Source organism: Amia ocellicauda, chromosome 6 (assembly GCF_036373705.1).
Source record: "Amia ocellicauda isolate fAmiCal2 chromosome 6, fAmiCal2.hap1, whole genome shotgun sequence".
NCBI classification, from domain to species: Eukaryota; Metazoa; Chordata; class Actinopteri; order Amiiformes; family Amiidae; genus Amia; species Amia ocellicauda.
In genome coordinates this window covers 9,964,099-10,168,409 of record NC_089855.1, presented here as the reverse complement: position 1 = coordinate 10,168,409, position 204,311 = coordinate 9,964,099, and the positions used below count along the sequence as shown (strand labels likewise).

At 43.0% G+C, this 204,311-nt stretch overlaps 8 protein-coding genes across 17 annotated transcripts; 4 read left to right on the top strand and 4 right to left on the bottom strand.

Moving 5' to 3' along the window:
- Positions 1-4,445: 4,445 nt before the first annotated feature.
- herc2 (HECT and RLD domain containing E3 ubiquitin protein ligase 2) lies at positions 4,446-66,675 on the bottom strand. 5 transcript variants are annotated; one of them, XM_066706085.1, is made up of 94 exons: positions 66,543-66,675; positions 65,648-65,760; positions 61,088-61,181; positions 59,996-60,127; positions 55,796-56,018; positions 55,118-55,218; positions 53,316-53,457; positions 52,929-53,039; positions 52,533-52,704; positions 52,097-52,270; positions 51,707-51,724; positions 50,745-50,933; positions 50,486-50,637; positions 49,872-50,029; positions 49,341-49,454; positions 48,783-49,034; positions 48,441-48,634; positions 47,603-47,803; positions 47,098-47,326; positions 46,799-46,923; positions 46,238-46,416; positions 45,875-46,059; positions 45,385-45,540; positions 44,934-45,119; positions 44,404-44,574; positions 44,098-44,201; positions 43,787-43,937; positions 43,433-43,647; positions 43,044-43,176; positions 42,668-42,795; positions 42,321-42,516; positions 41,896-42,032; positions 41,311-41,487; positions 40,994-41,130; positions 40,488-40,639; positions 39,982-40,173; positions 39,669-39,856; positions 38,336-38,528; positions 36,997-37,179; positions 36,692-36,876; positions 36,254-36,401; positions 35,941-36,137; positions 35,429-35,659; positions 35,015-35,153; positions 34,732-34,875; positions 33,970-34,112; positions 33,418-33,685; positions 31,467-31,609; positions 31,175-31,273; positions 30,820-30,988; positions 30,605-30,730; positions 30,077-30,185; positions 29,688-29,827; positions 28,914-29,104; positions 28,475-28,580; positions 28,281-28,372; positions 27,936-28,111; positions 26,396-26,507; positions 26,032-26,113; positions 25,752-25,895; positions 25,275-25,365; positions 24,922-25,099; positions 24,631-24,712; positions 24,362-24,533; positions 23,927-24,071; positions 23,305-23,530; positions 23,004-23,175; positions 22,641-22,827; positions 22,379-22,522; positions 21,964-22,155; positions 20,343-20,496; positions 19,960-20,067; positions 19,697-19,828; positions 18,309-18,467; positions 17,958-18,076; positions 17,506-17,631; positions 17,220-17,375; positions 15,753-15,868; positions 15,471-15,669; positions 14,865-15,079; positions 13,696-13,873; positions 13,323-13,484; positions 12,733-12,824; positions 12,115-12,254; positions 11,306-11,493; positions 10,952-11,149; positions 10,345-10,428; positions 9,395-9,536; positions 8,983-9,177; positions 8,726-8,838; positions 6,989-7,179; positions 6,013-6,118; positions 5,599-5,811; positions 4,446-5,417 (listed from the first exon to the last, which is right to left on the bottom strand). In XM_066706085.1, exons 2-94 carry the CDS (start codon positions 65,717-65,719, stop codon positions 5,145-5,147), a joined length of 14,508 nt encoding a protein of 4,835 aa, XP_066562182.1. In that variant the 5' UTR covers positions 65,720-65,760; positions 66,543-66,675; the 3' UTR covers positions 4,446-5,144. The 5 variants fall into 5 exon arrangements, with proteins under 5 accessions (XP_066562182.1, XP_066562183.1, XP_066562184.1 ...); XM_066706086.1 differs by having other exon boundaries at positions 41,311-41,484; XM_066706087.1 differs by having other exon boundaries at positions 44,404-44,559.
- Positions 66,676-69,581: 2,906 nt separating this feature from the next.
- Positions 69,582-73,545, top strand: nipa1 (NIPA magnesium transporter 1). Its single transcript, XM_066706083.1, has 5 exons — positions 69,582-69,902; positions 70,183-70,230; positions 70,817-70,907; positions 71,801-71,961; positions 72,105-73,545. Exons 1-5 carry the CDS (start codon positions 69,776-69,778, stop codon positions 72,611-72,613), a joined length of 936 nt encoding a protein of 311 aa, XP_066562180.1. The 5' UTR covers positions 69,582-69,775; the 3' UTR covers positions 72,614-73,545.
- A 2,008-nt stretch (positions 73,546-75,553) lies between these two features.
- On the top strand, positions 75,554-81,162 carry nipa2 (NIPA magnesium transporter 2). Of its 2 annotated transcripts, none has more exons than XM_066706081.1 (6): positions 75,554-75,687; positions 77,707-77,937; positions 78,567-78,623; positions 78,823-78,913; positions 79,623-79,783; positions 80,043-81,162. In XM_066706081.1, exons 2-6 carry the CDS (start codon positions 77,799-77,801, stop codon positions 80,681-80,683), a joined length of 1,089 nt encoding a protein of 362 aa, XP_066562178.1. In that variant the 5' UTR covers positions 75,554-75,687; positions 77,707-77,798; the 3' UTR covers positions 80,684-81,162. The 2 variants fall into 2 exon arrangements, with proteins under 2 accessions (XP_066562178.1, XP_066562179.1); XM_066706082.1 differs by having other exon boundaries at positions 75,572-75,687; positions 77,737-77,937.
- Positions 81,163-82,538: 1,376 nt separating this feature from the next.
- Positions 82,539-129,093, bottom strand: cyfip1 (cytoplasmic FMR1 interacting protein 1). Of its 2 annotated transcripts, none has more exons than XM_066706080.1 (31): positions 128,824-129,093; positions 121,921-122,041; positions 121,277-121,366; positions 120,171-120,248; positions 119,974-120,075; positions 118,627-118,808; positions 117,487-117,583; positions 116,839-116,967; positions 116,496-116,600; positions 115,858-115,949; positions 115,303-115,420; positions 114,453-114,575; positions 112,628-112,753; positions 112,075-112,241; positions 110,673-110,820; positions 109,854-109,992; positions 107,847-108,003; positions 105,862-105,958; positions 105,017-105,093; positions 104,685-104,793; positions 103,781-103,900; positions 102,611-102,810; positions 102,093-102,180; positions 92,548-92,691; positions 91,526-91,616; positions 88,604-88,734; positions 84,860-84,932; positions 84,415-84,509; positions 83,973-84,211; positions 83,535-83,682; positions 82,539-83,301 (listed from the first exon to the last, which is right to left on the bottom strand). In XM_066706080.1, exons 2-31 carry the CDS (start codon positions 122,035-122,037, stop codon positions 83,137-83,139), a joined length of 3,747 nt encoding a protein of 1,248 aa, XP_066562177.1. In that variant the 5' UTR covers positions 122,038-122,041; positions 128,824-129,093; the 3' UTR covers positions 82,539-83,136. The 2 variants fall into 2 exon arrangements, with proteins under 2 accessions (XP_066562177.1, XP_066562176.1); XM_066706079.1 differs by lacking the exon at positions 109,854-109,992 and adding an exon at positions 109,228-109,381.
- On the top strand, positions 96,100-99,851 carry fndc9 (fibronectin type III domain containing 9). 2 transcript variants are annotated; one of them, XR_010816972.1, is made up of 2 exons: positions 96,100-96,629; positions 97,627-97,691. XR_010816972.1 is itself a non-coding variant. In XM_066706078.1 (2 exons), exon 2 carries the CDS (start codon positions 98,918-98,920, stop codon positions 99,566-99,568), a length of 651 nt encoding a protein of 216 aa, XP_066562175.1. In that variant the 5' UTR covers positions 96,100-96,629; positions 98,784-98,917; the 3' UTR covers positions 99,569-99,851. The 2 variants fall into 2 exon arrangements, 1 of the variants encoding a protein (XP_066562175.1); XM_066706078.1 differs by lacking the exon at positions 97,627-97,691 and adding an exon at positions 98,784-99,851.
- Positions 129,094-129,825: 732 nt separating the features above from the next.
- On the bottom strand, positions 129,826-140,805 carry tubgcp5 (tubulin gamma complex component 5). The gene is made up of 23 exons (XM_066706077.1): positions 140,193-140,805; positions 139,819-139,872; positions 139,608-139,716; positions 139,323-139,419; positions 138,849-138,928; positions 138,467-138,602; positions 138,227-138,344; positions 137,562-137,651; positions 137,086-137,179; positions 136,597-136,843; positions 136,268-136,470; positions 136,005-136,120; positions 135,608-135,879; positions 133,984-134,182; positions 133,546-133,734; positions 133,207-133,389; positions 132,623-132,707; positions 132,421-132,541; positions 132,131-132,282; positions 131,919-132,044; positions 131,606-131,694; positions 130,848-130,948; positions 129,826-130,406 (listed from the first exon to the last, which is right to left on the bottom strand). The coding sequence occupies exons 1-23, from the start codon at positions 140,324-140,326 to the stop codon at positions 130,360-130,362; spliced, it is 3,042 nt and encodes a 1,013-aa protein (XP_066562174.1). The 5' UTR covers positions 140,327-140,805; the 3' UTR covers positions 129,826-130,359.
- A 2,206-nt stretch (positions 140,806-143,011) lies between these two features.
- Positions 143,012-149,642, top strand: chst7 (carbohydrate (N-acetylglucosamine 6-O) sulfotransferase 7). 2 transcript variants are annotated; one of them, XM_066706075.1, is made up of 2 exons: positions 143,012-144,545; positions 149,051-149,642. In XM_066706075.1, the coding sequence occupies exon 1, from the start codon at positions 143,268-143,270 to the stop codon at positions 144,519-144,521; it is 1,254 nt and encodes a 417-aa protein (XP_066562172.1). In that variant the 5' UTR covers positions 143,012-143,267; the 3' UTR covers positions 144,522-144,545; positions 149,051-149,642. The 2 variants fall into 2 exon arrangements, with proteins under 2 accessions (XP_066562172.1, XP_066562173.1); XM_066706076.1 differs by lacking the exon at positions 149,051-149,642 and adding an exon at positions 145,268-147,703.
- A 4,109-nt stretch (positions 149,643-153,751) lies between these two features.
- Positions 153,752-197,761, bottom strand: slc9a7 (solute carrier family 9 member 7). 2 transcript variants are annotated; one of them, XM_066706073.1, is made up of 17 exons: positions 197,372-197,761; positions 187,780-187,982; positions 186,776-186,853; positions 179,884-179,960; positions 178,943-179,055; positions 178,463-178,568; positions 177,526-177,666; positions 177,133-177,239; positions 176,695-176,783; positions 175,595-175,708; positions 175,212-175,323; positions 174,850-175,003; positions 170,851-170,910; positions 168,353-168,416; positions 166,451-166,533; positions 161,121-161,226; positions 153,752-157,739 (listed from the first exon to the last, which is right to left on the bottom strand). In XM_066706073.1, exons 1-17 carry the CDS (start codon positions 197,655-197,657, stop codon positions 157,479-157,481), a joined length of 2,154 nt encoding a protein of 717 aa, XP_066562170.1. In that variant the 5' UTR covers positions 197,658-197,761; the 3' UTR covers positions 153,752-157,478. The 2 variants fall into 2 exon arrangements, with proteins under 2 accessions (XP_066562170.1, XP_066562171.1); XM_066706074.1 differs by lacking the exon at positions 170,851-170,910 and having other exon boundaries at positions 197,372-197,759.
- Positions 197,762-204,311: the final 6,550 nt, after the last annotated feature.

The following is a 204,311-nucleotide window of genomic DNA, read 5'->3' as shown; positions in this document are numbered from 1 at the left end:
ACAGTGAACCGAAGGCCGAAGGAAGACACCATTCTGTTCCGTCGAGTGGCACCTTCTAGCAGTTGATCACATTGTTGACAACCAGGCTTAATCCAACTAGGTTTTAATAGGATTCAGATGAGGGGAGGCTTGCATGGATCAGCCCTTACACAGGCCCGGGCCTTCAGAGGAATGTGCAAATCGGTCGAATTCAGTCCCTTACTTTCTACTGAATAAATGAAAGTTAGAATATTAGGACAAGAGACATGTCCCATATCTCCCACAATAAATACATATAATGTAAATCATGACAAGAACTTAATTCTTATACTCCACCTGAGTGCTGAAATAGTGAATAGCACGTTCCATTAGCGTAGTACATTTTCTGGTTTACACGGAATGTATGCATATTATGGAATACTGGTACAGTTCTCTTTCATGCCTTTTTAATATTTTTCCTCCAAGATTTCATCCATGTAGATTGCATGACATAGGGCTTGGGCCCAGATTTGGATGTTGGAGTATTTTAGGTATTTATTAGCAGGCGCCCTCACCCAGGGTAAGAAGTGTGTTAATATTGAAAATAGTTCACCATTATTATTTCCTGGTCAGAGTGCTGCTAATTTCTTCTGTTTGAGAGATCTGTGCATCAGTTAACAGCAGGCTCTGAAGGCCATCAGACGGTTTAAGTACCCGTCATGAATCAGAACTGCCAGCAGTCACAAGCCCTACCCAGAGCGGGATTAGAAAAGACTGTTACTGGGATCGTTGTACTCAAAAGAACAAGGGCTGTGCTTCAGAGCGGCTCATGACTGCTGGAATCTGAACACAGGGAGATTTAATTGCTTTTAGGATGCACACAGTGATTAGCCCGATTCTACTGCAGGGCAGATACGCCTGCCCATGGGGCACAAGGAGCAGCTAACTCCCCAGACTGTACAGTACATTTTAGTGCTATTCAAAGCAATAAAGCATGGATTCCTGTTGTAGGGTTTCACAATAGACTTCTTTTGGGCCCTGTGGAGGACTGTCACAGGATAACAGTGCAATATTACCAACAAGGAAGTCATCTGGCCCACGTCAGACACTAAAGCGCTTACTGACGGTGCCCATGCCTGGGAACACCATTGGGACCATGTGCTTCAAACTGTGCTGTGGGACCGATGAGGCTTTAGGACTCGGCACCAAAGGGGATCCTGCTCAGCAAGTTGCAGAAACCCATTGCCTTGTGTCTGGGAGCCGTTTCAGGTATCAGCGACCCGACTAGAACTCGGCTTGTTGATCCGATAACCTCATTAAGCACTTGGCCTGGTATGAACACAATAAACAGATCTCCTAAGGCATGGGTTTTCAAACCTGTCCTGGAGTACCCCCTGCCCTTCTGGTTTTTGTTCCAACCAAGGTCTAAATTGTTTAATTGAACCGTTGATTGACCTAACAAAGCAATATACCATTCAATTAAGTAATTAAGACCTAGGTTGTAACAAAAACCAGCAGGGCAGGGGGTACTCCAGGACCGGTTTGAAAACCCCTCAGAGACATGCTTCTGTAGTCCTGTAATCCAAAACATTTCAAATGGATTCTCTTTGGGGTGGGGGGGGCATTGGGTTGATTCTCTCAATACTTACAGGTTATGTTCATTTAATTAGACTTGGATCAAACAGGAGTGGGTTTAAATCACAAGGTAGGGACAAAGTACATACGAATACCTAAGACATCTCATACAATTCATGTGTAGCCGATAACTCTGTAGTTGGCCCCTCCCAAAACAATAACTTCCCATTGGTGCGCACAGAGTTCTATAATTCTAAAACTAAATAAACTACGTTCCCCCCGGGAGGTCGGTGTCGATTTAGAAGGATTTGTGAGGTAGCTGTTGATTAGATTCTCGCGTCACAACAGAGTGATATAAATACCGACCACATTACTCCAACAGGTTTATTCTTGTACCGGCCTTGGACATTCCTGGACGGGGCCTAGACCCTGCCCCACAGCCCGAAGCTGTAAATACACGAGCGCAGCACCTGACCGCTCCACTGTAATGTACACGGTGATGTTTCTCAATATGACAGACTAAGTCGATGAAGTATGCTTATGATGTTAAGCCAAATTAACTGTAATCCTTTGAACTGGTTATGTATTTTGAAATGAAGGGGTGGGGGGGAGGAATATGCGCAAACGAGTGAACTTTGGTACAATCGTCTAATTAGCGCCTGGTACAGAGAGAAATGTGAACCGAACTGAACCATGGGAAAGACAGGAATGCTCGCCATGCGTCCTCTCAGACTCGGATACATTAAAAACAAGAAATAAGCGGGAAATAATCCGTGTCAATGAGTACCACCAACCAGGCTCTCTTGAAAGCTGTGCCTGCAATTACCGAGAGATTATAAATCTCACACAGGACTGTTAACACCGGGAAAGAATGCCAGCCACGTCAGAAAGACGGTAAAACCCGGTTTTGGTTTACTTTCTGGTACAGACGTTTACCGATGTGAAGAAATGTAACACGTCTCTCCCAATACACTGTGCATATGGCAAGGACTGAGGGATCACTTGAAATATGTAATATTGGAAAAAAAAAAAAAAAACTTCTATATAAAAAAATATATATAAAGATGAAGGGTTGCACAATAATATATCTAAAATACAAATTAAGTAAACCTACAACTCTACTCAGCAAAAAAAGAAACGTCCCTTTTTCAGGACACTGTATTTTAAAGAATTTTGTAAAAATCCAAATAACTTTACAGATCTTTATTGTAAAGGGTTTAAACAATGTTTTCCATGCTTGTTAAATGAACCATAAACAATTAATGAACATGCACCTGTGGAACGGTCGTTAAGACACTAACAGCTTACAGACGGTAGGTAATTAAGGTCACAGTTATAAAAACTTAGGACACTAAAGAGACCTTTCTACTGACTCTGAAAAACACCAAAAGAAAGATGCCCAGGGTCCCTGCTCATCTGCGTGAACGTGCCTTAGGCATGCTGCAAGGAGGCATGAGGACTGCAGATGTGGCCAGGGCAATAAACTGCAATTTCCGTACTGTGAGACGCCTAAGACAGCACTACAGAGAGACAGGAAGGACAGCTGGTCGTCCTCGCAGTGGCAGACCATCTGTAACACCTGCACAGGATCGGTACATCCAAATATCACACACCAGGACCGCACAATCCTTCCATCAGTACTCCGACTGTCCGCAATAGGCTGAGAGAGGCTGGACTGAGGGCTTGTAGGCCTGTTGTAAGGCAGGTCCTTACCAGACATCACCGGCAACAACGTCGCCTATGGGCACAAACTTTCTGTGCGTGATTTCCTGCAAGACAGGAACGTCCGTGTTCTGCCATAGCCAGCGAAGAGCCCGGATCTCAATCCCATTGAGCACCTGTTGGATTGGAGGGTGAGGGCTAGGGCCATTTCCCCCAGAAATGTCTTGGAACTTGCAAGTGCCTTGGTGGAAGAGTGGGGCAACATCTCACAGCAAGAACTGGCAAATCTGGTGCAGTCCATGAGGAGGAGATGCACTGCAGTAGTTAATGCAGCTGGTGGCCACACCTGATACTGACACATTTACATTTGCTTTTGACCCCCCCTTTGTTCAGGGACACATTATTCAATTACTGTTAGGCACATGTCTGAAACTTGTTCAGTTTGTCTTAGTTGTTGAATCTTTTTATGTTCATACAAATATTTACACGTTAAGTTTGCTGAAAATAAAAGCAGTTGAAAGTGAGAGGACGTTTCTTTTTTTGCAGAGTATACAAAAACAGGAAGTGAGAAGTCATTTTAAATTGCCTGAGGAGCTAGAATTCTACCTGAATAAAATAAGTGCATCTTAAAACATACTGCGACTAGTTATAGGATTCAGGTGATATCTTCATCCAACGAGACAACGATCTAAAGGCAGACGCACACCCTCAGTCCCACCTGCCTTTCCATACCCGAAACACACTCACATGAGAGCTCCCACCACTCACATGTAATCAGTTTCTCACTCTGCTGCCAAGGTTCGACCCCCCGAAGGCAGCTGGCTGATGGCGTTACTACACAGCGCTTTGAAAATTAATTAGATGTCACGCTCGCTAAAAGATCCAGGTAAGCACTTAGTATTCCGAATCAGCTGTGTCCTAGAAACGTTATTAAAAAGTTTCCTGCCGCGTCGGCACACTTCTCAGAGCGAGGAGCTCGAGTATCTGGGATGTCTGTAAAGGAATTTCATCAATACCATGTGTCAGACTGCCAGTAAAGCAGAACAATCCCCATCTCTAAATAACACACACAAATGTGCTCAGATGTCCAAGGTACCTGGATCTCCCTTGGAAAAGAATTTATAGAAACCTTGTCGGAAAACCCCACCTTAAAACACCCTGTATGACCCCTGAATGTCCTACAGCCACCACCACGATATCCCAATGGACTGGACTATTACCATTATAATAATAATAAGCATTTAAAAGAATTTTAGTAATTTTGGTTGAAATTTATTCACAGAAAATGAGACGTTCTTTGTGGATACATGGCACAATCATATTATATACATTCCAGGATGGTAACAGTGGGCACATACACTTGTGAAGGTAATTGAAGACACAAATGTACATTCTAAAATGATACATCAGCGGGTTTGAGTTTTACATGAATAGTGAGGAATACTGATCCTGTCATCGTCAAAAAAAGTTCTTATAAAGAAACACTGCTATTACAGTCGAAAGAAATATTTATAATACTAATAATTTGTTGCACATTATCTCCAATATACAACAAACTAATGTAAAATCACAAAACCAATTGGATATGTCTACCACAGTGCCAGGCTCAATGCCCTGTTTTAGATGCCTCACTGCTTTTTTTCTTTTTTAATAATATATAAACATTTACATGACATTAGTAAACACAAAGCTAAACTGTGCAGCTTGTTCTTTTGTTTCAGTTTTATCTTTTAGAAAAAAAAAAAGAAAAAATATCCAAGAGAACCTACTTTATCCAGGTTACAGTGCCTTCAAAGCTAATTGCACATAATGATTTACAGGACTCTTATACAGCTAAGATTTTAGGTTGAATAAGTGTAGTTAAAACATTGTTCAGTTTTGCATGGCAGCTTCTTATGCTCCGGTTTTCACACGTTTCCTTACGTTGGTGGAGGCGGGACGCAACCTCCTCAGTGCCCGGTTAAATAGTCCTGTGTGGAATCGGAGGCGAAGGAATCGGCGTCCTCGTTGTCCGAGTCCTCGCTGCTGTCGTCCGCCGCCGGCTCCCCGGTCAGTGCAATGCGCGCGTAGTCGTCCGTGTCGATAGACTTGCAGAAGTGAATGGCGTACTTCAGCTTCTCCTCCAGAACCTGCTTGCAGGAGTATCGGGGCAGCTTCAGCAGAAAGAAACAGGTGTACGACTCTGGGAGGAAGTGGTCCGGGGGATTGTATTTATCCAGGACCTGAAACCGAAGGCAGTGTATTTTGTCATGATGCACAGAAGGGAGTATAGTTCTGGCTACAAAAGGCACAGTCACATACTGAAAGTCTGCAAATTAATCAAGATATTTATGCATTTATTTATTTAGCAGCTCTAAAGACAGCTCAAGCTAAAAATCAGCTTGACATTACGCACGGACCGACCTGAACGACGAAATCCCGGCCTCGGAAGTCCGCGATGGTCCTGGGCAGTCGGGTCCGGCCCCACACGAACCGGAGGAACAGAGACCTCTCCGTGTTGGAAAAGGACTCCATCACCTCCCAGAACCACTGGACCAGGGAGGAGGTGGGCTCTACGCCTTTGTACGTGGCCACTGACTTCAGCAGGTGCAGAGGGATGTCTGGGCTTCCGCACACCTATGGCACAGGGAACAGATGTTAGCGTAGGCCACACGGGGAACACAGAATTCAATAAAAAATAAAAAAATAAAAAATAAAAAAAAAGACTGCCGACAAGCATGCACGGCAACCTATAGAGAAATCGCAGAACTCAAACTATACAAATCAAGATGTCAGTTATATTTTCGGCACTGTCTCCAGTGGCTTGGGCTGGCTTACCATGGTCTCCAGCTCGTATCCAGTGAAGAGAGACAGGAGAGGCACGGGTACGACACGAGCCATTCCCTCCCTGACCGCCGACATCTGCTCGTCAAACTCGTGGAGTCTGCCGGGAACATGGAGACATGGCACATCACAACAGAGACTCCCACGCCACAAACCGCACGACTAGATCCTCATTAGACTTGGTAAACGTACTACACACAACACACTACACACAAGAGTGGCATTTACAAAACTTTACAAGCCTCAACTGCATAGGTATTACGCCTCAATAGAGTTATTCGTTCTAAAATGGAATGTTGAGTACATTTTTATTATATTAATTATCAAATTCTTATTTGATTTACATTTAATAAACCATCTGTAGTCTAGACAAACATTTCTCAACCTCAATATCTGATGCCCACTGTGTGGGTGAGAGATTTAACCAGAAAACATAAATAAATCTGTAACAAACAAAAGAGACTTAAGGAAACTGGCTTAAACAAAGTTGCCCTATGTGTAAATCAAAACCAGTAGTATATATGCGTGTCAATCACGATTTCCAATGGGCGAAAAATAAGTCTGTATAAAAATGTGACTACTACTGGTTCATCAATATGGGTGGAGGGAATTCATTATTTGATGTAATTGTTTAATTAGCTAGATACATTTACACAACTATCCAGGCCCAAGGATATTTTATAAGCAATTGTACCTTGAATCAAATGCACTTTTAGACCATCAACTGTAAAATACCTCACCTTATTTTATTTTTTTTAATGTCAAATTGAATAATTAAACAAATGAAGTAATTGAGGACTCTTGTAATGAAAACCAGCGTACACACGGCCCTGCAGGGATTGAGTTCGAGACACCCAGACAAATGTAAATATATCACAACCAAAAAGTATATTATAAACTTCAAAAGGCATCAAAACTCCGCTGAAGCTGACGGCAGTGATTTCATCACCACCCGTGCTGCTCTACTCACCTGTAATTTATTGCTAATCGCACATACTCCGCGCGGTTCTCCAGGGTTATGTGTGAGTATTTGGAGCTCAGCTGGATGTCTTGGCCACTCGCATTTGGCACAGTGAATGGAAGGGTCATGGCTTCAAATTCCTCCGCCGTCGCCTCGTTATCACGGATGTACATCAGGCCAGGGATGAAGTCTTTATCGACCTGTCGTGGGAACAGCACGTGTTAATATCACAGCCGTGAAGAGAGCCAACAAACCGCAGAGTTTAGGACCAAGCAAGGCCAGTGGTGTTGTGTCCCAGGTCCAGACCAAATTAAACTGATGCCTCCAACCTTCTCAAAAAATACAATGTTGCAGATGTTTAATTATGCTACAACTGCATTAAACTATTCTTCTGGCAGGTCTGGATAATTGTATCATGACTATGATATCATGCAACACATTTGAAGGGGGGAGGGCATACATTTACTTATACTTCTTAGAAAGCAATATACATGTCATCAAACCCCCCTTCTGGTGTCCAGAGGATCAAGGCGGCTGCAGGGTTAAAAGACCTGAATGGCTACAATTCAAAAACCCACCAGTACAAGTAGCTCTTAGTTAACCTTTCAAATGTCTCGAGGCAAAACTGTTCAACAACAGTGGCCTCTGTAATTTGCAGAGGCATTAAACGGGACTGTATACGATCAAATACCATCTCTGAGCACGATCAGAAGCTCATGATTAAAACATAAGCTTGGGGGTTGGGGGGGGGGGGTCACACGGGGAACCAAAATGTATTTTTTTTGTACAGGTTTGCTATTTGACTTTGAAACACTCAATCCTGAAACTAAATTTTGTACATCAACATTAAATGCCCTGTTGTTCTCGTGGGAGCTGCATCCATGCCACAACAGTTGACAATGTAGAGAGAACTGGAGTCTACTGTATGATATGAATATATAAAACTGTACATTTTCTCCATGGCTTACATAACAAAGATTAAGAGGTTAATCTATTACACAATGATCTGGAAGTGCAAAGCTGAAAATCCAATTTCTTTAGTCATTTAAAAATCTTAATGAAAAGCTTTCAAAGCAGTAATACACAGCGATGCATTATTTTTATGTTGTAATTTAATACTAAATTAAGTGTTTAATCCAATACTTTTTTTTGGTCGTCGTTTTATTATGTGCTTTTATCTTATTTCACACCCGATTTAGGTTATTATTTCTTCTGAGATTTACTGCACACATGAATTGTTCCCATAAAAATAGCTCCTGAGTGAGACGCCGTGCCACAGGGAAGTGTATCGGTGCGAAACACTCCGGTGCCCACGCTCAACTGCGCAGCGCTAACAGCCATCAGCTCTGAGACATTTTCTCCAACAGTGAGTATAGCTGGGATAAAAAAATAATCCCGGGAGCCACCACCACAGAGAGTCCTGTACATCACAGAGAACTCAAATGTTATCAGCACCACAGGATAGGACGATAACACATCTGTGACCCATTTTAAGTGAAGAGTGTTTCACCAATACATTTTTTAACATAGAGCTACTTTACGGAACCAGGAAAGGCAGTGGAGATTTTCCACTCTCAGGCTGTGGTCCACACCACAGAAGTGGGCCACTGTCTGACAGGAGTGCCGTGGACTTGCAGAGCTGCGAGCCCAGGTTTCTAAGGTACCGACTCACACCTGGACCGACAGATCAGGCGCTTCCTGAATTCAGTGCAGGCCATGAATTAAACCACTGAAACCTCCGCTTACCTCACTGAGGTCAGCAATTGTCAGGTTCATCCCGGCGAGCTGCTTCCACACGGGCTCAGCCAGGTTGAGGCTCAATGGGCTGCCTGTGCGGATCGCGATGCCGAGCAGAACGCCTGAGAGAACACAACAGCACACTTAAATGAGTGAGCGAGAACAAACCCAATGCGGATGAGGTCAAACATGGGGTTTTATCTACAGAAAAGCGTTCATGGATGTATTTACACCACGTGGAAAAGCATGTTAAGGGTGTCACTTGCCTAAAAAGCGGAACATGGTCATGTGCAACGGCGACTTGGCGGCGGGGTTCAGGAGGAAGCAGTCCCGGTTGGCCCCCGACTCGTCCCGGCCGTTGGGGGTGACAATGAGCAGCGGAGTCAGGCCGTTCTGCAGCTCCTCGCACATCTCCGCGATAGACTCGCTGTAGCCTCCCCCGCAGTCATCGACAGACTCCCCTGGGGACACCCACACAAAAACACTGCGTTACAGAGCAGGCCGGCCTGGGAGACTGCGAGCCATGAAGCCAGCAATGAATAAATCAATACCTTCATGAAGACCACAGCCAATGGGAAGTTAAACATGCCTGACCTTCCCATACATTTCTCCAGTGGATATTCTTTCAAACGGGCTTCCGTCACTTCCACAGACCTAGTGAGCTGAACACCAACATACCTACAAACTTGACCTTCCAGACGCGGTGTGGGAGGAGCAGGCTGTCTGGGCTGAAGGAGCTCATCTTGGCACACATCTGGCCGAAGACAGACTTGGTGCCATCGGGTCCTGCCAGACCTCCTTTACTCCTGGAGCGTTTCACCTGAAGGAGCAGCCATAATATCAGTGTTTAAGTCAAATATATAGGGTGAGGTCTTTAAACACTGTGGTTGAAAGAGGAATGTATGGTTCTCTTTGGGGAAATATTAAAATGCATTTGGACATTGCCTACAATGCTAGGGCTGGAGGAGACCTTTTCAAAACCACTTCTGTACTCTGAAATTTTGTAAACGGAGGCTTCCGGGACACCGTTCCATTATGTTGGGTAACGTGAAGTCAAGGTGCAGTGACCTGAACTCTTTTAAGTAACATCCGAGGCAGCTGAACTGAAACATTAATTTCATCCGACATTATTGGGGAGATGAAGACAAAGCTCACACACATGGATAACAATCTTCTTCATTATGAAAGATCACATGTAGAGCACAGCCAGGGACCTGAAGCAAAATATCAACAGCCCGAGAGCGGTGTCAGCCAGGCGGAAAGGAAATACCAAGAGTCATCGCAGACTCACGAGCTGACGCTCCTAGCAAATTGCTCAGCTCCACAGACAACCCGGTCACTGTGATGGCTCACCTCAGAAACCGGCTGAAGGTTGTATAAGTTTTAGAGGAGTCTACCAAAAACAAACCCAGTGCCGTAGCTACAGTCTACAATTTAGCTTAAGGAAAAAAAACAGGACAGATTTGAAAGCTTATTGTAGTTCTGAAAAACTGTTAAAACAAAATCAACACTATTGTCATCAGAACACAAGGAGACTTCTGTGGTTTTAGTATAACTCCATAAATTCAACCGGGTCATATTTTGCTCTAATCTACTCACGGATTCAGAGCAGTCTGAAGGGTCAGTACCTGTATCCTGTTGAGCTCCACCACGGGTCCGTGCTGCCGATCCCGGACCATGGTGGCTTGAACCACCTTGCGGAAAGCAGCTTCCTGTGAGAGGAGGGTCACACATTATGGTCTGCAGCATGACAGCTGACTTTTAAAAACCCTATTGAGTCTCAGTCACCAGAGCAACCCATCATAAATGCATCTACGCTCTTCAAATTCACTCCAAAATGGACTGGAATGTTTTTGGTTTTGTTTTATATATGGCAATGCGCAAGACGACTCAAACTTTTTCTGTAACAAACAAAGCCTAAATTTACTCTCTGACTTTAAGTGTGTCACTCAGAAGTGTATTCATAAACAAAGGAATTCATCCTGAGAGCATAAAATCTTTTCTAAAATGCTCAGCTCTGGTTGCAGGGTGATGCGTCCTCAATGGGCACGAGCTCATCGGTGCTACTGTGCATCAGGTGACCAGACTTCAGTCTAAATGGACTTCCTGTTCATTTGCCAACCAGCTCATTCTATACAGCATTTCTAAGACCATACAAAGAAACGGGCAAAATGGTGGCTATACACCCTGAGACACATGCACCACCGTCTGTGTTGGTGGCCTGCAGGCTCTCACCTTGCCCTGAGAGATCAATATGCCCCTGAGCGTGTCGAAGCCCACGGAGGGGCCCTGTCCCGTCTCTCCCAGCCGGCCCTCCAGGTCGAACATGGGGATACAGGGGCAGAAGAGCTCAGAGATGTGGTGCAGAAGCAGCAGCCGGTTCCTCAGCGCAATGATGGGAATCTCCTGCAGGTGATTGTACTCCATGGGAACCTGAGAGACAGAAGATAAAATAGCTCTAACTGAAAATGTGAAGCAGGGAGAATTTCAACAAATATTCCCATTTGTTCCTTTTCCATAAATCTCTAGACGTGACGCAAAGTAACGCTGAGGAAAAGCCTACAGGTTTCTCCCGGTGCGAGGGCCTACCTGAGCGGGCAGCTTGCCAGCGCTGGCAGGCTTGCTGGTAGACCAGGCCAGGGTGTGCGCCGAGCCACAGGCCACGCGGTTGATCTTCTTCCCCTGCAGCGCGGCCACGAGCCGGGGCCTCTGGATGGCGTTGGTGGTGCCATCTCCCAACTGGCCCTCGTCGTTGTCTCCCCACGTGTACACCTCTCCTGCCCCACGAGAGAATCAGTCATTACCCCGGTGTCACACAGGAACAGAACGGAGCCGAAGTGGGGGGGGGGGGTTAAAATACCGCGTTGAGATGTTAATGTATTCATATGTACCGTGTGCACGAGTAACCGTGTCTGATAAACACGTGGACACCGGCAACGGAGGTGAGGCTCAAAAGTTAACATTTACATCAAAAGACATGGGTAAGTTAATTGATTTTGCATTTCTTTACAGTGATCTTTTAAAAACTTTCATTCCAAACACAAGTAAAGAACAAAAACCTTGTTGATTGTTCAGTATCTTGATTTAATACAAACTTAACTGAACGCCAAACCAGAGAAAAAGCCCCCAAGAGTTCTGAATGAACAGTGACACTCAACACTCATCAAGACGGTGCACAACAACACAAGAGGACTCCTCATTAACCAATAGATGAAAAGACGCTTTCACATCATCACCGCCGTCAGCTGATCTCCGCCTCAAAGGCCACGGCCTAAATTCCCATCTCGCACGACTCTGGGCTACGAGTTTACTGTACATCAGAGGTCACATGGTACAGTGGAGATGTGCATGTCCCAGGCCGTGTGTACGAGTCTCGGTGTGCGTGTTTGCTGCCCTACCATCCTCAGTGCAGCAGACGCAGTGCAGTGAGCCGGTGGCGATGGCGATCACTTTCTTCCCCTGCAGTCCCTGGACCTGCCGCGGTCGCCTCACGTGATCGTCCGAGCCGTGGCCCAGCCGGTGGTAGTCTCCTTTGCCCCTGAGAGAGAGTGAGAGAGATTGAGAGAGGGTAAAGAAGTGTGCTGGGACTGTTTGTAGTTTAGTTTAGGATTAAGATTTGCTTGAAGAGCCAGGCAAGGAGGCTCTCATACCCCCTGCTGGTTAGGTTTTCATTGTACCATTGTTGGGAAGGGAATTATACAGAGAAAACCAGGCATTATCTGTGTGGGTTATCCCATTTATAAACTGCAAATAAGGAGTTCCTTTCTAAACCTGTCCAGAATTGGGTACTTTTGACATTAATCCCGGATATATAATGGGTTACAATCCGATGACATCAGCATCATGAGTGAAGGTGAAACAGGTGAGAGTGAAGGTCAAAAGTACTCAAGACTATTTGTAAGAGAGCTCGGTGTTTCGAAGGATGATTCTCATACTGTTCTGTAGAAAACCTCCACCAATAACAGGGTCCAAGGAATTGCCATTATTTTGTATTACTTTTAAAATATGATACATACCATGTGTACACAGCTCCAGACTTGGTTAGTGCCACAGAAAACTGAGATCCACATTCAACCTTAATAACTCCAAGACCAGTGAGGGAGTCAATCTGCAGTTAAAAGAGAAGTGATCTGAGCACAGACAGTTGACGGAGGGGATAATCTCACAAGAGCGAGGCAGACACGGCTCCAGTCCAGTTCACATGAATGAGTCCTGCATTAACTGCCTTCTCTGTCGCTAAACACATTAGGCTGTCCAATAGACACATTACGTTGCTCTTGAACAAGTGGTTGTGCTCAGCCAAGAGAGCAGTCAGACACTTACTACCAAAAGTGGACAAACGCTCCTCGATTGGAAAACACCCTCTCCACTGACCATCAAATATCAGGCCCTCAAAACTAGTTTAATCTTTTGTTTCCGACGTGGGGCAACACGTATGAATAAACATTTTCACATCCCTCAGCACGCCTGACAGAATAACTGACTAACATGATCACAAAGCACTTTCCAAGATGGTTGTGAGACAGATTAAAATTTCTATATACATTTCAGTTTCTGTTCAAAGTCGCATCTAACAAAGAAACCAATACATTAACGGCCACAATACCTTCATGGGAACCTTGCAGCCATCGCTGCCTCCCCTGCCGAGCTTGCCGTAGTCCCCATCCCCCCAGGACCACACCGTGTCGTCGTCGGTTAGGCACAGGGTCTGGGCGTCTCCGCTGCCACAGGCCACATTGATCACACGGTGTCCCTGCAGAGCGTCCACCTGACAACAACACAATGGGGTCAACGGCACGTCCCCACACAACCCTCACACCGTGACAGGGACTAACGAGGTTTAGCGAACAAAATCAATTATTTACAATATGGTTTGCTTAAAACCACTATTAAAAATAAAAGGTATGCCAGCCATGTTGCAAAAAATTCTTTCTACTCAAACACCAACCATCAAACCCCAGCAAGGGGTCTGTACTCACCAGTTTGGGTTTAAGCTGGTCCTCGCTGTCCCCATGGCCCAGGCGGCCATAGCGGCCCTTGCCCCAGGTGTAGAGCTCCCCGCTGGCGGTGATGCAGGCGCTGTGGGCCCCCCCGGCAGCGATGTCCACCACCTCGATGCCCCTCAAAGACTCGATCACACGCGGGCGATCACAGGGGCTGAGGGGAGGGAGAAGAACAGAGGGTTAAGTACTCTCTAGTCTAGTCTGCAAAATCATCAACATTTCTTAGAAAGCACTGCAGTCGGTACATCCTGCCAGTTAGAGATCTTTCTGTAAATTAGAATGTATTAAAACAGTGAAGTTATGGGCTTACTAAGACTTCACGCACATTATGTATCTGCATTTCTTAATCACTTCTTTCCTAAAATACATCAAATCAGTTAAAATCTGCTCAATAGAATAAAACCTCTTGAAGAGAATGGCTTTCACATGAACCCTTGCGTGTGTAGAGCACTGCATGCAAGTGATAGTTAAACCATGTATGTTGTCTTGGATAAAGACCTGTGCTAAATAACTAAAATCATGAAGAGCAAGCTCTGTTGTCCTCTGGTGGTCAAGACAGGCAATGCACAATGCACCCAGAGAACCATCATCATCTCCTTATTAAAAACTACTGAAGAACAATCAGTCTTCAAATCAAATTGGAACATTTGTTGCAATGCCTTTATTACACGTGTTGTGGAGAACAACAGTGAATCAAGAAGAGTCCAGAGTTGCTCTGTCTTCATTTGAAAAAGTCAGAGGCTTTTATACACAAAATCAAAGATCTGGTTATAATCAGAAAGGCATTACTATATTATCTTAAAAAGTTAGCTAAGCAGAATATATCATTATAGGACAGAGTTCATAGATCAACACATGGATTAGGAAGCAGGCACTTCAATCATACTGTTTGACATTCTCATCGTAAATAACAAACAGAAATCAAACTACCTTCTGGCCTGACCTTCTAGCTTGACTTTATCTTTCTTAAGTATACAAGAGAGAAAAACAGGTATGAGAAAAGAATTTCTAACTCTCCTTCCACACTACCTTGCCTTAAATATTATATATCCAGCACTGTACCCTGCTAATATTATGGAAATCGGAGATGATTAAAGGAGCTTGAAGTGTTTTTGCAGAAAACAGTTTGTGCGCCGCATCCTAACCTCCGGTTCCCATGGCCCAGCTTCCCGTCCTCGGCCTCACCCCAGGAGTACACTTCTCCCTCGGAGGACAGCGCCAGGCAGTGCTTGCCCCCCGAGTTCACGGCCACCTTCCTGATGAAGACGTGCTGGATGGACTCCAGCAGGGTGGGGGTGGATACCGACTCTGTGCCTCCAATCCCCAGACGGCCCCCCGCACCGTAGCCCGTAGCGTAGAGCTGCGCGGGGCAGGAGAGCACAGGCACTTCAGTCTTCACCACTGAGCTTAACACTTTACACCAGTTACCCCAATTCCCCATCTTCTCATCACTGCGTGAGCCCCCACTGTACAATTATTTATACTGAGGTCTATCGGGTTTGCACACCAAGAAAGGAGAGGAGCTGTAAACTGTGTATATGAGGTAAAAATAAATACCTTAATAGTTAAACTGAATAAATTCGACTGATCGAAGGCCTTGCTGGAAAGAATCCTCTGAACTGTGCATTTGAAGGATTTCCAAATCTATTAACTGGACGCTTTAAAACCCTGAGACTAAAGCCAGCAACTCAAGGACATTGACACTTTTACAGCATGCATTTTTTTTATCTTCATCCTCGCTGGTTCCTCACCTTCCCATCAGCCGTCACTGCGAAGAGGGTCTGTTCTCCTCCGATGAGCTGCACGGGTCTCAGGGTGGCCAGGGCTTCACACGGGGTGGGAACTTTGACCTTTGCCCCTTCAATACCCCCAAGCTGACCTCGGTGGTTATGTCCCCAGCCATAGATCGTCCCACTGCCCCCCGCTGACAGGGTCCAGTCGTCTGGCCGTCTGTGTGTCAAAGTGAAAAGCGTCTCACATACAGACGTGACAGAATGCTCGTGTGTGCGTGTGCTTGTGCGCTGGGCTCCTACCGGTTCATCCACTGCACAAGCTGCTCGTCCTGCTCCCTCTTGTACACATCATGGCTCTCGTGAAGGCCATTCATGTTCTCACTGTCGGCCATGAGCTCGCGGATCTTCTTGGCCACCTGAACAGACGAAACTTATCAGCATTCAACAGAAGACTTATGAAATGCTATCTACCCCCCGCCCAATTTGGCTGCAATTGTTCAAGAATTAAGGCTTTTTGGGCTTCAGCATTTATTTTTGATCACGTGATGTCCCTTTAAATGCATTTTGATTCATGTTGTTAATTAATCCGTCGAAAAAGCTGATAAAGGACTAAATAGTTATTTTGCCTTCATGTCCAAAATCAAATCTTATTAATCACTCCCCCTCACCACTCCTTAGATTTTAATTGGAATTTAGTTCTCATTCTTCAATTGATTAGGTTTCAATGTGTCATTTTCTTCTAATTCAATGTTGTTTTCGACAGCAAATCAAATAGAATTTTCTTGTAATTGGTATGCAAATACATCTTTATGAGATATTATGAAGATTGAATGGTCAGGTTTGCAAATTAAATGCCAAAAACTGAAAGCCATGTTTAGAATGAACAATTGCAGCTAATACTGTATCCCCTTCACAGATGTCTCTGGCATAAAAATAAAAATAAAACTGGACAAAAGCTGTTATAAACCACCCGATACATATGGCAATAAATCGCAAAAGTGTATAAGAACAGGAAGGAACTACTGATATTAAAACTATTACGTTACACTGTATTGCAAACTATACTTCTAAATTCACCGTCAAACCCTTAAAATAAAATTAGGCGATGACAAGAAAATAAATACTGTTTATTTGGTTTAGTATTTTACATTTCAAATACTCATGATTAAAATCAGTTCTAAAATAATTTCTAAAAAACTTTTAAAATCCTTTAAAACTTTAAACCAAACAAGTGAGTGTAAAAGTGCATTAATCAAAAACAATGTGTGTAAGTTGGCAAACTGCCAACTGACAAGAAAATAAATACTGTTTTATTGGGTTTAGTATTTTACATTTCAAAATAATAAAAACATTTAAAAAAAAATTGTAATACTCATGATTAAAAAATTTGTTAAAATCAATCTTCTAAAATCACTTAAAATTTTTAAAATCATAAAGTGATTAACTTAAACAAAACACATGAACTCAAATAAACATGTGCTTAAATCAGTAAAACAAACTTGTGATAAAAGGCAAACAAAAAAAGGTCAAATACATTGAAAGTAACTGAAAATGCATCAGATAAATCAAAAACTAAATAAAACCATAAAATAAACAAAACCAAAACAATCTGATGCATTTAAAATTAAAAACCAAACGGCCAATGTATTTGACAAAATAAGAAAACAACCAAAAAAAAAACAAGTGCATTTAAAATCAACTAATTCTGTCTGACAAGAAAAGAAAAGGAAAACATCATTGCTGAGAATAACTAGATTAAACTCTGACCTCATCGAGAAACTGCCGTGGCAGTGGGGTCCTCTTGTCCAGCGCCACAGCCACCCGGGAGGCCGTGCAGTACCTCCTGAACCAGGCCCACTTGTGCGTCTCGGCACAGCAGGGCAGGGTGTCCAGCTCCAGGTCACAGGCCAGGGCCACCAGCACCTGCACCCAACACAGCCAGAGAACGGTCAGGACAGCGGCATAGACCTACCATAAGCCCACCTCTCCTTCACACTACAACATACGATATCGACTTCCCAGCTACCTCTAGGGTGGGTAATTATGCCAGTACCTTGAAGAATGGACTGTGGAGCAGTTGCTTGCCTCCTCGAACGATTGGATCTTCGTATTCATACTGTCGCTGTAGCGCCTCCGGAAGCCCCTTCACCAAAGCCGCCAAGGCACTGCCGGTAAAACCCTGCAACAACAAGAGAAGGCACCATAAGCTTTCCCAGTCTGGCCAAGAGAACTCATTATGATCAAACTAAGCAAATCAATATCAAAAGCATTGTTTCCATTATGAAAGTACTAAGATGCTGATGCTACACAGAAAAACTCTAGACACAGTACTATAAAGAATCGGAACAAAGTCCCACATTCAGACGATGCAAAATGGAGGACCCCTATTGTGACCCAATCACAGTCCAGTTTTAAACAGCTGTTGGACGCATCAGTTGGGAATCCCCACGGGGGTACAGAGTCGGTGGAAACTGAGGAGAGGGGTACACAGGCCTGAGGACACACCATAGAGCGGGGCTCGCCCTCCGCATCTCCCAGGAGCCGATTGATATTGATGGACTGGCCAAACTCCGTCGTCAGTAGCTTGCGCAGCCTCTGCAGGGCCCACATGCGGTGTCCGGCAGCTGGACAATTACAGGAGGAGACATCAGAAAACAAGGGAAATAACTCTGCACTGCACACCACATGACAGGAAGTCCAGCTCCAGCTTACACAACAGGTTGCAAAACTTAAATTAAAAACAACTGAATGTATTCATACGCTGGATTATACGTATTTGAATCACTGCATTAAAAACAAGGTGCATTTTGAATATAAGGGAATTTGTGAAGCCCACTGGGAGCTCCATGTACTCACCTAGGGCGCTAAGCTGGGCACAGGCAGCCAGCGAGGCGGCCAGCCGGGGAACAATGCCACGGTTGGAGGCAAAGTTGAGGCGGAAGTCCAGCAGACAGGTGACGAGGTCCATGGAAGGACAGGACAGGATGCAGCGGTCAGACAGCAGGTCCTTGGGCCCTGAAGGAAAACAGAGTTCTCTGACTGGCCGGCTGGGATGTTTCACTCACTCACAACCACTTCCTTAACATATTACGTTACTGATATAAAAAATAATAATAATGATTATTATTATTATTATTAGCAATACAACATTTTGAAAAGACAACCCAGTCTTCAAGAAAAAGTTTCCTCAAGTTAACAGTAGTTCTGTTATTCCATTAGTAGTACATTCATGTGAATGTGAAATAAACACCATCACCCAGTTTCACTCGGTCGTGTGTCACATGTACACCGATCAGCCATAACATTATGACCACCTGCCTAATATTGTGTAGGTCCCCCTTTTGCCGCCAAAACAGCCCTGACCCGTCGAGGCATGGACTCCACTAGACCTCTGAAGGTGTGCTGTGGTATCTGGCACCAAGACGTTAGCAGCAGATCCTTTAAGTCCTGTAAGTTGCGAGGTGGGACCTCCATGGATCGGACTTGTTTGTCCAGCACATCCCACAGATGCTCGATTAGATTGAGATCTGGGGAATTTGGAGGCCAAGCCAACACCTTGAACTCATCATTCATCAGACCAGGCCACCTTCTTCCATTGCTCCGTGGTCCAGTTCTGATGCTCACGTGCCCATTGTAGGCGCTTTCGGCAGTGGACAGGGGTCAGCATGGGCACCCTGACTGGTCTGCAGCTACGCGGCCCCATACGCAAAAAACTGCGATGCACTGTGTGTTCTGACACCTTTCTATCACAACCAGCATTCACTTCTTCAGCAATTTGAGCTACAGTAGCTCGTCTGTTGGATCGGACCACACAGGCCAGCCTTCGCTCTCCACGTGCATCAATGAGCCTTGGCCGCCCATGACCCTGTCGCCGGTTCACCGCTTTTCCTTCCTTGGACCACTTTTGATAGGTACTGACCACTGCAGACCGGGAACACCCCACAACAGCTGCAGTTTTGGAGATGCTCTGACCCAGTCGTCTAGCCATCACAATTTGGCCCGTGTCAAAGTCACTCAGATCCTTACGCTTGCCCATTTTTCCTGCTTCTAACACATCAACTTTGAGGACAAAATGTTCACTTGCTGCCTAATATGTCCCACCCACTGACAGGTGCCATGATAACGAGATTATCAGTGTTATTCACTTCACCTGTCAGTGGACATAATGTTATGGCTGATCGCTGTATGTAACGTGTGGTTTCTACGGGTCAGCTGCATTTCCAGAGGGTGCAGTGAGGCAGTACCTGCAGCTGGCATGATGGGGTAGACAGTGAAGCGCCAGCCCCAGCCATTGACCGAGCCGTCGCTGGTGAACTTCCACTTCAGTTCGTCTCCCGGGATGCGCAGCTCACTCGACCAATCGGACCACTCCCGCCCTGCAGAATATATACTTTATACTCAGTAAATCTGATCACAAGGTGGACCTCCAGGACCAATCCAACTGATCCACTCTAATACTTAACACCCTAATCATGTCACGTGATCTGTACAAGAATGCAGAGGTCACCTGATCTGACGGACACGATCCGGTTGGCGCCGTCCATGATGGTGAGAGGATCGTGGCGCCTCTCTGTGGAGCACTGCCGATCGAACTCCACTCTCAGCCCCTCGGCACCTGACAAGAGCGCAGGGGGAGGGCAACGATCAGCAAATGGGTCCTGAACAACCATTCCCATTTCTATGAACTGTAATTTAATGCCATAGTGCTTCTACATTTTTTACTAATCAGTGTCTGAATGGAAATTCTTCTCTGCTCTGCCAGTCAATAATCCCTTAGTGAACAGAAGAGGGATTGTCATGCATTAAAACTGGAGAATTAATAGAGACCAACATCTCTGAACAGGTTCACCCTCTTCCTCGCAGTCACTGGAATGGGAGGCTATGCGTTACCTGGTATCTTCACAGTGCCGCTGGTGGACGTGTCGTCGGTGTAGGGGTGGCTGCTCTCCACCACCACGGGCTGGGAGGACAGGCGGCCGCTCTGGGAGTCTGTGGCAACGTCCTCCAGCTCGGTCACGCACAGCTCCAGCAGCATATCAGCCACCTGCAGACGGGCAGACAGGCGGCCAAGTCACCAGCCAATCCCAATATGAGGGATTAAGCCACAAAAGAAACAGGATTTTCAGTTTAAGACGACACTTTAGTTTGGTTTGCCAATATCAAGTCTTAACTGCCTTTCATTACAGTAGACAGCCTGGTGTGAATCTGCCAATGGTGTAAAATAGTTTGACACTTAATTTCAATATACACTCACCTAAAGGATTATTAGGAACACCATACTAATACTGTGTTTGACCCCCTTTTGCCTTCAGAAATGCCTTAATTCTACGTGGCATTGATTCAACAAGGTGCTGAAAGCATTCTTTAGAAATGTTGGCCCATATTGATAGGATAGCATCTTGCAGTTGATGGAGATTTGTGGGATGCACATCCAGGGCACGAAGCTCCCGTTCCACCACATCCCAAAGATGCTCTATTGGGTTGAGATCTGGTGACTGTGGGGGCCAGTTTAGTACAGTGAACTCATTGTCATGTTCAAGAAACCAATCTGAAATGATTCGACCTTTGTGACATGGTGCATTATCCTGCTGGAAGTAGCCATCAGAGGATGGGTACATGGTGGTCATAAAGGGATGGACATGGTCAGAAACAATGCTCAGGTAGGCCGTGGCATTTAAACGATGCCCAATTGGCACTAAGGGGCCTAAAGTGTGCCAAGAAAACATCCCCCACACCATTACACCACCACCACCAGCCTGCACAGTGGTAACAAGGCATGATGGATCCATGTTCTCATTCTGTTTACGCCAAATTCTGACTCTACCATCTGAATGTCTCAACAGAAATCGAGACTCATCAGACCAGGCAACATTTTTCCAGTCTTCAACTGTCCAATTTTGGTGAGCTTGTGCAAATTGTAGCCTCTTTTTCCTATTTGTAGTGGAGATGAGTGGTACCCGGTGGGGTCTTCTGCTGTTGTAGCCCATCCGCCTCAAGGTTGTACGTGTTGTGGCTTCACAAATGCTTTGCTGCATACCTCGGTTGTAACGAGCATCAACAAGGCATTTTCGCCCACAGGACTGCCGCATACTGGATGTTTTTCCCTTTTCACACCATTCTTTGTAAACCCTAGAAATGGTTGTGCGTGAAAATCCCAGTAACTGAGCAGATTGTGAAATACTCAGACCGGCCCGTCTGGCACCAACAACCATGCCACGCTCAAAATTGCTTAAATCACCTTTCTTTCCCATTCAGACATTCAGTTTGGAGTTCAGGAGATTGTCTTGACCAGGACCACACCCCTAAATGCATTGAAGCAACTGCCATGTGATTGGTTGGTTAGATAATTGCATTAATGAGAAATTGAACAGGTGTTCCTAATAATCCTTTAGGTGAGTGTATTTACTCCCCATATTTAGTCATTTGTTAAATTCTCTGTCATATATTCCTATCCTAACACTTCAACATATTCTTGCCGAGAAGTACCATTTCAAAAACCAAACAAACTGACCTGTGGGTAGGCTGTGCCCATCCCAGACAGCACCGCGGAGAGCACTTGCTTCCCCTTCTCCCCAGAGCGAGCGGACACCGCCAGCTTCAGGAGGTCCACCATGACCCGGGTGTCGTCTGGGACGAGCAGGCTGGTGAATTCGTCCAGGTACTGGGGCTCAGGACCCACGGTTTTGTTCTGGCTCTCACCATCCTGTTCAGGGAAAAAAGCGGGGTTTTCAGAAGTGTTGGGGCACCTTTAGACAATGCTGCACAAGAATATGAAGCCTTCACAAACATAAGCCAACTAAATGTCTCAAATGCTCAATGTTTAACGCATGGCCCGACTTCAGTTTCCAATTGAAGTGACAACAGCCATCGGTTGTTAAATTAGGCATACTGTAGGAGCTGTGATTATAAAGAGAAGATGAGCCGACCTCTTTGGTTTTGGTCATGGTCTCGGCGATGATGCTGGCAGCCCCGGGGTCATCGGTGACGGGGATGAAGGGTCGAGAGGAGGTGGCGGCGGCAGATGAGGGAGTGACCGCAGAAGGGGTGACGGCATCTTCTGTGGAGGCCACCTAAATCACAACACAAAAGTAGCCAACAGTAAACACGCTGCCAGAATTAACTTGGCGTCGCCGAAGGAGTGTGGCGGGTCACGTCCGACCGTCGGTGTGAAGACGCTGCTCTCCTCACCTCTCCTCTGCGGTCTTGCCAGGGGTTGGGACTGAGCTGCTCCTCTGCTTCGGCCAGTATAGGAGGACCTTCCGCCTCCGAGGGACTGGAGGCAGCCGAGGAGTCTTGGGGGGGCACCGGGGAGCTGGACGGGCATTCCATCGGCATAATCATACTGGCAGGCATGAGAGCCCCCACCACCGCATCCCTAGCAAAAAGCACAGTTACCCGTATAAAAACTGTACTGTTAGGTCAGTGAACTTGTCATCTGCAACCAGCTTTTTGGTCGATACCATCTGCTGTTCTGGGAACATGCACAACACACACAGATGTGCAGGAAACCAAATCAGACCAAGGAAAATCCCATCACTCTTCCTTGCCTACCTGGCATACATGATCTGCAGAGCGCTGAGAACATGGGACAGAGCCTGCTGCTTAGCCAGGTTCCCATCCAGAGACAGAAGGATCTTGGCCAGAGATGGCCGGTTGGGCTTGGCGTTACTCTGGCCGCTGATCTTGTTGCTGACTGTGGATGAGTCGCTGTCTGACTGAACACCTGGAAAAAAAAAAATCGACACTTAATAGATCTGACAATGAAAGTTGTGGTGGGGTGGGTCAGATAGAAGTATGTATATAAAATTGATAAGTTATAGCACTGGCAGCGTTTTTTGTCTCCTCTACTCACCGAGGTAGGAGGCTCCCAGCGGGTCCCTGGCGGTCTGGAAGAGGACGGGCTCGTGCACTGATGGCGTGGTGACGTCCACTGTGGTCCAGGCCACGCTGTGAGAGGAGCCGCAGGCCACGCGGGTGATCTTCTGGCCCTCCAGGCCCTGCACCAGTGTGGGCTTCCTGTTCACAGTGGTGGTGCCATTCCCCTGCTGCCCATGATCATTGTCCCCCCAGGCATACACCTGTCAACACAACCCTGCTTTAACATCCACACACAGAGCCACGGCAGCCCCACAGTACTGACCATGCCGTGGTTAAGAACGGCACTTCTGTATGGTCACACTGACTGAGGAACAGCCCACAATCACAGGGAAATCCCATAAATGTAGCATACCTTAGGGAGACTAGTGCCGAGTGGCATATAGCAATAACCCACTGTGCCCCTTGTTGCAAGAGAGGCCTAAATCGTAAAATTTGTTTTCAAAGATTAACATGTACAGTACGTAAATGTGTGTGAGATTGAAGATCATCTCGTTGGATTTTTTTCAGTTGTATGTTGGTGACTCTAGGACTCTGTATGAACCAAGAATTTAATCCAAGAAAACAATAAATGAGGAAATAAATAAAGCTGGACGTACTTGTCCAGAGTCCGTCACAGCCAGACAGTGCAGTGCACCCACGGCCACGTGCACAATCTTCTTGCCCCTCAGACCCTCCACCATCTGCGGTTTGCGAACATGGACGTCTGTGCCGTGCCCCAGTCTGAAATAGTCTCCCTTGCCCCTTCATCAAAGGGAAACAACGTGATCAGACGGTGAACGACAGGTGTTTGTGCTCACGACCTTCTCGGATCGAATAGCCACTGGAACACCAGTAAAGAAAAGAAAATGGATCAATGGCTCAATTGCGAGCATCCAGTACTTTAAATACGGATGTTAAAACCTTAGGTTGCTATACAGAAACCAAAGTATATTTTAGCTCCTTCAAATGTAATGTTACCCTTTACACACAGATTCCTTTTTATATTGGAATGACAAACTAATAACTATTTCTTCATTGTCCAAGAAGCCTACCAGGTCCACACGACTCCAGACTTGGTCAGGGCCAGGGAGAACTGCGCTCCACACTCGATCTGACACACGCCCTGGCCGTTGAGCCGCTCGATATTCTGAGGGATGTTGCAGCCTTCACTGCCCCCCCGGCCCAGCTTCCCGAAGTCCCCGTCTCCCCAGGAGAAGACCAGGCCTGCGGAGCCACAGAGGACAGAGAGAAGAGTCTTACACGACTGCCGACACAAAAAAAAACAGGCTAGTCCATTTCAACTAATAAAAATCTTGTTTACCTTCATCCGTCAATGCCAGTGTCTGAGCATCTCTGCTTCCACAGGCTACCTGAATTACTCGATGACCAATAAGGACTTTCACCTGAGGGACGGAGAGGAAGAACGTTACAAAATAAATAAATTGAGTAAATCAGTATCCAGGAATCACAAGTTTGCTCTCATTCAATATCACTTGGTACTTCAAATTGAAAAGAGTCGAGTCAGAATGGCAGCAGGTGCAGTGACTGAACACCGCGAGGCCCGGCATGGTTACCGGTGCTGCTCGCACTGTGCACTTGCAAAATAACCCACCATCTTGGGCCGGAGCTGCGTGGTGTTGTCCCCGTGGCCCAGTCTGCCATATTCTCCCAGGCCCCAGGTGTACAGCTCCCCACTAGAGGTGATGGCGGCGCTGTGGGAGCTCCCGCAGGCAATGTCCCGGATGCGCTTGGTCTTCAGGGCCTCGATGAGCCGTGGTTTGTCACAGTTCCTGCACCACAGAAAAAAATAGATTGCCTTAGATGTACAGAAGGTCTACACATGATATACATAGAATGTGTTAATGTAGATATAAATATAAGTTAGAACACCCTCTGCTCAGCCATATTCCAGTTTAAACACTGATCAATCTAGCACAAAAACAGCTACATTAGAGAATTGCTCACATCCTACTGAAGTGTCCAAGTTTCCCATCATCCCCTTCTCCCCAAGAAAAGACTTTCCCGTCCACTGTCAAAGCCATTGCATGACGCCCACCTGCAAGTAAGGAAAGACATTTAGACCAATGCAATCTGTCTGGAAGCAAAAGTCACTTTCAAATTCTTAGGGAGAGCTGAAATGCATTACAAATTACTAAGAGACCACAACTCTACTCTAAGTGGGAACAGACACTGAAAGCATCCACACTTCCCTGTCTGAATCTCGACTATATATGCAAGGCTCCCACCTCATAGAAGAACAGAAATCACAAATCAAAGCAAATCTCATCAGCAGCCTCAGCATCATAACGCAAAAGAAATTCAGATCTAATGTGATCTGGGCAACTTCAGACAATCACCAAATCGGAAAAACAGAAAACACACCACACCTTTAAATGACCAAAGAAAAGGAGAACAGATGCCCGTGCTCAGATTCAGACTCACCCGAGTGCACCGCCACCTTCTTCACCACGTAGTTGCTGAGAGCGGTGATCTGCCGAGGGATGGGTATGGTGCCACTGGAGAGGCCCAAGCCCAGCCGCCCGTTGGTGGCTTCCCCACAAGCGTAGACCTTCCCCTCTGCGGTCACTGGAAACACAGTGCACAGCAGGCCTTTGTGAGCCTTCATAACGGCACGCTTTTACCCAAAGCCATGCACCAGCAGAAACTCACAAACTCCACCCACCACTTAAATCAAGGGCCACAGTCTGTGAAGAAAACTGACCTGCAAACAGGCTTTTGGAGCCTCCGGCCACCTGCACAACGTTGAGCGCGGAGAGTGTTTCAGAAAACGAAGGCACCTTGATCTACACGAAGACAAAGAGACACGTGAACTGGGCACTCAGGTTCACATTGCTGAACTTTGTCCAAATGAAGATTATTTCGTTTAAGTCTCTGCAGCGAACCAGGGAAATGAACTCCTCCGTTTTTCAGTTGGGTAACTGAATGAGAAGTACACAAATCGCTGTACACAAAAAAACATGTGGAAAATGACATAAAAGGTACAGAGAGAGACAAGTCACTAAAATGCAATTGTGTTCAAGGCAATTCAAATTCAGTTGTTAGTATAAAAAGCAGGGGCCGACTACCTTGGATCCCTTGAGTCCCCCGAGCTGGTCTTTATCATTCAGCCCCCAGACAAAGACTTTAGTCCTGATCGTGGCAGCCGACTCCAGCCCAGCAGATTTATTTCGAACAAGGCTACAAAAAAAAGGTTTTTGGTTATATATAAAAATGCCTTTCTACATTCACTTTACCTCAGTACACTTTTTATTTAGTATTCAAGTCATGGAAAAAAAAGCAAACCGTGACGAACAACAAAGCACTGAAATCCTGCATGGATTACACATTGTGACTTTCCCCAGTTCTGCACATGACATAAGAAGAATGATACACAGTTCCACCTACATGTCTGCCAGCTAATGCTTTTCCTGTTTCAAGCAGCTCTTGGATCTCTCCCAGGCAGTTTCAATTAGCTCCGGACAACAAGAAAAAGAGCCCAATTTGAGATTACACTGGTCCGTGTATAAAAAAAAAAAAAAAAAATACAATGTTGCTCTGGACTTCGAAACTATTTCCTCAGACTGGAAAATGTATTGACGCTAAAGAGGTTTTAAAATTTGAATAACCTTGTCAGCAACTGATGAAAGCCATTACTGGTTTAAGATGTGCTATGCATTACACTTAATGAGTCCCGTTTCACCCTATAATTGTCTCACCATTTTGTGTCATAATGGACACGGCTCTTGAAGATACTGCCCCCACCATGAGATTTTATTTCTTCCTTTTTAACAGTGGATGTGCAGTGGTCCACAACTATCATTTACATTATTTCCCCTGGTTGTTTTCAGAGGTTATAAGGTCTTTGTTCTAAATGTTTTTTGTATAATATTCTCTGTCCTGCAGTGTAACATACACAGTAGTCCAAGTATACTAGATGGTTTTAAAGCATCAATCGTCATAACGGTGTGCTGCTTTCCTTCTTACAAAAACTGGGTGATAGCTTATCATGTAGTGTGAAATGTTACCCTGTCATGTGACTAATTCACTTGGTCAATAGGTCAAAACGTACCCAAATAATAGTTTACAGTTCTAATCAATTAGAAGAAAATATGCTGCTGCAATAAAACATAAAACATGGCAAGAACACATTGAAATATTGGCGTATTTTGTTTGTATGCAAGAATGCATAAAAAAGGTATCTTAATTTGGAATATATTAACAGTTATAACAGGATGCAGTAAAGACTAGAATCAAACAAATTAATCTGGAAGCAGATATTAAATAAATCCATTAAGTCCTCAAAATGAATTACCCATTACTAACACTGATGGGCAATAAGCCTGAAGAATTAAGGAGCTTTTTGCAGTTTTTTTGTTTTTACTACTCAAACCAACGCTGGTCTCCTTGAATCAAAGCTCACGTACTTTGCCTTGTCGATCATCCACATTACCAACGCAACAAGACAGAAGCAGCAGTTTGTCTCTGCACATAGGAATGGACAACCCCCTTCCCTCCTCATCTACAGAGCTGCCATGTTCCTCTGCTTCGGCACCCCCAACAAAGGCACAAGAGTTTCGTTATCCCCCCCCCCCCGGTTTCATAAATATGCCACTACCATGCCACTACCTTCCAGTGCTGGTCTTGTCATCATCCTCCTCCTCGTTGTCAGAAGCCAGGAATGGCACGGTGGCCAGGTCTTCATCCTCCGCTCGGATCCGGCCCACGATCCCCAGCCCGTGGATCTTACAGTCGATCCCAGAGCTGCGGCACTGCTTGATGGCTATCTCGACGTACCTGTGATACTACAAGAACAGCAAGAACAGGGCTGTCACAGAGCTCACCTGCCTCTCCATAGAGAGGTTTCTAGAACAGGTCTAAAGCTCAACAACCACCAACAACCAGTCTGAACATAAAAAACTATGTGTAAAGTGCAGCACAAAACCAGTTCAATAACCACCCCCAACACCCTACCTCAGAGCAGTCATTGAGCAGTGGGACTGTGGTGTCGGTGGGATTAATGTTGATTGTCTTCAGCTCTATTAGGTTGTTCAGTGAATTTCCACCTGAAAAACAGAACCATGATGAGTAACAGACAAGATTTAAATCTCATGAGTCAAGTGCCCATCCAATGGATCGGACAGCAGAGATTTCAAATCCATGCCGACCTGACACCACCACGAGGGACGGCATGTAGCTGCTGTCTGCAGGGTCCACTATCATCTTCAGTCTGTGGACAAGAACGTCCGGGAAAACCTCCAGGCGGATCCAGTGCTGAAAGAGGGGTGCAAGAGTTTAAAATGTACATGGAGCCAATGACAAGTCACATATAGCCATTATGAGTTAACTTAGGACACTTCAGAGGATGAAGTGTGAAGCTATTTTGCTTAAAATAAGCGAATACTTGCCAAAAATACACAGTACAATGATGACTAAGTGGATTCTTACCCACGTTTTGTTGTTTTAAACAGACCTTTGCTAGGCAATAACTTTCAACTTTCCCATCACTTTGAAGAAGCTTCACCTGTGAGCTCCCACCCCAGACAGCCTGCTTGTACATTTCCGAAGCTGGTAAGTATACAGTTTGTGCCACAAGGCTGCACGTACTTTGCCCTGGGAGCCGGAGGACTGCCAGCAAAGCTCGCTGCCGTCGATGAGGCGCGAGGCCTGGTTCACCGACGACGACACGTTCAGGTTCTTCACGGCTCTGGACCACTCGTCGATCAGCATGCCCCGCTGGTTGCTGTGGTGCCGTTTCAGTTGCTTCCCCGAGCGGCCGCAGAAGGCCGGGGACTGACCTGGAACACGGGAGACAGCATCCAATCGACATCCAGTTCCATTCGGTCAAGTGTAAGCTGATACTTTTAGACAATCTAATCCCACCTTCTTTACCAACAATAAATCTGACACATGACTTGTCTCATTGTATCAGTCAGGGTAGAATTGTAAACGCTAGTTTATTTTCAAAAATATCCCTCCGATCTCTCCTAATATGCTGCAGCAGGGATCAGCCTTTTAATCTAAAGACGTCCTGTCAGATAATGCAGCTTAAGTAACTGCCACATCTTACAAACAAGAGATCTTGGGGCAGAGAGGATTAGTGCAGTACTGCTGAAATACTTAAAATCATCCTTATTTTGAAAATAATAGTAAATACAACCTCTAAATACAGTTCTCTCATATCAAAAATAGACTTGACTGGAAACAAAACATGCTTAGAATGTATTCATTCTTTTTGGAACAAACACAAACGGGTAAAGAAAAATTGCTTAGGTTAAACACTTAGAAAATACTGCCTACAACTTACAAGGTAAAGGATCAAGTTATTTACAGTTACAGCTTTCATTTCAGTTTCTATGCCTTCATGATGTAAAAACTAACCTGGTTCATTTATCCTTCCAAAGGAATGCCTAGTGTTGTGTTTCCGAGTTTTGAAACAGTTTTCACAGAAGTCAAAATCGTCACAGTTTCTGCACTTGAATCGTGGGCCGTTGATGGGGAACATCTGGCAGCCATCACATCTGTCAAGACAGGCAATTTGACAGCTGATTGAGAACCATTGACAACACAAACTTAAACGCCCACAGAAAACAACTTTAATATAGTGCAGACGGGGGAGGTACTATTTTTTCACAATTAAATCATTAAAGCAATTATCTGATTTATTCAAAACATCGGCGGAAGTTTGAAAATCTTCTGCAGGCAGTTTGCAACCCACTTAACACATTGCATCATGAAATAAAGTTTAAACTAAATTTCACCAGCCATACCTCACTCCAGGGTGAACACTAGGGACCAGCTCCATCTCTGACAGCAGGCCGGTCCAATGAGACTGCTGGGGGAAGTCCACAATCACGTCTTTCCCATTGGCGCTGAAAGCTGCAGGACACAGGAGAGCTTTAGTGCGATCACTTCTTACTTGAAACCCTGAGGTCTGTCAATTCTTACAGATGTCATTTAAAACAGACAAAGGGTTAATCGGTTGACATAAGGACTTTGTAAATGCCAGAATCTAATATGGAATGGAAAAATCGCTGACAGGGATGTATTGTGATAGGGTGTAACAGCCAGTAAGGTTGTAAGGGCATGTTAATGGTGATAAAACAGATTTTAAAATATTTTTTATACTGTAATTTCTGAGATAAATGTACAGTACAGTGCCAGCTTGCAAATGGCCATCCCAGAGTAAATACAAACCATGTGGCGTTTGAACAGCTATTGAAATAAACCATTTGTATGAAAAAGGCTCCAACTCTTGGTTGTCAGAAAACCCCCTGCCAACAAAACCAAAAACGTACCTTTAACAACTCCTACGCTGCGATGGGTGACGGATCCCCATTTGTACTTCGGCGTTGTGACCGAAGGCTTCACTCGAACTTTATCGCCAATCTTAATGTGCGAAGGAGAGCTCTGTGGCGGGAAACCTGGACAAAAAGAAGTCAGCAGACCTGTCACATTGACCCTCCTCTCTCCGGTGAGGACAGGCTGGGGTGAACGGCGAATCCAAGCTTACCTAGCAGCTCTGTGTGGATGTATCTGACCCAGTACGTGCCACCTTTCTGCTGCCAGTCACACTGTACGTTCAGGTCATGCAGTCCATCTCGGTCCAGCTTAATGACCTTCCCAACATCGCCTTCATAAACCTCCTCATAAGTTCTGCAGCATCGAACCATCATGCCCACCTACATAAAACAAGTTCAGTATCTCAGCACCATCATAGCGTCAAAACGTTCTTCAGCAAAAAAAGAACCCTTGAGTAGCTGCAACTTAAAATAAGGTTGCAACATATCTCATAGGTCATATTTGACTTCCTAATTATGCATGTCCTTTGGATGTAGTCCAGAGAATATTTAAGAGACGAGTCTTGCCTGAATGTTCTCCCGTACGTATACGGCATAATCGTCGTTGCTTTGAAAATCCGATCTCTTCTTGAAGGTCTGGCTCTCCGTCACCACAGCACCAGGGAGCTGCCATAATAACAAGAAAACCATCCCAAGTGTTATAAGTGGTCACAGAATACAAATCATGAAATCACAAGGGACTTTACGACAGCCAACGCCACGAAGGAGTGCCTCTGCATGGTGACTTGAAAGTGGACAACTTTCAGGAGTCTTAACAAGAAATCACTTGAAATAAATATAATTAAAAATAAAAACAGACCACAGGGTAGGTGGACTCTGTTTCCTCTAGGTCTTCCAAGCCTTCGTCGTCAGAGTACTCGTCCGACACGGTGTCCGCGTCTGAGAGCTCGGTGATCTGCACATCAGGGTGGTCCAGCAGCCAGCCGACCAGAGACTCCACCCCTGCAAGGCACACACAGCACAGACTGAGTTCTGTTAACCCCTGCCCAGACTCCTGTTTTTCACACGACAATACAGTATATATATTACTAGAACACAAATACACAAGACACAGAGGTCATACAAAAAGACGGCACAAGCCTCTAACCCTTCCAACTTTCACTTGGATTCGGCACACCGGCAGTAGATTTATTAGCTACACCTAGGGCTGTGCGATATGACGATATATATCGTATGACGATCGAAAAATGTCTATCGTTTCATATATCAATTGACCCCCTTTCGCCTTCAGAACTGCCTACATGGCATTGATTCAACAAGGTGCTGAAAGCATTCTTTAGAAATGTTGGCCCATATTGATAGGATAGCATCTTGCAGTTGATGGAGATTTGTGGGATGCACATCCAGGGCACGAAGCTCCCGTTCCACCACATCCCAAAGATGCACTATTGGGTTGAGATCTGGTGACTGTGGGGGCCAGTTTAGTACAGTGAACTCATTGTCATGTTCAAGAAACCAATTTGAAATGATTGGACCTTTGTGACATGGTGCATTATCCTGCTGGAAGTAGCCATCAGAGGATGGGTACATGGTGGTCATAAAGGGATGGACATGGTCAGAAACAATGCTCAGGTAGGCCGTGGCATTTAAACGATGCCCAATTGGCACTAAGGGGCCTAAAGTGTGCCAAGAAAACATCCCCCACACCATTACACCACCACCACCAGCCTGCACAGTGGTAACAAGGCATGATGGATCCATGTTCTCATTCTGTTTACGCCAAATTCTGACTCTACCATCTGAATGTCTCAACAGAAATCGAGACTCATCAGACCAGGCAACATTTTTCCAGTCTTCAACTGTCCAATTTTGGTGAGCTTGTGCAAATTGTAGCATCTTTTTCCTATTTGTAGTGGAGATGAGTGGTACCCGGTGGGGTCTTCTGCTGTTGTAGCCCATCCGCCTCAAGGTTGTACGTGATGTGGCTTCACAAATGCTTTGCTGCATACCTCGGTTGTAACGAGTGGTTATTTCAGTCAAAGTTGCTCTTCTATCAGCTTGAATCAGTCGGCCCATTCTCCTCTGACCTCTAGCATCAACAAGGCATTTTCGCCCACAGGACTGCCGCATACTGGATGTTTTTCCCTTTTCACACCATTCTTTGTAAACCCTAGAAATGGTTGTGCGTGAAAATCCCAGTAACTGAGCAGATTGTGAAATACTCAGACCGGCCCGTCTGGCACCAACAACCATGCCACGCTCAAAATTGCTTAAATCACCTTTCTTTCCCATTCAGACATTCAGTTTGGAGTTCAGGAGATTGTCTTGACCAGGACCACACCCCTAAATGCATTGAAGCAACTGCCATGTGATTGGTTGGTTAGATAATTGCATTAATGAGAAATTGAACAGGTGTTCCTAATAATCCTTGAGGTGAGTGTGTATATATATATATATATATGTATATATGTATATATATATATATATATATATATATATATATATATTATATATATATATATATATATATATATATATATGTAGGAAACACTTGCCCTGTAATGTGTTGCATTCTGCATATATTTACCATAACAGCCTGCATGTAGTATTTGTTAGTTTTGCTTATTGAAGGATTAACAAAATACTTGTAGTTTGAATGTGTTTGGTCTTATTTTGTGGCTTGATTGGATAAAAACCAAGAAATAGAGATATATATCGTATATCGCCCAAACTTCTAAAAATATAGATATTATTTTTAAGTCATATCACCCAGCCCTAGCTACACCCCTTCCACCACGCAGTCCTTTTACCCGGCAGTCCGGATGCGTTTCCTGTAGTCCCCGACAGCGACTTCAGTGCAAACTCAATATTCTTCCTCTGAAAGCCCATCTCCATCAGCTGCACCACGATGGGCAGTGGCGGGATTGGGGAGGACTTTTGCTTCTTTGGTCTTGGGGGCTGCACGTGCTGCACGGTGACCGGGGTGGTGGCCTCGCTGGAGCTACTGTCGTCGAACAGGGGAGACGAGGGGTGTGTGGACTCGACCGCCAGGTACTGACAGACGGCCAGGGCTGCAGCCTGCACAGAGCCACACAGGACACCGGTCAAACACGGCGGAGCAGGAGGCGTGCAACAAGAATGCAAAGAAAACAGACCTACTGTCTCCGTTTTTCAGCTTCATGTGTAACTAAAGACACTTAGATTTCACAACTCATGACGTTTATTGTATGGCTAACAGTTCAGTTGTATTGCATTTCAGGTATATGGGATTAATTATGCCTCCCAAAAGAACACAGGGCATATTTTCCCCTGGTATTTGGAATACCATAGCTGCCGTTTAGTACGATCACAGTGCAACTTACCTCCAGCTCCTGCCGGTTGAAGATCGCCTTGACTGGGGAGGGCTGTGTGGCTGCAGACAGGAGCTGCTGCAGGAGGATGAGGGGAGGGAGGGGGCCCTCCGGGGACAGGTCCCCTACATCTGGGGAGGACACCACTCCGTCCTCTGCACACCGGAAGAGGGCAAGAGTCACACACTGCCACAGCACACACCTAACCTACACACTCCTGACAAAGCCTGCTGTTACTAGGCAAAGGAAGGTGTCTGTACTGCGCAAGACGAGCTGAAAAGCAATAGATTTAAAACCGCCAACAATCTCCGAATGCCAGGTTATAACCCAGGTTATATCCGGTTTGTGCTCTCTGACCTGGAAGTTGCCAGGTTAGATCCAGGCTATGCCACTGCCTATCTCTGGAATGGGGCTCCCTATGGGGCAGAGCTGCTGGGGTTTGGTGGAGGGAAATCCCCTGCTCACCGCACGCCAGCAATCTCCGGGACGTGTCAGACAGCCGTGGGCGTCTGCATTAGCAGTTACTGCCGTGTCAGTATGCTGCCCATTACAGAAGCCAAGCAGTTTGCAAATGGATTGACACAACCCACACAGAAGACGTGGGCTGAGTAATGGGCTTTTCCAAATGGGTAGAAGATTTCAAACATTTAAATATCAACAAAAACTGGCAGTTCTAAATTTAGGAGACAGAATAACAAAATACAACATTCAGCAGAAATCCCTTTCATTTCTATCTACGCTGCCAACAGCAGGAAGAATCTATTATTCGCTTACCACTAGGATTTGGTCCCACGTCGAGCACGGCGGGCTGAGAAAGAATCTGTCTCAGTTTGTCCTGATGTGACAGTAAAGCCCGAGCTGCTTTCAGGACGTACAAGCGCAGCTGCTGGCATCTCAGCAAATGCAGGTCCACTTGGTCTGACGGGGAACAAGGAGGGAATCATTTATTTATTAAATCGCCATTACAGATGACAATTTCAATTTCAAAGCGTCCATATGGAGTAAATCAATACATCTTTCAAGAGAATTTCTTAAACTAAGCATATCGCCGCAGTACCAGTGAGGCCTCGGCTCGGGGATTTCTTCAGTCTCTGCTTCTCCAGTTTGCTTCCCGCCAGGTTGACCAGCTGAGCCCACACCGCCAGCATGGGCTCGGAGAAGGGCAGGTTATTCACACTGAACGCCACCACCGGCAGCTGAGAAAACAACAGTGGTTCACTTGCATCTGCAGTACAAAATATTGACCTCCACCGGGCTACACAAAAAAGGGTTTAAATTAACGTGGTCAATTTGTTCGAGATCAGACTTGAAAGTTAACCTTCATGCAAAAGCATTAGAGATTAGTACAAATTCACCCTCTCGTTACTTCTCGTTATTTTCATCCAACTGCACATGCTCATGCTTTCATGTCCTTGCCCCGTGGTGGACAGAGTTTATTAATCATGTAGAGGCACTCTGATTGTTAAGGTACCGGTCTGAGCTGGCTCAGGGGGCACACGCGGCACGTGCGCATCTCGTGGAACTGCACAGTGATCCTGCCCTTGGGCGTGATGCGGGTGACCGTGCCCTCGCCGTACTCCTCGTGGATGACCTGGCCGCCCAGGCGCAGCCTGCTGTCGATCCCCCCGATCACCGCCAACACGGCCATCAGACTGCCCACGATGGGGCGCTCGGAGTCGGGGAAATACTCTTCCAGGAAGGTCTGCAGGAGAAACCGTGGGAGGAAGAAAAGGGGCTCTTCAGACACACAACCACACTGCAGCGTATAAATAGATGGTTCATAGAATAATGCTGATACAATAAGCAAATATTTACATTCACATCAATTACTTGTCACGGTACCAGAAACCAGATGGCGGACATTAAACTATGAAGTACCAGCTGGGTGAGATGGGCCGAACAGCCTCCCTCTCGCCTGTAGATTCACAGATCTCTGTATTCTGTCATTTAAATTTTAGTGCGAGTCAGTTGCCAAAAGCATACCGCCTCCGGATGTCTGCCAGCCATGACGTCGCCGATGGAGTTGAGCTGGCAGTTGATGTACTCGTTGATGAGGCCATTCCACTGGCTGAGAGAGTGCAGGGTCCGCAGCACGGCCACGATCTCCTCCGCCAGGGTGCTGCTGTGGGTAGCGGTGAGGGACGCCTGGGGGCGGGACTTGCGTCGTCTCAGGGAGCCCTCTGCGCAGTTACAACAAAACAAGCGTCAGCCCCTTGTGAACCTTGTGGTCCTTCCAAAATGAACATATGCAGAGTTACTCTCTCTCCTACTTCGACAGCCATGAAATGGACGGTACCTCTTAACAGGGGGAGGTCAGACGAGCAGGTGCTCAGCAAGCTTCCCAAGAACCCAAACAGCTTCTCCACCAGGAATTTCATATCCTGGGATCTCTCCATTTTGTCCCAGGACGGAAGAACCGCCTGCAGTAAGCGCAAAGCTAAGATCTAGGAAAAAAAAAAAAAAAGTCAGGACAAATATCAGATTTAATCGAAAGGAGATGTCCAGACAACTTGAAATAGCAAATGTAGAAAAAAAGAAAGCAGACCTAGATCATTAAATTAAAATGAAATTGGCCACTTAACTACAGCGCAATATGAAGTGAGAGTTAAATGATCAAATCAATTTCTAATGACATCATGAATAACAATCTCTCTTCCCAGTTGAATGGCTTAACGGGCATGATTGATGTGGCGTTTAAGTTCTCGCTAGGCATCTCCCTGCCGCTTGCGTTCACCTGTCGCTGTAGGGTGACGGCAGTGAAGGACTGGTGGCCTTCCACAATCTTGATGAGCAGGCCGATCCACGGGGAGGTGCTGAGGGTGCTGCACATCTGGGGCATCAGGGCGATGCTGCGGATGAAGCCCAAGGTGCACCAGCTCCGGTGCTGCTCCCTGGACACCTGCTTGTTGGCCGAGCAACCTGGTGACAATCAGCCTTGTAAGTCTCGAGTGACGCATACTGTGAAGATCTGTAATGACCTCTAAAGGGATCCCATTAGACTGGGGGGGGAAAGGTATGAGACCGTGATGGAGAAATTACTTGTCTTATCTGTGGCTCCGCTTTCCACCAGCATTCGAAGCAGGCCGCACAGTGTCTTGATGGCCTCGGTCTGCATCACCTCGGCGTGGACACCTGCCGACAACGCCAGGGTCTTGAGCAGGTTCACAGTGCTGGTCAGCATCATAGCTGTGGGGTGGACACTCTTCTCCACGGGCTCGCCTTCTGAGAACCACAGAGAAGCACAGACATGGCAGAACCAAACTGACAAAGCAGAGCTGGACTAGGGGTCTTGGGGCCTAATTTTGTTTTTGATGTTTAACTCTTTACAACTCGGCCCCATTGTTTTCAACCCACCAGCTAGTTGAGATATCTATTAATAACGCTGATATTACTATAGCCAGAAACATATTTTTTGTATCATGTTGCTGTGTGGAGATATTGACTTGCAAAGTAGGGGAAACATTTACTCGGGTTCTAGAATTGCTAACACATATAAACACAAATTATCATAACGCCATAAAACCCAGTTTGTTTAAAAAGTTGTATTTTGACTAGTACTTTAATGGAAATTGTAAGAAAAATAAGTGTACATTGGCATTGTTTTCATAAAATCCTAAAATAGTCATAATTCATAATTATGCTTTTATTTATCTAGGAAAAATAAGTTGGTAGTGTTGCAATACAGTGCGTCTAATCATGAACCTAATTCTGTAGTTTGTATGCTTTCATTTGAGTGGTCCCACATGCTTGTGGCTTGTATTTTGTGGTACAAATTCTCTAAAGTTTTCCGCATAGGCTAGTTCTTCTTTCAAATGTACATTATTCCTTCTTTCCTTATGGTATTTTTACCCAACAACTTCTCCAAATTGCAATGAATGGTATTTCAACTAAACATTTTCAAAAAATGATTTCCCAAAATAAAAATAAAAATAAAAAACACATTGCTTTTTGTGAAAAGAACATATTACAGTACTACCAAGTTATCCAATCATCATCAGCTATGCATAATATTACTGTACAGGTTGTCTAGTTTCATTTGATAGGTGTCATATACCTGTATTCCTTATAATGTCCATATTAAACACTTGCACATATAAGAAGTCCAACCAGGCGAAAATGGGTGTGAGTGTTAAGAGTTAAACATGTCAAATAAAATCAAGAAATCAATTAAAATAAAGTCTTCAGTGAAGTGTAAGATGCGTGCCATCCTTCTTTTCATTGGAGCTGAACTCGGCTTGATCCGCTATAAAGGGCGTACTGTTGGCAGCACAAATTAAATATGTTGCACATGGTTCATCAGGCATATGACAAGGCTTACTCTACCCATATCACCTTCTATATCAATGTCCCAGCAGACATATGACAAGGATTACTCTACCCGTATCATCTTCTGTATCCGAGTCCTCTGTTGCAGGCTGGGTGGCAGGTGGCGGCTCAGCCAATTTTAGGTCGTACTTGCCCTCCTTGCCCATTCGGTAGGAGTTGGTGCTACCCGTGTCCCACTGCACCCTGATCCAGCCGTCCTCCCCCAGCTCGCCAATCACACGCCCCAACCCCGGGGAAGGCCCATCCTGTGTTAGGAAGACAAGTCCAGCTCATTTAAAGGCTGACCACAGCAGCAACATACACCGATCAGCCATAACATTATGACCACCTGCCTAATATTGTGTAGGTCCCCCTTTTGCCACCAAAACAGCCCTGACCCGTCGAGGCATGGACTCCACTAGACCTCTGAAGGTGTGCTGTGGTATCTGGCACCAAGCTGTTAGCAGCAGATCCTTTAAGTCCTGTAAGTTGTGAGGTGGGACCTCCATGGATCAGACTTGTTTGTCCAGCACATCCCACAGATGCTCGATTAGATTGAGATCTGGGGAATTTGGAGGCCAAGTCAACACCTTGAACTCGTCATTCATCAGACCAGGCCACCTTCTTCCATTGCTCCGTGGTCCAGTTCTGATGCTCACGTGCCCATTGTAGGCGCTTTCGGCAGTGGACAGGGGTCAGCATGGGCACCCTGACTGGTCTGCGGCTGCGCAGCCCCATACGCAACAAACTGCGATGCACTGTGTGTTCTGACACCTTTCTATCAGAACCAGCATTAACTTTTTCAGCAATTTGAGCTACAGTAGCTCGTCTGTTGGATCGGACCACACGGTCCAGCCTTCGCTCCCCACGTGCATCAATGAGCCTTGGCCGCCCATGACCCTGTCGCCGGTTCACCGCTTTTCCTTCCTTGGACCACTTTTGATAGGTACTGACCACTGCAGACCGGGAACACCCCACAAGAGCTGCAGTTTTGGAGATGCTGTGACACAGTCGTCTAGCCATCACAATGTGGCCCTTGTCAAAGTCGCTCAGATCCTTACGCTGCCCATTTTTCCTGCTTCTAACACACCAACTTTGAGGACAAAATGTTCACTTGCTGCCTAATATATCCCACCCACTGACAGGTGCCATGATAACAAGATTATCAGTGTTATTCACTTCACCTGTCAGTGGTCATAATGTTATGGCTGATCGGTGTACATCTCTTTGATACACTGTTCTCAGTGACTGGATTATACACAAATTGCAGAATTACAATGCCTTTCTGTTGATTTAATGGGGAAAATAAGATCCCGAAAATGTCAGGTACCTGTACTGGTATCCTTTCATACCTACTTTAGCTACATTGCAAGACACACTACAATGGACAGACGAGTACCGCTCACCTGATCTCCCCATTTCCAGTCCACTCCTCTCATCACTCTTGTCCCGATCTTCATCATGGCAGCCAGCTCAGGGCCCGAGGCGGGCAGGGGGGCCGGGGCAGCCTCCTTCCTGGATTCCTCCAGTACTGTGGCCGAGGTCCCATGGACGCAGGAGCTCAGGTCCTCTTCATTGCTGTCACAGCTGGGACCTGCCCACACAGCACACGGCCAATTAAATAAAAGGGACCTGCTTCCAGGCAACACCCACCAGCCAAGAGAACAAACGATTTAGAAATTAAACTTTAAAAGGGTCTATTAGGTGACCAGCGCATACCTATTAATCGAAGGATGGTCTGCGTCAGCGCCAGCATGCCCGAGTTCAGTAGCAGGCTGAGGCTGTTGGCTCCGTGCTTCAGCGACAGCATGTTCAGCATGACCAGAAGAAAGCGAGCTTGTGGAATGGTGCCAAGGCTTGGTCCCGCTGGGTTTTCATTGGTGATGGTCTGCAAAGGAACAGGCTGCACACCTAAAAAAAAAAAAAAAAAAAACACAAAGACCCCATCAGCTGGCTGCATACCACTCTCAAAGTCTAGACACATGGGGATAGAGCCAAGCAATTATTGATTAGTTCGTTTTATGTTCTTTTAAAAGCATGCACACAAACTCACGCAGCCACTTTTTTTCATAATGCATTGGTTATTGTAAGGGAGACGGATGATGACATCATGAATTCAGAAAGTAGCTAAGACCATTTGTTGAATAAAACTGTTCAAGGTGCATCCAAGACATCGATGAACACAACAGGATTCCTCAGGGCATAAGTTTGATAGTGGTTCTTACCCAACTCTTTGAACCTGGCACTGGCATCCAGCAGAATGTTGCGCACATTCTGAATTGCCCATGCGTACAGCTTCCCAAAAGTAACTTCCAGTAGCATACGATTAAAAGGCGGAATAAGATCCACATCCTTCAAGCAGTCAGACAGAGGTTCCCTGTGAGATTACAATTGGGGGTGAATTAGAACAGATTTGTCTGTAGGTTTGGTTTACTAGTAGAATAATCATCATGAAGTCGGAGGGAAGAGTCTCTTAAAAAACAAAAACTAAGGCCATTAAATGGAATGGAGAGCTACTAAAACAGACGGTTGCGTTTTAGAAAGTTCTAGATTCTATTTAACTGGATTTAGGATATCCTTTACACTGCTCCCAACGCATACAGTGGAAACCTGGATCGACATTTTGAGGCCTTAGTCAGTCAGTACTATAATTAACATTCAGAACATACATTTTACAGAATTAGCCCATGATAATCTTCAACACAATGGGAATAATTGACTTGGTATATACCCAATATTGGTCCCTTCAGGAATGAGCCTCTGCCAGCCACACAACATGGCGTACTGAACCGACGGGAGCAGGAAACTCTTTGACGCCAGTTTTAGCATGGTGTCGATCCCTTCCAGCCTCACCTCAGCTCGCTCCAGCTGTTGGCAAAAACAAAGGGGGAAAAAAAGGGGAAAGGAATCTGCCATTACAAAATCCCTGTAGTAAAAGACAGTCCTCTTAATAAATTATCATGACAACTGTCCCTAACGTTACATTTGACACATTGTCCCACCCCTGCTTTAGCTACAAAACAAGTTAGTAGACCCACTGCCCCTCACCTGTTTCAGAAGACACTTCCTCATTTTCTCCACATCTAAGGGCTCTTCCTTCAGTGCAAACTCCACAATGGTGGCCATGAGGGCCGACTGAGGAAAGACCCCCTGAACGTTGTGCTTCAGCCACTTGTACCGGTGGACACCGGCCACCGTGTTCAACAGCGGCTGCCACTTGTCCTGCTAGATACACAAAGAAAATACCTTCTTCATTCATGATCACAGGACTGGTAAACAGCCATTTGCAAACCACGTGAAATGTACAATTAATTCGTAACTATCAATTAATCGTGATTAATTGTGCCATTACTCGGTAAAAAAAAAAGCCAGATTTATTATACAATAGCATAAGGTTTGTTCAGGTTGTTCTTAGACGGAAATTGGTACTGGCTGAGAGACTAGCACGGGCCGTATCGGGAAGCAGCCCAGTGCACCGTTCCTGCTTGGCTCAATCTCAGAAGGATCATTGGCACCTGACCTGCTGGAGCAGAGGCAGTTTGATTTCCTATTAAAATAGACACAGATGCCAACAGGGTGCCGGGAGGACTCTCTACAATCTCACAGCTCCAGTACACAGACAGAGGAGTTCACCTTAGGTGATTTCACCGGCAATGGCTTCTTCTCGGCAGGGGCCGGACAAATGGGCACCACACAGGGGTCTTCTAAATTGGTCTCTTCGTTTTCTATTTTAGACTCTTCCACGTCAGCAGATTCAGACTTCTTAGGGACTGGAAAAGAGAGGGGGGGCAGAAATAGCTTAACTATATAGTGTCAGATAATTTAATAAACCTCAAAGCACTTAAAGCCTTCGCAAGTGCCACAGTCTGTGTCAGGTGTCTCATTCACATAACCTCCACAAGGCATCTTTAACAAACTGCTTATGAGACAAACCTCCAGCTCAAAAACAAGTACTACTCTTCTACAAAATATATAAGTTTATTATAAGTTTTTTAGGATTGATCCACCTTGAATACAACTGCATACTTTATTTGTGCCCAGGTTCTCAAAGGTCCCACCTCTCTTTTTCCTGCGGTCACGGATGAGTTTCTGGACGATTCTCTTCCAGCGAGGCAGAGAGCTCAGCAGCTTCAGCTTGGACATGATGGATAGGTCGTTGCTGACAGCAGGACGCAGCTCATTGAACAGGAAGCGAAGGCGTTCGATCACCGGGGCACACACCTCTTTGTAGGAGCGTCCCTGTTCCTGATGGGTCTGGAACGGGGAACGAAACGGGTGTTATGGCACCAGTAACACCAAGGTCAGAAACCAGGAGGGCCACCAGGTATCAGTGATGGGCATAATGATCATAATACTTGTACTTAACACAATAATTTCCCTAAAATAATAATACATCCATCCATACCTTAATCAAAGAGCACTTTGCCTGGTACACCATGCGACACACATCAGTCACAGATTTGGGAAGAGACCTCTGTTTTCCTTGATCCACACCCAAGGCACTTTGATTCACAAGTGAAAGAGCAACATGACCTGGAGAAAACCCGAGCACACTAATGAATTGTCATACTTGACGACAACAAATCAGACACACACAAAATTAAAGTATATAGAATGATAATTTGAATATCAATGGTTTTAACTGCACACAGAAAAATACACAATAACAATACAGGACAGTGAATTCCCATGACATTGACATGGTCTTAAAGCCCTCCACACCAATGTCACTGGTATCTATCTCTGGCTTTCCTCTGCAGAGGGCAGCAAGGCCAGGTTACCGAGGTCCTGGTGCTTGAGGAGGCAGCAGAGCAGCAGACGGCCCACTTCCTCCACAGGGTGCTCTGGAGGGAAGATGATGGGAGTGATGAGGTGGTGTTGTTTGCAGCAGCGCTCGATTTGGCATAGAAAATCCTACGAATTAAAAAAAAATATATACATATATGGATCAACATTAAAGCCCAGCGAGACTAGTCAGTGCTGCCCACAAGCTGTCCAAGCAACAGGGGAAGACCAGAGTAGACTTCCTGCTGCCCACAGGATAGCAAGACCAACACCACATGCAGTAAGGAATGGCCAGTCCCTGTGCTACAACTGTCCAATGTATGCCACCAAAACAGTTCCAATTAGAGTTCTGAACTGATCTACACCCTCAAAAGGTGGGATGTACCTTCACAGTGTGGTCCTGGATGTTGTTGTCAGCGATAGCCTGCAAGAAGGGCTGCGAGTGGTCGCTGAGCGTGAGCCGGCGGGAGTACAGCTTGCACTTGTCAGGTGTGGTGGTCCCTGGTGAGCTGCAGTGGTCCTCGTCCTTCTCCTCATTGTAATTGTAGTGGATCTGGCTGGTCTGCAGCCCTCCGGAGAAAATGGAAGACTGAAGCCATTCTGGGAAGGCAGACAGACACAGATGTGTGAGTTTATAGATGCCAGCATCCATATCTGTAAAATAACTGATATTTGGACAACCGTGTCGTCGGGCAGTCTGAAAGCGGCTTCTGTGTTTTGTAGGCCTGGCTGCACTTACTGGCACATTCAATCTCCATGGGGGAGAGCGGGGTGCTCATCGCCAGGTAGGAGGCATGCAGCCCCAGCAGCAGGCCCAGGTTGCGCTCGGTGTCTATGAGGGGCGAAGACAGGCTGCCCAGGTCAGGAGTGGTCACAGTCTCCTGATTAGGCTGAGGACAGGACAAAAAAAACACACTGATTAAAGCGATGTGATCAGATTTCATACTGATATTCCAAAAATCGAAAGGGTTGAAGGGTCTCTTAAGAGAACAATAGTGCTGTGAAAAGAGAAGTGTATATGAAAGGATATCCAGCTAGTTTTACACATACCTCCATGTACTGGCCAACACAAAAGGCCTGCATGGACTCCCTGGTATCTTCAAATTGCAGGGCTGCTTCTAAAGCAACAACAGGATCCTCTCCTGCAAACTGGGCTGAAAATATAAATTGCATGAATATTAAGCAAGGTTCTCCCAAGAGTGTTAAGCCACAGCAGTAAAAAAAAAGAAACAGCACAACAAAAAACAAAATCCAGTTGGAAAATCTTAGCTTTTTAAAAATGTTTTCATCTGTACCAGATCAATACAAGTGTTGCGAACTGCCAATGTTACAATCACACAATTCTCAGGTTCCTACCCAGAATGCTGTTTCCCGTCAAGGACTGAGCCTGGAAGTCTTTGATGTCGTACACTTTGCCATCAATCACAGTCCAGAATCCTCCGTCTTTGTTGTGGTTCTCAAGGTCGGCTTTGCGAATGAGGGACACTTCCTCGTTATTTCTGGAGCTCTGTCCTGTAAAGAACGAACCTGCCGCAGCACAACGCCATGAGTGACGTCCAAGACCTTTGACCCTGTCCTCTGTGTGCATGTATATAGATCCGAGTAAATGTAAACCCTTTATTTTTTTTGTGGTGCACATCAGAGAGGAGGACTAATACAGATGACTCTTGCTCATCTTACCAGATCCTCTCTGTCCAATAAGCAATGACTGCAGCTGTTAAATCAAGGGAGTGGGGGTCTACAACCTACTTCTCTAACGAAAATAGGATGATCAACCAACTATCCTAAAAATCTATATTGGAAACGTTATTAATGTCAGTCTTCTGCCACATTACTAAAACACAAAAATGAACACCACCTCCAGAAAGAGATAAAACCAGGTGTACCCATAATGCCAGGCCAGGCCAGGTCTTCGTTATCGTCTCTCTCTCGCCCTGGCGCTAGGTGATTGAAGCGGTCCAGATGCTCCAACAGTCCAGCCAGCAGCGGGATCGAGCCGGTCTCTTGCATCAATCCCGCATCCATGGTCAGGAGCAGCACGATGGACACCACTAACTCAGGAAACAGCACACCTGGAACACAAAAACATCGACATGAAAATCACACCTCCATCAGGTCACAGCAAGGACAGAACAACAGTCCCAATACAATACATCTATAGGGTTAATCAGTCAACTTCAATATAAGAATTCTGGAGTCATACATGATGTACCATCTATGATAATCTAACCATTTATGAAAGAACCAGTATTTACAACAAAAAGACAGTGGGCGGCAGGGAGAGCAATACTGAAGACCAATAAACCCAACAGAAAACGAGAAGAGAAGAAGCGATACCTGTCAGATCGCCTTCAATGATATGAGAGACCTCTGCAAAATGTCTGTGGCCAGTGAACGCAATGCTGGTGGCCACAGGCAGGATGTCTCCGATATGAGTACACAACAGTGCAATGTATTTCTTCAACAAGGAGCCCACACCTAAAAGCTCAGGGCCTGGGGTGGGAGGGAAATAAAAAAAGACTCCATCAGTGTTCATTTGACATAGGCGGCATTTCTGAGACTGGACTAGTAACGCAATGTGTTCCCATGAGGGAAAATCTGCACAGGAGCTTCCTGACATATCTCCTTACTGATAGAAGAGTTTCCTTTTAGTTATTGATCAACTGGAAACATTTCTCAAACTGCCAAGACAATCTGTAAACTGTGTTCAATGTGCTATACTTACTCCATCCTGGTTATAATAATGTAATATTTATTACCCCGATAGGGAAGACGCACAGAGGTGAAGAGGATTAAACCCTACTGCCCGGTAAACCTCGGTACTCACTGTATCCACTGACGAGCTCCGGCCCGTTCACGCCCAGGTACAGCTTGCTGACCAGCAGCCTCTGAAAGCGCAGCAGCAGGTCCAGGGATGCGGATCTCTCCTTGCTGAAGTGGTCTGCATCCAGACAGTTGGATATGCGTCGAGCTACGTCCTTCAACCTGGCTATCGTCTGGGAGGCTATATTTCTACAAACAAAGCAGACCACTGTCAAGCTTACATCTTAAATTCACAGATGGAATATATATACACAACCACCCATTATGCAGAAGGTTTGCAAAAAATAAAATGGATGTACAAATATGTTGTTTCACTCACAGTCAAATAAAACGGAAACTGTCATTAGTAGTCAATCAAATCACTCACCTCAGCAGCTGCTGAACCAGTTGCACCAGTGGCAGGCTCTGTTTGCCAGCGGACTCGTAGATGCCAGTGTTGATGAGGTCTTTATCCAGGGGCGTTCTGCTCCGCTGCAGCGTGGACGCGTTGGCTTCCTGTTCATCGATTTCCTTCTCTTTCTGGGCTTCCTTCTTCGCTTCAATATCCTAAAAAAGAGCCAAGGAGTCGATCGAACATAATTTTTTCCTGAACTCATTGGATCTTTGTAATTTCCTCTGATAAAATTACTTCATTATTATGCCAGGCTGTGTGGAAACAAATCACATTAAGCCATCAACATGTTTGCAGAAATGGCTTTCATCAACTATCTAGATTCAAAAATCACTTATGCTTATTCTGTTCTCCAGAGACCAAAAGTAATTATATGAACCCAAAGAACAGTCATCACATTTTATATTTTGTACCTTTCACACATTTTTGGATTGGATTCAATTTCAGACTATTTTTGTTCATTCCTTCCCTAAATAAAATATTAGCCAGTGGCAACAAGAATTAAAACAGTCCAGTCAGTAGAAGAATGACTCTGACCTGTATCTCCGCAGTGATGGCAGCATTCAGCGCCGACTCAAGACCTCCATCCGCCATCAGGCTGCTGACCAGAAGGTCAATCATGAACCTGCGGCCCGGACTGACACCCATCTCATTGCCCGACACTGCCACAAACACAAAGACAAGTCTCCTTGTTGCTCAGATGAGCTACAAATAGAGCAGCAGCTAGGGCCAAAAAGGAAGCAGAAATATTTCCCTAGCCGTAATGTGATTAACCAAGTGGTTGCTCTAGTGGCCATCCACAAATCAAGTGTTTAAACCCAAGGGCAGGATCTTACCTGCATTGGGCAAAAGTGCCGACAGAGCTCTCGCCCGCTCCTCCGCTGTGGGCAGCAGCACCGACCACCCACTCTGCAGCACGGCCTGGGCGGCAGACTGCACTGTGTTGAGGACCCCCGCATTGCTTGCCAGAGTCACCACTGTCTGCTTGAGGCTGTTGAGTAGCACACTGCCCAAGCCCAGACCCAGAACCTCCGGGTCCACCTGATTACTGATGGCTGCGTGAAGCTGCAGCAATAATAATAAAAAAGGCACAGAAAATAAACTCAATTTAATAGGTCTGAAAATATTTTCATTAAGAAAGTCTTACACTAAGTAGAAACACTCCAAAAGACCAGTGAAAACTAAGAGAACACTATTTAGGAATTCTGAAAGTCACACTACTGTCATTTTGAACAAAATCAATCTGTAATGTGAAATCATGTTTTAAAGTGGAATAGGCTTTGAAACACCCAACTCCAGGTCACGTATTATAGTTTAATACATATATAAATAAAAGGATACCTGTAGCCTCAGGAGGTTGAGCGTGGCCACCACCATGCACTCCTTCTCCTGCGGTGGGGGCCAGTCAGAGCTGCCGTCCATCCCCTCGCTGACTTGGCGCAGCAGGAGGTCCAGCTGTTCAAAGGTCATGGGGCAAACGTCCACCACAAAGGGCACCCGCAGGCCAATCGACCACTCAGAGCATGAGGACCAGGCGAAACTCTGCAACGACATTCACACTGTGACCGTGCGTCCGTCCACCCGCACAAACCAGAGGCACACAAGAGATGGTCTGCACCCGAGGAAATGGGAGGTCAGAAACTATAGGCAATGACACCATTGAAGCGCTGCTACGTGAAACATGGGCCTCCGCTCCACTTTAATATTTGATATGCCAGGAAAGAGATATTTCACTGGTCTGACTATCAAGCACTGTTTGTACCAGACTAAACATGCGCTTATATCAAGATTTTGACCTTCCCTACTCAAGCTGCTGAATAATAATAAAAACACTGATAAAACCAAATGACATTTTCCACTGAAGCATACATACTGCTGAAAAAACATGCATGCCTAGATCTTCACAGGATAGCTTCATAATGCAAAAAAATATTCAGAAATTGCATAGTTCACATATTGAAAATATCTGATAGTAATAGCAAGAGTAGAAAGGTCAGAGACCAGAGACTGACAATACAAATACAATACTATGGCTTTCTTCGCTTGGGAAGATGCTTCACATATCAGAGCACTTTTTCTGTTTTGCACATTTACATCAGTCTATTGAGTGTTTCAATATAGAGAATCCTTTGATCTCATATGGCGTGATGACAAATGACAGATGTTTTCTCGTACATACCTGACCGGGACCACAGGAAATCCCCACAATGTGTTTGGCATTGAGACCTGGCAGAGCTTTGGGCTGTTTCTTGTTTGAGAACAAGGTGTCAAAATGCTGGAATTTGTCATTGCTCCCCCAGCTGTGAACTTCTCCTTCGTCAGTGAGGGCCAGACAGTGGGTGGAGCCAACTGCAATGTCGACCACCTTTTTACCTTTAAAAGGTAGACAAAACATACCCACTTAAACATTGTAAAAACAGACCACGACTGCTCGAATTTAGAACCACGTCTTGCTTTTCTAGGAAACGTAAGGATATGTCAGGAACTTTGCAGACATCAGCCACACACGGCAAGTACACACCTTGTAAACTGTCCAGCAGCTTTGGGTATCTGACGTGCTCATCGGTCCCGTGGCCCAGGCGCTGGTTGTCCCCTTTGCCCCACGTGTACACCTGGCCGTGTTTGGTCAGAGCCACGGAGAACTGGCTCCCGCAGCACACCTTCACAATGTCCAGATCCTGCAGCTTCTCCACCAGCTTTGGGGTCTTACAGCCATCGCTGCCTCCTCTACCCAGCTTCCCATAGTCCCCATCACCCCAGGACCACACCTGGCCTAAGAGCAGAGAAGGACAACAAGCGCCATATGAACGTCAGCCTTCTCGTCCGTCTATTTAAATGCACTTAAAAAATCACACCTATTCAGTAACAACGAGAATGATGAAAAATATACTAGACCTAACATCTACTTCTTGACACAACCAAACATTCGGACTACATGAAGTCCAGTCAACATTACCACACTTAAGAAAAGGTATATCAATTAAACAGTTTCAAAACTTCACAGGAATTCTTCCAAATGGCTGAAATGCAGCCAGTACTGGTACGGTTTTCGTTTCTCAGGACCCAATCCCTCTCTCACCGTTCTCGGTCACAGCCAGCGTCTGAGCATCTCCGCTGCCACATGCCACGTCGATGACCTTCAGGCCTTTGAGCCCGGTGACCAGCATGGGTGTGGTCTGATCCTCACTGGAACCTGGCAAGGAAAAAACTAAATATAATCTCTTTGGTACGACTGCAGTTCTTTAATAACTGCACGGTAAGACCTACAGGTCTCTCTCATTCCTTTGCTATTTCTCTTGGTACCCTGTGACCGTCGCTCACACAGACAACACCAAAACAGCACGGCTGGATAATTAAATAGTGCATCTGACAAGGGACCCAGGTGGGCGGGGAGAGCAGGTAGGTCTGAAAACCCCCTCTGATCATCGAAGATGTGCAACTCGGCACGTCTGTAAGCTTATGTTGTCACGGTGGTGAACACTAACATTCAATTCTCTTCTCTATGGATTAGATCCCAAGATTGCTGATATAAAAGCCTGTGAACATCTCTATGGGCGACACACATGCGCTCTCAGAATCTAACCAACAGCACGCTCAGTTGATGACGTACCATGCCCGAGTCGGCCGTAGTTCCCTCTGCCCCAGGTGTACAGCTCCCCGTCGGCAGTGATGGCGGCGCTGTAGGTGCTCCCACAGGCGATGTGCACGACATGCTTCCCAGTCTGCTTCCCCGTCAAGGCAGCGATGAGTGTTGGCTCCTCCAGGTACCTGTAGAAAATGTATCAATATTGATTTTATCTTCTTTCATTTGACACATTGTTTTAGAGAGCTGGAAAGACTACATATCTTAGCATTGTAGGTTAAGCAAGAAGGCCACACAAATGAAAGCAGCAAACAAAATAACACAGCTAAACTACAAAACAGTTAGGTTCAATATTAGAAGGAGATAATGCAAAACCACTTTAAATAAATGAACAAGGTTGCACTAATCATATACTATAGAAACAGGAACAAATACATCAGGAATACCAAGATGCATACAACGGCATGGGGAATAAAGTTAAACCGAATTATACAAAATGTACAATAAATAAAAATCTACACATGCTAGGAAAATATACATGTCACAGTTTTCTATACGCTCAAATGTTTGTAATGTTATTAATAAGACCTGCGTTTATACCAGAATACAAGGCACTTCCGAATTGATTAGTGAATACATACGTTGTGTCTCCATGGCCTAGCCGCCCGCCGTCCCCACAGCCCCACGAGAACACCTCCCCATTGGCTGACAGGGCCAGGTAGTGCTGGCCGTCGGGATGGGCCGCAATCCGCACCATCTTTCTGGAGGCTAAGCCCTGGACCAGCAGTGGAGCCTTCAAAAGAAACACAGACTGTGCTGTTAGGAGTAACTATGCTTTAATGCACAGTGAGGCTTAGACACCAGGTGAAATAAGAACAAAAGGGAAAAAAAAAGTCCTACCAAGGTGGCGCTCTTATAGTTCTGAGTGTAAATGCCTCCATTCCTGGACAGGATCAGAAAGCCCTTCTCCGAGCAGACGATCTGGGTGACTCCGAGGTTGGCGAGAGTCTTGCACTGCACAGGGCCGCTCACGTTCGCATGTGGTTTCCAGCCCAGCATTCCCCAGCCTATGACCTCCTGCAAGGTGCCCTGAAACACCAACCGCAACACAACCACATTATTCCCGTAACACAATGATGCAGCACTTGATCCATGACTACATGATTTCAGCTGCCACTTTTCAAATTATATATTTGTTATATGTTGAATTATATATAAATCTCTTGAAACCTTCAGTGACTGCTTTAATAAATAAATGAGAACCACAGGACTCTCCTTCTATCTCCTCAATTGGTTCCCTCAGAGCTACACAAGTAATACAATACAGTATAATAAACAATTACATGTTTATATAGAAAGAGTTGTGCAAGTTAAATACTATTTGAAATTGCCATAATCCATTTTCATGAAGCACAGGAATACTCCGAAGCACTTGAAATTACCAAAGTAGTTTGGGATAATGGCAGGGGCAAATGAAAAGAGATGCAGAGAAGTTGCTCAATTCTTATGGTCAAATTCAGAATTGTAGTTCTTGAGAAGGTGGCAAAAAATAAGAAGCACATGAAAGTAGAAAAGTTTTGCTATACTACCCCTCTCATTTTCACAGCAGGGTAATCTGCGGTGATGGTCAGCTTTTCTCGCATAAGAAGAACGAAATGGAAGACTAGCATTCAAAACTGTCCTATATGACCATCTTTAAGGGTCCTATGTTCACACTTTGAATTATTCCTAAATTAACGTATAACATTCAGCTGTAGCATGAGAACTGGGCAAATCAAAAGTGAAAAGCTTTTGGTGTAATTTGGGCTAAGATGGTTTAAAATAAGACATCATGCAAAATAAGTTAATTATCTTTATAATACCTGTAAACTTCCAAGGTCCTACAGAGGGAAACAAAAGCAGAGTGAGCTGAAACCAGCACAGCTCCATTGCCACTATTTTCAATTATCCTCCATTTTAAATCTCCAATTTCTATGAAAACCAAGTCGCCCATCGTCACACATACCAAGTGAGGTGCAGTATTGATTTTTAATTTTGAAAGGGAAATGGGTCAATGCGATACAAATACAGAATGACTGTGTTATTATTTACCAAGTCCCACAATACCTAAAGTGCATTCAGTGATATAAAAGGTTTTACAGCCACACAAGGTGGAAAACTGACAAAATCAATGTGTACAAGCAAGCAGTCCGCACTAATAAAAAAATAAATAAAGTGGTTTCTGAAGTGCAGTTTGAATGGGGGCACTGTACCTTGTGAGAGGTTGGAGAGCTGCACTGGGGGGGGCTACAGGGAGCTGCCAGACGATCCAGGTGGGCCATTATCACCACAGCTGTCTGCCGCAGGTCGATTGCCAGGTCGTTGTCCTGAGGCAAGATCAGGTACCGCAGAAAGCTTTCATTGGGACTCAGCGTTGAAGAGAGAATCTAAAAGTCAAAGGGAAGGTACAATCTTAATGTGTACCACTATGGCTGGCGGTACAGGATGAACAAAAATATAGTGATTAAGAATAAAGAAGTGTGTGGACTGAGCCTAGTCTCTAAGCAAGCACGCACAATATTCAGAGGAAATGTGTAAGGGACAGACATGGGGTCAATTTGTTAACATTTTAGATTATCCCTCACATAACCCTCAACCAGAGAGCTGCAAAGGCTCAGTCACTCAAAGGGGGCCGGGGTAAACCCTGACCTCCATCTCCTCCTCGGCGCTGGGCAGGTCTTTGCTGCAGTGGATGTTGTGGAAGCGCTGCAGCAAGGGCAGGAGGGGGGCGCTGGTGCCCTGAGCCGAGCGCTCGTTGTCCGTCTCCCTGGTGCCGCTGTCCCACAGCCGCAGCAGCAACAGGACGGCGGACAGCAGCTGACTGCAACACAGAGGGAAAAGAGCCATCATCGCCGGGAAGAGGCCGACTGAGAACAAATGCTCTATGTTTTTGGTTTATTTGTGTTAATAAAGTAGTTCCATGTGGCCAAGTAAAAACACATTCAAGTTCTCTCCAGTGCATCAGCCAATAGCGAGATAAGGAGTCGTCTCAACACCACATTGTCATTAGGGATACTAAGCCCCCGGAAGCTCCGTGACCCTCACCTCAGTGTGCCCCTCTGTACTGCAAGCTCCAGTAGGATGGCGAGAGCCAAGTGCTGGTCCTGCAGGGGAATGTTGCCCGGTCCTTTGGTGCTCGGACCTCCGTGGACATCGCTGTGTAAAAAGGGTGCAAGAATAGCATTGCAATCATATACATCTACACTTTCTTAATCCCTTCTATTGACAAACAAGTGGGCATGAAGCAGCAGATATATTGGTGTTGTGGAAAAGGTGGTATATACAAAATAAAAGTATAAGAATACTGTATGGCTATAAACAGAATTTTACTAGGTTCCTTTGCTTAAAAATAGAAATAGAACTAGTCAGAACTAGTCTAACAGCTCATTGACAAGAATGATCGGTGCTGCTGCACAACTGTCAATAATCCACCTGAGGAATTTGGTTGCTCTCTCAACCACCTCCAGCCACACGGACGATACTGTTCCCTCGTCAAACAGAGAGGCTTCTGGGAGAGCACGGAGGGCGTCGAGGGACTCCTGCAGCAGCTCGCTGCACAGGTCGGCATCCTCGCCTGACAAACAGAGGAGAGCAGGCGCCGGTCACACAAGAAGGTACACAGCCCTTGAAACATACAAGCTGCACACCCAGCAGGGTTGAAGAGTTAAGTTTGAGTTAAGGAGCCAGATCTAGGATTTGTGCAGTGGGTGAGATGCAATCAATAAACTGGGGGCGAATAACAGGAATTGTAATCAACGCTACTACAGAAAACTGAATCTATCTGCAAAAGCACTTCAAGAGCCAGCTCCCTGGGGGCCGCAGATTTTCTGTTTCTTTTGTTCCAACTGGAGTGCTCAATTACTTAAACTAATTATTTTATCAAGTAGATGTATACAAACAATATTTTGAGGTGTTTAACAGTTTATGACTTAAAAGATTCTTTGTATTTTAGGTAGCAGCCTCGGAGACCAACGTTTGAGACCTATGCCTTCAAAGCTGCTTTCTCTACATGCTTTCTGCTCTCACTTCAGTCCTCTCTCATCTCTCGACCTAACTGTCACAATCATAAGCATGATGTGAAATCCACCGGGTTGCTTTACATGATACCCACGATGGTCACGTGCATGGCTTCCCAACCAAGTCCCTGTGGGGAGGGTCAGCCCTGCTCATCATTAAACAGGCTTGTATAACAGTTAGGAGGCACGCTGGTGAGTCAATGCAAAGATTTTAGTCTTGTGAAGATTTAAGCAATTGCATTCTGGGCTGGAATTCAACATGATTATTTTGTAATTAGCCAGCTATAGACTGGATTTCATTTCTAGTTTTTACTTTAAGAAAACTATGCATAACTACACACACACAATCTATAATGTGTACTTATGAAGGTTCCCCTTTCCAGTCATTGTTAATTGTGATTGATAAAGTCAAAATATTTTACCCACTTGCCAATCACAATTTCCAAACCCAGTACTTTATGGTTACCAGAGGCTATAGTTGAGTCAACAGTGAACACAATGAAGCAAGTCGAAGAGACAGATGCATTAAAAAAAAAAAAAATGTTCATATTAACAGGTGCTTCGGTTTTATGATAGAATACGGGCTTTTGAAAGGATTCATATTTTATATTTTACCCCATACTTCCATATGTATTGAATAGAGAAGGTGTAAATGAACAGGAAGCAATGCTGGGATTAACTAAAGCTTCTCTATTAAGATATCACACAACCATTGAAACGAGAAGCTCTATATTGCGTTGAAGGGATTTACAGCGTGAATTCTATTGATTAGGTAGAATTAGACCATACGTGTTATTCATGATAACTCCCTCGCAATTAATTCCTTAAATTCTGCTGTTGCATTTGATCTGGGAGCTCCAGTCCGGCTTCAAAACGAATAGATTTGGACAAAGCAGAGAAAACATTTCCTTAGGCACCACAAGACTCATCACTGTTATGGATGGGATTATGAAACAGCTTGATTATGCAACCCCCCAAACCCTGCAAGCCTCTGACCTTGATATCTGGAAACAATTTACAAATGGCAATAATAGCAATGACAAGTCTCACTGACAGATCTGGTATGCATCTCTGATCCGACGCAGACCTCAGACTACAGCTTGGCATTGAGAAACAAAGCACAGAATCTGGTTTTGACTTTTAAACACTCAATATGTGGGAGAGTGTTTAATGAAAATGAATTTGAGTGTTTGCTGTCAGACAGGGGGTGAAGCCTACCTGACCTCCAGGCTCTGCGAAGGAATGCAAACGCGAAGGAGAGTGCCGCCCGGGAGCCCACCCTGGCCAGACCCTCCACACCCTTCCCGGCCGGCCGTGTGCTGTAAACATGTGACAGCTGATAAACAACACTCCTCATCCACAGTTATGTAAGCATACATTAGGCCCCATGTTCCACCATAGGCAAACAACTGTAATTAAAGGCAATGGCACACAGAGGAAAATAAGGACCGATAAATCAACAGAAGCTGAATGTGTTAATTGTACCCAGACGATTAAAGAATAAGACCTTCTGTGAACAAGTTAATTAGAATGTGTTTAATACTGTCCAGCAGATTTCCCAATGTCTGATGTTATTTTGTTAAAAATAATCCACAGAAATAAAAAAATAAAAAACATCAGCATAAAATATATATATATTTTTTTACTATTTACTTGAAAAAGTACAAAACATTTTTCAAAACAAAGCCGTACAAGTTTAAAACCATGAAAAACACTGGCTGGAGAGGCACATCAGATCCAGTGTCCAATATGCAAGAGGAGAAAGAGGAATGTGGAATAACATGTGTGTGAGAGATTGTTTTTTCTATACTGTTGGCTCACAAAAACCGAGCCCCACAGAGCTGCATCAGAGGAGTAATGGACGAGTAGATGGTGTGGGCCCGACTGATTCTGTACCTTTTCTTGTCGGCGGCAGGCAGCGGGGGGCTGGGCGGGCTCTTCCACCTGGCCTTGTACTTGTCCTCCCGCATGCTCCGGCTCAGCGCGATGAGGTAGCGCTCCAGCACAACCAGCCGCTGGCGCAGCCGCACAGCTGACAGGGTGCTCTTGGCCGTGTGGGCCGCCAGCTTCTGCTGGTCATCCACCAGCACCAACAGACACTCCTTCAGCTCACCCTCATCTGGCCGGGGAGAGAGAGGTCGGAAATTTACCGACAGATCATTAGGATCAAACTCAAACTCTGTGTGAAGGATAATCCGTCAAAACTGAAGGGTCAGCTCGGAACCTGAAATTTTAGTAGGGCAGAAACGGTGTCCTCAAACCACTTAGTTATGTAAACATTTAACATCTATACTGGGGGGGAGGTGGGCATCTTACCTCAGTTACCCCCATGAAACGATCACCCTGGGTAATGAAAAGTACATGTCCCTCTCAGTCAGAAAGCTGAAGACAGCTGTCCGAACAAATCGAGGCAAGAGTATTGTGACAACGCGGTATAAGCCAGCAACTCCAACTGGGCAAAAAGTGACTTGTCCTTTTAAACGGGGGATCTGTATGGTATAGTATTACTTACTGCTCCTGCCAATGCCAGATTACATATTTATGCATTTTTAAATCCCTATATCAAAAGGACACAAACACATGTGAATACATTTTTTTTTTTTTTTCTTCATGCAAGAATTATCACTACCCTGAGCAGGGGGTCATGTCACCTCAGAAAGGCAACTTGTAGATTAAGTTTAAAATGAAATGACACTAAACACAACAGAGTTTCCCAGACAAACTGGTCTTTTCAATGCGCAGGGGGGTTTAATGCGAGAGTCGAAGCTCAAAACCTGTACAGTCCGACAGAACCCAGTCTGTCATGATTATTGCCTGTATCACATATTGATCAGAGGCTGGATTAACTAGACTTTTATGAATCCTGATGTTGACAGGCTAAAACAACATCATTGCAGAGCTAGTGGAAACCATGCAACAATAACTCATGAATTATACTTTTCAGTGACTGATTTTTCTCACCGTAATCGAGGAACATGTAGAAAAAAGTAGAAATTCCAAAGCTTACTAGCTTGTGTAAAGAGAGTTTTATCTGTAACATTTGGTACATCTACCTCTGCTACAAAAGCAAGGGCATTTCTAACAGACTGAGCTCTTTAAACAGATGTCCTTGTGAAGTACACCTGAAAAACACATCAAGGTGTATTGCGGTTTAATTTTAGAACCAAACAAAAAAAAAAAAAACTGCTTTTCAGGAGACAGCAGCCAAGGTTTTCCAGCCATAGATAAAAACCATCCTTTTCACGGTTCATGCCACTGAGAAAAAGAAAATCACATAAAGTTCAAAATAAAAATAAATAAATAAATAAAACAGCGATATTTCTGCAATTGAGTGAAAACATTCTCGTCTTTACAACGCTGAATAAGTTTCACAATTACCAAATTAATTATACAAATAGCAGAAATGCATTATGGGGAGGGGGGTGGTACAAAAGAGTGTAGCAACCTTGAGACATTTTTATTCTACAGTGGCGTGTCAAAAATTGTAAACAGTGCCGGGGAGGTTGCGCTGAGGAAGAGGCCCACATTAAGGGCGAGACTCTACAGTGGCTCCTTATCTCCTGACCGAACGCCGCAGACCCACCCAGAATGCCTGTAAACACACACGCTGTCTGCGAGAGGCCGGGATCAATGACATCCTCCTATCGCAGCTCGCGGGTCCTTCCAGCCCAGGTCCTGACTGCGGAGGTATAAAAATAGATCTCCCGCAGACCGCTTTTACAGTTACCTAATGCACCCCCGCCCCGTGTGCCAGAGGACACAAATACACAGCAGAGAGAAACACTGGGCACCGGGGGAGCTTGTACATGGGGGAGCTGTTTAGCGAGCGTCCTATAGAAAGTTGCCTTGTCCATATTTAGGGGACAGTAATTCATAGGGTCCCATTATTTTCTGTTTTTAACCTAACCTCAAGGTATTAGTGCCAATATGACTGCAGCTTCAGTTAAAACCACAAAGAGCAAAAGCAAACCTATTCCTGCAGCCCACACCTGTAACAGTTACACTTCAATAATCCAAATATACAGTTCAGAGATCTTCTCCATGTGTTTTACAAAGCTTTTTTAAATTATTATTTTTGTATCTCAATGTTCGGATGCAGCATGCTAATTAATCGCAGTAACGTTAGTGTTACTTTTGCAAGCAGGTATGAAGAACACAGTTCTATTTTAAAATAGAAACCACTTTAACTGTATGCTCTGACAAATCAGATTGAAAGAAAGGCTTGTATCGGCACAATGAGAAAAAGAAAACAGCTGCAACACATAGAAGGGCGTTGTGGGAAACCAAGTAGGAGGAGTATTGAAAAGATGAACAACAGAGCAACACAAAGCAGTGACTGGCCCTGAGTACTAAAGTGCCGGAGCATCTGGGCAGCTGGTGACAATGAACGGTGGGGCGGGGGGGTCCGGGTGGGAAGAATAACGGTGATCTTCAAAGCCATTTCTGTGTGTCAAATCAAATTACTGTGTGCCATTGAACTGGGATTGGGAAATTTTAGTGTAACTGTGCAAGAATGACACTAATTGGAATTTAAACGTGAGAGATTCTCTTTTCTAACATTATATAGACCTTGCAATACATTCCATAAAATCTAATTCCTCTCTTTATTTAATATACCACCAAACAGTGAGTGGATAGCCACCATTGCTCTCTAAAGCACATTACTCTGTTGACTGCAGCTCTAATGTCAGCTGATATTTTCAAGAAGCACTTTGCTATAAGAAGGAAGTGGTTTGGGTTATTATGGAAAAGGATCCCTCCAAAACCTGTCCATTAGGAGGAATGAGACAAAAAGGACATATAAAAAAGGACAAACCTAGAAGTCTTTTTCCAACTTGCCAGAAAAATAAAAATAAAAAACGGCATATTAGTCATTCCTATAGCTTGCTTATGCTGAAGTTACATTTCTGGTGGATATGTTTCCATGCTGACATGTTTACATGGATTCGTTGTATATGTGGTCATGTGATAGTTTTACTCTGCTTGTAAACATAGCACAACGTCTCATTATTTTTGGAATGCACGGATGGGTTTCTTAAACCAAGGATATTTTGACGAGATATTTTTAGACCGTGTTTCATGGATACGGACAGCCTGTGCTAATAATGGTCACAAAAGAAATACTAGGTGACAAAGTTCAGCTGTGGCAAAGTCGTGTCAATTTCTTTTCCTGGAACTTGACTTTAAGCACATTGAATGTGTTCCCTGAGCAAGCAAGTAAAACTAACTTTGTCAGTCAGTCAGCCACCATCAGAGGACACAACCCAGAAGTATTGAATCCAGAAATTGAGTAAACTTAATTCCAGTCAGGTGTGATGGGCAAGTGTGTTATTAAATAAGGGAAAAATCCAATTGACAACAGATTTCTGAGACAAAAAGAAATCTTTAAATACTCAGAACTACAATTATGGGCCTTGGATGACTTCCATTAACGACCTACAAGCCATTTGTCATTAACAGTCCACTGAGACTCATAAAATGAAATATTCAGGTTCTCAATTCTAAATCCATAACTTCTGAAGGTTTTTCATTGTTTGGTTAAAAGAAGCCTCAATTTAAATGTGAAATCTATAGCATTTGAAATATAATTTGGCAATGTGCACAAGTACCCTTCACAAAAAAATCCCTCCTAAAGCCCCTTAAAGAAAGCATGAAATAAAAACAACTGGGATAATTAACTAAATTAATTCAGAACTACATATATTAATCTGTTTTAAGGAACTCGAGATTGTGTCTATTTATTCTACCAAGTTCTTGCTGAAAAAAGACCATTGACTGCAATAGTTGATTATAGTACTCTGACAGTAATTAGAAACAAAACAGATTAAAGAGAATTCCACTTGTTGAGTGCTAATGTAAGGCGTCAGTGAAAATATCAAAATTGTTTTTTTGTAATGCAGACATCAGGATTTTAATCAATACATCTTCTCTCCATTTCACAACTAATACACATTAATATGGAAACCAACATAAGCACCAGGCTGGGTCTTCTAAAGCCCCATATCTAATCATATTGTAAGGCATTGACGGTAAAGCACATTGCAGGAGAAGGAAAATTTAAGGTACTATAGATGTTAGGCCCCGAGAATGACATACCAGGCTGTCGGCCCCAGTCCCAGGTCTCGATGATGGAGTGATGGACAGACGTCGATGCCTCCTCCTCCTCTTTCTTCTCTTTGTCGTTGGACTCATCCTTCTTCTGGCTGCCAAGGCAATCTGCACTGTCCTCTGGGAGAGACCAAGCAAGCCAGGTTTACTCAGTGCCAAGAATACTGTTCCCCACAAGGGAGGTATCAACTGGTACTGTATATGGAGGAAAACACGAGGACATACAGTAGCCGGGATTCGAAGAGTGCAATAAAATAAATCAAAGCAGAAATACGCCTATTGCACACAGATCGTTCCTAAGAAAATCACACTGGTAAACTGTAGTTGTGTAGTGTGGTCGAACAGGTAATCAGGAGATATGGGAGACCTCTTCCCCCTCATTCTGTTTTAAGCCAGCTCTGTTGATAGTGTTCTTTCATACAAGGCAGGCTACTAGAACACAAATAACCCAATACAATTATCTTCCAGTTCTACAAGTTTTTCTTTGTAAATGGCAATCCTGCTGAATATTACAGGATGCCTCTGTTCTACAAAAAGGCAATTTCATCTGTGAGCCTTTTCAATTTCACCAGATCTGGAAAAACAGAAAGCAAATATCCTTCAAAGGAGCCGCCTGGAGTCAAAACCTTATCGCATGTGTATGCAATCGTTCAAACCATTTGCAAAATTGTGTAAACAGAATTGAATTATATAATGTGTTGATGCAATAGCCAATGGCATTTCATTGTAAATAGTTGTTAAAATCCTTTGACATGCAGCTTGTCTCAATTCCTGTTGCGAGAGTAACATTTTTAAGCCCCACAGTTTGAATTTTAATAAGACAGCAAAGAATTCAAATCAATATAATTAACCTCAATATCAAATAAAGTGTGGCAGGATATGTAAAGGTGAACTCTTCAGCAAAGACTTAACACTTGAGTTCATATTGGTGCATTTAACCTACAGATAGAGGAGTTGTCTCAGTCTTTAGACACCAGTACTGCTCAACCAACATACAACAACCCATTTCAAGTGTGCGTGTGTGTGTGTGTGTGCGTGTGTGTGTTGGGTGGGGGGGTGGAGAAATATCATGGGGCTGACCTGGTTGTGCAGATTCCTCTCCATTAGAGGTAATTTCTTCATCTTTTACCATCTCGTTCCACAGCTCGCACAGCCCGTCTGGGGAGAACGCACGCTGCAGGACAAAACGAACATCTCCTTGAGCATCTCAAGGATAAACCACATTTCAGAAAATGGCTAAGAGCTAATGCACAAAAAATAAATGATAACAGATAATAAAATCCCTGTCTCTGTCACACACTGAGTATTGTTTTTTTTTTTTACTTTTTCATTTTTAGAAAAAAATTAATTAGTGTCTGAGTAAAATTAATACACATTTGTATTGGGAAAGTTTATAATTTACTTAAATGGACATGAGCCCCTATATAGTACATACACTGGGAGTAAGAAATAAATTTAAAAAATAAAATCACCTTTATTGCATCTTACCTTACCCAAGAAGGGTAAGTTCAACCAAAAAACAGCATTACATGTAATGTCTATCGAACTACCAGATGGCAAAATTAAACCTAATATATAATGGGTTATATATTTAGGATATTTAGTTTAAATAAACCAGTATCCTTTAACACTGTACAAGGTCCAGTACAATTAAAATAGTAGTCTCTCTAACACAGAATATATTAAGAGCTGAATATGACATCAATAGCAAGACAGCTTTCTGTGTTGATTTGCAGTGGAGAAAACGAGAGCTATTCCAGGAAACTAATCATAAATATATATATCAGAGTGGAACAGGGAGTGAACTTTTTTTTTCTTTTTTTGTAGATGTTTGGCTCAGTACAGTTTACACAATGTACTGAAAGTGGAGAGGTTTGCCTGCATTTTATTTCTAGATAATCACATGTCAGTTTACAAATAGTATCCTAGTTCTGCCTAGGACAATCATAGCATCAGGCACAGCAACAAGCCATTGAACCGTTTTGTAGTCCATTCTTTTCTAGTAGGTGAAATTTTCCCAGGTCAGCACCAACTCATCCCAGGAAGGTAGTGCCGATAAATTACTATCCTACCCCTGGTGTGGAGCTTCTCTTGCCCGTAGCCTAGACAGGGAGGACAGATTTGCGTTTTCTTTAAGGGGAAACTGTTCCCTTCCAAGTCAGTGTCAGGAACGTTTATATGAAATAGATTAAAATCTTAAAAATAAGACTCCTACAGTTTAGTGATAAGGTAGGAAGTGGAATGATACAGACACATCTAGTGTGAGGTCAGGGTTTTCTGCAAGCTTTATCCTTGCCAGCTGTCAAAGGGGGACAAAAGAGATGTGAAATAACTTCCCCATGTCTGTGTAAACAATCCTTCATTTTCACTTTCTCCTATGACCTCATGTGCTGCTATATTATGAGTAACACACCACACTCCTGGTGCTCTGATCCACCAGTACAGCTTCAGGGGTTTAAAATGTACGAACTCAATTGCTGCAGCAGATTTGAAATCTTTGGAATGTGTATGTTCTAGGATTTCTATCCGAGATGTTGAAATGACAAATTACATGTGACAGCAAACATCCTACACTTCTTGGTAACCCTGCAAGACACATGTTTTGCTAGACACCATTGAGACCATTCTAATTATGGCTACAAGCATGCACCGTAATCCTTAAGCAATACCAGGGTCAAATATCTTTCAAAGCAAACATACATGCGATATTCTGCAATACACACAGAGCAGCTGACTGGGGCAATACACTTTCAACAGCATTTAGGAAATGGATTGCAGGCATTAAAACGAGTAGTAAATAGCAGATGAATCTTCAGCGTCGACTGAAAACAAACAACCGTGCAATATGATTAATCTTTAATTATTAATTATCTAACAATTCTAATAAAAGATAAGATCGATCAGGTCTGAGCGCTATGTAGAGAAATTCTTCAATGACTGCTCCAGGGCAGACAGATCGCACAATGGAAGCTGTAGCACTGAAGCTGCCTAAAAAGAAAACAGGAAATTGCCTTACCGTGCCTTTCTAAATATTCAGAAGCCAACTGCTGTGGGCCTGATCATTTCTACAGCGGCACCTCTCCAATAGCACACTGTATACATTCAGGACTTGATCAAACGAGGAAATGAAGCAGAATACATCAGGACGCCTTACCGATATGAGGTGGTTTAGACGTGCAATCCCTTCATGAATACACAACAGAGGCTGAAACCCACTGCTTAATTTGATTAATTTCACTTATTTTAAAACTTGCCAGACTCAAATCCTTCCTTAACAAACACCAATAACAGGTCACTTATCAACTCAATGTCAGCACTGCAATTATCCACAATGTCAGCCTGTTTCATAAGCAAACTATTAACACTGCATTAAGCGGAGACGCTAGGATATGTTTTTAAGACTTAACTCCATCTTAAGCAAGTGTCTTCTCAAAATAACCTTTCCAAAATCTTCAAAATAGCAAAGCCTTGTGCAACAGCTCATGAAATGAGACTGCAGATCTCTTCATTATTTATTCAGCATCCTGTTTCCATGCATTCTTTATATAACTTGGTTTATTTCATTATTCATCACAGTATTTGCCAAAACAGTTATACATCACTATGAATGAGATGAAACCATTCAAAAAACACACAGGCCTACATTTGATGATATGTAAATTTCCCAGTAAATGTTCTCCCAGGAAAATTTAAGTAACAGTCTTGCCCTGTGAAGCTTATAAAACTACATGAGCATCATCTGAGCCATTAAGAGAGGAAATGGCCTGCCCATTAATCATCTGAACTTCAGCTAGTGTTCACAGCACAGCAGCAAGTACTTGTTATAAGTTTCATCAGTACAGCAGGTAAGATGATTGTCTTGGTAGTGGCTAAATGCAGGGAATAGATGGGAATTTGGTAACTGATAACAAATATCCATGTGCCTAGCCAGTGATAGTTATGAGCTTTCAGGGTTTTCATACTCGCTGGCCTGGTTGATCCACATTTATCAGTCATATCTCCACCATAGCACAACACATTGCTTTTTGCTCTGGCTCCATCAGAATCAATATTAAAACAAACGATGGACTGCATACTGAAATAACGCGTTAAAATGACAGAAGATACCTTCCTCCTTAAGATAAAAGATAAAATAAACCCTTTATCTGAAGGTCACTTTCTGTCTGGATCTATAACACATCAATTCGTTTTAGGAAGTGGTAAAAAAATATTTTGCTGGCATGCATTAATTCGTTATATATTTTTTTTCCCAATTTTTAACAGAGTACATGGTATATAAGCCTCTCTATTTTTTTCTTGTTATCCTATTTGAACAGCCAATGTCATCTCACAAGCAACAGCCAGTGTGAACGCGAGGAGTGCCCCTCCCAGCTCCAATTTAGCCCCATTTCCTTTATCACCCGATGATGCTAGGCTGAAGTTGCCAAGTTACTGAGCTTAGGAGGGCAGGACTCTGATCATCACACCCCAACTCAGGGGATCTCTATGTGCATAACCAGCCAGAACTGTACCGCCACTCGCTGCAACCTGGACCGGAAACTAAATATTACTTTCCAACATAAAGCTAGATTTAAACACCGACACTGCAACCCAGAACATGTTATTACGGAGATACTGAGTAGAAATACACCCTAACAAAGCAGATCACATTCACAAATGACATTGGATTTACCCCCGAAATATATGAGCAAAGGAATCACATCTATAGCAAAAGGCAAGAAACCTGCCAGATCCTTTTAATGCATGCTGACAATCACAATTAAATCTACAATTGATTATAATGAATAATTATTAAAAAAAAAACATTAGTGAAGAGAATTATAGTTTATTGGATTGATTTGCAGTACTGGCTACATATTAAATCTAGATAATTTTATCTTAAGATGCAGTGAGTAGCCTGAATAGGTCAGTACTGAGTAATACCATGACACTGATTAAGGGTCAGAAATCTAATTAGCCAAAGCATTATATAATTTATATTGGATAAAGACAAATGTCGTCTTATATAAAGACAGAATGGTAAATAAAAACACTGTATCATTGCCTAAATATTCCTGATGTCACAGTGCACAGGAAACCCGACATCAGAGCCTGTCAGTAGCTCTTTCGAACAATTACTAAGAAACATGACAGCTGTACTCAGCAGCCACCATGAGGCTAAACAATACACTGTAATTAGAAATTAAAGGTACAGTACCATAATAGCCCAAATGAGTCCCATATTTTACTGTAAAGGAGCTTTGATCTCCACCTGGTATTGTGTGTTATTGTATCTGAAGATTTGTAAGGAAGATAGAATGATGGAATAAAAACTTTTTTTGCATAGCCAATGACTGCCCCTGGGTATCAATGTCTTGATATTCAAAATGAGGTCATCCCATAAAATTACTTTCAGAAATTGAGACTGAATGCTAATGTAAAATGTGGAAGCAGGCTTTATGAAACATGAGAGAGAGAGAGAGAGAGAGAGAGAGAGAGAGAGAGAGAGAGAGAGAGAGAGAGAGAGAGAGAGAGAGAGAGAGAGAGAGAGAGAGAGAGAGAGAGAGAGAGAGAGAGAGAGAGAGAGAGAGAGAGAGAGAGAGAGAGAGAGAGAGAGAGAGAGAGAGAGAGAGAGAGAGCATCTGCTTCACATCTCCTTACCTGCAAATCTACCTTCAGCCATTTGGAGTCAAACCTCGACTGGGCATTCAGGGAGAAGGATGGAAAAGGCATCTTCCCCTGGTCTCTCTCCTGGCTGCAAAAGCAGCCAATCCCTGTCCACACAGAGAAACAGCATTACAGCACATCACACAATACACACCTTCATGAAATAACAACGTGTGTGAACATATATTGGTGCCTCTTTACTACAGAATCACATACAATACATGCAATTTGTATTTTTGACAAGCGTACCATTAAAAACCATTGAAATCGTTATTTCCCCACATTTAATATTAAAAACACAACTAATGACAGCTAAAATATTGCGATGGCAGCACTTTGAGATTCAATTTCACTTTTTTAACCCGGGAATACACATGCATATTCCTCAAGATACGGCTGGTACAGTGTGTTGATATCCCAGTAAGAAGTCACCTGCATAACCATGCCCAATGTGTACCTCATGTGCTTATCGCGCAGGTGCTTCGGGAGCACTTCACCCAGCACGGCAAGATGTCGCGTCTGCTAATAATAATAACAGCAACTGATGCCCAACAGGACGGTCGCATATGGTTGTCGAGACACAACGAGAGGATGGGGCCGCGGACCAGGCGCAGGGCCTCGGCCTTAGAGGTGGATCAGGCACCGCTGCGAGGGTCGGCTACCCGCACACTGAACACTGCCTGTATTTTAGCATTGTCACCGACTGCCGGACCGCCGTTGATGCTGCTGCTGCTGCTGCAGTCAGTGTGTAGGGCATCACCGCCACACTTTGCCCGGCAGGACGAAGCCCTTGCACGGTCTCAGCGCCCCCGACAGGATCGCTGCCAGCAACGCAAGGCTGTTGTCCTGAGACTAGAGCCGCTCTGCCGTACGGGCTCGCCGTCCATACCTGTTCAATTCGGCTGATTCCGCGTCCGTCTCTCCCGTCACCAGCTCTGCAGCAGGCTATCCCCATCCATGTTGGACCGTGATTGACAGCCGTGCGGGCCAAGGGGTTGGAGCCGTGACGCCGATGACGTCAGCGGGGAACAAAGTTAGGGGGCGGGCTCTTATGAAGGTTGGTAGACTCGGCACAGGGTGCGAGCGCACTTTTAAAGGGCCAGAGTGCTTTGATGTTATTTTTACCAATATATTAAATAATGTCCCGATTTGTTAAAATAATTAAAATGCATCATAGCAATCATTTGTGCGTGCTGCCGAAATGATTTTAATTTGTTTGCCCTAGCCCAGGCAAAGCACGTGTGTGTGCACCTGTATTGAATACTGATACTGACTTCAATACTAAAATACTGATTTAAGGAAGTATATAATTATTGAAAGCTGGATTTGATATAACAATGTCTTGTATATTGCTCTTGTTCGTGCTCCGTTGTGCTCTTGAATCCCTGGCTCTTCATGCCTCACGTCACTAACCGCCGATTCAGGAATTGTCCAAAAATCAAAAACAAACAGCCGCGTCACAGCGCGCATTTACCCGACTTTCAGTGTCAGAGGCTTACATAGCTTGCGTTATCATGTTTTGTGTAAAGGGGGCTGTGTGGACCACAGCACAGGTACTGCTGCGGCTTTACCTACACATCGCACATTCATTTTTCCTCGAGTTATAGCGCCACCAGGTGGTACTTTCAAGTAAGTGCAGTTCTCTATAACAGGAGCTCATGCAATACATTTATTACTGTGTTATTAAGCATTTAGCAAACGCATTTTCCTTATTTTTCTATCAGATGCCCTTAACCAGACATTATTATTAGTCTGCACTTAGTCTGGGAACATTCAAAAATAGAATGGATAGAATCCTTGGACCACTTAGTTTTTCATGTTCTTATGTTTAACCATACTTTTACCACGATAAAACTTACCACATTTTCACCACGCTATCCACAGTATGCCATACTGTATTTTTATCACAGTGCACCACACTCCAATCCTGCAGGGGACAGAAGTGTCACAGCCCATGGTCTCGTATTACATTTCTTATTCTTTTATGACACTTTTAATCTGCCTTTTACCACACGTTCTTTTCCTTATTGGACTATTATAGAGGGTTTATGATGTAACAGTTTAATTACTATTGGGGCTATTTCCATTGTATTATCAATAATAATAATAATAATAATAATAATAATAATAATAATAATAATTACATATAGTTATAGAAACTTACATACTATCTGTGGTCAAGCACTAAAAGACTAAAATATTTTTGTTGGGCTCCTCAAGCACCTTACTGATATTAACCTGCATACTATCATACAATAATACATATAGTAATGATGATTTTAATTATTTATAAGCCCTTTCTTAAAATGGTTTTAGCCAGAAAAGAGTTTACAAATACCAAATTTATTTTTATTTGAATCTGGTGTGACAGGACAGTCCTTTATTTACTATAATCTCTTTAACATATCTAATATTCTGTTCTATAGTTGCCATACTTTACACATGTGTGATTCATTCATTTCCATATGCACCAATTATGCAATATATTCTATTTATCATATTTCTGTCTGACAACATCTGACCTCTGAAAGAGTAGACAGTGGGTTTTTACTCACCTGTGACCTCAAATGTTATTGGTTCCTACAACCGAGACAATGGACGAAGTGTTGTGTAAGAGAGCTTATGCTACAATGGGATGTCAGGTGCAAGGACAAGTCATGTCAAGTCGTTTGACATTTGCATGATGGTAACACTTACTTAGGATAAATCAAACCCGCATTATTTTCTTAATAATTACAATTTCCTGTTGTGTTCTGCACTGAGCATTCCTTGTGTATGTTTGTTTTGCACTTTCTGGACTCACTTTCTTTAATAAATTGTTGTTGCCTATCAGTCTATGGAACTCATAATAGGTTAACAATACACCAATCAGCCATAGCATTATGAGCACTGACAGGTGAAGTGAATAACACTGATAATGTCGTTATCATGGCACCTGTCAGTGGGTGGATATATTAGGCAGCAAGTGAACATTTTATCCTCAAAGTTGATGTGTTAGAAGCAGGAAAAATTGGAAAGCGTAAGGATCTGAGCGACTTTGACAAGGGCCAAATTGTGATGGCTAGACGACTGGGTCAGAGCATCTCCAAAACTGCAGCTCTTGTGGGGTGTTCCCAGTCTGCAGTGGTCAGTACCTATCAAAAGTGGTCCAAGGAAGGAAAAGCGGTGAACTGGCGACAGGGTCATGGGCGGCCAAGGCTCACTGGTGCACGTGGGGAGCGAAGGCTGGCCCGTGTGGTCCGATCCAACAGACGAGCTACTGTAGCTCAAATTGCTGAAGAAGTTAATGCTGGTTCTGATAGAAAGGTGTCAGAACACACAGTGCATCGCAGTTTGTTGCGTATGGGGCTGCGTAGCCGCAGACCAGTCAGGGTGCCCATGCTGACCCCTGTCCACTGCCGAAAGCGCCTACAATGGGCACGTGAGCATCAGAACTGGACCACGGAGCAATGGAAGAAGGTGGCCTGGTCTGTTGAATCATGAGTTCAAGGTGTTGACTTGGCCTCCAAATTCCCCAGATCTCAATCCAATCGAGCATCTGTGGGATGTGCTGGACAAACAAGTCCGATCCATGGAGGCCCCACCTCGCAACTTACAGGACTTAAAGGATCTGCTGCTAACGTCTTGGTGCCAGATACCACAACACACCTTCAGAGGTCTAGTGGAGTCCATGCCTCGACGGGTCAGGGCTGCTTTGGCGGCAAAAGGGGGACCTACACACTATTAGGCAGGTGGTCATAATGTTATGGCTGATCGGTGGATATTAATGACACTCAGAAACCACGTTTAGCATAGAAAGCTACTTAAAATCCTTAAAAACTCTCCAAAAGCAGGGAGAAAAAATTATCCTGCATTTACTCTCCAGCACAAACAGAGGGCGCTCATTAGAAAACAATCGAGTTTTCATTTGAAATCCAAAGAGCGCTTCCGCATCACCAATGTGCAGAAGTGTCCCTCTTGTCGTGTCTGATGTTATTGAAATGAATTGAACATTTATGTCAAGTAAACTAACAGACAATGTTTTAGATCGTTAGGTATCTTTCTAACACTTCAGTTCGTTGGGTTGTTTGCGGAAGGCATGATGTTACATTAAGGCTGTTATGCCACAAGACAAGTTTTAAAATGACTTTAGAGCTGAAAGAAAGTCCGTTGCTGTGTATTGGTATAGGTATAGCGGTGGTGTCCAGTTTAATCAATGGATCGACGTTTGTGTTGCAGAGAAAAGGCATTTTACAGGCTCGGAAGAGAGGTACCTGCGATTGAGTGATGTAGCCATATCAGTGCTAGCAGTGTAATAATGGTAATAATGTTGCTGCACGTCATTCTCATTGGATACAGTGCTAGCTAACTTGCCAGGGCTTATATTCTGCTTTATTCCAATTTTAAACACCTCAGCTTGGGTGTGAGATCATTTCCCATGTTTAAAACTGATGTATATTTCATCAATGCGTTGTATTAGTTTGATTGATATGTATATATATATTCCAGTATATGTTCGGTGCAAATTGGACTGTTATTGTCTTTCTTAGGTGCCTCATATTTGACTGAATACATGTGGTGGAGTGGGACTCTCTCCAGTAAGTTGCTTATTCTTTAATGATTTTCTCTCAGATGTTGCTGTTTTCTATTATTTTTCAAAGGCTGCATATTATGATAGTAGTAATTATCATTCCTACACAAAAATTGCATTATTTCTCATTTTTAACATTTCTGTCGCTGTAAATTCGCCGTATTGTGATCATTATAAATGAAATTGCAGAGCTGAATAGATTCGTGTAATAAACAATGATGCATAATGTTTGTGTACTACAGCTCATACAGGCTAGAGCACAAAAATGTCCTTCTGACAAATCAATTTGAGATTATTGGCCCCATTTGTCTTGAAATATTTGGACACAGTTATTTGTATTTATATAGCCTGGGGGCTTGGTGTACATATTGTGCCATCTCAAGTGCATTGCCTTACAGAATTAAGAGCCATTAAACTGCCATTAAGAAATAAAAATGCCACACAGAAGTGAAAATATGAAATGCATATAGGTTTTTTTTCATTCAGTTTTTCTTTCCATTGCTGTTGTTCTGTCTGGAACATGTGCTGTAGACTCAAGAGGATGTAAGCTAAGGCCCATTATTCACAAGCCTCAACTTCCTTTGTCTAAACAGTGATCCTGGGTCAGATAGGGAATTTCTTGGCATATAATGCAGCTCCTGCTGTCTTGGTTACGCCACTTGGAGCTCTTGGTGTGCCTTTTGGGTGAGTCGGATACTTGTGTGCATTTCAGTAATGTGTTTGCTAATTCAGGACCGTTTTGAACAAGCCCCTCTTTGCCAACCTGTCTTCAGAGTTTAGTCTTGCAATTTGTTCCACTTCTGCACATTTCTGAGAATGCATCAGTATTCAGTATATCAACTACCGACTTGATGTCAAATTAAAACATGCCTTTTTTTCCCCTCTAATTACAACCTGTGCTTCTCATAATTATTCATGACGTTAGCAATCCTCAGATAAACCGTCCAAAGGGTATTTCCTTCTTTACTGAGGTCTGATTAACATCTCTATAGGGAACACAAAAGTGAACATTTGAGTTATGGAGGCTGTGATAACAAATCTAGTCCAGTACTGTCACAGACACACAGTAGTGTAGAGTGTAACTTGCTTTGCCCTGAAACTCAAGGTTAATACCTCATAAAAAAATTATATATAAATCTCACAGACAAGCTCTTGAGGAGATGTGTAAAGGAAGCAAAAACAGCCTTTTATATTTATTAGTTTTACAGATACGGACTTATAAAGTCAGCATATTTGCAAGAACCAATTTTCCATAGTCAAAACCTTAATCTTAAGCATTGACCTTGAAGAGCCGGGTTCTGGGAAAACAGAGGACAATACGCAGTAGTGTGTCTATGGGGGAGGAGGGAGGGAGGGAGAGTTATACGATGCCTACATTTCGATTGTGCTGTACTTTTGTGTATAGTTGTTTCAGACATCACCTTGGTCTTTGAATTAATACGAGACTAAGCCTTGAGTGTAGGAGTTTTTAATTTAAGAACAAGAAGTGCTTTGTGCTGCTGTGTTCATGAGAGCTCTCATTCCACTGCCCCTTTAGATAAGGTGCTCTTTAATACAGCTACTTTCTTCTGTTTCAGGTCTCTCTTGGCTTCCTATATACTGCAGGAAAACCTTAATCTTCTGGGAAAGCTGGGGTGCTTGTTAAGCTGTATAGGCTCTGTGGTGTTAATTATTCACGCCCCAAAGTCAGACCATGTGACCTCCAGGGCAGAGCTCGAGGAAAAGCTGGGAGATCCAGGTATGTGAGGCCTCAGCAGAGTCAAAGGTGATGTCTCCTATTATAGGTGTAGAACTTATTTTAGTCGCTTGCTTGTACTTGTGCATGGAAAAATGTGTACACTCTAAATGTCAACTGCTGACCATTGTCTTTCCCTGTTGCAGTGTTCTTGTCCTACCTCTTGGTGGTTCTCCTGCTGCTCCTCGTGCTGATCTTCTGGCTGGCCCCGGCCTACGGAGCCTCCAACATCATGGTCTACATCAGCATCTGCTCCCTGCTGGGCAGTTTCACCGTGCCAAGCAGCAAGGGCCTGGGACTGGTGGTGCAGGACGTGTTTGGCGGGGGCTCCTCCAGCAGCAGAGCGCTGTACCTGTTCCTGGGGCTGCTGGCGACCCTGGGAGTCAGTGTCCTCCTGCAGTTCACCTTCATCAACAGAGCCCTGGAGCGCTTCGACTCCAACACGTTCGCCGCCATTTACTACGTGACCTTCACCAGCACGGTCATCCTGGCCTCGGCCGTCCTGTTCCGGGAGTGGGGGATGGTGGGCGCCGTGGACGGCCTGGGCATGCTGTGTGGGTTCACCACCGTGGCTGTGGGCGTCTTCCTCCTGCAGGTCTTCCAGGATGCCAGCCTCAATGGGAAAGGCGTGAAAGCCCCAATCAAGGAAGACTAGGTCTTCATCCTAGCAATCCTCTCCTTGATGATTCATATGAAAATGGGACACTTGACAATTCTAAATGTGGGAAGTTTACTGCAGATCCTAAAATGCATTTGTTAGAATGTATTTCACCCTTTATTTATTTTTAATGAACCTCAATCGTGCGTGAGGGTGTGTTTAAAATAAATTACAGATTCTAGTTGCTAAAGCGTAAGCTGTAAATTAAAAAACAGATGAATTCCCACGCATATAATGATCTGGCCAATGTGCCTCCATGCCCAGATGAACGCATAGACGCTGGGTTTGGTTGTTGCCACTCTCTGTCATACTAGAACGCCTTGTCGGAATTTCACCTGTACTTTCTGCAGCCTAGTTCTACTGCAGGACAGGCTCTGTTTATTCTCTGCTGTGGCCAGCGTCGAAGCTTCCTTTCACTCACTAATCCCAGTAAGCAAATATAGGCAAATAATGCTGTTTAGCTGAGCTTCACACAGCTGAGAATGGGAACAGCTTAAGCTTGTATGGTGCAATATTAATCCTGGTTATTTATTTTAAGATGTTTTCCAGCTTTAAAAAAAAACATTGAATTGAAATAATGCCAGAAGTTAGAGGGTTGGGCTGCTTAAATAGTCTGCCAAGCCTGTATGTTTCGCCTTCATTTACCTCGAGGAACTCAAAGCAAAAACTCAGGTACTTCGGTAATTTTTACATCTGCTGTAATGGTTCATATGCCTAAGGGCAGTTAGAGAACACGGATATATGCTTATCAGTTGTGTGACTGCAGCACAATACAGGAATAATTTATTTAGTTTTCATAAAGATGTATGTCTGGATTGATATTTTAATGTATTTAATAAGATCAAAGGTTACTTACATGTACTTATTGTAAAATAAAATAAACTCTGTTCTTCTTTGTTTTCTAATAAAATACTACTGAATGGATAAAATCTGTATAATCATCCAATATTGACTGTATTCAAAGGCTAACCCAGTTGATAAGGCAACATGTGACTGCTGGTATAGCTACGTTAGTATGTCTGTTGACATTTATATATAATGAAGTTGTTTTGCATTTTGGTGCTTGAATACACACTTTGCATCAGCTGACACTTGTGTGCTTTTAGAAACAATTATTCTAAAAACATGTACAATGATTTGCTGATTCCAGATTCTTTTGCTTGATGACAGGAGCAAGTGAATTTCTATTTAGAGAGAAAAATAAGACGTTTGAGATTTCAGTTTTTTTCAATTTACAGGACAGCTGATAGCATTCACACTTGAAGTTTGTTGTTTACATTGCAAAAGGCAAAACAGCAAGGCATTATTAACACACATTTTTATAGATGTATAACAAGCATTTAACCAATTACTAAAAACTACGCAATATCAAATTGTATTATTATATTGTCATTTTTTTAATATTTCTTCAAAGCTCAGTTTAGTAATGCTTAATTTATATTGTATGACAAGGCACATTAAATTGATATTCAGGAGTGTTGCATACGACACTTCCTACCTTTTCCTTATGTGGCAAAAATGTTCATGTTTGAAAGGATTTTTTTTTTTTTATAAATCCTCACAACTATTTCCACTGTACGATTAGTTCAGATGTAGAAGACTTTTCAATAAAAAGCAGCACTAGCAAAAAGTAGGTCTTGGTTCTGTACAACATGCTCCAGTTTGCATCAATTTAATTAACAAGACAATCAATTCATGGTAGTTGGCTATGGTATGAAGTTATTATAAATCTTCAGAATAGCAGTTAGGGATGGTATTGTGATTCTTTTTGTTGCAAAGAAAATAAAAACCCTTCTAGGTGTCTTGTATTACACTTAAGGAACTGGACAAAGTACCGTTAAGGCAAAAGGGGAAATGTATTAACCAGTAATTCCCTCTTCTAGAGTGTCAATATTTTATTCAAACATCAAGTCTCCCAGGATCAGCAAGTGTGCCTTCTTCCAATGCACCGTCATCCCCAGAAGAGCTTGTGGTTCGGCCACTGAAATAGCAAACTGAAAAAAGACACCTTATATCCTTTTATCTGTGCACACTTAAGACCAAGAACCTCTGAACAGCAGCAGGGTCTGTGGTTGCACAGCCTTGTAAATTATTTAGTGCAATTGTAAACATATCTGTTGCATAGCTGGACTTGTTTGGTAGGTTTTGTTTACCTTCAGAGTTGAGTAGAGCCCATACTACACTGGTTCCCCAGCTTCGTGATTAGCAGTGATCACAGACGACCCTCCATAACATTGGGTAGTGCCCAACTAATGCCAATCTAGGTATGCAGAAGCAGCCCCAAGGTTTGCTCATTTATACACCTCTTTTGTTTCTGCACAGTGCTTTGGCAGTCATTATTTATGAGTGGAAATTGTGGAATAGACTTTTTTTTTCTCTAGGTAGAAATGAACTTGCTCCTCTCTTCATTGAAACTGCATAACTGCAAAAGGTGCAATCTTAGCCAAGTGGAGTAGATTAGAGCAGCCATTTCCATTTCCTGTTTTTGGTCAATATCAAATAAACGTACTGGAGGAGAATAAAAAGGGAGATCAGATCGTATCAAAACCAGTTTGATAACATGTTTCTGTTTTTGACCTTCACTGTAAACATGACAGGCACAGAACAAAAAGGCTTAACAAATAAATGCCACTCTGTTAGCGATACCTGAATTAGCAGAACTTAAAGTGAGAGATAAAGACTGTTTATGATGTAATACAAACGACATTGCCTAACAGCCTCTACAGGGCCGACATGAGAAGAGTCCTCTTCCTCCTTCGAGTGACGCAGCACGCACGCCGGTGACGCTGACGCACACGCACGCCGGTGACGCTGACGCACACGCACGCCGGTGACGCTGACGCACACGCACGCCGGTGACGCTGACGCACACGCACGCCGGTGACGCTGACGCACACGCACGCCGGTGACGCTGACGCACACGCACGCCCACTCACGCAGCTGACGGCGCACGCAGCCCGGGTTGTTGTGAAAGCGCGTCGGGTTCAGCCGGAGAGCGTCCGAGATGTGGAAGAGGCAGAGACGGGCTGAATCTCACGCCGCCGGCCCCTAACCGCCCCGTTCACCGCCAGGTACCAACACCGTCCTCCTCCCTGTGAGCTTCGTGTCCCGGGTGTCGGGAATGGGGTCCTCGGTGGGGGGTGGGCTTCCCGAAACGACGAGCTGGGTCCAATGCCGGACATTGTGTGGGTTCAGACCGGAGGCGACGCCTCGCTGGGCACGATTAGAGACGGGCCGGACGGGGGTGGTGACGTCAGGGGGCTTAAAAACAGGCGATTTTATGGGGGGTCTTCGTTAGCACGTAGGGGAGATGTGTGTGTTAAATTGCCATTTCTGTAGCAGTATGCAGGTGTCATTGGGTGGCAGTGCAACATGCCATGAATGCTTTGCGGTGACAACCCCCGAAATGAAGGCTGCTAATGAGCTGAGCTCTGCACGCTTCCTGTATCGTATGAGATCCGTGCAGGTTTGACACCGGGTCCATGCCAGGGACAGCCTTCAGGGGGTCCAGCAGCTCATGGTCTTATGATGGCCAATAACGAGGTGGTCGCAAACTTCACTTGCTCTTGTGTTTTTTTTTTAAGCCACTATTACATTGCATGTCATTTAAAAAGGATATGTTGTAACCTGCGGAAACTAAAACTGGCAATTCCTTGTTAGTAATGGGTTGTAGTTTGTTACTATTTTGTTCCCCTTCCCCCAAATTCAGCTTTTGTCTGCTGGTGTATAAAGGACAGGACAGCACCTCATGCTAAGTTCATTCAAATGACTTATTGATTGATTGATTGATTGATTGTGTGTGTGTGCCCTGGTTCTAACTCTTGAAGCAGCACTTAACTGTTAATATCCTTCTCAATGGCTTAATATTTTCAGATCTAGAGTTGCGTCCTGATGATTTTTTTTCTGAACTACATTGCAGAGTCACAGAGAGGAGGGGTGCAGTAGACAGGACTTGCAGTTCAGTGTCAGTTCAGTGTCAGGGCAGGTGTACAGAGGTGTAGTGTCCAGACAGGCAATGGGAGGACTGCGTAATCCAGCTGTGAATGTAACCGGTCAGAACGGTAAGGGACCGAGGTGTAGAGGACAATAACGGGACTAAATCATCCACAAGATATACCCACTCTGGGCTCTGGGGTCAGATCATTCTCTGCAGAAGTGTGAATGAGGGTATGGGAATAATTGCCCCAGTCAGTGTAAACCAATCCCAAAGGTCAATGGAGTTAGATAGTGAGTTTAATCTACAAGTTTGGTTTATAGGCCATCCCTGCTAATGCCAGTTTTTTTTTTTTTTTTTTTGTTTATGGGGGACACAGCAGGGCTTTGCTTTTCAAGAGGCAGCCATGGGGTTAAGTGTTCTTGTTGGAGAATTTGGAGCAATGACAGGAGGGATGTGTTCTCTCATTGTGTGGGAATAGCCAAGCCTAATTCTTGCATCACGAGTCGAAGTGTTTGGAAAAACCTGTTCTTTGTTTCCTTTTGTGTTACAGAAAAAATATGCCACTGTATATAAAACATTAAGAAAAAAGTTTTCAAAGTTAACTTTTACACTAAAGTAAAACAAAAGGGCTCTAATCTCCTTTGATCACAGTGTCATACTCCTTGGTTGCTATAAAACATAAACAGCAATGTTTACAGACCATTTAACTTTGTGTTGTGTTTGTATTTTATTGCTGTCTGCCTGGTTTCCCTTGTCCTTAAATATTCGTATAAGAGGAGACATATCTCAACAATCTGCCAGCTAAAGTAATGTCAGATAAATTCATGAAATACACCATCTACATCCTATCAAATAAACATCATGAAGTTGACTTTCTTCTCCCACAACCACCATGTGTTTTGGTCTATTTTAAAATACTTGCATCTATATATTAACCCAGAGGGGTCAATAACAAAGAAGTCTGAGATACACAATACATAAAAACACATAACATAGACAATAGTCAATAGTATCAATAATTTAAACCAGGGAAGGCATATTAATAGTTACAGAATTCACCATGCAGAAAAATAAATATGGCATAGATTTCTTATTTCAAACTAAATGTTCCTTCACAGTATTCATATTAATAATGTTATGTTTTCCCTCACAGGATCTGTTGTTTGTCTGCCCTGTCCTTCAGATCAGCAACTCAACTGTCCGGTGATCAATGTAACAGATTCGAACTCCACCTCAACAATCACGATGGGCCAGGACAGGGGGAAATATGACTTCTACATTGGGCTAGTCTTAGCCATTAGCTCCAGCATTTTCATCGGAGGCAGCTTCATCCTGAAGAAAAAAGGCCTTCTGCGCTTGGCCAAAAAGGGTTCAATGAGAGCAGGTATGTTGTACTGAACCACATTCACCATGTCTGTTAAAAAGGTTGGTCCTCAAATGCAAAAGAGCGCCAAGTCACTTCCAGACTGGCTGTCTTCCCCCGGTGAAATATAAAACCTGTTTTTGTGTTTGTTCTTTGGCCTTTGAGTCAGTTTACCTGCAAGAAAGTCAGTACTACCTGTGTGATCCCTCTCAACAAGGCCTTTGCTTTTTATTTCAAACTGTAAAGGTGTCTGTGTATGTAAAAACATCCTTCAGACTTTCTGGATAATAGTCCTGCCCTTTTTGGTGCTACAGGTTTGTTTGAAAGAGAGCCTCCTTCAGTTTGCACTGCTTTTGTGTGAGTGTCAGCTGTGTTTTACAACTTTTATTACCCTGCAGCTTCATGGCCCTCCTTCGGTAAACAGTCTGAATGCTTATTTCTGAGTCAGTAATTATTAACATAACTGGTGTGCTTTGCCTTGCCTTAGAAAGTGGTCTGATCAGTGAAGTCCATGCAGAAACACTGCCTTTACAGGTCCTGGCAGGCTCACTGGGTGTGAATGTATTCACTGTCTCGCTTGCACTCAGGTCGATGTTTTTGAGGTATTTTGTCTTATATTCTTGTTTTGTTTGTGTTTCCCCCCTCCCCAGGCCAAGGTGGTCATGCATACCTTAAAGAGTGGCTCTGGTGGGCCGGTTTGCTATCCAGTAAGTCACATTAAAGAATCTGCACGCAGCTCCAATGCATTCTGTCGTTTTAAAGCAGTTTTTTCAAATGGCTTCTGCGACATGAAGACCTTTGGGATTTTTAAGTGGGTGGAAATTAGTCTATGCATCTAATACGTAATGACTTTTAAGAGTTTGTCTTGCTTTTAAGTCCACGTGCTGATTGTTGCTGTTTTCACAGTGGGTGTCGGTGAAGCAGCCAATTTTGCTGCCTATGCGTTTGCTCCAGCCACACTAGTCACCCCTCTGGGAGCCTTAAGTGTTCTTGTAAGGTAAGCCCTTTTCAGTTGTTTCACTTGATGGCTTATTAAGCGAGATCCTATTTTCTCAGTTGTACACCGATCAGCCACAACATTATGACCACCTGCCTAATATTGTGTAGGTCCCCCTTTTGCCGCCAAAACAGCCCTGACCCGTCAAGGCATGGACTCCACTAGACCTCTGAAGGTGTGCTGTGGTATCTGGCACTAAGACGTCAACAGCAGATCCTTTACGTCCTGTAAGTTGCGAGGTGGGGCCTCCATGGATCGGACTTGTTTGTCCAGCACATCCCACAGATGCTCGATTGGATTGAGATCTGGGGAATTTGGAGGCCAGGTCAACACCTTGAACTCGTGATTCATCAGACCAGGCCACCTTCTTCCATTGCTCCGTGGTCCAGTTCTGATGCTCACGTGCCCATTGTAGGCGCTTTCGGCAGTGGACAGGTGTCAGCATGGACACCCTGTTGTGACGTGTTGTCCAAACTCCAGCCTGGGAGACTGCTATCCTGTGTGGTCTTTTCAAATACCTCCTTGATTGGACCTGGCAAAGATTATACCTTTTTTTCCTATTGTATGACAGTAGGTGTCAGCCAGATTTTATTTTGGCAGGAAGCAGAGGGAATCCTGTCTCCTAGATTTCAATACAAGAGATCCAATGACTCGTGTGCCCAATTTGGTGCTCTTATCCTAGCCGTAACACCTGACCCTTGCCTTGCAGTGCCGTTCTGTCCTCGTACTTCCTGAATGAGAGGTTGAACCTGCATGGGAAGATCGGCTGTTTGCTCAGTATCCTGGGGTCCACGGTGATGGTGATTCACGCACCACAAGAGGAAGAGATTGACAGCCTGAATGAAATGGCCAAGAAACTGGTAGATCCAGGTAAAGAAAAACTAAAAAACATGTTCATGTAGCCTTCAAATTAAATGGCCTTCAGAGGCATGTTATTTCTACATGCGTGTCTCTGTGTAAAATGCCTTTAAGGTAGAATATCAAATATTTATCAACATCTGTATAATTGTGGTTTATTTGAATGGCTTTGTAAGAGTTTAGTGCTTTGCATTCTTACATTGTAGTGCCGTTTCATAGCTGATGAGCTGAATGGTTAATGTTTTTTTTTTTTTTTTCTCTCTCCTCCCAGGTTTTGTGGTGTTCGCTACCTTTGTTGTGATAGTTGCACTGATATTCATCTTTATAGTGGGACCTCGTCATGGACAAACCAACATCCTGGTCTACATCACAATCTGCTCTGTGATCGGAGCTCTGTCTGTCTCGTGTGTAAAGGGCTTGGGCATCATCATAAAGGAACTGTTCGCAGGGAAGCCCGTCCTTAGGAACCCCTTGTCTTGGATTTTATTGCTGAGCCTCATAACTTGCGTGAGCACACAGATCAACTACCTGAACAAGGCTCTGGATATCTTCAACACCTCCCTGGTGACGCCGATCTATTACGTGTTCTTCACCACCTCGGTGCTGTCCTGCTCGGCCATCCTCTTCAAGGAGTGGCAGCACATGGGCTCGGACGACATCATCGGCACGCTCAGCGGCTTCATCACCATCATCGTGGGCATCTTCCTGCTCCACGCCTTCAAGGACGTCAACATCAGCCTGGCCAACCTGCCCGTGACGGTGAGGAAGGACGAGCGCGGCGCCCCCTCGACCAACGGGATGGCGTCCCACAGCGCGTATGAACTGTTTGAGAATGAGCAGACGCAAGAAGGCACTCTGGACTCGCCCTTTGACAGTGTGTCTCGGAGAAACGGCACTGTGGCGACCTTGTGAATCCATAGGAAAAGTAAACGGCTATTAAATGCTGTACACTGTGTCCAGGTTTGTAGCCCGCAATGGCACGAACCTTTCATTTTCACAGGTGGAAGCTTTGCATTTGGTTGAAAACAAAAGACAATCTGTTCTTTTAAACAAAGTGTGACTTGGATGGACCAATGAATTGTATTGAAGTTTTTATTTGCCTTACCCGTCACAAAGCTTGTCTTTTGTAATTGAGTATGACTACATGGCTCCGTTTCATCACATTGCCATGTAACCTTGTAAATAGGACTTCAAGATGTTTTTAAATTGCCTCGTTATACTTTCTGTATAGAGATATAAACATGCACTGAGTTTATTTCTACAACTGAATCGAGGGTCGTTTCCTCATGGGTGTCCTCACACTTCACATCAAACCCAGCCGTCGTGGGAACATGTGAAATGTCCAAGAGCCACTGTAGTAGCTTTCATATTAAAGACGTTCATTACCTTTTCTCACTTTCTCGGATTTAGCACAATGTTGGATATTTACCCTAATGTTTAATTTGAAATATTGGTTCACAAAATTAGTATTAAGCCTGTGCCAAAATCCAAACCTCAGTTAGCTGTGGCGTCTGGCTAAGCACTGGTTATAAGGTTATTCTTAATAAGTATATATATGATTTTAATACCTCCAGACAGTTTAATTTTAAAGACGGGAATTATTTTGAAGGATAATTAAATATACTGGTTAAAAGCTTGGCAAGAATGTTAGGATGCATCTTGTACTATAGTATTGCACAATTATACCATCAATATTCAAAAACTTAGCTTTTGTTGTGGTTCCGTTTATTACCTAGCAATACTATAGTACAATATGGCACTCTTCACCGTTTAAAGAGTTTGAAGTCTGAAGGATTCGGTTTTTCCTCAGGGCATTGTAAATAATTGTTACAAGAGTTCTTCAGAATAAAGAAAATGTTCGTAAATGGTAGCGGTTTATATACTTTAACAGCACTGTATTGACTTTTTTTCTTTAAATGAATTTCACAAAGATCTTTATACTTTCCTTGTGCTGCTTAAAATTAGTTCAAACACTGTTATGCTGACATGTCCTCACCAGGTGCAATCCTGGAAGTTCTATTGCTTTTAATTAAGTACTTTAATTAATTCTGAATCAATTAATCAGCTTCCTTTGGTTTTAATAGGTAAGATTATTCAGGGAAAGTCGATTAATTACAATGGATGCCAGCAATCTTTCCTGGGTAGATCAAGTTCTCGATTCATGCTGAAGGGTTCGTACAACTCCACTCAAGAGGACTCTTTTTGAGTGGAGTTGTACGAACCCTTCAGCATGAATCGAGAACTTGAGCTCATTGACTCAACACCAACCTGAGCAGGACTGGATTTGGTCGTCCATCTGAAATGCAACCTCACCTTCACGAATTGCAAAACCATCTCTCAACCCTCCTGGTCATTTCCCGCAGAAAAGACTTCCAGAGCGTCTCGGAAGATGCACTGTAATGGAGGTCGAGTTCTGTGGCCACATGCTTGAACAAATACTGACATCTAGTGGATGAAACATTGAGTGAGGCAAATAGGGTTCTAGTTCAATCTGGGGAGTCATACACCTCAGTTTACACACTATGATAAAAGTGGACTAACACACATTACACAGAAAAACAATATGTACCTTTTGTCTTATTTTAATGCAACAATGGATGTAAAGAATTATAGAAATAAGAAATGACATCTGGCACACTTTCTTATATTATTTGTATAATTCATACAGATTTACAGGATAAAGTCAGGATATACCAACAAAAATGTCCAGGAAATTATTCATCACACTCTCAAATTTATCTGAAAATATTCAACAGCTAGAAGAGACTCAGATCAACAGTTATTTTTATTGAATTCAAACAAAGTAACAATTCAAATAGAAAAGTCACAGGCAAGAAATGGTTACCAATAGAAGTTGCAATAACTTGGTTAAATATCATTCAGATTAAGGTTATATGATTTATTTTATTTTTAAGGACTTAGCATGCAATTTTACTAGTTCACAAAGCAAGCACAGTATTCTCTACAAACCCACTCTTACGCAAGATCAGATTTACTGTTTACTACCCGTCCTTCACCACTGCAAACCGTTTTACTGTTCAAGAACCATTTAGCAAAAATCCCACAAGATTATTGTGCCTTCCCCTACCTCATTTTCCACATTGCAAGGTATAAAACATATAAAATAAGTAAGGTAGTATATATATATATATAATATATAAAAAAACATTTTATAAAGCGTAGACATTAAAAATGAAGGGGCCGTGAGCGTTACTTTTCTCTCTCTTCAATAAGGCACAAGCGTGTACAGAATCATCTGGCCCAGACCCGATCTAAGGCACATAGTACAACGGGCTCCACACTCCCGAGGAGCGTCCGTGTCCGTGGCCACTCGGCTGGTGGGGACGCTGCCGTCGACGCCGGTCTCAGTTGCTGGCCAGGGACTGGTGGATGGGCGGCTGGAAGCAGCGCACGTGCTCCACGGGCATATTCTCCCCGTCTCCAGCCTTCAGGTACTTGTACAGGATGCCAAAGATCTCGTCGTTCAGCACCTGGAACTTCCGGATCCGGTCCACCATCTTCTTCAGCGGCTGAGAAACGGATCGACAAACGAGTGAGGGAGACCTTCCCTATATACACAGACACATTTTTTGTCCTATCTATATCAGTACCTGAGTGTTCCTTGTCCGCCGATCTATTAGGGGAATACATTTCTCACTAGAAGGCCTCACTCTCACCCTCACAAAGCGAACTTGAACCCTGAGCTGCCGGAGTGCGACGCCCCTGTATGCATCACCCTCCGGGACAAGCACTCGTCACTCACCACACTCTTGATGATCTCATCCTTGCCGTCGTGCTTCTGCACTTTGATCAGGTGGTAGCAGAAATCGAGGATGTCGAAGCGCCGGTGCTGCCCCAGCAGGGTGATGATCATACAGCCGGCCCAGTGCAGCCCGTCCCCGAAGCACTGCCTGCCGGGGGGAAAAACAAGCACGTCTTACAGACAGAGCAGCGGCTGCCTTTCCTCGGCTCAGACACGAGTCTCTGGGTCACAGCGGGGAGCGGATTTTTGGATTTGAAACACTGATAGGGATTGTGAATGTACATGTACAATTTGTTTACAGTGGGGATAGATCACTGAGTGGAACAGAGGGGGAGGAAGGGGCTGACGTTCTTCTCCAGACTGAGGGGCTCTAACGGACCGAGGCACTGCTAAAGCCCCCCCAGCGCTGGGAGCCGGCCGCAGCGGCGCAGTACTCACTCGACGGTGAACTCGTGGGCGCCCACGGGGATGCAGTACACGAACTGCATGGCGCTCCAGAGCCGGTGGAACTCCACGCACTCGTCCACGTGCATCACCCCGTTGCTGGGCAGGGGGCCGCGCCAGATGGGGTCGTCCAGGAAGCCACGGACGCGGGTCAGGATCACCTCGAACATGGACAGGCCGCAGCACAGCCTCTCTTTTGTCAGGAGGTCTCCTTCTCTTGCGATGGCAATTTGCTGAATGGGAGCAGGATGATTGATTAATTGGTTAATTAATGAAATGCTTCTCCAGGAACTGTGAGGAAAGGTATTGAGCTTAACATCTGTTCTTATAACAAGATGGGCATTATAAAGCGTACAGACAGAAAAATGAAATGCTAATATTGCCTAACCTGCCACTTTCATTTAATATTGGACAATTCGGGGGCACCAACACACACCTGCGGGGTTCCCAGGCGCTCGATCAGCGGAACGAGGTGCAGCGCGGTGTACTTCGTCTCCAGACGTTTCATTTTTGCATCAAGGCGCTCACCCTCTAAAACAGAGAAATGTGTGTCATGTACAAGCAAAGATATGGTTACTGTACATACTAGACAGTCAGGAACAAAGATACAATTAAACAAGTCCTTTCAGAAATGCATCACCACACAGGGGAGGAATAACTTCTGAGACTCGGCATTCGTAACTTGTAAAACTTGTTCAACAATTTGTAAGTCAAAACATTAACCTTTTACTTCATCGAAATTTGTTTTTTTATAAAACTTGTTATGTTTTTGGTCTCATGCCCATGTTTTGCTTACATGAATACTGTCCCTCTGTTTACAGTGCTGCAGCTTTTAAAATACGGATCAGAGTCCCACATGTCAGTAAAGAGTAGACAATCACCTTTGACATGGATCCGCGGCAGAATGTTCTGGAAGGGAGCCGCGTGCAGGAGGTCACACACTTCCTCTTGTGACTGAAAACATGAACAGATAAAAACATAAGTGTATACATAGTATAAATTAGGTTTTCAATAAAACTGACAGTGAATTGGGCCATTCTTTGAAGATCAATGCTTCCCTTTCGTCCGTCGATGGTATCAATGTAACAGAACTCCCTATAAGGCAGGGAGCCAGGACGATTTGAGAACGGAGATTTGTAGATATTTTTGCATTACTTGGTCTTCCATTACCATTAATCGACTAAAAGATATAATGTCCAGTCAGATGAGGACACGATGCAGACCTGAACACCACCCCTTTACTGAACTCAAAGCTGTCTAGGGAACAAATGATCACTCTTATCTTCTCAACATCAGACCAACGGCCTTCAGGACAGCTCTGGGTTTGTGTGCGTTTGTCTGCCTTTTCTCCAGCTTAAAGCTGTCTTCAGACATGCAACTAATGAAATTGGGAAATGTGGTGTTACGTGCGTGTGCTGTGTGTCTGTTCTCCTCCTATCCCTATTGTACGCAGGGGTCCCGCTGTGATTGGCTCTCGTCCCCGTCACTCAACTCCGCTGTTCCATGCTGTTCCTGTCCAATCAGATGTCTCCAACTACTGCTTAAATACCCCCTCATTCCTCCATTATGGGAGACTACCGATTGCAACGCTGTTTCGTGTTGCTACCCTGTCTGTTTGTGTAAAATACCTTTGTGATTGATTGTTTTTGCTTGTGTAAATATCCACTGTTTCTTCTGTTTTGTTTCCGTTTACATTGTATTGTGTATTGCTTTCTGTTCAGGGGAGAACGGGTAGATAGGTGAGATACCCATGGGTTTGCACGGGTACACGTAGGGATGTATGTTGTCTAGCACATTAGGTATTTAGGTAGGGGCGGTGATCACCCCTCTGTACTAGTTGTTAGGTTTGATAGTTTAGTTAGTGTAGCTAGTTAGGGTCGTCCTACAGATCCAAGTCAGGTAGTGGTTTACTCTTTTAGACTAGCTTAGATAGGTTTTGTTTTGTTTCAGTGTGTTTTCCAGGGTGTTTTCCTCTGTATATTTGTTCATTATTTGTATCATGATCATCACGTGTTTTTGTATACTGTACATACTTGTATATACTCCCCTCCCCATTGTAAATAAACCCTTCTTATATATATATATCTTAATGATATTGGGTTGGTTTTTGCACTCCCTTCACTCTCCCACTACTGCATTTGTGCGTTTTATATTACGTTCCTCTTATCCCCTTACATCAGCCACTTGGGGTCGTAACATGTGGGCAAGACACATTAGTGTCCTGTATAAACCAAAAACTACAACATCCAGCCACAAGTACTGTTTGGCATGAACAGAAATGACAGTGTGCCGTGATATCCAGTCCTACCTGGAGATGGCAGTGCCGTGCTATAAACTCAAAGCCTACTCTCAGCTCATGGTGTCCTGCTGCGACACCAAGACACACACACATCCAGCCGATCTGATCTTGACATCATCGTGAGCTGCATGCCACAACTTACTGCCGACCACTTAGGCGAAATTACCCTCTTTGTGCAGTTACACACATATGTCCACAATGATGTCATCTGAATTAACCTCCGGGCAGTAGTTTAACATTTAGAAGACACAGCATTGCTGGAGTTTTTCCAATGGCATAATTAATACAAAAAAAAAAAAAACTACACAATTTCTACACAAACCAACAAAGAAAAGTAACAACCTCTTATGCTGTGGTGCTGTAAGGAAAAACAATATCTGTTCCTAATGGAGTCTCACCCAACACAGAGAAAAGTGAGACAGGCGTCTGATAGCATCACAGCCTGACAACAAGTGTCTCACAATGCCAGCCGAGATGACATTGTTGACGGATTACAAACACAAACGTATAGGATTCTACTTGTCACAAAAGTTTTCTATGCTGTAGATGAGACGTGATCATCAAAAACAGCACAGACTCCATTAGCAGGACAAGTGTTGGATTTTGTTTTCGGCACCGGCTGCGATGCATCGTTCGGTTGAAGCGGCTCATTTCCTGGTTCAGTCGTGAGTCACATGACTTCTATAAGTGGGATCATCTATTAACAACACTAGAGAAGTCCAGCTGAATTACAATTAAACTTATTTTTAAAAATAAAATGTTTTTAGGTTCATCAGCCTCTCTGAAAAGTAAGGGTAAGCTTCTGCAAGTGGATCTACACTTAAATGAAAAGCATCAGCAAAAAAGCATTAGACTACTTCTTTAGATTTGTAGATATTTTCTCTCATTCGAATGCAATAACAACAGCGGCACTTCAGACAGGACTTAGAAGCAGCTTGTAACATTTCACGTCCACAGTTCTGCGGAAACCTTTGTGCAGCGATGATTCACGCATAATGAGATGTGTGTAGATATGAGAACACATTCAATAGCTTCTTTAAAAGTCTTGTACACAATCGACTGACCTTCAGCGGCTTTACTCATTCCAACGTTAGACCAAAATCTCACCTACAGCTCACTGAGCAGACCTTTACTTAAATGTCTCGTTTACGTGCTCCTCTCCCTCTCTTCACTCAGAAGCAGCCCTGTGAAGACCTGACATTATCCCAGCTCAGTGCAAGGGGGTGTTGGGGGCCAGGAGGAAGTCTTCATATTATTTGAGCTGCTGGGTTGGTGGTGGTACATATTATAAAAGGATTTAATTGTGAGTGAAAGGTCAGACAGGAAACAAAAGGGAAGAGAGGCTGTGACTGATTAGCAGAAGTGAAATAAAAGGAGACCGAAGATGTGGGAGCTGTAATGCTGGACACCTTGTTGACATTTTTCTCAACAGGTCAAACTGTCCAGGCCTCTCACGGTTCCTACAGAGATTGTTGGACAGCATGACGCATTGTATGTTACCATGTGTAACTGGCAGTCTGTAGGACCTTGGGGACAATCAGTGGCAGAAGCCATTTTGGCTCCCACACACAGAGAAAGGTGGGTCTAGAGCCAAAATGGCTGCCAGTTGGCTCACTGGCCACGGGGTCTGGTATATAAAGGGGTTCTGATTGGTGGACAAAGAGGGAAGCATTAGTTTGCTTGCAGAGATCTCGTGTTTAAGCCTATGCTTCAGTTTTCCTCACTGATGGTTTAAAAATGATAAAGCACCGTATTTTCCATTTTGTTTGATAAAATAAAATTAAAAATGACAGCATAGTATCGGATACAATGCAATCAAAAACAGTTACACACATCTGCATAAGGCTAACAAAGCAATCAATTGGAGGGGATCCAATCTAGGAAGGACATAAAAATAAAAAAAGCAGTAAACTGGCACTAATTCAACAGTCTGGGCTATAAAACCGAAAACAAAGACGGCATGGTTTCCACAGCAACCACTATTTGTCACTCAAGACCGACTGGATGATAGAAAGAAACACTGTGTCCTTGCAGGTGTTTTGTGTCCCCACCCCCCTCACTTTTAGAAGACGCAAGATCAAGGTATGGGATGATAAGAGAGATATGGATAGATAGAAATACTGTATTATCAAACATACTGTGGATATAAACAAATGCTAATTTCCATTCAACTGCATGTGAACTGGCAACTTGTTTACATACAACAGCATGACTACAGTCCTCGAGTCAGGGCTTGACCGGTTCATATTTTACCCAGATGGAGGAAAATATAACCGCTCTGAACAGGAAGTGGGCAAATGGTGGGAGAAGAATGCATTGGCCATACCAGGCTCTGCTCAATGAGGAGACAGAAGAGGACCGCGTTGCCCACTTCTCGCAGGTTCTGGAAGCACACGGTCTTCAGCTCGGCGTACTCCACGATGTCCTTCAGCTGGTGGTGGAAGAACTCCAGTATACCTGCAAATAATGAACGAGAGGGCATTCAATACAGGTCAAACAGAGGAAAAGGCTAGTTTAAGGATCAGGTAGTTGACCAGAATAAGTAGAGAGAGTCAGTGATTATCAGTTCTTCTGTAATATGGGCACAGTTTAGGAATAAAAGCTCATTCCAGTGCGGTTAAGACCCACATGCGGGTCCTGAGCACGATTCAAGGTTCAGAGAGAACATAGCTTTGAAGATGAAGATAATATCACAGAATCAGCAGCAGATTTGAGATATATCACATCTCTTCTCTGTTCCTCTATTCATTTATTACCTTACTGGGATGGGAAAATGCATCTGAAGTTCCCTAATGAATATAAATCAGGATTAAGTCTTTGATGCTTTTCAAAAGTACAGTATAGAATTTTAATGGATGTTATCATTGATGTTTGTTTAATTAAAGTTCAGAAACAAAACAGTGTAGACTCTTCCATAAACAATGCTCGTCTCAAAGCACCATCTATAATTACAAGGCACTCATAGCTTGCATACTTCTTTCAAGTCACATGGGTTTTCATTTGAGCAACACTTCAATGGGTAGATTATATACCGAGAAAGGAGCTCCTAGGAAATCTGATTGTTTTAAGATTCCAGCCGATTCATCTGGCTTAAGACAGGGTGTATAAAAACATACATGCCTTACTCACACAGAGACAGACAGACACACCCAGACAGATAGATGGTGTAAGAATCCGCCTGCGCACTAAACGGCACAGAGAATATTACATGGAGCAGTAGTCTTTCAGCAAAGGGCATAGTGTCTTAACACAACTCTGTCAGTAGAAAGCATTTCTTACAGATAACTGTAACCTTAGTCAGGCTGAATAAAGCTCACAATCGGTTTACTCTCCTGTCGATCACATTCTCAGCATTGCTAATCTACCGGACTAACACTAGAAAAGCACAGTCTATGACATCTCAGTCTCAGCTACTGCCAGTTACACAGCATGTGCAGAACAAACTGAAAGACAATTAAAAATATACATATTAAAAAAAAAAACATGATAATGAATGCATAGCACTCACTTAACTATTAGAGGATCTGTCGAGTTTACTGTGCAAGTGGCTGGTCTGCAGCGATTCAGTGACGTATGTATGAATGCATGTGCAACACTGTGCTATGGAAATGTACTAGACGCTACGCAGGGTGGCAGCAATTACAAACCTGTCAGTTTGAGTAAGATCCCTGCCGAAAACCACTGAGGGCATAAAATAGACTCCATCCACAAGGGTGAACACGCAGGCGGCCGGACAAGCCAAACCTGCAAACGTGCTAAATGATCGGAGACTACGAGCGCGACCTCTTTCCACCCGAGTAACCTGATCACCATCTCCTATCTGAGAGTCAATCCCCAGGTTTCAGGGTCCATCTCTGCTGTACAGTTTGGACATTAAGCACAGAGATGAGAGGGAAACCAGGAAAGCCACAGCAGAGGGGTGAGTGGGGGGGAAGTCTCAGAAAGAGACAAGTAGAAATAAATGAGCCAGACACATAAACTCCCAAATTACACTGTCCCCTCGATGATGGGTTAGCCTTGCATAAGCTAATGAGCCAAAAAGCAATTACTTCGAGAAGACGATGAAACTTGCCAAAGAGTCTTGTCTAAGTCTCATCTAAGAGCAAAATCTCCTAAAAGTGTGTTTAAGATAATTACAAGAATGAATTTTAATGCGATTCCGGACTTAACTAGGCTGGAAATGGACGTTTTGCTCAATTTCTTTTCTCTCCCGTCTGATCTAGAGCAGCTGAAATAAGAACAAGTATGGGCTTGGTTACCCATCGACCAGCAAAGCTGCTGAACAGTCATCGGGGAGGGGGTACGCTTACAAGGTAAGGACTCGTACCACAAACCGGCTAATTAAACTGTGGGAGACTGACACTTATTAAAGACGCTTGGCCATAAATGAGAGATGAGCACAGGAAAGAAAGCAGACTTTAACCATGGTGAAGTGATTGTCCCCACAAGCAGGAGGGCCTGGGATTCTGGGAAATTTATACATTTAGGATGCATCTACAGGCAGCTACTCGGAGTTCCTGTTAAAGAGATTAAATTTGCTGTGCAGGTAAAAGGAGTTCACATAATTCAGCAATGACTGATAAAACACTGACGAATGCTTTTAGCAGAGTATTAGAGAGGGCAGAATGCTTTCCCTAAAAATACAGAAGCGTTTATGTGGAATGAACCATTACCACTGCATCCGGCATTAATTACAGGCTTCGACAAAAGCAGCACACTAGTTATTCATCATTCCGTGTCCTGTCAAAGAGGACATGTCAGTCAGTCCCCGTAAGGAGTACAGTGAATGACCCGTCTCTGACTGAATATGCTCTCTATGGGGCCTGCACTTTTTGTCCATTCTCACTATCGCATGATCTTGGGTACCTTACAGATAAACGGCTTGTGCCGGTGCCTGAGGGAGCGAAGATGAGCTGTAAAGATTAAGATAACAGAAGGAGGGATAAGCTGTAAAACAGGTGTCAAACATGCGTAGATGGAGAGAAACCAGCTCCCAGCACCAGCTGAAGGCAATGAACACCGACCACACATCTGAAGGTCCTTTCAATAATTAATCAGAAACGATCATCAATAGTGTAACTTTCCATGAGCAGGACTGAATGGCTAATAAGTGTGGGGTCAATTTTCTTTGGGCTACGATATGGTTCTGATCGACCATTCTCAAATCGACGTCGGAGGGAACACTGCAGGTCGGATGCGATTGGTTTCCAAAAGCCAGCGGGTGTCCGAAAGTCGCTCGCTCACTAACCTGGGGAGCCGTACTCGTGTCGCGGAAGCCGGCAGATTTTGGGCATCACTTCCATCAGAGTCTTCACATACTGCAAGATGGTTCCCTGTAGCTGTGAGGAGAAAGAGAGGCATTATCATACCATGGTGTTGTACTGAAAATCCCTGCCTTGGGACCAGAAGAAACATGCCCGCTAACATGGGCAAAGCATATTAACAAACTGAAGCTGCGTAACGACAGCTTTTTTTCTCAATGCCTCAGGCTACATCCGAATTAATTACAAACTTCTTGACTCATGTTCAGATTAAGAGCCAGGAGGAAGATGCTGGGTATATTTCGCTACAGGTCGTTGATCAATCTCAGTCATTAAACACTCACAAAACAAGCCATCAATGTACTGTTGAAGTAGGGAAAGTTTCTCATTGATTGGGAGCAACAGATATGAAATCAGTTCAACAGAATCTGGTTTCCAGCTCGGACATTCTAGGCCGTCGAAAAGAGAAAAAACCTTCAATTAAAAGGACTGTTCAATAAAAGGGAAGGAAGTCATGGCATAATTTGAATGTAAACAACAAAAGCAAAAGTGCTGTATTCTACTTGTATTCTCTTCACACTATAAAATATAAAGTATATTTAAAGCACCATAAAATAAACTACTAAACCAAAACAACCATCTGTATATCACTCCCCTATACTGTTATACACAATTTATGATTAATGCACAATGCCTGGAACAATGATGCCACTCAAATTAAGATCATAAAGAGAAAATCATTATCTAAAACAAACAAAAAGCACATGAGAATTGAAATGTTGTCCTTTGTTTGGGGTCGAGATCACGTGACTTCATTTAAAATTAGTTTTTGAATTGACTGCTGTAAAACCAATTGCTTTGAAACTTCATAAGCTAATAAAAATTCTGAAATTCTGTTTCACAGCTCCCTCAACAGAATTTTATTTTTTAATCGCAGCCAAGAAAACGACCGGAGTGAGGCACTCGGAGGTTTTTGCTGACTCTGTGCATGTAGCAGGTCTCCACTTACCAGACTCTTTACTACCTTCAGCAACTCCTCCATCACCACGGCTATCCCCTGGTATCCCAGCAGCCGGCAGATGGCCTTGAAGTGAGGTGGGCCCACGAAATTCCTATAGAAACCATAGATGCTGCTGTACGCCAGATTCAGTGCCTGTTTTTAAAAATATAAGAAATAAAAGTGTCTATTAGGGCTTCCCATACATCATATCGTCAGCACACAGAATGCCTTCTTATTCTGGAAAGTATTTTAAAACCAAGTCTAGAATCTTAGTTCTCTCATTCGTTTACTTTTCCGTTATCTTTTAATCATCATTTTCAACATGAGTACACCGAAGCAGGAAGCCGCAGAAACGCTTCTTGATCCAAAACCAATGTAGTGCTTTTCAGAAGCTTAAAGAAGTGAGTGATTAGATTCCACAAATATGTCTCTAAAACAACATGTGTCGCTGGAATGTGAGTTCAGGGCCCATAACGTGTCTTCTCCTTGTTCACATACTGTCAATCAAGAATAAACATTAATATTTAACATTATAAAGTCCAGTGCAGCACTATCAGGAAATCAGCTTCAGATCAGTAGCAGGGGGGTGTATCGGAGGGTAACATTCATCTAAGATTTAAGATGCTGGCTAGTTTGAGTTTACTGCTGACAATATTCTGCTCATCTTGTGTATTTGTGTAGCTAACTGAGCCCAGCTTTTAGTCAAAGAGCCCAAAGTCTCCGCTTAAACATCATGGCTGGATGACATTGTCCACACTGCCTATTTCCCACAACTTTATATAAAGTTTGCCTCCTATTTTAATCTTAAAACTCATTTTTAATTTATGACCCCTGGTCCTTGTTTCACTGTTGAGAAACAACCCTTTGGGTTAACCATCCAACTCAGATTTGAATACACGAATCAAATTTGGACACAGCCAACGTGCATCAGCGATTCTACAAAAGTTATGACCGTTGCTCCATGGAATAATTTTTTCTCTTAGCATCTTTAAACCAAGACTATTTTTAACATTTACATTTTTGACATTCTGACACAAATTTCCTTTATTTCCTTTTTGCTTATGTACTGAAGCTCTCCTATTGAACGTTAATCATAACTATAAAATGTCGTTTGAGAATATATATGCTTTTTAAATGGTTGTCGAAAAGATCAGTTGGGGAATAAAGCTGCATAAACTTAATTTAGGTAAAGAAAATAATGATAAAACAATAACTCTCGACTGTCAGAAACGGGCCGAATAATTAATTTGAAAAATTATGTTAGAGAAATGAGCAGGGTGCTGCCAGCATATTCATTAATAAATATGGTATGAGTTCAGGAGTCACAGAATACAAAATAGAGCAGAGAAACCACCAGCTGGCATACAGAGGAAGGACATCGGTTTCCTACCACTCTTGATTTTTCAGAAACAATGTTTTACCGTTATTAGAATCTTAAAACTACCGATTATTAGTGGTTTTCTTTGCAGTTACGGTCCTCCCACCAGACTCGTACAACAGGTAAAAGGTCAAAAGATTAACAGAATTGCATTTGCCAGGCGCAAGATGCCACCACTGGAACGGAAACTGTCCGTATTCCCTTTTAAACCATTGGCATCAAGTGTTTCATATGGGTAACATATTTCCGTATTTTTGGGGAATTAAGAGTCTGCAGAGTGAACTTTACCAGCCCGAGTAGAGTGTGAACCCGGCCTGCTTTGCCATAAGAACAAAGATTACAAAGGAGAGGAGGCCATTCGCCCCATCATGCTCGTTTGGTGTCCATTAATAACTAAGTGATCCAAGGATCCTATCCAGTCTATTTTTAAATGTTCCCAAATTATCGCTTCAACCACATCGCTGGGGAGTTTGTTCAGATTGTGACGCCTCTCTGTGTGAAAAAAGCACCAAAGCACAGAGTCCAGTGGATCAGTTTGTGCTTTTTCTTCATCGTCTTTTAATTGGCCAATATATTGTGACTGTCTATTAATTACATTAAACGATCACTGACAAAGAATATTTCTTTTCAAGTTTAATTTCCTACTTCAGAGTCGAATCCCAGCAGATCAAAAGGACGACAGTAAGCTTAGTAGAGCTCTTCAAACACATCTTAAAAGAAACCAAGAACACACAATTAAAGAGCTGAGCATCAATACATTAAGGCTTGGAGTTGTGCTAAGAGTTGGGGGGGGTGTATTAAATGTAACATTTTATAAATATTTAATATTTCTCTATAATTAAAAGCAGGGGGTGGGCAGTGACAAAGCAATTTTGATGCACGTCACAATATATTCCACTCAGCTTCATGTGACAACTAAACGAACGCTCCTGCTGAGCACCGAACAGGAAGTACATAATTTTACATGCACTATACTCCACAAAGTCTACTATTATGAATGAAGTTACTTTTCGAAAATGTTTGAATAAGTCTGAAGCTTCTATTTCAAACTCATTAAAAAAATGTCCTCACACCAGTAATGTGAACATCCCAACATATTCGGAGACTAGAGCTAAAACGGACAGAAACATCTGCATCTCCTTGGAAAGACTTGGTCAAGGAGCACTTCTTTGACAGGCTGTCTGAAAAGCACGGGTTTCTCACAGAGATCGCTCCCAGCTATGACTCCTGCCATGTTCACCAGTCTCCATCCTCAGCCTCCCTTTAGTAACCCTTGACCTTGCCAGGACATAATAACTGCCGAGGTCAGGAAGCTCGGCGAGTGTAAAGCGACGAACAGAATTAAAACCCATGCTCACTGTGCAACATGTGGGCGGGCGCGGAGTATTGCTATCGATTGCCACATCTTGTGAAAACAACAACACAGACGCACAGTGTTCATGTCAAAACAAATCGTTACTGGAACAAGCTCCCTCTACAGTGTGGTCACGTTCACCCAACAGCTCTTCCTTCTGAGGTTCATCCTGCTTTGCCTTGTTTTGACAAGATTAATCCTTTACCTTTCTTGTAGGTTGAGTGCCCACCATTTTTAAAGGATGTGTTTTTTGTTGATGCTTTTTTATGGTACACTGAAGTACAGCTGTTTTAAATCACTACAATTATTAAACGTATGTATTCATAAATAGCAGGACAAACTGATACAGATATCCATGCCATTGTACTTTAAATAAATCTGTATTCGTCCATATAGGATAAAATATGCTGTAAGTGTTTGTGGCATCTTTAAGCACATGTTGAGTGGATTACTACTAGGCTACACCCTGCTTAAAACACAAAAATACAAATATATTTTAAATAATGCAGAAATCTGCATTAGAAGAATTCAACTGATGGGATTACAGTGGTAGTGGCAGTTCACCTGTCTTTGCTTTTTAAAATGTTTAGCTAATTAGTTTTCCTTCAAAGCAATTTCTATTTTAAAAAGAAAGAAAAGTTTACAACACACCACTGACTGATGTGGGAGCCAACTGCCGAGATACATCTGAAACTGATTTCCCCAGTCCTCTAATGCAGAGGAAATTATTAACAGAATAAAACACCACCTAGCTACAATACACTACAGGATAGGAGAGGGGAAGGATAAAAAAAAAAAAAAACATTAAAAAAAACATTAAAAATCCTCCCTTGTCATGTTTCTGGACTCCATCATTGAGGAGAGACCTACTTTGCCTGCATTAGTCATCACTGAATATAACTGATGCGAACTGCAACCAGAAGCAGCTGGATTTTTTATGCCGCTACGTCCCTGCTGCAGACAGCTCTCCGAGTCCCATTCCAGGACGTCAACGCTGCTGAAGAGCGGGAGGCAGAGAAGCTGAGGCTGCCATTTCTCACACATCCTCGTTTATTGTATTAAAACAATTATCATTAATAAGCAAGAAGGCACGGCAGAAGAGATGTGCTAGCTCACCGGTCCGCCCCCTGTGCCTCTGCGATAGAAAGGCAGCAGACACTACAGCACCGACAACGCAGGGACGAAATGATCAACAGCATCCCCCGAGGTAGAGAATAGGCGGGCGCAGAGACACCTGGCAGACACGCTCTCACTTATTAAGGGACAGAGAAGGGAGTGAATGACAGCTGCTGGACTACATCAACAAATTATCTCCATCAAGAGCAGCTGTGAGCATCAAAGAACTGACGACTTCTGATGGTAACCTGCTTATCTCTTATCTTTTCCTCTCTCTATTTCCCTCTCTTCATATCACATAAGTCTTGCACACTTTACACTTCAGCCTTTGATTTCCGTCTCTCATTCAAGTGAGAGACGCTGTTGCTGTCATTAAAACTTCGATCTTTAAAAGGGTACGCTTACAGGCAGCAACAGATAGTATCAATCAGATGCATTCGGGGGGGGAGCGGTGAAAAACTGCCGAGCCCTGAGGCTTTATTTAAGCACCTGGTATTACATGCTTGTCTGAGTTAAGATGGCAAAAGCAAAGTGCAGGACAGAGTCTGGCTGTGATTGAATGGATTTCTAAATTAAATTCCTTTGGGCACCTTTTATGGTTTCCTTTTTTTTTTTTTTACATTTTTCACATTTCAGGATACAGTTCTCCATGTGTCTAAAGGAAAGGTTCCATGTATTACTCAATGCATTCATCGGTGCTGGGCTTTGCAATGAAGAACAAACTCAATGTGTACCAGCCTGTTAGTCAGACAATATCATTGATGTACACACAGAGAATGTATGTGTGTGTGTATATATATTATATATGAGAAAGAGAAATAAATGTATATATTCTCTATATATACACACACACAAGTTACCATAATGCAGCAAGTCAGAAAATCCCAAACCAATATAAAAACAGGGCATTGAAAGCCTTAAAGGACTGTGATTTTATGGGGTTCAGTTTCACATTTTTGTTACAGAAAAGCAGGGGATCACCCTGGAAGAAAGCAAAGAGATTTGTTTTGTTGGTGGTATAAAATGATGTTATCTAAACAAATATAAATCAAAGTCGAATTTTAACTGGCAATTTATATATATATATATATATATATATATATATATATATATATATATATATATATATATATATATATATATATATATAAAAAAAGAAAACCTTCGATAATAGAAGAGATCTAAGAAATAACCACATAACAACCCTAATAATAATAATAATATCTGACTATACTCACAGTGGGCAAGAGGATTGTGACCAGGAGAGCACAAGGAGGTGGGGATGACAAAACAGCAGTGAGTCAAGTAAGACTATGAATATGATTAATGGCAAAGGAATTGGGGGGAAAAAAAAGAAACAATTTGAAATCACCCACACACACCCTAAACTTCTTTGTACCGTTTTCAGAAATTATTTTTCTAAAGCATCTGGGTTCCTTTTGAGTTCTGTGTAATAATAATCAAAAAGAAAAGTGTTTTTACAATATTGCAAAACACTGAAACACCTTGATGCTGGTGATAATCTCCAATTTATACAGGGAATATGACATTTGTTTTCTCAGCGTAGGATCATACGCTTTAACCAAGGGCAAACAAAGAGATTTGACTGACCCTTCACTACTGCAGCAACAGAAGCACACCACAAACATACACTGACAATTTTTAATGCAAACCCACACAAAGAGCTGAAAGACTGTTACCGAGATATGGGCATTTAGCAGGGACACATTCAACAAGACTTTAATATGAAATAATAAATATACAACATTGCCACACTGAGCTATTTACCATGATCTGAAGCTCAAAATACACACATTACAACAAGAAAAAGTGCAGACTATTGGAAAGCCTTTTGTAGACAATTTAAATGTCTGTTTTCAAAGAAGAGAACAATGCTTTTAGAATAACGAGTGAAAAGGCAGCAGGACATTCAGGCACCCCACTGGCCACACTGATGTAGTATGGTAGGAACAAGGGAAAGCACATTGATTTTCAGCAGTTAGGGCTAACAAGCGCAGACTAAGGGATTAGAAGAGAGAAAAAAATATTGAAATTAAGTTATCTTTAAAAGCAATATTTTCTCTGTACATTTTTAATTCTGTTGATTGAGTTCAAAAGCTCCATCACATCTCTACATCCCCAGCCGCCCTCCCCCCCACCAAATGAATGTAGTTATCAAAATAGGTCCTGTGTCTAGAAGTTCAAGCAGTAATGATTTCCTGTCCACCAAATAGCAGAATTCTCTCTTCAAAAGAGAGTCAATGTAAACTAATTAAATTAATAGTCTACATATTTAAAATATTCTATTCATGTATAATCATGGCTAAAAACAAAAGATCAGCTTTGAATAGTATAAGCTTATGAGACATCCTCATATAATCCATTTCTTTCTTACAGCCCACCTGTTATGCCCCAAACGATCATCCTAATCCCACAATCCTCTGACAATGGAATCCTACTTTAAACGCAACCTGGCAGAATCATTCTGATCAAACAAAACCCAATCAAACTAGTAAAGAGAAACCAATGACATGGGAATCACTGTGCAAAACATCACGGCCACCTCCGCCACCGTGACCTGGCCAGCTTCCCCCAGCTGCGTGGACAGTTTCTACAGCATCATCTACCATCCCAACTGGAACAGCGTCCTGACCGGCTATTCCATCAAGAACTTCCTAAAGGAGGACAAGATCCCGATGGGGCAGACCTCCGCCAGCTTGGGCAACCTGAGCCCCCAGACCACCTACATCCTGTGCGTGACGTGCCAGTCTGTCAACCCCCACAGAGACCAGTGCCAGCTCTTCAACACCCTGGGCCAGGACAGCTCGGCCCTGGGCAGCGGCAGGAAGGAACTGGCCATGGGGATCTGGCTGGCCAGCAGCATCCTCCTCCTCCTCATCGCGGGCATCCTCCTGTACGGCTGCCTGCACATCTGGTGTCGTAAACGTCAGGAGCACCCCCCAGAGGGCAGCGGTGCCGAGACAGGACTGCCCCAGAGCCTCCACAAGGCCGAGAATGCATCCAGGCTGTACTCCACCAGCCGCAACGGAGAAGACTCCCAGCTGGCCACCATTATAGAAAACCCTTTCACGTCAGCTGAGACCACCTCGGTCAGCGATCAAGACACCGAACAGGTGCCCCTGGAGAGCCAAGACCAAGAAATCCTGACACAAATCCCGTAATAAAATAAAAATCTTCCATGCAGACATGGCTTACTCTCCCATACATCTCTACTTTAAACCCAATGAAGAGAGAAATGAACATTGTCTGCTTGTACTGAAGGACTCCTCTTCCAGTGAATGTAGTTTACGTCACCCTCAGAAATCACCCACCCTTAGGGAGCGATTTTATTATTTTTAAGTACATTCTTAAATCGGAAATTATACTAAAAGTACTTTTGATGTAATTTAATATGTGGGGAAAAGTTCTCTGATCAGTTTCAAATAAAAGTTTCATGATCTGTCATTGTCACTCCATTGCGTCAGTGTTACCATTTCTGAAAACAATGGGCTGAGAAAATTAGCATTCCACTAAAAGATTCCTCACTATAATAAAAACATTGTCCTGTGCTGACATGGTACACATAACAGAGCTAACTGTGACAGCTATATCAATTTCTATTATGTTTCTACGGTCAGTCAGAGCTGTGAACTGTCTGGTTTGTTTATGTTGAAATGTCACTAATGCACTGATGTTTGGCCTACGTGAGGGAGCTGCATTATTTATTGGATGACGGTTGGAAGTTGGAGATGGTTTTGCTCAAACCTAGACATTCACTCACCGGAATTCTATTTTAAAACCCAAAACAGATCACAATATCTCTTGAATACTTATGGATCATAAATCTGTGCCCAATTAAATATTTCTACTCAATGCTAATCAGTGTGGGCCATTTCTTGGATTCCTCTTGAGTGAATGTGTATTGCCGTCACACAGTGCGTTACAGTTGCCAACCTTCATCTCCTGCAGTCCTGTCTTGAAATAATCAGCTACTTAACCACTGGGAGTACATAAAGTGAAACATAACAAACCATAGAGCTGCGGATCTCCAGAGCTTTAAAAAGCCCCATGAAAGGTTGCCTGGATACATGTGCTGTATTGTGATGAAGAAATCTTTATAAAAAAAAAAAAAAAAAATCAACCATCAGCTCAAAGTAATTTGTTCAGTTCTAGCTCAGATGTTACTACAAACCATGTCTTTTATAAGAACTTGTTTTCTCTGCAAACAGCCTGGGCAAGAAGCAATGCATAAAAACCCAAAAGTAGCAGATTATACCTAAATTAGTAAACTTACAGAGCTGTAGCAATCACATGCTACCTAAACAATGCCTTATAACAGTATAAAATAGCCCTTGGCAAATCCAAAAGTTTTGCACAGAATCATGGTGTTAAAAAGGGGACATGGGGATTTCATGGCGTCGCTATAATTACATATACACTAGAACATGTTTGTAGCGTCAGGAAAAAGAAAATGGCCAATTAAAGGAAAGCTATATGTTCCTTCAACAGAATCGACACTTGAGAAACAGTTTAGCTTTTTCTTCTCCTGTAAAACCTCGGTGCCATGTAGGAGCACATGAGAAAAATCTGGCATGCAATACACGTATTCAAATTAAACTAAACGCTTGAAAAATAAATTCTCAAATGTATTATACTGTGCTGAGCTGGAAGACCAGCCACCCCCGGGAGATACTTTTAAAACAATCACCCCACTCTTTGAGACACTAAACTGGGCTTGTTCATCTGACAGAAAAACTATTCTCTAAGGAGATCTCATTTACATGGCAGGTGGATTAGCCATGGATTATTAGAACGAGTCGGGCCTGTAGCCATTCTCAGACAGTGGATCACTGTGGCTCTGCACCGAACACGGCGTGATCAAATATGACATGTCCAGTCATGGATTTTAGGGAGATTACCTTACACACTTCAGCCAATGATATGCAAAACACCTCAGTATAGAGCCTGCAGAATGGCTTCATGATTTTTTTTTTCTTTTTCTTTTTATGGCTGCGGTTATATGCTGTATATATATATATATATATATATATATATATATATATATATATCTCCATATCCTACCAGACACTCAGACCAACATTAATACATTAAAATTCATGAATTTTTGCAGTTTATACTTTCACACACTCTCTCCCCAAGAAGGATGGGGAAAAAAAAAAAAGCATCTCCAACTGCTCACACTGCTGGGCACTAAACAAACCAATCTGAAGCCCACGCACATACCACACTATAAAGATAGTGCACTGTGCAGAAACAAGGATTGCTCTCTTCTCCCTCCTCACCCCATCAACATATCCACAGCAACTTGTGAACCAATTTACTGGACCGGTGCCAGTTCAAGTTATAAACCATATTTTAATACAGCAGATAATTGATAAAAAAATTAAGTCATTAGAATTTAAGGTTAAAACGATTTTACGATAAACGGAAAGGGTCAGTGTTTCACACAATCACACAGGAAGAACAGAGAACTTCCTATACAGACAAGCAATGGACTTCTACCACAGCTGGTAATAGTGTCCCCTTAACACTGAAGAGAATTAAGTGTTGCTGACCAGAAAAAAAAGAGCCAGCCGGGTCGGGGTCTCTGTGCGTGAGGTGCCAAAAAACAAAGAGGGTTCAATCTGGAAGCAATGGTGAGGCGATAACACGACTAAGTGGAAAAACCATGCCTGCCCCACTGACCTTGGAGCCGTACAGGTACTGCGGCTGAGCGTTGGGAGGTTTGTCCCTCTGGAACTCTTGAGAGAAGGGCAGGACAGTTCGCACAAACCTACCAGAGGAGAACAGAGGTATAACAGCTGGAATGCAGCATCAAGATGAGATAAAGAGCATAAACTGCAGATATTTAGGCACAAAAACACTAGTGTGAAGCAATTTACACAAAATTCTTCTTCCAGTCGGTCTCTTATGCAACATTTGGAAACTAGGACATTGCATTTTACTTATATTTTTTATCTTTTAGGCACAATCTACAAAAGGAGCAGATGTTTAATGCACTATTCTACCCAGAATGCTCCAGTGAAGGAGAACAGCAGGAGAAAAAGCAGGGAAATGCAACTCAAGTAAATCCCAGAAAAAGATAAGCAATGCGGTCATCTGTCCCTGATTTTGGCATTTACATGAGATGCCTATCTCCGCTTTTTGAACCGCATTCACAATCACATTTTCCAGAATAAAAGTAGGAGGGGAGCCCAAGATACCTGTTGGTTGAGCCGTTGTAACAGTAGTTGGGGAGGAAGTCATAGTTGAGCTCCCAGAAGACGTGAAGGGTGATCCTGCCATAGGGTGCCGACACATTGTGGTTGGCCTCTCTGAACATGGCGTCCAGGCTGTCCAGGGTCAGGAACTTGCTGAGAAGCTTGTGGGTCATCCGGTTGATCTCCATCAGACCGTCCAGTTCCTACAAAACATCGATTGGCATCATTACAGCAGGCAGGGCTTGGTCTGCCAGCGCATGCTACTGGTAAACACCCAGCTAACCTTCCTAGACATTGCTCGCTAAAGCATGACCTTTTCAGCAAAGACAAACCGTAATAAAGAGAAATATCCTGTAGTCAAATTAAATTAAAGCTTGAATTTTGGTTTGATTTTGGAAAACAAAATCCAAAGGAGTCAACCCCTGAAGTTATTTACCTTAATTAACATTTTTAAGTCCTTTGGCAGGCAATTAATTTTAAAGACTAATATTTATTTATTACACACGCACACATATAGATACAAATTTATATATATGATTTTAGAAAGCCTTTTAACATTTTAAATTAATGCATTTATCATGTGTTGCTTACATTTTAATCATACTAACAGCTGCACTGCAGACACGAGAAATGGGATACTCAGGGTACAAGCCCATATGAATATTTAATAAACAATCATACTGTTCAAAATATGTTAACGTTTGGAAAAACATGCAGCTCGCATTGGATGAAGGCATCTGCTAAATCACACTTGTACATAAGAAAAATGGGAACACTTTACAAAAACGGGCCCCGATTCATATCGAATGAATGTCTGAATCCCACAGGGACAACACACGAATGCCTCACACACTTCCACTGAGTTCTGATGTTGATCAGCATGTAAAAGCCCCGACCCCAAACCTAGGCTGTGATTACCAGCAGAACTCAGATGAAGTGTTTAAGGTATGAATAACACATGAATACATTGATTAATTATGAATTGGTGCACGGAAAAATAAGTAAATAGAGAAAAAATTGAAAGAAAAAAGGGCCAGTGTTTTTCTGAATCATTTCACCTTGAGTGGCAAGTTAAAGACTGATCTGAGTGGGTGAGAAATGGATGCAGGCAGGCATACGGTGTGATCATTTAACATGAGCTGTCGTCAACGGAGAGTCGCTGAGCAAACGTACCATGATGGAGGTGAGGTCCTCACTCTCGAAGCGGCTGATGGCCAGCTCCAGCGACTTGGACATGGCAGCAGAGACGCGCTGGGTGATCAGACGGTTCAGGTCTATCGATCGGCCCAGGAGCTGTAGAGCAGGCAGCGCAGAGATTGTTTAACAAAAGGCACAGCCAGAGCGGTATCTTTATTTGTACAACTGAAAGCCTTGTAGTGATTTATATTGATGAAACTATCCGTCCACCGCTTGGAAAATCTTCGAGAGCTGTGGCAAACACCGGACTCTAAATCAATTCAATAAACAGTTAGAATGCAGGCGTGTCTACAGATAAGAGAGTCAAGACGACAAAGGTTAACTAAGGCTAAAGAAAGATGAACAATTTTTGGAAAGACAAAAGCATATATAATTGGTTTAAGACTAAAGCCATACAAATTAGATGATGGCCAGGTATTAAAAATATAATATCTATGCACAGGCAATACATTCATTTTAAAGCATTTATTCAGTTATGAAATTCACAGTGGGCCTCGGGGCAATCATCCTCGATAAAACCACAACAGGATGCGAAACACCCAAGACGTTCTCTTCATATCAGCACAACATAAATAACATGCACATACTGTTCCATCAGATCCAACAAGCGATTCCCAAAAGGCTTCCAAATCGCAAGCATCAAATAAACCATCCTAATGAAGCTACATAGCATTACAATTCATTTGTACTTGAGATTAATGGCTCAAGGAAAGGTTTCTGAGGTTCTTTTCCCACATGTAAGACCTACTGCACAAACTACATCTGTTGTAAAATATTAATACAAAATACAAAAGCAACCAGAGCAAGATGGAACACATACAGTTTCATGTTAACCATACAAGTACAAGTAGCAGTGAAGGAGCCATTTCTCCTAAGATACCTGGACATGCTTCTGTTTGAGTAAGGTCTCGTATCGGTTGGAGGCTGGCCAGGGGATATTGGCTCCTTGATTCTTGCACTCGGCGCGCAGACGCTTGTCTAAGAGCAAACTGACACCAGAACACAGGACAGCAATGGGTCAAGGACATTGAAAGGAAATGTGCAATAAAAACTGAGAAGCACAAACAAATACCGTGAATAAGAAATATAACTTTATTCCTGCTTGTACTTTAATCAGCTTCAATGCAGACCCTAGAAATCTAGAGCATCAGACCAGTCACATCATCGATAGATTTTAATTCAAGTTGTATTCAAAGGGTGTATTTTACAAACCTTCCAGCCAGAATCTTGTAGTAGGCAAATATTTGGTCAGCAAGTTTGTAGACAAACTGATCAAAACACAGGTTAACCTAAAAACAAAAAGGGACACAATGTGAACATGTAAACCCCCTAAAAGCCCTCTCTCGTGTAAAAACAACCTATAAACAGACAAAGCAGAGGCAGGATGAATTGGTATGTTCTTGTATGCATTATTTTTGATATCACTAAATATGTCTTAGTTCAACTTGATTGTGATTTTGTTCTACACTGTAATTTAAAAGAGACCGAGTGCTTTTCTCTTGGTATAGTGGAGACCTGGAAACCATATTTGTTAACCATATATGTTAAACGAATGTGGTATTATAATCCGCAATATTCAAATTTAAAAATCATGAACCAGAGAGTTAAATGAAGGTGTTTTTAAGTTAAATTTAAGTGCGTCCAAAAATAAAATAAAAAGCTGCTGCTTTGTTTTCCTTTACCAATGCTATCACAAACTACTTTGATTTACTGGAAAATAATAATTCAATTCCCCTCACACAGTTTAAATTTCTCCTGAGCTTAAATAATAACGATTTAGAGGGAGATTAGTCCAATCAATACAAAAATAACAAAGACAAAGCAGCTTACAGGATGTAAAGCAAACCATTTATTAAAAGGGCAAAATCAACATGACCCGTAGACAATTAGGGGTAGCTTAAGTTTTGATAGTGATGAATACAAGTTTTCTTTCAAGAATGATTAATAATGAAAACACAAACACACATCCTCATCACCTTTCCACCAATGCTGTGAGGAGCCTTTATGGCTAAAGTGTTGAAAAAGACAAGCACAAACAGCATAAACTAAACCATTACCTCAGCTTCAATCTCATCATAAAGGAACTGTTTCTTGAATTTCGTCAGGGCGTAATGCGCACTGTCATTGTACAAGTCCAGTGGATAAAGGACATACCTGAACAGAGGAGGAAAAAATGCATTTGAGTACAGGAGTCAGACAACCATCCAGAAAATGGTGTGCAAGTACTTATTTGAGACTATTTATAGACTACAATTCTGCTAAAAGAAATGTTCATCTTAGGTACAAAACGGGTCCCCTGTAGTGTAGGGCTCGACAGATATATCAGAGCAGTGATATTATCAGCACATATTGGGCTTTTACATAAATATCTGTATCGGCACATATTCCACCGATATATTGTCTCAAACTATTGGCTAAATATTAGTTTTTTAATTTCAAATGACCATCAATTCCTTCGTCATCATTCACACACATAAATACGTTTATTTGGTTTTACAGTCGTTATTATAATTATTTACCATTAATTTTTAAGTTATGGCGCTTTAGCTTTTGCTGGAAGATTCCGACTCCATAGTGATTCTCATGCACTGCGGCACCGCAGACACACTTCTGAGGGCACCAGTGAAACAAACACACTCCCACTGAGAAACGCAGGGCTCATAAACCAAAACAAGTGTTTTACTAAAACCCTCATAACCAATAGAAAGTATTTTTGAAAGCTGTGCTGCATTTGAGTATCCATGGTTTTGATTATTTATTTTCATTATGACAGAAGATTACTTTATACTATGGCATAAAGGCACAATTTCACTGAAAAGTTAATTAATTCAAAATGTAAATATAAGCCAGACCAGCACTTAACACTATCATAGTATTTGCTCTAATGTATAGAACAAGCAAATTTTTCTGTGTGTTAAATTGCTCGTATAGTTTGGTCTTTGTTCTAAAGTATAGTACATGCATATTTTTATATTTTTCCTTTATTCTCCCTTGTTTGATTTGTGGTTGTTATTTATTATGAAAATTAATGTTAAGTTTACTACGTAAAATGTAAAAATCCTGCCTTGAGCGCATATTTGACAATTTGTCTCCGACTGGGAGAGATTTGAGGGATCCATTCTAGAAAATGTCTGTTTTGCATGATAACCAAAAAGATATATCAGTAACTGGGAAATGTAGCTTCCCAATTATCGGTATCAGACCCAAAAAAACTATCAGTCGGGCTCTACTTCAGTGGGAACAGAAGTCTTCACTCAGACATTTGTGTAAAATGAGCAGGGCCTTGCTGAACCTGACAGGTGGGATCAGCCAGCTGTCTGCTGAACAGCCACAGAACGCATCCTTCAAACGCCACTGGAAAATTAAGTTCTGCCAGAGGCATGGTGATATATTCACACACCACTCTCACTCCAAGTGACAAGGAGACTCCATAAAATTGCCAGTGACAAAGATTATAAACACCTTGCCTTTTCCTATGGCTGTACAGTAGGAAGTTAAAGTACAAAAAGGCAACAGATATTAGTGAATGTGATCTGGTAACTATGAGCCCGTCTGAATGCTTAATGATATAATTTGTCACTTGCTTTACACATAGCTGTCTAGCCAAGAAACGCACAAAAAGCCACATTAAAAACCCCTCTCGTGCATCAAAAAGGTGTCAAATGTTAACTGCTCCTCCTGGCTCTCCAGGCTTTCACTCTACCCGAGCTGTCCGTTTACTATTTAAATTAATCGGGCAAATTGTATAGGGACAGTGAGGGCAGTGCTGGCTGTAATAGAGGTTTTTATTTTTAATAAAATCACATCTAGTGTGAAACCACATTAAATCAACGAGCTACGAACTTTCATTATATTAAAGGGACAGAAATTAGCTTCTTCCACATCTACAGGCAGTGTGATTGCAGTTTTTCGCAGCACGTCATTAACAGATACTTTAAAACATGACAGGAACACAATCGGTTTTATTATTTTCCGTTTCCATGCAACAGAAACCAAAACACCAAATCAGTCGGGTGTATAAAGATAAGCAGAAGCTCCTTACTCCATCATGGAGGCCTCTTTAGTCTCCAGTATGTGGTCGGTGAGGATCCACGGCATGGACATCTCGATTGGGAACTGGATCCTGCGGCCCATGGTGAGCTCCAGGAAAAACTCCCGGAACCACAGCTGTGACAGATCACAGCACTGCTGCAGCGTCTCTGAGGGGGGGAGACAAGCCATACATAACCAGGGCAGAACTCAGCGCCCGAGAGCCCCCACCACCCAAACACAGCGACCACGGGCCGGGCTCTCTGTAATTATACAGTTATGATCATATAGAGCTCTTTGATCGTGCATTGTATTCATCTAATAAATCAAGCATTTTTTCCCCAGACAGCTCAAATGCATGCAGCATAGTCCTACATTGGAAACACATGACCAGAAAACATCCAATAAACAATGTTAAAAACAGTCAGACAGACAGAGTAACAATGTTTAAACATACAGTACACAGACGGGTTACACAAAGACAAAGGGCGCGATTTTCCAAAGCTGGTAATGAGTAAGGGCAGTACATTAGTTCATTAAAATTAGAGTAACATACTTACAGCTTCTCTTCTCACTCAAAGTGGTTTCAAAAATCCACCATAAATTATCATTTCAAAAACTGTGAATGTAATTAACTGAATTTAAACTACTGGTCTCAGTCATAAGTCAATTTACCAGCTTTTGAAAATAACACCTCTAATATGGTGAATGTGGAAAACTGGAGAAAAAACCTGCAAAATATTACTGACCACATTTAGTTTGCCATTTTAACTGAGTGACATTGCCATGCAAGTGTAAACCAACAAAGTGGATATGACAAAAGTTTGTGAAACCATGTCCACAAAGTATGTTTAATTTTACACTTAAACTTATCTGACAAGTAACATGTAAAACTTCCACAACTGCTTTGTGTGGTTATTATATTCAGCATTACCAAGACTCAAAGGGCAGTGCATGCATGCTGGGTAGAAGCCACATGGTATTTGCAGTTAATACTGCACCACAAACTGGTAAACCCCCCCAAAAGCAGACATTTTACTTCTTAAAAAGGTACAGAAAACCAAAGACTGGTAACAGCCTTAAAAGGTTATTCAACTGCATGTGCATCTCTTTCTCAAATGATTTACATACTCTCAGCACCATAATGACCCAGCTGTCTCATTCACCCACTGAAACACACAGGAACCTCGACCTACTGTGGCAAACACACGGTTATTTACATTCAACACAGACTCAAGGTCGTGAAGCAGGCACGCTATTCTAACACGTAGCTGAACATGCAGAAAAACATGCGCTAGGGGTGCCTGTACATACACCCTGTACGAACACATGCAGTGGGTTAGTGGAGGTACGGCGCATGCTCACCCACATCGCCAGTGGGCCAACAACCTTACCACTGAAATTTATCAAATGTGTGTAGAAGAAGGACTCTCTGTGGAATTTCTCTATATCCAAAATTGTGGGTCCCTCGAGGCTGCTCCGCAGGGTTTTCTTGGAACCGCTTTTGTCGGCAACGAGCGACTCAAGCATGGTTCTCACCATGTACAGCTAGATCGACGGGAAGAAAAACCAAGCAGGAAAGAAAGGAGCTCTTTAGTCGCCGGACACTGGGTAAAGGCGGAACAGCAACATCTCCACTTCCACCTCAGATGCGCAACGTCCAGAGGTCTGCCTGGTTGGGCTTGATTTTGATATACTGGACTCAAGAGTGTGTTGACTCTTGTTGGGGAGTACTTCTCTTGAGTGGGGTGGGAAGGGGTTAGAAATAATGGGACCTTATTAGAAATTAAACCATACGTGTAATGTCTATTGATGGACGAGGGTCAGGGGAATTAAAGCCCATTATGGTCAAGAAGACTAGCTTAATTCCCACCTTCAACTTATTGCTCATGAGGCTTGAATTACCCCCTAATAAAAAATCCCCTGCCGGACTCCAGGACCGACCTATGGATGTTTCATCCATGTGGAAGTGGAAAGGATGCCATGTTCCTTGTATAGGAAGAGACAATAATGTTCTTACCACCAAACATAATAAGATACGGAAAGACGTAGGAGAGCTTCAGAAACTTGTTTATCACATACTCTAACTTTTCCATCCCAATAGACTTAAGCTGCTTAGCAGAGAGCAAGGACTCGATCATAGTGCGCACCAGGAAGAGCTGAAACCAACACACAGTGGGGGAGAGGAGGGAGAGGTGAGTGTGGGGTGAAATTGAGAGACATGTTAAAACAGGCAAAACAGTAGTACAAATCACATGCAACAGCACACAGTACACTACAGTAGGATTACAGTACACTAAATTGGCACAGATGGCTCAGTAGACAGATTAGGCCTACATTACACAATAGTTCTACTAGAAATTAGTAAAGTAGAAATATTTGCTTGACAAATAAGTGACAAAAAGTATAATACAGTTCTACGAAGGCAGTTTAGTTTCGACAAAGAAGGAAAATGTATGACATGATTCTCTATCTGTTAAATGGTTAGAAAGAGGAGGAAAGATTAACTTAGTATCGATAAAGGTAACATTGGGTTAAAACGGATTTGTGAAAGTAGACAGAAAAGCAAAAATGATTTTTCAAAGCTTATTAAATTTGAACCTCCTCAAAATCCTTATTTAGACACCTTCTACCCCACCCCCACCACAAATAATCATAAAATGAGCTTAGCTAAGCATAGTTTATAGATATCTAAACAATATTGTGCTCTGCATTTGTAATGTTCTAGACTTTGAGATCCCGAGCCCTGAAGTAAAGTTTGCTGTAAAAATGTCTATTTATAACCAAGTGAGAGAAACCTGCCCCTCATGCAGATATGTCAGCAAAAAGGCACAAACACCTGTGTGCTGGATGGTCCCACAGCTCGCCGCGGCACTTTGATGTCAAAGCCACCTTTAGGGTCCTTTTCTCCTCGGAGAGCGGGGTCATTGGGGGGCTCCCGGCCCGTCTCCCAGTCACAGATGGTCTTTCGTATAGCCTGAAGGACACTGCGAACAGTGCAGAAACATCTCAGTCAATTACAATTATCTGGTGAACAGGTATTCAACAACGATCTCGTACTGCCTGAAGAAAAATAAATACTTATAAAAACTGAGCAGGAAAATAGGTTATTTTGATCCAGCTTAATTGGGAGGCCCCTGCTTTTGAGTTTTGGTCCTGTAGTGATTGTAACGGGAATACCCCGGCAGCACAGCAAAGGCCTCCACAGCAAGAGGAATCCTGTCTGTGTTGAGAGATGCCGCCTGTTCCAGTCAGTTAGGCCATGAGCTCACAGACTGAGCAATCACAATCACAGTGTGTGGCGTTAATTGCCCGATGGAGGAATCTGACTCGGGAGACATTAAAAGCGATAATTGTGTCAAGAATTATTTATAAATAAGGTTATTTCGGTATTTATTTTATGTATTTTACAGCTGGAGCTCAAATAAGAAACTATTAACTCCATTCAAATGCTTCTCAGAATGTGAAAAATGAAACGGGAGAGAATAGCGAAAAAATAAAACCTCTCGTAGACCGTGAAAAGATTAAAGAATGTTATGTTTAAGGTTTTGCTAGTTCTCAGTGTCTTCTCAAATCTCAGCTTGCTAATATGAGCTGATGAATTATAAAACAGTAGTTGCCTCGGGTATTTGGAGTGTTTCGCCATCACTCGCTGTGTTATAATGTTATGAAATAGTTTTTGCTTTTCAGAACGGAGATAGAAGGGAAATTAATTCAATTTTGACCCACTTTCAGGACTTATTTTATTTCAGATCATATCTTTGTAAAAACTCAACTAGATGCTTACTCAAAGGATATTACTTTTTTTTTTGTAGATATTCTCATACAAACAAACCGCTGATGACAAATTTCACATAGTAGCACTAAACAGAAAATTTCCCCAGAATATTGGACTAAATCACAAATAAAGTGAGTCAAAGTTTAAAAACAAAATTCTTCAAGTTGTCCTTTATCATTGTGAGCTCATCCATTACACGAATTTAGAGAACACATCCCACGATTTCTTTTTTGAAACGCACTGATTTAATTTAGCCTCACTTTGTGATGGCACAGGAGTGTGTTTTGTTCGCGTTTTGTTCTGCCATTAATGCGAATCACTAAAGGGGGTAATGCTGCAGAAAGGCTGACAAAAACGACCAGTTGTAGCAATCCTAAAAAAAACAGGAGTTTCTGACGCAATAAGCTGATTTTATAATCATTATTTGAAACGTGCATTCCACGTGACGGGAGTTTGGCCTGACCTCTGGATAACGTTCTTCTTTTTCTTGATGGCCTGGCGTAAGGGCTCCCTGAGGGTGACCTGGGAGAAGTCCTGCACCGCGGAGTAAATGGTGTGGCGGATGGCGTGGTTGAAGACACTCTCCATTCTCCCCATGAGGACCTGCAGACCCTTGATCATTGCCATGACCTGCCATCACAAAACACACTTGATGAGATGACTACTGTAGTCCATCACAAGACCATGTCCGAACAGGCTCTGGTGGAAGGCCATGGGGTCATCTGAATTTCTTGATATTAAATGGAATGTAATCATACCAATCATTATTAATCACTATTACATTAAACACTTTTTCTAGGCAATCATTTCTGACAATTAAAAGAAAAAAAAAATTCAAAGGCTGTGGCATTTCAAGGATCAATATTAAGATGTTAATTATATCCATTCCTGCAGCCCTTCTGTTCTCAGTTACATATACGGTAGCTATAAATCCATATGTACGACCGGACAAGCATTTTTAGAACTATCATCAAGAACAACAACAAAGGATCTCTCCGATTCGTCGAGCACCTCACCTCCACGAGCGCGAACTTCTCCTCACTGGTGTAATTGTACCTCGTGGCTCGCTCATACTCCTCCGCATTGTCCGGGCACTCCTTATTGGAGTATTTGTCCGTGGGGTGGACAAGCTTCCAGGAGTACTGAAAGGGAAGAATACAGACTCGTGTTAGAGATGTACGCTCAATGAGACGTCAAATATGGCGATACGGGGAACTGCCAGCAAAGACAGTTAGCTGTAACATTATTCTCTAAAGATAAGGGAAGTGTTGAGGAAAGAAGAATTCGTTAGAAATACAAATAGCTTAGCAGGTTAATTTCTTTATTTGGAGGGAGCTTTCACTGACAGCTTCTGGAGTTTAATTTGTTAAAAAACATATTTCAGTCTCCGTATTTTTTATTTTTTTGCTTAATAAGGGTTACAAATGACATGCTCTAGAGATTTGAAAGTTTCACTCAGGAAACATGGAAATGAGCAGCAAAATGTTTTCTTCTGGGCGTGACCTCAATCTATGAATCACAGCAAAACCTTTACACAATAGAACAGTTTGTTCAATTTTTTTGTGATAAAATACAGAATAAATGTAGGCAATGCATAATACTGATATTTTTTATGCTAAATGGTTCCAGACAATATACTCAAGGAAGACTATTCATTTTTTAAATTCAATAGCTAAATAACTGCTATAGTAATTGTTTAATAACACTATTACAGATGAAAAAAAAACAGCTAACCAATATATGCTTGATACATTTATAATTAATTTGACCTTCACTTGACTGACAACCTGTTCAATCATCTGGGAAGTGACAAGTGAGCACAGGTATTTAATATTATAATTGTAGGACATGAATCCCTTAACTCAGAAACAGAAAACAGCAGGTGAAGGGAAGCACTTCATATCAAATTTGGATGAGAGCATACCATATCAATTATTTATTTAGCATATACACAAAAAGCTTAAATTTAGGCTAAAACTGAACAAAGTGAGTCAGTAAATAAAACACTGACTTCATCTTGTGTAGATCACAATACATTGTTTTTGTGTGCTTATTAGATTTTGCATAACATTTAGTGTGGGTGATCCAATGCGCCTGAACTCAAGAAGAACACTGAGCTTTCAGTTGTAAAATCGATGAGCATCCTTTCTCTAAGAAACAGAAAAAGGAATTGTTCAGCACAGTTGCGAGGAAGAGCTCAAAGGAACAAAGAACAGATTGAAAACAGCCAGGTTTTCAGCCAACGGCTTCAAAAACTATCATGTATTGTTGGTTTGGAATAATGAAAAATGTGTTTTTAAAGTCACAGCTTTGAAACCAGTAAGCAGACGTTCCTCAGTTATTGATAAGGAGTCATGCTCTCTCCTCTCTCTCTCAGTGGTCGGACCCCTCCACCAAACCTCAAGGCATACTAGCACACCTAATAATCAATAATGGATAATCAATCTTCAGTTGTTTTTTTACACCACCTTTTTATACGATTTGTGCAAATTAAATCGATCACACATTTAATGCAGAGCGCCACATTAGGAGAAATGCATAATTCACCTTCAGATGACAAATCTCATGAATGTGTGAGATGAGCCAGGTGATCCAAAATGTCATGTGTATACCTTGTCTCGCACCCAAGAATTACTCTTAGTCCTACACACATTTCACCTACATTGAAGGAAAATGGGCCCTGTATACAGCGGAGACTCAAACCTAAATCAACTATAAAGCACAACAATGGGACAGACTTAACACGACGAACATACGGAGGCTGTCTCTATCTAAAGGAGAGAATTAAAAGGAAGCAGACAAATCCAGCAGAGAACGACAGTGCCCAGTTCAGTTACTCACCACTTCCATGACATGGGCGCTCCACTGGGACAGCAGCTGAAGGCCCTGCAGCGCCAGGTCAAACAGCTTCCTGTACTCCGCGTCCGTCTTCTGGGCCTCCTGCCGACCCGAGCCAGTCACCACCTGCACGGCGGCAAAAACGCAAATCAACGCCCGGACGCTTCACAGGGTTCGGAAGTGCACGGTGTCACGTAACAGCGCTGTGTCAGAGGAGCCACACATCCAGGAGGAAGCAGACTCCTTTTCAGAGGCGGTAAAACGATTTGGGAAATTAACTGGATAGATTAACTCAAACACGGCCATTGCTGAAAAATATCTAATACTAAAGGTTATCTAGAACACTTTTGCAATAATTAGGCAAATACCACACCTCTCCCAGTAAAGGGCTAAGAGTTTATCTTCTAAGACTGAATATGAATGAGCAGTCACGCCTTATTAAAATATGGTAATTTTGAAACTATGAAAATAAAGTACTCATTGAAGGACATTCTCCCCTTCAGCAAACTGGCAATCATTAAACTGCAGCCTTATGGTTCCTCAAGTCTGAATACTTCAAATTAGATTATTTTTTTAATGCAGCACATTTCTGAAAAAATACTTTGGATGGAAGTCTACATTTATTAAATGAGTATAAGAGAGCTTTCTCAGGTAAGGAGAGGATCAGACGAGAAATAAAATTGAAAAAGTACCCCTGAGGTAAATTCTTCAATATTACGATGATGCTGGAAACAACACTGAAGACCGCTTTAAAGAAAATGGACACAACAGGCTGATTTTCACAATAATTAAGCATGCACAATCACACTCTCTCTACATGTCCCTGTTTGGCAGTGAACACACACACACACACCTCACTGTTACTGTAGCGGGCCAGCTCGGAGATGAAGCGCATGTGGTCCTCACGGATCTGGATCATTTGTTCACAGATGTTGTACTGAGGGCTGCTGCCAGTGGAGGTGCACGACCACCTGTTCAGTTGGGAAAGAAAAGATCAGTGCCTGTGTCTCTGGCTAGTTTATCCTTCCCCGATCCATTGCCTGATTACCATCAGCCAAATATTCGATCTCTCACGGAGCTGCTCACTTATACCGACATGGGGGAACCGGCGAGGGACATACTGGGTTTTTACCGGAGCAATCGAGGTACAGTGTCTTGCTCAAGGGTACAACAACAGTGTCCTCCACATGGAATTGAACCCACGACCCTCCACTCCAGAGTCTAGAGCCCTACCAGTTACCCCACACTGTTGCCTATTCTCATATCCAAGTTGTATAATCCTGTGCTGTTGTCTTATACTTTTGCATATCGTTTACTGTGAATTTCCCCATCTTCACAAGCCACTATAATCGGGACGATATGGAGTTTGACCAATAGTCTCATACAATCCCGAACGCAGAAGCCTCACCTGGACTTATTCTCCTCGAAGTGGGCGCTGTTCTTGATGTACCTCGACAGCTCAATCTGCATGTCGCCAAACAGGGGAACCACCTGCAGTTGCTGTGAAAATACACAAAATCAAGAAATGGTCACAGAAGACGGGAAGCCGACACATTATTTCTGTAACAGACTAAGAGGCATCTCTTGTATATTGTGCATTGATCGCACAGCAGGGAGGTTAGCTTCCAGTAGAGAGTCCTGACACATGTCCTTCCAACGCATCCTTTATATAACAAAATTAAAAAAGCATGGGGTAACAACAAGTAGGATATAGAAGGAATATACTAAATACAAGCAAAGAACAGAGGAGAATGTGGTGAAAGAGTTCTGTATTTTAAAGTATGTTACATCGGCTGTGAACCTCTGCCAACCGTGGAGAAGGTGATGTTCAAACGCTTTGTGCGTGGCAGAGAGTTTGTTCTTTTATTTATGGTTGCCCGTCTTTGAAGATACACTTGAAGAAGTCCTCAAAGAAATCTCGACTCTCCTTAGGGGGGTCCGGCACACTGTGTCCTGGCACTCTGAAGGGGAATGACTCACTGAACCCCTTTCATCTCTTTGGAGAGCTGGGAGGCAAAGCAACCTCCACCGCAAGTGTAGGCTTACCTTGAAAAACTTATCGATCTTGGTCAGGTTGATTCTCTTCTTGGCGTCCAGTTTGTAGATGTTGCACACCTGCCCGTCCATCAGGTATAAACCAAAGCCCATGACCTGGTAAGGGGGTTATAGTTATTCTCCATTAGATTATGACAACACATCCAATAGTCATTTTAACATCTAAATGTTAACATGCCCCTCTTTAACCCAGCCACATCTATAAATGCAACTTAACAGCCTCCACAAAGTTAGTTAGATTGGGTCAGGGGGCGATAGCAGGGCTGGCCTAGTATGGCATACATACATACATACATACAAGGAGGGAACAAAATAAAATAAAAAGGCCACTTACTTTGAGCAGCATGTGTTTCTCAGTAGGCGTTAGATACATCTTGTTTTCATAGTAATCAACACACAGGTTCACAATATCAGCCAAAAGCTCATCGTAACCATTGATAACCTCCAACTGCTGCTGCAGAGACTAAAATAGAATTGAACAAACCAATTAAACAAGCTGAATTGTTACGGTTTTAAGTTCACTTTTGGAGCCCAACTGAGGCATCATTTTAAGAGATTTAAGAGAAAATAAAAGGTTTAGATAAAAAATTAAAGCAGATGACAAGATGCAAAAGGCACCAGTACAGCCACTGATTGGGAACTAATAAATAAAAGCTGAAACTAATTCCCTACTTCCACATAGGTGGTCTGTTTTATTGTACACAGAGGAAGTTAAAACACTAATTTTACACAGCAGTGCTAAAATGAGTCACTTCAGAAGATACTCTTCCCCAGTTTATAATATCTGAAATTTGAACACAGACTTTTGCTTGCAAGCTTGGTTTCATGTGGACTTTCATTAGCATTTTAAGGGTATTTTTTCAAATGGAAGAAAGTGTGAGAGCGGTTTAAAAAAGCCATCATTCCAGTCTGATTTGCAGAGGAGGGCTGTGCGAATGCCACAGTGGAAAACTACGGTTTTCATCTTACACAGTGACAGTACCTGGGTGATTTTATTATGGTTGGCGAGGAACATTGACAGGTTCTGCGACTCCTGAATGGACTGGGGTTCAGACATTTTCCGAAGGAACTGAGCAGCCCTGGAATAAAAAGAACACTGTGGTTTTAACATGTATCCTCAGGAGAGATGATCAAGCACTCACGAGCTCCTCCAAGACTCTGAGACAGAATACAGCACTGGGAGAGACAGTCCCACATAATACGTGGCTAGATACTTCAGCAGGTACATTAAATCACTATACTTGATATGTAGGCTAGGTCTCCATGCACTGACTCACAATAAAAAACCTTCCCATCTTATTTATTGATCCCATTCTCTATCTTACGCTTGCATATATTGAATTAGGTCTCCTTTTCAGAAAAATAAGCAGGGGGAACCATTCTGCATTTGCATATCTGCTGAACTAGTCATACAGCTGACACACAGACGTTCAAGAATAAGACAGTAGTTTGCTCTGAAAACAAAGGGTTTGATCTATAATACATTTTTTTAATCCTAATCCAGCAACTGCTATACTTGGGAGGAACCATCAGAGCCTGTGGCATTTCACTGATATCTGTTGTTGTTCATTGATCAGCCACTCTTCCCCCCCCCCTTCTGTGACTTCAGACAGCGCTGTCTATCGATTCATTTTGACTTCCTCTTTTGCAGCTCCTGCTCTTGGCTTCCTGCCCTCACACTGACTTGTCATGCAACAGACTATCAGCATTTTACTTCAGCCAACTACGAAAGGCTATCCCCCCCAACACAACCCACAAAAGCCACGCTACCATCTAACACCCAGGGCCTAGTAAACAAGCACTATTTCCCAGTAAATTCTACAGCATCAGTGTTCACCCATGCTGGCACAAGACTAAAATCATTCGGAGCCTACAAAAGCCATATGCTTTAGTTTAACACCACCGTAAAGGACAACTGACATCACAAATAAATGGAGGAAGCAGGTGTCTACTGCCATCTACTGAGCTTTTCTTACCACTAGTCACTGCAAATAAATTATGATGCTGACCTCATCACTCTAAAAATCTCTCTGAAGCATTTGCAAAAAAAACAAGGCACTATAAGACATTCAGGGAACAATAAGAGTTACAGGCGTGCCAGCAATCAGGGTTGTTCCCTCACCGTTTGTAAGCGGAGTGGTCATTTTTCACACTGCACTTCATGTTCTTCAGCTCATCCAGCACCGCAAACATGTTGATGAACTTCCCCAGAGTAAGCAGATAGGCCTCAGACACAAAGTCCTTCCTCCTCTCCGCGTGGCACAGACGTCTCACCTCGCCACAGAAGCGATCGATAGCGTTGCGCTGGACGAGAAGGGAGGAGAACAGCAGGCACATCAACTACACACTATTTAGGCATCTTGGATTCGCATACATTTAAGGTTTCAGTCATGGAGCTTCGTGAGTTTGGGACTTGTCTGTTGTGTATTTTAAGACATTTGGTCAAGAGGAAAACGCAAAGAACAGAGACATTTGAAATCGACATAATTAGTGCTTATTCCACAGTCACAAAACATTAAAACTAAAGATTTCTTTAAATATATCAACCTAATCTAAGTCTTAACAATATTTGATAAGCAAATGTACCACCAACATCTTTGACTAACATCTGCATGGCGTGACTTAAATTCACTTCTGTTTTCTCTCTCTTTTTAACATAGCAAAGGAAGTGAACTATTCATATTTTAAATGAAACAGGACCTGTGTAATGGTAATTATTCATTACAGTAATTACAGCGTGTGCTGAGGAGGTTCCGACCAGGGAACACAAATGGAAATTGGGCTTCAAGGCATTCAAGACAGAAAACAGGAAACACTTCTTCACACAGAGAGGTGTCACAATCTGAACTAACAATGTGGTTGAAGAGACAATTTGGGAACATTCAAAAATAGACTGGATAGGATCCTTGGATCACTTAGTTATGAATGGACACCAAACAAGCACGATGGGGCGAATGGCCTCCTCTCGATTGGACACTTATGTTCTTAAACGTTTCTGAGGGCTTGCACAAACGTAACAGGAAAAACCCCACAGAACATTAAGCAATACGAGTCATTACTTCAGTTCCTATCTGCAACTGACCAGGCTATAGATAGATTTTTTTTTTTTCCAGAACTATGTCATACTTGCCCTGTCATTCTGGTAACTCATGCATTTCTGAAGAGTAGTTTTCCTTTTTTTTTTTTTCCCTCATTCCTTAATTAAGAGGGGGCTGTGAGAGTAGAGTGAGTGAGAAGCCATAATGATTCACTATCCATTTCCACTGGAACCAAGTAGATGTCTAGAATTACACAACTGTTTTGGTAGTTATTTTTGCCCATACTTTGCATTTCCAAGTGTGGGGCCATAACTAGGAACCATCTAGTGCTAGATTATTACAACGGTAAAAAAATAAATAAAAAAAGATAATGGTTGGCAGGAGCTTGTGTGTGTGTGTGTGTTTTTTAGTAACACAACGAAAATGGCTACCTGGAAATACATGAAGTTCATCAGCTTCGTGACTTCTGGCTCCAGGACCTCCACAGTCTTCTCATAGATCTCCACTCTGTTTGGCTGCTCATTGCATTTCACCTGAAGGGGAAAAATGACGTCAAACAATGGCTCGACTGCCCATGGACACTTAGAAGCACCGGGGGCGGGGGGGCGAGAGAAGACTGCGACCGTACCTGAGGAATGGCTCGGGAGCAGCTCCTCCAGGTGTACAGCATCACCGCGTATTCCTGCCCCTCCTCCAGCATCTCATTCTACACCCAGAAAGCAGGGCCACAGTTAGCACACAACAGGCAGGGTTTGATCATTAATCATTCGATTACCATCCAATACACACCAATAAGTGAAATTAAAGCAGAGATTTGTGTTTTCTGCACAATAACAAGAGTGTGCGTTTATAATTGTGTCCCCCCCAACCCCAGACCATTTTCTCCACAATAAAATAATTGTCCTAAAATCTAGGGAAAGATAATATTAATGTTCAATCTGTCTCCATCCAAAGAGCTCAAGTTTGTTTACTTATCTAAAAACCCTGAAAAGGAGCTGCGAATTGTATACTTGGATCCTTAATCCACCCAGAGTGTAAAATGCATTCAGCAACCATTAGTTTTGCTGCAGCCTTTTCTTTCTTTTTCTAAATACATACAATTCAGGCTTATTCCTTTCAAGTGCAAATTGTGCAGGACAGAGTACCCTCTCTCTCTCCCTCCCTCCCTCCCTCTCACTCACACACAGTGCGGCTCTGAAAAGGGCTTGTGATCGAGTCAGCTCTCACTGAGGCATGCCAATCGCCAAGCGCAGAAAGTGCTGCTCGCTGCATACAAAGTGCTTTTTGATTCAAATCAAATGGTCTTACACGGCGATTATCCGTCACTAATGAGGCACAAAACTCTGCTATTTCAGTGCAGTTAACCTTAACAACGGCTATTTGTCACTGCGCAATAACAAGAAACCCTCCGTTTGTCTGAGAATCTACCAAATTTGGAGAACAAAAAAAAACTTGAATGAACAAGAGTGTTTTAAGCTCGAGTACTCCTCCGTGTCTTTGTGGGTAGTGACATTTCAGCAAGAGTTTCTCTTACTGACTGTTTCACTCTGGGAAGAGGTTTTTTTAAGGTCAGACAAAACAGGAAGTGGAGTGAAGTGGAGAAAATGGGTATAAAAAGCTAAGATTATGGGAAGTCAGAGGAGACTGATTTACATTTCCTGTGAAATTAGTTTGTTCAGTGGAACCAAAGTGTGCATTTTTTCAAAAACGCAGCATTTAAAAGATGTATTTTACCATGCTGGAGTGGACCGTCGCCTGCTCGATGTATCTGGCGATACCAGTGACAAAAGCATTTCTGTCTTCAAAGTTGGTATTGAAGTTTGGCTGAAAGAGAAGAAAACAAATAACAAAAACGTGAAGTACTGCCATTTAATCCTCATTATGCCAGACACACTAATGTTCCCTTCAAATGGCAACTCCAACAATGGGGCCAATGAACCGGCTGACCCTGGTAAATATGCAGCTGTAGCACAAGCAATCACATCAGGAGGTTCACAATGGGTTCACGTCTATTAACGAGCAGAACCTCTTTCAGAAAAGTGCAAAAACTAACAGCAGCTTGTGGTTTTCTCAATGTCTTTATTGGCCAGGAACAAAACAACTGAAACAATAAATGTACCCCAAGTTGAAACTGATTTTCAGCAACAGGCATCAAATTCTAATTAAAAGCAGAAAACTGCTCAAATGATACATAAGCTACAGCAATGTATGCATGCTTCTTTGAATCATCGCTGAGATCTAAGACAGCTGGGCAGAACACAATATCACAGTCAAAAAATCTGCTTTTCACAACACACTGATTGACTGCCCGTGTCTCTTCAGCATCGGCCTGGCTGGAGAGATGGTCAGGACGTGGACAGAGGAGCTCAGGTGCTCACCTGGTACATCAGAGAGGAGGGTGGTGGTTCAATGCAGGGCTGCTGGTCAGGCAGGGGCAGCTCCTCCAGCAGGTCCACATTGGACAGGGCATCCTCCAGAGTCACCGTGGACGCCATGGCGCTGGAGGGCAAAGCACAGGACATGGTTTCACAAGACAGTAGGCGCAAACCTAGTGCAGAACCGAATTAATTTCAAAGCCCTGACATTCCCTATAGAGAAGACTTGTGTCATTACATAAAAGGACACTGGCTGCAAACAAGTTTCCTGGCAAATACTTATGGTTTACAGATGGCAGCGACATGTTATGCTAGCTTTTGGTTAAACGAACGCGGTGCCTTGGGGCCAGACAGGTCCTATAATATGCCTGCAGTGTGTGGAAGAACAATCATCTTCAATCAGGTTGGAATGTCAGTTGCAATGCCTTTAATACACGCAGCGTGGAGAGGAACAGTGAATCAAGAAGATCCCAAAGTCGCTCTGCCTTCATTTTACCAGTCAGAGCTTTTATACACAGAAATCAAAGAGCTGGTTATAATCAGAAAGTCATTGCTATGTTATCTTAAAAGTTAGCTAAGCAGAATATATATCATTATAGGAGTTCACAGATCAACACATGGATTAGGGAGCAGGCACTTAAATCATACTGTTTGACATTGCCTCCAAGATTCTCATCGTAAGTAACAAACCAAAATCAAGCTTCTTTCCGGCCTGACCTTCTAGCTTCACCTTATCTTTCTTAAGTATACAAGAGAGAAAAACAGGTATTAGAAAATAATTTCTAACTTTCCTTCCACAAGTGTCTGCACTAATACAAGGCTGTGGTCTCGCATCACTGGTGAAACAGCGGGCAGAAAGATTCTCAGGTGCTTTTCCGTTGTCTTTGTCGATATTGATCATTATTTAGCAGCAGTATTTTTGCACTTTGTATTGCTCTTGTTTTGTAAGTCACACTGGATAAGGGTATCTGCCAATAAATAAATAATAATAATAATTGTTGGCATTCCTGAGCTGTGACCCAGCATTAGAGAAACATTAGAAAACACCTCTTACTCCACTAAGCTACAAACTCCATATCACATGACAACACAATCAAAGACGTAATGGTACTACTTTTAATAAGTAGTCATCTTAAACCAGGAACACAAATGTTTGAAAAATAAACTATGACTCATAATGGTTTAGTTACCAGGGTCAGCAACTCCTCCTTCTCTGTAATGTTACTCTGTTTATAGCTCCTCACCAAAACTATATACTTAATGTTACAAGATCAAGTGCTTTTTTTTTTTTTGTGGTAGCAGGTCAGTAAATAGCTCTCAATTACTGACCAACAAACGAAGATGATTGGTAAACACCCGATGGTAGAATAGGCTGCTATCTAGCCTCCAAATCAAGTTGTTCAGTGCTATTACAAGGAATCAAATACATGCTTTCAAATCGTTCAGCCCTCAGGAAAAGGAAATTATCAGTGATTTAGGGAAGAGGTAGAAAAAACAGTACTTTTATTCTGTCCAGCACTAGGGTTTTTTTCACGATTTAAAAACTAAACAGGAACTGGCTTTTTATTTTGTGATTTCTGCTGAAGGGTTCCCTAATTGTCGAAAACAAAGTAGGCCAAAGTAAACTGCAGCATATTTGGCAAGCTTCAACAAAAACACATCTATGAATTGCTGGTTAAACAAGTTGATACTCTTGATACTGTAAATGCTTATGATTTACAGTAAATTGACAAAACATCAAACATCAAAGTGAAACCGTGCAAAAGAACACACCATCTCTGTTATGCGACACATACACACACCAGAGTCGAAGAGACAATGGCCTTTGCGTCCACAGAGCGAGCGAGAGCACGCAATGTTTTACAATGTTTTGTTGTTTGCTGTTGCTTTTCTTTATTGCCTTCCATAAAGCTGCAGCCCAATCCAGCATCAGCCGGCTTCTTGTGTATGGATGAGGTCGAAAACTACCACACAGTGATGCTTTATCAGTTTCAAACAGCTGCACAGCCCTGCACCCTTCATAGTCACAGCTTAGATACCCCTCTTGAAACAACCAATCACAGACTTTATAAACGATACAATTCTCTGGTGCAGGCCCTTCATCCAAATGTTCAATATTATTTTTCTGCTGCACTGAAACTTTGTTCACACCTCCAAAGGAATGGTTTCTGTCACTAAAAGACTGTTAAAGCAAAAACCTTATATAGCCAGGACTGGACAATCACCTCCTCAGCATATGTATACTTAATGATTGGTAGACTCCAACTGGCACCCATCTTGCAACAGCATATTGTGTATGTGCGCGCGTGTCCCACAGAATGGGTTAGTCGGAGGTGCTGTAGTACTTGTAAAGCTGTTGCTTGTGGTGTTTGTTTGTTCACCGATAGCAACAGCCTTACTTCACACAACTGCTGCAGTAACTCAAGTGTGAATTTAATTTAGCACTTCACTTTCTGCAAGGTTACAAATCTGAGCTTTTAGCAGCAGCCTTCAAACAGCAACTAAAAACTGCCAATCCTTTACTGTAGTAGTACTATAGAACAGGATGACCCATCATGAAAAAACACAAATCATGTTTGTGGAGCACACGGACAACACTTAAGACGACGTAAATATACAGCAAAGTCTGCCATGAGAATAACTTCTACAATTAAAGAGATTATCAGAAGGAAATGTGGCTTTTTAAGTTTCCATTATCAGAGGCCAATCACAACATTAAACAAGTACGATTAAAACTCATTTGGTACTGGTAGACTAACCCAGACCAGCACAAAGCACTCAGATCACTTTCTGTCAGATTAACTATGCTAAAGTGAGACTTCACCACTGTCCATCAAAGCATCGCACATTACAGCTGCACCTCTGACAAAAACACACTGTCGTCACTTACACTGAGCACTGCAGAGCGTAGTTATCATTGAATCTTCAGGGTCTCACACAGCTTTGCAGACAAATTAGCACTTACCTTACTTGACTCAATTCATTACATTTCACACGGATAGCACTTAAACAAAAAAATTTTTAGTTTTGTGCTCGTGACTTTAGCCTGCTTTCTCAATTATAGTGGCAAAGTCCAATACAAAGTGACAAGCCACCAATACATCTCTTCAAAAAAGGAGAAGGAAAAACAACCACATATCATCTTAGATCTGAAACACTGCTAAGAAATAAACTTCTGTGTTGTCCAACAGACATGCTAGTTTGTGTTCCCATTTGTCAAACACCCATACAGCAAGAAGTTACTACAGAGACCACTACCATATTAACATTCAGATTTAAGAGAAGGACTAAGGCCAAATAAAAATGCTGAATATCCGAAAACAGTTAGAGAACTGTTCATTTCAAACTGCTTTACTGAAGAGATCACTGATGTGTCCTTGGCCTTGACTGCACACTGTCCTGCACATGAGAAGCTGTGCATAACTCAGCCCTGGACAGCTGCTCATGAACGCCCCTCAGCTCTCTGCAAACCTCACCATGATTTAACATCATGAGCTACCTCAAGAGATTAAAGCCCACCCCTACAATTAACAATATGCAACGCACTTACTAAATTCAGCCATTTAATAAGTACCTAAACCTCACTAATACAACATGCCAACGTTTGCATTTTTTTGCATAGAGGACAACTTTATGCATTTTTAAAGCATTGTTTTTCTACAAAAATATAATAACGTAACAGTAATACTGTACATGCAGCCATCACAGCTGGTTGGGTGGATTCAAACCTATAATCTTTAAGCTATAGGGAACACCTAGCAGACTTTAATGTGAAAAGATACTAATTTATTTCTGTGCAAGTTAAAGAACACAAAACAAGCAAGGTCGGGCAAATGGAAATCAAAGCAGGAACTGACTGAGTAGAAAACATTATTATTAATAAAGTATTTACCCGTTGGGTCATTTCTGTTCACTTAAATAGTACAGAAGACATGGGGGCTACAGTACAAACTGAACTTTAATCAGCTGGCACCAAGCCCAAATTCAGCCTAAAGGAGTAACCAGGTCTTGGAACTCATAAAGTGCTTTAAACAGCAGGGGTTTTAAACTTGCACAGATTTCATTTTCTCACTGACACCGTGTAAGCTGGCATATAACACCCTTTAAAATGTTAATTCTCACTCATTCACTGGACCTCTGGGGGCCATAATTACGAACATTTAAAAAGGGAGAAATGCACCCAGGAGTTGCCAGTGAAGGGTGTGACTGAACAAAAGGTTGGGCCTGTCTGCTCTCCCAGCTGCCACGGGCTCCAGCAGCACAGCTTTCACTTCTGCTAAATCTCAGCTGCTGTGCCGTCAGCTGACTGCCTGGGCTGCACTCGCTTAACCAATTCAGGAAAAGGAAAAAATAAGAGAGAGAGAGGTGTTAAATTAATTATACGTGTGTATGGATAGAATACATTAACAGGAAGGCGTGACAGGATATCGTTTCAAGATCGCGCCAATCTGATTCAGTTGTAGAAAATCTTAATACCGGTGCTGGGTTGTTTTTCTGTTGTTATTTTTCTACAGTTATTGCTTATGGTTATGTAGTGTCCAATATTAACCCTCTTAATGTGGAGATTCAATCATCATTGTCTAATGATTTTGTTGTTTACAAACAATATTTTTGAAGAGTTGTGAGGGAAGGTGTTTTAACCTGTGACTCCTTCTTAATCCGAGGACATAAAGATCTGTGCAGCTGGTGTGTAGTATAGCAATAATAAGCAACTGTTTCATACTAGAACAATATTGATCACTAGGAGAAAGGATAAGTCAGACAGGTGGTACACATATATAATATTCTGCTCATCGGTACCTGCCTGCAATCCTTTTCACACAAATATGCTCAGTTATGACTGATAACCAAGATCATATCTTTGTTCCCAACATGTTGAGTTGGTCTTATGATTCTTGATGCCTATTTTCTGGCATTGTAGAGTAACCTTACATGTGTATTTGAGCCAGTTACAGACTCCTAAAATAGATCTCATGGCTATTCCTGATTCACCAAATTAATTGCAACAGATTAACCATATGTCAATATTAATCCTAATTGGAGTATTTGTTCATGATAGATAGGTTGCATTCAATTCCTATACATTGCTTGTCATTAAAGACTACAGACTTATTAAAAAGAATCACACCATTATTGCTCATCACTCATTGCAATTACAGATCATTCTTGGCAGACATGTTAACCATGCCTAAAAAACACAACTCAACACAAATCATGACATTTCTCGACTGTTCATGAACAGTAATGCTGTGCTGCAAGTTTCCTTTGTCTGCAGTTCACATTAGGGTTAAAGTACTTAACATCCAGGCTAAATATTGTATCATTAGCACACACTAAGTACAGGAATTAGTCTTTTTTGTATTCCACAGCGTTAAAGAGAGGTATTCTCCATGCGCAGAGAAGTGACTAATGAAAGACTACTGGTCTGACAGATTAACTCATTGTGACACCCTTAACCACAGTTAAATCCATAAGAAATACCCTCCAAAATGTCTTTCAAAGTCAAATACAAAATCAATCACACACTGGATATCTGGCCAAGAATTTCAAGCGACTTTGACAAGTCTAAAGCGCTATACAACTTCCATGTAGGCTTAATAATAATAATATGAAATGCACTAATTAACTTTCAAATACAGTCAACATAAATATGGCTCACACCGGTCACATTATTGCTTTATTTAAGCCAGCGGTTTTCAAACCGGTGCTGAGTACCCCCTTGCCCTGCTGGTTTTTGTTCCAACGGAGGTCTTAATTGCTTAATTGAACCCTTAATTGACTTATTCCAATTAAGTAATTGAGCAAAAACCAGCAGGGCAGGGGGTACCCAGAAAAACAGACAGCAGAACTGGCAAATGCTGAGGTGCGCAGTTCTGCGATGCGACCCCAATAAAATCAGCGACGCTTGTGCAGATCTGCGCAAATCTGCGCAAATCTGTGCTACACGAACGCAGCCCGAGCACTGCGCTCATTGCACACCTCTGCGCTCAAAGCCGGAGCCTTAAAACCCTCAATACGTGGTAACAGATGCACCACAATCATATTCCGCCTGGATGCGCGGTTCATGGACTCCCCTGGCTTCCCATTGTGCCGGGGCAGGGTTAAACTGGTGACCATATGGCGAGTCAAATCACAGAGCAGAAACCCCCTCCTCCTCTGCCTCAAAAGCTCGTTCAGTCTTCCCGGGGTGCGAGCATGAACATGGGATCATTTTACAGCAGGAGTGAAGAGAGAACATACAAACACATGAGCTTTATGTGTGCAAGTGCAGAAACGAGCGCACAGTATCCACAAACGGAACCAGATCCGACCACGTCTGCAGCGAGACTCGGCCCATTGCAGCCACAGAGCAACCCCCCAAAACGTGCCACTCCAATCAATACCCCCTTAACGTCATGTGTCCAGGTGCATTTTCAATTTGCATGGCTGGCTTAATTTCTAGGGCAGCAAGAGCCACACGATGACACGCGTAGAGGGATTACCCAAACAAACAGCAAAGGAAACCAGTATTAAAACTCCTCTCCGCACCAGCGACACCTCCTCCGGGCAGATGCAATTACCCAAACAAACCGCTTTTGCAATGTTTCTTCGTGGTTTTATGAAACTTATGTGCAGTTTCCCCCATGCATACGAGGAAAAAACACGAAATAAAACCACCGTGATTAAATCCTGCCGGGCGGGGCTGAGCCAACTCACTCCATGAAGTTTCACCCAGACGGGCAGGCCCGGGAGCCCCGTCCGTCAATAAACACAATCAAAGTGTTTCTGGTCCATCGCCGGTTCACAGGGAATCACCTCAACCCACCAAACCCTTTCAAAAGCCGGTCTGCACGGATCAAACCCGCCAGCGACATCGACACACACGTCTGCGAAAGACAACACCCAAAGCGCCGCAAACTTTCTTACCTCTACGCCCAGTTGTTTTCCTGGGAAATGGAGGCTGTCCGGGAGCGCAATCCCATTTACCGAGGCTGAGGGGGGCGAGAGTCTCCAAAGGTCCTCCGAGAGCCTGCTTCGTCCTCTCCGTCTCCGGGACCTTTTAATCCGCCCCAAGTGTCGGTTTTCCCGTCGTGGCGGATCCCGGCAGCCGCTGATAGTGATCTGTGCCCGGCGGAGCGCTGGGGCTGGGAGTTCCTGTCTGACTGGGGCTGGAGCCTCGACAGGAAACCCGGAGCCCCGGCCCTGCCGCCCTCCGCCGCTGGGGGCGCCCGAGAGACGGGGATAGAGAGGAGCAATAGAGGGCGGTAGAGGAGTCGTGGTCACTTTTAATTGCTTTAGACACACTTAATAGCTAGTGCTTCTAAAGCTAATTATTTTAAGATGTAGGACTTCCACATTATTATATATAAGTAACATTTTCCATGTCTAAAAAAGTCTAAAGGTCCTGATTTTCCACGTGGGTGAGCTGTAGACTAATCTCCCATGTAATTAAAGTTAAAAAGTGAAAGATAAGGGCTGAATGTTGATACCCAGTCTCTTGGATCTTCAACAGCAGGCACACGTAGTTGGCAGACAGCTATTGCTCCAAGCCATGGCTGATTTGAGCAATATCCAACTTTTAAGGAAGTAAACCAAAAAACAATGCTACAGGGAGATGAAACTGCTATTTCAGTCCATCTTTTGTTTGGTTTTAATTGTCAGCTTGTCAAGGGGTAAATGACAAAGTTTGTTAGTCAGGAAGTCAAGCCCCAGTCACCCTTTGTCATTTATCACGGGGCCGAGTCATCACCGAGGCTGGTTTGTGTGTACAGTGTGCGCTGTGGTCAGACGGATTGTTCTTTCCCCTTTATCTTAAAATATTTAATGACCATCTTAATGATTATAAATAAAAATGCTTTTCAAGGATCCTGAGGTTAAGCTCAGTGAAAGATTAGGTCACAGAATTGAGTAAAAACAAAGACAATCAAGAACAGTCTTCATTGGTTTTATTACAAGAGCAGGAATTGTTGTGCGACGAGGTTTGTATTTATTCTGCTTCACAATCAGTCAAGTAAACAAAGTATTCTGAGCAGAAACAACAGCACACACACATTTATATAAAGCACACACTATATTTACATGATCAGCACCCTGTTTCCTTATTGCCTTGTCTCAATGTGAGCACCCAAGATAAGGATGAGATACTCCAGTCACAACTGAACTTTTTCTATATTTATTTTTCTTAACAAGAGCAACGTAAATGTGCTTGAAGCATTTTGATTTCATTCACTCAGCAGGAAGAGAATAAGAGGCCGGCAGCGTCTTTAGTCTGCCCATGTGCTTTGAGGTTTGACATCCAGGTGGAAACAAAGGTAAAAAAACAAAAACGGAAACGGCTGTTACACAGCATCGTGAAAAACGTCTCGCAGATTTGCAAATATTCCTGGAGTCTCGTGGAGGTATAGCAGATGAAAGTACTGCAAGGTTATTGAGCACAGCTTGGCGATTTTCTCTGAAGCCCTCTCAGCACTGCTCAAAGCCAGCCATCAGAGACAGAGACAGGGATTCCACTAGGAAACACAATCACACAAAAGGGCATTACACGCAAGAAGAAAACAGTTAGACAAGACATATTCCATTCATGCCTGCCGTGACTTTTTTTTTCCACTAACATCCAACTCCACACCATAAAATAACAATAAAAGACTAAGAGCTATGGATATGAATGAACAATGAAAGCTTACAGTAAATATTGTATGCAACTTTGACAGTCTAGAGATAAGGTTTGTCTTGAGGAACACTGTCTCGTGGTGCTTTCAAGGCCCATCATGCAGCGTTCCACAAGATAAAACTCTTCTCTAGATGGTAGAAGTCATTATTTATTTAATCAGTCATAAAACAGAATTAGGCCACTCGTATTCGCTCTCTCAGTCTTATTCCGTGCCTGAGATAATTGAAGGAAATGTCATCTAACAGATATTTCAATTTTAGGTTTTCAACATCTAACTCACAGTGCGGGAACGAGCCCCTGCAGACGGCCTTGTTGAGAATCGTCACCAAGAACATGTGGCAGTTTTTGAAATCAGATTCCATTTTATCAATGGACTCAATCCTAGAAGCAGAAAGAGAAGTTAGATATTACTGTAACCTGGCCAAACAAAGAACTGTACACAGATTGTGGCCTTTAATAACGATGTTGCTGTAGATTCTCACAGGACTTTTATCTCTCTGCTACACAGACCTGAAAACTATTTCAATTGTAATCAGATGGCTGGTTTCACAGACCGAGATGAGCAATAGTCTTGGGCTACGCAATAGTTCAAGATTAGTGCTAATCAGAGTCTATAAACAGGGCTATTAAAGTAGATTCAGATCAATCGCCCCAACAACCAGAAACAGCCCAGATTAAACTAAAACATGGGCAAAAAGCAAATTACAAACGGTTCTTGATGACAGGTTTCATTTGCCATTTTCAAAGCTGTCTAACAGATAGTAACAATCAGGTTCTGAGTTTGAAACTGGAGATTGGGTCAATGTTTTAATTTAATCTTGGGCAACAGTTGAAAACACGGATGCTTTTTCTGCTCTCTAAATCTGCCACATCTAAACAACCACATGCACCCACACCCAACCCAAAATGAACAAACCCCACCCATAGTGTGCAGAGCTCACCTCATGAGACACATTGGAAATTGTCCGTTTTTTCATGTTTTTATTTAGAAAATAATTAAATGTCCCCGTGAATTTTGCTAATAAAGCAGATGCTTACTTCCAGGCTCCAAATCCAGCCTGCCATCGATCAGAGAACATCAGGACAAGATTGAGTACCTTCATGATCGCTTCCTTCACAAAACTGACCTGCAAACACAGTGTCAATACAAGACATTTTGAGTCAAAGAGAAATATTCTATATTCTTTAAAATCTCAGCCATCAGCATCATAACTGGTCCTTTACTAACAATGTATATCATATATAGACACCACCTCTATAAAAGTAGAGTGTTTTTCCACCTAAATTCATTTGTTCAGTTCAGCCTTTCCAAGCTGCGCTGAATCACACAGGTGGCCATGTGGATCCCTACCTTCTCTCTCAGGAGGCAGCGGTCATGAATGGTGGACAGGTATCTGTAGTGGATTTTAATCAGCTGGTCCAGGTCCTTCGCCTCCTGCACCTGGTGCTGAAACTCTAGGCCCGTGCTGTGCAGGATCTGACAAACAGAGCACAATGGCTTTTCAAGAGAACATGGAGAGGAACATGAATGAAGGCAGTCGGTTATCCCAGGCCAGCACTCACCCTGGTCATGATGTAGTTGTGCAGGCTGTTGACAAAATGCATGAGTTTAACCCGGAGAAGACACATCCTGTGAATCTGCTGTTTGATGGGTTCATTAGAAGCATTTTCATCAAATAAACCTCCTTCAAGCCTTTTGGTAGCCACGGTCAGTTCTGTTGAGGAATGTCATCATATTTTTAGCACCAGAAAGTATTTTTCTTTCTTTACATCATTCAACATTGAATCCTCTTTCCAGACTTTTGCAAATATCAAATACTGCAACCTGAGAAAACAACAACAGTTTTACACACCACTGAAGCGTAACGTATCCAGGCTGTATTTTGCCCACTTAATCTGTAGCAGGAGAAGGAACACTTGGTTGTAAATCTTCTGACACTCAGAGCTGATCACAATGTCTACAGGCCAGGGGACCTAGGGAATGAGAGGGACAGAAGTTATAATCCAGCAAAACATTCCAGTTTAACTTATTTAAATTATAGTGGCAAAAAATACCTTATAACTAAGTGTAAGACCATCTAAATTGTTCACTGGTTGTTTCCTCCTGGCCGGGTCAATGGTTTCCAAAAATATTGACAACCTGAAAAAGGAGTGTGAAAAATACATGACATCAATAACAGGTAATCTTGCTCAATTTAGAGCAATTATATTTATCGAGTTCTAACAACAAAAAACAGTACAGAGCAAAATGCCTAATAATCTTACACATTTACAAGTGGAAAGGAGAGAAAAAACAAAGAAAGTGGAGAAACACTCCCTCGCCTCACAAATAAGGCACAATTATAATATAATTATATAACAATTATAATACACCAAATCAAATCTAGTTAGGATTTACAGAAGTAGTGAGCTTTTATTTTTATTTGAGTAATGCATTTTATTTTCTCATATCCAATTACTATATTAAATACATTTTTGAGCAATTTCATGGTCCTGAGCATAAATCAGCTAATTATTGCACAAAAACACTATCTTGTAAGTCCTGCAATCAAAAGTAACAGTATCATTCCTTCTCTGGGCTGAAAGTACATTTTTCTCTTCTCGTAGAGGTAGAAGAAAACACAAATGTTCTGCAGTACCTGGTGCTGTCCTCTGGGTAGCGCTGTCCCACAGCCTCCTGCAGCTGCACATTTAGGAAGGACAGTTGCTGCCAGCTCTCCTTCTCCAGCACCTTGTCAAAAATGGCTGTGTAGAAATCGTACATGGTGTCGCCAGCCTCCAGCAGGAAGTAGTTTCTCATGGCTTGCAGGTATTCCAAGAGTCTGGGCAAATCCAAATATCAGCACACAATAAGGTCAGATCCACAGGACAACATTTAGGACTAGATAGCCTATAATATTATAAGTGCACATAATTTATACAGATTTGTTCTTATAGAAATGAATTAAAACACAGCAATCATTTCCCATCAGACTTGCCTGTAATCTTTCTTCAAGGTCTTCATGAGGTTGCCGCAGCACTCGATGTACCTCTTCTCAATGTGGGGGTACAGGCAGGACCTCAGAGTGAGCTCAAACGTCTGGCAGGTCACGGATTCAGACGAGCGGTCCACGATGATGTCGCTGCCCGAGAACTTCTCGTGGAAGTCATTCTGCTCCAAGTACAGCCTAGAGAAGTCAAAGTGACAGGACAATCAGGACAGATCAGACGACGGTTTTGTTAGCCTGTGACTGTATGTATATATGCAGGCCCATGTGATCGGTCACCTCACTCGCTAAACATACAATTAGCTGAATAAAAATAAATGCATAACTGTAGAGTTCATGGAAATACATGTAGGATGTCAGACAGTAAAGCAAAGGAATACATACACAGTTGCAAACCAATACCATGAACCATTCGCGACTGCTGCTCACCTTGCAAAATTGATGGCCAGCAGGGGGTCATGAACGTCGTCCAGTTCCAGGTGTCTGGCCACGATGGACTGCATCCTGATCAGGCTCCTCTTGGTGGCCTGCTGCTCGGTCACGGTGTCCGAGGGCGACTCCTCCCCACAGCGCAGACGTAGCTGCACCGACTCCAGGAACAGCGTGTAGATGCTCTTCCGCTCTGCGTCTACAACACAGACAACGCAGTTACCCCGGGGAATTACTTTTTTTATATGTATGTATATACACTCACCTAAAGGATTATTAGGAACACCATACTAATACTGTGTTTGACCCCCTTTCGCCTTCAGAACTGCCTTAATTCTACGTGGCATTGATTCAACAAGGTGCTGAAAGCATTCTTTAGAAATGTTGGCCCATATTGATAGGATAGCATCTTGCAGTTGATGGAGATTTGTGGGATGCACATCCAGGGCATGAAGCTCCCGTTCCACCACATCCCAAAGATGCTCTATTGGGTTGAGATCTGGTGACTGTGGGGGCCAGTTTAGTACAGTGAACTCATTGTCATGTTCAAGAAACCAATTTGAAATGATTCGACCTTTGTGACATGGTGCATTATCCTGCTGGAAGTAGCCATCAGAGGATGGGTACATGGTGGTCATAAAGGGATGGACATGGTCAGAAACAATGCTCAGGTAGGCCGTGGCATTTAAACGATGCCCAATTGGCACTAAGGGGCCTAAAGTGTGCCAAGAAAACATCCCCCACACCATTACACCACCACCACCAGCCTGCACAGTGGTAACAAGGCATGATGGATCCATGTTCTCATTCTGTTTACGCCAAATTCTGACTCTACCATCTGAATGTCTCAACAGAAATCGAGACTCATCAGACCAGGCAACATTTTTCCAGTCTTCAACTGTCCAATTTTGGTGAGCTTGTGCAAATTGTAGCCTCTTTTTCCTATTTGTAGTGGAGATGAGTGGTACCCGGTGGGGTCTTCTGCTGTTGTAGCCCATCCGCCTCAAGGTTGTACGTGTTGTGGCTTCACAAATGCTTTGCTGCATACCTCGGTTGTAACGAGTGGTTATTTCAGTCAAAGTTGCTCTTCTATCAGCTTGAATCAGTCGGCCCATTCTCCTCTGACCTCTAGCATCAACAAGGCATTTTCGCCCACAGGACTGCCGCATACTGGATGTTTTTCCCTTTTCACACCATTCTTTGTAAACCCTAGAAATGGTTGTGCGTGAAAATCCCAGTAACCGAGCAGATTGTGAAATACTCAGACCGGCCCGTCTGGCACCAACAACCATGCCACGCTCAAAATTGCTTAAATCACCTTTGTTTCCCATTCAGACATTCAGTTTGGAGTTCAGGAGATTGTCTTGACCAGGACCACACCCCTAAATGCATTGAAGCAACTGCCATGTGATTGGTTGGTTAGATAATTGCAATAATGAGAAATTGAACAGGTGTTCCTAATAATCCTTTAGGTGAGTGTATGTATATATATATATTGTACATCCATGTGTCCAGCAGCTGAGGCCCCAGCTCCCCGTGACCCTGTACCGTACAAAGCAGTTATTGAAAACGGCTGGATGGATGGGCAATAGAAAGAGATGAGGAGGAGGTCTCCCTGACTGACCTCTGGACGACCTCTCCTGTTGCCCTGCCTCCTTGCAGTCCAGGTTCTTCAGCAGCTGCATGGACTTGCCAGCCATGATGATCTGCTTGAGCACCGGCTTGAGGAAGGAGACCATGGTGTGCTGTCTGCTCGCCACAGAGGCCTGGTCACTGGCGGAGCTGCCGCTGGCGCTGTCGCTCAGCTTCTCCTCGTTCTCCACGGTCTCCGACACGCTGTACAGGGTGTAGGTGGCGTACCAGAAGTCTCTGTGATTGACAGGAACATCTTTGTTTCTGGGGGGGGGGAAATAAATACATTTAGAATATGTATCTACAGTAGCCTCTCGATAATCCGCGTGTAGTTGATCCAATTGACACTGAGGGTCGTCCTGCTTATTTGGAGCAACAGGATGACGCACCTTTGGATGATGAATTCTTTCGCTGGGTCGAAGAGGTGTCCGTGAACGATCCACTCATCCACAATCTCCAGGTAGGGCCTCACGGTTTCCACCCACAGGGAGAACAGGAGGGCCACCTGAGGCACCGAAACGGAAAATCTTTTATCTGGGCAACAAGGACTCCGACGACCCATCACACTACTGCACAACGATGTGGAAAATCATTCTGCCGAACCACACAACTGACAGGAGACATTGGGCGCAGGTGAACCATAGACACTCACGGCCTGCTCGGACGCCTCTCCGATGCTGTCGTACTCGATGATGGACTTGTAGAGGGTGTTGAGGAGGTGGGATGCCCGCACTACGTTGGGAGTGTCGGGGGGGACCTCGGCGACTCCTGTGCAGAAGACCTTGTGCAGGACCTTCAGCTGAGCCAGGTGGGGGGTGAGGCGCTCCAGCACCACAGACAGCGTGACCGTTTCATCTGGTGAAGAGCAGGACCAATGGGGTTAATAGAAATGGAGACGCATTAGTGAGGAGACCATCCAACTCAAATATTTTGGGATGGGTTGGGACTGAGAAAGAAACATGCCAAACAAAACCAATTCACCTTTCACAATGATGCACCTCTCGATGTTGGTGAGCTCCTCTTTAAAGCTGACAAAATATTTGTAGAGAGCCCAGACAAAGGCCTGGTAGGTCCTGAATGGAGGCTCGGACCCTTTCTTGCCCGAGGTGGTGGTCCCGGGCGGGGCGGGTTCAACGCAGTACCCGGTCACTTCGTCAATGAACTTCTGCAGTCGGGACACCGCCTGCCCATATGAGGCCACATGCTCCAAGACCGATCGCAAACAGTTCTGAGAGGAAAGGAAAAGCAGGAACATTGCAGGTGTAGTCACTACTTGTACTCACTACATTAGGAAAACACAGAAGGCTTATCTAAGGCAGACACAAAAGTGGCAAGATTGCCCTCACAACAAACAAATTCATGAAACATTACTATTCCTCTAATCAAATGTCAGAGACGTAGCAGAGACAATCGATCGACTGCAAGCGATGGCAGAAAATGAAATCTCTTTGAAACTATTAGCCAACTTACATTTGTCAAATGAGTGACAACAACATCATTCCTCACAGTTACTTTCCCATCATGGTGCTGAAATATGAAGAGTTTTTTCACTCCAGAGAGGAGCCTAAAGCAAAGAGGAAAATGATTATTTCCACTTGAGGGAAACATCAGAAAACTAATATCACTTTTCTGACATGAATGGAATAGTCATACAGCAAACCGCATCAATTATTGATGGTCTAAGCTCAGTGGGACAAGTTTACGTTTCTTATACAATGCATAATAAGGGTATCCCGAAACAAAAGCACTATAGAGGCAAAGAGAATCTTCAAGTTGACAGTTAAAATGCTTAAACAGATTCCCTCGCTTCCCCGGTTGATAAAAATAAATAAAAAAACGGTTTTCTAGACTTTGTGCTGTACAGGGTTTATCTTGGAATACATTGCCAGTAGTTAGATATCCGACACCCTTCAGTTATGCGATGAAACAAACTCATTCCAGCTCACCACAGAGTCTCTCTTATCACTTGGGTTTCAGTGACGAACACTTTCTCTTCAGGGATGTACAGTGGATCCGTGTTGTACAAGTGCTGGTCCCTGAGAAAGAGAGAACAGGATGGACTGTGCCGGTATCCATTACTTCCAGCACTGATCAGGAACAGATAGCAGTAAAGGAATGGTGTCCGGATTCCAGCACTGGGACAGATTTTTGGATACTTCGACAACATATTTTCAACACTTGGCTGCTCGTGGTTCAATCTGTACTCATGGGGAGCATATGCCAAAGCCTAAAGACTGAAAGCTGTTCATTGCACTGACTAACATAACCCTGAATGGCATTAACTGGACTTCAACAAATTCTTAAACAGTACATGCAGTACTTTAGAACCACAGGGAAGAGCCGTTTTCATTTGACTTAATATGCAGTTGATAATTTTCTGTTTTCAGATGCTGTGCCACTATCAAGGACTATTCTAGATTAAAAGAAGAAAAAAAAACACATGGTACAAATTCAGATTCCAAATTGCAGAAGTAATGCATTCAACACTAAAACCTGGAGCTCCGCAGTAATTATTCCTATGCATTTCTTCACAGCCCACTCTGTGTGGCATGTACGGTGAGGTACGAAGGGACTTTATCTTCAGCGGACTTTACGACCGCCGTCCTCCTACCAGAAATTGAGCAGGTTGGAGTGCAGGTGCAGGCTGTGGGTGAAGCGAGGGGCCTGGGCCACCCAGTACTGCGTCACCACGTGCTGCTCCAGCCAGGCCCGGGCATCCGGCTCACCCACTGCAACCAAAACAAGGATATCCGCGCATTAGGCCATTTATTTTCATTCTGCATCATTTGTTTTAATATGCATTCGGAAAGCCCACCCTTTATTACACTCTCCAAACAAAACAAAGACCAACCCTTCCAAGTGACTTGCACAGTCTTCTTGGATTGGTCCTGGTCATCCAAGGGTGTTCTGTCCACCTGGATCCCAGAATCCTCTCTGCTCAATGGCTCCTGACTCTCCTCTTCCTCACTGTCCTCCTCTGACCACTCCTGAGAGAGGACACAGATCACAGTCCACTGTACGGTGGCATGAACAAGCACTAGTCTAGATCATCAACAACAGTACAGGAGAGGAAGGTGCTGTGGCCTTACAAGACCAGTATGTGAAATTATCTTCTTACTCCTACCTTTCCACCCTATATAGTCATCCAAGAGCTTTTGATACTTCTGGCACATGCGTGGGGCAATGCGCGGTTTAAGAAAACTGTGAAGCTCAGAGCCACACAAATCACTTACAGGAGTGTCAGGAAAAGGTCCCATGTCAATATCTTCTCCTTCCATCAAATATTTACCCCAGTCAAAATCATCTTCTTTTTCTTCATGAACATTTAAGGAAATACATAAAAATGATTAGGCTCAATATATTCAGAACACAAGAGATGAACATGTCCTTAGAAAACTTAAAAACTAATAATAATAATAGAACATGATTTAATGAATAGTGAATATTTCTCTCTCAAGTTTGGTAAAGGAATAAGTGGCAAAGATTCTACTGTAGAATTATTTTCTTATCAACTATGCGAATATCAAATATCATAGCAATAATTATTAATAACCACCGCTTAATTACAAATAAACATAAATGAACTACATGCAAATGTACAATATGAAAGAAACAGAAAACAAATGTCACTTAAGTGCCACAAAATATTTCTATTCAAATTAACCCCCTCTAATACTTTTTTTGAAAAGTTGTATTTCATTCCTTACCCACTTCCTTCAGTCTGGGCTTTTCACTGTAATTTGTGTTAGATGGAGAATCAGAGAGGAGGAGCAGGAGGGACAGGATGCTGTGATGGACATCTGTCTGCCATGAAGTATAAAAAAAACCCAGAACATTTAAATTGTTATCATTCACTATTCGTTTCAGCCCAGTCCACATTTAACTTGCTCCACATCTTTTGGGTCAAAAACAATAAATTACATTGTACTTCTGCAAATAATTAATTTGCCATTAACGAGGTTTTGAAACATTTTAGTGTACAGCTCCCTTACATTTGTTTCTTCTGTGTTTGGTAGGGGAGAGTTCATAAATTCATCAGTCAATCTTTTCCAGCTTGCAGCTTTGCTCACATCCGAGTGAACCATCAGCTTCTCGTAGATTCTGAAGCAAAGAAAGCGGGAACAAGTAAGAAGAACACATCTCCACTTTACATACCTGGGGACAAGGAAGATCAACTCATATTTCTTGCCTGCCTGAACTTACCCACTGACAGTGCGCTGCACCTTGTGACTGTTGACATCCAGGTACCGATGAAACCTGCAAAGTAAAAACACAGAAGCAAGCATTTGAGATAAAACAACCACCAACAACCAATGCACACAAGTACTAACACAAGAATTGAAGTTACAATGAAGCTGCACAGTAAGACTCCTGATGTTTATTTTGCTGACTTCACATTAAACACATAGACACATATCCTACAGGTGTCTAATCATGTGACACCATAGACCACACAAAATCAAGCAGACAGAGCAGTGGATCTCAATGTAAGGGTTGTCATTAAATCCATTAGTCTTAAATGCAGCCAGAAATACAACATTTAAAATTCAAATGTCATTCACAGATGGAAACCGTACTTGAAATTGGAACAGGCGAACTTCATGGCCGTCTGGAAATTGTGGTCTTCTTCATCCTGTATCCCGCTGATGTGTTTGATCAGCTTCTTGATGTCGTGGTCCATGTCTCTCTCAAATTTCGTCCAGTGTGTCATGGTGGTGATTAATGATGCCGATTAATTTGGGCAACACGGTATGAATAAACCCTCCGCAGAAAACGGCCTCGGCGGTTCAGCAGGGCACTGGCGTCTGGTCGATGCAAACGGAGCGCATGTTTTGCAGTTCAATGATTTATTCAGAAATTAAAATGGCGGGTATGATATATTCACTTTGTTTTGTAGATAAATGTGCGCTGGGTAAACAGAAACAATCCCTGACAGCTACATATTCACACTACACCACAACCCTGGTTACAAATGAATAGACTGCACTGAAACATCTCAAATTGAATTCAGTTCGCGGATTGCATTGACTAGCTTCATTTGCATACGTACACAAATATGACAACGTAATGTTAGTGATTTTTTTGATATTATAAGTCACCATATTATTAAAAAAGTGCTCCTCTGTATCCAGCGGGATGGGTTTGTTTGGGTGCCGCCATCATTTCTAAGCACAGCGCCCTCAACCGAACAGACCGCCGCCTCCCCTGCTGCACGCCGTCGGTGGCCAACCAGTTACTTTCCCGGAGAAATGCAAAATTACAGCAACAAACACCAGGACTCTGCTGCTGCTCCATGTTTACTCAGTGTAACAGCAGTGCGTTGACCATAATTCAATGGATTACACATGTCAATTCAAGTTTAAGAAACATCTCTGTTCATCAGTGACAAGTGGCATTGTATAACTTCAGAAAAGACTGTAGCACACTAAACCCCTTTGGATCCTGGATGACTTATTGATTTCTTGGCTTTGAAAGAATAAGGGATGGTTTCAGTGAGGTTGCTGCTACTGCATGCGCAATTTAATGTATACAATATATGTAAAGTGTAAGGTTTAAAACGAACAAGATCAGGTATACAAGGTGTGGCAGTTAATAGGATTGGGTATGTAATGTATACCCTGTTAATAATGTATAGTCTAATATGTGTGTGTACACCTTGTCATCCCCACTGTCAAATTTAACCAAGTGAAGTCACATTAGCGCAGTTAGGGTAAGTAGGGTAATTAGGGTAACATTAGCCTACAGGGAAAAAAAGAAGTATCGAAATTTGGAAGGAGGCCACATGGTGGAGCTGTTTACCAACTGTTATCTAGCATGCCTTCATGCTTAATTATGTCCCCAAGAAGATAAGTGTGAGTCATTCAGCACCACTACAGTAAAAGGCCTGGTTTTATTTGTTGTTTTAATTCCCCTGTTCACATGATTCCCAGAATGCGACGCTGTAAGTGGAACACACTTATCAATTCTTCTGATCTATCTATCTTATTAAATATTGACATAAATATCATGGGCAATGCAATATTTGCATAAACTGGTTTAATATGTAGGTTTGCAAATGAATAAGTTGGTAATTATAGGTGAAGAAGTAGGTATTCCAGATACATATCAATTACCTCTCTCTCCCCTCCCACACACACACATCCACAATAATACTAGAGAGACAGTCTTGCTTTTGAAGGTGTGCAGAAAATGAACATCCTGACATCCACCCTGCGACACTAGTAGGGGTTGTGACTTGTGGCACAGAACACAACTATACCAGCTAAGCATGAGAGTGATTCATGATGCACCATCAAGTTTCATCTACCCCTATTCAATTTGAATGAGCAGATGTGTATATAAAGTGACGAGCCAAGGGCTAATGGCAGCATTATTTCTGTATACAGAGCAGGTCTCAAATAACCCACTAGGTTCTGAAAGCTTCAATGTTAAACATGCGCCAAGGGCCATTTGCAAGGTGACAAACGTCTCAATTAAATATGAAAGTCCCCAGGTGTTATTAATCATCGTGAACAAAGCAGCGTGTTGTCAGTGCCTGAATAATGAGTCTGCAGGGAGTGCTTCAGCTGGCACCTGTTGGCATCAGAGTTTGCATTTAAAATATATCCATAGCATAAAAAAACATGTATTGTTTGCAAGAAGAGTGCATCTGCTGGACGTCCAGCCCATTCATTAAGATTCGCAGGCAGAGATGAGCGCAATCTTTGAATGAATCGGGAACAGGTTTTCTGACAGCTGTGTGCCATTTCCAGCATTTGTTGCATACGGTGACATGGGTGTTCATACATCAGATGCATTTGGCAGCATTTTAAGCTGTTTAACTCTTGAGTCCGGGGTTGAAGTGCTGCTCAAGCATTTAATTATATGAATTTGGGAATTGCAGCCATTGAACTCTTGGCCATGTTCACAATACAAGTAACATCAGCTGGATGGAGGGCATCTAAATGAGAGGTTTTAAGAATTGGCATCTCTACCATGTGCCCCCCCACCCCCCGCAATTAGCAGATAACAACGCTAACAACAAGCTCAGTGGAGAACAATAAATATACTTCAATGATCTAACTCTTTTCACCAAGCACCTGTAACCTACAAGAAAGTGGCTTGACTTCATTCCGAAAAATATTGTAATTTTAAGATAAAGAGAGAGAGGTGAGATGCACACAGATCCTATAGCAACCCATCAGTTCAAGTAAGAAAACTGATTTTAACTTTAAACATAAAAAAGAAAATATGAAGAACTTTCTCTCATACATTAAAAAGTAATATGCGTTATTATATTACTAATGGTGATAATTGTATGATGAGGAGGATGATGATGATGATTTGAATATGCATTTATTTTGCGTAATGTCTTTAAAAATGCCTTTTAGGTGAAGTAGTATTCTGTCAATGAAATCGATTAATTCGGTTATTGTCTGGTCTAAGTCTCTTGCGCTACAGTGAAAAGCAAAGTATATTATATGTGTCTTTTTACTGACAATTGATTTGTGATGGGTGTTGGACCTTTTAAACCAGCTTTTATTGTGAAGCGCAGTGGGCGTGTTTAGCAGGGATTGACGGGCTCTGTTGGTTTGAGTCTCTGTGTGAAGTTTGCTGGGAGCGCTGGCTCACAGGCGAGAGGGACGCGGCAGCACCGGTCTGCTACTGAGGAAATGAAGAGACGGATGCAGAAGAGATACTTGATTTTAATCATAGGCTACTCCGTGCTGCTCCTGTTCATTCCCTACATGCTGGATTACAAGACCAAAACGGGTCAGGTCAAATATGGACCTCAGCAGCAGAGGTGCCCTGATCTGGAGAGCTCTATGGAATTGTGGAGCACTGTGGACAAGGCGAGCAATGAGACTGAAGTCGTGGAGGAGATGGGCACTAGGAACCGCACCAAAACGCACATTTATTTGCACGCAACGTGGAGGACTGGCTCGTCGTTTCTGGGGGAGTTATTCAACCAGCACCCTGATGTGTTTTACCTGTACGAGCCCATGTGGACTATGTGGCAGGCTCTGTACCCGGGAGATGCGGGCAGCCTGCAGGGAGCCGTGCGGGACATGATGAACTCCCTGTTCCGCTGCGACTTCTCCGTGCTGAAACTGTACGCCGGCACTAAAAACATCAGCACCTCGTTCATCTTCGGCTGGAAGACCAACAAGGTTATCTGCTCTGAACCGTTATGCCCAGCCTATAAGAGGGACCAGATCGGGCTCATCAGGGGAGACGTCTGTGAGAAGTGCCCTGCCAGGGACATCAGGGATTTGGAGAGGGAGTGCAAGAAGTACCCGGTGGTTGTCATCAAAGACGTTCGGGTCCTAGACCTGGGCATCCTGGTCCCCTTGATCCGAGACCCCGGGCTGAACCTGCAAATCATCCAACTGTTCAGGGACCCCCGAGCGGTGCACAACTCCAGGTTGAAGTCCAAACAGGCGCTGGTCAAGGAGAGCATCCAAGTGCTGAGGAGCAAGAAACAGACGGACAAATTCAAGCGCCTCCTGGTGCCCAGCAGGTCCAACCGGGCGGAGAACTATGTGTCCAGCGCCATGGAGCTCATCTGCGACAACTGGCTCGGTGACATGCTGATCATCAGAAACGCGCCCCAGTGGGTGAAGAGGAATTACATCCAGCTGCGCTACGAAGACCTCGTCATGCGTCCCGTCCAGGAGCTCCAGAGGATGTTCCGCTTCTCCAACCTCGGCTCCTTTGCAGCCATGGACAAGTTTGTGTTGAACATGACCCACGGCGAGGGCTACTCCTCAGACAAGCCGTTTTTGATATCTTCCAGGAATGCCAAGGAGGCCATCCACGCTTGGAGGGAGAGGCTGAGTGTGGAGCAGATCAGCCAGGTGGAAACGTACTGCAGCGAGGTCATGCGCCGGCTGGGCTACCAGAAGACCAATGTGGATAAAACGTAGACCTTCTCAAAAGCGTGCATGGAGGTAACATTCAAACATTTTTTAAGAACTGTTTTTGAACACACTGTAAAAGACTTCCTAATGCGACCAATTGTATTTTTGTAATATTTAAGTACATATACGTGTGTGTGTGTGTGTCATATATAACACCCGATATAGCTAGACAAAGAAAGCCACAAATACTGTATAGCCTACTTTAGTTTTATTACAGGCCTCAAGACATGATAAAGAGACCGCAATTCATCTAGAAACACCGAAAGAAATAGGTTAATACGCTGCACAGTGTAACCTAATTGTTATACTGCACTGTGTATTTTTTTAAAGAATGCACTCATTATTCTTTTGCCTCTAATTAGTAGGGCACAAGGTAAAAGTAACTCATTGCACAGGCCTCCTACACTACAAATCACAGCAGCCTATGGGTATTTGAACAATAATGAGGTTAATGATATTCAGAGGCAAGTGCGTCAATAATGAGGTGGCGGTGGTGCGTATGCGTTTTAATTGAAGTGAAATGTCTGTATTAATTATCATGCTATACTTTATAATAAAGTGACACGGCCCCACTTCTGGACCAGTCTCAATAAAGAACTCTATATGGGCGTATACTATTTGCAAAGTATCAGGAACAAACATACTTTGTCAAACTATAAACTTTGGACTTTTTAAGTTTGAAGTATTTTTGTTCCTGGTTTTGTGTTTCAAAATGTCAGCTTTGTAAACAAGCATGTTTCGAAACCCCACAGCAAGCAGACGGCAGTGATTAAAACCACACATTTCCAACATGATCCACACATTTTAATCTGGACAGAGGAAAAAAAGGATCAAAATTACAAGCTCCAAAACACGAGCAGATGTCAGTGTTTTACATCAACTGTATAGACTGGAACATTGCTCTGTGGCGGCCTAGGGCAGAGCAAACCACCTAAAATCCGATCTGAAGAGAGAAAATGCTCAAGAGGTGATGCTGCAAGGCCTTGTGTCCATCCAATCCGCCTGCAAACGTTGTGGTGACGTTTAAACAGAGCTACGGTTCACACACAACATGAGCCTCTTCACCACAACTCTTTCCACCTGAAGAAGACAAAACAACAAATCAACGAAAACAGGTCAAATCATCAACTGTTGTATTTGGTGGGAACTGATGTATCCGTTTTTTGTTTTTGTCTGTTTTTTTCATCAACATATAATTTGTGTAAATGAGAGAGGATGCTCCAGGCAAACAAACGCATATACTGTGTATGTTGTGTTAATGTAAACTTATTAAATTATACATTTCTTTTATGTACTGGTTTTAATGGACTGCAGGTTACAGATGTAATTCGATTTGAAACACTTCAAGCAATTTATAAACGAGAAAAAAAACATATACACTCGATTGTGTATTGATTAAACTCTTTATAGTTTTTACTGTGTACAAGCAATGCGCTTAACACGACTATTTGAAAGCCACGTTTAGGCCACAATGCAGTTTCAAGAATTAAACGTGGCTTTTCATGAACTACCGAGATGATTTGGATGATAAAACACAGATGAATATAGTATCATTTCAGACTATGTGAAATTACTGGTTTTAACCGAGATCTTCTGAAATCAATGGATGAAAGTTGATTGGGTATAGTTCAGCCCACAGGAGAGAGCCTTCTCTCTGAAACCCTGAAATCCTTATTCACTATATGCTGCAGCTGTACAACAGCAGTGGTAATAATTTGTCCCTGTCCCGAGTCCAGTTGCAGGAGATCCCGTAATGATTCGACTTCATGTACCATCTTGCAGTGTTACACTTTGTGCTAAAGCTCCCTGGAGATTTGAAGCTGACCATACATACCCTATTATTAGCTGTTAGGTACTGCCATTAGAAAGACGGGACAATAACTGCACATTGATCTAGCATCTGCTCAGCAAGGCCTATATGTTTCAATGCGGTCTAACAAATCAAGTCTTATGAGTAATTATTCTCTATTAACTTTATACAAATTATTTTTCTTATTTGCTGTTATGATTATTTTATTTTGCAGGGATTTTTTTGTAAAGAAATGGAAGACATCATTATTTAATATGTGTCGGTAAAACAAAGAAAATCACCCAAAACCTGCATCACATTATGCAGTGCAGTGTCCTAGTTTGTTCAAAGGGGATACAATCTGAATCGAATTCTAACATTCTGATGTGTGTCTGAGGCATTGAAAATAATAATAAGACACCCATAGAGGAATGTGGATTAATCAATTTAACTGCATATATCAACCATAGTCATGCCAGCACGACAGATATCAAACTGTCCTTCTATGGGTTATTCTGCAACTGTTCAATTATAAAAATGGGTTTCTCCTTCGTTTGAATGTAGCTTGAAGGTCAAACATAACCTTAACCTGTTCTAGAAATAGATGAGACTTGCTTCTATAGAATTCTCTTGAAACCTGGTTTAGCAGCCTGTTGTCTCCTCTCTAGCAGTGGTGCCAATTTAAATTCAGTAAGGGTCTTTCTTAGAGTACATTCTGACAGGTAATTGTTACATTTGATATAACAAATACAATTGTTTATATGAATGCTACTGTAGCAGTATTTTATTTTGTCACACAGACCATTCACTGTATGGTGATCTGTAAGTTTATGTAACATTGACTCACAACCTGATTGTGTCCAGTGACAGAAGCAGTGAAAGTGAACTTTTTCTGGAGAGAGTCATATTAGCTGCAATCAAACTACTCTGTAGCATTATGTAGCCAGAGTATGGCAAGCCATTTTCATTCTAAATAAATTAGTGATATCAACAATTGATTTTGTGATCTAAAAAATGATAAACTGATTTCTGATAACAAACATTTAATTGGTGATTTCAATTAATAAAAAATGTAATGGTTGATGTCATTAATTTAAATTATTAAATGTGTAAATAGCAGAAATTTCCATAGAGGACATGTTTCTCTCAACTTGTTGACTCAAACTTGAACTGCTTGATGTATTTATTATTCTGATTAAATAGGAGAATGCTAGGTTGCCTGGAAACTACCATATGTCTAGTCTTGAGATGAACCTTTCATTCCACAGAGGGGCAATTAGCTAATTATTACTCATCCGTGAAGTAGCAACGATATTAGTGTAGCAAAATGTATTTCCTTTTCCTCCCTTTCATTTGTTCGTTCTTCCTATCTGCTGTGAAACTGTGAAATTGCAAATGCTCTCAGATGTACCTGGGAGGTGTTCTGCCATCGTGTGTGGCAGTTTGTTTATTGGCAGTCCAAAGGCCAGCATAAGAGAAGGTGACAGACAAGGACATCAAACCGTTTACCACCACTTAAGCTTCCTGTGTCACTAACAAATAAACACTCTCACTCTGACAGCAAACAAGCTTTAGCATCCATACATATTCATGTCACTGTAAACTGTAACCTCTGTAGCTTCCTCCATCTGGATTAATTAGGATAATCACCAGGGGAAATTAGTAATACCAGGTAAATGTGACTTTGTGCCAGGCCCTTGTTTTCAGAGTGAATTCCCTTTAAGCTTTTCATGTGACCACAAGGTATACATCAAAACATACACCACGCAAATGAGACCAGTTCATTATGGTTAAATGTTTGGATGTATGAAAATTTGATTTCAAATATAAGAGAGTCTGTTTATTATATTTATGTTTTGAATATTTTACACATGGTGTTGGCATTGACCTGGGGATCAAATGTAAAAAAAATGTAAAGTATGATGTATATTGAATCCCTACAAAATAACGCACAGAATGTGTGTGTGAGTTGCAGAGGGCACAGGACCATTCTCTTTTGAAGGAAAAAAGGAACAATTGTTTCTTGCGAACACCGTAATTTGCTTACACAGAAGCTGGAGCTCATAGTGACTCATGAATCCAAAATCCACTCCTGAACTGTGGAACAATGTGTTTGTTCATCGAAGAGCATAGAGATCAGCCTGTCACTAGCCTAAACAAGAAATGCCTTTGAGACTTGGGATAATGGTGTAGCGATTGTGCTTTATTTGGCCTTCACACAGGGAAATAGCCTGTGGCATGATATTATGCAAAATCCAGCATTCCATGTATACATACAGTTGAAGTCAGAATCTTTTTTTATCTAGCCTGGGCTCTGAAATATTTACAGCTTGTACGAGTGCCTATTTTCTAACTTGTCTCAGCCCTTAACACAAGGAATTCTGGGACTTCAGCACTGCCAAAGTGTACTCATGTGTATACTTGGTCGAAGGGTGCATTGGAGGGCACGTAGAGCTCCCTTCACTCATTCTCTAAGGTATTGGGATGTGCCTTAAATTAAGATGGCACACTGGTTAGGGAGCAAGGGAGTGGTTTGGGACACAGTGTTCATTGAACTTCTACAATTGTATTTTGTGTTTGTGTGTTCATGCGTGTTAAAAGAGAAACGCCAGGTTCCCAAGTGACAGGTTTTCATGTAATGTAATACAGTGAGTTTCTTCCCCTTGCCGGGAAGACCTCCGATAAATCAGCAGATACACACTGTATATCGATCCCACCCGTGAGTTGCTGTTCATTTTTGTTTCAGAAGCCTGATTGGAGAGCAACAGGAGAGCACGTCCGCTACAGTGCACCAAAACTGACACTGAAGGATTGAGGAGCAATACACAGCTGAACAAGAAAACAGGGTTCTCACTTCTGAGCGTTGTACAGCCTTCCCCAGTGGACAAGGAGAATATATATATATATATATATAGTAAATATGGACTGAAGAGGAGGGTTATAGTGGGAAATGATTGACACCCGGGAAGACAATGGAGGGAACAATAGTCTACCTGAGGGGCACTACATCTGCAGCAGGACATATTTAACATTTGAATGAAGTCCATACATTGTGACCATTACATTTTAAGCATTAGGATATGGAGCAACTACAGAAGAAGTGAGCTTTTGTTATTCAACACAAATGGTTTTCTTTCTAACGTTAGAAAAAACGCGGTTCCTCACCATTCAGTCCGTTGTATCATTTCCTAATGTTGTGTGGAAGTCAGGGCAGTGTAGCAATGAGCTCCTCCGAACCAATCACAAGCCAGAATGTCCAAGCATTAATTCATATTTGTACATGTGTGTATATATACATGCATATACACTAATTAAGGTATGGTCTATACATACATATATATATATATATATATATATATATATATATATATATATATATACACACACACCGATCAGCCATAACATTATGACCACTGACAGGTGAAGTGAATAACACTGATAATCTCGTTATCATGGCACCTTTCAGTGGGTGGGATGTATTAGGCAGCAAGTGAACATTTTGTCCTCAAAGTTGATGTGTTAGAAGCAGGAAAAATGGGCAAGCGTAAGGATCTGAGCGACTTTGACAAGGGCCACATTGTGATGGCTAGACGACTGGGTCAGAGCATCTCCAAAACTGCAGCTCTTGTGGGGTGTTCCCGGTCTGCAGTGGTCAGTACCTATCAAAAGTGGTCCAAGGAAGGAAAAGCGGTGAACCGGCGACAGGGACATGGGCGGCCAAGGCTCATTGATGCACGTGGGGAGCGAAGGCTGGCCCGTGTGGTCCGATCCAACAGACGAGCTACTGTAGCTCAAACTGCTGAAAAAGTGAATGCTGGTTCTGATAGAAAGGTGTCAGAACACACAGTGCAGCGCAGTTTGTTGTGTATGGTGCTGCGTAGCCGCAGACCAGTCAGGGTGCCCATGCTGACCCCTGTCCACTGCCGAAAGCGCCTACAATGGGCACATGAGCATCAGAACTGGACTACGGAGCAATGGAAGAAGGTGGCCTGGTCTGATGAATCACGAGTTCAAGGTGTTGACCAAATTCCCCAGATCTCAATCCAATCGAGCATCTGTGGGATGTGCTGGACAAACAAGTCCGATCCATGGAGGCCCCACCTCGCAACTTACAGGACTTAAAGGATCTGCTGCTAACGTCTTGGTGCCAGATACCACAGCACACCTTCAGAGGTCTAGTGGAGTCCATGCCTCGACGGGTCAGGGCTGTTTTGGCGGCAAAAGGTGGACCTACACAATATTAGGCAGGTGGTCATAATGTTATGGCTGATCGGTGTGTATATACACATACATACTTATATGAATGTACTAGATCTTCAATAAGTGTGTGTAATATAGAGTTATGTACCTGTATCTATATCTTCATTATATTTTGATATGACTGGATAATATATGTTCACACTCACACTCACACAAAACAGACCACCGCCTGCACCATCGGCCAGGGGAGTTCAGTCAGCACTGCGGCGGCCGGCTGCCCGGGCACGGCGATCCGTGTTTAATCTGCTCTAATCCACACTCAACCCGCTCAGGACGTGCTCAAGTAGAGGGCAGGATTGCCTGAGATCCAATGAGGCCGGATGGCACAAGACTGCGCCTCTCGTGTTTTTGTTGTTATAGTTGTAGTTGTAGATTAAAAGCTTTTTTTTTTTTTTTTTTTACTAGAAACATGTTCAGGTATGATATTCATACATTTAGGGGAACTTGTGTCCAGTGCAAAAACATGCTGTAACATTTTGTCAACACTGTTTATGATAATTCACAGTGACAGGGTGGGAATGCAGAATGGCCTGTAGTTTCCACAGATAAAAACATTAAACTCACAGACCCAGGCTGACTTTCGTATGGCTGAGCCACAGCAGTCGTATGGATCTTGCAGTGACTGTGATGTGATCATGTGAACAGGCCCTGAAGTGGATTCATCTTCCTGTACTGGGAGATTCCCCAGAGCTCCAGTATTCCTCATGGGATCCAGACACAGCGCTTTTTGAACACTTGGCTCACCAATGTAATATGTAAGGCACAGTGGAACAGGATGTTTCGTATCCACTTTGTTTTTGTCTGTGTCAGAGTAAAACACTGTAATGCTGAACCTCTCTTTGGTTACCAGAGTGGAGGCAGTCGTTTGTATACTATAGCACAATTAAATGCTGACAAAATAAATATGCACTACCAGTGGTGTCAATTTTCTCTGTTCGATGTTACACTAATTCACCAGCTGAGGAAGAATGATTAGATTGACAAAGTAAGCAGTCAAGTCTTTTTATATAAACGGGGCACGCTAGAATTACCATATATGGGTAAAAAAAAATCTAATGAAACAAGAAATCGCATTCTTTGGCTATACATCCATTTATTACAGTTGCTTTATATAAACAGCCGTGCTCTAGTCAGGATAATTTCATTAGCAGAAGTGAAACTAGAAGAGACCGCATCAGTCTCCTCTCACAATACATTTGTGTGTGTGGGGGGGGGTGTGATGAACTTCTCACTGCAGTGGGGTAACACTCCTGTGTAACTGCCAATTGTGCTGTACAGGGATATTTATACAACACTATTCGCTGCACGTTTCAGCCGTTTCCGATTTTTTGTTTTTTTAAACATGTTCACTCTGACTCAACTTCCTCCTTGTTGAAGTGGGTCATGCCAATCCTCATGTGACTACATTAATCATCCTTCTTTAAAAAGTGTTTAAAGCCAATTGTTTCTTGGACGTAAAGTCCAGAAAGGAACAAGAATACTGCAGTCAACCCAGACACAGAGGCTAGGGCTGTTCGCTCTGTTACACTGAGAAAGCAGGCCTAAGGTGGGGGGTTGTTATTTGATGTGTTGGGGAAGCAGCCCGAGTCTTCGCCTATCAGTGCCGAGCATCCCTCTTCACAATGCGGCTCGGCCTTTCAGCCGCAGTATTGGATGTTATTTTGGAAATACCATGTAGCGAGCTATTTCTAGTGAAGAGAGCACCATGCAAAGACAGGCAATAAATTAATCATGCAGAGTGCTGTCAGTTTAAACTTGCTGCTGCTGTAGCTGCTGTTGCTGCTGCTCGGAGGATGAAAGAGTTTCATTAACGCAGAATTACATGAGGGGCTGAGATAAGTCAGAGCCTCCTCTCGCTGCTGCATGGGCTCGTGTGTGGGGGGAATTGCATGCAACAGAGTGCAGTTAAATGAAGATTGTACTTTTTAAGTATTTTAGAGCGTGCATCTCTATAGACTTCCCATCTGGTCCTTATCTGTGCAGTGCATGCTTAAGCACGAATGGTAAATGTAAACTAATATGGTTAAAAAAGAACAACGGCAAGCTTTACAAGGTGAGGTGAGCAGAACACAGGGGAGAACGACAGGATTGAATTCACTGGGCTGTCCTTGGGGTTTTGCAACTGTCCAAATATATTTTGTCTCTGTTAAGGCTGTACATGTAAGATTAGAAATAAGCTTGCTTGAAATAAAAATAACAGACCGACAAATTAAGCAAATGCTTTACTTTAAGTAACTGTATTGGTTATCACCTTCAGCCCACGCATCCTGTGAAGCACTTGGGCGATTATAACTTGATATTTTTTTATTTTCTGCTCCACAATGCAGTGTAAATCCAAATTTAAAGCCATGCACTGCAGTGTAATACAGTAATACTGGCAGGCTGCTATTTTAATATGTATTTATAAACATTAGTTTAATCTTCTCACAACACTATACAATCTGGAGAGGGATAAGTCATGCGTGATGTTTTTGTTTATTTTTTTTTTTTTAAGTTAATGAAATCACTCAAATTCACCCACGTTATTTTGCAGTATAATATTCTTTGAAATGGAGACTCCTGCATAGTGGATCTTTTAAATATTGCCAATTAAAATAATAAAATACTTAATGCACTTAAGAACTTTGGATGAAAAGCTTATGGAAGGGAAAATGGAAGAGCAATTTCTTGAAGAAGTTGCCTCTAGGAAATTGACTTACACCATCAGTTATGTGGACAATGAGGATTTTGAAATATGCAAAATGGTGAAAATAGATGCACTTAAGTTGCAGAACAGAAGACCAGCTCAGCGGATGTCTAAGGGTTGTGTGTTGCACAGGTCTACTCAGTATCTGAGCTCACAGGGCTACAGATCACACAGCTGTAGCCTTTGAGATTAAAAACCCACATTCCCAATTCTGTTATAGCCACACAGCCCAGACAAGAAACACAAGCCTGCAATACCCCCTCAACATCCCAAGGGGGTGATGTCACTGAAACAGGCTCACATACATGACAATCCCCGTTACACAAGCCCTCACCAAACCTCTGTTCACATTCTAGTGCTCTACAGTAGCCGCAATGTTGGCTAAGGGTGACAGCACCAACCCCCAGCCGACCGGGCCTTTCAAACGATCATGAGGATAAGACACAGGAAAACCGCATGAAGAAGGCTGATGTAGGAAACCTTTGTACAGTAAAAAAAATACCAGCCTGCAGGACAGATTTTATTGACAGATATCACATGCAGAACATCTCAAATGAAACAGTTGCAAGGTTTTTCTAGGGGTCTGAATGAGAGTCAGGCAGGAGGAGGGATGTCCCCGGAGGACGTACATTACACGAAGAAGCGGCCGTGGACACGCAGCACGGAGAAGTGCGATTCCGCCGATTGGTCACTGGTGGGCAAGCGTCCCACCTCGATGTCGCACGGCCAGTCAAACAGCAGAGAAAATCTAAAGGCTGCTACATTCATGATTGCACAATCTCCAGTCATACTTCCAGGCTGAAAGGGGCGTCAACTCGACCCACAATCCATATCAAAAGAGACGTTTGTAGAATAGAAAGAATGGTCAGATTTCCTCAAGATTTCGATGAAAAAAGAAGCGGCTCAGTGTCTTCCCGAAAACAAACAACTTTACAAAAAGACAAATGCACAGATTACCACCCCACTTCCCTTTGCAGTAACTGGAAACAGAATTTACACACATCATTTGTTGGCTATATTTCTCCTCCGATTCAAAAACAGAGAAGACCACAAGAGTTTGGAAACACAGAAAGGCTGTACCGCAGGGCAACAAAGTGAAGCCGAATATTTCCAGTAAAAGACAGTGGCTGTGCTTCCATGAAGTGTATAGTCAGTCACAGATGGGTCTTTGAGATGCATTTCAATAATTAATTAGAAGGTCTATAGAGTGGGCTCCAAAGAAAATATGGGATCCAGATAAAGCATGTTTTAGGAAGGATGGCATTAATCATTTAGGGAGATGTACGATTACGTTACATTACAATATTGAATTATTTAGCATAAATACACTCTCAGACCAAGACCCTTTTGAAATGTCATGTCTAGCTTTCGATCCCAAATGATTTTTAGTAATCCACGTGGCCAGAACCCACTCGGATCCAAACTCCTGTACAGGCTTATTATACAAGTATATCACTTCAAGAATGTATTGTGATCCAACTATACATTCCTGATCTACAAATAGTTGCCAGGCTGTAACATCTTTGCGAGTTACAGTTTCCATTGATGATTATTTGTGCATCGGGAATATGTAGTTTGATCACAGTACGTGTGTGAAATGCTGTACTGCTTTCAGAATAACCCTGTAATTTTAGAGTAATACACACTAAACGCTCCTTTCTGCGAAAGACTTTAAGATCAAGGTCCTCAACAAATCACATTTAAAAAGCAGAAATTTAAAGCTGGGGTCCCCAGTCTTGGAGGGCAGCCATGATTTTATATCCACCTGAGCCCCTTAGTACCCAATTCAACTGTTTATTGCCTTTCCAGAACCAAAGCAACCTCTCTTAGCAGCTCTGATAGAGATCTGAATGCCTGCTGGACCAGGACTGGGGACCCCAGACACAATCCAACACACATCCCACTCATTCGCAAGCTTGAGTTTCAGATATCAATGATGACAGTATTTGGAGCCCACTGTATACATGTCACATTTACACTTATATAACAACACAAACAAACAGTACACACTTCACTTCCTAGTAATAATTACTCGAGACGCATTTAAACAATGTGATTACTTCATTTGTTATTCACGATTAAATTCAGAACCCACTCGGGATTCTCTGCAATTAGTAAGCAATGCATTTTCAACCAGACAGGACAGCCTTTTGTTCGTCGGCATAATGACTGCAGCTCAACCGCAGTTAAAGTGCTTCAGACTTTATCTCCTGCAGAGAACATTTTCACTAACCCGCTGCAGTGCTACGAGTTGCACTGCAGCTCCAAGATGCAACTAAAGACTTTAAACTGAGTGACAGCTTTACAACTGTGGGAAAACATTATTGCGCAAAATTAGCAGAAGTAGAAAAATTCAGTCAATTTGGACATTTGGCCTTATACCCTCTGCCGAATGGGAAGTCACAGTATCCTTTCACAGAGACCATCAGAAAATGGCTCGACACCGAACCAGAAACACACAGCAGTCGAGTCACACAGATTTAACTACAGTGAAGCATTTCAATTACATTATTATTTTTTGGACGTTTCAAGAACTGATATCTTTCTCAACTAAAGTAACACTATGCTGCCGATACAGCACATCTAATGGCTTCCTGCAGCCTCCCCTCTGGCCTGTTAGTCAACACAGTGCTGTCCACTGAACCTTCATTGCAACCCAGTACATTATTCCAACCAACAGCTTTCGTATTGCTTCACTTGGTCTTGTTGGGAGAAGTGACCAACTAAAGTGCAGCCCACTTTTCTCTGGGACCCTCTGTGTATAGCTAGTCTCAGGTGTATGGCAGACATTGGCGAGTCTTGGCACCAGTGGGTATGGTTTCAATACAAAATGCCGAACAAGGTAGGAAGGGCGCAGACACAGTCTCTCAGTGCTGCAATGGACAGCACATTTACATCAGGTTAATGAGAATGAAGTGTGAATACGATACTAAACCGCTGAAGTGGTCGGTAATAGCTGGCTAAGTGTGCGGGATGGACTAAAAATTAGTAATAAATTTATAAAAATGGATCCATCCGAGGTGTAGGAGCATTGCTCCGGTCCCAGAAATAATGCATTGAAATGGCAATTCAACTCCAGTCGCTTCACACAGTGGTGAATAAGAGAGTGGAGATGTAGAAGTATTACATATTGTATTCATCTGTTCCCATTAGCAAGCCTACATGATCGCCTAAAATCGCCTAAAATGCATCCCGTCCCCCTTTCGTCATCTCATGGCTACTCACAATAAAGCACTGCCACTTTAGTGATGCTCAAGAAGGCCCACGTTGAAATTATGCTCTGACACAGAAGTGGATTGTATAGCGAGACCAATCAGAGCTGCTTCTGTTTCAACTTTCCTCGAACCTAGAGCAGAAGCATTAAGCTCCACGAGATGTAATCTGTGATCCTTAAAAACATGTAACCCACGATTAATGGACATCGTTGACTCTAGAACAGTCTATATGTGTATGTGATGCTTTGATAGCCACTGCACTTGTAAAACAAAACAAAGAGGGTGGTTTACATTAAAATCATTTAGTTTCATGCTTACTGGGGTCTTCTGGTGGGCTAGCGGGGATGAACTATGGCTCACACGTTAGCAGAGGCCTGGCGACCTTTTGGCCCATCTTCCAGGGCTGAGTCTCTTAGCAGCAATGTGACTCGATTAGGACAGTTGATTGGCTTCACAGACCTACCCCTGGCTCAGGCATTTAAAGCGCCCGACTGACGACCTTTGTCTTAGGATGGAAAGTGATCAATTCTAGCTTGGTTAAGCTCCTCCCCTTTCGATTCTAGGACCACCTCTCAAAAGAGGTACAGCAATCGTGTGCTGAACTCATTTCCCAGGAGGTTGTAAAGTTTTCAAATACATCCTCTGGGAAAGTTTCCTTTTTTTTTTTTTTTTTCCCTCTCCTTTCCCTCGCTCAAGCATTTAAAAAAAAAAAAAGACGACATACAAATAATAAAAATAACATCTATACTGCATACAGCACATGATCTCATCGTGAATAAAGGTTGCCGACACGAGCAAAGCCGCATTTCCTCCAGTCCGTACTTGATGAGAATGAAATGCCGCAGAATTGTTTTTTTTTTTTTTTCTGTCCCTTGCTCCTTAAAGAGCTACGATTGGATGATCAGCTATGGCCGGCCTACATGGCCCGAGTTTCTCCAGGGGCAAGAAGGGTCTCAATCCAGCCCCCTGCCTGTGTCCTGGGCCGCGGGGATGGCGGGCAGGCGGGCGGGCGGTCAGGCGTGGTCCTCGATGGGGAACACCAGGCGAGTCCCCCGGCTGATCAGCTCGTGCTCCCCGGCCTCCAGCTCGCGCTCCAGCGCCTCCTCTGACGTGCTGCTGCTCCTCTTGCCGTTGATCCCCAGCCCGGAGGCTCCCGCGGGGCCGTGGCTGCCCGACGCCCCGTTGGCAGTGATGGCTGTGTCACCGTAGGTCAGAGTGAGGTCACCGTCGTTGAGGATGAGGTCCGAGTCGGTGTCCCTCAGCTGCTCCCGATTCTGCAGATACAGTGACAGTGAAACATGACGGGAGGTGGGGGCGGGAAGTGGCAGGGTGTAGCTAAGGGAAGATAGGGGACACACGGGGACACACAGGGACACACAGAAATGCTAAACACTGTTTATGAAGGACACTGAGGAGTCACACAAAAAGGGAGAAGGGAAAGGGGGAGTCCCACTTAGTTGCTGTTAAAGACTTTCATGGCTAACCATCTACCTCTTCCCTCCCCCCACTTACTTTTCCATTATAGATGCCTTAGCAGGAAGTGAGTGTTTAGAGACTCAAACATTTTAATAGAATACAAGTGTTTTTGTGTCATTTTTAACGTGAATTTTCAGCAGAGAGTTTCCATTTAAATACACAGAACCGATTTGATTTATTATTTGTTTGTTTTTTAATGGTAGGATTTGACAGGAATATTCCCTAGTATGATATATAAATCACCATTAATACAATGGCATTTATATACAATAGGCATTACAAAGAGCCTAAATGAGAGCAACAAGAATAAAAAATGAATGGCATATGAAAATGAAGTCAGACAGCAACTGGACAGAATGCATTTGCTTCAGTGCATCTGTAATCTTTGTAAATAATTGTGCCTAAGTGGCTTTAATTATTACTCCAGCCATCTCTTGGGGGAGATTACAGTGGTTATGTGTCTGCACTATAGGTTTCACATGCCAATCGCTCGGTCATCATAGTAAAGTGATGCATATTCTACAGACACCAGCACAGGGGAGTCAGACTTGACCTCCTGCTACCCCCCGCTTTTTACTTTCACACTTCATGAACAGATACACAAAACAGGCCACAGGCTCTCAGTTTGGTTTAAAAAGTGCTCGAGGTGCTTCAGAAACCGTGGCAAGGAGGAGGAATGCCCTTTGTTCCTGTCAGCAAGACCGTGTGACGGTGAGGTGAGAGGTGAGCCATCGTTCACACTGTTGGGTGAAGTGCGCAGTTCACACGGGAGCGCACACACAAACTGAACAAAATACACTAACACAAACACTCACGCCCATATATATTTAGGGACTACAAGTAGGAGTAGCATTCATATGCATTTCCCTCAAAAGATTTCAGTTTATGTTTTGTTGCTGAATTAATGCATGGATGGATGAATAAAATAGTTAGATGGCTTTTCAATGTGCATCTTCCACATTCCCAAGGCTTGGCTTGTTGTGGCGATACAATGAATTTAATCTGCGCGTTCCTTTGCATCTACCACTGAAAAAAAATACATACATTACCACTGCATAACTGGGTGGCTTGAAATGAACGCCTTTGACAGAACCGAAAGCCTACATCATATCTTCCGGGGCCTCCTGATTGATGCGAGTGCAGACAACGGCAAATAAAAACAAAGAATTAAAAAGCTCGATCTGCTGAATAAAAGGATCGGGAGGAGGTTCAACTACTTTACTGTATAAAAATAAAAATCCAGTTGAAATCTCTGACAATCCTGCCAATGGTTTTCAAATTATCTTCCGGTATGACACGTCAAACAGATTTAGCCATTACTCGGCTTGACTGCCATCATCTGGGATGCCGCAGTTATTCTGCTCCAGTGCTTCATATCCCAGCTTGCATCCGTACTGATAAAACCAAGCATGTTTTATTTCTGTGTACAGTAGACTGCGCAGTGTTATCTACCTGACTGACAGAGACATTAAAACGCACTTCTCCTTCACTGTAAATCTTCATACACAATCAAAGACAGGAAGAAAGTCTGTCTTGTGCCCCAACTTTACAAAGATCTGCAGTTTACTGTATCTGGTCTTCTCTTTCTTTCTTCCATCCTCTCTTTCATACCATAATTGCAGGAGAAAACGGTGCAATTTCTTTAAGAGTGCTACTCCCAGCCAATATTCAGTCAATAGTCAATAGTCAGCCAGTCTTACCATCCACAATGTGCTGAATTAATGGTTTGAAGGCTACCTAACCATCAGGCTGCTTTTACAACCACTGTGCCCTAAAAAAGGACAGTCATTTCAAGTTCATCTTCCGCTCACCTAGTACAGTCCTTCTGCGACATCAGATAACAGAGACGGTGTTCGGTGAGCCCATAAATAAGGGCAGGGAAATCCACACCATAATAGGATTCACACAGCTCTGTGGCATCACACCCATTTACTCATAAACTGAAAGACATCAAGACTCTTCATGATCCACTCCGTCCCGTACTTCACGCACTTACGCGATGAGCGGACACAATTATTGTTGATACTGTATCGGGCTTGTTCCCAGCTTGAATTACTTACTAGGAATTCATGCAAATCTAGTCTTGTGCCAAAAAGATGTACCAGGATTATCCAGTGAATAGGAGGAGGCATCTGACTGACAGGGGCCGTCGCACAATCTCAGAGGTCCCCCTTGAAAAGCAGCTTTAGCTTTCTAGATGTGTGTGTAATTAATGGCACTGATGTACCTTGACAAGTAAAATAAATAAATATATACAATCTCAATTTTTTATTTTTTAACTAATCAGACAAGTTTCCAGAGACTATGAAGTTGTCACGTTGCAAAACTGAAGTGGTTTATTGTTGTCATTCGCTGTCAGTATGCGCCTATGGGGTATGATGCAAATTAGCACAGAGACTGAATTCATTCAGTTGGGCATTTCGTATTACAGAAAATTGACTTTGCTGAAGTTACCTTAACTTACAGTTTGGGGAGCGCCAGATCTCCCTGCATTTTAATTATTGGGGAGAAGTCAATTTTTGATGACGTGATCTCTGAATATGCTGTAGTTAAGGACTTTTATCTTTCCTCAAAACTTCGCTTCATCAAAGTATTTCAGTCGCACAATAGCCAGAACGAACCAGGACTAGAGCTTTCCATTTTAGTCTGTGCATCGTCCTCTGATGCAGACATCTAAAAGCTTTTCAGTGTCAATGCTGAGGCACTACTTCATAAAATACCTACAAGGCTGTAGTAAATACTTAGACACTCATTATATTACTCATAAAATCTCAGTGGTAATTTTATTAATCCTGAATATGTGCTTTGAGTGTTGGGATTTTCCATTTTATTCTCTGATATTGAAACGTTGGATCCAATCTCATTGCACTCAATCGATCACCCATCAGATTTGGGATGTTCTCAGTACATCAGAGTCACGGCCCAGAAAAATAGTAGCTATAGAAAAGTTACACAAGACACCAGTCCATTCTTTCGTTTCTCTGTGGCAGTCAACTCAGGGAAAAGACTCGACAACAAGAGAAGGACCACCATTTTTAGACGGTAAACATGGGACATTTAACAGGATGGGGTTTTGTTAAAACAGGACTTGTGAAATCAACCTTAGAAACAAACTTAAAAATCAAAATGTGCAAAACAAACCAGTGTCACTTCATTCGGTCGCAGGCCCCAGTACTTACGTCATAGGCCTGTGGGCTGGTCAGGCAGCGAGCCAGGGGCCCACAGCATCCTGGGAGCGTTGTGGTGAGCGGAGGTCCACTGTGCGTCAGGATCGGCTTCAAGTAGCTGAAGGGTTTCTACGGTCAAGGAACAAACTTGACAGGTGACCATATTAAACTCTGAAAATCTGCAATGCTGAGCTGAGCAGTCGCTTGCCTTCATCGCAGCAGAGATCTCCCCGAACCGCAGGGAGCAGCCAGACCTGCTCTGCCAAAGCAACAGCGGCAGCATGACTACACAGGAATATGCTGTATGAGAGCAACCTGTACAAAAAGCAGAATATGGCAGAAGACTGGGATCACACACTGGTGCTTCAGTCAGATAAAGATGAGGTTAGTACATACTGCCTGCATACAAGGCAGTGACACATATATGCCAAAAAACACTGTTAAAGACTAGTTACATCACAGCCTAATCCTTAGACTGATTAACGCAAAGTTAAAATTTTATTGGAGGATTTTGGAATTCCTGGCATCGTATTCGGAACAATATGAGCTGGGAAGGCATTGAGCCATTATCCTTTGGCTTCAGACTGTGAAATTTGGTCATGGAGGAATTATGGTTCTAGAGAATAACGCCGTCATTAAGGAATGGTTGTAGCCTTGTGAAGTTACAATGAACAACAAATCCTCCACAAATGCTCTGTAAATGACTCGGCCTCCAGTGACAATCCATGCGCACGCCTCCTGAATTTCTGCTCCAGCAAGATAACTCAGTGCAACACATAGCATGCCAGCAGGAGGTGGCTCACAATGTTAACCCTGATCAGTGGGCCAGGGCCAACTGAACATCCACAGCCAAGGTTAAGTAAAGGTCTCAGGAAATGTATATACAACCTAAAATATTTTTATTAAAGCAAGCCAACATGTGAACCTGATGCCCTGAAAAGGAATTACAAAAAAAAAGACTGAATGGGATTATTTTAATTACAAAGTTATCTAAATAACAAAATAAGGAATGCCTAAATACACCCATAGACACACATATATATATATATATATATATATATTTTTTTTTTTATAAGACTAAAAAGGTGTAGTATTTCTCAGGAGATTACATGATTAGGTCTGAGCTGACAGCCTATACTCCTTTCTTTTCTTCAGATGTGTTTTAACAGGCACCTGGGAGCCACGCGAGCCCAGTGAGTTTTCCAGGAAGCTGAAACGTATCTCCTGGACAGTGAAAACAAAGGCACTTGTACAAAGGTTTGGAGAGACCCAATATTGTACTCCATCCACAACTGTGCGTCGCCCATTAGCAAGTTCACATGGGCAACGCATCCACAGCACAGGCCCGTGGTGAGAATGCAACACAAAGGCAAAAGCAAAGCAGTTTAATGCATATGGACCTTAGATATGGGCTCGAGTGGCTCGCACAGACATTGTACTTAAGCTACTTATGCGTTTTTAATGTTTCATGATGCCATTACCGTTCCTACAAAAGGCTACGTGAAAGACCTGCTGGATATAAATCAATTGCATCAGTATAATTACCCCGCACTTACGGCTTCCTAATGCAACCAGCACTTAAGAGTCTATCTTCCTGTGAGCCGGGCGATTCACGGGCTGTATTTATGGTTCACACTCAGACGTTTACTTTATTAGCTGGAACGTAAGAGGAGAACTATTTTCCAACTGCTTTGACATGCTCTTGTTCCCTATTCACTGGATTTAAACCTTGCGAATTATCGTCCAAGAGTGTGGAGGAGTGTGTATATAGTGAGGGAATATAATGCCACAAAGTGGAACGTGCTGGAGAAATCGTTTTGAACCATTTCTTCTCTCCATCTCACCCAAAGCCTTCGTTCATTCAAATTCCTAAGAATCTTGACAAACACACACGCACTACAGTAAAAGGATGTGTTTTACTGGATATCTCCGTATCTTGGCCATTTAGTATCTTTTCAATTAGAGAGATGAAAAGCAGTACACTAAATATTAGTAAGAGCTGTCCTTCATGATAAATGTCAGCAGAGAAAGGGTTCAGCATGCGGTCAGGACAAACCATCCTCTGTTCCTGCCAGGGCACATGGGCTGGGAATTTCTCCGTCACCTGGGATTTGGTAACCCTCGGAACAGCAGGGCTGCGCTTTTCACAGAGGTCTCCTAACACGGAGGAATTTGAGCTCCCCGAGTACCTGCCACTGCCCGCCAGACAAAAGCCAGGCAGCAGACACCGAAAGCACGATAAAGACAGAAAAATGGCTCCAAGCACCGTGACTGGTATACGAGAAGACTTTGTTTGTAAACTTATCCAGTTCACACGCATATTTCTCTTCTCCCAAAGCTTCGAAACCCCCTTCATTTTCCATCTGTTTTTAAAAACCAAGGGAAATTTGACAAGCACAAACACTGCCACTGTAAAACAATGCAGGAGTAGGCCAGAACTGGTCGGGAACAGTGAATGCTTGTGTAATGTCTGTACTGTAGTTTTTTTCCCCAGTGCACAATGCAAATAATTTCCCCCTAAAGACTTGCTAAACATTATTGTAGATGAGAGATGGGGTTAAAAAAAGCTTGGTCTCTCTCCAGGAAATCCCTACTAATCAAATTGCTCAAGATCAGGGCACAGCTGTGCATTAAAAAGAGAATCAAATGAATAATGAAAATAATAATAAAGCGGTTTCTGAGATTCCAAACTGTCTCTGCGAGGAGACGCATGCTGGAGAGAGATCACAGCATTTGACTTCAGCGCGTTATTCCCACACATCAAACGGTCAGCAGTATTTATACTGGGATGCAAAACAAAGACTAAAAACTAAATAACCTGTGGAATATTTAAGCATATCAAAGTCTAATTTATTGGAGTTTTTTGAACATGCAACTGCAGCTGTAGATCATGTGAAAGCATATGATATGATATACTTAGATTTCCAAAAAGCTTTTGATAAGGTTCCACACCAAAGACTGATCCTCAAGTTGGAAGCTGTAGGCATTCAGGGTAATGTAAGTAGATGGATTATGAACGGGTTGATGTATAGGAAGCAGAGGGTGTCGATTAGAGGAGTCGCTTCTAACTGGCGTGAGGTTGTTAGTGGAGTTCCACAGGGATCAGTACTAGGGCCTTTGCTTTTTCTAATCTATATTAATTATCTGGACTCTGGGATAGTTAGCAAACGTCAAATTTGCAGATGATACTAAAATAGGTGGCTCAGCAAACACAATGTCATCATCACAGGCTATTCAAAGGGACTGAGATAATTTTCAGTTGTGGGCCGACACCTGGCAGATGAAATTCAATGTGGACAAGTGCAAGGTAATACATGCAGGTAACAGAAATGTCCACTATAATGACACTATGGGAGGAATAGAACTAGATGAAGTAACGCATGAGAAAGACCTGGGAGTCTATGTGGACTCCTCACTCTCTCCATCCAAACAATGTGGGGAAGCAATAAAAAAGGCAAACAGGATGGTAGGGTATATTGTCAAAAGTGCAGAATTGAGAACAAGGGCAGTGATGTTCAGACTGTACAATGCACTAGTTAGAGCTCATCTGGATACTGTGGACAGTTCTGCGCTCCACATTTCAAGAAAGATATCGCTGCTCTAGAGGCAGACCATGCATCCTTCCCCTTCAGACTTCAATTCAAATTTCAGTTGCATGTTTCTAAAGACCAAATTGCAGTTTTTGTTTCTTTGCTTTCCTACAGGGTGTTGATTGCTAGAAAAGTTAGCACTCAGGAGTTATTTAGGTAAGTGTTGACTTTTATATAAAACTCTCTCCTTTCCGTCAGCACTCTGTTCGGTCATTTTCAAACCCAAACATCACTCCTCAAGCTATCAATTAAGAGAAGGAAATTCTAAAAATAAGTCCTTTTGGGCATTTACACAACAGCAGCTAAGACAAAGGGACAGCTCCCAGTGGGCTGTATAAAGTGGTTTGCAAATGAGCATTAGATTACAAAAGGAATGTAAAAGCATGTCTCTTTTCATTTTTTATGAATTTGCCAAATATAGAATACTTTACCATCTACGCAGGACAAATTCATTTTCTTTCTCTTTAAATCTACATAAACAAAACTGTTTGCCTCATTCATACATTTAACCCTAAAGGAACTGTTCGCAAGAACATCCCGTGCACCTCATGCTAAAGGGCAGATGAAGAGATATATTTTGGGTCACGGTCAATGGAAATTACCACAGACAGCAAAGCACCAAAACAATTGACTGCAGGGAAAGCACACCTTCAAGAAACATACGTTCACTACATGATTAAAGACAACCCTGGTGTACAGAAAAAACAAAACACAAAACAAAAACACTCCATCAGGTTGCATAATCAATATACATGTGATCTTCTTGAACCACATTGCTGTCTAACATGTCGGCATGGCCCCGGTCCGCCACAGCAGGTGGTGCTGATGAGAGCTTGCCATTCAAGGTCACATGGATCACAGGGGCTTCAAAAACGTGCTAGAAGGGTCGGGAGAGTCCCAGACGAGCAGTTTCCATTCGCAGCACTGGTCGTGTGGGCAGCAAAGATTGAGACGACTCTCGGTTCCAACCTCCTCCTCTTCCTCTTCCACTTCCACCCCCTCCTGCCATCACTGACGCAGCAACACAGAAACGCACACTTCCCACCTGCCCCATCAAGGTGCTCGGCTCACAGGGGCAGGTCAGCGCCGGCTCGGGGAGTGTGAATACTGGACAGGTTTCAAAGACCAGTCCCAGCATTACACTTGATTTGCTCGCATTAAAGCTCATTAGCAGACAAGGCTGCTCGGGGGAGCGCTTGCCAGATCTCCTTAGCTTAGTCACTGAGACTAGCAGTCACTCTGGGAGAGGTCACTTAGAGGACCTTTAGGTCTTTAACTGTGGACGAACGACAACTGCTGCCCTTATGTCCCATCGCACGGCCGTACCCAGGCCCGGGTGATGGCTGTCACTCCCGGTTTCTTTCTACGCACTTGACACGGCCTTCAGAAGACTGCAGCTGGCAAGCGTGCAAGTCACTTAGAGGAAACGCAGAGTTCAAACACCCAGGTCTGCAGCCTCAGGCGGTAAAAGAGCTTCAGTAAAGTTTGGTGAATAAAACAGTTTCCTGCTTGATTTAAATTGAGCAAAACAAAAACAATGTACAAGATAAAAGCACAGCATGCGGTTGTATCCTAGGCCATTGATGGAGCAGGAGGGGACGTGAATCTCAGAGAACCAGAGTCGTCATACACAAGGAATTAAACCGATTCTAAGAAAGTCACACTTTTTTCGATAATGAATTAAATCAGTCATCCAAACACTGTAGCACTGTAAGCGCAATAGCAGTCATGGAATCAATGGATAAAGGATACTTGTGATCAAAGCTGTACCACAGTCTGAAGAGCCAGGCGCTCTCTTGCTTGGTCTTGCTCGTTCCTTCGGGCTGAATCCCGTCCTGCAAACACAAAAATTAAACCAGGTTTAAATAGAGATACAATTCCTTCCCATACTGGCATACAGAAAAACCTTGTCATACACAGTGAAAGTGTGTATGTTTCCCGGGGGCACTGCCAGCTCCAGAGGTGTGTAACAAACTCTGAACATATATAATTGAACAAATAAGTATAATTAAAGAACGTTAATGAAACTGAATGTATCCCCAGGTGACAGATTTTACCTTCATGCTTCCTTATTAGGAAATGTACAATTCATAATGTATTAAATTCCAATTGAATCTGCGTTTCTTATTCTTTTCCCAGATACAATTCTGAAAAATACATAACAGTAAAACGTTTGCACTCAAACTGAGAAACACAGAGTTATGTGGTTGCATGTCCGTGTGAGTGATTATAGTAGGGGTATTATCTGTAAAAAGATCAAATGTATTATAAAATGAACTGATCGGATTGCAATTTCCATCTGTGGCCTCACATGACAATCTCCATTCAATAAGTCTCAGTGTTTTTTTTTCTTCACAGCTGCTTAACTCTTATTTTGAACGAGAGTCTTCTAAGCAAAGGGTTCAAGTGTGGGTTTTTTTCTTTCATGCTTCCTTTCTTTCATTCTTTCTTTCTTTCATCGTCAGAAATAAGCAAGTGAAGGGGTGGTGTTAACCTGTGGTTTCTGTCTACCTATTCATTTCTGGAGAACAGCTGCAATCTGATTAAGCACAGCTAGCAAAGTGCAAGAAGCCTCAATACCTTCTTGAGATGAGAATCTTTTTGAATAGAAACGGCAAGTGGTTTAAAAAAAACTTATTTCAGAGCAGACACCCTTATCAAGATTACGATTGTTACAATTTATCACATTATTTTTGCAGGGCAATCTAGGTAAAGTACCTTGCTCTAGGGTACAACAGCACTTGGGGATTGAACCCACAACCCTCCACTCCAGAGTCCTAACCTCCACTACACACTGCCGCCCAAGAAATGCCCACAGACGAGCCCTGGCCCGCGTCGCTGTGCACCAGGGTCAGGGCGACAGAGCACAGAGGCGCTCAAGACTGTTCCGCCATCGGCCTGTACACCGGCAGACACCACATGGTCGGCGCAATGGACTCGTCCACCAACCCGGGACCTCTCGCACCCAAAGCGAGAATCATACCCCTAGACCAACGAGCCACAAATATCCATATCTAGGTCTTCACTGCTGAAACTGGAGCATTAACCAAGAACAAACTCACAGGTGGTGATAAAATATAAATCACAGCCACACACAATCAAAATGGGGAGGGAAAAAAATAAGATGAGTGAATGGATACCAAAAACCATATATAAATGTACGATCTGTGAGTAAATGACACACTGAAAGCTGAATGGAGAAGTGTTATAGTACATACACAAAGTGAAAAGGAGTGACTCAGGCACAGTCTCTGCAGCCAGTCCCATGTCGTTGATTTTAGTATGCAAGAAGTGAAATTTGTAGGTGTTCAGCACAACAGTCCCTGAACCTCAGGGTAAACAATCGGCATAATTTGAATAAGCCGAGATAAACATGGAACCTAGTTTTTCACAACATTCAATCTGCATACCAATGATCAGGGTTTACAGTCCTATATTCTCAGATGAAGTTTACTTTAGTTTAGGTATCAGAGACACATTTACATTTTTTTCTTCTATATAATGATGTGGCTGGCTTAGATTTAGCAGTGCAGCATTTTCATAAAGAAATGTATAAATGACAACATATGGGATTCTTAAATCCAGATTAAAAGTTTTGAACAAATTGTCACAGAACTTGGCATGAAAACATGAAAAACGTGGACCGACACTTACTCCTTGGAGCACCTGGAAACTGTCACTGCTGGGCTGGGGGTCCTGATCGGGGTCCACACCAACTCTGTAAGATGCAATAAAGAGAAACAGTTAAACAGAGAGAGCTTGACACACAGAGACAGTGACACAGAGATGGAGAGAGAGAGAGAGAGAAAGAGACAGTGAAGGCCTGCAGTAGGACTGACCCCGAGTCCTGTTCTGCCCTGGGTCACCCCTGCACAGCTGAGAAGCAGTGGCACTTTTCATCCAGCACAATAAAGGTACAACAGCAGAGACACAAAAAGCTTTGCACAACACCCCCACCCCCACCCCCACCCCGGCCTTCTGCAACTATTTGACATTTCAGCGTGGTGCTGCAGTTCAAGATAAGCAGCGGAGGAGGAGAGCGCCGTGTGAGGGAAGACCACAGGGACCCCACAGCCGTAAATCTCTCCGAAAACAGCCCACGCGACAAGCAGAGCACACAAAAGCACTGGGTGGTGTGTACACAATCTGTGCACTTGCATGTTTAAGGAAGATGTTGAACAAATGCAGAAAACAGTGTGCAGAACTTCTTGAGGCACTGGAGGAGTTACTGCAAACCTCGGCCGGGCTCTAACCAACTGTATCACACGTCTGGCTGCTCAGTGAAATCTCCATGAGTCCGAGGTGGGGTTTCCACCTGTCACAGCCACTCGGCCAGACTTTCAATCATGGGCTCCTACTTCTGTAACAGCGACCGCTCCAGAAAGCATACTTTCTTCCGACGCTCGTCAGTACCTTCCATTCACTCGCTTCCAAACACGGAGCAGTCTGTAGGCCCACGGCGTGGGCAAAACGCTTCCCAGCGGTAAAAGCGGGTAGAACTTCGGCTTTCTAAACAGGGGGCGGGCGGATCAATTCCCAGTCACATTCATGCTGACGCCAACACCGTCAGGGCCGAGTTACATCGGTGTAGTTCAGGCGCTCACCGAAGACCGGGCTGCCGAGGCCAGGGAATGAGTGACTCAGTCAAACCACAGAGGGCCAATTGTACAGGATGCAGAGATTTACCAACGCGAGGGAAGGTACATGTCAAACTTGAAAGCAGGCCAGGTGGAAGAGAGCCAAGATGAAATATTTCAGCCGGCTGGCGATGTTCTTGTGAAAGACCGTGACTCTGAATAGATTTCACTCATTGGCTGTCGTAAGCATGAAGCCCGTCATTTTTAATTATTATTCATTAGGTGTTCTGTTTCGATTTGATGTTTTTGTTACCTGCCTGGTTTTGTGGTGCTTAGCCCAGACATTGAGGCAAATATTTACTCTAAATTGGGAATAGCAGGGGATTACAATTTTTAACATCCCGGGGAGAAATTCCCAGGACTGACAGCTCTGTTGATGAAAGCAGCTCCACAAGTGCCCTTCATCGCACATTGTTTCAGCTCTGCGGTACACTGGGAAAACAACGCAGATTCTCTCTTCCAATCAATTTAAATACATATTTGGGGCTTTGAGCCTCCCCAGAATATTCTGGATGGGGTTGTGGGCTGCCGGCACCATGCTCTGAGAAGAACAGTAAGGCCCCTGTTGTTGCTGACCGTGCACATGGAGGAAAACAACAACCCAAGCTATGGTCAGTGTGTTAGTCAAACAAGAGGCACAGACATGCTGTAGGGAAGAACATTTGTGGGGGTAAAAACCACACACACGCACACACACGTGAAACTGAACCCACTTTCCATGCTGGTGTGAATTGTTTACCGAGCGTGTGACCACAGTCCTCCCTGATAAGACGCCGGATGAGGTCACTGACAGGAAAGTTCCAGTTTTTAAGTTCCAGGGTTTAAACAGCAGTAATCCTGCTTTTTCACGTTAATTTAAAAGCCCTGTTCAGGCTGCTAGCTCCGAGAAAGCAGACTGTGTCTAATGTGGTTCTGACACCGAGGCATGAAAACTAGAGAGACAACCGATATAAATGAATAATTTCACTGTCACAAGGATTACTCTCTGTGTATAAGGGTGGGTGGACCTTTTTTTATTTTAAAAGCTCCCTCAGATATTCTTTAAATGGCTATAAAATCAGGTCTACAAAAGAAATAAATAAAATCCTTGCGATTTCCTTTGTCTTCTCACTATTTGGATGCAATATTCTATCGGTTTTAGTTTTAATTAGGAAAGGGACAGTGACTGTGAATACAAATGACTTCATGGACGAAACGAATACATAAACACAGGCTGGGTTTTAAAAGCCAGCATCAGTTTAGTTAACCCTGCTCTCTCGTGAGCAAACAGCAAACATGGCCGCTAACTCAGAAGCACAAGGTAAATTACCCTTCACTTTAGCATCCTGTCACTGGTGCCATCTTATCAGGGCCTTCATCTCCACACAACAAACCCCAACCCAGCCCTCTGATTGGTGAAGCAGACAGCAAAGGAGAGACAATGTGATTTAGGTTCATAACACATTCAGCTCCCACAAAAGCCTAGTGCGAAATCTTGGAGGAAAAAGCAAAGTCGCAAGACCCCGGATGAGTCACCTGACGTACTGCCACGGCCTACCGGACTCCTCCTCTTGGGACGACAAACTTTCCCCCACTCTGGTTCAGCACAGAAAGGCATGTTTAGTAGTCATATCTAACAGACACACATCTTTAACTAACCTACAGGGGTTGATTCAGTGGAGTTTTAGCTGAACATCAACTGAAGGGCTTCACTGAGTAGGGACAAAATCTAGCACATTCAAATGCAGTAGACTGATGCAATGTGAAGCTGTAACTACGAGTCAAGATGAGCATAGTCTACAACACTAATATAGCTGAAAACATGCTGGGGAAAAAGAGAAAGTTTGTAAAAAGATTAGATAGTGTTTCTTCTGTAAGAAAATAATGTGTATGCACAGTCCCTAAACAGCACAGAGCACAGATTGTGGTTTTCCATTCAGGTCCCTCCCACCCAGCTGTAATGGATTAAATTACACAGTTCGTTGCTTCGTAAAATAATATTTTTCCAGCTGGTTTGAAAATTCGACCCCCCCCCCAAAAAAATAAAAAGACAGCAAAATGCTTCATGTCCCACAACAGGAGCTAAACAATTTCACAAGGTCACACGCAGGATATCCATCCATTCCCAATAACCACTTCATCCAGTACGGGGTCACGGTGCATAACCCGGAAGACACTGGGCGCCAGGCAGGGTAACACAGGTCAACACACAGGCCTGGAATCGAACGCGGGCCCCCGGAGCAGTGAGGCACTGAGCCACTGCTGCCAACATAGAGGACCATCTGTGCTAAACATACAACCTAAACATGGAGGGCCTCCTATTTATCCGTTTCACAATCACACAATGTCACACGTGGTCAATGGTATGAACACAAACATGTTCCTATGGGAGCAAAAACTCCTGAAATCTGTCGCTCCTGAACTCTGCCAGTTCTCTACTTTCATGGCAAGAAAAAGTAGAAAGAGACTCACTGTGCAGACATGACACACAGAAGACATCTGACTCTGTGGTTACTGGGGGTTCCTAATGAGGAAGCAGGCACTCTTGTGAAAAATCACCTTTTTTATATATATAAATAAGAAAATTAGTAGATACTTACAGAAGCACAAATCTAAGCTCTCTGAAGAGACAGGCTGTAACGGACACAGGTTATATGAATGGGTGAAGCAGGAGGTGACAAGTTAAAAGTAAAGAATTAGTCACTCCTTTCAGCTTGAACAAATTGGTGTTCTGCACAGCGGTAAATGACTCTGCCCTTTCCACTGTCTGGTAATGACCGAGCAATTCAAACCGATGCTCCAGATCAGTAAAGACCTGGAACAAACCCCTGACACATCTCCGCTACGCAACACCCTGCTGGACTCATCCATCCAGCATCACCGCCTTCTACACAGTCTGCTTTTAAAAAGACTCCTCAGCTACTATTTTAGAAGCACTTAGTCATAAAATGGTGCAATTCAATATGAATTAAAGCTGGACTTGGAGAAATATAATGGTACTTGACATTATAAATAAAAAGCATCTTTAAACAAGTGTTTTCCCCGCATTTCTTTCGATTTGATTTAGTGACGCAGTGTTTAGTGCTGCTGCCTCACAGATCCTGTGACCCTGGTTCTATTCTGGCCTTGGATGTTTGCCTGGGTGGCGTCCTCATGTTCTCCCCGTGTCCACGCGAGTTTATCCAGGCCCTCCGGTCTGTTCCCACATCCCAAAGACAGGCCGACACCCCCAGTATGTGTGAAGTTGGCTCAGCGGATGTGGTGAGAGCAGCATCCTGCAATATGATAAGGGTTCTCACTTCCAAGATCAACTGCTCTGGCCAAACGGTTCCTTCCTGGGGACCGCACACAGCATGACCCCGTCAAAGTGTCGCGGCGGTGGGACCAGCTTCTGTGGAGCTTGTCTCCAAGTGAGACTCTAAGCTGTGCTGCTCGCAAGACCTGCTTTTCACTCTTGGTTATTTCCAGCGCTGAAAAACTCAGTCGCCAGATGGCGGGCTGCATCAGAATCCCGATTATGGTCACACAAGATTCATCAATACAGTCTGTAAGGGGTTTCTGATCATCGTAGGATTCAAAGTTGGAAACACTAAATAAATCAAGGCCAGAGATACAGGCATTTTGCTTCAGTGCAAGAAACCTGCAGGGTGTGTAGTTTTGAGACTGAAAGGAGAGTTGACAGTGCAGTTCAAGGAATTCAGTTTATTTAGGGACAGTGCCATTAAAAAAAAAAAAAAAAAAAAAAAAACTGCTTATGTAATGGCCACTACACTCTGTTTATGTCAAGAAGTTTCCACATTCCTTTAATTGCAGAAGGAACATTTTTTATTAAACATGTTTGTTACAGGCAATATTAACAAAATCAGTCACTTTCTTTCCCAACGTCGCCATTAGACAACATGATGTGTTCATGTTTTGTGACGCAAGAACTTCCGAACATCTTCCAGTCAAAACAGGAGTCTCATTTGCGATATAGACATCAGCAAGAAAAGGGTTAACTCTCGCCAGTCAAAATGACCCTGAAAACTAATGGACATTGAATCGCAGGCAAATTCAGACTCCTTCAACATTTGAACCTTGGAAGCTATGCAAACATGAATTACTTCGTTGACAAATAGCTATATGTGGGGGGGGGGAAGAAGAACAAAAACTGAAACTTCAAAGCCCTACTAATGCTGACCAGTTCATATGACTTGGCTGTCAGGATCCTATCCCAGCTGCTGCTCACGCACGTCTGAACTTTACATTTCGCATCCCAGGGCCTGCCACGCTGGCCTCACAAGCTTCATTCATGATTGCGAACCAGAAAGAAGCGGTCTCCGTTTAACAGCTTCAGTACGAAAGCTTCCGACACTGTAAAAATGTCCCTGACAGCTAGCTTCTAACCCCATCCCCGTGGACACCAGCGTAGTATGTGCATCGGAGGACCGCTGAACGCCCCAACAAAGAAAGGCCCCCGTTAGACAGCAGCTATATGGCTCAGGTCCGCCGCCGCAGGCATTACGCAGATATTAAAACTGAGCTCTTTAGTGGCAAGCAGCTGTTTCTATTTGCATCACTTCTATAATCCTCTTTATTATGAAAGTCTGAACCGAATACAGCTGGTATTCCCTTTCTCCGGTGACAAAAATAAAATGCAGCTAAGCTACGCAAGATTCTAACCGCACAGCAAAGGATAGCCCGGGAATGAACCTGCTGCTTTAACGTCCGAGTAAATCAGCAATTTATACCTCTGAAGCCCACCGCCTCCACTCTGCAAATGACCATCGCTATGACCATCATAGCTGCCCCTCGAATCCCCTTCAGCTACATCTTCAGCACTGAGAACTCTTACCCAGAAATTGAAATATTGAAGACACTAGCTGATCTTTGGGAGAATGCTTTTGCACCACCACCTGGTAAATTCACGTCACTGAACCAGAAGCTGTTCTTCCCTCTCTCCCTTCTTCTAAAGCATCCAAAACAAAAACTTTCAATAGTTGTCATTCGGGAATGATTCACAATTATCAACTAGAATGACTTGGGAGATGACTTCCTATACTGGAGAATGTTTACTGTACAATTGATCAATACAGTAGGTTCCTTGTTAGAGAAAACCAGTATTATAGAAAAAACACACAGAGGGGCCAGAGGAGGGAAGAAAAAAAAAAAAAAAAATCAACATGTTAGTCAGAATAGGGATCCCTCTGAACAATATTCAAAATGAGCTCAGCTGTGACTAACATGATGACACCAGCATCTATTAAGAGTGGCTTAACCTCAATATAGAGAAGTAAGCCCTGGCCTCTTCCATTATGGTGAAGACCAGCTGTCTAACACACAATATTTCCTGTTTCGTCCACTCCCCGACACACACACACACCCATAAACACACTAGTCCTTGCAGTGGTACTTGGCATGGCTGCATGTTTAACTCTCAGACCTCTTGAGGAACAGACGACGCATGCCCACAACTGTTCCGGCTCCCATTTGCAAATGGAAGACTATTACTTAGTCGGTTGGCCATTTCGTTCGCTGGTAGATGCTTTTACTGACCTGATGTGCAGCCATGACAGCATGGGAGTGGTGCCCCCTCCAAACACCCAGACCGTGAAGAAGACGATGAGCAGGGTGGTGGTGAACATCATCTGCCGGGCGTAGGTGGCCGTGTCGCGGATGGCCAGCGCGAACGCCATGGCTCCCCTCAGGCCTGCGGCACAAACACAAGTCTGAGCCGGGAAAGGACACTGCCGCAGCCGCCATTCGCACGTGGGTGTCACAAAACACACAGAGGACTTTAAAATGTTTCACTTCCAAATGCCGAAGCCTACGCGATTTTAACCGCTTTAGCCGATCGTGTAACAAGTTCAAGAAGACGTTTACAGCTTCCCTCCCCGCCGGCCCGGCACGCTCCCTACCTGCAAACATCATCATGTGCTGGAAGTTCCAGCCAATCTTGTGTCGCCTGCCCAGGTTCAGCAGGAAGGACAGGGGGTAGATGTTGCAGGCTCTTCCTATGAAGATTGCAATCTGAGAAAAGGGGAAGCGATTAAGGAACATAAATTACAAAACTTAATTACAGCATCCGCAAGGACAATCTCTTCTCCGGCGACTCTGCAGCGATGACGTCCCAGGCTCATTTCAAAGCGAAATGGCACAGTAGCTTTCCACAGACGGTTCAGACTCGTGGCCCTTCAGGAGATCTTGTTTCTAGAAGAATCCATGCGTACATTTACTTCTTCAGTTGGGGATGGGGTCTGAACCTGCCCCAGCTCGCAGAGAGCCGGGTGCAAAAGGATACAAAGGCTCCCACTATGAAGATGGGGCTGAAGATGTGGTTCTGGAAGGTGAACAGAGCCAGACCCATGTAGGAGAAGATGAAGTTTTCAGCCAGGAAGTGCAGAACCTCAAAGAGCTGTGAAAGAAAAATATCCATTTATCCACTGCAGCCAAAGTCCCAAGACACAGTCATAAAGCACCTGGTGCCAGACGAGGAACAAGACATCACTTATTCAGAGAGCTCTGGCAGATAAAGTAAACTCAAGGAAATTACCCAGCTACATTCGTTTCTCTAGCGTTTCGTTTTTTCCACTGAATTTAATGCTCAATTATGAATCCCTTTATTAATGTCTGCTACACACAGGACCCTAATGAGCCCCATTAATAAACCACCAGGATTATTCCCTTCTCTGTCGCACACTGGGGACGAGGGAGGATTACTGGACAAACATCACCCAGGCCTATCGCCAAGTACAAACCTGCTAGCCTATCGTTATTAATTTTTTTTAAATACAATTCGCATCATGTAGTTTTTTTTATTCTTCTCTCCTATGAAAACAGTGGGAAGCCCAAGGAATTATTTTAATTAAAATTCTGCCCATCTCATCACATCAAGCGGAGGAATCTTCCCACCTAATTAGTGCTATAGATACGGTCTCTCCTTTCTCTCTGCCTAGCGGGAGGCCTGATGCGTTCTGGGAAAGATGCTGCCTTCGATTTCACCGCTACAGAGCCAGAATGGATCCTGCTGTATTTCACAAATGCCCACGTCAACTCTAGCATTCTGGACAGGGGAATTAAGTGGATCTACACGTCAGTGCAACTGCCCAGCCTATCCTCTCCGGGCTCCCCATCCCCACACTCCCCCTGCAAGGACACAAACGCCAGGGTGTCCTCAGACGGCCTGTTTAAACCTCACACCCGGCTGATTACTGTGCCATCTGTCACCGACACCTGTGCAACTCTGCTTTTACAGTGTGCTGCGTTTTCTAATAAACATAACACACACGGACACCCTGACAGGATGCAACATTGAGCGCTTATGTTTATCATCCACACGTTTTTATGTTTTTAATTCAAACGGATATCTGCCCCACCGCCTAAAAATGCTTTTTGCATTACCTGCTTAGTCCTTTTTGTCGATTCGTCAGACAGGTTGTTGTACGTGTAATGGGCCTGAGTGATTCCACAGAAGAGCACAGCCACCACACCTGGGAGCACAGAGAGGAGGTTAATTCTGCCGCTACTGAAACAGCTTGAATTATAATTGGCCCAATATCACTAGAGTTAAATTACAATTATTAATTTGGTGAATATTTGCAAACAGCAACACACACTATCCCCATACGTACTTTGAAACTTAACCAAATAAATGCAAAGAGTATGTGACTTCTGTTATGGATTTCAGATTACTACATCAGGCGGTCCCACAGACGGACCCAAGTGATGGTTGGATGGGCCACAAAGATTCGGGATATTTAATATGACAACTGACCATGCGGTCTTACAGTAACACCCAGAAGACCCGGTTGGGCTCCCCGTGTCGGCGGCAGCTCTCACCTGTGAACCCGCAGGCCTCGGCCAGGAGGAAGGTGCTCCAGGACATGAGGAAGAACAGCGCTGTCTCCAGCAGGGGGAAGCAGTGCAGCTTGGTGAACTTGGTCACGTACGGTCACAGTTAAGGCACTTTCACAGCAGCAGGACAGGGCCCCTGTTTGGGGCCCCTAAACTTAAATAAACTGTTCAGTACCAGCACACACATGACTATTACTTTATGAAGTGAGATTCTGGTAAAATAATCTTAAAAATGAGGAAATGCTATCCCTCGTTTGCAGAACTACAATAACACTTTCTATCCCTCTGAAACAGTGACTCTGTGGTGTGTGGATGATTTAAAATGACGCAGAATGGTTTACGTGTGTGTGGTGGGGAGGGGTCACAGAAAAAGATATGAGAGCGGTGACCACTCCAGTGACGGCACCCATGGCGAAGGAGCCACTGAAGATGCCCAGGAAGATGCCCACCGATTTGAAGAAGGCGGCGGCGTCGAAGGCATGAGTGTTCCCGCCGGTGGGCTGGTACGCCACGATGGACCTGGCAGAGAAACGGCACACCCTGCAGTCACACACTGGCAACCCACTCTCCAGGGGCCCCCTGAATGGGACGCAGACTAGCAGACCACACTGAGCTGGCTAACCCAAGCCCGAGAAAGCTACATTCAAGTTTTCCATCTCCGTGAACTGAAGGCACCCACTTCTAGGGCAACAGCCGAAGAGCACTGCCTATTTGGCTTGGACAGACATAAGCACACACACCCAGACATTGAGTCAAACTTTGATAAAACTTTGATAAGATTACACTGCCAAGAAAACAACTTGTAGCCTTCTTAAGATGCTTAGGTTCTACATGAACGTCATATATATATTGCAAAGTTGTTTACCATGATAATATATACACATCTTATTGGTGGTTTGATAGAGTGGATAAATATTTTTTTTCCTATGCATTTGTTGTCGTTTTTTAGGATTAACATTATGACAAAGAAATAGGAGCGAAACTCTTGTAGACAGATGTAGTGAGTGGACTGAATGGAAATTTCCCACTGAAAATTTAAACTGCACTGACATTATCTGTCCAGCAGAGGGAGGAAGTGCACCACTCAAAACCTAGACTGCAGTGCTGCAAATCTCCCCCACAGCGCTCTGGACAATACAGCGCAGTGTTTCAGAAATGCAGGAAACGCTAGACTACCCCATCTGGGACATCCCTTCCAGGAGAGAAAACTCGATATTCAAATGGTGGCTGCTCTTGCATGAAAAAAAACACTTGTAAGACTCTTGTAAAGGAGAAATTCAGCGGCGCTAACAGAGCGCTGATCGAGCACACTTACGACGAGAGCACGATGGCCACCGCGTCATTCAGGACACTCTCCCCAAACAGGAGTGCGTACAGGTCCACATCGGCGTGCAGCTCATTGAAGATGGCCAGCACAGTCACTGTGAACAGACATGGACACGGTGAGCAGCCACAGCCGGAGCAAACGCAGCCCAGACGCGGCCGAGGACGGCTCTTAAAGCCAGCTGCGTTACTGTAACCACCTTGACAGAGCGTGCAGGTCCTTAGAGGAAGGGAGTTGTGGGTAAATTATGTCTAAAAGGGACGCCTGTGTACATAAACAGATTTCCTTCCTCTGCTTATCCTTTATTCTGTCCTTACTTTAAAACTGTTGGCATTGTAAAAACAAATCCTTAGACTGTAATGAACAATACACACAACTACAATGTTTGTCATCTGGGGTTTGGGGGGAAATCCAGTCTCTCTCTCTTCCTCAGTGGGGAGTGTCAGAGCGGAGCAGTGTGATGTGAAGTACCTGGATCAGTGGCGGAGATGATGGCTCCAAAGAAGAGGCAGTCTGTGTAGTAGAACTTGTCCGTCAGCTGCCCGACCGCCTGCATCAGCTTCACCACACCGTACATCAGATTGCTGCCAACAGGGACACCCGGCCTCGGGTCATTTATTGCATTTCAGGTTCAGATTCAACGTGTATTTAATAAGGAAGTTCTCACCATGGGGGTCGAGATGCACAGTGCAGTTCAGATACCCAGGCTTGCAGTTAAATTGCTTGTTAAAGTCTTGAGATCCTATGTGACCTTTGCAAAGGGTGGCAAGAGAATATTTCTCCAAGACAGCCCTGATTTGTGACAACTCAAGTCAATTTGGGCTTTGCAAACATGGGAAGCTGCCGGGTTTCCATTTAATCTGAGCTGAACATGATCCCCAGGGTACAGAGGAAAATGCCTGGACATTCTGTCATGAAATCAAAATGTTTAAATTGAAAAAGAAATACTAACAGGGCTGCACACGCTCACTACAGGCTCACAGGTGCCATCGAGCCACAAGGGGGTGCTATTATGTAAAATACCCCAGCAGCAGGACTTCAGGTCTCAGCCTGGGACCCAAGTGAAGGCCATCTCCAGTTGGTTCTCCTGGTAGCCTCCACATACATTCACTGTAGTTCTTTAAAAGCTCACAACCCACTCATTGCATGAATATGCATGAGACAATAAAAGAGTAAATTAAGCAAAAATATATCTTATGCTAAATATCTGTCACCCACATCCTGCTGGAAGTTCTTGCTTTGCCAGGGAGCCCAGTCTTCTATAATGCAGGCTGGCTTTTCATTGCACTGGGATAATCTCTCCACAACATGTGAGTGCGACTCGGGGGCAAAGTGCTTCCTGGCCATAGGATCAGTGTCCTTACCTGGCCTTCCTTAGTGTGAAGCACTCAAAGGAAAAAAGATTTACTCACCCAATTACAAAACACGAGAGCGCCGTTCCTAGGAATGCATACGTGATGATTGAACCCAGGTTTCTGAAAAAATGTCTCTGCAAGAGAAAACGCAATATTATGAATTTAGTCGTGTGTCCGAGATCTTCATCCAGGCAACCTTGCAAAGAACAACACAAAGTTGCGTCACGGTGCCATTCACACAGAAGTGAGCATGCAGTGAACTCCTGTAGGAGCACAAAAGGGCAGTGTGTGGTTTAGAGTGATCCTGCTCGAACCCCACCAAAACCCCAGATTTATGTGAATGATTTCACACGGTTTAATCAAAAAACAAAGTATTAAAATAATTACATTTATACATTGTTACATATTGAGTTTAAGATACAAATCAGAGTTGAGAAATCTTGAAATCACGGACGACCAATCCGGCACACGGCTGCTCGGTTACAATAGCAGGGCTGGGAGCCACGCGGGACTTCACAGTCCGCTGAACACGCTCCCAGGGAAACGCCAGGATGGATGCGCAGAATGGGAAGGAGGCTCCGTCAACAGCTCACAGCCGAGGAGATTCGAGAAGGAAACGGTGCTATGCTTCAGTGCCTTGGACACAGACAGGGAGAATGCCAAGGTGGTGCCGGTGGGAATACTGGGTTTTGTCAGAGAGAGAGGCAGCCTTCACGTACATTATATTCACTATAGCACACACAAGTTCAATGGTCACTGGGAAGTTTTATATCCCGTCTACAGTCAGACCAGTAGAATGGCTGCCGAGTGATTTCTTTGGAGAAGGATCCAGTCTAATCTAGCAGCTCAAACTTTCTCCGTCCTGTGAAAGCCGCATTTTTATTTACATAGAAATATGTTTAAGGCATCTAAAAGTTTGTAGTTTTAAAGGCACAAATAAAACAGACAGGTGCAGTATACAACAAATAAGTAGCATACTTCCTGTTAAAAATTAAGTTCTATTGAAACTACCCATTTGGTTTGAGCTCTTGTACTGTATTTAAATGGCCGTTAAATTCCACAATTTTGTCATCATGTCACTTGTTTAGATCACAATGATCCACGTAATGAATGAGTTATAAAATCGGTTAAGACTGTTAACGCTTTCCATCACACAAACCACACCCTTAATTTAATTCAAAAGACCACATCTATCTTTGCTGTTCACACACAGCTTATTTTGTGACCTACTTTCAGCTCGTGTAACAAATTCCCATATCTTTTATCCTCTGAAACCAGCTTAAAAATAAGTTTCCTCAGACATGAAACGGCACAATAAACTAGCACTCATAAGAGATTCAGGCACCGAACATTATCAGATATTTCATGGGCTCTACAGTACAGCTAACAATGCCACGAACAGCCTTCATTCCCTCTCGACAATCATCTCATTCAGCTTCACAGAAATGCTGTTATATCACGAACTCCAGTCCTTCAAACTCTCCACACGGCCAATATACAAAACCGATTTCTAGAAAATTTTAGATATAAAAAAAGTCAAATCGTATCTTCCTATAAAAGCACAGTTAGCAGCATTAAGGGGGTTACTGGAATATCTAGCTATAGAAACCTTGGTCTATCCGAAAATTCACAGAAAATCTGATTAAGAAACTATTTTTATACAGTCCAGTCCAGCAGAGGGAGCCCCAAATCAGACCCCATGTGTCCTTCAAGCGGCAATGTAACCAGGAGCATTAAAGCCAGATGCATCTCCAAAGGGAATGTGTCCAACTGGATGACATCTCCAGAAGCTAGTGAATAATCTGGAGTTTTGAAAATCGGATGTGTATCCCTCTCCTATCTTCAGAAATGTATGTGGGAGTTTTGAAAACTTTTGCATAAATAAAATAAATCCCAAAGCCATAATGCATTATCTAAGATGTTTTTCGTTTCACTAGGTTTACGGGATTTGGGAAATGATACAAGTGCGTCACACAGTGTAAGGACCCCTCGGGGAGTATGAACGCTATATTTGTATTTAACTTACGTTAGCAGAAAGAATTATGAAAGACTGTTTTTATGTGTCAATACACACAAGGCATACCAAAATAGCAGTATGGTTGTACTGTAGATTCATCACTGCTTTTCTAACGCGACTTGTTGGTTTCCGCTGTGATCATGAGGAGACCATTTCAGTACTTCAGGTTAACCATGATTTGCTTCTGTCATCTTGCAACTACCTTCCAGCTCAGCACAATCACCCTTTGAGACCTACTTTTATTTCCTCAAAGCACACAAATTAACCACTGTCTTGTTTAGTTTTTTTGGTTTTTTCTTTTAAGCATTTACAATGTATAGCAACAATCCTACAATCGCTATTATTGTAATCGTATTAAAATGCTGATTTTAGAAGGGATGCATTTAGAAGACTACTTGTTGACAGACTACACACCAACCCTCATTTGCTTGCAAATTTGAATACTAGCCGATTCAGTGTGCTGTGAACATTTCATAAAAATAAACTGTTTCAAACTCCATCATTGAATCGCTTCATTCCTTCTCCTTCACAATTGTTTATTCACTATAGAGAGGTGTTTAATGGTGTGATGGGAGGATATCCACAGAGCTCCACCACTTTTCTCGGGCTAACATACTTGACTTGGTTTACTGTTGATCACAAATGAATACACTCAGACCGAGGCCAGAGGGCTGTGATGCGGTCAGAGTCTCTCCTCTAGCGGACATTAACCTATTTCCTTCAACAAATGAATTGAAAAGAGGCTCTTCTCACTCAGTGAACTCAGTCCAGGATTCATATACATGGGGGGATGCTGCGGAGCCTTTGAAATCCAAAGGAAAGACAATATTCCTCTGAAAACCCATCTGGAGCTTCATAGCTGAGGTTTTTTTTTGTATTTATTTTTTTAAGTGTAAAAGCCTGCAATCAGCAGCAACGCCATGAAAATCATTGTCATAAAGCATGCAAAAAAATTCAGGAAATGCAATGCAGTGGGCTCTAACTGCTTAGGGTGACAATGCTGAAGCACATTCCATATCCACCATTGTCACAGCCCTTTTTTTATTTATTTGCTTGCATTGTACTCCGAATTAATGCATCATTAAAAAACAAAACAAGAACAAAAAGTCAAAATGGGCAAATGCAAGATCGCTCAATTCAACTGATCTCTGGAGAGCATGGGGAATACGAAACTAAAATACATTTGGAAGAAAACAGAATCTGCCCTGTAAAACCACCCGAAAGACAGAAAAATCCACTTCCTTCTATTAGATTGTATTTCAGTTGGCATGCAATGCGAACGAAACTCTGCCTGAAACGGATCACTTCCTATATACAGTGAGGGAAAAAAGTATTTGATCCCCTGCTGATTTTGTACATTTGCCCACTGACAAAGAAATGATCAGTCTATAATTTTAATGGTAGGTGTATTTTAACAGTGAGAGACAGAATAACAACAAAAAAATCCAGAAAAACGCATTTCAAAAAAGTTATACATTGATTTGCATGTTAATGAGGGAAATAAGTATTTGACCCCTTCGACTTAGTACTTGGTGGCAAAACCCTTGTTGGCAATCACAGAGGTCAGACGTTTCTTGTAGTTGGCCACCAGGTTTGCACACATCTCAGGAGGGATTTTGTCCCACTCCTCTTTGCAGATCCTCTCCAAGTCATTAAGGTTTTGAGGCTGACGTTTGGCAACTCGAACCTTCAGCTCCCTCCACAGATTTTCTATGGGATTAATGTCTGGAGACTGGCTAGGCCACTCCAGGACCTTAATGTGCTTCTTCTTGAGCCACTCCTTTGTTGCCTTGGCTGTGGGTTTTGGGTCATTGTCATGCTGGAATACCCATCCACGACCCATTTTCAAAGCCCTGGCTGAGGGAAGGAGGTTCTCACCCAAGATTTGATGGTACATGGCCCCATCCATCGTCCCTTTGATGCGGTGCAGTTGTCCTGTCCCCTTAGCAGAAAAACACCCCCAAACCATAATGTTTCCACCTCCATGTTTGACGGTGGGGATGGTGTTCTTGGGGTCATCCCTCCTCCTCCAAACACGGCGAGTTGAGTTGATGTCAAAGAGCTCGATTTTGGTCTCATCTGACCACAACACTTCTACCCAGTTCTCCTCTGAATCATTCAGATGTTCATTGGCAAACTTCAGACGGGCCTGTACATGTGCTTTCTTGAGTAGGGGGACCTTGCGGGCGCTGCAGGATTTCAGTCCTTCACGGCGTAGTGTGTCACCAATTGTTTTCTTGGTGACTATGGTCCCAGTTGCCTTGAGATCATTAACAAGATCCTCCCGTGTAGTTCTGGGCTGATTCCTCACCGTTCTCATGATCATTGAAACTCCACGAGGTGAGATCTTGCATGGAGCCCCAGACCGAGGGAGACTGACAGTTATGTTGTGTTTCTTCCATTTGCGAATAATCGCACCAACTGTTGTCACCTTCTCACAAGCTGCTTGGCGATGGTCTAGTAGCCCATTCCAGCCTTGTGTAGGTCTACAATCTTGTCCCTGACATCCTTGGACAGCTCTTTGGTCTTGGCCATGGTGGAGCGTTTGGAATCTGATTGATTGATTGCTTCTGTGGACAGGTGTCTTTTATACAGTTAACGAGCTGAGATTAGGAGAGTCCCTTTAAGACAGTGCTCCTAATCTCATCTTGTTACCTGTATAAAAGACACCTGGGAGCCAGAAATCTTGCTGATTGATAGGGGATCAAATACTTATTTCCCTCATTAACATGCAAATCAATTTATAACTTTTTTGAAATGCGTTTTTCTGGATTTTTTTGTTGTTATTCTGTCTCTCACTATTAAAATACACCTACCATTAAAATTATAGACTGATCATTTCTTTGTCAGTGGGCAAACGTACAAAATCAGCAGGGGATCAAATACTTTTTTCCCTCACTGTATGATAATTCTCTGTAGGGTTCACTTCATCAGCCTGGGCTACGTTGTAAAGCAAGCCTCACGTTATCCATTCACCATAAGACACACCAAGGTCTCCGTAGCAAAGTACAAGGCAATCAAAGATCACGTTGGTTTGTATTCTTTGTGAATGACGCAGAGATTGCAGTGATTTGCTCCGAGGACAATCCCCAACAGATGAAACACAGACAAACTCTCCTGCCCTCCTACACTTGCCAGGGAGGAGCGGGTTGCCTGGCAGAGCCCTGTGTGCCGTGGAATTGAGCATCAGAGGGTGAAAAGCTTTAAGCTGCCCTTAAAGCAGCAAACCTGCAGAACAGCTTTGCGTTTGCAGCTCCGGTCGGAAATCCACCTCTCGTATGAAGCAGCCAACCAGAGAGCAGACAAAAAGACGGTCTGTTCTTGAGCCTCAGTATGGGAACCTAACTTTATAGGAGTTATGAACACGGCCACAGCTGGACCAATATAGAAGGGCTGTAAATCTAAAATGAGCTGCAACACAACAAAATCTTCCACAGGCATTTCTCTGGTGTTCTCGCTTTGCAGGGACACCACCATCCCCCAGAGTCCCTTGTGCCGAACTCAGACAATAAGAACGCATTTAACTACCGTTCATTTCAATCCCTTACATTGTGAAAAACATCCCCTTTGGAAAGGTTCCCGTTTTCCAAGCTCCTGTAACAGCAGTCTGACAAAATAAAAAAAATGTTTCTCTCGCATACAAATACTTCCTTAAATGTGTCCCAGAACTACAATTGCTAGTTCAGCAAATGCCATCGCTGCCGAAATCCCCAAGAACACCAACAGCATATGCTCTGTATTCATCTCCAGAAGATACCGGGAATCACAGGGAGAAAACAAATGCAGCACACAACAATACATTCTTTGACAACTGAACTTAAAAAGCACACCCTGAACTATCAAGCAGACAAAACACGGGTCACGTTCGTTTAGCACATTAGGGAAGTATAGAAAACCTTCTTGCTTTTACTATAGGACGGTTGGCAATATTTCAGACAGGTCTACCAGTTCTGCTTGACGTTCGCAAAGCAACACTTTCAGTTACCACCTGCACTGCTTCACTGATCGATTTGTCAACCACAATGCAGAAAAGGAGGTGTTCATTTCCCTTCCCTGGTGACTCGAACTAACTGGAGATGCTTTTCCAAGTGCTCTCATTGTATTAAAAGGGCTTGGACAACAGCCAGACCATGAGTTTTATTGAATAAGGATGTACAAAAATAAACAAATCTAGAGTGGACTGATGGTATATCCACACCTTCACCCTCCATGAGCGACTCAGACATGGACAGTGAGCGTAAGCCGAAAGCACACATGCCCACAACGTACAAGGGGGACTGATATATGAGACGCATGAGGGGGACTGATAGCTCTTGAATGTCTTGACAGCTTTGGGCTGCGATTCAGGTATTCTCCATGCAGTGAATAGGTTTAGACAGCAACCAAACCAAGAGCAAACGCTGTCATTATTCCAAGTTAACTCAAGCAGGGAACCGAAAGACATCTGGTGTGCACTTCCTCCCAGGAGGACGGATTATTTTCAGCACACTAACTTTTGCTCTGATTAACCAATCAGGGCTTCCCCTGTAGCAAACAGAAACTCCAGCGAGAGTCGTCCAACGCACTGGCTCAGGTTTCCAAAAGGCACCACGTGGGCAGACAGACATCAATAACAGTCACTGCCTGAACATATACCGAGAGGTGCTTTCCTATTACGAGCCTCAGATTTGTAAACTGTTTTCTGACAGTTAATTTATATCACTCAAGTGGAGCCAGTGAAACCTATATTATTTTGAAAAAATAAGAAAAATAAGTGAATTCTATTGGACTGATCTGACCCAAGACAACAAAAGGAAAAGATGACTGCAAATTGATTCCCTTATAAAACAAAACATTAAATAAACAATCGTATGTAAAACTGTACAATAAATCGATTAAATTAAAAAAAAAAAAAAAAGGTTTTCGGTGTTGATAATGAGACATGCAAATTACCTTTTTCAAGCTGTATCCAGCATGGAAAATAATTGGAGGCAGTAAAATATTGAAGAAGACTTCTGGATCAAAAGTGACCTGCAAACAAATATAAAATTATATTAATTTCTTACGATATGTAATCCTTGTTACGACTATTTTTGAATGAATAAAAAACACCAGTATTGATTTGATAGCTCTCTTTTGTGTTCACTTTCATTCTGAGAGCCTAAAAATGAACAATACTTCATAAACACAAACCCGAGAGAGAACAAACAGAGGATATCATTCGAGATTAAAGAGAAAACACACACGCACATCCTACCTCGTACCTTAATAGACTTTGGAAGACAATCTGCATGTAAATGTATACCTGGCTCGACACAATTATGCTAGAAAATACAGGTTTTATTTGACCCAATTTGACTCAGTCTAGAAGATCATAAATAAAAATGTAAAAGGAAGACTACTAACCCTGGGCTATAGAATGCATTATTGATTAGGAGGCTGTATTATTACCCCACAAAGCAGGTGACAGCAGTGCCATTTGTTAAAATTTCAGTTGGAGATAAAAGATTAATAAGTGATAATAAAAAGGGGAAACAAGAGGCCTGGGTTTGGGTAAAGAAAGATACGGATGCTAAAAGTTACAAAATTGACAAAACCCCCACTGTTGAATCCGGTAAATGAGGTAGAGCTCACTTGATGCCTTTACCCCCAATAACCACAGACCACCAAGTTTAGCATCCAGGCCTCCAGAAATTACATGCCTACTAAACTCTTCTGCCTACACAAAAGTTGCACTTGAAAATGTGAAAGAAATAAGTCAATTTTAGACAGCCTCATTTTGGGTGTCCCCTTGATCATGCGTTGTGCAAGGCTACGGTGACCCACTCCAGTGAAGGGTACAGATCTCTACGCCCTACTAGCACTGTGAAACCTCCCTGCAGGGATAGCCCACTCTTTCGACCTTCATTCACTCAGAGGCTCGGAGCCGATGCAGGCGCCGCCGGGCCGCGCTGTACCTTGCGCAGCATGTCATTCTGCTCCACGTTGTGGATCTCCCTGGAGTTGATCTCGCCCTTCAGCGTGTACTCGAAGAACTTCCCGCTGATGTTGAGCAGCAGCGTGCTGACAGGCCGGTCCTGCAGGGAGCAGCTGGGGGGGGTCTTATGGTGATAGCTGGTGGAGGGAATGCCATAGCGCAAGATAACACCCACCAGCAGGCCTGACAGAGAGAGATAGAGGGAGAGAGCGGTTTCAGCACCCACAGGGACAACACAATTTGTGCAAAACTTGATCCAGATGACACACAAACAAAGGGAACAGGCTGCCATCATCACACCCCAATATCTCCTTGCTTTTGGGTGGATCTTCATAGCAGGAGGCTCCACCTTACAAGATACTGTAATGTGAGAGGCACAGACTCCAAAAGCAACTTTTGACATGGTTGACCAACATACAGAGATGTGAGAAAGGACACAAAACATTTTTAGCAATCCTCTTTTGTAGTGCAAGTGGTGACTGATCTGAATTAAGCAAAATAAATACATAAAATCTGAATTCGGTAAGTGGTGCACTTATATCTTATTCAAGAGTTTAAGCTTGCAAGGCTAAAAATTAAAAGCTATTTTAATTCTGCAGGTCTTTTATTGAATCCCTCTCTCGATGTCCCTCAATGGCCCATCATATCTCATACCTTAGGTATCAAAAAAAGAACAGAAAATGTGGCATTTCCTTAGCAGGGTCTGTAATCAGACCACTAAAAATGGGAAATCCAGGCAGGAAAGTACCTTAAAAACTGCCCATCAATAGAAGTCATTTGATTGAATAAACCACTTAGGATGCAAGATGGGGATTTTACATTTTGTAACAAAAATCACCTTAAATCAGACTTGGCTCGTTACATTTTATTTAAAACATTACTTTCTCCTAAATGGAAAGGAGTATTTGCAAGGCAGAACTTTAACTCAGTATTAATATACTCTTATGTATGCATGTATATATAATATATATCCTAATGCTATACAATGTGTAATACTATAAAATACTATTCATACAAGACACAGTGTGTTGTCAAACAGGTGTGGTGTGTTTAATTCTGTTAACAGAATGCAGGCCATCTGCAGTGTCAGATTACCTTCAGGCTGTTTGCAAAATATTTAAATAAACTTAATTTCTCAGTTCATTCACCTAGTATCTTATTTCCTTTGTTTGCTGCCTCATGGCAATTGAGTTTCTTTCACAGGTAACCCCACAGCACAAGCACAGCTTCATTAACACCTAGTTGTTTACAAACCAAGCTCTAAGGTCTAGAGAAATGTATAATCATTAGCGTTAGGTTTTGTCTTTCCCCAAGACAAGAGTTTTTGTGGTTTGGTCTAAAGGTCAGCACTAGATGTCCAATGACCTGTCCCATAGTTCAGCTTTTTCTCCTCTCATACGGTCAATGTCTAGGATTTTCTTCATCTTTCGCTCCTATTTTTCTGAATATTCTTCTTCCTCAAGTCAGTGTATATTAGTAATACTCATCTCGAATAGTAGGACTTGCAAACTACATCAGTGTGTCAATTGTCAACTGGACTGACATTGTTTGAATTGTATGAACAACTGCGATGTTGGTATTAACCCAAACCGAGATCTGTCCGGGTACAAATGCCAAAGCACACAAGATCCTCTGTACTTCCTTGACCTTATGTGAAATACATAATTCAGGTGCAAAACAACAACACTGTGGAATTTACTATTTCAAGTTTAAGCAGAGTACAGGGAGGCATGTACAAAATAAACGAAAACAGTCACAGAACCACATACCAAGCACATCCTGTTTTAGCTTTCTTATCAATGTTATTTACCATACCATGTGAAAGGTCTGCTTTTGCTATGACTATCACAATGTAAAAATAATGAACATTGTGTGTTGACCGGATATCTGCAACCTGGCCGAGAATATTGGGAAGCTCACACTGAAACACATCCAGAAGTTTGCTCCGACTCATTCGGAGTCTCTCCATCCAGGGCCAGATGCTGTCAATGCTGGTCCATCATCCTCTCAGTAACTACATTTAACCTCAGCACTGCAGGGCAGGGATGTTTAGGGGAAGTGCAGTAAATGCAATTCATGCAAACAGAATGGAACGGTGGTCAAAACCTTGTGACTGACTTCAGCTCTTTCAACCCCTTCCTGAATGGTTAACTGGGTACCACCCCTTGCTTTCATCAAAAAACACTACAGGGACTACTGCGGCAGGTTAATTCACCCACAAGACGGAGCTGCAGCCTACATCACAAATGCACACAAAACTGCTGATGAACTTTTCTTCAGACACTATTGCTTTCTTGCCAAAACCAAGAGATACCGCTTAACGGGGCTTCCCCAACCTGCAGACACAGAAAAAAAGACCACAAAGCATAAAGCCTCGCTCTGGATCGGCCTAAAAACACATATCTGCAGCCCACATGCTGGGAACAGACCTCGAGCCCGGCCTGCTATTTTCCACAGCAACGGACCCCAACTGCCGTGGCCCAGGACTCGCTCTGCATGGCCCAATCAAATAACTTTGCGTTGCTGGGTCGCCCAGAATAGCTTTGGTTTTCTTATCTATTACCTTAAAACCTTAAAAAGAAAATCTGAGCGATCACAGATTCTGCAAAAACAACCTCCCCCTCAGAGATTGTAGACTCCGCTGCGCTAAAAGCTCTTCAGTCCAACCTGCCAGGAGTGGGACGCGTTGACAACACCTCTCAAGCCATTGAAGTGACTATACATCATCTTAAACCAAATGTGATCCTACCGACCCCTTGTGTCACATCCGAAAGATGCTTTAGTCCCAAGTAGTGACTCCGCTCACACCGAGAAATGCAGCAAAAACAGACGGCTGCCTTACAGTGCTTTACTGAGCAAACAGCCACAGACAACACAGCATCCCATTAAAATGGAGGAGGTCTGACATACGAGTAGATCTGACATTTATATAGTGATTTTATTGATAGTTGGTACAGCCCGAGTGACTTACTTAGCGGTTTAAAAACAATTGTCCGTTCAGTAAACATCATCCGAGTCATACAGAACAAGGAAAATCTGCTTTTGTACTGAACCTTGCCCTTCAGGAATCTGCCTTTAAATGTGTTTAGCGGTTTTTACTACTCCATTTAGTCATAAGCCCCCTTTTCTTGGGCCCCATTTTGGTCTAATTATCAAGCTCTCCCTTTGTCTCTCATACAAGGCCTGTAAATAAAGAAACTTACAAACTGAGCACTTAGGCCTGATAAGTCAAATTCCGCACAGGTTACATAAGGGTTAAGATTCGTTTATTTTTTTCAGGAAGCTACTTAGGTCTCCCAGATTAAGCAATACAAATAGTACAATGCAGTAAAAGGAAAGCAAGATGGAAATAAATGCTTGTTTTAGGTCTTAAAGCTACAGTGCCGGTGTTAGTATTTACAGGACTGAGCAACTCCTATATATTTGGTCGCTGATTTATGCCATCATGATCTACCCATTAAACAGACTCTGCTGTACTCACGATACATGGCATGATGACCAACAATTACCATACTTAACACTACAACACGAGACTGCGTGCGGTGTCACAATTTCAGCATAGAGACTGGAAATGGTAACAGACAAAAAGAGCTGCCATTTCAATAAGCACATTTTTCTTTGTCTGCTGTTCATTGTTTTATTAAAACAAAACGGACTTCTAAAGTGCTGGAGGTTTGTCGGTGAACTTGTGGCTGGAAGAACAATTTTTGAATTTCTCATCATACTATGTTGGTTTAGCCAAACAAGGACCAAACAAATAATGGTTTAAAAATAACATTTAAAACAGCAATGGATTTTGTGGACAAAGTTGCCATCAGTGACATTAGAGCTGAATTCTGGAACACTGAAAATTCTAACTGGTGACCGGAGGTGACAGGATTTTAAAGAACAGAGCTTTATAGCACGGCCCAGTACACTCCAGGTGCAAATTACCAGGAGCATGATCTGTGATTGACACTCAACACCATCTCTGTCCCCGTCTTCGATCCCCAGTCATCAGCAGGTGGCTGGCACTGGGCTCCAACCTGCGCGATGGGAAGAATCTGCACTGTAGCCTGTCAAACAAGCTCACCCGGTATGCCTGAACACAGAGGAATGAGGCAGCAAAGCGCATTTCTTCAGGGCAAAAAAAAAAAACTTAAACCAAGAATATCAGGTCTGAGAGCTCTAAGCAATGACACGATGTAAGAGTTTTAAAAAGCTCCTGCTTGATCATTGTTAGTTTTCCAGCGGATTTTGCCATTTAAGCACATGAAGGACAGGTACGTCTTTCGATCAGGCCGCGCAGCTAATTTGCAATTTATTCACAAACCAAACCTACTGGTCTTCTCACAGGATAGGTTAATAAACCACTGACAAGTACAGCATCCCCCGCTGGTATCCGCTAAGACAGCTGTGGGAAGATCTCGTTCACCCTACAGAGGAGCAAGACAGGAAACCGGACTAACAAAATGAACCAACGAAAAGGAAAAAAGGAAAGACTACTCAATGCACTCTGCACAAACAGTGACGGAACTCTGTGCCTCTGGATGGCAGCCAGTTCCAAAGATTGAAGACCTCAATTTCACAGATATTGGCATAAATAAAAAGAGGGAGACAGCACCGATTAACTCATTTCTGAGAATCTTGAAACGGTTGCCAAACGACACTAAAAGCCTGAGGTTCATGACATGTATTGTTTAGTTCAGTTTCTTAGATCCTCCTTTTCAGATTTTTGTGTTCCAGCCGAGTTCCTAATTACATAAGTGAACCAATTATTCTCTTAAAAGGTTAACCTGAACACTTACAGCGACTGATTTTGAAAGACCATCGAACCCTGGTCCTCCAGCACCTACTGCCAAATCTGTTCAGATCATGTTGTAATATTTTGCAAGTTGAAGCACCCCAAACACATACCTATGTTATTGTGCAATTTTAGACTTACTTTCTAACACACTTCCATACCTCCAACTGGACAATAATTCAGAGAGGCTTCCATTATTTATTTTATGAACTTGCATATCTAGGTCCAATAGGCTTGCAACACAATGCATCCTTCTTAAAAAAAAAAGAAAAAAAGAATGTGATTTGCCAATAAAGAAATTCCAATTAGAAACTGCTCTAATTTTTGCTGGCAAATTAGAGTTTGAGTTGCTATAGAAATGGGGGGAATTTGAACCATCAACCAAAGCCTGCAGCAGAGGGAAGATAACCCGGCACCCTAAAGTGCAATCAACACTGCAGGCTAGTAAAAGAGTTTACAATTACAATAATTTTTTTTGGCTAAAGGCTTACAAAGCACAAAACAGTGCTTCATATTCAGAATGATACATTGAAGGGTTTCATTAGAGTGATTTCAACCTGGAGAGAACCTTGGCAAGAATGCCAACAAATAAATTCAAATTAAAACTTGCACATTGCCGATAACCTCAGAAAGTAATGCGGTTTTAGAAATTGTATATCCATCCCCAGTGCTTTACTGAACTTTGTTTTGTATTTGACTGGTCCTCAGAAGGATTATAATATACGTCTCAGCAGGAAGACCTCAGCAACTTCACAGAGGAGCCAGGCAGACACCCGGAGGTGTGAACGACACTCTGGGAAGTTGCACTAAAATGGTAGAAAAACACACACTACAAAATAAGTGTTTCCACACAAACCCTGCTGCATAAACATCTATTTTGGCAGGGGGGGGTGCCTTACTTTAAAACTTAATGTCTTCCATAACTAGGGACTTAAGGGACCTCCTGTGATCTTATAAAAGGAAACTACACAACACAGATTTCAAAAATATGAACTAGGCGATTTTAATTAAAAGGCATGAAGTGAATAAATACATGCATGTTGTGCAGGTGATTAAATGTGTCATTGACTCGGTTACTTAGTATCAAAGGTTTAAAAGACAAACCAGAACTAGATCTGTATTCATGACCTCCACGCTTCACAATATAGCACAGCCTGACAACACTGCAATCCCAATACTAACAAACACTTGGTAATCACAGCAGAGGTAGCACACCAAGTTAATGACACAGCAGTTAAGCAGACACCGCTGGGACGCACTGTTCTGGCGTTTACAGATCAATGCCTAGGCTGGATGCGTCTCTCATTAGACTCAAATGAGCCCTTGGGAGGGGGAGCAAGCTTGGCGTAGCGTTCATTATTCAAGGAGAGTCCGCTTTCCTTAACCCATTTCTCACCCGCTACGCAATAACACAGGAGGGCCGGTGATGAATGGAAGGCTCCTTAACTGGCTCTGGGGTGCAATTTCACCTCTACCGATTGTGCCAACATTCATAGCTGACCAATCAAGTTGGGGGGCAGTGAGCTCAGTCCAGTGCAGTCAACTGGGGCACAGGAACTGAGTTGACAGCACGATGTTGCTTTCATTCTTCCCTACCCACAGGAGACAATGCCGCACATGGCTTGCCTGCGGTTTTCAGCCCTGGTGTCCAATGTCTCCGTCACACAACACAGCCCTGCAGTGCCACAAGCCATCTTATTCAGATAAACCACTAAGTAGCATCTATAAGGATGTGGCATACCTTAATAATTTGGTACTGAAAGCCACTTTGTAGGTTCACAACAAGCAACTATGTTTATCTGTTTAAACCACTGACACTCCGTTGTTAAAGCAAGTTCTTATGTTTAAAACGTACGAGAGAAATTAAATAACCTTCAGCATGGTGTATTCTAAACCAAGAATGCTTTGCTTGTACTCCTGTATCTGTCTCTATTGATGTCACTGAGAGCAATGCCTCACTAGAATGTCTCTACACAGAACAATTATATTCTCGGGTTGCTTTGATTTCATACTGAATAAAAGATAATTGATGGGGCATTCTGACTTCAGGGGCACACGTGTGTTTAATAGTTCAGTTTTGCTTTTCAATAAAGCCAAAGCGAACAGGACTTCAAGACCTTATCTCATTGTCGGAGGCCGCTGGCTGTTCCGTTTCGGTTTTCCTGGTGTGAGATACGAGGTTAGGTTCGCTTTTCTCTGCACTGGCACCTGCTCCCACACAGCATTTGCATATGAATGCTCATTAGACTACTTCCTTAATGAAATTAATTAAAACAGCCAGGCGGCAATACAAGGGCCCTCTCTAATATAGAACCCTTTTTGAAATTCATTCCATATTTCCAGTAAAATCTAAGCTACAGTTCAGCTGGATGCTGATTATAATGAGACTTTTTCACTGGTTATGAAGTGTATCAAGACTGTAGAATATTATTTCAAAACCTGTTGCATAGCAGAAAATTCACAAACACTTATTAGTGCAACACATATATATATATATATATATATATATTAATATATATACACACACACATACACACACATTGTATTGTCTGCAGACAACTAATTAAATACACCCCAAACTAGGATCCATTTCTAAAGCATTCATCCACTCAATCTACCTGAAAAACAACGCACAAAATATTTTATGTAGTCTAAATCATGTTTTTGTCACTAGTCACTTTTCCAAAATCGATAAAAAATTAATTTGACAAAAACCTTGATGTGATGCACACATTTGGAAATAGAGGACCAGAATCCAGAATGCTTTGTATGGTTTCTTTAAATGAATCACAGCAAAAGCAAAGAGTCAAACTAGTCAATAATTAACCCATATCCCTTATGCAAATGAGTCTCTCAGGTGGAAATAAACAGAACACGCAGAAGGCCCTGAAGGAACTGCAATTTGCACACCCTGATTCAGTATTGAGATTTGTTCTGTCCTGTGCCGGATGTCGGCCTGATGCATTTCAGAGCTTCCATCTGAGCCCAGAGCCCAGTCCACGAGACTCGCAAAGCTTCTGCATTTTGTTCCCCCTCCGATCTTATCCACTTCACTCAACACACTAATTACTTAATTAGGCTTCCCCAGTCCTTAAGCGACACCAATAAAGCCTGCAAGATCAACCATCCAACTCCAACACAGTATAGCATAGCACCCCTGCTTCAGCTCATTATTATGATGCTAATATTGGGTTGCCTCAGCTTTAATGTATCGGTGCTGTAGACACAATAAAATACAAGTTATAATAATAATAATAATCTGAGGTAATATTTGGCGGTCAAGACACTTTGTCCACAGCTATGAAACTGTAAAGTCTATTCTGGTTTTCATTACAACCTAGCTCTCCATTACATATTTACCTGAAGGTAGCTTAATTAGTCTACATTCCCGAGCATGAAAGTGAAAGAAAAGACTGGAAATCTCCAGCTCAAGACGTGGACGGATATTGAGACCTGCACACGAAACAGTCCACTTTTCCCGGCACAGGTGCAAACAGACACAAGCTGAAAGCCGTGTGTCCCCCTATAAAAACATCTTTGGTCAAGGGGACGTCCACCGTCTTGTGGATTGTAAAACCCAAGTCATCAAAATTCTTACTGGAGGATCACAACAGGATACACCATATACACCATTAGGATTAGTCCAAAAATAAACACATTAACAACGTGAGGTCTTTGTTATTGCCAAGGTGTGACTAACAAATCAACAGCAGAGTAATGCAACTAAAAATACCATCCTCACAGCTTATTTCACATTCAATTAGTAAGCTTTTCTTGCAAGATCTGTCATCAAAGGCTTTCACAGTCAGTAATTGTGTGATATTGGCAAATCTCACTGCAATATTCAAATCAAAGCCACAATGGTAGTGGATTGTAAAATTCAATATCTGGCTAAAGATCTCTCTCTCAAACACACACACACACATGCCCTTGGCCGTACTAGAGCTATTTTTACAAGCTGTATTCATGTAATCGTTTACTAATGATGGAGCAGACAGCCGCATTAAAGCACTTGAGACTTAGATGTGATGTAGACCTGGGCATGATGAGTCAAGGCATGGCAGGTCGACCGACCATGTAGCGCAGATCTGCGGACATCTGCGCTACACGGACGGCGACCTGTAATCCAGACCAGCAGGCCCGTCTCCAGCAGCACAAGGACCGGGTAGAGGCGGTGGGGGGGGCGGGCTGAGTCACTCATTGATGACCACAACCATTGTTCAGGACATGAGCTGGAGAGGGACCCCGACAACATATCAGTGCCGTGTTTGTTTCTCTCTTTCTGCAGCGTGACACGTCCTTACTGCCAGCCCCTGCGATACTGTAGCTGCATGTGTTGACACAATGTATCGCCTTCGTTAACCAGTCCTGGGTCCATTCCAGCAGGCCCCTCTCTCTGTGATATTGGAAAACCCTTCAAAAAGAGCCGCTTGCTAAACAGGTTGCAGAAAAGAAGATGGATGTATGCATGCACGACCCCCCACCCGGTTTGCATGGCATTTGCAATCCCACTACTCCCACTATACGCGCTGCAGCTCAGCCAGCGTCCCGTAGAATCAACTTCCCCGGCCTGGCAAGCGTCTGACATCACAAGTGCCCGTCAGTGTCACCTGTCATACGTGTGCTCTAGTACCCAGAGAAGTGCGGGCACGGTCACATGACCAGACGGGCCCCCTTACTAATGCACACGATTGATGGCCAGCGATTCGGATGCGTGTGCTTTGGTGTCATCGGTAATTAAAACCCATAAGGATGCAACACGAACAAAAAATAAAATCGACATCCTCACCATAGATCATCGCCAGGCCGGTCTCATGGAGAAAGCGCACTCTCCGGTGCTTAAAAAGCCAGATGGTCAGAATGGTCAATGTCAGCAGCAGGATGAACGTCAGGAGATTCACGCTGTCCTGCCGATGGCTCTCCTCCGCCTCCTTCTCGGTGGCCAGCTCCTCCATGCCGCTGTCCTCGGCGCTCATCTCGCCCAGCTGAGCGACGAGGAAGACGAGGACGGGCCACAGGGTCTTCCCGTGGGGGGGAGAGCCTCTCCTCTGCGGCGGCTGGTCCGCAAGGTCCATGGTGCAGGATGCTGGTCGCGGCGGACTGTGCCTCCACCGTCTGAGGAACTGCGTAGGACCAGGAACCCAGTCTACAGACCTAGAACCCCCCGCCCACAGGAGGAACCGGCGGCCCCGCCTTTTAAAGGGGCACTGCACCATTTTTGGGCGACGTGCTGCGGCTTCAGGTTGCACTGCCCCCTTTGATGTGTCTATCCGCATGCAGTAGTGTAGTGTACACTGTGAATTAGAGAAAACATGGGCTTCTGTACTAGACAGTCTGGGTGCTGTATTGCATATTTTCTGAGTCTGCATTTATTAGCAAGAAGAAGAATTCAAAAAGTTAATTATATGCTGTGTGTGTTTTCATGATTTTGTATTGACAAGGTTTTCAAGGTATAGGTGTAGTCAAAAGTATTCACACCCTTGGTTTGAAACAAGGCGATTAATTTGTAACACATATTACTCAATGAACTATACATCTTTATGCTGGCTTTATATAGGGGTTTGTATAAACATTTGTCTTCATTGATTTCTATGGTCTTTAAATGTAGTTCAGTCAGCTGGAATCTTTCCTTAGGCTGATTTAGGGTTCAACCTACTGAAAATCGTGGGATTTCCGCATTCTTCTGCTCTTGGGGAATGCCCAATATATAATAGCACGTACAGAGCTATACTGTAATATTGGCACACACTTTCTCATTATCCCTTTGACTGTGCTGTAATGTTTTTTGACATATTTGACAGGCAGGCTTTAAGATGCCTCAGAATTGATATTTCTGTGTAAAATAAAATAAAAAAATATCTGTGCTCATATAGCAAAAACACCAGTGTTAACTGACAGTGTTCATTTGAAAATGTTTGTGTTCAATTTCACAGCCAGAGTTCATTCAACACTTCACCACTGTTGTGTAGAGTGAGGCAAGAGGCAGGACAGAAGAGCAGAAGGCTTCTGAATCCTAGTCACTAGTCAGAAAAGATTTTTAAACAGAACGACACTACATATGCATATAATAGAGATACACATAGAAACAACCAGACGAAACCAGACACACTCACAAACACACATGTATCTTCCGTGTTCTTGTCTCTGCCTAGCTGCATCTGGATCTAACTGAAAATGCATTCAGTTCAATGGTATTGGTTTTCTCTTGCTTATCTCGGCATCCTTCTTCCTCGGATGTGTCAGGTGTTAGAGATGTGAGCAATGCTCTCTGCTCTCTCCATGCACACAGCTCTTTCCAGCTGAAACTCCCACTCCTCTGCAGCTGAGAACAGAGCCAGCTGTTATTCCACATAACACATTCTTACACGTTTTAAAAGAATACATAAAGGAAAGCTGTGTAGGAATAGCATTGCTATGCTGGCGGCTTCAAGACACTGTTTTCATCTAAGCATGACATGCTGGCTTTGCCCCACCGTAGTTGTTATGCTTCCCCCGTCTTTGTGGTTGGCATTCAGTTTGTTTGCCTGCTATTTCCTGACAGTAAATATTAAGGCCACAGAAAGGAATATTATTGTCCGAGAACTGAGATGTGAAACTGCAAATCTGGAGTTCACATAATTCATCCATGCATTGGATATTAGAAGCTTAGGAATATATTTTTTCTTTGTCACGTCACATTTTCAGAAGGTGGTTTGTTGGCCTTAAATGTACCAAGTTTCAAGTTTTTTCATTTGTGAAACTATATTTATATTGAATTACAAATAAACAAACATAAACATTAATAGTTAGCATCTGTTGTTGAGTTGCTGGTTTATATGGTTTGGTTTATATGTTTATAATGTGTTCATTGTTTTTTGGATCAGTTAAAGTTTATTTTAAAACCTATTTATCTATCTATCTGTTGGTTTGTTGTTTGTATGCTTATTTGTATATGGCTCATGCATTCTGAACTTCTACAGAAAATACTGAAGACATGATCACTCTGCTTCTTCCTGATACCCCATACATGTTGTCTCACAGCATTTATCAGGGGAAACAGACAACTCTGATTTCCTTTTTCATTTTTTGCTTAATACTGAATTTACTTTTCCTGTCAGGCATGAAAAGTCATATGATTTCTTTATGAAGAGAATAGTGGTATGTTTATATATTTTATATATCTCAGTAATTTATTTTTGTAATGAGTTGAAATAGCTAACCATAATAGAGCTCTAATAGATTATTTTTCTCTAGTGATGTGATCAGAGCCCAGACAACAGTGATAACACATATCTGTGTTCTGGTAAAATGCATTGTTTGTGACACATGTTTCAAAGTGATGTGCAGAAAGTAAAAAGACATTACATACAAATTCTGCATAATACTGCAAAATAAAGCTGTAGATTTACCAAGGGGTGCTTTCATGGCTTGAGAACTACACAAGATCCACCGACTCTTTACAGTTTAAATCATAAGTTTCCAGCTCCCTGTCTGGACGTGAATTGATAGTACTGAGGCTACAGTACTTATCTTATGACACTGTAGTACCGGTGCAACATTGGCCATGAATGATGAAGACCCAGCGAAGTATAGCCAAGCATAATGGAGAACAGGGTGGTATGGGGAAATGAAAATGCAGGGAGGTGAACAGGAAATAAGAGCCAAACAATGTCTATCAAATGTCTACAGAGAAAAGATGATGCACTGTGTATGGGGGGAGAATTAAGGAAGATTCCTCACAATGTATTTCAATTCGAATTTGAGATAGTAAAAGAGCATGCATTTCCGACCCACTATATATAACAACAATATGCAAGATATATATGTGTGTATGTGTGTTAATGTGTGTGCATTTGACAGATTTCATTGAAACAGTAACTTCATGGATGTACATCCTATGTATAAATGTTGTCTAGATCAATACATGTATGAACAGAAAGGTACAGCAGTAAAAAGATATTCAAATATAGATTTTAATTATACCCAATAATACCTCAGTTTGTTATACTGGATGTATATCTTTTTGGTATGCATTAGTTACAGCCACTGTCTCCCAGGCAGCTGCAATTCAATGTGAGTGCTGTTATTCACAGCCGGCGGAGTACGTGATTAAGCAAAAAACATCTTCTGCGGGCAGCTGCCTGCAGGAAGCACAGTTCAGCTGTGTCCTCTCTCTTTCCCCGATCCAACAAGGCAAATTCTGCAGGGAAACCAAGAAAATCAGTCATTTATAGATGAGTTATAGTCCCTGTTCTCCCACTGAGGACATTAATTCGGACTGCCGCGCTGCTTCATCTGCCTGGGACTGAGACACTGTCTAGAGGTATTTGGTTTTTCTAATCACTGCAGAGCTGAGAGGGTCAGTTATCAATCAGGCCTGTACTTCCCCAGTCTGAGCACACACTGAGCACATGGCAAATGATACGTCAAAGCTGCCAAGACACAATCAATACCCCAACTGAACGGCTGCAACGCTCTTTGTGTCATTAACTGTGAGTGGCTCTTTGTTTCCAAACTCAGGCAGCCTCCCCTCTCGTCCGTGACATTGTCTGACACTGCACAGATCTACACCTACAACACAATGCTGAGGAATTTCTCTATTTCTTTATATACAGACTTGTTATTGAAGGATTAAAGCTATATGTTATTAACCTCATTCTACCTAAAACAGTTAAATCAATGTATTTGAGTACATTCCCTTAATTCACATAAATACAATTATTTTGTGCATGTTTAAAGTCTTGATATACATGTTGTAGTATGATTGATGGTGTTATAACTGTAAGATTATCATAGTAGTCAAAGCAGTAGGAGTCTAAGTAGAGTGACAGAGTGCAGGACTGTGGTGCTTCCATCTTTGCTCTATTAATAAAGATTGCATCTCACTGACCTTCACGTCTGACCCTGGAAAAGCTCTTAACGGACAGCAGAGGTTAAGCTTCCCTGCTGTGTTTGCACGAATTGTGGCTGTGAATAAATGCATGCAGGTAAGAAAGGGGTGTCAATAAATCACACGATACAGGTATGGTGTTCAACATCAACCGCAGGCATCTTGCAAATTGTTTTCATTCAATGGTGCAAGATTTGAACATTCATTTATCATCACAGCTTGCAGTGCTTTGTGACTTGCTTCAGCAATGCACCCGCACCAAACGGGTGCAAAGTACTCTGCAGTAACAGTATGTGTGAGTGCGCCCTCTGCTGTTTATACAATGACTTAATAAAATAACTAATGTTGAACTCATCACTACGCAACATATATGTTTTTATACCAGTGCTATTATATTTACTGTCACATACTGTTACTTATGCATACTGATCCTACTATAAACTGTAAAACAAAACCTTAGCCTAACCTACGAACCATCACTGATACTAAGCTGCATACTAACATAGAAAAAATATATTTTCAAGAAAATATTATGCGAAAAGATTACTGTCATATGATAATCTTCGGATAATTTAAATTCGAGTTATTAACTGAGTGAAATAACTGAACATATAATAAAGTAATATGTTAAATTAAGAGACTAATTATAACAAGCTTTAGATTACTATACTCTTCCCGGATAATAATCATAATCATAATTATAACAAAACAAAAAAACTACTAATTTATGCATTGGCAACCAGCAAGTGTAGATCACATCAATCAAGCTACGTAGTTGTTGTAAAGTTGTTTTTAGCACGAAAAACATTAAATATTTACACAGAGATTTGATCATCTCCAGAAAGCATTTCGCTATACCTGGATGAACATCAAGCTCCACCACTGAACTAATTACATGTGAATAATATGAAGGTGACAACAATAAAGGATTTGAACAAAACGAAACAATTTTAAATTCGTAAGAAGTGTACATGCACTATTGAAGTCTCACTGAAATGGTGTGACAATAAAACTGGGCAGGTGCAGCCAAGGAAACAATAAACAAACTGCACATCCATTGGAAGATCTCTTGGGAATGAGGTTAAGTACCAACATGTAAGAGATGGGCATTATACCAAGTCCTTTTGCAAGATGTAAAGCCTGTTTATCCCCAGCCTTGTGCAGTTTGTGAAAAAGTGAGCCCACAAAGCAACTGTTTTTACCTCAGATTACATTTAGCTGCCAACAGTTTAAAAATCTATCTACGAATCATTGAAGGAATTACATTCTTAAATCAGACTTCAGTGCAATGAAAGGATTTGGGTTATCTGCAAGTCAAAAGCCCCCATCTAACATTAAAGTAGGGTGCCATCGGGATGTGACAGAACTAGGTACCTGGATTTGCCAAAGGTATTGGTTTCATACATGGGACATGCATACCAGTAAAGAACTCTTGTTAGATGGAGACTGAAATAGTCAGGATTAACATAAAGACTAAATTATTTGAATTGGAGAGGCTGTTCAGTCTTGGGGCCAAACCACAAGTCCAGTAAAGAAAGAGTTCCATATAGGAGAAATGCAGCCAGAATGTCAAGTATGTGCCAAACAGCCCAGAGGAGCGTCTGAATGAGAGGCAGCCTGACTACAAAAGGGCTGAGGAGCTCTGCACTGCTACCGAACAGCCAGTGTTTTAATATCCCCCTTCATACTCCACAATGGTTTCCCAATCTGATATAATTGTTACTGCTAGATCTATTCTTTTTATAGATTTTGGGAGTGGAAAGCATGCCTTGGTTTCAGGTGTAATTCACATCTTGTTATTTCATTAGACTTGAGGATCAAACTTGCAAACCCATAAAATAAAATAAAACCAACGAACACACAAACACACAGTGTGCTGTAAAATCTGAGCCACATTTTCTGATAATAATGAGACAAGGGAGGTATGGGGAAAAAAAAACATACGTTTCCTCTGAAAAGGTTTGGCGAATTCCAATGGCAGTAGAACAAATTGCTAGAATATTTATCAAGAGCAAAAAAGCCTTGACATTTTCCCTGCACATGTATCTCTTACACGTTTTAAAATACCTGAGAAAATATGTTTTAAAATGTTATATGCATTGTCAGCCTCAGAAAGCACATAGCCATTGCAAATGTACTTATTTAAGGCTGAACCTAATTAGTACGAATGTCAGTTCAATGATTTATATAACAAATGAATAAATAACAATCTTCACATCTTATATAATTCAGTGCTTGTATTCAGTTCTCATAATTGGCATAGCCTGCAAACCCCTTATGGCACAGGATTATCTGTCTAGCTGGCACCATCTACAGCAGGCTACTTCATTAGGGTAAACAGTCCCTTACGTAAAAGAAGCAGATATGGGTATATTTAGATTTGAATCTCGTTTCCATTGTTACCTCCCATGTAACGAAATTCCTGCTATTATTAAGATAGATATTGAAGGAAACAATGGATTCTTACAGCTGTGCGTCAAAATGTGTCTCCAGTAACTTTCTCAGGAGGGTCTCTATGAAAACACTTTTCACACCAGTGAGAGCTATTGCAAATGTTTTATCCCTGCAGTCATGCTGCTTCCAAATACAAGGGTACTTTACAAATCTGGTCCAAATTGAGTTATTGTTTCTAATTATAATGACAACTAACAGTATAGCAATACTTCTATTAATATTATATGTACCATGAACAAAAAACAAAACAACAAAAAAAAACACCACCAGTTCAATCAGGGTACAGTAACCTGTAAAATAAATTTGGTTTTCTTGCACTTAACCGAGAGAACACTCAATGGGGTCCTGTTAAAAGGGTTTGGGATGATTAGATGACTAGTGTGTTTGCTTTAAATAAAATGAGTAT

Bases quoted from the DNA above. Each gene is read 5' to 3' on its own strand.
- herc2 (XM_066706085.1), bottom strand. From the start codon at position 65,719: ATGCCTTTTCCATCCTTCTCCCTGAATGCCCAGTCGAGGTTTGACTCC. The intron at 46,417-46,798 runs GTCAGAGTCATT...GCTCTTTTTTAG, and splicing joins CCATCACTGCGGAGATACAG to GATATTGAAGCGAAGAAGGA. The intron at 8,839-8,982 runs GCAAGTGACACC...GTGTTCTCTCAG, and splicing joins GACCATGTTCCGCTTTTTAG to GCGTTCTGCTCGGCATCGCG.
- nipa1 (XM_066706083.1), top strand. From the start codon at position 69,776: ATGACTTTAGAGCTGAAAGAAAGTCCGTTGCTGTGTATTGGTATAGGT. The intron at 69,903-70,182 runs GTACCTGCGATT...TGTCTTTCTTAG, and splicing joins TTTACAGGCTCGGAAGAGAG to GTGCCTCATATTTGACTGAA. The intron at 70,908-71,800 runs GTGAGTCGGATA...CTTCTGTTTCAG, and splicing joins GCTCTTGGTGTGCCTTTTGG to GTCTCTCTTGGCTTCCTATA.
- nipa2 (XM_066706081.1), top strand. From the start codon at position 77,799: ATGGGCCAGGACAGGGGGAAATATGACTTCTACATTGGGCTAGTCTTA. The intron at 78,624-78,822 runs GTAAGTCACATT...CTGTTTTCACAG, and splicing joins GTGGGCCGGTTTGCTATCCA to TGGGTGTCGGTGAAGCAGCC. The intron at 78,914-79,622 runs GTAAGCCCTTTT...CTTGCCTTGCAG, and splicing joins GCCTTAAGTGTTCTTGTAAG to TGCCGTTCTGTCCTCGTACT.
- fndc9 (XM_066706078.1), top strand. From the start codon at position 98,918: ATGGGAATCACTGTGCAAAACATCACGGCCACCTCCGCCACCGTGACC.
- cyfip1 (XM_066706079.1), bottom strand. From the start codon at position 122,037: ATGGCGTCCACGGTGACTCTGGAGGATGCCCTGTCCAATGTGGACCTG. The intron at 116,601-116,838 runs GTAAGTGGCCTT...CCCCCTTACCAG, and splicing joins AGAAACACATGCTGCTCAAA to GTCATGGGCTTTGGTTTATA. The intron at 103,901-104,684 runs GTATCTTAGGAG...CCTGCTCTACAG, and splicing joins TCAAACAGAAGCATGTCCAG to CTCCTGGGCCGATCGATAGA.
- tubgcp5 (XM_066706077.1), bottom strand. From the start codon at position 140,326: ATGACACACTGGACGAAATTTGAGAGAGACATGGACCACGACATCAAG. The intron at 139,717-139,818 runs GTAAGTTCAGGC...TCTTTGCTTCAG, and splicing joins GTGCAGCGCACTGTCAGTGG to AATCTACGAGAAGCTGATGG. The intron at 136,844-137,085 runs GTAAGTTGGCTA...CTTTCCTCTCAG, and splicing joins TTGTCACTCATTTGACAAAT to AACTGTTTGCGATCGGTCTT.
- chst7 (XM_066706075.1), top strand. From the start codon at position 143,268: ATGAAGAGACGGATGCAGAAGAGATACTTGATTTTAATCATAGGCTAC.
- slc9a7 (XM_066706073.1), bottom strand. From the start codon at position 197,657: ATGGACCTTGCGGACCAGCCGCCGCAGAGGAGAGGCTCTCCCCCCCAC. The intron at 187,983-197,371 runs GTGAGGATGTCG...TCTCTCTGTCAG, and splicing joins CGGCCTGGCGATGATCTATG to GCCTGCTGGTGGGTGTTATC. The intron at 179,056-179,883 runs GTGAGTAAATCT...CCCTGTTGGCAG, and splicing joins CTCTCGTGTTTTGTAATTGG to CAATCTGATGTACGGTGTGG.